Genomic DNA, 288,358 nt, shown 5'->3' on the forward strand with positions numbered 1-288,358 from the left:
TAACACCAAACATCAGCCAAGCGGCACAAATGCTGGCCGACTTTGACCATGAGTGTGGAAAGGTCGGACTAGAGCTGAATCTTACGAAGACAATGTTCATGAGAAACAGCCTCGTTCCTGATGCCCCATTCGCTCTCAACGGAACGACCATCTCCGAATGCAACAGCTATGTGTACCTAGGTCGAGAAGTTAACATGACAAATGACCTGGCACCCGAGCTGCGCAGGAGGAAGAGAGCGGCTTGGAACGCCTTCAAGAACGTCGAAGAAATAGCTAAGAGGACGAAGAACCTCCGGCTCCGGGCACATCTCTTTGATTCCACTGTTCTTCCTGCATTAACATATGCCTCAGAGACCTGGGCCCTACGCAAACAAGATGAGAACACTATTCAGGTCTCCCGAAGAAGAATAGAAAGAGCTATGCTTGGAATATCACCTTTCACTCAAATGAGAGAACGAATCCGGAGTTCTGACATCCGTCAACGATCAAGAATCAGGGACGCTGTCTCGTTTGCCAAGGTGTCAAAAATCAGATGGGCTGGTCACATAATGAGATTTAAAGACGACCGCTGGACTAGAGCTGTTACCGACTGGATTCCATGGGATGTCAAAAGACCGCGTGGCCGCCCACCTACCAGATGGTCGGAATTCTTCGTCAAGATCATGAACGATCGGTTTGAGGCTCTTCATGTTCCCAGAGCGAACAGATGCCATTGGGCTACACTAGCATGCGACAGGGACAAATGGAGACGTTACTGGTGCCCGCTCGAGCAAATCAACGACTAACGGGAAGTTAAGTGATTAAGTGATTAAGTGCTCAGGAATAACCGTTGGCAGTTGCTTGGGGGACTATATGTGGTGCTGGGGATTTTAACCAGGGTCAGCTGCAGGCAAGGCAAATGCCTCACCTTCTGTACTCTCTGGCTCCAAAAACAGTATTTTAAAAATATTTTCTATTTATTAATTATATAGGGCTAATAAGTCACAGAGGTGAAAAATAATTTTATTTATATATATTAATCAAAGCCACTGACAATAATAATGGCAGATAATACAACATCTTGATTCCTTCTGAATTTAAATTAGGTAAAGGTAAAGGTAAAGGCCTTCCCGTTGATCATCGATTTGCTCAAGCGGGCCCAGTAACGTCTCCATTGGAGACTTTGTTGTTACTGTGTTTGGCATATCAAATACGTCACGGGGGGCTTGCCAGGCTCTGCCGTGCGGGTGAGATACTCTCGGTAGCTTGCCGGGCTCTCCGAGAGGGGCGGAGAAATCGAACTCGGGTTGGCCATGTTGGCTGCGTGCAAGGCAAACACCCTACCGCTAAGTATTTCTCTAAAATTTTTGTAGAAATAGTTAAGATAGTATATTATAATTGGTTGGTGTAGTATCATATTAAGAATTTAGGACCCTGAAAGCTAACCAATGTAAAACAAGTGAATTTAGGTGAAAACTGAAAGGAGAGGATTGGTCTTAGAGAAAATACTGGTTTTGCTTTCACTGTGCTAGCAATCAGTTAGTTGTTTTCTCATTTTTTTCTTCTATTTTTCTGCATTTTTTTGAGAGTTTTTAGCAAGCATTTATTTAAACAAGCACTCAGTAGCACACAGGGTTGAAGCATTTACTTGAGAAAGAAAAGAATAGACACCTTTGATAGGTCTCAAGGTTTATGAATGGAAGTTTTGGTAGAAGTCCTGCCTGTTCATTGATTAGCCTTCATCCTTACCTAGTTGGGGGGTGGGGGGAAGGGGCACCTCTGCCACCTTCAGCTTCCTGGTGTCTGAACTAGCTGGTTTCCCAGGTCCCATCTGTTTCTGGTTTGAAATGCTTTTTTGGCTTTTGAGTCACAACCAGCAGTGCTCAGGGATTACTCCTGGCCTTGGGGGACTATATGTGGTGCTGGGGCTCAAACCTGGGAGGGTTGTGTTAGGCAAGGGCCTTACGTGCTGTATCAACCCCTAAATGTTAGTTTTAAAAAAGAATTCACAGTGTGTACTTTATATTTTCTTTTACTTCAATTCATATTATCATGCCTAAAAGCAGGTCCCATATTATATTTTACTTTTGGTTGTTGTTTTTGAAGCTACACCTAGGGGTGCTCACCGCTTAATCCTGGCTCTGCCCTCAGGGAGTATTGCCGATGGTGTGGGGAGGATCTTATGGAATGCTAGGAATCAAACCTGGGTCTGTTGCATGACACGCAAACACCCTACCTGTTCTACTAATGCTCCTTCTTCTCATGAGATAGTCCCAGTTTTAAACAAATATGTAAATGTCACAGCTGTCAGGTCTTTGACTATCTGGAGAAATCTCCTTTTCCAAGGAGAGACTTTTTTATAGCTAAGTAAAAAACCTTAGTGCTTTTTTGTTTGTTTTGTTTTGTTTTGGGGGCCACACTCAGGGATGTCTTCCTGGCTCAGTGTTGGGGGACTCACCCCGTGGTGCTCAGGGATTTGAACGTGGGTCAGCAGGACGCAAGGCAAGCACCTGAATCCCTGTACTATCTCACTGGTCGCTGACCCGAGGATTTTGTTTCTTAAAAAATTATTTCAGAATTTGTAGCTTTAGTAACATGGTTATAGTAGTATTAACATTTATAGTATCAATGTATGAAGTTACTAAACCCTCTCCTCTCACCACCAAAGTGCCCAAGATCCTCCACCACTGATTTCTTTGGTGTTTTTACTGGTTTTTGTCCCAACAGAATCTTCCTCCAATGCTTTTGTTCTGTTTAGAACCTCTCTCACTAGGTCATCATTCCGTTCCATTCCATTCCGGAATATACTTTATGAGAAATGAATATACTTTATGATAAATTGTAGAAGAGAGTAATTGAACAGCAAGGGAGCTCTATGCAATGTAGTGTAAAAAAGGTCAAAGAAATGACTTTTAATCTGGGGGAGAGGAAGGAGTAGCCCAAAGGAGTTAACTGCCTTTGCATCATTCTGTTTGGCTACACCCAATGGTGCTGGGGGCATACTCCTGGCTCTGCCCTCAGGGATCACATTCCTGGCCTCAGGGATCACTATGGGGGCTGGGGCTACGTGTTGAGGAGCCAGTGTCCTGGGATTGAACCAGGGTCTGCTATGTTCACTGCCTTATACACTGTGCTGCTCCAGCCCTTGCCTTTGCAATTAAAAAAAAGAAAAGTTTTCACGTACCAGAATGTCTAAAGGTGTTCGATATGGCGAAGCAGAGGGAGGTGAAATATTGCGGAGCTGCCTTCAGCACTGTCTTTTCTTCTTCTGCAGGTGATTGACTCAAAGGGTGTGTGAGACAGGCAGTATACACTGGGTGATTGGAGAGTTACACTAAATATTTTCTAACTTGGGTCATTTTTTACCCTTAACCGTTAAAATTTCTTTACAAAACGTTGTCTTTATTTCCCGTGGTAGAGTTAGTACATCTGAATTCTGTTGAGATACCCAATAGCATCTCCCAATTTTTTTAAGTGCAGGGAATCAAATCCAGTCCTCACAAATGCTAAATATGGGCTGTTTGGTCACAGCTTTGAGTCCCAACACCTTTCTTTATTGCTGAAAATAAAAGTCAGAGGCCAGAGTTACAATGCAGCAGGTAAGCCATACAGAGTACAGCTGACCCCAGTTCATCCCTGACAACATATGACCCCAATCTGGGAGCTCAGGGCCAGGAGGAGTTCCTGGGGACAGTTGGGTACAGCCCACAAACAAACAAAAGGAATCAGTTTCTACATTTACGTTGAATGGAGAAAATTTTCTCCTGTACCTTCCTCCACAGACTGTAAAAGTTGGCCTTTATTTTGAAATGACCACCAATTAGAACTCTGACCTCATACTGAGAGAATAAAGTGCCTTATGATCTCATTAGAATCTTAACACCTAAGTGTGCTGTGTGCACTATTTAGTTCACAATTCTTTTTGCAAAGTTTTCTATACCATTTGCGTAGTACAAATTTTGGTTTAGAGGGATTTAATTATACTGACATTTCCCTCTCACAAACAATGAAAACAGAGTCTTATTTAAAAAAAATTAAAAATTGCTAAAAAAAAAAATTCCCGCTGGAGTGATAGTATAGCATAGCAGGGAGGGTGTTTGCCTTGCACATGGCCCACCTGGGTTCAATCCTTGTGCATCCCATATAGTTCCCCCAAGCACTGCCAGGAGTATTTCCTGAGTGCAGAGTCATGAGTAACCTCTGAGCATCGCTGGATGTGACCCAAAAAGCCAAAAAAAAAAATTTTTTTTTTTTCTATAAGGGACTGGAGAGATAGTAGAGGATTTAAGGCACTTGCCTTGCATGAGGCCAACCATGGCTTAATCTCTGACACCACAATATGGTTCCCTGAGCACTACCAGGAATGAAACCTGAGCACAGAGCCCGGAGTAAGCTCTGGCACAGCTAGCTGTGGCCCCCAAACAAAATTATTTTTAAATTTACTTTTGGTTTGGGGGATACACCCAACAACGCTCAGAAAGCACTCCTACTGGAGCTCATGGAGCCTAGTGGTGCTGGGTATTGAACCTGGGTTGGGAAATACTTTACCTACTGTACTACCTCTCTGGTCTCATGAATTCTTTATTTTACAGACCAGTATTTGTTGGGGCTGGAGCCATAGATAGTACAGCAGGGAGGATGTGTGCCTTCCACTCACCCTCCCCCCACATCAGGAGTGATTCCTGAATGGAGAGCCAGGAGTAAGCCCTCTGAGCACCACCAGGTGGGTCCTCCCACCAAAAAAGACTAATTTTTCTAGGTCATAATTTACTACTCATCACCAAAATTTTTTTTCATAATTTTATTTTTTTTCTTCTTATATTTATTTATTGATCACTGTGGGAAAAGCTACTAAGCTTTCAGGTTTAAGTCTCGGTCAGACAATGATCAAACACCTTTCCCTTCACCAGTACTCATTTTTCACCACCAAGAACCCCGATATATCCCCTCTCACACCCCTCCCAATGCCTGTGAGGCAGATGATTTCCACCTAACTCTTCTCTACATTGATTACACTCATTGTTTCGACAAAAGATGCACCATTATTGTTCAGAATCCCCCCCACCACAAACAATCAGAATTGCTGAAAAGGCATTGAGAAATACTTTGTTTTCTATAGCTGGCCATTATGAGAATCATATAATGATTTTGGATTTCTGCAAAGAGCCAGATAATTACAAGATTGGTTTCTATGCGTCTGGTGTTATGGCTGTGCCGGAGAGCCGCTCCTGCGGGGCAATCATCACCAAAATTTTTAATCAGATCAATTCTATTAATGGGAGTATTCTTATTTTAGAACAAGATGTTTAAGTAAAACTATCTTTTCTGAAAATGTAGTTTTAAAGCTATTTTAATTAGTTATTTCTATTTACATTAATCTCTGACACCACAATATGGTTCCCTGAGCACTACCAGGAATGAACCCTGAGCACAGAGCCCGGAGTAAAATAATTATTGTGAAAATAAAAGTTTGTGTATTTAAAAAGAGCATGTATTCTATATTAAAAGAAAACTCAAATTTCTTCTTTTTGTGGAGGGGAGGGCATGTTTTGGGCCACCCCCAGCTGAACTCTTGGCTCTGCACTCAGGAATTAACTCTTGGCAGTGCTGGGGGACCATATGGAACACCGGACATCCAACCTGGGTCCAGGGCAAGCCCCCTAAGCACTGTACTATTTCTCTGGCTCCTAAACTCAGATTTCTTTATGGCATTTTCTCCCCAGTACATCAGTTGGATTCAAATGATTAGGAAAGGTCTGAAGAAATAGCTCAAAGGGCTGAGTGCACACTTTCTCTGCAGGAAGTCAGGTTCAATCTCTGGCATCACATGTTTCCCTGAGCACTATATGGGAGCAATCCTCAAGCAGAGAGGGCACTAGCCTCTGAGCACAATTTGGACCACATTTTGGTTCAAAACCAAAACCCAAAATGAAACAAAACAATAGAGGACATTTGCTAAGTGAATTTAGATTCTAGAGGAATTTTAAGTCCGTAAGTTTGCAAACAGATCATCAATACTGAGCTCATTTTTGACCTTTTAAACAGTGTGGATAAGGTTACTGAGCCATTCAAGTACCTTGCCATTACATCTTTCACATAAAAAATACTCAGTTTTCTGAGTCCAGAGAGCTAAGTCCAGTGGGTAGGGCACTTGCACTGCATGTGACTCACCCAGGTTTGGTTTTGGAGCACCAGGTTTCATCCAGGTGCCCTATATGGTCCCCTGAGCCTCCCAGAAGAGATTCCTGAGTGTAAAAATCAGGAGTGACTCCTGAGCACTGCCAGATGGGACCCCCAAATCAAACCAAATGAAAAGAATCATGATTAGAAAAAAACTAAAAAAAATTTTTTTTCCTGTTTTCTGTTTTCCTCATAATTTAAATTGGCTCATTAAAAAAATTTTTTTTTGTTTTTGGGCCACATCCAGCAACGAACAGGGGTTACTCTTGGCTGGGATCACTCCTGGCAGGGCTCAGGGGATCATATGGGGTGCAGGGACCGAACCTGAGTTGGCTGTGTACAGGGCAAACGTCCTCCCCGCTGTACTATCTCTCCAGTCCCAGAATTGGATGTTGGCACCAACGTTGGCACCAAGATTTGGTGGATTAAATATCAAGCAAAATTTTAGTAATTGGATCACTGTAGAAGATGTGACTCAGAGACACCTCAGTCTTTACAATTTTAATAGCCATGACCACTGTACTGAATACACGGACAACTCCTTAACAGAGCCAAAAATTATCAGTTCTTTTATAGACAGGAGAGGGTCTTGAAATAATTACATTTCTCTTGGATTTGAACACCGAGGATGGTGGGGGGCGCTCTCTTAGTGACTTTTCTACTTTGAAATTAATGATTTTTTTTTCTTTTTGCATCACACCCGGCGATGCTCAGGGGTTACTCCTAGCTCTTGGCTCAGGAATTACCTCTGGCGGTGCTTGGGGGGACCATATGGGATGTCGAGGATCGAACCCGGGTGGGCTGCGTGCTAATTAAGGCAAATGCCCTATCCGCTGTAGTCTTGCTCCACCCCCAAGAAAAGAATGATTTTTGGCCTTAAGACAAAAAATTCGAAGGCGGAGAGCAATTAGAGTGGGTAAGGTGCCTGTGTAGCGTCCAGCCGTTTCTGTAGAGCTCCGAGGAAGCCCTGAATATCGCAAGGCTTGTTTATTTATTTTTTGACCACACCCAGAGGTGTGGTTTACTCCTGCTCCTGGGCTCCAGGATCACTCTGAGGTGGGGTGGGGGTGGGGGTGGGGGAGCAAGTTGTGTTTAAACTATTTTGCAAGCGAGCCCGGGGAGAGAGCTAAGCCGGTTGGATCCCCAGCATCCCGGATGGTCCTCCGAGCACTGCCAGGTCTTGAGTGCAGAACCAGGAGTAACCCATGAGCATTGCCTCGCATGCTCCAAACAAACAAACAAAACAAACAAAACCAACACCAAACTTTTTTTTTTTTTTTTTTGGCCATGGACTGTTTAGTTAGAACCGCAAATAAAGTTCTGGTTGTTATGTTTTTGTACCACAGCGAGTAGTGCTTAGGTAGTACACCCTGTGTGTCACTGAATGTGTGGAAGGGCTTGGGGGTGGGGGGGCGTATTCACGTGGCGCTGGGTAAGGAACCGGGTAGGTTTGGGGGGGAAACTCCTGCATGCAAACTCTGCGCTCCAGCTTTTGGGCCGTTTCCCCGCCACTGCAGACGTCTCTGAGTATTGAAGTAGGACTCAAACGTTTCTGAGTCTCGAAGCAGGGCTCATTTGTCATTTTTCGGTGCGTCTTAAGACTTCCCCAAGATCCGCAACGCAGGGGAGTGGGCTTGCACCCAAGCCGAGCTCGCCCCTCCGCGCGCTTTCTCCAGGGGCGCCCGGGTCCGGTGCGTTTCAGGAACGCGCGCAGGGCGCATGCTCCGGGGTGCCGGGCCCGGAGCGCCATTTTCGGAATCGCGGGGCGCGCCCTCGGGCCAGGACGCCCCCCGCTCGCCCAGCCCGGCCAGCCGTCCCCTCCCGCGCACCGGGCTCCAGCCGCCGGGCCGCGGTCTCCGGGCCGAGCGCGCCTGCCGCCCGCCGCGCGGCCCGGGACGCGCCCCCCCACCCCCCCGCGTCTTTGTGTGAATTTCCCGCGCGCCCCGCCCCTCTCCCGGCTGGGGCGCTGCACCGCGCTTGTGCTGACCGGTGCCAGCCCAAATGAGAGGACGCGGGGACCCCGATGGGAACCTTCCCCCCCGTGAGAACAAACCACAAGTTGTGTTTGAGTCCAGTATGTGCAGAGGAGATCAGTACGACTTCTGCTGAGTTAGGAGGTAGAGCTGCTTTTTGTGTGTGTGTGTGTTTTTTCGTTTAAAATGAAGAAAAACCCAGACACCTTTTGGTGGTGGTGATGGGGCGGGGGAGGGGGCGTTTGGAAGATGAGCTAGTAGGGGTGGGGTGGGGGGAGAGACAGACAGACAGTGGAGAGAGAAGAGAGACAGAGACAAAGAGAGAAGAGACAAAGAGACAGACACAGAGATGCAGACAGAGAGACGGACACAAAGGGAGGAGAGAGTCAGAGACAAAGAAGATAGGGACAGAGAGACAGAGATAGACACAAAGAGAAGATAAGAGAGAGAAGAGAGACAGAGGCAAAGAAGAGAGATAGAGACAGAGAGGCTGCGAGAGATTGGTTGGGGAGAGAGGGAGAACTGGTTGCGAGGTCTGAAGTTTGAAGCGTTGAGAACTGCGGTGAGGCGCTGGAGGAGAGTGGGTAGGGGAAGAGAGCGAGCGGAATGGAAAGACCGGCTGAGAGAGGGAGAGGAAGAGAGAGCCAGGAGCAGTATCCGGAGCGGGCGGCTTGGTGGGTGCAAAGTCAGAACCCGGGGCGCCGCCTCGCCTGCACCCGGCCGGCCGGGGCGCGCTGCAGGCCCGGGGCCGAGGACGCGGCCGCTTCATTCATAAGTTGCAGTTCTGGAGGCCCCGCCCGGCCCGGCCGAGCCGGCTCCGCGGGCAGCGATTGGGAGACCTCAACAAAGCCTTAGCAACCGGGTCTTGGAGACCCGCCCGGCGCCTGGTAACTGGGGCGCCGGGCGGGCGCGGGGAAGGAGCGGGCTGTCCCTTTAAGGGACGGCCGCAGAGCCCTGAAAGTGGCGGGGGCCGCGGGGGGGCGGGGAGGACGGGCCGGGGGCGGACCTCGGGGGAAGTGGAGGCCGGCGAGCTGCGGCCCAGAGGCGCGGGCGGAGGCGGAGCCCGAGCAGCTGCTGCCAGCCCCGGGGCCCCGGAGTCCTGCCCGCCGCCGCCGCCGCCGCCGCCGCCGCACGAGTAGCCTCGGGCGCGATCGGGGCCAGCCGCGTCCTCCTCCATGATCGCTCTGGGAGCCGGGGGAGGACTCTGCCGGGCCGTGAGAACTGGGCTGCGTTTCCCTGGCGCCGAGGCGGCGAGGCAGCAGCGGCAGCAGCGGCAGCGGCAGGAGCAGCAGCCGCCGCGGCAGGAGCAGCAGCAGCAGCAGCAGCGGCAGCAGCAGCGGCGGCAGCAGCAGCAGCAGCGGCGGCGGCGGCGGCGGCGGCGGCGGGGTCCGAGTCGGAGCGATCAGAGCTCGGGGCGTGTGTGCGCCCCGCGCGGACTGGGCTCGGGTCCCCCACGGAATGTCCCCGGGGTGCCCGGCGCGCTGACCCCCCAGCGGCCACCGCCTTCGGCGCCTGCTGCCCCCCTCGGGCCGGCTCGGTGTTCGGGACTTTGAGCCGCCCGGTTCCCGGGCAGTTCGGGGAAGCCCCCCGGGGGCGGGTGACCTCAGCTGGCCGCCACCCAGCCGTCCCCCCGGACGTCTCTCGCTTAAGATGGCAGCGGAGCCAGGGGAACTCATCGGGGCTTGCGAGTTCATGAAAGGTGAGGCGCTTCCGCCCCGCGTCCCGCAGCCCTCCCGCGCCCCCGACTCCCCCCGACTTCGCGCCCTCGGGGGCCCGTCGCTCCCCCCGCCGGCTCCTCTCGCCGCCCCCCCACTCCCCGCAGCCCTGCAGTGGCCGCGCGCGCTCCCCGCCCGGTGCCGCTCGGTCCCCGCGGACCCCCTGCTTCCGGCTTCTCGGTCCTCCTGGCGTCCCCCGGTTCCCGCTGCAGCTCTGGGATGCCCCAACTCCCCGCGGGGCCACGGGACAGCGCAGGCTTTGCAGGGGTTGTGCAACCCCGAGGCTTTGCCTCCGGGTGGTCGTGTAACTTGCACTGCACCCCGCCTCAGCTCGGCCGCCGCCACTCCGGCCGTCCTAGGGTGTCGGGCCACCCCGCAACCACACCCCCCTGGCTCCCTTCCTCTTCTTGAAGTCTTGGGAGCTGCCGGAGGAGCCGCTCGCCTCGCCGAGCGTTCCGCTTCCGCAGCTGCAGAGGTCTGGGGTTTTACCGCCCCCACCCCAACCCCACCCCAACTCGTACCTCCAGTTCTGCGGGTCTCCGCAGCTTCCCGGCAGGAGAATCCCGCGCGGGTCTCTGTCGCTTTCTGGGATAGATAAGAGGACGGCAAGAACTCCCCTACCCCCCCCCTACCCCCCCACCCCGTGTAAATGCGATCTTTAAATAATGGGTGTGATTGTTTTGATCCTCGGTGTGTTGGTGTGTTATCATCCCCCCCCCACCCCGCCCTTGCCTATCTACTTCTCATGTTTTCTCCCATCTTTTAAACTTGTCTTTCAGATCGGTTATATTTTGCTACTTTAAGGAATAGACCAAAAAGCACAGTAAATACCCACTATTTCTCCATCGATGAGGAGCTGGTCTATGAAAAGTAAGTTTGCGTATGTGTGTATGTGTGTGTGTGTGTGTGTGTGTGTGTGTGTGTGTGTGTATTATTCCTCAACTATTTAGCTTGTTCTTTGGTGAAGAAACACCAAAGAAGGTACTCTATGTACCTTTGGGGCATTTTTAGTCACTTCTTACCAGTGGTACAAGGAACATCTTTTCCCCTATCCCCCCAATTGTTTACGGGGAGGTGCAGGGGAAAATCACATCATGTGAACCTGTCAACAGCACCCAGAGCTTTTAGAAGTCTGTTTATCTTAGATACTTTTTCCTACCGTCAAAACAAACTGCAAATGTAGTTTCCTAGTGTTCCCCAATGTGCGACCAGAAAGAGTGACACACTCAGTCCTTGCCAGACTCTGTAGTTGGGGGTGAATCAGGCTCGGGTATTTATGGAGTATAGTAGAGCACAGGGCAGTGTGTGTATCACAGGTGCTTCATCGTTTAGTTCCGACAGCTTCTGCTATGTTGCAGGATGTTTCTGTTTGTGCAGATTGGTTTTGGAAAGTAAAGTACTTCAGTCGCAAGGAACTCTATCCAAGTTCATATGGATGAAGATATCTTTTGGTATGACTAAGTGCTGGTTGTGTCATTTTATTTGGGTTTCCCAAGCTTCAGAGATTGATTTTCTTGTCTTTGAGAAAATGGAATAGGAGTGCCAATTTACTTTCTTTGCTTCTGTGTCATTTGGATTTGTAAGTGTAAGTTAAGAGTAGGGAATGTTTTCCAGGAAAGATGAATGATGTACAGGGACAAAGATAATATGCTACTTCAAGTACAGTAAAAAATTTAGTTTAAGAGATAAGTCTGTTACATGAAAGCAATAGATAGTAAGCAGTTAGAAGACAGAAATGGCTTATTTTATTAAAAGAGTTGGTATTTCAGAGAAGGCTAATATATTCCAATGTAAACACTGCATTTTACTTTCTTGTTGCCGAAACCAGCCATGCAGTTAAATGAACAGAATTAAATGCGTTTTTGTCATTCTAGTAAGTTCTTTCCTATGTTTTGTCCAGTTAAGCGAGACTTTGACAGTGCTCAGGATTAATGGGTGCCCACAGACATCACAAGAGTGATTCTAGACCTTCAAGAGCTTAACCTTGGGGCTGGCGCAATAGCACAGCCGGTAGGGCGTTTTCCTTGCATGCAGCTGACCCGGGTTCGATTCCCAGCATCCCATATGGTCCCCTGAGCACTGCCAGGGGTGGTTCCTGAGTGTAGAGCCAGGAGTAACCCCTGTGCATCGTCGGGTATGACCCAAAAAGCAAAAAAATAAAAAAAAATAAAAAAAAGAGCTTAACCTTTATCTGAGGCAAAATATCAAATATCTTTAGTTATCACGGCCTCATAGGGATTCTTGAGACTGATGTCTGCAGGACACTTCTCCAGGTGGTGCTGGGAGCAAGATGCTTCTGGAATGGCTGGGGGTGGGGTGGGATAGAAGGGCTTTTTGTGCTGCTCCTGATGTGCAGATCTCCTGAGGCTGAGGGCTGAGTCCCTGGTGTCAGATTACAGCACTGTTCCTGCTTGCTGACCCTGTGTACCTGGATGCTGTGACGGCCAGCAGTGTTCGCTCTTTTATTAGGAATGTGCTGGTAGAGGCTCTCTGCGAGTTTCTGGTGTGCGGACCCTTCCTGTGTCTGAGGGTGGGGAACTGCATGTGTGCCGTGACGTTCAGTTCCACGGTGACCAACATGCTGGGAGTGGTTAGTATGTCATTGAACTAACTCCAGCCTTTGAGGTCTGAGTGACTTCTCTTGAGATTACTAGATGACAGATTTAGCAGAAAATTCCACAGAGCCAGCCAAACAACGTGGTGCGCCAGAAAACTTTGAGATTCTAGTCTTGATGTGGAGAGTGTTCATGTGTGACTTTAATTTTAAGAGACGGCTACAAATCCTCTGATATTTGTGCTACTCTATTTCCGATGTCTTGAAAGACTTGCCAGAGAGACCATGTACTGATGGTGCGTGTTCTGATGTCATTTGAAAATGAAGACTCCAGTCCGGGCAGAACTGTGCTGCTTCCTATTTGGGCTTACACAGCTACTACTGCAACACCAGCTGTGGTTTTGCTTATCCAGGAGTCCTTATTTTCTGTTCCTCCTACATTTACACAGGGCCAGATGATGAATACATATTACCTTCGGAGAGTTCCAGTCTTGTAGGAAGAATGACAAGATTGCAATTAGAGATACAGAAAAGCTAGTCACCACACCTGCTAGGAGGAATTCTGTGGGGTGGGCACGCATCTGCATGAAGGATTCTGAAAAGGCGGCATGGAGGAGTTTAAAGTTGACTTGAAGGATCAACAGGGAGAAATCTGAGAGGAGAAATTCCAGTAGTGAGAACAGAAGGGTTGAAGAAGAAAGCTCTGGAAACTGTTTAGGGAACAGTAAATCTTCCAGGTTGCCTGATGTGTACATAGGTCACATGGGGGCTGTGGAATATGATGCTTAAAGGTCACGTGGGGGCAGGTTTAAATACCAGTTTCTTCCGTACTCCATGTCACACTGTTAAGGTTTTGGGGGCAGGCCCTGTTATGACTGGATCATAATAGCAAATAGTGGTCATTAATTGGAAATAATGGCAGGTGTTTAGGGAACACTCAGGTACCTGTCAGAAGCTGTTCTAGGTGCTCCATAACTGTTAATACACTTTTATTTTCTCAGTAGTTCTGTGAGGTGGTGCTATTATTATCTTTTGCTGCACACGATGAATGAGAATAAGGTATGGAGAGGTTTGTTAACTTGTCCAAGGTCATAAAAGTCAGCAGGAGCAGGAGCTGGAATTTCAAACCTTTGGTTTGGGGGCACATCTGTTCTCTTAAAAAAATAATATAGGAGCATCACTTCAAGTGGATTAGAGAGGAGAGAGAAAGCGGTTTTATTTTAAAGCAGTTTTATTTTAAAACTGGAATGTTGAGTGGAAAGAGGAAGAGCCAAGTGCTTCAATTTGGATCGGTGTCAGTGGTGGTAGAGAGAAATGACTTGAACTCTTTTGATGTGGGCAAAAATTAAGGTGGGTTGGTGGGCTATATTGGGTAAAGTAATATTTGAAGTGACCTGGGCCATGGTAAGCCTGTTGCAGCATAACTGGAATGAGTAGGGTAGAAGACTTGAGTGGAGAAACCAGTTTTCTTCACTTCTTTGCTACAAAATTCCAATTTTGTTATATTAATTTGAGGACTTAAAGAGAGTACTAACCAGGTGCCATCTTAGCACACCAACAGCCTTGGTCCAGAGATGGCCAATTGAATCCCAGAATGGATTAGTGCCCTACAGAAATGTCTCTGGAACCCAACCATTTATAATTTAGGATTCCAGAAACGTGTGGCCACGGCACCATAATATTCAAAATGAGCAAGGGACAATAAATGATCTAGCGTCTGCCTCTGGCAGGTGGACTTGAATGGTGGTGGGAAAATTTGAGCAAAACATAATGCCCCAAAGTAGAGAGAGAATATTGGGGAAATTGCCTGCCATGGAGGCAGGGTGAGGACTGGGATGGGGTGAAGGGATATACTGGGGATACTGGTGGTGGAAAGTGTGCACTGGTGAAGGGATGAGTGTTCGATCATTGTATGGCTGAATCTAGAACATGAAAGGTTTGTAACTGTATCTCACGGTGATTCAATAAGAAAAAAAAAGTAACGTGGAGTTTATGCCCATTCAATCAGCTTAATCAATGGCTGAATAAATAGCAGTACTCCTATGTTTAAAAAAAAAAAAGAGAGTGCCAAGTCAGTGCTAGATAATCACATACATTTGAAGTTCTTAAACTTGGGAATGTTTTGATGATAAAGTTGTGAGGATGATGTCATTTCTGGGGAGAAAGAGATTGAAGTCTTTTCCAAAAGGATCAGGATGATGAGAGGAGCAAACAAAAGAAAAGAGGTGGAATTAAGCAAAGGCTTAGACAGTGAGGATGAGAGAAAAGAGGAGAGGGGAGAAGTGGTAGAAATCCATCTTGTCAGCACCAGTGCATGAACGTAGAGAATAGAGCACTTGTCTTGAAGGCTCTGATGTTACCTGGTTTTAGTTGATGGAGGATGGCTTGTGGTTAGAAAAATTTTCACCTTCATGTCATAATTTGCGTGTTTCTAAGGAAAGGGCTATAATTGTGTACATTAATTAATCCCACATGACTCTGCACTTTATTTGCCTATGTACAAATGAAATGCCATCTTTATGACTAAATTATTTCCTTAGAAATACAGTTATTATTTCTGAATCAGGAAGCAGAATCACTAAATATTAGGCTGCAAGTACTTTGGACAGAGCTCTGAAGACGTTTATTTAGTTATGAAAGGATGGTAGCTCTGTGGTGGCCATTGAAACCTGAGAAGCTGGTGGAAAGAACAGAACCAAGTTTCTGAGCTAAGGCTATTAGACATGAAAGTCTGAATTTTCTGTTTGATTTTAAAGAGCTCATCTCACTAATAAAGACATGACATGAATAGTTCTAATATAATGTGGTCAATGAGTATATATTTGTTCCAGGCTTAAGACTATATAGATCAGAATGAAATTTTGAGCATAAGTTAATAAACTTCTCGGACAAAAGTAGCCCTACAAAAATGGGATCTTTTGAAGATTTATCTGTACTTGATTAAGCCGCAAATAATGTACAACTCACCATAAGGACTAATGTTTTGCTTTTAGAATCCAAATAGAGAATTGCTTTCTATAACTATCTCCTTTTTTTGGTGGGGGGGTGGGGAGGTGGAGTGTCGTGGTCAAAAGTTAGCAAAATCAAATAGGTTAATTGTTAAAACTTTTTGTGCTCCGCCTAAGTTTGATAGGGATTGTGTGGTAGATGTTAAATCATAGAAAGTCAGTTTATTGTGATGGATAGTGTTGAAGGCCTTCACTTCTTTGTGCATTTTAATTTAATATTGTATTTGCAAAGAAAAAGTACCGAAAATGCAGAAGAGAACTCTTCACGGACATACTCTGGGGACAGAATATTAAGCAGTTTCTGAAGTCTGTAAGGAATTTTTTTGGGGGGTTCACACTTGGCGGTTGGAATTACTTCTAGTTTTGCACTCAGATTCAGAAATTACTCTTGGCGGTGCTGCGGGGGAAACCACATGGAATGCCAGGAATTGGCCTGTGCAAGGAAAGTGTTCCAATCACTGTCTCTGTCCCATGAAGTGATTGGAAGAATTTTACTAAATATTTTTAACGTGGAAAAAGGCATAGCCTCTAATAAGGACTAATTAGCTAAACTGCAGATTTTTTAGGTTTTTTTTTTTTTTGCTTTTTGGGTCACACCTGGCAATGCACAGGGGTTACTCCTGGCTCATGCACTCAGGAATTACTCCTGGCGGTGTTTGGGGGACCATATGGGATGCTGGGAATCGAACTCAGGTCGGCCGTGTGCAAGGCAAACACCCTACCCACTGTGCTACCACTCCAGCCCCTGGAGATTTAAATAATTTAAAACATTTACTTTTCATTTATACTTTATTAAAGCTGCCTGATAATGTAACTAGGAATTTTATGATAATAACTTTTAGAAGAGTATAGCCTGTTTATGTACAGGGATTTATAATACTGTTAATCGAGCTTTTCATAGATTATCCAAGCACCACACCCATCATTAGAGGGCCTGCTCCCCAAGGACCAACCCCTTCCCTGCTCCCCTGTGAGAGTAGTTTTGTAGACAAAATCTTCAGTTTGATGACTTTGACCATTTGTTGTTTTCTCACATTGTTTCTTTTTGTCTCATATTTGGGTAGATTTTTCTCTTCTATTGTGGAGGTCCTAACGCAGGTGTGTAGGTATGTACGTGGATAGAGCTAATCTCCCAGAGTTCCACAAAATTTTATATCAATGATAAATTGATAAAGTAAAATTTCTTTTTTCAAAAACCTTTTTTTTGCTTTTTTGGGTCACACCCGGTGATGCACAGGGATTACTCCTGGTTTATGCACTCAGAAATTATTCCTGGCGGTGCTCGGGGAACCATATGGGATGCTGGGAATTGAACCCGGGTCGGCCATATGCAAGGCAAACGCCCTACCTGCTGTGCTGTTTCACTAGCCCCTAAAAACTTTGTTCTCACAGGTATGTAAGTGATAAGAATTAATGTGAATAACTCAGTCCAAATCGATTTTAAGATTTACATAAAATAGGTAAATCCTATGAATATAAAATTTAGTAAGAGTGGAGAGAGTTAAGGAAAATTTAAGGGCAGAATCTGAAAAGCCTATGGAAGGAAGTAAAGAAGTATTTCATCTAAAGAAGGGGAATGGCTTTATGTTAGAAAATATTATAGATACTGCCTAAGTGTCTGCATTGGTAAGTAAAAGATTATAATAAAAATCTCTATGGATGTAAAAAAAAACATACCTGATCAGGTATGTGACATTCAGTATAGATGAAATCTTAATTCGTTATTGTGAATGTATACAATCCCTTTGCAGGATAGGAGTAACCTTTTTATTTTATTAATTTTTTTTTCTTTTTGGGTCACACCTGGCGATGCACAGGGGTTACTCCTGGTTCATGCACTCAAGAATTACTCCTGGCGGTGCTTGGGTGACCATGTGGAATGCTGGGAATCGAACCCGGGTCAGCTGTGTGCAAGGCAGACTCCCTGTGCTATCGCTATAGCCCCTTAAGAAGTTCCTTTAATGAAAGACTCACCTTTAAAAGAAATGCAGAAAACTTTTTAAAGTATTTGTGGAAATGCAATGTTTAGGTTAAAGTTGAAGAGAAATCCTTTTAGCTTGTCAGTTTCTTTGTGTGTGTGGTGTGTGTGTGTGTGTGTGTGTGTGTGTGTGTGTGTGTGTGTGTGTGTGTTTGGCATTTTGGGTCACTCCTGGCAATGCTCAGGGGTTACTCCTGGCGTTGCACTTCAGAATCACTCCTGGTGGTGCTAGGGGGACCATATGGGATGCCAGGGATTGAATCTGGGTCGGCTGCATGCAAGGCAAATGCCCTACCTGCTGTACTATTGCTCTGGTTCCAAGCTTGTCAGTTTTCATTACACATTTACTATATGACTCATAGATTAATTTAATGGAAAGATGAAAGGCAATTTAGTATGTGACTATATATATATGTATATATATATACACAGATTTATGACCTTATAGAGTCTTGGAGTCATTATTTTTATCTAAACATTTACTACAAATTATTATGATTGGACCAGGGATTTAGCTAAATGTGAGAACACTTGCTTTGCATGTATGAGATCCTTTGTTCAGTACCCAGCACATGCGTGTGTGCGCGCGCGCGCACACACACACACACACACACACACACACACGCACCCTCCAGAGCTAAATCACTTATAGTATAGACAGATGAGATTTGGTTGAATTTAGAAAAAACTTTTACCATGGAAATGAAAATGATCATCATAACTAACATTTATTGTCTTGTAGTAGGCAGTATTTTTTGTTAAATCTTTATAGCAATCTTAGGAGTCAGGTGCTATTACAGAATCAGCAGGTAGAGCCAGAGCAGGTGAGAAGTGACCAAAGTCTGTGAGCTAGGGAGGTGCTGGGCTGGATCACACCACACAGGCGGTGAGCTCTGGAGTCTGTTTGGCTTGATTTTCTTCAAGCCCATTTGTCCTGAGCCTGAGGCTGCTGCTGAGGGTGCTTTGCTGCATTCTGACTTGGGTGCTAATAGTTTGGGTGTGCAATATATTTAGAAAGTTTGTGTCAGTGTATGTGGGATGAATAGTACTGATGAAAAACTGCACTGTGTGGTGTAATTTTGCTTTTTCTCCTTTTACTGGACTCTGTGTGTGTGTGAGAGAGAGAGGAAGAGAGAGAGAGAGAGAAAGAGAGAGAGAGAAAGAGAGAGAGGGAGAGAGAAAGAAAAAGAAGCTGACCATCATTATGTATTAATGGAACAAAAATTGAAATCAGAACCCACCCAGCTTTATAAAACTGGTTTTTAAAAGCCCCCAGTTTTGAAAAGCTGCTTTTGCAGGCTTTCTGATAAATTATTTTTGCTGCTTAACCTGTGTAGTTTAAGATGGAATGATTTTTGCAGAGAATTCTACAAACTCAGAAAACTAGCTTATGAAACCTGCTGGGATTATTCTTTCCTCTCTGTCCTTTTATTCAGACTTGCAAAAAAAATACCTGATCTTGTTTAGGTCACACTTTTTTCATCCTTTGTTCTGAGCACATGAATTTTGAATGTGTTCTAGTGTGTACTCTTTATACAAGTAGCAGTACTACAGAGTAAATATAATGAGACATCCATATTCCTTTGTCAGTTCTTACTTCTGTGACCTACTGGAATTGAATTTTGCTTTCTAGATGATGATTTATTGAAATACTTTTAATCTCTTACATACTTACAGTGGGTAATCTGTTTCTAATCTTTATTTATTTATTTATTTATTTATTTTTTTGGCCATCCCCAGCAGTGCTTAGGGGGTTACTCCTGGCTCTGCTCTCAAGAATTACTCCTGATGGTGCCTGGGTGACAGCCACGAGCAAGGCAGATGCCCCACCTGCTATTCTATCTCTCCAGCCCCTGTCTCTAATCTTTATAAAGACAAATTGTTAATCAGTTTCCGTTTGTTTAGACATGAAGCAGGTGAAAAACTGGCCATTTAGCTGAGGTGCTAAGGACCCAGTTATGTCTAACTGGGCAAGCGTTGCTCAGGCAGTTGGAGAGGACTCAGTAGGCTGCAGGGGTGCTGGGCAGGAGTAGGCTGCCAGCCAAGTCCTTTCTAAGCCAGGTCACCGCGGGGCAGCTTCGTTATTTTGTTTGAAGTGGATGCCTAAGCCATCAGATGTTCTCATTTGTAAGTTCATAAGCATATTCCAAAGCCAAAAGTAAATGCCTTTTACATAGCCACTGTTCAGATCACCTGTGCGCTTTATTGAGAAGAAAAAGGAGCAAGACTCCTGACATTTTTCTGTGAAGTGAAAAAGGGCAACTTAAAAACTCATAAAAACTCGTCTTTTTTATGACATCTTATTATCTCATTCCTACTTTGGACAAACTTGCAGGCTATCGAATGTAGCCTGCCCACAGGGCAGAGTCTGGCAAACTCCCCGTGGCGTACCAAATATGCCAAATACCAGTAACAATGATGGGTCTCATTCTCCTAAAGAGCCTTGAATATAATCTCAGGGCTAGGATGAAAGAGACGTTACTGGGGCCTGCTCGAGGCAATCGACAAATAACAGGATGATGAAATGAAAAAAAAAACTCATAAGTGGTTGAAGATTGCTACAGAAGAAACTGACATTTAGATGGGACGGCTCTGCGCTAATGCCTGGGGAACACATAAATCCACAAAGAAGGAACTGGAAACAGATGTAGTTTGGGGCAATAGAAAACAAAAGCTGCAAATATACCTATGAGGAATCAACAAAGGAAGAGATTAGGGCTGCTCAGGTTGATCAGGACTTTCTACAAGTGACGGTAAAACTAGCTTTTGTAGGGTGTGTTAGAACTAAGGGAGAATTTTATGATCTCTGCCAGGGCAAGTCCTACCTGTTTTTCTTACCCTTTTATTCCCTGCACCTAGCACAGTGTATGGCCCAGAGTTAGTGCTTAAGGAATTTTAGTTGAATTTAGTTGAATGAGGAAGGTAGGAAAGAAAAGGAGAAATTTCAGTGTTTGGGGATTAGTGGACTATGGGAGAGCCCAACTACGGGAATAGTACTTGAATGTAAAACCATCATGGTGAGACCAGATACGTAATTGGGGACTGGATTACGAAAAGCCTTTTGATCGCAGTTCTGTCAATGGCTGGATGTCCTAGGTAATCCCAGGACTGAGAGACTCGGGTCTGTTAAACTATGTCAGAATCACATTGGGGTTGTTGCAATGGGAACAGAAAAGCTACGCAGGGGGAAGGCTGGATTGAGTGTATTCGAGACTAACCGTCTGAGGCTGGGGAGAGGAGTGAAGTTCAAGGTTTCTGACTTGGGCAGATGGGATGTAGTGTATGTAAATTTATGTAAATATAATACATGTAAATCAGGGGAAGCTGCCTTTTTTTGGGTTTGGTGTTGTTAGAGAGCAGAGGAATGGAAAAAAGTCTACAATAAAAGTAGGGGATTGGAATGATTGGTACAGCGGGAGGGACATTGCGTTGCACTTAGCTGACCTGTGTTCAATCCCCAGCATCCCATGGGTACCCCGAGTACTGCCAGAGTGATTCCTGAGTTGCAGAGCCAGGATTAACCCCTGAGCATCACTGGGTGTGACCCAAAAAAAACAAGAAGGAGAAATAAAGTAGAAAAGGAACTTTTGCCTTTTGTGACTTTTTTTCTGATTTGTTTTTTGTTTTTGGGTCATACCTAGCAATGCTCAGGGATTACTCCTGGCTCTGCACTCAGGAATTATTCCTGGTGGTGCTCATGGAATCAAATGGGATACCTTGGGTTGAATCCAGGTTGGCAGAGTGCAGGACAAGCTCCCTGCCCTCTGTACAATTTCAATTTTCTTGCTTTTGGTTGCCAGGGATTGAACCCAGGACTTGCAAGGAATACACCCTCCTACTGAAGCCATGTCCCCATTCCTGGTGTTGTTAATCAAGACCACAAATGAATAAGTTGTTGACAGTGTCAGAGTGATAGTACAGAGGATGTTTCCTTGCACAAGGCTGACCTGGCAGCACATTTATTTCCTGAGCCTCCCAGCAGTGATCCTGAGCTCAGACCCAGGAATAAGCCCTTAGCACTTCTGGGTGTGGCTCAAATATGGAAAAAAAAAAGATTAAGTGACAGTAATAATAAACACTGTTCTATTAAAGTATATAATATTCTTAATCTCTGATAATAGTGATTTGTGATTGAGAATGATTTTTTTTTAGTTGAAATTATTTGTGCTGATAATAGCATTATTCAAAGTGCTTTTTTTTTAATTTAACATTTGGGTCTTAAAGATCTTCGTATTCTGTTGGGGATTTGGATAATTTGCCAGTTTGAAGTTATTTTTTGTGGTAACATTCATTTATGCTTTTGGTGCTTTGGTTCTGGCCAAGGGCCTCATTCTTGGAAAGCTTGTACTCTGCCACTGAACTACATTGCTAGGCTCTAAAATTTTAATGAGAGAATCAAAAAAGAGGCTTTAACACATGCTAGGGGAAAAGGGAGCTCAGATAGAGAAGGGAGCACCAAATAAAGGGTATTGGGAGGATCCTCCCAGGATAGGAGAAGCATGCTGAAAGTAGACTATAGACCAAACATGATTGCCATGCAGTGCCTCTTTTGCAAACCACAACACCCAAAAGGAGAGAGAGAACAAAAGGGAATGCCCTGCCACAGAGGCAGGGTGGGATGGGGGGGGGGGGGCGGGGATGGGAGCTGGGAGGGATACTAGGACCCTTGATGGTGGAAAATGGGCACTGGTGGAGGGAAGGGTACTTGATCATTGTATAATTGAAACCCAAGCACAAGAATTTGTAAGTCTACAACTGTACATCCGGGTGTTTCACTAATAAAAATTAAAAAAAAAGAGGCTTTATTCCCGGTTTCCACTTATTCATCCAAATAATGATATTTCTGTGAACCAGCTTCTCAAGGAATTGGAGAGTTACATCTTGAAATATCAAAAGTTTGTAAATTATGCAAACTTCTTTAAAATAAATTTACATTTCTGTATTTTAAAATGGTTTACTGATTACAGTTTACTTTTTTGCTCTGTGACTTTATCATTATGAATACATTGGTTTTACAGTCCTGAAATTCTGGGATAGTTTTATGCTCTCCAGAGAACTCTCTGCTTATGTATCAGATGATGCTTATTTGCTAAACATTGAGTGTCTTAGCTATTTAAGTCTATTCAGTTCAGTTCTTACCGATTAGCTGATATCATTGAATACGTTCCGGGTGATGTTTATGGTCAAGTTAACCTTTGACATTAGTGTCAGTTCCTGCCTCTGTAGGAGCTCCTGCCTGTCTGAATAGTCTAGGGCATAAAGACCAGATATTGCATTTATTAGCATTTGCAACAGAATAAAACCAACTGGATGTTGTGTGAGGCTGATACTCTCACATAGTAAAGGGCGTGGGTTTATTGCAGGCTGCAGAAGAGACAATAGGACTTTGTTTTTGGCTTATTTGTGATTCTCACTTATATTCCAGATTGCCAAGATTTCAGAAATGAGGATCTTTGTATAACTGATTTCTTTTTCTATATATTTCTCCTCCCTTTTAAAGAGAATATACACTTGGCATAGCATTGTGAAGTCCTGGTAAGCAAATGATTGAGTCTCCACAGCTGAGTTAATATAAATTTTTAAGAAAAACTCCCTGTACCCTCCAACTGAGAGATAAAGGAAAACAATTTATAAGGTCTTTGTTAGGGAGCTCTGAACAGGGGTTTAATATAAATAGTGCCTTCCCTCTTCCGCCAGTATCTTTTTATATCACAGTCTCTCCCCCTCCCAAATTTTGTCATTTTTTTTGGGGGGGGGCAGATTTTGCCTATAAATTTTTACTCTGTATTCAGAGCTATTAAAATGGGATGTCTTCAATACTTTCCACAGTTTAATCTGAAGTACAGTTTAGAAGGGTTAGAATGGAAGAATGTAATATTGCTGCAGATGAACCAACTCAGTTGCATTTTTTGATTTGGTTACCCAGTTGTCTCTGTGTCAGATGCTCCAAAGATGAGAGTGGAATTTTAATCGAGTCCTGTTCTCCTGGAGCTTATAGCCTGGTGGGTGGTAGGGAGGATATTAATCAAATATTTACACAAGGATTATTTGTAAGACCTCTGAAGGAGGAATCTACAGCTATTTAAAATCACTTAACAACAGAGCCTCTGTGTGTGTGTGTGTGTGTGTGTGTGTGTGTGTGTGTGTTGGGATGAGGGAGACATAGGTGTGAGGGAGAGAGCAGGAAAAATTCCCTGAAGAAGTCTGACTGGAGTGGGATTTACAGGATGAGTAGGTGGTAATCAGGTCCAGAGGAAAACGTGTGAAAGGCTGGGGAAGGAAGAGAAAGAATTACCCTGGCTGGAGCTTATTAGGATTAAAATGGGGGAAATGGTACAAATGAGGCCGAGAGAGAGACACAGGCAGAGACTGTGCCCTTTTGTGTCACAGACTTTCTTAAAGGTCCTGGTTTTAATTCTCAGAGTTTAGCGAGGTAATGGAATCATCTCTGCAGGTTTTAGAGTAATTGTTTTTCTTTTCAGCGCCTTAGTTTCATGAAACACGAGTAGAGTCAATCTTTTATGTACAGGGGATCAGTCATCATCCTGTTTTCTACCAAAGCTATATGGATACTGTCAGTTCAGTCTTCTGGCCTTCAAGATCTGCCTTTGAATGAAAAGGCTAATTTACAGTGTTTGAGAGTGTTTTTGTGGGAGTGGATTTGAATCTTACAGGAGCATTCTGGAAGAAATCTTTTGATTTTTAACTAATCTGAGACTGGAAGTTTTTTTTTTAATTCACCTGCTCCAGAGTGAGTCACAAACCCTGATGTTGGAAGGTTCTTTGATACCACTGAGTTGTTATTTTATTAAAAAAAATTTTTTTTGTTTTTTTTTGTTTTTTTTGTTTTTGGACCAACCCAGTGGTGCTCAGGGCCTTAGTCCTGGCTCTGCACTCAGGGATTACTCCTGGTGGGCTCAGGGGACCATATGTGGTACTTGGGATCAAACTCAGATGTGCAGGGCAAGTACCCTACCTGCTGTACTATCTCTCTGGCCCTCTAATTTCTCCTTTTACTTTGCCTTAAAGTGACAGCACCATAACGCTTTTTACAGAACCAACAACTAAAACTTTCTGCAGCGTTGCTGCTACTTGGTCAAGGAGGTGTTCAGTGTAGGGAGAGTTAGAAGAGGGAGGTACGGTGCTTGCTTTGTATGCTGCTGACCTGGGCTCAGTTCTCAGCCCCACGTATCAATCCCTCCCAGACTGCTAAGAGTGAACCCTGAGCAGAGAGCCAGGAGTAAGCCTTGCGCATAGCTGGATGTGCACTGAGCTGCTCCCCACACCTACCCCCCCACCCCCCCACCCCCCAAGGAGGTGCTAAGTGTAGCAGGGTTCTGATACTTGTTGTATCTTGTCTTTCCTAAAAACCTAGATAATGTATCAAAGGACAGCATTGAGAGTTGTTCCTGGGGTTCTCTCTTTCCTTTGTGGGCACAGCAAATGTCAAACTTCAGCAGATAAGTAAATGGTGATGCTGATGTTCTGACTTTTTTATGAAGCTGCTTTTTGTTCTCTGGGAAGTTCTCAACTGTGCAGAAATCATTGCCAATTTCAGTGAGAAAAGTTCTTTCCCTTCCCTAAGGAGCCACTTTGAGAGAAATGCCTTGTGTAACTCAAATCAATGCATAAGAGAAGGCAGAATACAGCAAACAGGGCAAGTAGCCCTTGAGAAACATAGCCCTGTTGAATGGCTTTGTCTAATTTGGATAACTAGAGTCATATATTTCTTAAACTTAATGATATATAAACACCAAATATAATAGTCTGTAATCTATAAGGTCTAGAGATGTGATATTGACAATATAAAAGCATAATAGTATAATAGCTGGAGAGAAATTTATTTCGTAGCTTTCTTTGCTCTATTAGGAGGTAAAGTCCTGGAGAGATGAGATCAGCTCAGGAGAGAGTGATTGGCGTCCCTTGCATTTTTTTTTTTTTTTTTTTGCTTTTTGGGTCACACCCAGCTATGCTTAGGCTTCACTCCTGGCTCATGCACTCAGGAATTACTCTTGGCGGTGCTCAGGGAACCATATGGGATGCTGGGAATTGAACCCTGGTCAGCCATGTGCAAGGCAAACGCCCTACCGCTGTGTTATTGCTCCAGCCCTGGTGTCCCTTGCTTTGTAGAGGTCTTTCGTTTTCCATCAGACACTGGTGTGGAGCGATAGCACAGTGGGTAGGGCGTTTGCCTTACAAGCGGCCAACATAGCCGACCCGAGTTCGATTCCTCCGCCCCTCTCGGACAGCCCGGCAAGCTACCGAGAGTATTCGATATGCCAGACACAGTAACAACAAAGTCTCCAATGGAGATGTTACTGGGCCCGCTCGAGCAAATCGACGATCAACGGGAGGGCCTTTACCTTTTACCTTTTACTGGTGTGGAACTGGGAAGTTTCCTTAATAATTGTAATTGCTCTTCCATAGGAATTGAGGAATTGATGTCAATGTGACTATGATGTATTTTATGCTCCAAATTTTTGAGAAAAGCTTGTTGAACTTGTACCTTTCTCCTTCCTCCCCATGTGATGTGTTTCTGGGGACCTAACCCCTGGCTTCACATATCCAAGGCACCTGTTCTCCTATTCTAATCATGGAACTATATTCCTAGCCAGGCTTGACCTTAGATTAGTGTTTGATGAACACTTGAGATCTTTTTGAAATTTAACCATTTAAAGTTTCAGCTTGTTCAGGACCTTATCACCTTGTCATCTGACTGAGGAATATTGATAATATTCCATAGATATGGAAAATAATGGATGTTGGTATAGCCAAGGGCTTTGTTGATTAATTTTAGTAATTTTTCACATGTGCATATAATCTATGGGAAATCTTACTATGTTTAGGGGGCGTATTGCTATCAAGTGTTTATGACATGTAATAATCTCTTCACATTTGTCTTCTCATTGGATTGTGAGCTGGCAGGGCCTAATGGTCAGTGGGCTTTTAGTAAATAACTGAGTGAATAAACAAATGGACAAAAGGTGTCAGCAGTGCTGGCAAATATTAAAGAGTAAGCATGCATGGCGAATATGTATCATTGCTAGAGAGAACTTTAGAAGCATCTCATTTTGCAGCTCTATTTACTAGATGAGGTGGAGTTGCAGAAAAACTGAGCGATTAGATCATGACAGAGGTTTCTCATCCTATTTATAAAACAGTTACCATTTTTGTGATGTCAGCACTTTGATTTATGCTAACTTGTAATGCCTTGCCTGGAGTAGACCAGACTAAGTTTTGCTGAACGAATGATGGTTGCTTGGAATATAGCATAATCTTTTTTTTTTTTTTTTTTTTTTTTTTTTTTGCTTTTTGCTTTTCGGATCACACCCGGCAATGCACAGGGGTTACTCCTAGCTCTGCATTCAGGAATTACTCCTCACAGTGCTCAGGGACCATATGGGATGCTGGGAATCGAGCCCGGTCGGCTGTGTGCAAGGCAAATGCCCTACTTCTATACTATTGCTCTAGCCCCTATAGCATAACCTTTTGAGGTGGAGTTAAAAAATTTCAAGTAAAAGCTATATTTAGAATAAGGTTCAATTAAAAGATTCTATTTGGAATTGAATCACTTAGGTTTTTGTTTAAGAAAACAGAAGCAATATGACACATAAAAAATATCAGGAATCTTGTGAGAAGAGTTAGATGTGCTGGGTATAACAAAAGGCTATTAGATTCAATTTCTACGTCCCTTCAGATCTGTAGGACTAGCAATAGTGTCTACAAGTGGGAGACCTTGTAAGAAATGGGTAAACTTGGTCAGTGTTTGCTCCCTTTTATTTTACTGAGAAGGAGATGATGGTCCTTTTTGTCTCTTCCCCACTTGCAGGATACAATTTATTTATTTTTGTTTTTTGGATCACACCTGGCAGTGCTCAAGGGCTGTTCCCAGTTCTGTGCTCAAGGGCTGCTCCCAGTTCTGTGCTCAAGGGTTGCTTCCCAAAGTGCTCAAGGAACCATGCAGTGTGGGGGATAGGACTTGTTTTCCATCTAGGCCTCCTGTTAGTAACGCATATACTTGGTGAACTATTTCTCTAACCCCACGTTGCAAGTTTTAAAATGTCTTTCTGTCAAAACAGGAAACAATTTGATTTTACTCTTTTACACAAAACAAAGGAACAGCTTTGCACTGACTTCATGTTTAATTCTATTGATTAATTCCTACTTTGCCAAACTCCTAATAGAACATTTACAAATGTGAAAAGGAGAATCCTTCCTTCCTTCCTTCCTTCCTTCCTTCCTTCCTTCCTTCCTTCCTTCTTCCCTCCCTCCCTCCCTCCCTCCCTCCCTTCCTTCATGTATCTGGAGGGGAAGCTGAGGAAATGCTGAAATGATAAAATAACATAACCTTGGTTTTCCCTTTACACTTATGTAGTGCATGTTTCTAGTGGCTACGGTATTGGAGAATGTAATTCAATTTAAGGATGAAGTGTATTATTTAAGTTACTTTTCCCTATAAGCACCTTAACCCTTGTGCTATCATTCTGGCCCAAGTTTAGTATTCTTACAGAAGGCAGGTGATTAGTGACAGAATCAACGTATTATAACAACAGATTTATGGTTGTACAGTTGAGTAGCAGACATCCCTGGATCAAATGAATTTCTCAAAATAAATGTCTTTTGTGAGATTTTTAAAAGAAGCTTGTTGCTATTTAGTAAATATATGAGCTATGTTAAATTGAACTTGATTGAACCTTGAGGAGTAAGATACTCATACTAAAGACTCATTTGTTGAAGTTTTAAGTGGTGTAAGGTATAGTCCCTGAGTCAGAGACTTACACTGTAGTTGGGTAGATAGCTCTATATTGAAAAAGATAATTTGGAGTAGCAGTGTAGCACTGTCCTCCCGTTGTTCATCGAGTTGCTCAAGCGGGCACCAGTAACATCTCCATTGTGAGACTTGTTACAGTTTTTGGCATATCGAATATGCCATGGGGAGCTTGCCAGGCTTTGCTGTGCGGGCAGGATACTCTTGGTAGCCTGCTGGGCTCTCTAAGAGGGTTGGAGGAATTGAACCCGAGCCAGCTGTGTGCAAGAGAAAACACCCTACCTGCTATGCTATCGCTCCAGCCCAATTCGGAATATATGATACTATATGTATTGGGCCAAGTATGGGCCAGCTGGTGTGTTTTAGAAACTTTTGTTGTTGTTTGGGCCATACCCGACAATGCTCAGGGGTTACTCCTGGCTCTGCACTCAGGAATCACTCCTGGTAGTGCTTGGGGGACCATATGGAGTGCCAGGGATTGAACGTGGGTCAGCCATGTGATCGGCAGCACTCCACCCACTGTAGTACCTCGCTAGCCCCAGTTTTGGAAACTGAGAGAAGGATCGTCTTTCATAAGGGTCATTGGAAAGGTTTTATGGAGAAAGTAAAATTTGCATTAACTTTTGAAGGAGCTAGAAAAAAAGGATAAGGGTGTAGTCCAGGCCCAGAGGTTAATGTGAACAAAGGCTTGGAGTAAGAAAATGCATGGAGTCTAGGGGAATAAGGATTGGACAAGTTTGTTGCAATGAAGATTGTCTGTAGGACCTACGAGGAGATCAGGTCAGCCTGGGTATGCAAGGCTTGGATTGGTAGACCAAGAAAGGAATAAGGGGCAATTAAACATTTTTTGAATAGTAGAAGGATCTGTGACAAGTGAGACTTTATGAAAGTGTTAATCATAAATATAGGATGGAATATAGAATGACTGGAGAGCATTTATTTATTTATTTATCTTTGCTTTTTTTTGGTCACACCTGGCGCTGCACAGAGATTACTCCTGGCTCTGCACTCAGCAATTACTCCTGGCGGTGTTCAGGGGACCATATAGGATGCTGGGAATCCAATCCGGGTCAGCTGTCTGCTAGACAAGCGCCCCACCCACTGTGTTATCACTCCAGCCCCAGGGAGAGAGAATTTAAATAGTAAATTTGGAAGATAAAGGTCTGGACTTTTGTTGCCAAAGTAGAAATTAGGAAACAAAGAGGATGACTTGGAGCAGTAGCTTTTTTGGGATAGAAGAGATATTTTTTTTTCCATTGAGAAGTTCCATGACTTGGTGATTAGAGAGAAGCAAAACGTTTTGACTCTGGAATACTCATTTGAAGAGAATACTGATGAGTTTAGACATTGGATTTCAGGTGACAGAGCAGGACCTGGAGAGATGAGGTCCAAGAGGGAGTTAAAGGAGGAAAAAAGTGATGCCAGGCCTCCAGGGTTGGACCCATTTCTTTTACAGGCTGTTCTCAGTTATATGTATAACAATAGGCAAGAGAGATGTAGGTTGATGACTAACCTAAAAGGTGAAGAAAGTGTTGGAGAGAGATGCGCCCATGTTCACGCAGAGCGAAGCTGAAAACGATCACTGGATTGACAGTTGAGACTTGAAACCGCTGTTTGAATATGTTCATCGGAATTAGAGCCCTGAGTAGAGGAGCTTTATGACTAAGTTAGTAATAAGGAGATGAAACCAGAAAGCACAGATGTATTCATGTTGGTTCTTTCATTACTTGCTTTTCTATTCTGTTACTGTCTCAGTAGGGAAGGGGAAACGAAGTTAAATCTTGAAACTTTTCACTTTGTTCCACTTAAGAGACAAGTTATAGTCTCTGGGAGGTCGTTATTATAGGATGAAACTGCAGTAGTTTACTATGAGTCATTTATAAGCTGAACTTTATTCCTGAACATAGTTGAAAATTGATAACAACTCTAATGAAGATAAAAATGAGCATTGACATTACTGGAAGTTATATTTATACTAAATCCTGTTTTTTAAAATCTCAGTTTCTATGCAGATTTTGGACCTCTGAACTTGGCAATGGTGTACAGATACTGCTGTAAACTAAATAAGAAACTAAAAGTGAGTATCGTGCAGTGTTAATGTTTCCGTACTAAGAATTTGAACTGTGAAACCTGACCAGCAGGATGGCTGTGCACGTACCATTTACTTAGGTAATTTTCACCTCTGGAAATTTATGTGAGTAGTTCACCTAGGAGAGTTGAAATTGATCCACCTGACCGACCCACAAAGGACACATTAACCTCTTTTCATTTTTCAGATGAATTGAAATGTGAGCTAAGTGAAGTCATTGGAATAGTGATCTAAGAAAGAAAGCACAAATCCTTTCAGGTTGTTGTTAATGAGTCTCTTATCAAATTCCCTCCGGGATGATTTTTCTGAAAGCATCAGGTCTGCCTTGAGATTCTGTTTTCAGGCAATGAAAGGGCTCATCATTGCTCAGCAGGCGTGCTGGAGCATAAGCATTTTATGTCTGATCAAGATTGAAGTTTTTGTGCATTTCTTGAATATCATCTCTGTGGTTTTCACAACCAAATGACAGGAATGGAGACTAGGGGAGCTAAAGCATGAACTTTACATATGGCAGAATCAGGCTATACATTCATATAAAAGGTAAAAAGGTAAAGGCCCTCCCGTTGATCGTCGATTTGCTCGAGCGGGCCCAGAAACGTCTCCATTGGAGACTTTTGTTGTTACTGTGTCTGGCATATCGAATACTCTTGGTAGCTTGCCGGGCTCTCCGAGAGGGGCGGAGGAATCGAACTCGGGTTGGCCATGTTGGCCGCCTGTAAGGCGAACGCCATTCATATATATATATTTTTTATTTTTTAATTTTTGCTTTTTTGAGTCACACCCGGTGATGCTCAGAGGTGACTCCTGACTCTGTATTCAGTAATTACTCCTGGCGGTGCTCAGGGGACCATATGGGATGCCGGGGAATGAACCCAGGTTGGCCGTCTGCAAGGCAAACGCCCTCCCCACTGGACTGTCAAACTGGCCCCTGTTTTTCTCCTTTAACGGGAGATCTATTTCCATTTTCTGTACTTATTATCCACACTTGGTGGTGCTCAGAGGTTACTCCTGGCTCTGCACTCAGGAATCACTCCTGGAAGTGCTCAGGGGACCTTATCCCATGCTAGATTTTGAATGAGGTCAGCCGCATGCAAAGCAAGTGCCTCACCCCCTATGCTGTCACTCCAGCTTTGGATAGGTAGCGCCCACCCTTCTCCTGATTTAAACACTAAGCATATGTGAGGAAACTTCTTGCCTTACATAAAAATAATGGATCTCTATTCTCTGTTTTGCTTAGTGAGTAGCGTCAATGTGTTTCTGTCATGAAGGTGAAATGCTATGAATCACACTCCTAGCAGTAATAGTTAACAGACAGTGTTAGGGTAGCTTTTTCTTTTTGCTAGGTAAGGTGTTACTGAAATGACATAGGACTATCATATACACTTTAGCTGCTGAGTGATAATTGTTTGATTTTATTGATTTTGTATTAAATTTTGGTTTACAGTCTCTCTGTGATGGAGAACTTTCTGTAGAATATGCTGTATAAATATGATTTCAATCAGTTTTTGTTATTAATCTCAAAATGCTAAATTCTACCAAAGGGTTTTTTTTTTTTTTTTTGGTTTGGGGGTCACACCTGATGGTACACAGGGCATACCTGCACTCAGGAATCACTTTTGGTAGACTCAGACATGTGGGTTCCAGGGATTGATTTCCTATCTTGACTATGTGCAAAACAAGTGCCCTACCCACTATACTGTCTCTCTGTGGCCACCTCCTTCCCCCATGGTATTTTAAAGGTCAATTATGTAAGATCTGTTACAATACACTTTTTTAGGAATTAACCTGTGTTTTCAGATTTAAAAAGATGTGGTAACTTTTTTTTTTAACTAAAGTGATCTACATTTTTCAGAAAAAAGCTATTTCCCTGAGGTTTTAGAAGATAATGTTGAAATTTCGAATTTACTAAATAAATAATATCCTTAAAACAAATTTTGTAACAAAATGCTAAGTGTATCTTAATGGATGAATTAATGGGGAAAGAAGAATTAATAAGGAATTAAGTTTAATTTCTTCCTTTGATAGACTTAGTTTATTTGCCTCCTTTATTAGTGTTCCATTAATATGTAGTTGCTATCAATGTGATATTATTATTATCAACTACTTAGATTTCAGTTTGAGTGAGGGAAGAAAAAGGAGTTAAAGGAAAAATTCTGGTGTGACTCAGTGTTCTTAGGAGTAGATGGTGAAATTTGCATTTACTTTCATTTACAAAACTTCTTTTCACTCTTATGAAAGTTTAATAAATTCTGGACAGTTCCCTCTTCTCATTTCAGTGATAAGGTAATGTTTGGATGCCTGGAATTATACTGTTAATACAATTAATTAGAGTAATCTTGTGTTTTGTTTTGTTTTGTTTGTTTGTTTGATTTTTGGGCCACACCTGGTAGTGCTCAGGGTTTATTCCTCTCTCTGCATTCCAGGATCACTTCTTATGGTGCTCAGGGAACCATATAGGGTGCCTAGTTTGGGTGTGTGCAAGACAAGTGCCCTATCTGCTATAATATACTTTCAGCCCCTAATGGGCATCTTTTACTTGTTAAAGGAATGAAATTCCAAAGCCAAAATGCTAATAGGTTAGAGATTATTTTGATAAAGCATACCATATAGTATTTCAATATTAGGATAAATAGGTTTACCAATTATTAACAATTCAAAGCTGTAATTTCTTAAACTTTGTGGAATCTCAGCTTCTTCAACTTTAGGATGATAGACCTCTCAGAGTGGAGATTGAGATTAGAATTATTTAAGAGAATGTATGGAAAAAAATTTTTGCAAAGTTAAAAATTTTTTTTTTTTTGGTGGGGTATTGTGCTGTACCCAGAAGTATCAGGGGTATTTCTAGTTCTGTGCTCAGGAATGAATCCTAGTGCTGTTTGGGGGATTGGGGGGTGGGGGTGATGGTGGTCATGACCATATATAGTACTCAGGGATTTGAACTAGGTTGACTGCATGCAAGGCAAGTGCCTTACATCTTGTACTATTTCACTGGCCCTGAACTTTGTGAAATTTTAAGTTCAGTTTACTAAAGTAACATTTATTAATTCAACTGAAAACATAATAGGGTTCTTCAACAAAGATTTTGAGTATTTTCCCAGCCAGATACCTGTTATCTCCATGTGAGAAAGCTGTCTGATAGAATTTCCTAAAATCTAAACAACTATTTAGTACAGCCTCCTGATTTTTTTCAGACATACTTCAGTTTTTTGGGGGGGGTCACACCCAGCAATACTCAGGGGTTGTTCCTGGCTTTGCACTCAGGAATTATTCCTGGTAGTGCTGGGGAACCATATGGGATGCCAGGGATTGAACCTGGGTCAGCCACCTGCTGTACTATTACTTGAGCGGCCCCCTTCAATTTTAAATGTTAATATTTTGTAGTTTTATATTGTGGTAATTGGAGAGCCTGGCAAGTTACCGAAAGTATTCAATATGCCAAGCATAGTAACAAGAAGTCTCACAATGGAGACGTTACTGGGCCTACTCGAGCAAATCGATGAACACGGGAGGACAGTGTTTTTTTTTTTTGTGTTTATATTGAGGTAATATTTGTGCTATAGTGTATAGTAACAAGAAGTCTCACAATGGAGACGTTACTGGGCCTACTCGAGCAAATCGATGAACAACGGGAGGACAGTGTTTGTTTTTTTGTGTTTATATTGAGGTAATATTTGTGCTATAGTGTATGTTTCAGGAATGCCTTTCAGCTGATCAGAAGTCAGTTGTTGCATACCACACTCATTACCAAAGCATGGAAATCCTTCCCTGCCATCTGTGGGACTTTCTCCACTGTTTGTGCCTTCCCTACCCTCCCACTCTGGCAGCCTCTGTTCTGAGATCCAAATCCAGGAGTTGGTTTTGGATTAGTTTTCTCTTCCCTTCCTTTTTGTTTCTTTATATCCCACATATAAGTAGATCATCAGATTATTTTTCTTTCTCTTTCTGAGTCATTCCACTTTATATTATACCTTTCCAACTTCCAACTCCATTATTATTGTTGGAAATGGAAAATATATATATATATATATAAATAGTTGGTTGTAAGAACAAGGTCTTGCCATTTACAACAAAAATCATTTGGAGGATGTGGGGAAAGGAGTTTTGGGTCTCAGCAGTGTTCAGGGGACTGACCTTAGACTCAGGAGTGACCCCTGGTGGTGTGGGGGATAGAACCATGGTTGTGGCTGTCCAGTATCTTTCCTCTTCTACTATCTTTATGGCCCCTATACCACGTTTTCTTTATCCACTCATTTATCATTAGGCACTTGGGTTATTTGCGTATCTTGGCTGTGTATATAGTGCTTTAATAAGCACAAGAACGCATACATTCTTTTGAATTAGTATTTTTGTATTTGTTAGATTCTTAGTGGAATCGATTGACGGATATTTTTTAGCACCTTAAGAAACCTTAGTACTGGGCCTGCAGAGATAGTGCAGTGGGTAGGGCACATGCCTTGTATGCATCCAACTCAGCTTCAATCCTGGCCTCCCATATGTTCCCGTGAGCACTGCTGGGAGTAATTCCTGGGTGCAGATCTAGGAGTTACCCCTAAGAGCCCCTGTCCCTCCCTCCTAAAAAAAAAAGAAACTGTAGAACTTATTTCAAAATTGTCTAGCCTCCTGATTTTAAAGATGCAGAAAGAGAGACGAGAGAACCATGTGAGTACTCAAGGTTGCAAGGACATGTTAGGGTCTGGGTCTCACAGCTCTTGGTTGCGTTATTTCCCACTGTCCTCCATTGGTGGTAACCTCTGGTTTGTAATCCTTTCATGTGCCCTGTCACTGCACTGATGTTAGGAATTTCACTCTGGCCTAGTGGCCTTCAGTTATTTCTGTTTCTTGGCTCCTCTGTTTCTCTTGATTGTTACTGCCACTCTAACTGCTTTGCTTTCGGAGACCCAGCGATCAGGTTTTCCTACTTTGAATGCACTCTTCTTGTTATACTTCCCACATTGTCTCTCTCACCATCACATAACATCTAGACCTTCCCTGTTCTCTGCAGCTATGGGTTCCCTGCCAATGTCTCTTGTCAGTGGCACTTTGCGACACCACTGGGTAAAACGTCTGTTCCTTTTGCTTCTATGTGTTTTCACCTTGATTATCATGTTTGCTTTGATAACTCTCAAATTGGCCTTTTTCCAGTCTCTGATTTCATGCACAGAGTCATTGATTTGCTGAAGATTCCCATACCCCTGCCATTTCCAGCCTTGCCTGTTATTCCCAAGCACACCAAATTGCCCACATAATTGTTTGTGATGCTCAGTCTGACTCAGTGCTATCCCTCTCCCATTTTCTCATTTTTTAAAACCTTTTTTCAGCATCCCTACTTGGAGGAAGCATCTTTTTATCCTTCTGGTCTTGTTTTCACAGGATTCTCTGTGCAAACTTCTACTATGATGAGTTGCAATTACCCATTTGCATCTTTCTCTTTAGTCTGTAGGGACTCCCAGAGGATGCGGGAATGCCTTATAATTTAGCATTTTCAGTACAAGCTCAGGGTCTAGATACACAGACATTTCCATTGTCTTTATCACGATCCTCTTGACTTAGGTTCTCATTTATTTATCTCACTTGTTGGGGGTTTCCGAATAGTCTACTGTCAGCATGTAGCCTCGCTCTGCATTGATTTCTTAATCTTTGGCTATTTCCTTTTTGCCTTCCTTATGCTACCAAAACTGCAATAATGACCTTTTAATGCTATGAATCTGATGCATTTATGTGGTCCTCAAATTTCTTAAAATAATTTGGCACTATTTAAAGGAATAATAGCTTCTTTGAATTCTCTGAGGCTTCTTAATGTCTTCTTAACACCATATTTTATTTTCTACTTTAATTCTGTTTTATTTCTACTTTGGAAATTTAAATTTTTTTCCAAGAAAGCTTTTATGATTCTCCTTTTGATGTCTTTTATGGATAGGCAATATTTTTCAGTACATGTTATTCTAGACCCAATTTTTATTTTTAAAATATGTCTAAACGTATTTTTCCAAGTAGATGGTTTCAAGAGGTGATTCACTGCTATTTTTTTATATGTCAGTATATGCATTCTGTTTTCAATTAAGAAAAAGAAAGACATGGGGCTGGAGAGATAGTACAAGGGTGAAGGCACTTGCTTTGCATGCAAGGCTCTAGTTTGATCCCTGATACCACTTGGCCCCCAGGAGTGGCCCCTGATTGCAGTTGGAGAAGCCCTTGAACACCACTGGATTTGGCCCCTGCCCCCACCCCCAAAAGAATGAAAATAAAATTTACCTCTAATCAATGGTTTTAATTTTAATTGTGTTGATTATTATGGAAAATTATCCACCAAACATCTGTTTAGGTTATTAAACCCAAAGCTACTTTCACCAACAAAAGAAACCTGTTGCTTATTTGAAAGTACAGTTTAAGAAGTCTAAGCACTAAAAGTACAGCTTCCGCTTTCTGGTCATTAGTTGCCGTAATGAAGGAAACATTTGTAAAATGTGTTGTTTTATGTGAAATGACAACAATGATTTATAAGCTCAAACAGGAATTATTAATCTGGTATTTCCAGGGCCCCATTAGACCCTCTAATTACATGTAACTTTTTGTGTGTGTTTATGTTTTAATTCTGGAGAATTCCTAACTTTTTATCAGGCTCTCAGAGGGATGCTTTGAGACAATGCCAAGAGCACTGAGCTAGAATCTATGGGCTTTTAAAAGAGGAGCTGGTACTAACAAAACACAAAGCAGTGTGTTTTAAAAACCAGAATGCCTCCTCTAAGTTTAATCAGTTAACATTTCCAGTAAGTGATTTAATAATCTGAAAGCCTTTATAAAAACAATAGGATTGAATCAGCATCTCTAAAAGTAAACAATGCAGTTTAAACTGTTATTTTCATTTTTTTCTCAGAGGAAAATAAAATTCCTGCCTAGAGAAAAAATATCTGAGAGATCACTGAAAGGAACATTTTCCTAGGGCAACAATTTAAAAAAATAAAAAAGACCTCTGAACTGTTCTTCTGAATCAACAAGACAATTCAGTAGTCTTGAGAGCGACTTTTAAAAGATTTGAAAGAATATTGACAGAAATGTCATTTCAAATGTACAAAATATCCTGCATAGCCCTTTCCGGGTGGGAGAAGAAGGTGGTGTGCATGATGAAATGATGATTGTATTAAAGTGCTGAGAGTACCTGGTAGATGGTCCCACCTGGAGCTTGGGTCAGTGTCCTTGTTGCCTGGTAAATCAGTGCCATAACCCTAGCGGTAGCAAGGGATCTGCCAGGATATCAGGTGATTGTACATAGGACTCTTGATAACAGTGATCAGACCATGCTCTTATTATGCCTACAGAAGCACATTGAGAGTTCATTATGAGGTCATTACCCGTTTCCACTTCATGGACTTATCTGTGGGAAAATCACTCTACTTTTGGAAGACGTTTTAAGGAGCTTAAAAAGAAAACATTCTAAAGCCATGTTAGTGAACTCGCTGTGAGTTTTGCAAGTTACGGAGCCCTTCACAATTCTCAGCCAAGAACCCCTTTTAGAAAGAATCCCCAAATGCCTCTACTGATAGGATCAATGTGATCAAATAATCATTATGAGTCACTGATACTTTCACTGTCTGATACTTTTACTTTTTTATTTTAGCCAAGCATGCCGTGTTACCAATGAAACACAGTTGGTTTGAACAAAATGGGCCATGCCAAGACACTTTTTTTCTTTGTAAAGAAACAAATGCAACTTGTTTTAGTTTTAAATAAACACATAAACCGTGTTTTGTTTTGTACAGCCAAAGAAAATTTTCAAGAATGTCCCTTTCCTGGGAAAGTTGGAGGTAAAACACATAGAGGTCCTGGCTGCTCACGGGAAGACCTGTTCATTTTCTTGCTTTTGCAATGAGATGACCAGTGGTTGCTATGGACGCGCTGGTTGCTGCGGCCGTTTCTGGGCTAGCCTAGTCACCTGTAAGAGAATGACGCCTGGGCCACGGGGTCCCTGTGCTGTGAGATACTTTATCCGATCACCATCCTTGGCAGACCTTGCTTGTGGAGGAAAGTGCATGGGCTCTATTTTTTAATTAAAGAGCATATTATCCCGGCTGTGATAATGTCACCCTGAGCTCCATCAGATGAAGAGATGAAGTCACAAGGCTTCCCTAACCCTAGTGCTCTAGCGAAATGACTTGCAGATTTTCTGTTTGAGCATGGCAAGCAATCTTACTGAAGAGGTACTTGAAACCGTGTTTCTTTCCATCGGTTATTAACTGCTTGGTTTTTTTTTTTTTTTTTTTTTTTTTTTGGTTTTGGCTTTGAGCTGAGTTGCACTGCTTTTCTGTTTATGAATGGTTTAGTGATTTGTGGGCTCCTTACCTAGAGCTAGTGCATGTCACCATAACCCAAGGGTAGCTGGGATTCTGTGATCCCTGTCGCATGACATCATTTCTCTCTCTAGTTGCTGTGGCTTGTTCCTCACGGAGCGTGATCCCACTAGAATGCAGCATTTTCCAGCATTTTCTGTTTTGAGATAAAAATGTCTGTTTGGGGTTGGTAACCTCTTCTTAGTTTGTATTGTTCTATAGTAGCAGTTATTGTACCTTGTATTTCAAGACCATTAAACCTTTATCTGCTCTATAAATACGTTTGATAATTTATATTTCATGTGATAAAGCTTTGACTTTCAGGTAAGCAATACAGATCTGAAGGCTTTTGATAAGTTTGGTAATAAGTCAATTCTCAATCCCAGCTTTTATTCAATTTTTAAAAATCTTGTACAAAACAATTATTGTACTTGCGATTAAGAACATTCTTTAGGTTCTTACTGTGCCGTGAACTTATCGCTAATTTACTCCGCTTATAGTAAGCCTTGCCCAATATTTTCCCTTTGTTTAGCATCATGTATTCATTAGACTTATGAGTGCTTCTAAGACTAGAGACGAATTCTGCTTCCCGTGTTACCACACCACTCCACACTGTGTTTGACATGTGATAACTCCTTGATTATGTTCATAGAACCAATGCAGTTTCTTTCAGCCACAGCATCATAATCAGCGGACTGATTTCCTATGCTCTGAATTTGGTCTATGGACATGCTTTGTGTGTGTGTGTGTGGGGGGGAGGGGATGGTGGTGTGGGTGTTGGGGTGCCATAGTGGTGGTGCTCAGAGCTTACTGCTGACTCTGCACTGAGGAGTCCCTTCTTTTTCTTTTTTCTTTTTTTTGCTTTTTGGGTCACACCCGGCGATGCTCAGGGGTTACTCCTGGCTCATGCACTCAGGAATTGCTCCTGGCGGTGCTCGGGGACCATATGGGATGCTGGGAATCGAACCTGTGTTGGCCATGTTGTCTGCGTGCAAGGCAAATGCCTTACTCGCTGTGCTATCGCTCCAGCCCCAGGAATCCCTTCTTGTGGGCGTGAGGGGCCATATAGGATACTGGGGATTGAACCCTGGTCTGCTGCACGCCAGGAAAACACCCTACATGGTGTACTATCACCCCAGCCCCTTATGAATATGTTTTGTTAGGTGTGAATGCCATTTAAATTTTTTGGATTCATGGTCAATTGCCTTTAATATATGAAAGTTAAAACAAATTCTGAACTTGTGACTTCTTTTATGTGCTGTGGTGTTTACTCTGGGGCCAGATTTCTGCAGAGGGTCAGCAGGTTGGAGGTCCATAACTTCAAATATCGCATGCTTTTTCTAGTTGGCCAACGGACCATTTCAAATTCTTGACTCCTGTGAACATCTGCATCTGTGACTCCTGCAATCATTCCATTTTAGGCAATGTAGTTCCTGAATCATTAAAAGAGTTTGTTCCTAAAGTGTTGCCACCTGGCATGAATTTAAAATTTATAATTTTTTTTCCTGAGGAGTCTGGGAATTTTTTTTTTTATGACATGCTTTTAAAAGACTCATGACTTGATTTGAAGTTTCTAAGAGAATTTAAATTTCTTCTGCAGTTACTTGTCTGGATGGGATAATGTTTTATGATTCATAAAAGCATTTCCAGGGATGGATGGAATCAGTCACATTTTTCTGCAGCTTTTCCTAAAATTGAGTAATACTTTAGTAGAACTTTTTTGAGTGGTTCCTGGACCAGAAGAATTGGCAATTGTGAAGGAATCTGTTATAAAGTTAAATTGTCAGCCCCACACAGTAGAATCAGGAATTCTGAGGATGTGGCCCAGCAGGCTGTATTTTATTTATTATTTATTTACTTTTTTGCTTTTTGGGTCACATGCGGCAATGCTCAGGGTTTACTACTGGCTCTGCATTCAGGAATTACTCCTGAGCTCGAGGGACCATATGCGATGCTGGGAATTGAACCCAGATCAGCTGCATTGCAAGGCAAATGCTCTACCTGCTGTGCTATAGCTCCAGCCCCAGAAGGCTGTATTAGTAACTAGTGATTAGTTCAGTTGCCTCCCTCCCTCCCTCCTTCCCTCCCTCCCTCCCTTCTCTCCCCGCCCTTCCTTCCCTCCCTCCCTGCCTCCTTCCCTTCCCTCCCTCCCTCCCTCCCTCCCTCCCTCCCTCCCTCCTTTCTTCTCTCCTGGCTCTAAGATCAGGGATTCTAGGGTACTTGGATGAGGGGTTGGAAGTTTGACCATGTGCAAGTGTGTAGGCAGGCACCTTAACCCCCACATTATCTCTCCAGCCCATATCCAGTTATTTTAGGGCCGTTTGTGTTGCCAAGTATGAATTCAGGGCCTCACACATGCAAGGCAAGTGCTTCCCACTGAGCCTCATCCAGTTTTTTTTTTTTTTATAATTTATTTTTTTATTAGTGAAGCACCATGAGGTACAGTTGTAGATTTACAAATCTTTGTGCTTGGGTTTCGGTCATACAATGATCAAATACTCATCCCTCCACCAGTGCCCATTTTCCACCACCATGGATAATATCCCCCCCCATCCCCACCCTCCCACCCTGCCTCTGTGGCAGGGCATTCCCTCTTGTTCTCTCTCTCCTTTTGGGTGTTGTGGTCTGCAAAAGAGGCTCATCCAGTTTTTTGAGAGGATGAAAGTCATATTATATCAACTAGCATGAGATTTAGTTTTTTTAAAATAATTTTTTGGGGCCACACCTGGCAGTGCATAGGGCTTAATTCTGATTCTGCTCTCAGAGATCACTCTTGGTGGGCACAGGGGACCATCTGGGATGCTGGGAATTGAACCCGGGTCAGCCACATGCAAGGCAAGTACCCTGCCTGCAGTATTATTGCTCTGACCCCAAGATTCAGTGTATTTTTTATTTGTGAATGTTTTCTTAATATTGACCAGTTTAACCTGGGACTGACTTGAATGTTGAATTCTGAAACTCATTATAGATTTATAATTGAGCTTTACACAAATGATCAAATCAGTAAGAAACTTCTAGAATTCTCCCATATATGACATTTGCTATATAAAAGTTTACCTAGGGACTTGAGCTCCTGGTTTCTCTCTCTCCATAAAAAAGAGAGAGACGTTTTATTTATATATTGCATGATATATGTATATGTATGTATGTATATACATATACACATATGTGCACACACACATATATGTGTATATATATATAAAATGTCATATTTCTCCCTTGACCAGGACCTCTGCTTTGGGAGTTAATCTGTCTGTCAAACTCTACCCCTTTGGCACTGTAGCTCTTTGGGAAATTATTCAGGTAGCAAGTAACCAATGAATGTTAGCTCTTATTACTGTAAAGGCCTTGCTTTTTTGCCTTAGGTCAAGAAGTTCCAAAGGCAGACTGGGGGAGCTGGGCATGTGGGAGGCTCTTGAGTTTTTGGTTGGCACTCAATACCTGCTGGCCCCAGCAACACCAAGTGTGGCCTTTGGGACTTCATTACGGGATCCGAGATCAAAATTGTCACAATATGACCATGCCCTCCCACCCTTGAAGGTGTGGTTCCTATTTAAAGGAAAAAAAATACCATAAAACTCAGAAGACAATTTCAGTTCCAGATGGAAGCTTAAAATATGTTGAAGGGACCAGAGGACGCAGAGCATTTGCTTTGCATGCAGCTGACTCAAGTTTGATCCCTGGCACCCCGTGTGGTCCCTTGAGTTGAGGTTGTCAGTAGTGATCTCTGTGCACAGAGCCAGGAGTAAGCCCTGAGCACTGGAAGGCGTGGCCCCAAAACTCTCTCTCTCTATCACTGTATCACTGTCATTCTGTTGTTCATTGATTTGCTTGAGCGGGCGCCAGTAATGTCTCCATTCGTCCCAGCCCTGAGATTTTAGCAGCCTCTCCTTACTCATCTTTCCTAACGCTGCTGCCGTATTGGAGACTCTTCCAGGGTCAGGGGAATGAGACCCGTTATTGTTACTGTTTTTGGCATATGGGGCACGCCCTGGGTAGCTTGCCAGACTCTGCAGTACAGATCTCTCTATATACATACATATATATGTATGCATATATGTATACATAGATATATGTATGCATCCCACACGGCAGAGTCTGGCAAACTCCCCGTGGCGTACCCAATATGCCAAATACCAGTAACAATGATGGGTCTCATTCTCCTAACCCTGAAAGAGCCTTGAATATGGCACCTTTTAAAAAATCTCAGGGCTAGGATGAAGGAGACGTTACTGGGGCCTGCTCGAGGCAATCGACAAACAACAGGACGGTCGTGATCGTGATATGTATGCATATATATTATATATATATGAGAGAGAGTGAAATTATATATATATGGAGAGAGAGAGAGAGAGAGAGAGAGGGAAAGAGACAGAGAGGAAAGAGGGAGAGGGAGGGAGGAAGGGGAAGAGTGAGAGAGAGAGAGGGAGGGAGAAGGTGGGTTATAATTATGATGGATCATGTTCAGAACAGCCTTGCTCAGACCATGCAAATGGGAGGGACGGATAGCTTGAAGGGCTGAAGCTCGTTCAGAAGGCCCTGAGGTCAGTCACCAGCACTGCCTGGCTCCCTATCACTGCCGCCTGTGGCTCTCGTCCCCCTGAGCACCTCTCAGTTTGAGCAGCTCTGCACTGCTGGGCCTGAGCACTGAATCATGAGGCACACTGAACTGGGCTCAGTACTTCCAGAATGGCCCCTGGACCTCTGAGTACTGCTTGGGAGGTTTTACTGAAGCTGTCCACACCCCTCCTCCCCTCCCCACACCGGCTCCCAGTAGGCAAAAATAATGCAGAGGTTTTTGTGTTCTTTCTGCGAACTCCTCCTTTTATATTTGAGACTGTATTTAGTGTTTTACCAGTTTCTACCTTGGCTACTATACAGAGCTGTTGTGTAATCTCTGTGCTTCTCTTGCAAAGCAAAACAATCAGTAGGAGTGCAGATCACTTAAGGAAAGCCAGAGCTGATGGGGACGCTTCTCAAGTGTTCACAAAGGGCCTGGCCAGCATGAAAGACCGTGGAGGAGCCAGGCTGGAGTAAGCAGGAGAGTGCTACCTGACTTGGAGACATGAAGTTCCCCTGGTCCAGGGCAGAATTTGAAATAGTATGCACAGGACTCATATTTGAGATAATCCTGACATTTCTGTGGAATGTCTTCTGATTGTTCCCTTTTGCCCCTGAATGGTCAAGTTCTAGATGGGACAACAAATCTTGGGGCTGGAGTGATGATAGTATAGCAGGTAACACACTTACTTGCCTTGGGGTTAGAACAATAGCACAGCGGGTAGTGCATTTGCCTTGCACACGTCCAACCCGGGTTCGATTCCCAGCATCCCATATGGTTTCCCGAGCACTGCTAGGAGTAATTCCTGGGTGCGTGAGCCAGAAGTAACCCCTGTGCAATGCCGGTGTGACGCAAAAAGCAAACAAAACAAAACAAAACAAAACAAAAAACAACACTCCTTGCCTCCCAGGTGGCCAAGTTGGGTTCAACCCCCAGCATCCCATATGGTCTCCCCAGCTTGCCAGGAGTGATCCCTGAGCTTGGAGCCTGGAATATACCCTGAGCACCAGTGGGTGTGACACTGCCCTGCTCCCTCCCACCAGAAAAAGGGGAGAGACAAATCTTTACATTTTGTTTCTTCTAAGAGTGCTTTGACAAATAACATATTCTTCTTCTTTTTTTTTTTAAGAGAGGAATGTGTTTCCTACTAGAAGGGAGACGAAACTTATGTATATTAAAATTATCTATTTTCACTTAGTTTTGTATATTTATAATTATACAGTTAGCAATACTTTTTTAAAAATTGCTGAGTTTTTCATTCTAGTGCCAAAATGTATCTGCTGGTGGGCATTGCTGTTCATCAGACTATCTGAGCAGGTGATGCCTTAGAGGAGAATGGCCATAGCTAGCAGGGAAACTATTGACAGTCTTTAGTGGATGTTATTTTGTTATAATTCACTTTGAGTTAGTTTGGATTCTTCAGGACTCAGATCTCTGTGATTTGATCTGGACCTATTTGCCTCCAAATGATCATTTCTTGACTTTTTGGGATTTAACTGAGAAAAATGCTTGTATTCCAAAACTAAGCAAGGTAAATGCTAAGAGTTTGAAAACTTTTTCTAAAGATTACATAGAATGTGCTAACTTGGGTTCTGGGGGATCTAGCCATGTCAGTCTTGAGGTTTTTGAGGTTCAGAGAGCATAGGAGATACTGTTTGTATGTATGTATGTATGTATGTATGTATGTATTGGTTTCTGGGTCACAACTAGTGGTATTCAGGGGTTATTCCTGAATTCGCACTCAGTAATCACTCAGGGCGACTATATGGGATGTCAGGTTATCAAACTTAGGTAAGCCATGTGCAAGGCGAGTGCCCTACCCACTGTACTATTTCTCTGGCCCCAAGATGCCTAGTTCTTAAGAGCCTTGAATCTTTTTTCAGTAAATTAGACACCTCTTAAATGGATTGCTGTGGTGGCAAAAATCAAACAAATAAGTTATAAAATGAGAAACAAAATATAAAAGGAGATATCTAGCAAGCATTGATTTCAAATTGGGAAAGCAAGGAGACATTTATTCGCTTGATGAGTGAGCCGAATAAAATGATGTACTCTCCTCCTCCCTTCATTTCATAGGTTATTAGGTACCCCTGTCAGGAAATAATGAGTATATAGTAAGCACCCCTATTTAAGGCTGATATTTTTCAAATTTAAATGAAAAAGAGCACTACCATTTCATACCATCACTCTATTATCAAAGATGCCTCATGGTGGAGAGGGACGCCAGAGTCAGCCATGCTGTGTCCCCACGTTAAAGCAGAAGATTGCAGTCTCAGAGGATAGGCTTAGGAGTTGGAAGGATTTTGATTCCTTGTAGAGATAAAGAAAATAATTGCTAAGGTCAGTTTGCATCCTGACGGTGACTCTAAATCAACGAGCCCATGTAGCTGCAGTCATTGTAATCGGAAGACAAAGCTGCTTTTATAGTCAGTGTGAATTTATAGGTAAATACTGAAATGTACTTATGTCTGTGTTTTGAAAACCATTGACTGTTTTAAAATAAGATTACTCTGTTTTGAAATACGAAATTGAGCAGACTTTATCTTATTGAATTGTATGTCTTTTTTTATATTTTTAAATAATTCAGTTATAATTTTAAGAAATCTTTTTGTTTTTTTTTTTGTATTGACTATGCAAGCAACACCACGTTGCTTATTTTAGATGTATTTGAATAATTGAGCATGCAGCTTATTGCATGGTAAATAGCAGGTGCTTAATAACTCTTTGAGCCTATTAATTTTAATAGATCACTTGTGTCTAGATGTTTGCTGATTTAATCTTTTTGCTAGTTCATCTTTTTCCATTAATGATTTATTCTCAGATAATTAAAAAGGGACTGACAGAATACTGTAGAAGAAAACAATGTTGTGTTCTCATTAATACAGACATTTAAAAGACTGGGGGGGAGGCCAGGTGGTAGAGCCATGCATAGCATGAGCGAGGCCCTGAGTTTGATCCCAACACTGCACGACCCCCTTAGTGCTAGCAGGTATAGCCCAGGTGGTCCCTGAGCACTCTTGGATCCATATTTCAAAAAGCGTGTAGGCATCTAAAATTTTTAGAGAGGAGAGGAAAATGGTTGATGTGTTAAAAAATACACTGTATTATACGGAAAGTTTAAATAAATGTTTGGGAGTGAGAATGGTATGTGGGTATGAAAAGGGTTAATAGACTTTACAGATAAGATCAAGAAGGGCTGGGATGAGTAGAAAATTTGCCTTGCATGAGGCCAACCTGGTTTCACTCCCTGGTGACCCATATGGTCCCCCCCCCCCCCCCCCCAGCCCCCGCCAGCACCACCAGGAGTGATCCCTGACCACAGAGCCAGGAGTAAACCCTGAGAGCCACTGGGTGTGGCTTAAAACCAAAAAAAGATCAAGAGTAAACCTTGAAAAATAGCACCTTCTAATAAAGATTTCCGTAATTATTTCCCATTTGTATCAACCGGCTTCCTTGGAGAAAAACATTCTTTTATATTGTCAATTCCTTTTCTTCCTTTTTTTAGTATTTCAGATGATTCACAAATAGATTGTTAATCTCAAGTCATAAGCAGGCTGAAAAGTGTCATAGCCAGTTACATCCCGTCCTCCTAAATGCTCCTGTCCAAATGACAAAGTTCAAGCTGATGAACACAGATCTTTGAAACTCGAGATAGCGCTCACCTTCATCTCTGTAGTTCACTAACTTTTTTTTCTTCCCTCTGTCTAGTCATACAGCTTATCAAGAAAGAAAATAGTGCACTACACCTGTTTTGATCAACGGAAACGCGCAAATGCAGCATTTTTGATAGGTGCTTATGCTGTAAGTACACATTTCATGATTATTTTCTACAGTTAGGCCAGTGGAATGCTAACATTGTCAGATATATAATTCAGGTCAGTTTGGTGGGTTGGGGTAGATGATTAGCATCTTGGGGACTGATCTGCAGTAGTGCAGTGGAGAGTGTAGTCTGTGAGCTATTTACTCTTGGATTTTACTTTTTAGTGACCAACGAGGGTCTTGGAATCTCAATGTATGTTGTTTTGGAGTCCTCTATTGCAAAGGTGTGTTAATGGAAGAATACTCTGAAAGGATATTTCTCTTTTTGTGTGTGTGTGGGGGGGGCACTCTCTATGGTGCTAAGGGCTTTCTTCTGGCTCTAAGCTCAGAGACCACTCCTAGTGATGCTCGGGGGACCATATATGGTACCAGGGATCAAACCCAGCTGGCATCCTACCTGCCACACTATCTCTTCGGCCCAAGAACGGATATTTCTGCTATATGCTGATGTAGAGAAGAATGCTTAAAACATTGTTGAGGTGTTACTTTTTTTGGGATGAGAGTGTATCTTAGATTGTTTGGATGATTTTAACTATTCTTATTGCTGTTTAATATTAGCATCATCAATTCATTCTTTTATCCATATAGCATTTGCAGAAGGCAGACAGTATAAATCCAGTATAGCGTTTGCAGAAGGCAAACAATATAAATCCAGAGCCAGGATTTTAGCATTCCTTATAACTGGACAGAACTATAGTTTTACAAAGTGTTTTGATGACAACTTTCATTCTGTTTAAGCACAGCAATTTAAATGTGAGTTTCATATCAATGTACTAGAGTTTTGGCAGGGCCATTTTAACACTTTTGGTTTTTTAATGTAGTGTGGGATTGGGCAAAACCCCTGGAAGTTAGAAATCAAAATTTACCGGCAACGTATAGTAGCTTTTAGGGACCTGTGTTGTACTTGGGTTCATGCTGTGGCATGAGAGGAGAAGTGTTATTTCCCTTACCCTGGAGGGTCGGTCTGCTTCTCTGAAGCCGTACACTGCTAGTACAGCAAGTACACTGCTGGGTGACCTTTCCTGGTTGGAAGGAGCACCAGCTCTCAGACATCAGACTCTGCCTCATCAAACCAGGAGCTCCGGGGAAAATGCCCAGTGGTGTTATTGGAAGGACTGTTACCTGTTACAGGGCATGGACTGAGCGTCGAGGCAGTCTGGCAGCAGTCACTGGGGCTTGTTTCCAGGACTCAGGTGCCCATCCCCTCCACCCCACCTGCTGCGGCTAATGAAAAAGCAGTTGGGGCCCGAGAGATGGTTCCACTGAGAGATGGTTCCACTGTTGGAGTTCATGCTTTGCATGCTGGGAGTTCAGGTTCTATACCTGATGGCACATGGTTCTCTTCCCTGCCCGCCCTGCTGGAAGTGATCCTTGAGCACAGAGTTGGGAGCAGCCTCTGAACACGCTTTTGTTTTGGGGTCATACCTGGCGATGCTCAGGGGTTGCTTCTGGCTCTGCCTTCAAGAATTTCTCCTGGTGGGGCTCAGGGGACCATATGGGATGCTGGAGATTGAACCTGGCTTGACTGTATTCAAGGCAAGGGTCCTCCCCGCTGTACTATCGCTCTGGTTTCATGAGCACTTCTGAATGTGGGCCAAAAAATGAATTTTGTAACTTACTTCATAATGTCTTTCTGTATTGAATTATTGACAAAAATTATGTAAGAAATAGAGTGCATTGCACTCTCACCTTGGTAAACGTTTGCATATATTCAGTCACATCACGGCCTTCTTGAGTACAAAGGATCTTAACCTTTGGAGCAGCTTCAAGCTTCTATGGAGTGGGCTAAATAGGTTTTAATGTTTTTTTTTTTTTTAAAATTTTGGACCACACTTGGCAGTGTTCAGGACTTACTCCTGCTTTTTGCCTAGGGATTACAGCTGGTGGGGCTTGAGGGACCAAATTGGGTGCTGGGTATTGAACCTGGGATACATATGTGCAGAGTAAGTGTCTCAGTCCTGTACTGTCTGCCCAGCCCCTTGAGTTGGTGTTTCTACAGAGGTCTTCAATAGAAAAGGTGTCTCTCTCTTTGAAAATGGGGAGTCAGCACTCTGTCAAAGACACTGACTCATCGGAAATATTTCCTGCAAAAACACACCTTTTTCTCTGATCCTTTTCTTATGAAATTTGGATAATACTAGGATTTCTTTGTCTACCTCATGAGACTATAATGATCAATTACTCTATTGCCTATTAGTTCCACAATTTATATATAAGTGATGTTTCTTATTTACTGTGCAAAATAGAAAAAATTTTTTTCCTTGATGGCTTTTATACAATTGTTTTTCAAAAAAAAAACTTTCACATTTTAGGCATTGGTTTTATAAAACAATTAATGGTTGGTTTCATGCATAAAACATTTCTGCACCACACCTACCAGATTGCCCTTTCCCTCTGCCATTGTCCTAGTGTCACTCCCCCACCTGGCATTCCCCTCCTTCCCCCTCTCTCTCCCCCCTCTTCTCCTTCCATCCCCCACTCCCTGCCCATGTTAAGTTTCCCACGGAAAACCAGTTCTCAGTTTCTCTTGCTTTGGGCCTTTCTTCACAAATCACAACCATCCTGTTATTCGTCGATTGCCTCAAGCAGGCCCCCTTCGTCCTAGCCCTGAGATTTTTTTTTAAAAACAGTGCCATATTCAAGCCTCTTTCAGAGTTAGGAGAATGAGACCCTTCATTGTTACTGGTATTTGGCATATTGGGTACGCCACGGGGAGTTTGCCAGACTCTGCCGCGTGGGCAGGTTACATTCGGTAGCCTGCCAGTTTGTTCAAAGTAGGAATGAGATGATAAGATGTCGTCTGGGAGCTGGGTTTTATAGTCTCTGAGTCTTGGCCGTTGATGGAATTACACGGCGCCAGGGGGCCAGGTGGTGGGTGTGACCCCTGCCTACTGGAATTTGGAGGATCTGGGTGGAGGATGCTCAGCCCCAATCCGAGTAGGCTTGGAGATCTCGGCCCCGGAACCCGCGTGGCTTTGTCCCTCTACATGTGTGCGGAGAGTGGTCTCAGCATGGTGGTGGCTGGTCCTGGAGGTCTTCGGCTGCTGGAGCCCTGGTTGGGGCGGGGAGGAAAACTCAACCCGCTCCCCTCCAAGGGGCCCCGGCGAGGACAGCCAGGCATGGGGGCAGGAGACTCTGCGCTGTTCTCTTCCGGGAGCTGGGTTTTACAGTCTCTGAATCTTGGCCGTTGATGGGATTACACGGCGCCAGGGGGCCAGTTGGTGGGTGTGACCCCCACCTGGGCCTTTCTTATTCCCCTCTTTTCTTTATATCCTGCATATGAGAGAGATCATACTGTGTCTCTCCCTTTCCTTCGGACTAACTTCACTTAGCATGATCATCTCCAGATCCATCCAAACAGCAGCAAATTGCATGATTATGTCTTTTCATGAAGCTGAGTAGTGTGTGTGTGTGTGTGTGTGTGTGTGTGTGTGTGTGTGTGTGTGTGTATACACCATAGTTTCTTTATCCAGTCATGTTTTCTTGGACGCCTGGGTTGTTTCCAGCTTTTGGCTGACGTGAGTAGTGCTGCAGTGAACTTGGAATTGCATATTCTTTTCTGAAGAGAGTTTTTGTGCCCTTGGGGCAGAGGCCAAGAAGTGGGATTACTGGGTCGTATAGAAGCTCAGTTTTTAGTTTTGTTCACCTAAGGCAAGTTCCTATTGCTGAATTAAAGGACACTGATCATTTTGATATAGACGTGTGTTGCCTACTTCCGTATTATACTCATCAGTAAGTTTGAACAACTCTACTTCTAAAACGAAAGTGAACTGAAACAAACTCTTTCCATCGCTGCTGCCAGCACTAGCCCCTGCCACTGTCCTTGCTTACCAAGATGAGTATCACAACTTCATATACTGTTTCCTTTTTTTTTTTTTGGAGGGGCCACATCTATTGGTGCTCAGGGTTTTCTCCTGACTCTGCACTACTCCTGGTGAGCTGGGGATCATACAAGGTTCTTTCGACTGAACTTAAGTTGGCTGCTTGCAAGTGTGTCCTCCCGGCTGTACTAGCACTCTGGTTCCTATTTCTTTTTTTTTTTTTGTTTACATTTAATTTTGTTGTCGGACAACTATCAGAGTAGTCATTTCAAAATATAAATGAGATAATATTCTTGCACTCTTTCAAATGCATTTGATGATTGCTTTTGGCCTGACATTCCTTGCCAATGCCGTGACAGTCCTCCCTGATCTGGCCCTCTTCTTGCTCAAGATATTTCTGTTGCACTGGCCCTCTAATCGGGGAAACCCCAAGCATTTTCCCCTCTAGAAGACCTTGCTATTTCTGTTCTTCCTGTCTGAAATGTTCTTACCTCAGATCTTTCCATTTTGGTTCCTTCTCATGTCTACCTCTCACATAGACTGTCAGGTTTCACCTTGCCTTCCTCACCCTTCCACCCTCTACCCCCTCCCCCTCTTCTTTTCTTTCCTTTTCTCTTCTTTTCTCTTCTCTTCTTTTCTCCTTCCTTCCTTCCTCCCTCCCCTCCCTCCCCCCTCCCTCCCCCCTCCCTCCTTCCTTCCTTCCTTCCTTCCTTCCTTCCTTCCTTCCTTCCTTCCTTCCTTCCTCCTCTCTCTTTCTTTCTTTCTTTCTTTCTTTCTTTCTTCCTTCCTTCCTTCGTTTCTTTCTCTTTCTTCCTTCTCTTTCTTTCTCTGTCTCTTTCTTTTTAAAATAATGTAGGAGTACTGCTCTTTGTTCAGCCATTGATTAAGCTGATTGAATTGGGCATGAGCTCCACATTACTTTTTTTTATTTCATCACTGTGAGGTTGAGTTAAAAAGCTTTCATGTTTGAGATTCAGCTATACAATGATGAAACACCCATCCCTCCATCAGTGTACATTTTCCACCATCAGTGTCCCAAGTATCAACCCCCCCCCCCCCCCCCACCTCATATACATATACACTGTTGTCCGCACCTTGCCTCTATGGCAGACAGTATCCCCAATACTCTCTAATTTGGGGCATTAATTTTGCTCAGTTTTTCCCGCCACCATTCAAGCCTACCTGCCATGGGCAAACACTAGATAATATATTTTCCATAGCTCATTTCAAATATCACGAGAGCTCACATGGGCGCAATTGTAAGTGTAAATTTCTAGATTGTAAATGATTGGGTTCCAGTGACATCTCTGTATGGCACTAATCCATTTTGGGATTCAGCTGCGAGCCTCTGGGCCAGGGTTATTGGTGCACTAAGATGGTATCTGGAGGCAAATTGTGGGCGTGACAGCCAGTTTTCTGGGCAGGTGGTGACCCAGGGAGGGACAGCCCAGGTCCTCTGCTACCATGCGTCCTGGAGATTTAGGCCTGAGCCACATACCTGGACCTTGCTTTGAAAGCTCTTGGTCACTGGGATTCCATCTGGAGTAGGTGGGGAGACTGCACCTGCTCCATCTGGGGTTCCCCGGTGATATTGGCTTGGTATGGGGCCTAGAGAGATCTCTGGCTTTGTGGTGTCTTCTGGGACTTGGTGGTGTGTCTCTGGGCCAGGGCTGTTGGTGTGCTAAGATGGTGCCCAGAGGCTAATTGTGGGCCTAACAGCCAGTCTTCTGGGCGGGTGGGGACCTGGGGAGGGACAGCCCAAATGCTCTGCCTCCATGCTGCCTGGAGATGTAGTCCTGGAACCTGCATATCTGGGCCTTGCTTGTGGAAGCTCTTGGTCACCGGGATTTCATCTGGAGTGGGCATGGAGACTGCACCTGCTCCATATGGGTTGGCTTGCTATGGGGCCCGGAGAGATCTCAGGCACTGTGGTGCCTTCTGGGACTTGCTGCTGTGTCTGGGCCAGGGCTGTTGGTGTACTAAGATCCACATTACAAAATTTTCAGCAGATTATATCTTGGTGAGGTCCATCCTGAGATGGTGGAGTCACGCTTGGGGTATGGCAGCAATTTTGGATTGCGGAAGCAAGTGACTGCAGGGGACTCTGCTTGGGTGGGCACAGGCCAACCCACCCCCTCCAGTTTACTCTGGACTGTTCAGCCATGTATGGGTCAGAGCTTAACTGAGGCTTTTGATCTCTTTTGAGATTTATTTAGGGGTCCCTGAGGTAAGGCCAGTAGTAAAGCTTACAGGGTGGCTCTGGAGTTGGTTCATGGGGGTGACTGCCAGTGTGCTTCCATGGGTATTGGGAAGTGAGGGAGGTAGCCCATCCCAACTCTGAATGAGCTTGTGTAGCTGAGCCAGAGGTGGTTTGTGGGTGTGACTCCCACATACCTAACTTTTGGCTGTTTAATTTCTTGGTAAACTTGTTTCTAAGTTGTTGGGGTCTGGCCAAAGGCACAGTGGCAATTTTGGGGTATCAGGAAGACTGAAGGCAACATCAGGCTGCTGATGCATTCACCCTGCAGGTATAGGTTGACCTGTTGGTGGCACCGTACCCCTCTTTCTTTCTTTCTTTCTTTCTTTCTTTCTTTCTTTCTTTCTGCACTCTACTATTTGGTATCCTGTAGACAGGTATTGAATTATTTATTTTTTTCCTGGACTAGAGGGTTGGGACCTTGTTTGTTTTATTCATTGTTGTATCTAGAAGGTGATAAAATATTGAACAAGGGGTGAGGCCCAGGCATTCCCCAGTTGACTTGGAACTGGCCCCCATGGGGCCTTCCTGCTGTGCTGAATTGGGGGGGGGGAGGACTGTCTAGGGTGTAGGGGGAGCCCCAGGCCGAAGATCTGGGTGTTCATTGCGAAGGAGGGCAGGGTGCTGCGGGCAGTTTGGATTGACTGATTGGTCAGAGATTATTTCATTATTTGAACAGTAAGCTTCAGCTTAGACTATGCCCAGCATATATTAAATATTCCATAACTATCTACTGAATGAATAATACGACGAAAGAAAGAAGGAGGGTCATTTCCCCCGGCACTTTCAGAAGGAATCACCTCTGAAGACTCTCAAATTGGACATCAAGTATGAAGGGATGTCTTCCTCATTCCCAGGATATTTGTGTAATGACTAAACCAGCCAGGATCTCGAAAGCTGAACAGTCAAAGCAAAGACCATAACCAAGGTCACGAAAAGTCTCATCACAACTTTGCTTTCTTGGTTTTCCTTCAGAGTTTTGTTCTGTTTTGGGGTTACACCTCACCGTTCTTGGGAGGCTGGTCCCCACTCTCTGCTTGTGGGGATCATGTAGTGCTTTGCTTCCCATGTACAAAGTATACACTCAGTTCATCGACTTTCTCCCCCCCACCCCAACCCCCACTAAGTTATTTTTGTTGTAGAAGAAAATAAAATGTAAAATCGCCATCTTAGCCAGTTTCTAAGTGTACAGTTCAGTGGTGTCAGTACATTCAGATTCTTGCACAACCTCATCTTGCCTTTTTCTTTCTTTTATTTATTTTTTATTGAATCACCATGAGCTACAGTTACAGAACTTTTCATGTTTGAGTTTCAGTCATACAATGATCAAACACCCATCCCTCCACCAGTGTACAATGTCCCCAGTATTCCTCCCATTCCCCCGCCCCTCCCCCTCTACCATCCCATCCCTTCTCCTGTTTCTATGGTAGACAGTTTCCCTCTTACTCTTTCTCTACTTTTGGGCATTATGGTTTGCAATACAGATACCGAAAGGTTATCATTTTTGGTCCTTTATCTACGTTCAGCACACATCTCCCATCCAGAGTGATTCCTCCAAGCATCATTGACTTAGTGATCCCTTCTCTATCCCAGCTGCCCTCTACCCCTGTCAATGAGGCAGGCTGCTAACCTTACATCTGACTTTTGAATAAGTCCACTTGTGGCTGGCACCTTGCGCCCATGGGGCCAGGGTAGCTTCTCATTTCTCTTTCTGATCTTGACTTTTAAGTGTGTACAGACAGAGCTGCTGTGATTCTTCATCGCTAAGTGCAGCAAGCCTATTTTTCTTTATCTTGTTTCTTTTTTGGTAGTATCTCATAGAGCTCTTTTGAGGATCAGAAAGGAGATAACATGTAGAACATAGGCAATAGAGACCCCACAAACCCTTCTCTGTGGCTGAGCCCCAAAGCAGCATTGCTAGAATGTTTTTTTCCTCCTCCTTGAGATGAGGGTTTAAATTTTAAAACATGATCAGGGGTGCCAGAGTTGCATTTCTCTATCCTCAAGTGCAACATTAGAGTTAGTAGTTTGATTGTTTAGATGACTGAAGCATCCGAAATACTCTCATGTACATTTGACGATGGCTTTGAAACATGTTAAGTGTTTTTTAGGTTCATGCCACATGCTAAGGACCAAATGCTCACTAGTTACTCCATTAGTTACCTGTTAACAAAGCTATGGTAAAGATCCAGGAGAATCTGTATCAGGCCACAGTGCCTGATGGATTGGAAAATATTATTAGGTTAAGCTACGTTCAATGCCATGTGTTAGAAAATTAAGTCAAGATTTAAGTCACCAATTAAATAAAAAAGTTGTTTTTTAGATATGGCTGTGGTGCCTTTACCTATGTGGTAACTGGATTATTTTTTCCTTTTAGTTTTTGTTTTTGAGGCCACAACCAGCTGTGCTAAGGCAGTATTCCTGACTCTGCTCTTAGAGATCACTCTGGCAGGGCTAGGGTACCATTTGGGATAACGGGGATCAAACCCAGGTTGACCATGTGCAAGGCAAGTGCCCTTTCTGTTGTACTATCACTCTAGCTCCCAGGAGTCTTTTCCTAAATACACTTGTTAGGTGCTCCCCTTGGCAAAAAATGGGGTATCCCTAGGGGATGACAGTGACTGACTGGAACAAGGTGGCATTAGACTTTATAACCATGTTTGTGCCTGCTGTTCATTTTGTAGACTATACTTAAGGCTACTTATATTCTACCACTAAGTTTATTATTAATTGCATAGACTCATCCTCCAGCTCATGTTGTGGCTAAGAGCGGTGTCTCCAGTTATGTCTGAGGATGGTCATTTAATTCTTCCAAACACTTGTTTTGTTTCTCTCTCTCTCTCTCTTTGTTTTGTTTTGTTTTTTTGGTTTTTTTTTTTTGGGGGTCACACCCGGCAATGCACAGGGATTACTCCTGGCTAATACACTCAGGAATTACTCCTGGTGTTGCTCAGGGCACCATATGGGATGCTGGGAATCAAACCCGGGTTGGCTGCGTGCAAGGCAAACGTCTTACCCTCTGTGCTATCGCTCCAGCCCCCTTGTTTCTCTTTAGAACAGATGACATCTGCCTCATAGTGCTGATCCGTGGAGGGGGTCATTACATTTTAAGAATTTAGTAGGGGCAGGTGGCCCTAGGGATGGAAGAAGTTTGGAAGAAAACTTAACAAAAGTTTTCCAAGCCCACATTCTACTTTCTGCGCCCTCACATAGGTCCTTAGACCTTTAGCCATCTTTTTTGTCTCCTGAGCACCCTAGTTTACACTAAAATTCTTCCTTGACTTGGTGAGTCTCAAAATGTTTATTGTCTCGGGTGGTTGTTGATTGCTTAAAACAATTCATCAGAAGATGAGGGTGTGAACTGTTTTGCCCTGCTCTTAGGACGTTATTAGAATTGTTCAGGACTAAACCCTGTCTAAACAAAATGAATTTCCCATTTGTGAAATGTTTGTTCAGGCATTCATTAGTGCAGCAAATATTTATTTAGCACAGATGAACTCTACCCAGCACTGTGTTGGGCTTTGGGGGATTTAAAAACACCAGAAACGAAAAATACAACAAAGCAGAACAAAAGAATTAAAGCGTTCATAAATTGGTGGACAGACGAGCAATAAAAAGCCCTGAAAGGGGGCTGAGTGAGGGCAAAGCTGCCTCCCGTGCATCCCGTGGTGTTTGATTCTCTGCCTCACCTCCAGCTCTGGTGGGTGCAAACCTGGAGGCCCCCCTGCCCTGCAGGGTGACCTGGATATCTCTGCTACCAATAGAATCAGGGCAGCACCACGTACTCAAGCCCTGGCTTTCAACTACTGCACACGTGGTGGAGAACTGTGGGTGAAACCCCTGTGCTGCCCGAACGATCCCTGCTCCCACTACCAGCAACCCTCCCCCCCAAAAAAAAACCTCCCACGAAACTATGAAAAGTGTCCATTCTGCGCCCAGTTTGTATAATTGTGCTTCAGTTAAGCAGGAATTTCATTAGCCCTTATCATAACGGATGTTGTGTTCTGGGATTGAGGAACTGAGGTGAACCACTTGACCTGCTGGTGTGGGAGCTGGGGCAGGCGTCCAGCCCGGGGGAGGCAGCTGTGCCTGATGGTGAGTAGGTGAGTGGGGACTGAGAGGGCCCCTGAGGGAACTGGAGACCTGAGGTTGGGGCAGTGAAAGAGGGACCGGGAGAAGATGAAATAGGTTTTGAATACCTAGGTTGAAAAGGAAGAATAGGGGCTGGAGCTATAGCACTGTGGGTAGGATAGGGCATTAGCCTTGCACACGACTGACCAAGGTTTGATTCCTCCGCCCCACTCGGAGAGCCCCGCAAGCTACCAAGCTATCGAGAGTATCTCGCCCGCGTGGCAGAGCCTGGCAAGCTCCTCCTGGCGAATTTGATATGCCAAAAACAGTAACAAGTCTCACAATTTGTTGTGAGACATTACTGGTGCCCACTTGAGCAAATTGATGAACAACGGGAGGACAATGCTACAGTGCTACAGGTTGAAAAGGAAGAATTAGGGGCTGGAGCGATAGCACAGTGGGTAGGGCGGTTGCCTTGCACGCTGCTGACCCAGGTTTGATTCCCAGCATCCTATATAGTCCCCCGAACACTGCCAGGAGTAATTACTGAGTGCAGAGCGAGGAGTAATCCCTGAGCATTGCTGGGTAGGACCCAAAAAGCAAAAAAAAAAAAAAAAAAAAAAAAAAAAAAAAAAAAAAGGAAAAATAATTAGATTAAAAAGGAAATTAATTTAGATTAAAAAATTGCATAAACACATCATAGAAGAAAAAGCTGTTATTCTCTTAACCCCCAGCTTTTTCTTTAGGTGTGATTGGAGGGCAGTTTTAGGAACATTTTTGCTTTTGCTGCCCAGATGACCAAATAATATTTCGTTTAGAGAGGGCATGCCCAGCATTGATGGACCTTATGTTTTAGATTCCTTTCAAAAGCTTTTTTTTTAAATAATATAATAAACAGTTCTCAGTTGCCAAATATATGGTTAATAGATTTAAAAAATTCAATATTTTACAAACTCCTGGAGCATATGGCTATATTTATGTTTTATTAAATTCTCTAATTTTGTCTTTACAAAAGATGTACAAATTGTTTTAGGTGAAAGAGGTACCAACAGATAAAAGGTTTACTAATTTTTTTGGTCATTAACCAGTGTATATTTTTGCAGCTTTATTTTTGGGTTTATCTAACCTATTGAATATTTTGTTTTTAAAACGCACTTACTGTGTTTGGACCATTTAAATCTTTTTTTTTCTTTTTTTAAAAATTTTTATTAGTGAGACACCATGAGGTACAGTTGTAGACTTACAAATTTTTGTGCTTGGATTTCAATTATACCACGATCAAATACCCATCCCTCCACCAGTGCCCATTCTCCACCACCACGGATCCCAGTATCCCTCCCACCCCCCATCCCTCCATCCCACCCTGCCTCTGTGGCAGGGTATTCCCTTTTGTTCTCTCTCTCCTATTGGGTGTTGTGGTTTGCAAAAGAGGCAATGGGTGGCAATCATGTTTTGGACCATTTAAATCTTAAAAAAGTTACTGTCATTTTTGTTTTCTTTTGCTATAAAAAATAATTCATTTCTGTTCATCATTAGATGTGGAACCCTAGAAATCATTTATGAGAAATCACATTCATCTGTTTAGGTTTCTGTAAGAATTTAGCAAGTCCTTGTTCCTTATTGTTTCCTATAGGGGTATTATATTTTTAAAAAGTAATTTTTAAAAATTGTTTTTTGGCCACACCCAGTGGTACTTAGGGCTTACTCCTGGTTCTGCGTTCAGGGATCAGGAGACCATATGTGGTGCTGGGGATCAAATAGGGTTAGACACATTCAAAGCCAGCACCCTATCTGATATCCTACTGATCCAGTCCCTTAAAAAGAATTCATTTGCTTTATTTGGCGGGGAAAGTAATTTGGACCACACGTGGCTGTGCTCAGAGAATGTCATGCCCGGGATTGAACTGGGGTTGGCTGTGTGCAAAACGAACATCTTAACCCCTGTGCGATCTCTCTGACTCCCAAAATACTTCATTAATTGCTTATGTACACCTGAATAAAAAATAGCTCGTTGGAATAGCTGATAATTTTTCACAACTAAGTAGTCTACTCAATATATAGAAACATGTTGAGAACTGTGTTATTTAAAAGTGGGGAGTGTGTGTGCGCATGCATGCGTGCGTGTGTGTGTGTGTGCGTGTGCGTGTGTGTGCGTGTGCGTGTGTGTGTGTGTTTAAAACATTAATAAATGCTAAACCAGACCAACTCTGAACTTGCTTTTGTTTGTATTGTTTGGACCAAGCCTATTTGTTTCCTTAATCTCAAATTCCCAATTCATCCATAAATTACAATTTCAGAACTGCTTTACTTGCCATAACAATGTGGGCTAAACAGATGCTTTTTGAAATGCAGCCAAATTATCAACCAATGTTTTCAAAATAATTAGTCATTTACCTTCACTTTTTATTGAAATAGTAATACAGCAGATGTCTGTTACTGTGTTGTTGTGTTGGTTTTTCCTTTTGGGAAATCTAACAGATAGTGTTTGCTTCTGCTTATAGAAACCTGTTAAAGGAAGGGAGGAGTGGCATAGGGCAATTTCCCGTGTGCACTTCCTTCCTTTGATATAAAGTCTCATAGGCAAGAGTGCCTTTGTGATCCTGTCTGTAAATGGGCTGGACAGACATTTTATCCACGTAACTTGCATTTCTGTGTGCTTGAAAAACAGGTCAGACTCTCTGAAATCATGCAGCATTTTCAGTTTCAAACTTCAGTGAGTTTGAAAGTTCTCTTAGGCTTCTGCCTATGGCTGGAGCAATATTCTTTCTTATTCAACTCTTCTCTTTTTATGGGCCACACTCTGTGGTGCTCAGTGCTTCCTCCTGACTCAGTCCTCAGGGATCACGCCTGGAGGTACGTGGGAAACCATATGGGTTGTTGCAATCGGACCCAGTTTGGCCAAGTACAAGACAAAAGGCCTGCTTGCTGTACTATTGCTCCAGCTCTTCAGCTCTCTTTGTGTATTTAAATTAGCTGCTAGGAAAATAAGCTGTTTATTTTTCATCTATGGAAGGTGTATTTTTCAAATTAAGCCCTTTCAGTACTTTTTTCCCCTTTTCTTCTTTTGGCTTTCCTCAGACTATGCTTACTGTAATGTACTGTAAATAAACTCAGATTCATGAATATATACAGCTTGACGCATCTAGACACATACTACATTTGTACTCTGTATTTGTGTTTGGTACACTGCCTGATTACAGCATTTTACTCCCACATTTGTTATTATTATTGTTGTTATTATTATTATTTTATTTTTGGGCCACACACAGCGATGCTCAGGGTTGCTCTTGGCCCTGCACTCAGAAATTACTCCTGGTGGGCTTGGGGGCTGTGTGGCATGCCGGGGATTGAATTCAGGTTGACGTACCTGCTGCTCTGTTGCTTAAGCCTTACTCCCACATTTAAAAAACTTTGGGGGAGCTCTGAAAAGTCATATGTTTTCTCTGTGGAAAAAATGCGTCCAATTGTTTGACTTTTATGCTATGATCAGGGGACACACTTTTGTAGTGCCTGGAATTGTTTATTTTCTAGCTTCTTATCTTTCCCTTTAAGGAAAGGAACTTAAATTTGTTACCTACAATGGCTTCTGTGTTTATTCAGTGTCTGACATGATATTTATTAGTGCTTAATAAATATCTAGGGAAGGAATGAATGATAAACATTGATAAACGTTTATCAATGTTGAGAAACATTGACAGCACGGGTAAACATTGATAAACACTTTATCTTCCATTATTCTTAGAAGTTTAATATAGGGTAGCTTTAAATTGAGATATTCAAAAAGTAAATTTTGAATTCAATGCAAACTTTGAAAGCAACAGTAAGAATAAGTTTAAGAATTAAGAACTATGATCATCAAGTTTTTGGAAGTTTAGTGAAACAAGATGTTTCATAGAGCCCTCTGAAGATTTAGAATTAAAGTGGGCTTCAACATTTCCCCCAATTTCTTTTCCTCTGGAGGCTGTTCTGATGTCCCAAGACGCACACACTTGGTGGTGGTACTGGTCCAAGGAGTGGTGGTGCTGTCTGGGGGTTGTTGAGAGGTTCACACAACTGACTGTGGTGCAGCTGGAGATTTCTTGGGGTCCTCGAGAGCAGAGAGGGCAGAGCTGCCAGGATCAGTCACACTGGGCACATGTGAGTTGGTGGGAGTAGTTAAAACACAGGCAGGCACTTTTGCCTCTGAGTCATCTGTCAGTCTCTGAGAATGATTCTTAGGAAAATCTGAGTTTGTTTTAAGCTCTCAGATAATCTGATGTATCTTTTCTTTCTTTTCTTTGGGATGGTCACTCCTGGCTCTGTGCTCGGGGGACCACTAGCAGTATGAAGAAATGGACCAGAGATGGAGGTCCGTTAGACCCTGTACTGTGTCTGCCACCCAGTTTATCTTTTCTCCCCACCCTTTCATTTGAATCACTGTTTCCCCTCTAGCGCCTCTGTGACACATATCCGTCTTCCTGGCAGCCAAAAAAAACATTTCCTCATTTAGGGGTTGTAACCTTGGATGATAAATACATACACCTGGGGCAGCATTTGGGACCCTAAGGAGCTAGTGTTGAGCCTAACTTTTGGTCTGTTATGTGAGCAGCTCATAAGGCAGACTTCCAACCATGGAGCAATCTTCCTGGTTCTGTCTCTACTGTCCTTGGGTGTCAGTCTCATATTAAAGACATCTAATTTAAACCTTGTGCTTCTAAGGATTTTTGCATGCATAGTATTAATCTATGTAGCGTTTATCTCAATAGCACAGCGGTAGGGCGTTTGTTTTGTGCTCAGCCAGCCCGGCTGAGCCGGGTTCAATTCCTCCGCCCCCCTTGGAGAGCCTGGCAAGCTACCGAGAATATCTCGCCCGCACGGCAAAGCCTGGCAAGCTACCTGTGCTTCAATATGCCAAACACAGTAACAACAAGTGTCAAAATGGAGACGTTACTGGGCCCGCTTGAGCAAATCGATGAACAACAGGAGGACAGAGACAGTGACAGTAGAGTTTATCTCAAAATCCCCCCAACCCATTTGGTAGAGTGAGTAAAACTGTAGCCACTTCCCCGTTATAGACAGTGACTTAATAAACAAAATGCCACATGCACTTCTTGAAATTTTAATGAATTAACTTTATGGTTTTGGGTCACACTCAGTGATGCTCGGAGTGGTTCTTGGCTCTGAACTCAGAGATAACCCCTGGCAAATGCTTGGGGGACCATATGGGATGATGGGGATTGAACCTGCTTGCAAGGCAAGCACCTTCCTGTGGTATTATCTCTCCAGCCTCACCTTTTGAAATTTTAAATAACAGAGGTACTTGAGTGCTAAAGCAAGTGAGATTACTGCGCTGTTATTCCTAAGACTTCTAGTGCTTAAAATATGGCTGCCACATTGTTAAATTGCTGAAACACTTAGATAGCCTCTCGCATCAGCTTGCTAGATTCCCATGCTAGCACCGTTCTGGTCCTGCATCTTTATTCCCCTTTGCATTGTTCTTTGCCTCTGCCTTGCTTCCCGAATGCTGACCTCCGCTGCTACCCAGGTGACAAATGCTTGAAGGGTCTTTGCAGTTTCATTGTGGATAACCAAGCTTTTAATAGGCAAGGACCTACACCAGGGTCAGAGTCAGAGGGCAGCTACACCATAAATCAAAGTTAATAATGAGGCTGGGAAAGTGTAATTTTGGCCTAAAGAAATATTTAGACTTGCTGCAGTTCCTCAGGGGATTACTTAATGGGGGAGTAATATAGGTGGTTCATAGTTTGAAGTTAATGAGCAGACATGACTCTGTGTGACAACAGACTATGCGAGGAATCAGACTTGACGGCTTTTTCATGAGTGGGTGTGTGAGTGGGTGTGTGAGTCATTGAGGGGGTTGCTGTGGAAGATTTTGTATATAGTAACAAAATCATAATAGCAATAACGAATTCCATAACTTCTCTCACAAGAAACTTTTCCTGGTTTTCTTCATGATTTGCCTATTCCTACTCCTTCCATGCTTCCCAGTTATTTTGTAATTTCTTCTTTTTTTCTTTTTAGGTCACACCCAGCATTGCACAGGGGTTACTTCTGACTCATGCACTCAGGAATTACTCCTGGCAGTGCTCGAGGGACCCTATCGCTTGCTGGGAATCGAACCCGGGTCAGCCGTGTGCAAGGCAAACACCCTATCCGCTATGCTATCGCTTCGGCCCCATGTTTCTTACCCTTTTGCCTAGAACCTGGTTTAATTACAGCTTTTCTCTCCTTGTCTTGTAATTAATTATGAGGAGCTTAATAGCTTAGAATGAGCTCCTTACAATTAGTGCTCTGCCCTATAAGAATGAGATGCAAGGATGAAGGAGAGACTTCTAATTCCTGTTTATACCCTCAGTATATAACCACGCCTGTTTCTGTCATTTTGTGAATGATAAGAGTGATAGCCAAGGAAAGTTTCCAGTGGTGATTGGGCTTGTGTCAGTGGTACATATGAAATGATGCAGGGAGTTCTACATATCAGATCTCTCTTTTCCCCTGCCTCTGTCCTTGCCTGCTTCTCCTGGTTTTTGCTACATTGCTTTTTGTTTGAAGGCAAATATTTCTCTATGACTGAGGGAGCACCCACTTAGTACAAATAAAGTGGGATTAAGCTCTAACTCTTTAGCTCTAGTGTCTCCCAACCTGTGGTCAGGGACCACTCCTGACAGTATATGGCCTCACTGTGTCCACCTGATGGTGTGGTCTTTGAACTTGACTATACTTTGTTTCCTGGGTCTCCAGAACCACACTCAGCAGTTCCCAGGGAACCACCTGGTACCAGTATTGAAGTTGGGGCCTCCCTATGTAAGATGTGTCACATGCTGATGTAACTTATCGCCTTGTGGGGTGCTGTCTGTCTTGGCATTGGTAAACCGGAAATCCCCTTAGTTTGAGGACAGTCCGGTATCTTTCAGAAATAGCTGAACATTTTGGAGGGGGCGGGGCGGGAATTCTTGGTGTGTGCAAGTGAGTTATAGTTTTGGCACTAGTATTTTACCTAAAGCCAAATTTTAAGTTTCCTTCATTTTATAGAAATATACCTGTGAAATAATGGAAACAGTGACAAAATGAGGTTCATATTTGAAATCAGCTTATATATATATATTTTTTCCATTTTCTTTTTTACCACTCCCAACAGTGATCACTCCTTGGCAGTGCCTGGTGGATCATACAGTGTCAGGAATCAGACCCAGGCATCCTGCATGCAGAGCGTGCCTTGGCCCCTTGAGCTATTGTCTATTGGCCTTCTTCCTGCCCCCCCCACCCCCCTCCAATTTTCTTTTTTATCTTTTTCTTTTTTAGGTTATGCCCATTGGTACTCTGGGCTTACTCCTGGTTCTGTACTCAGGGATCAGTCCTGGTGGGGTTCAGGGGACTCTTTGTGTGTGGTGCCTGGGATTAAACCTGCATCACTTATGTGCAAGGCAAGTGCCCTATCCACTGTGCTATTGCTTTGGCCCTACTTTTTGATTTTCTTGTCTCCAAATCAGATGAATGAATTAAAACAACAACAACCACAAAAGAAACCTGACAGCCAACACTTAGGGTATCCTAGTTGGCTCATGCCATTATTAGCATACTTTTATTTATTTATTTATTTATTTATTGCTTTTTGGGTCACACCCGGCAATGCATAGGGGTCACTCCTGGCTCTGCGCTTCAGGAATTACCCCTGGCGATGCTCAGGGGACCATATGGGATGCTGGGAATCGAACCCGGGTTGGCCGCTTGCAAGGCAAATGCCCTGCCCGCTGTGCTATCGTTCCAGCCCCTATTAGCATACTTTCAAAAGTAATTTAGGCACTAAGATTTATTTAAGCACAGAGCTGGGAATTAGCCTTGAGTGTAGCTGGCTATGTCCAAAATCCTTCTTCCTCCAAACAGATATTTTTATACAAGTGAACTTTACTAACTGATGGCAGTATTCTACGTCTGAGTTTATAGAAGAGAAAATCAGATTTAAGTTGTTTTTTTTTTTTAGAGATTGCATTGACATTTTAAAACTATGCCATGAAAAACTTAAGTACTATTAAATAATGTATTTTCTTTCTTTCTTTTTTTTTTCCTTCAATTTTTATTAGTGAAACACCATGAGGTACAGTTGTAGACTTAGAAATTTTTGTGCTTGGTTTTCAGTTATACAATGATCAAATACCCATCCCTCCACCAGTGCCCATTCTCCACCATCACCAGTCCCAGTATCCCTCCCACCCCCCCTTCCCCCCATACCCCATCCCACCCTACCACTGTGGCAGGGCATTCCCTTTTGTTATCTCTCTCCTTTTGAGTGCTGTGGTTTGCGAAAGAGATATTGAGTGGCAATCTTGTTCGGACTATAGTCTACTCTTATCACGCATTTCCCATCCTGAGAGGAACCTCCCAACACCCTTTATTTGGTGCTCCCTTCTCTGTCTGAGCTGCCTTTTCCCCTAGCGTGTGCGGTTGTCCTCAAAGCAATGGAGTAATTCGTCTGGTACTTATCTTGGCCCTCCCGTTGATCATCGATTTGCTCGAGTGGGCCCAGTAACGTCTCCATTGGAGACTTTGTTGTTACTGTGTCTGGCATACTTTACTTATCTCGGCTGTTCTTGGGTGTTAGTCTCCTATTTTGTTACTTTATGTTACCCAGATGAATGCAGTCTTTCTATGTCTATCCCTCTCTTTCTGACTCATTTCATGTAGCATGATACTTTCCATGTAGTACCACTTGTATGTAAATTTCATGACTTCCAGATTTAAGTTGTTGATTCAAATTCCACGACAATAAAAAATTTGGGATTTTTCCCATGTTGAGAATGTGGGCCACTGGTCTCTCTAAGCCATCCCTCCCCCAACCCTTGACGCAAGGAACATTTGTGGATGTTTGTCTCAGATTGAATTCAAAGACTTCAGGATAAGATTAGGGTGGGGAAGGTCTTTGGCTTTGGCTGGGTAACTCTTAGAGTTCTGGAGAATAAATTTTCCTGAAGGGTTGTTCCAGGGCAGTTGTGTGCAGAGATTCTTCACTGAGTTACAGAAACAGATCATGGCCTGCCTGCCCATCACCGCCTCCTCACTGTTCTGAGAGACCCAGAAAAATGCAGTAACTTGACACGAGGCTGAGCTGGGAGGGCCCCACATTTTCTGCGATGCAGTTCTAAACCTTGTTAGCCGCTCCCCCAGCCCTGCTTGTTTATTTAGACAGCCGTAGTTGGACCTTGTGTGAAATACCCAGCTTTTCTGCCCTTCTTGTGCCCGTTATCCATCCTTTATTTTTGTCATCATCTTTGTGTCTCTGAGTCTCCTTTTTATCTTTTTTTCTTACCATTTTCATCTCTTTTTCCTCTCCTCAATTTCTGCTCACTTCTTTCCTGTTGATTTGTTTCTTTCCTTTCCTCCTCCTCCTTTCTTAATTTATGAGTATGTTAGAGTAGTGTATCTGAATAATTGCGTTTCTTTTGGTGGGTGGGTTGTGTGTAACAGAAACTGACTCTGATGTGCTCAAGGCCCAAACTTCATAATCTCCCAGTGATTTAGTCTAAGGCAGGAAATGGCCTTGCTGGTTAGGAATAGGAAATAGTCTTTCTGTCTCCTTTTCTGTCTGGCTCATTTGTTCATTCTCTTATTGAACAATTGACTAGCTTCAGGAGAGTCTCTGGGCTCCGAGGATAGAGCAAAGAACAAGAGGGATGAGTCGTGTCTTCACTGAGCTTCTGTTCTGCTGGGACCGGAGCTGTAGTACAGCAGGGAGGGTGTTTGACTAGAAAGCAGCTGATCTGGGTTAGATCCCTGGCATCCTCTATGGTCCCCTGAGCCTGCCAGGAGTGATCTCTGAGTGCAGAGCCAGGAGTATGCCCTGAGCCTTGCTGGGTGTGGCCCCCAAACAAATCAAAACACAAACAAACAAACCCAAAAGGGTTTATGTCCCCTGTGTCCCCGTGAGATGTGCTAGTGATGGGCTGGCCTCTTCAGGAAGGTGAAAGTTCAGAGAGGGCCTCTTGGAGGAGAAAGCAGTCAAACAAATAAGGTGGAAGAACATTCTAGGCAGATACAATAGCATAGAATGAACTTGGTATGTCCTAGGACCTTGGGAGCCTGATTGGCTGTGGCACGGAGGCTGAAGTGGCGGGTATATGTGATGGGTTTTGAGGACATTGCCAGGGCTTGCATGTGAGGGCTGAATTTATTTATTTTGGGTTTTATTCTTCATGACTTGGGAAGCTTTTGCTAAAGACTTGAAAATAGGGGCTGGAGCGATAGTACAGCAGGCAGGGCATTTGCCTTGCATGCAGCCAAGCCGGGTTTGATTCCCAGCATCCCATATGGTCCCCCGAGTACTGCCAGGACTAATTCCTGAGTGCATGAGCCAGGAGTAACCCCTGTGCATTGCTGGTTGTGACACACACACACACCAAAAAAAAAAAAAAAAAAGAGGACTTAAAATAATCAGATTTGCCTTAAATAGACTTTTAAGACTCCACAGGCAGGGTTGGAGAGGTAGGGTGGAGTGGGTTTGGTGCTTACCTTGCTCGAGGCCAGCCGTGGTTTGAGCCTCAACACTACGTTTGGTCACTTGAGCACCACCTTGAGTTCACAGCCTCGAGAAAGTCCTGAGTACTGCTGGGGATAGCCCCCAAACCAAAATCAAAAGAAAACAAAACAAATACCCCATCTTTTAGAACTCTACCCAAAGCTCTAAAATGAGATCGTTGTTATCTTCGTATTTGACTTCCTTTTATCCTGCTGTGTTGTGTGGCTGATTAGTTATGTCTAATCTCCCAATTGTCTTAATCTTTTCTATTCCTAAAATATAACCCGGTGCTTTATAAAAGACATGTGGATTGAAAAGGTGAATTTATTGCATGGGTTGTCAAGGAGGTTGTCAGAACTTTTTTTGTGTGTGTCTGGCATTTTATTGAGATACAGACCTAATATCACCTATTATTTAAAGTTAGGGCGATCATTGTATTTGTAGTTTTGTGACATAATTCGGGTACTTAGGCTTATGACTTCTGTAAGGATAACAGTGGTTTCCAGCCACAACTGTGTGTTAGAAATACCCATAGACCAGATCTTGTTTCTGGTGATAAATTTTATCTTGGGATAAAAGTCAGGATATCCAAATCTTAAAATGATTTAGAGATTTTTCTGAGGAATAGTTGAAGTTGGGATCCTCTGGATTAGAAGATGTGAAGTGACATAGAATGCCACATGCGGTCAGGAACATAATTGCTTTGTTTTAGGAATTATCCATGGTGCCTGTTACCAGTAACTGCTGAATGAAAAATGAAACCTCTTTTGTTTGTTTGTTTTTGGGCCACACCTGATGATGCTCAGGGGTTACTCCTGGTGGTACTCAGGGGACCATATGAGATGCCAGGGATGGAACCCAGTCCAGCTGCATGCCAGGCACACTCTCTATTCGCTGAACTTTCTCTCTAGCCCCAGAATGAAACATCTTTATTGAGCTGGGCAGAATTGATGGGCAGAAAGAATTCTCTGCTTATCACCTTCTTTTTTTCTCCTTCTTCCTCATTTTCCTTATTAATAAGTTGGCAGTGTAAATCCTGCTGCTTGTCAGAAGATAGGGGTCAGAAACTGCTGACTGGGGCCCAGGAAGTCATTTTCTGGGAGTTGTGAGGTCTCCCTACAAGTGTGAACGAGAAGGAGAGGGAAATTCTCAGTATGTGCAGGGAAAGTGTAGTAATGATTGTTTACACTATATTCTTGAAGGACAGTTCTGTCATGTGGCATACATTTCAGGACTTGGGGCTAAAGTTCAGTAAAATTTCCAAACAATTCTTCTGTAGACACCTGATGGCTGTATCTCCTGTTTCTCCTGCTATCTCTAAGCAACAACGCTTTGTAAACACTGCAAGAGAACAACCAGTTCCTTGTTCATTGTTGGTTTTCTAATCTTGAGTCAATTAAAAGAATTGTGCTTGCAAGTTGCTAAGAGAATCTTGATCTGAGATTCTTTTTTCCTGCTGTGTGGCTTCTGTCTTAGAAGTTAGGATAACATCTTACCTGCATTCTTCATTTTAAAAAAAGAATGAGGTGAAGCTTGGTTTTCTCTTCCCTAAGGTGTTCTAGTGTTCTAGTTACCAAAATGAGTATAATATAAAGGACTGTCTGGTCTACCTCCTCCATTTTCTAGGAGATCTTAGGCTGTTATAAATTGCCTTAAATCCTTGGGAAGCAATTTACTCTTTGGTCTTACTGTTCTCTCATCCCTTTGGGTTCTGACACTTGCGATTTTGGCAGTTGTCCACCTGTTTTTGTCCAGAAAGTTTGGACCTTTCTTACTTAGTTTTCTTCCCAATTATTTCCCATTTGTTACATCAAGAAAATCTTTCCCCTCCTATTTGCAAGGGCAGATTTGAAATCAATCCTAATCTTAATGCCAAATATTGCGAAAAGCTAATGCATTTTGAATTAGGTATATAATAAATAACAAAGCAAAGAAAACCCCTCAAAGTCCATTTTAGCGTCATTATAAGCATATTTTTTAATGGGCGATAATGTTTTTGTAATTTAAATTTTACTGGAGTGATAGCACAGAGGGTAGGGCATTTGCCTTGCACGCAGCCCACGTGGCCAACCCGAGTTCGATTTCTCCGCCCCTCTCGGAGAGCCCGGCCAGCTACCGAGAGTATCTCGCCCACATGGCAGAGCCTGGCAAGCTACCCATGACGTATTCGATATGCCAAATACAGTAACAACAAGTCTCACGATGGAGACATTACTGGGCCCGCTCGAGCAAATTGATGAACAAACGGGAGGACAATGCAGTGCAGTTTTAATGGACGATAATTTGATTTTATTCTTTTAAATATTTAAACAATTTTTTGTTTTGGGGCCACACCTGGTGGTGTTCGGGGCTTAACTCCTGACTCTCTGCTTAGGCATCACTTCTGGCAGGGCTTGGGGGACCATGTAGGATCCTGCAGATCAAACCTGGCTCAGCTTAGTGTAAGGCAAACACCCTGGAAGACAGTTAATTTAAAGAAGCACTGCACTGTAGCGCTGTCCTCCCGTTGTTCATCGATTTGCTCTAGCGGGCACCAGTAACATCTCCATTGTGAGACTTGTTACTGTTTTTTTGCATATTGAATATGCCATGGGGAGCTTGCCAGGCTCTGCCGTGGGGGTGGGATACTTTTGGTAGCTTGCCTGGCTCTTCGAGAGGGACGGAGGAATCAAACCCAGATTGGCCGCGTGCAAGTTAATTCATTAAAAAAAAACCCAATAATTTGATTACATAGTTTCAGTCTTCAGGATAATGTTTTCTACCATAACATATTTTGGATATTTGCATTTAATGAGGATATGGAATATAAAATCATTTTTGAACCAGCCAAAGAAACTGAACAACTAGGGATTTTATCTTTGGGAAAATGTTTTCAAAGATTTAAATTTTAACCTTATAATAAGCTTTGGAGTATAATTTACTTATAAGTAAAGGATTTCTAAATTGCCAGTATGTATTAGCAGGATTGAAATACTGAGTTTTGGGTGTCTGTTATAGTTATCTTCTTTTTAGTCATTAATGAAATTATGGCTCTTTGCTTTGAGTTAAAGGACAGGCTCTTCTCTTTTTCTTTGTGTGTGTGTGTGTGTGTGTGTGTGTGTGTGTATGTTTGCTCACGTGTGTGCGTGTGTGAGTGTGTGTGTGTGCTTTTATGTGTGTGCGTGCGTGTGTACCTGTGTGTGCACGTGCAATCGGGTCAGTACCTATGAGATTAGCCAGTTAGCCTGGTGGTTCAGTGCTGGGGTCTGGGGATACTGTGAGCACTGGGCCACATCTTGTGATGCTTTCGGCCTTCAGGGTCACATCATGTGTTATTCAGCTACCCTTGTGCTGCGGGGTCTAACCTGGAAGGGCACAGATGGCTGTGCTGTCTCCAGGACTTCATTTTTGTTTCTTAGTTTGTAAAGTTTCATTAAATAACACTCACACCAGGTCTTGAAATAAGCAGCAAAACTCAGCACAGAGTTCTTTTTTTTTTCTTTTGGTAGGAGTACTGCTATTTTATTCAGCCACTGATTAGCTGATTGAATTGGGCATGAACTCCACCTTAATTTTATTTATTTATTTTTTTTCTTTTTATATTTATTGACTCACTGTGGGAAAAGTTACTAAGCTTTCAGGTTTAAGTCTCGGTCATACAATGATCAAACACCTCTCCCTTCACCTGTACTCATATTTCGCTATCAAGAACCCCAGTATACCCCCCTCCCACCCCTCCAAATGCCTGTGAGGCAGATTATTTCTACTTAACTCTTCTCTACATTGATTACATTCATTATTTCGACAAGAGATGCACCATTATTGTTTAGAATTTCCCCCCAAACAATCAGAATTGCTGAAAAGGCATTGTGAAATATTTTGTTTTCTATAGCTGGTTATGAGAATCATATAATGTCACGCAGCCATGATTTTGGATTTTTGCAAAGAGCGAGATAATTACAAGATTGGTTTCTTTGTGTCTGGTGTTATGGCTGTGCAGGAGAGCCGCTCGTGGGGGGTAACTCGTGACCTTGGTAGGGCGTGAAGGACGTGCTGGTACTGCCCCCCTTCTCATGAGACTGCAGTTGCCCCGTCACCGCCGGCTCGTACCTGGCTTTCCTATAAGCTCAGGGGCGACGGCCACCTTGCTGCCAGGGGGGAAAAAGGCAGAAGGGAGCAACACCCTTTCCCTCCTGGGGAGGCATGGTGCTGTAGTTTAACGCATGGTCCATTCACTTTTCTTCTGCTGGGCTCTGGAATAAGTCCTTTTGCCTCTGGAGCCATGGCTGTGCCAGAGAGCCGCTTGTGGGGGGCAACTCGTGACCTCGGTAGGGCGTGAAGGATGAGCCGTATCGCCCCCCCCCCCCCCCTCCCATAAGACTGCAGTTGCCCCGTCACCACTGGCTCATACCTGGCTTTCCAATAAGCTCTGAGCCGGTGGCCACCTTGTATGCAGACCAGATGCATTTCTGCCAAGAGCCGCTGGGTTTCAAGATTTGTTTCTGAGTCTCTGGTATCATGGCTATTAATCAGCTTGATCAGGAGACAGAGAGGCCATTTGTAGGCGGCAACTCGGGGTCTCATTGGGATGGGGAGAAAGAGTTGGCTCCACCCCCATGTGGTGAGGCCCCATGTGTCTCGTCACTGCAGGCCCAAACCTGACTGTCCAGTGGCTTATGGAGGATGGTGGTCACCAGGCCGCCAGGGGGAACAGGCCAAGGCACGAAACCTATTCCCACCTGGAGTGGCCCAGCACCAGTAACCTACTGCAGGAACAGGATACATTTCTGCCAAAAGCCTTTGGGTTTCGAGATTCGTTTCTGAGACTCTGGGATAATGGCCATTTAGCAGTTCGATCAGAAACCAGAGAGGCCATGCCTCCAGTTATATAGCTGAGCCGGAGGTGGTTTGTGGGTGTGTCTCCCACATCCCTAACTTTTGGCCGTTTACTTTCTTGGTAAACTTTACCCCAAGTTTTTGGGGTCTGGTCTGGCCAAAGGCACAGCAGCAATTTTGGGGTATCTGAAAGTCTGACGTTGTCATCAGGCTGCTGATGCACTCACCTCACAGGTGCAGATTGACCTGCTGGCGGCACCATACCCCCAGCACAGAGTTTTAAACATGAAATTATTGGTCTTTTTTTTGGGAGGGGGCATGTTGATTTGGGAAGTATTGAGGCTGTTTCTAGCTGTGCTCGGGTGTTACTCCTGACCACGCTTAGGAATTACTCCTAATGGAGTTTGGGGCACTATATTCTGTGCTGGGGATCAAACCAGGTAAGCTCTTTGCATGGCAAGCACCTTACCCATTGTACTGTCTCTCTGGCCCTGAAACTATTAAGAGTGTGTGTTATTCAAGTATATTCGGAAGTGAGCCTGTTTCTGTATTTTATGCATTGTCCAGCTTTATCATCAAATGATGGTCTACAGGGTTCTATTTACCTCTGTGTTTTAACTTAGTAGCCTTGATCTCAGCTTGTTTGAGGCTAGGGGGATTCGTGTTTTCTTGGGACTAAATATTTTTTTCATTTTCCCTTTACTGGATTTCTTTCTTTCTTTCTTTCTTTCTTTCTTTCTTTCTTTCTTTCTTTTTCTCTTTGGGTCACACCTGGTGATGCTCAGAGCTTACTCCTGGCTCTGCATTCAGGAATTACTCCTGGTGGTGTTCAGGGGACCATATGGGATGCTGGGAATCAAACCCGCATTGGCTGCGTGCAAGGCAAATGCCCTACCCGCTGTTCTATCTCTCCAGACCCATTTACTGGATTTCTTTACACTTTAGTATGGCAAAAACTATGGCTTAGTGTTTGCTTAGTTCACTTGAGGAGACTTACAGGAACAGAAATGGAGTTTGGGGAACTTAGTTTACTTAGGGAACTAGGCTAGTTCCTTGAGATCACCCAGCTCTGTGTTCTCTCTCAGAAGCATATCGCTGTGTGGTCGGGCCTCTGCCTCCACAAGAAGCGTGCTTGTCCTGGCTGGAACTGTCAGTTCTTTTTAAAAAAATTTTAAATTTATTTTTAATTTTTAAAATTTTTTATTAGTGAACCACCATGAGGTACAGTTACAGACTTACAAACTTTCATGCTTGTGTTTCAGTCATACAATGATCGAGTACCTATCCCTCCACCAGTGCCCATTTTCCACCACCAATGGTCCCAGAATCCCTCACTCCCCTCCACCCCCCGCCCCGCGCCTCTGTGGCAGGGCATTCCCTTTTGCTCTCTCTTCTTTTGGGTCTTGTGGCTTTCAATAGAGGTATTGAGTGCCCATCATGTTTGGTCTATAGTCTACTTTCAGCCCGCATCTCCTGTTGGAACTGTCAGTTCTGGAAGGATGTCTTTTCAGGTTGGTTATCAACATTTTGGATCAATCGAGTTATATGAAAGGACACATGGGGCTGCTGCCTGTAGTTCTCCTAAATCCCCCACCAGAGAGTTGCCACTAGCTCTCTAAGATGATTATACCCATGAGAGTGGTGAGGAAAGCCTTTCTACTCTGAACTGATTAATAAAATCCCTGGCTTGTTCACTCTATATCAAATTCCAAATCTAAATGAAAATGTAAAGAGATATAAAAGGAGGGTATTTCCTAGCAGATATCACCTTTACTGTAAGGTGTAGCCATTCCTAAACCGTGTTTACAGTATACCAGATGATCGTTAGGCATTGTTAAGGTGAAATAACACAATGGCTAGTGACCTGATGTTAGGTTTTGTCCTATGTCTATAATTAGTGCTCCCCCATATTTGTTAAGCAAATGCATTATCTTATACTTTGCAGGTCTCAAAATTTGTGATTTTTAGATAGACTTCAACTTGAAGAACAAGAATCACCTATCTTATATGATGTATTCAAGGATTATAGGAGACAAGATGAATTCATTCTTGTTTTGTTTTATTAGATTGTTTAGTACAATAGATTGAAAAGAATTCTGATTTATTTTTTCACTTTATTTTTTAAATTAAAATAACATAATATCGCAACATTATATAAGTGTCATCATGCTCACCACTGAAAAGCCAGTTCCATTCTTCACCTGGTTGACCCTTTGTACCAATTTATTCATCCTCTTTCTTTCTTTCCTTCCAATAAATGGTCTTATGGTAAGGTTGTTGTAAAAATACAACTACATTTCTTATTTGTAATCAGATTTACCAGATTTATAGGTGATTGTTTAACCCTGAATTTTTTATATGCTATTGCGTCATATGGAGGATCAGTTGGCATCTGAAAAATGTTTGCCATTTTTCCTCCTTTTTAAAAACAAAAATAAAAAGTTGATTTCAGACATTATTTTCCCAGTCACTGGGTATCATAGAAGGAAATGATTGAGACAGAAATGATGCTAAAAATAATAAAGTTAAACGTTTTGTTTGTGTTTATGGATGACGATTAAACTCAATGACGTCTTCAGGAAGAGCAGTTTTATAACTGCTGATATTTAAGAAGTCTTAGAACCAAAGGCTTGGGGACTGAAGAAAAATTTCAAATATTTTATGTTTCACCTCTCTGTACTTTCTCATCACGTAGTTGTTTTTGAGGTGTCCATTCCGTGGACCACTGTGGTTACTTCTCTGCATGCGTTGGTAATCACTTTCCTCTCCTAAAAACTTAGCCTGGCAATATTATTCTTTCGTTCACAAGAAGTTCACATAAGGAAAATGAATGCAACATCAACTTTCTTTTGGCTCCCTGTACTTTGTTCTCCACACACACTGCTCTACCACAAGAATCCTTTGATAATTTGCTAATGGATTTGATAAAACAGGGACCGGTACATTTATTCTGCTGCTGTTGAGATGAAGGCGCCTTAGAGACTCTGCGTGTTTGAAGAGGCAGAGCTGAGAGTAGGAGCAGTGTCTGCACTTTAAAATGAGGGGGGTGAGCTAAATGATAGTCTCTGTGTTATGGTTTTGCTCTGTAGCAGTCCTGAGGGATGTTTACCACCTCTTGTTTACCACATTTTGATGTTGGTCTGCATAGACAGGCTTTAGGGCTAAGGTGTCGGAAATAATAACCATTGTGGGTTCAGAGTCACATGGCTACAAGTGGTAAGAGGAGAAAAAAACTATCCAGGAACCAAAGTTTCCCTCCTTTCTCTGATTCCTTGCTATTAGAAGAGCTATGTGCTAGAAATAATTCTGATTATTTTCCCTCTATTATTAATTCAGTTCATTGTTCTAACCGGCAGTATTCGGAGACTTACTATCTCTACTTCCTCAGGTGAGGAAACAGGAAGGGGGGAATTAAGGTAAATGACTTGAAGTGAAAGAGAAGACTTGGTGTGCCTTATCGCTTCATCTGTCACCGACTTCTTGGGTAAATGATGAGTGTTTTGTGACTCGTTATCACACAAAATGTCCATTTTCTTGTCACTATACACATTTATCTCTCTCTCTGTGTGTGTGTGTGTGTGTGTGTATATATATATATATATGTATGTTTATCCCCCCCCCCCCCCCCCCCCATTTTTCTGCACTCAGGAATTACTCCTGGTGGTGCTTGGGGGACTGTATGGGATATGTGGATTGAACCCAGGTTAGGTGCATGCAAGGCAAGTGCCTTACCTGCTGTACTATCTCTCCAACCCCTCTTTCCACTGTTTGTTCAGGCAACCACCAAATGGTTTTAATGGGTGTACAGTGTGCCCGGAGGTATTGAATCCTGAGATAGAGAAGAGATAGAACCTATTCTCATCAGCCTTGCAGCCTCGGGAGGACAGACTCAGATAACCTCAGAAACGCATCACGGGAAAGCCAGTTTGAAGGAGAAAGGAGAGACTTTGAGACAACAGTCTAATTCCCTCTATCTGCCAAAGTGACTTAGGGCTGAGGCCCAGGGAGGGGAGCAAGTGGCCATGGGAATGCCACCATGATGCTTGGAGACTTGGGTAGAATCTGCCCTCTCTCTCTTCCTTCCCAGCCCTTTAAATCCCCCTTGATGGTATCTTTAAGCTCCTTCCCTCTATCTGCCAAAGTGACTTAGGGCTGAGGCCCAGGGAGGGGAGCAAGTGGCCATGGGAATGCCGCCATGATGCTGGGAGACTTAGGTAGAATCTGCCCTCTCTCTCTTCCTTCCCAGCCCTTTAAAGCCCCCTTGATGGTATCTTTAAACTCCTTAGCAAGGTTACAGAAGTTCCTTTCGTCCTGCTCTGTGGCTGGTTCTTGTGCTGGTTGTGAGCAGTAGGTAAACGTAGGTTGAGCTTTGCTGACTTGTGTCGGGAGTGCCTGAGTGTTTTGGAGCTGGAAGTGAGAGGTCAGTTAGCCTGCCACTCTCAAAATACTCTATAAATATATGCAGGTCATTTTGTTGAGGACTTTCCTTTTAAAAATTGGTCTAATGGGGCTGGAGCGATAGCACAGCGGGTCGGGCGGTTTGCCTTGCACGCGGTCGACCTGGGATCAATTCCCAGCATCCCATATGGTTCCTTGAGCACTGCCAAGAGTAGTGATTCCTGAGTGCAGAGCCAGGAGTAACTCCTGTGCATCGCCAGATGTGACCCAAAAAACAAAAACAAACAAAAAATTGGTCTCATATTTTCTCTTTTAGCACCTCATTCTTCGTCCATAGACTTCACCAAAATTGATGCTGTTAAACGCCTGGGTTCCCAAAGTTAGTTTTATGGGTTCCCCTGGGAATTTTCACTAAAGTTGTAGTGACATTGTTAAGAAGTAAACAAACCCAACAGAAAGCTCTCAGTGAAGGTAAATGAACCCCATATAGTGGATAAATAATACATTCTGAGTACTTTGCAAATTTAAGTTAGCTTTTCACTAATTTGCACCATGAATCATGTTTGACAAAAAACATTGTAACTTCTATAACAGGGAAGCAAGCCTTGGTTATTTCACTGAAGGAGCCTTCTACTTTAGTATCAAGTTGAATAACCAACGGAGCTGTTTGGGTCCCCTCAGGAAGTGGTCAGGAGTGCCACTGAGAGCCAGACTGCCTGCCTCCACCTGGGTGTGCGAAGGAGCAACTGAGTTTCAGGTGCACATGGGAATAGAAATGAAGATAGTAATAGAAACTTCTCAGCGTGGGTATGAGGGTTAACGAGCCACATTCTGTGAGTTGCTTAGAATAGTGCCTAACGCTCATCCTGACATAATTGGCACTGTGTACCTCTTTGTTTTTATCATCATCTTCATCATCATTCTTGAAGTTGACCACCATATTCTGGAGTCTAAGGAATAAGGAAAGGATTTCTGTGCTGAAGAAGAAAGGCGTGATGGAGATGGTGTTTGAATTAGATACAGTGTAACTGAAACCTTTTCTTAATAGGTCTAGATAGTTTGAAAATTATTCCCCCAAAAATCCAAATATCATACTGAATTTCTGTCGTACAAATATTATACAAACACTGTCTAGAAAGTAGCCCATTCCTCCTATGGTCCCTCTGACCACCACAAGGAGTGATTCCCAAGCACAGAGGCAGGAGGAAGCCCTGAGCACTGCTGGGTGTGGCCCCCAACCAAAACCAAACAAACAAGTAAAAATTCAAAGGACTGCAAGTATAGCTCAAGAGGTAGGCGCATGCTTTGAATATTTGAAGCCCTGGGTTTGGTTCCTGACATTCTACCCCTCCCTCCCCTGCCAAAAAAAAACAAAGCAAAGCTCAATAAAACAAAACACAAAACTAAGATGCCAGCAGACCCCGAGTGTGTTTAGAGCTCTCTTAGGAACATAGGCTAGAATTCCTTGAACACTGAGGCTAGCGTGGACTCAGACTTGAATGTGGTTTAATTAAAAGAGATTGCACCTGGATAGATAGGCTGGAAACTTCTCCTGGAAACCTGACTGAGCTTTTTGAGTAGCATTGAAATTCTTGAAGCCTGAAGTTCTAGGAATGACTAAAGTAGGCAGGAAGTGGAGGGTGGGGTGTTAGTCGCAGCATGTGGTGATAAGATCTTGAAATATGTTGATTATGGAAGCCAGGAAGAAAAGGTCAAGTACAGATTCACTGAGAAGGTAATGACACCTTTGACTGAGGGCCTCTTGCTTACCTGGGCCCCTCACTCAGTGTCAGTAGAAGCCGTATATCTCACTCAGTGTCCGTAGAAGCGATATATATGGTGTTTTTTGAGAATTAGAAAACATATGTGTGTGCTTTTGCTTCTTTCCCCAAATGATATTATTGGGTGTGATCCTAACCCCATAGTTGACACTGGAGAATCATGTGGTTGCTGATTTGTTGAAGGTGGACTCTTGAAGGAACAGCTAGTCTCGACGATACTTGAGATTGTGAGTCCGACTGAGAGGTCTTGTGGAAAAGGGCCAAAAGCCAATTAGGGAGCAATGGTTTCAAGCTAAGTGAGCATTTTCTATACTGGTTAGCATTGACAAGGGCGTTTCAAAGTATGGGAAGAAACATTTTCTATGTCTGCCCATCCGTAAATGCTCCCATGCAAATAGAATTTTAAGTTACATGGAACTGCTGAACAAGGATGACTTATAATTAATAAGCTAGAACCCAAAGCACATATAGACCAAGTTCAGTTTAGCCTTCAATATGTGAAATATGTGGGCTGGAGCGATAGCACAGCGGTAGGGCGTTCGCCTTACAAGCGGCGAACATGGCCGACCCGAGTTCGATTCCTCCGCCCCTCTCGGAGAGCCCGGCAAGCTACCGAGAGTATTCGATATGCCAGACACAGTAACAACAAAGTCTCCAATGGAGATGTTACTGGGCCCGCTCGAGCAAATCGACGATCAACGGGAGGGCCTTTACCTTTACCTTTTTATGTGAAATCTAGTACCTTAAAGGGATATGCATGATACCCTATCAGCAACAGTATTGTAAAAAAAGGGCCAAGAAGGGGTGGGGAAGGAAAATCACTGTATCACTGTTATCCCGTTTCATTGATATTCTCCAGTGGGCACCAGTAATGTCTCTATTCCTCTCAGCACTGAGATTTTAGCAGCCTGTCCTTACTTGTCTTTCCCAACGATTGGAGGCTCTTTCAGGGTCAGGGGAATGAGACCTGTTATAGTTACTGTTTATGGCATATCAAATACACCACTGGGAGCTTGCCAGGCTCTGCCCGTGCGGGCAGGATACTCTCGGTAGCTTGTCAGACTCTCCGAGAGACATATATGTATATATGTATGTATATATGTATATATGTATATATGTATATATGTCTCTCGGATTTGTTGCCTTCTGTCTGAACCCCATCAAATGTGTGTGGTAATTATGGAAAATGGGTAGGAAGTGTCTTATAATGTGTCGCACGGCCATTTAGTGGCAGTTGGGTAGTGGAGGTTGGCTGCTGGGGCTTGGTCCCTTGGGGAGGGGAGGGCTCTTGCCCAACCCCTCTGGGGCACCCCGAGCCTTCAATATGTGAAATCTAGTACCTTAAAAGATATGCATGATACCCTATCAGGGACAATATTATACATAGCAGCTCGGTCCGGTGGCAGTATAAAATGGGGGCCTCATTTTATACTTCCGTCTGGGAGGAGCAGCTGTGGTTCTGGAGGGTGGCCGATGAGGAGATTATCTGGTGCCAGCAGGGTGTGGCTTAGGGTTGTGACTCCTGGGTCACTGGAGACTGGGGGAAGCAGGCAGAGGATCTCTGGAAGCAGGCAGAGGATCTCTGTTCCTGGTCCCGTTGAGTCCAGAGTCCAAGGTCACAAAGTTCCGCATTGCCTGGGTTCCGTGGGACTTACCTCCTGCATGAGGCTTGGCCCTAGTGTCAGGAAAGGGGAAGGAAAACAGAAAAAGGAAAAGGAAGTGTCTGCCATAAAGGCAGATTGGGGTGTGGGAAGGAAACTAGGGAAATAGCTTGAGGGAAGTGGGCTGTTGCAGGAACTGGAACACAAATGACTGAAACTCAATCATGAGTAATTGTAATTCAAAATGATTCAATATATTTTTAAAAGATGTAGTTGTTTTAGACTTTTAAGGAGAATCTCTCCTCTTTGCAATATGTTTTCTATATTTGAAAAACTGTAGCATTTCTCAGCAGCTTTCAAATTATAACATGCCTTCTAGAAACTTCTGTTTTGGAACAGTTTTAATTGACTCAGAAATAAATAGTTGGAGCATTAATATCACAGCTATCAGGTCAGTGTCCTGGTGGCAGCACGTAGCTGGAAAAGGCTGTTCTCAGCATTTGTGTCGTCTTTTATACAGAAGCAAGTTAAATATAAAACAACTGGAATCAAAAGCAAAATTTAAGAATATGTTCAGATGGCAGAATAAGATAGATCCCCAAGAGTATTTCCACTGTAAACCGCAAAATACAAAGTAATTAACAAAGGGGCAGGGACTTCACTTTAAAATATATATTCAGTGTGTGTCTGTGTGCACGTGTTTTGCAGAAAGGCTATTTTTGTGGGTGGGAGAATAAACAACCTAAGATAAAAGTTAAAAACATATGCAGAACTGAGGAAAATGTCCCCAGGGAAAGATCATTAGTAAATTCCCGACTCAGTCTGGTTCAGGCTTCTGTGTTATGTGTTGTTTTAAGAATCACACCTTAAAGGAAAGAAAAAAGAAAAAAAGAATCATGCCATGTGTGTCAGAGAGATTAAATTATCTGAGTAAAGAAACATAATGGTAAATTCACTAGTGCTCTTGAGTTTACATGTTATTTTTTGATAGGCTTTAAGGATGTAATGACATGGGATTAGTTGAATAGAAACAATTTAGCAACATTTGCAAGATTAATGCTAAGAGGATTTCATGTAACTTCCCAGCTGGTCTGCTATTCAATAGAATCAGTACAGTTTTGATACTTGTTACTTTTTTTTTTTAATGTGTGGCATGCACAAGCAGTAATTTTTTGCTTTCTGTGTGCAGGGCTTCTGGCTCTTACTCAGGGATCATTCCTGATGGAATTGGGGGACTATAGGGATGCCAGGGATTGACCACATGCTAGACAAGCATCCAACCTACTGAACTGTCTCTCTGGCCCCAAATGTTTAAAATGTTAAGAGTTAGTACATCGTAAGCCTATAATTATATGTAAGCTTTGACAGGTGATACTAGTTTTTCATTCATAGCAGTGAAATAAACACTAAAATAAATGGAATTAAATTTAAAAGTGGCAGAGCCTGGCAAGCTATCTGTGGCATATTCGATATGCCCAAAATAGTAACAATAATGAGTCTCATTCCCCTGACCCTGAAAGAGCCCTCAATATGCCATTAGGCTATGCTAGCACGCGACAGGGACGAATGGAGTCATTACTGTGGCCCGCTTGAGCAAATCGATGATCAACGGGATGACAAGTGACAAGTTTAAAAGTGTGTCCATTTTAAAGCAATAATGGTAGTACATGGTGATTTATCCTTTGGCAGATGTTGGGAAACTTGGTGCATGAGTAATTAAAGTTTGGGGCACATTGGCAGATTGGTAAACTGCATGATGATAACATCTTAACTTGTTAGATAAAAATCTCATAACCATTGGTTCTATGTGTTAGAATGTTGGCTTGGAGAGAATTTTCAATTAAAGACATTGAGTTATTTGACTCATTGGTATCTGGTATCACAGTTAATTAAGCAAAAAAATATTTACTTTAATTGCCTGACAATTATTGAAAAATAAGAAAATACACATCAACTGCTGTTCCCATTAAGATTTCGAGGATTTCCTGGCAGGAATAGGGCATTTTATAAAAAGCAGTATTTGTATTCCCTATTCCACGGATAAGTCGTCATGCTAAATCTTGCAGCATGAAAGGTGAGTTTGTTACTTTTTTTCCCAGAATTTAGGGAAGATTCTTCTAGTTTTAGTTGAGATATGCTAATATTCATGGCAGAGCCTGGCAAGCTCCCCATGGTGTACTCGATATGCCAAAAACAGTAACAATGACGGTCCTCATTCCCCTGACCCTGAAAGAGCCCGCAATACACCATCATGTGACAGGGATGAACGGAGAAATTACTGGTGCCCGCATGAGCAAATTGATGTACAACGGGATGACAGTGGTACAATGATACAGTAGTATCTAGTGAGAAGAGTAGAAAGCATGTTAAATATTTTTTGCTCCTTACAAACATAAAAGGAAAATCTGGATATTTGGAGATGTTTCGAGGTATTTTATTCAGGAAATATTTTTCAGTAGTATAAGAATCTGGTTTATAAATTTCTGTGTATTAAACGTAGATTTTAGAGCTGGAGAGATAGTACAGCAAATAAGATACTTTCCTTGCATGCTTCTGATGCAGGCTCAATCCCTGACATCCATATGATCCCTCACACCTTCTGGAAGTGATCCCTGAGCCTAGGCTGGGAGTAAGACCTGAGCACAGCTGGATGTGGCCCCCAAATCAAAAACAAAAACAGAAAGAAAACAAAAAAACCCATAGATTTTATTTATGGAAAGAGTATGCATTTAACATCTAACTAGTTCCTCTCCCTTTAAAAATCAATTAATGCATATCTTCAGAAAACATAAATATAGTAAAAAATAAAGTACTTTTTCCTGTACTTAATCTCCCTTCTAACCAGGTTCCTCAAGACACAACTGTTAGGTTTAAAGCCGCCTGCTTTTAAAACGCAGGTGCAATGGCATTTGGAATCCTTATTCAGGTTTATGCTCCTGTTGCCTGTAGTTATATTGTGCTACAAGGAATTACGTGAGGTGTGGTGTTACATCTATGTTTATATTTCAACTCTGGCTCAAGCAATGTCATTTTGGAAAGTTCCTTCCCTTTCTGAGCTTCAACAATAAGGCTTAGAAGTACTCCTTCCAAGCTTTAGTGGATCTAGTCTGTCTCCTTTTTCCTCCTCATTTTTTTTTTTCTTTTTGGGTCACACTCAGTGATGCACAGGGATTACTCCTGGCTCTGCACTCAGGAATCCCTCCTGGAGGTGCTCAGGGGACCATATAGGATGCTGGGAATTGAACCTGGATCGGTGCGTGCAAGGCAAATGCCCTACTTGCTGTGCTATCACTCCAGTCCCTCCTCCTCTTTTTAATGGCCACGTAGCTGTATTGTAAGAATCCATATTATATTTTCTCCTAGAAAAATTCAATCTGATCTCTTAATGACTCCAGCATGCACGTATTCCGCAATGTACTCACTTAATAGGAAAAGAGTTTGCATCTCTCCCAACTAACTCTCATCCTGTTGTAAAAGGTCATTGCGTTTACCTGCTTCTGGAATCTTCCTGGAATTTAGATGGCCTCTGTTGGGTTTCATTTTGCACGCATTAATAATTTAGCGCTGGGATAAAAATAAAAACAAAGACTCTCATCTTACCGTGTGCAAACATGGTCATGTGTGCTAAATCATGCAGGTAAGCTGAGTAGTGAAATCCTGTGGGGTAGCTAGTCCAAAGAAATATTTCGAGAGTGTGGGCTGCTGCCTCTCCTTCAGGATGACTGCCTCAAAATTAAAGGGAATTAATGTAATTGCTCCTGAGAAGGATGGCATAATTTTGCTTCACAAAGGTAGTTGTATAAGCTTCAATTGTCTAATCCAAACACAGAAGCATTCTATAAGCAGCTTTCCCTCTTAGCGGCCGCACTAACTTTCAAACACTACTGCAGTTTTAGGCTTAAGAAATCACAGCAAAAGCAGAGAGAGAGTACGGGAGAAATTGTCTGTTATAGAGGGAGGGGAGGGTTGGGATGGGTTGGGGGGATACTGGGCGCATTGATGGTGGAAAATGTGCACTGGTGGAGGAATGGGTGTTCAATCATTGTCTGACTGAAACTCAAACATGAAAGCTTTGTAACTGTATCTCATGGTGATTCAATAAAAAAAAAAAGACAAATCACAGCAGTATAACCAACTTACATAACCTGCCTATGAGGATACAGCAGAATTCTGTTTAATGTTGTTTAAAGTCCACTGAAAATAGACTTTAAAGCTGGGATTGTTTTAAGTGGACCTTTGCCATTATTTTAGGAGCAACAAGGGTTGTGTTTCTTTCTTTGTGGAGTCTGTACCTCATATCTACATCAGCCCTTTTGCGGTGGTTCCATGTGCTGCGCTGCACTTGTTTCATGTTCAGTTTGCCTTGGCCAGAGTGTGCGCCTTATCAGGCTTTCATGTTTACCTCTCAATGAGTATCTGGCTTTCACATGAAAGTTGGGAGTCTTTTTAATATATTTCTTTTCTTTCTTTGAGAATTCACATTTGAGGTATCTCCTAATTCTTAATCAATATTAAGAATTCTTAATCAATATCAAACTACATGTGATATATTCCTGGCAAAAAGCTCTCCTTTTAAAGATCAGGGGCTCTGTGATTGGTCTCAGTGAAATGGAGGTTTTACTTTTTGGAGGTGGGGGGTCACACCCGGCGATGCACAGGGTTTACTCCTGGCTCTGCACTCAGGAATTACTCCTGGCGGTGCTCGGGGCGCCATATGGCGTACTGGGAATTGAACCCGGTCGGCCACATGCAAGGCAAACGTCCTACTTGCTGTGCTATCGCTCCAGCCCCCGAAATGGAGGTTTTGATCGTGGCGTCTGTCAAGGAAATATTGTCCTAATTTTAGGGAGAAAGATTTTAGGATTGCGGTTCGAGTCACACTGTAGGTGGAAAGGACTAATGCCCCTGGTTTGGAATTAAATTGTTAAACTGCATGTAGAATCAAACCAAACTCCCCGCCCCTCCCTTCCACACACACACACACACCTCTCCATTCCCCTACCCCCTCAGTTTGTATGCCTTCTCACAAGCTGGCAGCTGTTTCACTCCCTTTCTCTGCCAGTCCAAGACATACCCGTCTCAGTTCAGCTCCTGGAGCTCTTTCCCATGCAGGGAGCCAGCCTTGTTATTGCCACTGCCTGGGAAGCTTGTCCTCACCTTCTTCCCTTCCCTGCCCTTCTACCCTCCACCCGTCCCAGAGGCCCTTCTCTCACTCCATGCAGCCTTTTGCTTTTGCCTTGCCTGCACCCCTTTTATTTTGTTTCTGGCTCTGATCCCTGACTGTATTTATTTTCATTAATTCTGGTCTCAGTGACCAAGAATGTAGATTCTCTTAAAGCAGGTAACTGCACCTGATCCAGGGCAGGGCCCAGGTGTGACCGTGTGTAACAGGATGAAAGAGAAGTTGTTTACTGCCGGGTGGAAGAGCCCCTCTCAGTTTCTTTGTTTAAGATTAATTTATCTTGCAGGCTCTCTGGGACTTCAGTGATTATTTAGACAGCAATGCAGGTTTTCCTCAGAGCCTAGGGAGAATTCTGTAGACTTCTCATGGGATTTGTGCCTACCTTGAGGTCTTTAAAAATTCAAATTCACCAGGCACTCAATTACCTAGCAGGCAGAAAGAAAACCTGCGAAGGACAGAGCAGCCAGGACTGGGCTTTGGTGTGCACACATGTAGAGGTGAAACTATTTCTGTTATGTGCCTCTATTTTTCTTTTTCTTTTTGGGTCGCACCCAGTGTTGCGTAGGGGTTACTCCTGGTTCTGTACTCAGGAATTATTCCTGGTGGTGCTCAAGAGACCCTGTGGGATGCCAAGGATTGAACCTGGGTCAGCTGTGTGCAAGGCAATTGCCCTGCCTGCTGTACTATCCACCCCCTGTTCTAAAGGAAACTTTGCTACTGTGTCTGTTCCGAATGCTTTGCAAACAGCTGTGGATGGCCTGCCTTGAGGGGTAGGCCTGCTTCCGGGCCTGGCCTTCTCTCTAAGCCCTTACCCATCTGTAAGCCAAAGACTTCAGGAAAAGAAAGTTAGGGTAGCTTGGTTGCCATCTAAAGGTCAATTATTATCACCATGACAATTGTCACAGTGAAAGGAGTGGTGAAAAGCTATTTGTTAATGAAATTCGTTCTGTGTCAGTCTTTGGCTGGGTTCTGATGTTGTGTTTCTCTGTCTTAGGTAATCTACTTAAAGAAGACACCAGAAGAAGCCTACAGAGCTCTCCTGTCTGGCTCAAACTCCCCCTACCTTCCATTCAGGTACGCCTGCCCAGGAAGGTGGGCTGTAGCACTTCGCTCCGTTGTTTGCTAGTGGAGAGTTGGATTATTGTGCTTTAATGTTTCATGACTATGACTGTGATGTTGATGGGAAGGAAATCAGATGGTAGTTCTATTTTGTCAGTCGTTTGGGGGAATGTTCCCAGTCCGGGCGAGGGAGGACCCTGGGACCCTTCACATTTTCCATCTACCCTTTATTTTATTTTTATTTATTTATTTATTTTTTTGCTTTTTGGGTCACACCTGGTGATGTACAGGGGTTACTCCTGGCTCTGCACTCAGTAGTTACTCCTGGCAGTGCTCAGGGGACCATATGGGATACTGGGAATTGAACCCGGGTTGGCCGTGTGCAAGGCAAATGCTCTACCTGCTGTGCTATATCTCCAGCCCCTTGATCTACCCTTTTAGTGACTAAAAATAAATTAGCATTCTCCTTTTTTTTTGCTTTTTGGGTCATACCCAATGATGCAAAGGGGTTACTCCTGGGTCACGCACCCAGGAATTACTCCTGGCGGTGCTCAGGGGACCATATGGGATGCTGGAACTTGAACCCAGGTCGGCCACGTGCAAGGCAAACGTCCTACCCGCTGTGCGATTGCTTCAGCCCCTAGCATTCTCCTCTTAAAATTTTTTCCCCCTTTGAATATTTTTGATCTCATGACACTGAGTTTAGAGTGCCTGATTTATGAGCTAATAAATTTGTCAAGATTTGCTAGGTTTCAGCAACTACCTCACCATTTTGTCCTATTTCATGAGTCTTGACTGAGCTCTGTATGATGGGCACTGGGGCTGTAGAGTCCGCTCTGTAAGCTCTTTCCCAAGACACATTTAGTGGGAGCCCGAAGCCTTCTGGCTAGCAGACCCATCTGGTCACATTCTGAGGGAGGCTGTCTCTCATTACAATCCCGGGAAAGAACAATCTATGTATCAACTGAAAAAAATGTATTTGTTTTTTGGGTAAACTTACCCTTGCTTAAAGAAAGTCGAAGAGATATTTCAAAACTCCCATACAAGCTATCTCTCCTACACTTGTGAATGATTCTAATGTTTTTGCCTACTTGTGTTTAAATCTGTCAGCCTTAGACTGTTAGATCACATCTGATTGTGGCTAATATCTTAATAACTAACAACAGTGTGGAAAGGCCTGGGAAAGATCCAGGCTCCTTGCTTGTCTCTGTCTTCCTTCCTCTCCAGTAAACTCACAGAGGGAAGGGCCCTGTGCTTGACACTGAAAGGTATATTTTTAATTAATATTGGCATGGATAAATTTCCAGTGAGCACACAGACAGGTGTAGGTACACCTGTAGTAGGGGCAGACAGGTATAGACAGGCATCATTTTTTTCTTTATAAAAATAGGTAAGTTGTAGAAAAAGCAAAAAGATTAATTCTGGTAGAATGAAATCTGATAGAATTGGGAAAATATCAAAGTCATTTAAGTGAGGTTTTTAAAGGTAAGTGTCCAGTAGGTAAGGAGATGAGACAGAATGGAGGGCAAGCGCACAGGTGTGTGTCGTGGAAACCCCTGGGGTGTGGAGTCTGGGTGAACTTTAGAAGGCCCCTTTGATAGCGACAATGTGTCTGTGTGTGCCCATTGAGAGAGGGCTGTCAGCTGACAGGATTACTTAATCTTTTCCTGAAGTCATTGAATGCACCTTAATCTCCCCTTCCCACCCCCAAATGTGCACGCGCACGCGCGCTCACACACACACACACACACACACACACATACACATACACATCCTGTGACGCTCCTGGCTCTGCAATTACTTCCTCCTGATGGGGCTCAGCCCTGCACACACACACACAAACACACACACACACACACACACACACACACACACACACACACACCTCTCTCCCCTGTGACCTCCTTGCTCTGCAATCACTTCCTCCTGATGGGGCACACACACACACAGAGACACACATTGTGACCTGCTGATCTCTCTCTCTCTCTCTCTCTCTCTCTCTCTCTCTCTCTCTCACACACACACACACACACACGCACATGCACACACACACACTCACAAACATATCGTGACGCTCCTGGCTCTGCAATCACTTCCTTCTGATGGGGCTTAGCCCTGGCAAGGCCCTTGCCCAGCCCACAGAACTATTTCTTCACTATTCTCTCTCTCTCTCTTTTTTTTCTTTTTGGGTCACACCTGGCGATGCACAGGGGTTACTCCTGGCTCTGCACTCAGGAATCACTCCTGGTGATGCTCAGGGGACCATATGGGATGCTGGGAATCGAACCCGGGTTGGCCGCATGCAAGACAAACACCCTACCCACTTTGCTATCGCTCCAGCGCTCTATCTCTTTTTTTTCAACAAAAAAGTTTTGTTTTTGTTTGTTTGGTTATTGTTTTTGGATCAAACCAGGCAGCGCTCAGGCTTACTCTGTGCTCAGGGACCACTCCTGGTGGAGCTGAATCCAAGGCAAAGGGCTCCTGACCCCTTAGATTTGTTTTTGAAATCATAAGTATTTGTAATTTTCTTGGTTAATTTGAAGATTACACATGCACCTGAAAATTATAATGCTATAGTAAAATTGTGACACCGGCCAAAGGTCCAACAGATGATGTAAAATCAATATAAAAATTTGGAGCAATGGATGATATAAAAGTTAATATAAAAATTTGAAATGGGAAATATGTATTAATTTTTATCCTCATAATATTATCTACACAAAAGTCAAGAAAGATATTTCATTCCACCAGGCACATGAGCCCGGCTATTGTATATTGTTAATTGAGGTGAAGAAAATAGAGGAGGAAAGAATAAATTCTTTAAGTATAGTTTTTTAGCTGATATATACTAAGTAATTAATTAGTTTCCTGGGAATAAAAAGTTTTGAATAATAAGATTGGATTAGATGGAAAAGTGTATGAGAACTATTATTACTTAATGTAGAGTTGCAATTATTAACAATTGTGGCCTGTTTTTCAAAATTATTTTTAGTGACTAAGTTACTTGGAAATAAAAATTATTCAAACGATTCAAAACTTTAGAAGATTGATGAAAATTATAATAAAAAAGCATATTGAAGATTCTCTTTCTTGATCCTCATCTGGCTAAACTCAGTAACTTCTGGTTTTAGTTTATTCTCCTAGCATTTCTTTATGTATGTATCAACAAATAAATCTAGTTGCTTTTCCTATTTTTATTTTTTTAAATGTAGCATATTACATAAACTATTGCATCTTGATTTTTTTCCTACTTAATTTATGTGGGATATCTTCATGTCAGTAAATGCTAAGTTTCTTATCTTACTGTGTTATATTGCTATAATAATGTACAAGAATATATATTTTCCTAGTACCTGCAGACATTTAGGTCATGTCTTGTCATTCTGACTATAGTGTCTTAAATTTTTCATGGCCTTGAATGTATTACTAGAAGAGACTAAGATAGTTCACTGGAAAAAAAAATGATACTGTTATTAGATGTAAAATGACTGTAGTATTTTGATTACATAAAGGTACTAAGGAAGAAAGAATGGTTAATGCAAATGTGAGGCATTTTTTTATGTATGCACTTATTTTCCATCTAAAATTTTGATCCTTGGGACTACAGCAATAGCACAGCAGGGAGGGTGTTTGCCTTGCACGCGGCCAACCCAGGTTCGATTCCCAGCATCCCATATGGTCACCTGAGCAGCGCCAATGTTTACTGAAGGCTGGAATTTTCACAAACATTATTCATTTGAAAACCGTTGTCTCTGACAACAATCTGGAAATTCTGCTGGATACTCTTACAGGACCTTAGACAAATTCCAGTAGTATGATTTGGAGAATAAAAGTTCAGTGATATACACTATAAGCGTATAAGCGTGTAAGTAATATACGCTTTAAGTAAGTACCCTGAAAGGAAAAGAACCCAAAGAGATTCATACCATGCTTGCTAATTCACTCTTGACTCCAGCCCCAGAATTGAAAAGATCTCTTGTTACCATAAAGACCAACTTGCCAACATGCTAAGGATAGAAAGACTCAAGATCAAAATAGCCAAATAAACATTTTCCTCCAGTTTTCAGGTAAAGACACTCTTGAGAGATATCTGGAGATATCTGGGTTATCGTTAGTATAAGAGAAAAGTACAGTTTTAATACAACTTCTTTTTTTTACAGTTACAGACTTACAAACTTTTGTGTTTACATTTCAGTCATTCAATGATTGAGTACCCATCCCTCCACCAGTGCCCATTCTCCACCACCAATGTTCCCTTTATCCCTCCCACTACCCCCACCCCATCTCCCCAACCCCTACCCCGCCTCAGTGGCAGGGCATTCCCTTTTGCTCTATCTCCTTTTAACTTTTTTGTTAAATGGAATACTAATACTAACTTAACAAATGGTAATAGCATAACTGACACTTCTTCAGTTATACGAGCTACAGCCATCCCACCTGAAAGTGCCCAATTACAACTGCAAGTCAATTCAGAATTCAGTCAAGTATTTAACTATGTCTAAAGTTGATGATGATAAAGTAACAAAATGGGAGACTAACACCCAGGAGTGGCAGAGATTAGTACCAGGAATTTTGCTCCATGACTTGGAGGCCAGCCACACATGCTAGGGGAAAAGGGAGCTCAGATAAGGGAAGGGAGCACCAAATAAAGGGTGTTGGGAGGATCCTCCCAGGATAGGAGAAGCATGCTGAAAGTAGACTATAGACCAAACATGAGTGCCACTCAATGCGTCTCTTGCAAACCACAGAACCCAAAAGGAGAGAGAGAGAGAACGAAAGGGAATGCCCTGCCACAGAGGCAGGGTGGGATGGGGAGGATGGGGGGTGGGAAGGATACTGGGACTTGTGGTGATGGAAAATGGGCACTGGTGGAGGGATGGGTACTTGATCACTGTATAACTGAAACCCAAGCACAAAAATTTGTAAGTCTATAAGTATACCTCATGGTGCTTCACTAATAAAAAAAAATAAAGTTGATTTTTTTTTTTTTTTTTGCTAGGGGGTACTGGAGGCTGTCCACTGATGGTGTGTTCTGGGCTTATCCGAGCTATGCACTCAAAGATCACTCCTGGTGGTGCTTGGGGTACACATGCTTTGCTCTGACCTCTGTGCTGTTTTCTTGGCCTCTCCCCCCATTTCAGTGTTAAAGATTCTGGGTAATAATGCTTCATTTGTCTTTAATTCAGGATTTTCTTAATTGAATTCATAAATTCCCATCCATTCCTCTCTTCTTTCCTTCACCCCATCCTAATTTCTATCAACATTCAGTGGAATATTCAGAACACTTTTGTTTGTATTTTCTGATCCACAGTTGGGTGGAAAAATTAATCCCTTGAGATAAGAATAATCTGTTATCCTTTCCAAATAGATTTTAGGCTGTTTCCTGAGTGTCATTAACATAGATGGATTATCACAGAGGGGTATTTTATCTAAAATGAATAGGAATATGTAACTCTTAGAGAAGACCCGAGTACAGAATTTTTTTTTTTAATAGAGTAGTTAATACCCACAAATTTCCCACTGGCAGTTTTCTTTAAAATGACTTTTGTGTTAGAGTGAATCCCACTGTTTGCGTTAAGGGAGGAGTTTGTTGTGTTTGGGGAATGACCACTGGTGATAGCTCTGTTGCTGAGCAATGTCTTAATGTGGCTTAATCTTGGTGGGAAATCTCAGAAGCAATTACTTGGGATCATCTGGGCAGGCCAGAACTTGCAAGTCTCTAACAAAGACTCAGAGGGGTCAAGCGCTCAAACTTGGCATTTGGCTGCCTTCTTTCTCCTCAAGCAAAGTAAACATGGCCTGGAAGGTGTAGATGTAAATGTCAAATATATCTCTGACATAAAATATTGAACTAGGTATTTGCGTGCTTAAATACGATATTACAAATTCTTTTGAAAGCTTACTGAACTGTGTACTTCAAAGGGAATGTTCTTCTTAAAATGTTTTTCTCTTGAGTATCAAGTACAAGAAACAAAGTTTACTTCATGCTTGCTTAAGATTCTTAATTTTCAGCTTTTCTTTATGATTCTTACTGACAATACAAGCTTTATTGCTTCTTGTACAGTAAGTCAAACACTGACAATGAGGATTTTTCCAGTCAGGAAAAGTTATTTTTTTTTACCAGGAGAATGCCAAAGTTTCTAACTTGAAGGTTTATGAACACTTTAGCCTGGGCAAGGGGGAATTTTTTCTTTTTCAATTAAAGAACTGTGATTTACACAGTTATGGATAGTTGAGTTTTTGGCATATGTTATTTCAATACCAGTCCCGCCACCAGTGTCAACTTCCCTCCACCAGTGTTCCATATTCCATCCCTATCCCAAACCCTGCCCATCTCCACAGATCAACTTGAGTTTCAGTGGTTGCAGCTTTGATCTCATGTTTTCAGTTTTGTTGAGTCTGTGTTTTGGACATATGATTATCCCTCTCTGAGTGAGACCTGTGTCTGTGAGGTCTGTGTCAGACCTCTTGGCCCTATGAGATTATAGCAGCTATGTGTCAAGGGAGTTGTTTTCATAAAAAAGTTTAATTACTTCAAGTCAGCAGAATGTGACTTTCTTTACTTACAGGTAAGGGGCAACAAAATGGCATTGGTGATGCCAACTTCCTTGGCTTCCAATTTCCAAGATTTCCTTAACAAAGTCTTCCCTTAGTATTTGGCTTATTTATTCTTCAGAGGGTAAAAGGTGGTTTCATGCTTCACTTCCTGCTGGATTGGTGCATTATGGGCCAGTTCTCATCAGATTGGTGCACTAGTACATTATAGAATAAAAAATGTTGAGCTTGAGGAGTCAGAACACTTCAAAGGGAGGCTGAGGAGGCAGTTTCCTGCACCAGCAGGGCAGTGACTGGTTGGCAGGGACAGAAGATTGGGAAGAATGAGAGAGAAATGTAGAACAGTAACTTTTTAGTCAGCAGAGTACAATACTTAGTCAATGGCAATGATCTTATTTAGGGCTCCTAGAAATTCTTCTACAATCTTGTTTTACATACCAAGTCATGAACTTAAAATCACTATTTCTGAATATAGATGGAATCATCTCTAGATGGCAGATTTCCCCAAGTTGTATTGCCTGTGATTTTGTGAAAAATAGCACATGGTTTGTTTAGACATAAATGATTGGGATGATCACCCTAGAGTCTGTATCAAGTTCTCCAAGTCTAGCATGCATCGTTTTAGAAAAAGATCAGGGGGATGGAGCAATAGTACAGTGGGTAGGGCGTTTGCCTTCTATGCGGCCGACCCGAATTTGATTCCCAGCATTCCATATGGTCCCCAAAGCACAGCCAGGAGTAATACTTGAGTGCAAAGCCAGGAGTAACCCCTGTGCCTGGTGTGACCCCCCCAAAAAAAAACAAAAAAAATCAGTCTCAATTCTTATTTAACTGAAAATAAAAACTAAAACATTAATTCAAAAAATAGATAATTAAAAAAAGACTCCATGTCAGTTCTCAGGTAAAAGTAAAATTTTCAAAAGAGCCTAAGAGAACTAGAATTTGATGCCCACAGACATTACTGAAACATTCTTCTTCTCTCTACATTTATTCCATTCTAACAAATAAAGTAAAATGGATTCCTTAGCAAGTCAAATGAAGTCTAGTTGTAATAAACTTGACGAATTATTTTGCATAAGTAAAGTAAGAATAGTGATAGCCATATAAATTCTTCCAATTTGCTTTGTTGGAAGCTTCATAAGGACTCTTAGATTGCCTGTAACTCAGGAGATATGACACTCTTTTCAGGAGTCCAATAAGATTTCATCTCCAAGAACTTTAGTAGATTGGACCCTGTTTGAACCTGTTTTTTCTCTTCGTTTCTCTGTCTCTCTGTCTGTTTCTTTTTTTCCCCCTTTCTGTCTGTCTGTCTGTCTCTCGTTATTGAGCCAGATCCAGCTTCCCAGCTTTGCACCCCTGCTAGGACTTAAGGGACTATATGTCATGCCAGGGGTTGAACCCAGTCAACTGTGTGTTTGACAAGTGTCCTACCTGCTGTACTATCTCCTCTGGCCCCATCAGGTTGGGTTGTTTTTGTTGGTGCTTGAGATCAATCTTTTTTTTTTTTCTTCTTTTTATTGGGGGGTGAGGGTGGGAGAGCCACATCCGTTGATGCTCAGAGCTTATTCCTGGCTCTGTACTCAGGGATTGCTCATGGAGGGCATTGGGGGGGACCATATATGATGTTGGATTCCAACCCAAAAAGGCCATGTGCAAGGAAAGAGCTGTGCCTACTGTACTATCTCCAGTCTCATGAGAACAATCTTAATTCCTATAGTTGTATTGTATAATGTTCTTGTCAAAACATATGTAATATGATAAGATTTTAAAAATAATCTATTGCAGGGAGAGAAAATATATCTTTCTGAATTGATGTAGACAAGCATACTATGATGAGAAATAGAAATTCTTCGAGTTTTAACATTCTGATGGTGTCAGAGAGAGAGGCAAAAAATTTCAGCTTTATTCTGTAAAAGATGTAATTATCAGATTGTTACAGGTCACAGTCAGTTGAAAAGGAAAAACTTCTTGAGCTGAGGAAAAAAAGCAAGACACTGGTTCAAATGAAGAAAATAAAAATACTATTTCTCCTTAGTAATCCACTCAGTGCTATGTAGAAAAACTGTTTTGTCAGTAGTTTTTAAGAGGTCAATTTCTTTTCAAAAGCTGCATTTAAATATCCTCAGTAATCTGATAAATCTGTATTCTTGAGTATTTGTCAGCATTCCCGCCCCTTAAGAATTCTCCCACCCATTAGATTAAGTAATAGCTTCATTAAATGTCAAAGCCTTTAGAATGTTCATAAAAGGTAAAGGCCCTCCCGTTGATCGTCGATTTGCTCGAGCGGGCCCAGTAACGTCTCCATTGGAGACTTTGTTGTTACTGTGTCTGGCATATCGAATACTCGCGGTAGCTTGCCGGGCTCTCCGAGAGGGGCGGAGGAATCGAACTCGGGTCGGCCATGTTGGCCGCGTGCAAGGCAGACGCCCTACCCGCTGTGCTATCGCTCCAGCCCAGAATGTTCATAATGAGCACATATATTATAGTGTGATTTACAAAGAAGTTTGCCCAATTTTTGGCATTATTTATTATTTTGAAATGAAAATCATAATTGGCTTGAACATATCACTCTTAGGAAATTTCACATACAATATCCACTTATACTCTAGGCTAAACATTCCTTTTTTAGCAACACTGCTTCCTGTAAAGTTTCTGCGTGCAAAATAGATCTAATTCATATATATTCCTTTTTTCACAAGGAGAAACCACAGTCATTATGGTCTGTCTTAGGATCTCTTCTAAAACTTTCTATAATTCTTTGTTACAATTTTAATGTCTGGAAATTTTGTCATGAGTATTAAAAGGTCTAAAATGGACTGGAGAGACAGGGGTCTAAGTGCTTGCCCTGCATCCTACAGACCCTCGTTTGAGTCCTCAGCATGACCAGAGGTCATTCCTGAATACTGAGACAGGAATAACACTGGGTTATTTGTGAAAAATAGCACAAGATTATTTGTGGAGAAGAGCCACAAATGTAGTCCAAAAACCGAAGGGGGAAAAAGGATTTAAAACACATAGTGTGGTAAAATAATACTTTATCTATTTAATCAGTGTGACAAGGGTCTGAAAAGTGGAATAAAAATTTATATAGGACTGGAGAGATAGTTCAGTGGATAAAGTGCTTGTTTTGCACACGGCCACTGCAGGTTTGATCCCTGGGCACAGAGCCAGGACTGAGCCTTGCTGAGCCCTGCAGACATGTCCCCCAAATGAAACAAAGCAATAAATAAATAAATAAATAAATAAAGTCAAGACTGTTATTCGTCGATTGCCTCGAGCAGGCCCCAGTAACGTCTCCTTCATCCTAGCCCTGAGATTATATTCAAGGCTCTTTAGGAGAATGAGACCCATCATTGTTACTGGTATTTGGCATATTGGGTACGCCACGGGGAGTTTGCCAGACTCTGCCGTGTGGGCAGAATACATTCGGTAGCCTGCCAGTTTGTCCAAAGTCAAGACTATGTTTGCTTAAACTAAGAATCTGTTAGTAAATTGGCTCAATGCTCATGAAGTTGCTTTGATAAGATATAATATCTTTGTTTTCAAGGTACTGCATGAATAATTTTAATGTTATTAAAGGCTGATCACACTAAGAATTCTTTTGTCCTTTTAGTTGATGGAAGAAAATCATGTTTGGTTTTAATCAAAGTAGACTATAGGTTCTAAAATACAGTAATTCACTTGATTCTGTCCACTTAGATCACACACGATGTGTTTTTGTTGTTCCTTTGGAGCTATGCCTAGGGGTGGTCAGGGGCTATTCTTTGCAACGTGGTTAGGGATCACTCCTGGTGGTGCATATGGGACCATGCTGTGCTAGAGATTGAACCAAGGCTCTCACATGCAAAACATGCACATAAAATTTCTTCTCCTGAAAGAGACTCTAAAATAAGTGCTCAGGGCCAGCCAGGTCTGTGGTTCAATTCCAGAGCCTGAGGGTGCTGTGCTGGGTGGGCCCCACCATGCCCGGGAACTAGCGGAACACCACACTGGCAGGGCTCAGGGCTCTCTGAGACTGACAGTGGTCCTGGAGGGGTCATGCTGCACCATCTCTTGACCTCAGTTTCTATTTTTTGAGATTTTTCCCTAAAAACCCTTGTGCACATTAAGTTCACATCCTGTCCTATAACGTTTCTTCATTTTATTCTACAAATAGGTTGTTTCACTATAAGACAGAATTTCTTATTTTCCTTTCAATAAAATATTTATGTTCTTTACTTTTTAAAAAGAAATTAAAAGCACTTCTATCCTCGTTTCTGTCCCCCCCCCCCCTTAAAAGTTTTTTATTGAATCACCATGAGAGACACGGTTACAAAATTGTTCATGTTAGGGTTTCAGTCATACAGTGTTCCAACACACCTGCCCCTTCACCAGTGCACATTTTCCACTGGCAGTGCCCCCAGTTTTCCTTCTGCCACGCCCTCCCACATTGCCTCTAATGACAGGTCTGCCCTCCCCCCACTTTTGGGTGTTGCGGTTTTCAGTACAGGTACTGAAAGGTTATCACGTATATCCCCTTACCTCCTTTCAGCACTCAGTTCGTGTCTCAAGGGATCATTTCCAACTATCATTGTCATACTGGTCCCTTCTCTGTCCTAACTTGCCCCCACCCCCCTCAATGTAGCAAGTTTCTAAGCATGGACCAGTCCTCCTGGCCCTTGTTGCTACTTGAGTAATTATCTCATACTATGTTTTTTTTTATATCCCACAAATGAGTGCAATCATTCTATGTCTGTCCTTCTTCCTTGGGCCTCTCATTTCACTTAGCATGATACTCTTCATGTCCATTTGTTTATGGGTAAATTTTATAACTTCATTTTTCCTGCCAGCTGCATAGTACTCCATTGTGTAGATGTACCACAGTTTCTTTATCCACTCATCTGTTCTCAGGCATTTGGATTATTTCCAGATTCTGGCTATTGTGTGTAGTGCTGCAGTGAACATTGGAGTGCAAATGGCTTTCTGTATTATTGTTTTCCTCATTTTTATTACCTATAATTACATAGAATTCTAAGAATGTGTAGCCTCTAATATCCTTAATTTTTAATTCCAAAAGTATAAATAATTGTAAAAAATGAAGTTATACTTGTATTTCTAGAAGACTTGCAAATAAATGATCATTTTGACAACTTGTGCTGTTTGAAAATATAATTTTCTATACGATACATTTAATAGATCTAAATTATTTAAGAAATTAGAATTAATTAAAAGAAAACAGCTTTAAAAGAAGCTTAGTAATTAATATTCTAGTAAAAGAATCTTGATGCTCAATGCTTTTCTCTTATCAAACTTAATCACTGTATCACTGTTCTCCTGTTGTTCATCGATTTGCTCGAACAGGCCCAGTAACATTGTGAGACTTGTTACTGTGTTTGGCATATCGAATACGTCATGGGGAGCTTTCCAGGCTTTGCCATGCGGGAGAGATACTCTCGGTAGTTTGCCGGGCTCTCTGAGAGGGGTGGAGGAATCGAACTCGGGTTGGCCATGTTGGCTGTGTGCAGGGCAAACGCCCTAGCCGCTGTGCTGTCGCTCCAGCCCATCAAACTAAATACAATGAGATTTTATTTTTCAAAAGAAATTTGGATAAGGACTTGAGGAATATATTCAAAATTTCATCTCTGTGGTGAACTTCCACCTAGACTTTACAGTTCCATTTACATTTTCATTACAGTTCCATTTTCTCCAAGGAACAGGCTCGGTTAATTCAAAAATCAGACTATTTGTCTTGTCTGAAATAATCTATTTTGTTGCTTTAAAATTTCAATTATCAAAAATCTCTGACAAACTATTGTTAAAGATTTCTATCATTTGTTACCTCTGTTACCTTTCTAGCAGGTTTATTGGACCTTCTGACATTTCCACGGCTTCTATGTAAAATAATTGAGAAAGGATAAAAACAAATTTTAATTTTCTAATCTAGTCGCATTTTCATTCAGTAGTTTTTAAATTATAATTTGTTATTCAACAAATATTTATTGACCACATTTCCCTCCCAAGGCCATCGGGATTTGAATTTTTATAATAGATTTATGGTTCAGTTGACATACTAGAAGTCATATTTAGGGAGTAGGGTTGGGTTGGAATTCAGGTGATAAAACATAAGATTTGCTAACTTTTAAGTTGGATATCAAAGGCAGCTGTTGAATATAATCTTAGTCTTTCTGGTTGAGGCTTAGAGACACATGATTTATCTTTTTTGGGGCTGGCTGTGGGACTGGGGCCAGATCCAGCTGTGCTCAGGGATTATCTCCTGGCTCTGCACTCAGGGGTCTCTTCTGGAGGGTTCCAAGGACTGGATGTCATGCTGGAAATCAAACCCAGGTTGTTCATATGCAAGGCAAGGGCCTACTACAGAGAGTAGGCTCCCATGAGATAAATGATTAGATGACTAGATGAGTGATTAGATGAATGATTAGCAGAGATGGATTTTTAGTGGTCTTGTATGAGGGAGATGGAAAAATACAGCATTTTCTCCTATTGAACTAGGTAAATATTTGATACAATAAATGTGAGTGCACATATAGATAAGTGAATGAAAGGGCAGTCCAGGAGTTAAGTAAACATTTGAGGACTGTAAATGCAGTAGGTTGGTGAGAATTTAAAAGTGTGTAGCACAGACCTCTTTTGCAACCTCTCTAAAGTATCTGGGTTAAAATAAATGCGGGTTTAATTCCACTTGACAAATGAAGGGAAAACTACTAGCATCACTGCTTATAGACTTAACAGTCTTTAGTGAAGAGAACAGAGGAAGTGGTCTTAAATGGACAGAAGGGAGTTGGTGTGGATGGGAAGAAGGCTTTTCTCCTGAGTGAGGTTTGCGGTCTCAGGCTGCTGTGTTCATAACTAAAGAGGCCAGAGGATATTATGGGAAGTTTTATTGAGATGAGCTTCCAAGCTTTATTGCTTAAGTTAATTGTTTATTTGCAAGCAATTATTGAATTCTCTCTTTCCTGCCAGGCATTGTATTAGGTATGAAAGTGATAGTGGTAAGTGAAAACCAAACCAAACCACACCAAACAAACAAACAAGAAAGAAAAAAAGGCAGTTATCCAGCTTTGGGACCATTATTGAGAGAGACTGAGAATCAAACACACACCCCAGGATATGATGTCAAACTGCCCTTTAGTTCAGGGGGCAAAATGTATCGAGCTGGGGTGTGGTTGGAGATTTTCTCTGGAGGCCAGTGAACTTTGTCCAGAGATGTGAAGGTGGAGCCTTTACCTGGTAGAAGAGCTGAACCCCAGGGGCAAGGCTCCCTCGCAGGTGGGGAGTGTCCTCTGAGGTGCTTTGGGAAGGCCTCTGTGCTGGGTACAGAAAGGGGGGTGGGGTAGGGAGGACCAGACGCCACCAGGCGTGCATCCCTGTGGAGGCAGTGAACTCTCCCTTCAGAGCGGGGAGAAGTCAGTGAAGGAAGAGTGATTAAACCCTATTACCCTTTAAAAGAAGGCTTCGCTCGTAACTCATGTAAGGAGAGCACTGAGAAAGGCAGAGAGTGGATGTAGGAAGACTGAGGTCTCCATAAGCTTGGGGAGCTGCAAAGAAGTAAATGCATTTAGGAGACTTTGAAGAGGGACAAGCAATGGGGAACCGTGAGGAGAGGAAGGGCTGGAAGGACTTCTGGTTCCTAGTCTAGGCTCCTGTGGGGGGGTGGGTTGGGGTGGGGGGTCTTGGGCAAGACAATGCAGGAGGTTCAGTTTATTGTTGTTTTGAGATGGGGCCTGAGTGAAGCTATGCTTCATATACAATTGAGTTTGAGAAGCCTTTCATCAATCCGAGGGATACGTCACAGAAGTTGTGTCCGATTCTGCTTTGGAGTTCTAAGGCGTTTGTGGGTCATTTTGAGGGTCACTGGCAGATAGGTGAGGATTTATGTAGTTTAGAGTGTGTGTGGAATGGAGTGGTCCAGCCCCACAGCATCAGTGCCACTTGGGAAACGAGTGAGAGATGCAGATTCTCAGGCCCTGCCCGGAATCGTCTGTCAGTATTTTGAGGAACCCTCCGAGGGGGTGTAAAGTTTGAGAGCCCCTGACCTAGTGAGAGACTATGGAGTGAGATGAGTTTGATTCTGGAATGAACCTTGCAGAACTCTTATTTTTAAAGATCAGAAGATGAAGTTGATGAGTTTGCAAAGGGGAATGGGAGGTATTGTTAGTGTTCGGAGAAGTAGAAGGGAATTCTAGGCACCTAGTGAAGAGAGTACTCAAAGGAGAGTTATTATTACTCTAAGGTGAAATATGTAGAATAGTCTCTGGGCTTAAAATAGACAAATCCAGAAAGATTTGTAGTGACTGGTCCCAGGGTCGGAGTATGAGGAGTCACCACAAATCGACACAGAATGGATGCAGAATTCCTTTTGGTATTTAAAAAAAAAAGGTTTTGAAATAAGTGTTGATGGTGGCACAACGTTGTGAAAATAGGGGAAAAGATCACTGAGTTGTGGGGCTGAAGTGATAGCACAGCAGGTAGGGTGTTTGCTTTGCACGCAGCTAACTCGGGCTTGATTCCCAGCACCCCATATGGTCCCCTGAGCACTGCCAGGAGTAATTCCTGAGTGTAAAGCCAGGATTAACCCCTGTGCATCTCCGGGTGTGATCCAAAAAGCAAAAAATAAATAAATAAAAAAAAAAGTAAAAAAATCACTGAGTTGTGTACCCTTTTTTGAGTTTGTTTTCGTGCCACACAAGGCAGTGCTCAAGACTCACTCTGACTTCTGTGCTCCGGGATCACTCCTGGTATTGCTGTAGGAGGATCAAGTGCAGTGCTTTGAAAGGCGAGCATCTGAACTGATTCTCCAGCTCTGAGTTGTGCACTTTTAAAACGAGATTCCTGGGCTTGGTAACACAGAGATCTTTGTGGGCACCTGAGTAAGAAAAGTTCATGGTTTGAATGGGGGTAGAAACTGAACAGAAGTTAAGATGTGAGAAGAGAGAAAACCGGAGACAGGAATAGGAGCTCTTCCAGAACTCTTATTTCAAAGAGGAGGCCAGAGGAGGGCAGTGACTAAGGCAGATCTGAAGCAGACCCCAGGACGTTTTGATTAGTTTCTTTTGAAGGCAGTAGAGGCCTGAGACTATTTAAATTCCACTAGGCAGTATCCAGGAGAGACAAGGGAGCAGAGAGAGCTCCTCAGTATCCTGAATAACGCTGTGATCTTAGGGTGGGAAGACACTGTTGAGGTTAATGGAGAGTGATATTTTTCTTTTTTTTTTTTTAATTTTATTTTCATAAGGTTGTTCACATTAATTGATTACAGTCAGTATTTCAACACCAATCCCATCACCATTACACCTTCCCATTGTATTATTTGGAATTTTTTTAACACCATGTAAGCCTGCCTGCCCTGGGCAGATGCTAGATCATTTATTTTCTATTGCTTATTATGAATATCACGAGAGCGTGTGTGGCCGCTTTTGTGGCCGCACGCTTCTGGAACTCTAATATTGTGAGTTGTTGGGGTCCAGAAACATCTCTGTAGGGAGCTAATCAATTTTGAGATTCATTTGGGAGTCTCTGGATCAAAGCTGTTTATGTGCTGAGATGGAGCCCAGAGGCAGATGGTGGATGTGACAGCCAGGACCCCAAGTGGGCGGGGATATGGGAAGAGATGGCCTGTCTCCGTTGCCACCATGTGGTCTGGGGTCTTAGTCCTTGAACCCACATACCTGGGTTTTGCTTCTGGAAGCTCGTGGCTACTGGGTTTTCATCTGGAGCAAGAGAAAGGGTGCAAGAGCGTGATACTTTTCTAACCCCCTTTGCCATTCCCTGTAACACTGCACTTAAAAATCTCCTTCACTTGTAACTTCCTACTTCAAACTTGTATATTGTGCAGGGCAGATGCTTTGCTGCCTTCAGGGGTCGGCCACCCTGTGTTTTGGTGGGTCTAACTATATTGGGTGCTTGGGTGAAATTAGCAGGGAAGATTAGTTTCTGAAATGGCAGGGAAGTTTCTTCCATGAAGTAACTCTGCTTTTTATGTATTGATTTGGTTTGTGGTCCACACGTGGACATACTTAGCGGCTACTCCTAGTTCTGTGCTTGGAGGTCGTTCCTGGCAAGGCTTAGGAAATTAGGCCAGGGCGGGGCTTGAACCTGGGTCTCCTGCATGCAGAGCTTATTCTCCGTCCCACTGAGTGATCTCTCTGGCCCAACTTGCTTAGCTTTTCAAGCTTTATTAATTTATTTGTAAGTTGTGTCCTTATCGTTATTAAAAAGAAACTCCCTCTTCGCTTCTTAAATGGACTCTCCACCGATTTTAATCACTTTCTCCATTCTCAATTCCAGAAGAGAACTTTCTGAGCATCTTGAGAATTATCTGGTATTAACTGGATTGATTCTCTGATTTGTTTTTCCCTTGTCAGTTTAGTATTTAGTTACCTGGTCTCCTAATTTATTTAAACCCATCTCTCTGATTTCCCCCCTCAAATTTTATTATTATTTTTTTCTCTTATTTGCCCTGACTTCGTTGAATTCCATTTAAAAAATACTTAAAAATTTTCTTTCTTTTTTTTTTTTTTGGTAGAAGTTATAGTTCAGTGATTAGGACACTTGCCTTATATGCAGCAGAACTGGGTTTAATCCCAGGCATCTCATATGGTCCTCCAAACTCCACCAGAAGTGATTCTGAGTTCAAACATAGCAGGAAGCCCTGAGCACCACTGCTGTGGCCCAAACTGACCTCCTCAACCCCCATTTTTCTCCTTTGTTTGGGTTTTGGTAGTGCATGGGTACAATCTGACAATATCCCCAGCAACCCATATAGTTCCAGCACTGCCAGAGGTGATCTCTAAGCTCAGAGCTAGTCAGCACTGAGCACAGCTGGGTGTGGCCCAGAGACCAACACACACACACACTCACCCCAAAACTACTTCTGATTGGTTTACTTCAAAGTTATATCTGTTTAGCCACTTTTTAAAATGATCTCTATAAAAATATATATTTAATCTGTATTATGTATAATATATTATTAAATATATAAACACATATATATGGAGGATGCTGAGCCATACCTGGCAGTACTGAGAGCCTGCTCTTGGCCAGTGAATGGGACCAGTAGAGTGATCCCTGGCAGTACTCTGGGACCACTTGTAATGTCAGGGATTCAAGCGGGGGCCAGCTACAAAGCAAGTGCCTTATGTTCTGTCTTCCCTCTCCCGTCTGTTAATTTATATTTTTACATTACCAGGATGTTGAAACTCAGTGATGATGATGGTGCATTTAACTCATGATCTTAATTCATGCATTCATTCAGCTACTCATTCAAGTGATTTCAAATGGTTGTGATATAAAAAGATTGACTCTATATATTACCTGTTACATTGCCCCTAAAGTTCCTTTCCTCCCCATGGAACACCTTCTGACACTGCCCCCTCTGTCCTTGACCTCACTTTGTGTCATGCTTTGACTAGTCACTGGCAGGAGCCTGCCAGCTTTGTTCCTTGGAGTCAGCAGCGGGGGCTGGGTGCAGAGACCCAGAGTCTTGAGGTCGAGTTTCTTGTCTTGGACACCTTGGAACATTTCTAGTGCTAAAGTTCCGGCGCCAGTTCTTGCTTAACTGACCTGAACTTGATATCTTAGTTTTATGTTGCCTAAAGCAGCTCTGCTAAGATGCTCTGAAAACTTAAGTATGAAGCACTCAGTTTTCGGCACAGAAAGAGTCTCACTGTTTTTGCTGGAACACTTCATGCTGCATTAGAAGCTGAAGAAGAGATTGTTGGGAAACCTCACAGCCTTTTTCTTTAGCTTTCTTCTATTCCCCCCTTCCCCCCAGGGATGGATGGGATGGCTTGCTTTTTTTGCCCATAATACCTGGGGGGGCGGGGTCCTCTTTTTTTTTTTTTTTTTTTTGCTTTTGGTCACACTCAGTGATGCTCAGGGATTACTCCTGGTGGTGCTCAGGGGACCTTATGGGATGCCAGGAATTGAGCCCGGGTCAGCCACATGCAAAGAAAATGCTCTTCTTTCTGTATTATTGCTCTGCCCACCCCTTTCCCTTCTTGTGATCATATTTATTATATTCTTGGCAGGTGGTTATCTCTTGGTCAGAATATTTCTCGTGATGATGAATGCTTGCCTGAATGAAACAGCCTAGTTCATTGTTGTGGCTAGTAATAATGAGTCATAGTGTTCATTAAGTGCTTCTTATGGGAAGGACTGCGTTAAGACAACACATACTGTAGAACAATGATGAGGATGGCAGCTAACGTCAGTAACGTTTCACAGATGAAGGTACCAAGACTCAGAGGAATGAAGGATTCCAGTCAGTGTATGGCAGAGGTGGAACCTGAATGAAGGCAGTCTGACTCCAGAGCCCAGGCTCTTAGATCTTTCTCTTATAATTCTGCCTTCTGGATTAGAGTAATTTCAGAAGAGATTCAGCTAAACTGAAGGAGTTGTTAGAATCGAGTAGAATCTGATCTGTTATTTAAATTTACCTGGTTGACAGATGTATAATTAAGCTAGCATATCTCTAACTTAGATTTTTGTACTTTTTTAAATCTGCATATTGTAATGAAAAATTTCAATGTTAAGATTTAAAAATTTTTTTTGTTTTTTTAGGGATGCTTCCTTTGGAAATTGCACTTATAACCTCACCATCCTCGATTGTTTGCAGGGAATCAGAAAGGTAACGATGATTCTTTTTGATAAACTGACTCAAATAAAAATATGCAAAACGGTTAAAATCAGCATTCGTATTTATTGGTGGAGATGAGAGAAGGGGCCAGTAAGCAGAAGGCTCTCTAGTTTTCGATTAGTGAGTCATCTCTAAGTTATAGATGTTGGACAGACTGGGCTGGGGATTTCTCTGAAGCTCTTTACAGAAGCAGGAAGGGTCTGATATGACCCTTTCTGAGACCCTTTCAACTTTATTATTATTATTATTATTATTATTAAGCTACATGTCTTGCTGTAGGAGTGATAGGAAGTTATCTCTCCTGGTAGGCAGGAGAACATGTCTACATTGCCCAAATTCAGAACACTGAACATCCCACAGTGTTTTCCAACTGGATATTATTGCACACCCAAGAAAAAGTAGAAAGTGGAGCAAATATTATTTCATTTTTACAGCTGAGGAATCAACCCGAAAGAGGTGAAGTTACTCTCAGGGCACAGATTGTTATTCACAGGGGTAATTCCAGTTCAAATGTCCTTTCAATTCAGGATCCGGAAAGCTTATAAGGATGTTTTCCTACATCAGAAAGGGATTTGTTAGAGAGACAGATTCTCAGTTCCCATCCCAGACTTCAGATGGGGAAATAATCCTGGATTATCTGGGTGAGATTTTAAATGCAATCTCGGTGTACATTTAAAAAAGGAGGCAGAGAGATGAGGTGGGAGGGAGTTCAGGGTTTAGGGGTGGCATTCTGATACAGTGTTGGGGGGAAGTGGACGCTGATGGCTCAAACACAAACTACTGTCTCTGTTATAACCATCCCTACAAATGATTTAATGCACAAAGTTAGAGTCCTAGTGACTCGTCTATACTGGAGAAGTTAAGAGACTCAAGACTCAATGTATTTTAGAAACATAATCTAAGGGTCATGCAATCTATGTCATGAATTCTAATAAATTCTAATAAGTTCAAAGCACACCTTTCAAACTTGAATATGTAGCCATGATTTATTACTTTGCAATGTATATTTTACAGATCCTATTGGCAGAGATAATTGTGACTAGTTTCAAATTTAATAATAGTAAATTTGTAAATAGTTTCAATAGTTTCACTATTGATTGTAAATAGTTTCACTAGTGATTTTAGAGCCTGGTTCTTTTAGATGATGCAATTTGAAAACAGCATCACTATCACTATCACCCCGTTGTTCATCGATTTACCCGAGTGGGCGCCAGTAACGTCTCCATTTGTCCCAATCATGTGCTAGTGTAGCCCGATGGCGTACTGGGAGCTCTTTCAACGTCAGGGAACTGAGGATCATCATTGTTACTGTTTTTGGCATATCGAGTACGCTACAGGAGGCTTGCCAGGCACTGCCGTGTGGACGTGATACTCTTGGTAGCTTGCCGGGCTCTCCGAGAGGGTTGGAGACTGTTGGGGCAGCCTCTGATCACCTTTACAGGTGTTCCCAGTCAGGCATATATGCGGGCAGGATACTCTCGGTAGCCTGCCTGGTTCATATGATACATGATATGTATGATATGATACTTCATTGCAGAGCCTGGCAAGCTACCCGTGACATATTCGGTATGCCAAACACAGTAACAAGTCTCATGATGGAGACGTTACTGGGCCCGCTCGAGCAAATCGATGAACAACGGGAGGACCGTGACCGTGACCATGATATGATACATATATATATACATATGATATGATATATATATGATATACACACATGTATTTTGATTGAATCACCGTGAGATATAGTTACAAAGCTTTCATGTTTGAGTTTCAGTTCATATAATTAACACCCATCCCTCCACCAGTGTACATTTTCCACTACCAATGTTCCCAGTATCCCCCCTCCCCCACCCCCTATCTCACCCCTTTCCCTGCCTGTATAGCAGTTTCCCCCTAACCTTCTCTCTACTTTTGGGCATTATGGTTTGCAACACAGACACTGAGAGGCCATCATGTTTGGTTCTTTATCTCCCATCTTGAGCGATCCCTTCAACCATCATTGACTTAGTGATCCCCTTCTCTATCTCAGCTGCCTTCTTCCCCAGCTTCCAACTGTGGAACAGTTTTCCTGGCCCCTGTCTCTACTGTCCTTGGATGTTAGTCTCATATTATGTTATTTTAACATATGATATTTTGGGTTGAGAAAACTGGCATGATAAATATGCTGACCTATTTTGTTTTTGGCTTTGATAGTTCATTTAAAAATTAACTTATACATGACCGACCAGGTTTGATCCCTGGCATCCCATATGGTCCATGGAGCACTTCCAGGAGTCATCTCCGAGTATCTCCAGATGTGACCCAAAAAACAAACAAACAAACAAACAAAAAGAACTGATGTACTATAAACTTGTTTTGAAATCTTTTTCTTTTTATTTAAAACTTGATATGTCAGGTCACCTCCTGAAAACAATCTCACCCAAATACACTTTCAGTTAACACCTGTTAGAATTCTTCTGGAGAGACTATCCAAAATGTAATCCATAATGACAGCACTTAAATTCTTGAGGAGCAAAAAAAAAAATTATATTTATTTTTTTATATGTTCTTTATTTTATAGCACATTTACAATTCAGTAGAGTTCACCATAAAATATCCTGCCGTGGTTAAAACTGGTGGTTTGATACAGAAATTACTGCTATTGCTCTAGCTGGAGAGGATGGGTTGGCCTGTGTTCACAGACGAGATCTTCTGGGAACTTGTTTTGTCAAATGCTGGGGTTTATTTTTCCTAATTGTAATGAGATTTTAGAGGATCTGACAGATGGCTTCACACGTCTTTAAACAACCGAGACAAAGGGCTCGTCTGCCTGCTCTCTCACATGCGGTGCTTATTTGGGGCTTTTTAAAATAAGTGACAGCCTCAGCATTGCGTCTAGCTCTGAGAAGTCAGGGGACTGCTCCGGAGCTGCTCAGCTGGGGTCCCAGCTTGAGTCTCTGTGTTTAGACTGGGGATGAGGGGAGGAAGGAGCAGTACCCGCGACCAAACAGGCAGGGCTTGGCTCCTGCTGGGTACTGGTTTGGCCTCTTCAACCAAAGCCCTTGGGTTTTTTTCTTTTTCTTTTTTTTTTAATGGTTTTAAAGTTTTTAACTGAATAACCACGAGATACACAGTTATAAAGTTGTTCATGATTGGTTTTCAGTCATACAGTATTCTAAAACCCTTCACCAGTGTACATTTCCCACCACCAGTATCCCCAGTTTCTCTGCTCCCAACCTGTCTACCTCTATGGGAGGCAAAAGTTGCTTCTCTCTCTCTGTCTCTCTATCTCTGTCTCTGTCTCTGTCTCTGTCTGTCTCTGTCTCTCTCTCCCTTGCCCCCTAATTCCCCTTTGAACAATATGGTTTGTAATACAGATACTGAAATGTTAGCATGTGTATCCCTTTATCCCAGCACTAAGCTCTTGTACCTTTGGGCTTTTTCATGTCAGTGAGGACCATAGGTCTTCTGAAAACAGAATGTGGAGTATAGTCATGTTTTTGCTTTTTTGTGGAAGCATAATCTTTATGATTTTGTTGTGTTGATAATATCATACAAGTAGTGTGTGTGTGTGTATGTGAACTATTGCACACTAGTTGTATATAAATACACATTAAGTGAGAGAAATGAAGGAAAGTCATAGTTCAGGGCCTATTTTATGTTTTCTCTTTTCATTGCAAATAGATTTTAATTCTTTCTTAAAACAAGTTACTTTGTTTAAAGATCAGTTAGTGTAAATACCTGTTCTAATGGCCTATCTAAACTGTGTTGCCAGGACATGGCAATTATAAGAATCACCTAAGAAGTCAAGTTGAAAATCTTAATCCTATCCTTACAATATCTGACTTGTTTTGAATGGTCCTTGGAATATGTATTTTTACAGTTCAGTTATTTTTAAGTGCTTCTTCATTTTGAAAAACATTACTTTTAAGTGTTTTCAAAGTTAGAAACTGGGACTTGGCTTAATAGTTCTGTTTTTAATGACTTGTTCATGTAACTTAAAATGTGTGTGTGTGTGTGTGCGTGCTCGCGCACTATTGTAATCTGTACAGCTTTATGGGTTATAGAGTAAGACTGACCTTTGAAAACATTTTATCTGAACAAACAGGATAGTTTTTTTTACAAGTTCTAAGTCATTAGTTGCAAAGTCTTGAAGGGTTTTTTTTCTGGTATTTTTTAAAATGTCAGTTCCAATGTCTACATTTTAAGAACATCAAGTACATTTTTAATTCTTCCATAAAACAAACATTCTCAAGGCATTTTAGGAACAAATAAGGCAGAAATTCGTTTAGAATGCTTCCTTGGCTAGATATTCCATTAATGGTAAAAGAAAAGCAAATCTAAGAATCATTCAATTTTTCTTCTTATCTGAGTAGTAAATTACTTATATATTTTATTGCAATTAGGTATGAATTAATTGCATAGCTCCAATTGGTTTGGACTATGACTTTGCTATTAGTATGTTCCATTTTATACACATAATTATATTTGTGTATATATGAAACTAACTTGTACATATATATAACTTAGAACTCAGGTGTAGTTTGTAGGTACATTATTCCTTTTTTCCAAGCATGTAGTCCCATTAGTTAGACATTTTTAAAGCAAATGTTAGAAGATAATTTTTTAATACATATCAAAAATCAAAGGTTTCAGACCTTCATATAAGTCAGGGTTGTTTTGTGAATAGGAATTCAGGAATAACTAGAATTTTTTTAAATTTATGTTAAAAACTAATCTATATTCTGTTTTTAGGGATTGCAACATGGATTTTTTGACTTTGAGACATTTGATGCGGATGAATATGAACACTATGAGGTTTGTACATTTTACAGCTTTTCAAGATACAATTGCATATTGATTAAATTATCACCCACCCACCCTCCTTCCCAGTCCTTAGGTATTATTGCAAATGAGTGGCCACTGAATAAAACTATCCTGGAATTGTTCTGTAGTTGTCACTTTTTATCTTTCATTTCTGATGTTATCCTTGAATCAGGAGTCTCCAGAATGTTCATGAGAAAATGCCATATGTATGTATGTTCTTTTATCAAATCTTTGCTGCCAATGACCTTGAACCTTTAGTTTATAAGAAAAAATATTTTTAAAAAAATGTATTTTAATTTTTTTTGATATTTAGGAATTATGGTGCTTAGGAATTGCTCCTGGCTCTGTGCTCAGAGACCACTCCTGGCAGGCCTCTGGGACCACAGTCCATGCCAGGGGTAGAACTGGGGTTGACTGTGTGCAAGGCAAGTGCCTTCCTGGGTCTGCTACCACTCTGGCCTCAAGATAATTCTAAAACATTATTTTGTTAGGAAAATTTGTTGAGTTTAAAATTTAGGTGTTAAAGCCAAACTGGATTTGCGCCTTTATTATCTTCCCTGCATTCCATTTGGAAATCTGACTGCATTTACTAAGTTCTAAGGGGTGACTGAATTGCTCCCCCCGAGCTTCCATTGTAAAGCTTCAGGAACTGTCTTACCTGCTGAGTTACACAGTTTAGAGACCAAGGCTGGCCAAGGTAGCTTGCACTTGAGGAGACCCCTAGAGGATTGGTACTTTCTGAACAGGACTGAAAGAGTTTGGAAGCCAGTTACTGCGCAGAGAGAGGAAAAGGCCTGGAGACTTGGCATTCTCTGGAAATGAGCTCATTTCTTGGGGCTCTCCAGAGCAGTTATGAAATCTCACTGCCCTTACACTCTGTGCTCTAGTTCAGACTGTGTCCATTGGGATACCCTGCCATGCTGAGCACAATAGATCTGAAAAGAAACTCGCCTGTCACAGAACCCAGGTCTTCTGTTTTGAGCCTCTGTGGCCTCACTGCCTGATTATGCAACTGGGCACAAGTCCCTCATCAGGGCGTGTCTGCGTCGACTTGCAGGGGCCGGGACTCGGCTTAATTGTCTTCTCTCTGCTCTTCCTCCCTCCTTTCTGCCTCTGATCTCTTGTCTTCTCTGCAGACTCTCCCAGCCCCACTCTTGGACGAGTCCGGGTCTATTTCCTCCCTTTGTGATTTGCTTACTTGATTGAGTGTTCTTCACCTGGTCCTGGACCCCAACTGGCTGTCACTTCCTTTGTGCTCCGGAGACCAGGCTGACCTCCTAGTTATGAATGAGCCCAGCGCCCTTGGCCCGCCTCTTCTTCTGGGTCCTTACCGGGTGCCCTCTGTGCTCTGACTCCCCAGATCTTTCATACTTGTTTTGGGGTGATTCAGTGCTCTGCAGGACCAGATGCACATCTCTTAAATGTTTCCCCACCTTCCCTTTTGTGTGTGTCAAATCCCACATGGACTTCTCTACCAAATGGCACTTCCCATTTCTCGATTTACACACAAGCTTTATTTTTCTTATTAGGTTGCAGGTTCTTTGTGGATGGGACATGATACAACACAAACATATGTGTGTTGGGGCTGGAGCGATAGCATAGTGGGGAGGGCATTTGCGGCCGACCTGAGCTCGATCCCCGGCATCCCAAATGGTCCCCCAAGTACAGTGAGGGGTAATTCCAGAGTGCAGAGCCAGGAATAACCCCTGAGCATCACTGAGAGTGACCCGAAAAAAGCAAAAAAAAAAAAAAAGTGTGGTGAATTCTTGTATAGAAGGACTTAGCTCCATCAAACTGGCTTTCCCCTCAAATTTAATAAATTTAGAGAAATTTATAAAATTTTTCTAGAATTCATGTCATTTTAGTTATGAAAGTCTTTTTATTGTGGCATTTTTAGTAGTGTCAAAAGAAAGTTCCATGCCCTCACTTCATGGAGCCTAGAAACAAAAGAACTATGTAGTTCGAAGTGGGAGGGTTGGCTCAATCTCATGGCTGGACACTGCGGAGTGTTATGTAGTTATTTCAGAATGAATTCAAACTACCTTTTGTGGGGTGGACGATAGCACAGCAGATAGGCCGTTTGCCTTGCACGTGGCCAACCCGGGTTCGATTCCCAGCATCCCATATAGTTCCCTGAGCACTACCAGGAGTAATTCCTGAGTGCAGAGCACAGGAATAATCCCTGTGTATCGCTAGCAGTGACCTAAAAAGCAAACTATACTTTTTGTCTTTTCATGATTTCTATAATACATTGTGGAGAGGGAAAGATGCAGAAACAGAAGAGTGCTTACAATAGAACTGTGTCTTTCTCTAAGCTAAACAAATTTCACCTCTCTCTGATGTATGTATGGATTATGAGATAAAAGCAATTTTCTATTGAAGGTGAAATTCAGATGAAGTAGAGGCCCCATCTCCTCCCCAATGCTGGTGCAGGCAACTTTTAGGATCATATACCTAATTTTGTGTTGATTATTTTTTATTGTTCACTAAAGGTGGCCTCCAAATTAGACCTTTGACCCCTCCCTCACTCCCCCCACCCCACGTGCATTTCTGCTTCTTGAAGGTGAGCATTGAGAAAAATATTAAAGCCATTTCAATGAAAGGAAGGATTGAGGTGGGGGTGAGAGAGTGCGTGCACACATGCACCCAATATATAGTAGCTGTTTTACTCCCTCTTTCTAAAAAAAAAAGTGAATGATGATGTTGAGAATTAGTGGAAAAAGGCTAGAGAAAAAGTTGAAAGGTGTAATTCCTTTCTTGCAAATCGCGGTCAAACCTGAATTGTGGTAAGAAGGTGTTTCACCCCGTCCCTGTCACCACCCCCCAAATAATGGGACGGAAGCAGGCAGTTTTGGGTAAGCATTTGAAAAGTTTCTTTTCTGAGAGTAATCTCTCCGTTCTATCCTAAGGCCTCTAAAATAGCAAATCACAAATGCCCATGTGATTGGCAGGTGGCAGCATTCCATGTGTTACTAAGAGACACATGCATAGATAAAAAACTCTCTTCTTGACTGTCTGTTTTAATTTTCATGCCCTGCCTTTTCTCACTATTTCCTATAGTTTAGTGATCTGGACATTTGGTGAGCTTGAGAACGACATTTATGTTTTGTCAGCTCTTGTGAAGCTAGTATATCAATGAAGACATTGTAGTTATCAAAGCAAAATTTTATCATTGACAGCATATTATGAAAATGTAAGTCATAGATGATTAAGGGCTGTTCAGGATGAAGCTTTTTAAAGGCACGTCTTGTCTAAATGGCATTTAATGCGTGACAATCTGACTCAGGAAAAAAACTTAAGTTAATGAGACTGCATCTCAGTAAGCAATTAAAGGGAGTCTCTGTTAAGAATGTTACTTAAAAATGACACGGTCAGCAAACATCAGATATACATGTTCTATAAAGTCTAAAGATAAGCCTCTGTTCGTTTCATCATGGTGATCTTCATCATCCTGCCATTCATGGTGAGGACTATCCAATAGAATATAAGAAAACATACACACATACTCTGCGTGTGTGTGTGTGTGTGTGTGTGTGTGTGTGTGTGTAATGGTCTAGTAGCCATTCCTATAAGAGATAAAAATAATGAAGTTAATTTTAGTGTTTTATTTAATGCAGTAGTCCCCAAACGCCATCTTTACAGGTGATCAATATTAAAAAATTGGTAGTGAGAATGTTTATATTTTTAATAATGATCAAAATATTCAAAACCTGGGGCTGGAGCCATAGCACAGCGGGTAGGGCATTTGCCTTGCATGCAGCTGACCCAGGTTCGATTCCCAGCATCCCATGTGGTCTCTCGAGCACCACCAGAAGTAATTCCTGAGTGCATGAGCCAGGAGTAACCCCTGTGCATCACTGGGTGTGACCCAAAAAGCAAAAAAAAAAAAAAAATCAAAACCCCATGTAGAATTTGCTCTGTAGCACATTTTTGTTTTGACTGAACTCATTTCAAAAATTCAGATCACCTCATATTCTAGAGTGCCGTGCTGTAATGACAGGCATGGCATTGAGCTACCACAGTCCCTTATTCTCACATGAAGTCAGCATAGGCGGAAGAGATCATAGCCCCTTTTTTCCAGACATCTAATTGTTCATAGTAGATTCATGTAGACGCTGTCCTATCTCATAGGCTTGAGGTAAGACTCTTGAGGTAAGACTTTTCTGAGACCTGCAAATGGCCCATTGTATTAATTATTGGTAAATAAAGAGTTTCTTCTGAAATGTGATTTCGTAGGTCCTTTCCCAAGCTCATGTGGAACTGTGCATTTTCACTGATAAAGCAATAATATAGTCCTGGAAGCCATATTATGAAGGTTCAGTGAAGTAATTATGTGGGAGGCCCTTTCTTATTTTTGTTCTTGTTTTAGGGCCACACTCAGTGATGCTCAGGGCTAGTAACTTTTGGCTCTGCACCCTGGAATTACCCCAGTGGTGCTAAGGAGACCATGTAGGATGTCAGGGATCAAACCTACAAGGCCAACATCCTATCCTCTGTACTGTATCTCCAGCCACTGTGTACCAGAGAAGCACAGCAGTTATTGTTAGTGTAGAGCAGCATTCAGCTTAAAAGTCCCCAAGAGTGACAAGTAGAGTCTGCCTTCGGGTCACTCCTTTTGGGGGGAACTGGCCTGACTACATCAGAGCTTGCTTACAGGTTGTTGATGCTGCTACTCCGAAGCAATTAAACATTCATGAAAGAGAATTTGAAGTTGTGTCTACAGTTTGATATTTTAGTTATCTCCAAGGCCTTTCCATTGTTTCTAAATAGGCTTTGATGATATCCCTATATTAGTCTTACGCAGATGGCATTGGAGAAAAACAGAAAAAGGCTCAGCCCATACTTTGTTCCAGGTTGGTGGCCAGCAGGGAGAGAAGTGCCAAGAAGCAGAACTACATTGGCTAGTCCTTGCCCACAAAGCAAGGCCTCATTGCCGTGGCCTTCTTACCTCATCCAGATCTGGTGCAATTGCAAGGAGCTACTTTGAATACCTGTTGGGGATTCAGATGAGCTTAATGTTCATGTAGTGCCTATTTAAAAAACTGAGAAGTGACTTCAACTTCTTTCTTTGAGCTATTTTGTAACTGTCATATCTGCCACTATTCATCCCACCCCTTTCAGTTTCTATTTTGAGAAAAAAAAACATATATTTCAGGAAGAGGCTATTTCCCAAGATATCAGGCTGTTACTGATTTTGAGTCCCTGCTTTCTGAGTCTGGCAGATGTGGGCCGCTTCCTTCTCCTTGGCTCCTTGAGGCGAGTGGTTAGCATGGGGCCCGGCAGCCGTGGATGGCAGACATGCTGCTTACTGCTCCCTGAGAGCAGTTGGCTGCTTAGGGCTTCCATTGGTTTTTCTCATCATGCACACATGAAAATGATATTTGCTCAGTTCCCAGTGATCATTGATCACAGCTGTTGGGGACTGACCTGGGAACTCTGGCCAGCTGGTACTAACCAGGCAACTCCATTCCGTCTACTGCCTGGGAAACTATTATACAGAGATAATACTGTATCGGTAAACGTCAAGTCAGAAAGCTACATTACATGCTTTCATTTGGGGGGTTTATTTGGGGTTTTGGGGGCTATGTCTGACTGTGTTTAGGGCTACTCCTGGCTCTGAGCTCAGAGATCCCTCTTGATGGGACTTGGGGGACCATATGGGATCCCAGGGATGGAACCTGGGTCCACCGTATGCAAGGCAAGTGTCTTTCTTGCTGTAATTTTGCTCCGTGACCTCACTTTTCTAACTTTCAGTAACTGAGCAGACATTTTTTAAGTATCTCTTATGTGCTCAGTATGTGCCTGCCTGTCATTTTATTTCTTCATGTGTGGTGGGGGTAGAGCCTCTTTCTTGTACCTGCTAAGATAGAACCTGTATTCTTGGCCTCATTCTGCAGTGTTGTTTTGGTTTACCCTTGCTACAAATTTGACTTAGTATCAAAATTTTCCATATCAGCTTGACAGCTGTCTTCATCTAAAGCATGTTCCGTTGGGAGGCGAGAAGAGTGTATCATTATTCTAGGAGGTGATTGCATGTTATCTAGCCATATGACAGTTGCTAACATGTTCAAGGAGCTGTTTTTGAGAAAGCATAGATCAATTCTGGATGCCTGGGACTAAATCTTTCTTACATCTCAGGAGCTTCTTGTTACTCACAGACTGTATACTTGAAAAATTAAGTCTGAGCGATAGCACAGTGCGTAGGCTGACCCGGGTTCAATTCCTCCGTCTCTCTCGGAGAGCCTGGCAAGCTACTGAGAGTATCCCACCCACACTGCAGAGCCTGGCAAGCTCCCCATGGCGTATTTGATATGCCAAGAACAGTAACAACAAATCTCACAATGGAGACGTTACTGGTGCCCACTCGAGCAAATTGATGCTACTATATCTCTCTCAAGCTTTTAGTTGACTACTGATGGGTTTCATACCAACTAAGCTCATGGGGGAAATGCCAGCTCCTTCATACAGAGCAAAAGGCCCCTTTTGACATGGGTACTTCCCCCTTCTTTCTCTTGTCCTCTTTTTTTGTTCTTTTTGAGTAACACCCGGTGATGTACAGGGGTTGTTACTCCTGGCTCTGCACTCAGGAATTACTCCTGGTGGTGCTTGGAGGACCATATGGGATGCTGAGAATTGAACTCAGGTCAGCCATGTACAAGGCAAATGCCCTACCCTCTGTGCTATGGCTCCAGCCCCTCTTGTCCTCTTCTTATTCCTCATATCCAAACCAGGCCACTTCCCAGGTGCCTCCACTTGTTCATGTAAGGTCTCTGGACATGCCTTCTCTCTCTTCTGCCTGTGATCCTGTCTGGCCTGCCGTATGTGTGTGTGGCTGTGAACTGCGTGCTCTGGAGAACCTTCTGTATGCGCTAGGGAACTTTCTCATGCAGCTGTGCTGCTCTGCTTATGCACTTCCCTACACTCTGGGTCCTTGAGCCCAGAAAGTATTTCTTACTCATTTTTGCATTCTGGGAAAGAAATTTTACTGACTATTGACAATTTCTTTTTTCCTTATCACCAGCTATATGCCATATCACCAGTTATATGCTTATCTCAAGTTATATGCTCTAAGAAATGTGTGCTCGTTTTTTCTTAAAAACAAAACAAAGCAGTATTTGCAACACAAATTCCTGATGTTATAATCTTGGATCAAGGCTTTCATGCAATAGTAATTTAGTTTAACACATTGATGCTGGCGCATACCACTGGCGGCTGATGCTTGAATGTGGTTTAGCACAAATTGCACTGCCAGCATCAACTTGTTATTATATGAATGAAGAGTGTCTCCGGGTTGACTGTGTCATCCTAATGAGTGAAGTGTTAAACTATCCAGGTGCCATAGTCTCCCCAGGCTGCTCTTCCCTATGCACTTTCCGAATGAATAATGTTTGTTAGGTCTTCCATCTCTCCTTCCATCAGCGCAGGTAAGCAGGAATAATTGCAAACTACCTAAAAAAGGTATGATGCTGCAGACTTCTGCTTTGAATTAGAATTTATACAGTCCCATCCCCGGCAGCCGACCTCCACTACCCAATCGCCATCATGGTCCAGGCTGCTTTCCACACGCTCAGGCCGAGCCTCACATATGAGTGAGCATATTCCTGGACACATCATAAGACCCTCCCTACCCATTTTTTGTAATTGCCACACCATATTTGATGGGGTTCAGACTGTAGGCAACAGATCATAGAGGTAAATCTATCTATATCTATATCTATATCTGTATCTATATATCTTGGAGAGCCTGGCAAGCTACCGAGAGTATCCCGCCCACAAGGCAGAGCCTGGCAAACTCCCCGTGGCGTATTCGATGTGCCAAAAACAGTAACAATAACAGGTCTCATTCCCCTGACCCTGAAAGAGCCTCCAGTGTGGCAGCATTGGGAAAGACAAGTAAGGATAGGCTACTAAAATTTCAGGGTTGGGATGAATGGAGACGTTACTGGTACCCGCTTGAGTAAATCGAGTACAGGGGCAGGAGAGACAGTGGGTAAAGTGCTTGTTTTGGATGAGCTAACCTTGCATTGCTCCCCAGAACCCTGTATGATCCCCTGAGACTGCAGGAATGGTCTCTGAGCACAGAGTCCCAAGTTAAGTCCTGAACAATGCCAGTTGTGGTCTCTAAAACTGAAAACTAATAATAAATTGAATTTATGCAGCACACTAGATATAATTTGAGTATTGCTTAGTCTGCCATTTTGTTCATGGATCATGTTTCTGGAAAAATGTAAATTTCTGCCTTGGACTGGGGTTAAGTAACCATCAGAATGATGGCGTATCAGCATATCCACACCACCTTCAGGAGCTGTGAATGCTTGCCTCCCACAGAGAACTGACCATTCAAAGGACTCTTCGAAATATTTCCTTGAAGCATGCCCAGATGTTTATACCACTCAAAGCTTACATGTTTAAGAAAGCAAAATTCCTTATGGATACTGCTGTGCTAAAGTGAAGGGATGTAGAGTTTCCACATCTGCCAACACACCACTTAGAGCTGTTGCAAAGATAATACTGATTAAATCAATGAGACGCTTTAAGGTCTACCCTGACCTAAGACATTTCCCATGATTTTTATGTCCTCTTTAGTTATTTATTTCCCCCTTCTAGGCCTCTTCAGAGAGCAGTTTTGATTCTGTTTTTCACTCACTTGATCCATTCATTGATTATGGTCTGGCCCCAATCTTTGCAATTCTAGAAGCTGTCCTTGCAGATACAAACCATTCTAGTCTTTTCCCCGTGTGATTTACTACATGGCCACTCTCTATATCTGGAAACTCATCTTCCCTAATATTTAAGGTTCACTCTCTTGCATTTTTCTCTTCCACTCTTCATTCATGATTTTCCTTCTAAGTCCTTTCTCTTCCTTTGCTCACACAAAAAGCTCTCATGGGCCTGTGGGTTCTGGTTAGTCACACTGTTCTTGAGCAGTGACACCTCTTTGCAAGGTTTAGTTACAATATATGCACTGATATGACCTCAGATCTTTGAGTCCTGAATGCTGGAATGTCACCTGTTAGCATGCCCTGGAATCTTGCCCTCTGCCCTCTCCAGTGCATCCACAGAAGTACTCAATGTTCTGGGCTGTTGTTGGCCTTGTCTGCGGAATGCTTTCACAGGCCATCTCTCCACCCCAGCAGGGAGTAGCAGCCTGAATCATCCTCCTTCTGGGACACTCCTTCCCTCTACCCCACCTCTTTTAGATGCAAATTAATTATCTAGAGCTTGATTATTATTTAAAGCCAAATGACATGGGAATTTAATTTAAACCAAATGAATGTTTACTTTGTGTTATACTCATAAAGTACCAGTCATCACAGCATATTTGCTTTTATGTAGTACAGCCATACTGTCAACACTGTCTTGTTGACCTAGAAGTTAGAGAAATTGGGGGTGCAGTGATAGTACAGCGAGTAAGACTCTTGCCTTGCACACAGCTTACCCTGGTTCATTCTCTAGCATCCTACATGGTCCCCTGAGCCCACCGGGATTGATTGATCCCTGAATGCAGAGCTAGGAATAAATCCCAAGCACCACTGGGTATGACTACCCCCCTCTCCCCCGCAGCGCCTCCCTCCTCCAAAATCTAGAGAAATCTAAAGAGGGCCCCACCTCTTTCTTCCCTGCCCTGTTCCCCTCCTTCAAAGGGACCCTGGATGTGGGGCAGTCAGGATGGCCTCGTCACAGATGCTGTACCAGGATTGGACTCTCAGCTGTATGCCTGCCCTGGGCACAGAGCTTCGCGGACCTTTCTCTCTGCGGACCCCTAACAGCAGAACTGCCTGATTGCCTCAGTGCTTGCGGGAGGCATCAAGCACCGGGGTTTGAATTCAGGTTTCACTTGCTGGGTGGGAAGTGGGAGTTGGTCCACACCCGGTAGGGCTCAGGGGTTACCTCTATGCTCAGGGGTCACTCCTCGTGGTGCTCAAGAAACCATATGACGTACTGGGGATTAAACTCATGTTGGCCATGTGTAAGGCAAGTGCCCACCCACTGTTCTCTGATGCTGATTTTTACAAGTTTTTGTTTGTTATACCTTTTACGTACTGCTATTAGAGTACTTACCAAATTTAATGCCTTGAATGAGGGGATTTTTGTTCTGGCTCTTATGACAGAACCAAATGTCATTCTATTTAAGACATAAACATTTATTTCTAACACTTCTGGAGCTGGGAATTTAAGATCAAGGTGTTGGCAGATTTTGTGCTGGGAGAGAGGGTGCACTTATGGATCATAGGTGTTCATAATTCTGCAAAAGCAGGGTGAGGGGTAATAGGGGAGTGGGATTGCTTTTTCTAAGGCAGTAAACCCACTTGTGTGTGTTTCACTTTAAGGACCTAATCACCTCCCAAAGGCCCCCATCTCTAAATAGCAGCAGTGTGTGTTTTGCGGTATTGTGAGGGACAGACAACATGTTCAGGCTGTAGCCGTGGGTAAAATGGAGATGATGGGAATGCTGCACGGGATACTGTAAGGATTGGATGATGGAGCGTAGTGGTGGTCACTGCTGACCCTGGTTAGTCCGTGCTTGCTTCCAGACCCTATGAGAGCCCAGAGGAAGGCATTTGATTTTATGTGTAATGGCAGGTTTGAATAAATGGTCCAGCAAATCTTTGAATAAATGGTGAATTGTAGTTAAAAACTGTTTATACATGTTGTCTTAGAAAACTATTTCTGGGACCAGAGAAATAGTATAGGTCAGGTGCGTGCATTGTATGCAGATTGAATATCTTGCATCACATACGGTCCCCCGAGGACCACCAGGAGTCGATACTGAGCAGAGAGCTAGAAATAGCCCCTGAGCACTGCTGGGTGTTCACTCATCTCCCATCCTCCAAAGAAAACGATATTTCTGGATTAAGAGGGTCAATTCCATAATTTTCAGACTCAAGCAAGTCTTTTCTCTTTCCTTGGTTTATTACAATGATAGAAGGAACAAATGCTTTTAATTGTTAAAAACCGAAAAATATATCTGTGACTTACAGTAGAGGTCAGTACCACTACCACAGATGTATTCAATTAAGTTGTAAGAACTTAAAGGGTCAGAAAGATCGTGCAGCAGGTAGGGCACTTGTTTTGCAGGTAGCCAACATGCATTTAATCTCTGGCATCCCATATCATCCTCTGAGTGATCCTTGAGTGCAGAGGCAGTAGTAAGACCCGATAATGGGCTGTATGTGACTCTGCCTGCCACACCCCCAATTTAAAGTTAAATGATACACTTTAAATGTACCACGGGAATGAACTGTTCCAGAGATGTCTGCTGAATCTTTTGTAGACAGAAGGATTATAGAACAAAGGTGTTTAATCAGCTTTAGGAATTCAGATTTTATTTTATTTAAATTTTTTTTTTTTTATTGAATCACAGTGAGATACAGTTACAAAGTTGTTCATGATTGGGTTTCAGTCATGTACGTTCTAACACCCAACCCTTCACCAGTGTACATTTCCACCACCAATGTCTTTTTGTTTTTTTTTTTTATATTTTTTTTCTAGAGAGTACTTGGTGGGCATCTCTCTTTTGATAAAGGGTGGGGTAAAAATATTCCTCTTGCCTCTTCCTTGTTTCATTGTTTGTTCATAAAACATGGGAGAGCAGAAAGAACCCTAAGTTCCTGTCTTGATGTAGATTTATTTGAAATGTCTTTGTGTGTTTGCTTAGTTAGAAAAAGAATTTGTATCATCTTTAATATTCTATTTTAAAATAAATACTGATCTCTGTGTATCTAACTCACTATGAAAGAAGACACAGACAATAATTCTGGAAGTTTATTAAAGTAAGATTTTGTTTATATTGCATCAGTCTGCATCTGTAACTTTATAATTTTTTCCCAGGTTTTATAATCCATGACCCAAATCTCTTTCATTCCCTCAGTCTTATCCAAGTTGCTTAATATAGCCCGATATTATCTAATGTTCATCTTGTTAGGTAGGCAGACTGGCAAGCACCTTCTTTGGGTTATTTTAGTTTCTTATGTTAGTGAATGTTAGTGTATGTTAGTGAATTCATTGCCTTTCTCCATATGATTAAGTATGACTGGTTACTGTTTAACCAGATGAGTCCTCCCAGTCTAAACTGGCAGCACACTGTGCTTATCTAGACACAGTGGCCAAGGATACAGAAACAGTGAACATAGAAACCTGTTTCCTTTAACTCTTCATAATTAGGGTTAGCCTTGATGATTAGAAAATACCTTTATTTTGAAATTTTAAATTATTGTTCTCAATTTACAATTACATGGGTGGTTGTAATAATATGGCTCTGTTATTTAAATTAGAAAATAGTCACTATAAAGAGCTATGTACCAGAGTAATTTTCCCTATTAGTAAGTATGTTTGAGATTTACTTTGGCATGTAAATCTCAAGCCATTCATAGTATCTCTTAATTTAGTTTATTACAGAGTTATTTTGTTAATTATAACCATATCAATGCAATTTAGACCATTTATAGGATGTTGGGTAAAGTTTTGGTTTATTGTAATTTTTTAAACTGAAAAGAAACATTATTTTATTTTTATTTATTTTACTATTTGGTGGCTTTTGGGGTCACATCCAGAAGGACCGGAGGAGTACTCCCTGCTTTGTGCTCTGGACTTGCTCCATCGTGCTCAGGAGACCAAATGGTGCTGGGAATGGGACTGGGGGTGACTGTGCAAGACCACCTAATCCCTGTACTATCTTTCTGGCCAAAAAACCTGTTTTTAAACATGAACGTTCAGCTACGGTTTGATGATGAGTAGTTTAAATAATTAGAGACTCTGCCTTCTTTAATGGCAGGGCTGGGATTCCACAAACACTTCCCTGCACTCTCAGTGAGGCGCAGACTTTGCCTGTCTCATCCTGCCACTGAGCTCCACCACCCCGTGGACAGAAGACTCTTTGTCTTTTGGGTTTGGGCTTACTCCCACCTCCGTGTTCGGGGGACCATATGCGGCAGCAGGCCCTGAACCGGGATAGGCTGCTGGCACAGCAGGGCATTTCTCAGACCACATGGGCAGAGGCTGACCGGTGAGGGATGCTGCCTTGGATGCTCAGGGAACAATCTGCAGTGTAGAGAAGCCCACGTATGAGAACGAGAACCTCTGTCTGGGGGCGGGGGGCTGGAGTGGGCAAGGCATGGCTTTTGTCAGGTGATACAAACGTGTCAGTGAAACCTGTGTTTCCGGGGACCCCTGGAAGGGAAGAAATAGGGCTGAGGTGGGGTACCAGGAGGACATGCAACCCCCTCCCTGGTCTTTAAGTTGGTAGACCTAAGGCCAATGCTGGGGATCATAGTCTGTGCCCTGATTTGTTTTTATTGGTTTCTTAATATTTTCTGATTCCCCCCCCCCCCCCCCCCCCCCCCCCCCCCCCCCCCCCCCCCCCCGTCAACATTTCAGAGTGATCTGACATGCAGTTCCGGTTAGAAGAGGCGTCGGGAGCACGTGCTTTGCGTACCAAAGGCTCTTCTGGGTTTGGTGCTGCTACCGCATAGACTCCTCCCACTTAGGGGATAAGCAGTATTTCTTTGCTTGTCATTTCATGGTAGAGTGGCTGGGAGGCAAAACCATTTTAAGAAAATACCTACACTTTAAGTTTTCTAATTTTATTTTATATTTTGTTGTTGTTCGTTTGGTTTTGGGCCTCAGTGACTGTGCTCCGGGATTACTTCTGGTTTTACACTCAGAAATTATTTATTTATTTATTTATTCTTTTATGCAGGAGTACTGCTATTTATTCAGCCATGGATTAACTGATTAAATTGAGCATGAACTCCACCTTACATTTTTTTATAATTTTATTTATTGAATCACCGTGAGAGCAGTTACAGAGCTTTCGGGTTTAAGTCTCAGTCATACAATGAAACACCCGTCCCTTCACCAGTGCCCATTCTCCATCACCAAAAACCCCAGTGTACTCCATCCCATACCCTCCCCCTGCCTGTGGGGTAGATGATTTCCACATTACTCTCTCTCTCTACTTTGATCACATTCAATATTTTGACACCAGACCCACCATAGTTATTTGGGATTTTACCCCGGAACTCAGATCTGCTGAAAAGGCAACAGTAGACAATTTGTTTTCTATTGCTGGTTAAGAATAACATATGATGTTGCGTGGCTGCAGTAGTGACTGTGCGGTTTTGAAATTCTGAAATTTTAACACTTAAATCTGGAGGGATTTCTGCCAGAACCTGCTGGGTTACGAGATTTGTTCCTGAGTTTCTTGGTTCATGGCCGTTAAGTAGCTTGATCAGGAGCCAGAAAGGCCGTTGATGGGCGGCAACTCGGGGTCTCGTTGGGATGGGTAGGAAAGGGCCAGCTCCACCCCCATCCTGTTAGGCCCTGCATGTTTTGTCACTGAGGTCCCAAACCTGACTATCCAATGGCCTCTGGAGGATGGCAGCCACCGAGCTGCTTAGGGGGATCAGGAGGAGGGACAGCACTCTTTCCCCTCTTGGGTAGCCCTGTGACAGTAACCTATCGTGGGATCCAGACGCATTTCTGCCAAAAAGCCGCTGGGTTTCGAGATTTGTTTCTGAGTCTCTGGGATCATGGCCATTAAGCAGCTTGATCAGGAGCCAGAGAGGACGTTCGTGTGTGGCGACTCGGGGTCTCGTTGGGGTGGGGAGGAAAGGGCCGGCTTCACCCCCATCCCATGAGGCCTTGTGTGTCTCTTCACTACGGGCTCAAACCTGACTGTCCAGTGGCCTCTGAAGGATGGCGGCCACTAGGCCGCCAGGGGGAGCACACCAAGGCATGAAACCTATTCCCATCTGGGTTGGCCCAGTACTGGTAACCTACTGCAGGGACCGGACGCATTTCTTCCAAAAGCTGTTGGGTTTCAAGATTTGTTCTGAGTCTCTGGGATCATGGCCGTTAAGCAGTTTGATCAGAGACCAGAGAGGCCATGCCTCCAATTACATAGCTGAGCCCGAGGTGGTTTGTGGATGTGGCTCCCACATGCCTAACTTTTGGCCATTTATTTTCTTGGTAAACTTTGCCCCAAGTTTTTGGAGTCTGACCAGAGACACAGCAGCTATTTTGGGGTATCTGGAAGTCTGAAGGCGCCATCAGGCTGCTGATGAACTTGCCTCACAGGTACAGCTTGACCTGCTGGTGTCACCATACCCCCATACACTCAGAAATTATTCCTGGTGGTGCTCAGTGGACCACCACTGAGATGCTGGGAAATGAACCCAGGAAGGCTGCATGCATGGCGAAAACCCTACCCATTGTACTATATCTCCAGCCCCAAGTTTTCTAAACTTCATAGAGTGTAGATGAAAATGTTTTGGTAGCAAATTGAATTCCTTGGTATCATTTTTGAGAATTAGATGTCTTTTTATTTTAAGCTGTGTTGTCTGACTTCTTAATTTTTTTGTTTTTCGCTTTTTGGGTCACGCCCGGCAATGCACAGATGTTACTCCTGGCTCTGCATTCAGGAATTCCTCCTGAGGTGCTCAGGGGACTATATGGGATGCTGGGAATATGAACCTGGGTCAAGCGCGTGCAAAGCAAATGCCCTACCCGCTGTGCTATCGCTCCCGCCCCTGTTATTTGACTTCTTAAATGTCCATTTAGTTCAGTACTAATAGAGTGAAAAGCAGTTTTATTTCTGTTTTTTTTTTTTGTTTTGCATTCTATGAAACTTATAAACACAGTTTCTTCTCTTTTCTTATAACTGTTCTTCCAGCGAGTTGAGAATGGTGACTTCAACTGGATTGTTCCAGGAAAATTTTTAGCGTTCAGTGGACCACATCCGAAAAGCAAGATTGAAAACGGTAGGTTCCTTTTTACCACCCAAACTATTTTAGTTTCTCTTCTTTATGGTTTTCTGATACCCTCAGATGATCTCTTTTTGGGTAATTCTCCAAAGAAAATTTTTCTGTAATTAAAAAAAATTGACCAGAATAATTGTAGCACTGTAGCACTGTCCTCGCGTTGTTCATCGATTTGCTTGAGCGGGCACCAGTAATGTCTCCATTGTGAGACTTATTGTTACCGTTTTTGGCATATTGAATACACCATGGGGAGCTTGCCAGGCTCTGCCATGCTGGCGGGATACTCTAGGTAGCTTGCCGGGCTCTCCGAGAGGGATGGAGGAATCGAACCTGGATTGGCTGCATGCAAGCCAAACACCCTACCCACTGTGCTATCGCTCCAGCCCACCAGAATAATTAGAGTATTAAATATATGTTGTTTAGTAGGTGGAGTTATAACCAGGATTTCAAAATTAACAACTTTTTAGATTGCCATGGATAGAATGTACTAATTAAATAACCCCGTTTACAAAGAGGAGTTTTTGAGAAACCAACTGGTCTAAAATTAAAATGATTGCCAAATTTTTATCAGTCATTCTCAGATCTGATGGTAGCAGAACACCTCCCCAGCAAGGCATTCTGTGGATAGCACCAAGCTGAATCATGGTGGTGACCATCTCTCAGTGGATGCTTATGCATGGGTGTAGTTACTAGAGAGTCTCAGCATTAACTTATCTTATGTGCACGCGCCTCATTATGAGTAGGAGATTTGATTATTACAAATAATGGGCAGAACTTGCCTCAGAGGCTCGTACCTTCCTCTGTACTGGTATGTTTAGTTCCCTCATAGTAACTAGGAAAAATGGTCTAGTATTACCCATCTTATTTGCAGATTATATATAGATAGCCTTGGGTATACCTAGTCAAAAACCCAAAACCAAAATAAAAAAATAAGACTTTTGAATGAAACAATTAGCTTTGTGAATTTTCCCATGTGTATTTATTTTCTATTTGTTTCTTTTCTTTTTTCAAAAAGATTTTTTTAATTGAATCACTTGAGATACACCCTTACAAAATTGTTCGTTATTAGGCTTCAGTCATACAGTGTTCCAACACTCATCCCTCCAGCAGTGTACGTATCCCACCACCAATGTCCCTAGTTCCCCCTGTATTACCCCCACCTTTCCCAGCTCAGCCTGCCTCTATGGCAGGCAACTTTCTTCTCTGTCTCTCTCTGTCTCTGTCTGTCTGTCTGTCTGTCTCTCTCCCTCCCACCCGAGTCCTACTTGTTTATTTTTACCTGCTAATATTCTCTTGAAAATGTGTCAAGAGAGCACTAACACTTTATTTATTTTTTAAATTTTTTATTTTTTTTATTAGTGAAACACCATGAGGTACAGTTGTAGATTTACTATTTTTTTGTGCTTGGGTTTCGATTATACAATGATCAGATACCCATCCCTCCACCAGTGCCTATTTTCCACCACCGTAGATAGTATCCCCCCCACCCCCATCCCCCCATCCCCCCCTGCCTCTGTGGCAGGGCAATCCCCTGTGTTCTCTCTCTCGTTTTGGGTGTTGTGGTCTGCAAAAGAGGCATTGAGTGGCAAACATGTTCAGTCCATAGTCCACTTTCGACATGCATCTCCCCTCCTGGGAGGATCCTCCAAACACACTTTATTTGGTGCTCCCTTCTCTATCTGAGCTGCCCTTTCCTTTAGAATGCCCGGCTGGCCACTAAGCTATGGAGTAATCCTCTTGGTGCTGATCTCAGCTATTCTTGGGTATTAATCTCCTATTTTGTTACTTTATATCCCCCAGATGAATGCAATCTTTCTATGTCTATCCCTCTCTTTCTGACTCATTTCGCTTAGCATGATACTTTCCATGTTGTACCACTTGTATGTAAATTTCATGACTTCATCTTTTCTAACAGCTACATAGTACTCCATTGTGTAGATGTACCAAAGTTTCTTTAACCAGTCATCTGAGAGCACTAACACTTTAAATAAGACTAATTTATAGGAGCAGTACATCAAGTTGCAAAATATACATATATATATAATCTATAAATACATGAACGTAATAGATTCTTGGTGGTTTTAGAGCCAGAATGCTAGTCCTCCTGGCAGCAGAATTTGAAGTCTCTCAGGAGATGTATTTTCATCATAATAAGTTTTTTAAAGTCTAGTTTCATTTTATCCTGTAAACCTGCATTGGATTTCCACAAGCAGGGTATTTATTGTGCTTCCTACCTGTGGCATGTCTACCGAGGAACTTGAATCTTGGTCTCCTCTGTGAATGGGGAATCCAAACCTAGAGGGCAAGGCGACAAGTAGAAGTCATCTTTACTGAAACCATAATTAGATTTTTTAACTCACAGGTTTGCTGATGAATCTTTTTTACACCAGCACCTAGAATTAATTAACCCTGTCGGGGTGTTGGACTAAAGTGTTGAGTGTCTGAAGAAACTGCTTCCGGCAGTTGGTCTTTCAAGACAGGGTTAATTAAATCCTCATTCCGTGCAAAGTGGATGACTCAGGACCCCTGACCATCTTAGTAGGTGCTTCTGTTACAGGGTGCCTATTTGCTGTGAAGTTGAAAGAATTTCACCACTGAGAGAAATTTTCTTTCCTCTCTTTCACTGCTGGGGATCAAAACCAGGGCATCACACATACAAGATATGGGCTGTACTGCTGGGCTACATCCTCCACTCTGAATTTCCTTAAAGGGAAAATGAAAAGTATAACTAAAAAAAAATCATTTCAAAATTTTATTGGAGGTAAAACATAATTTTATTTTAAAGGAAAACTTGGATAACTACTAAAAGGAATGAAAATGACCAGCAGTTCTTTGTTACGTTACCAAGTTCTTGGGCCAAGTGTGCTCAGGAACTATTCCTGGCTCTGTGCTTAGTGATTATTCCTGGCAGTGCATCAGGGACCATGTAGTGCCAAGAATGGAGGCTTGGACTCTAAACCATTATACTATCTTCTGGCCCTTCCAAAGTTTACTAGGTTTATTAGTTGGGGTGAAATGATTGGAGATTAAAATACATCTAGTTTCTTCTTGTAGTTTCTTCTCTAAATTCTTAGAAGAATAGCCAGATAAAAGAATATGAGTATTTTGTGGGATATTTCATTTATTTGTGAGGGTTGTACCTACTCCCATTTCAGTGCCAGAGTGCTCCTGGTCATGCTCAGGGGACCATTTAGTGCTGGAGGTTGAATCTAGGTGCATCACATTCCAGCCCTTGGAACTCTTTTCTCCAACCCCAGTGTGATAATTCTTAATTGACTAAACCCTTAAAAAGTTCTTATAGACCCAGACTGCAGGGTAGAGGAATAAATAAAGCCACCATTTTCTTATATGCCAGGGATGGTGTTAGACTTCTTGTACAGGCCCCATCTATGTAGTACTCAGAGCTTTCCTCTGGCAAAGAGATGGGGCTTACAGGAATTAGCTATCTAGCCCCGATTCACAGAGCCAGAAAGTGGCACCACATGGATTCAAACACGGGTTCTTTGATTCAAAATTCTGTGCTCTTTAAAAAAAAGCTTAGGGGCTGGAGAGACAGCACAGCTGGTAGGGTGTTTGCCTTGCACGCAGCCGACCCGGATTCAGTTCCCAGCATCCTCTAAGGCCCCCCAAGCACCGCCAGGAGTAATTCTGAGTGCATGAGCCGGAGTAACCCTTGTGCATTGCTGGGTGTGACCCAAAAAGCCAGAAAAAAAAAAGCTTCTATGCAGGAAGTGTGTGTTTATTACAGAAAATTTAAGCAAGATATAGAAAATTACCTGTAGTGATAGACTTTAGAACCAGCATTGTTAAGCTGTTGCTTCCTCTATGGCCTTTTTTTTTCTTCTGTATTTATCTTTTGTACTCTGAGAGGAAAAAAAAAATCTGAGAGTGCTGCTTGCTTATGATAATTTTTTAAAATCATCTACAACAATTTCTTTTAAGGCTGTCATTGATATTACAGTGACTTTTATGGGAGCTGTCATTTCAGTAGATGTGATATTAATCAGAAGCTTTATAGGTATTATAAAGAGTTTATTTTTGTAAACCCTATTTGAACTTAAATATATATTTTTTTGTTGCGAAACTGATAAACTTAATATTCTTTTTTTTAATGTAGGAGTACTGCTATTTATTCAGCCACTGATTAGCTGATTGAATTGGGCATGAACTCCACTAAACTTAATATTCTTATAGTGAAATATGCCCTTTTAAAAATCGAACCAACCCTATTTCTCCCAAGGAAGTTGAAATCATTATAGGGATTTGTTAGCAGGAAAACAGAAATTATCTTTTTAAGGGGCTAACAATCAAATAGCTGTTGCTAGGAAGTAGCTAAAGGACACCCTAAAATCTTGGAATCTAGGCAGAGTGCATTGTTGGGGTTTTAAGTGTGTGTTTGTGTCAACAGACAGCAAGTAGGACTTTCTTCCAGCTGTCACTTTTTACCTGGCTTTGAGGCTGCAGAAGAAAGGAGCTCTACTCTCTACTGGCTATACAGTTTTGAATTGATGAGTGCACAGTAAAGCAGCGTAATGAAATCTCTATGTACACATTTGTATATTTAATTTTTTAAATGGAATCACCGTGAGCTACAGCTACAAAACTTTCATGTTTGAGTTTCAGTCATAAAATGATTGAGCACCCATCCCTCCACCAGTGTTACATTTTCCACCACCAATGTCCCCAGTATCCCTCCCATCCCACCTCTCCCCCTGCCTCTATGGCAGACAATTGCCCTCTTACTCTCTCTCTCTACTTAATGGGTATTATGGTTTGCAATACAGACTACAGATAATGAGAGGCCATCAACTTTGGTCCTTTCAGGTCTGCTTTCAGCACACATCTTCCATCCTGAGTTATCCGTCCAACCATCATTGACTTAGCGATTCCCTTCTCTATCCCAGCTGCCGTACATATATATTAAAACATTATAGGTTAGGTAACATGGACATAATAGCATTAACAGTTATAGTATTGATGCGCCAAGTTCTTGCAGCTTGGCAAAGCCCCAGGTCCTTCACCACTGGACCGTATGTCACATCTGGTCCATCTCTTCATTCCACCCAGTGGTTAATCTGAGCTTTGTAATCTAAGGCCAAGTGTGAAATGTGGATTTTGGATTTCAAATGTAAAAACAAAAAACAGCAAAACAAACTCTCAAGTACTGTGCAGTATTGTTCTCATCTTTATTTAAAAAAAAAAGCAACAAGCTATAAAACCACCCACAGAGAATGGAGCTTGCTGGGGTCTCCCAAAGTGGGAGTGTTGAGCGGGCAAGCACCGCACTTTCTTTCTGTGGAGCATCAGTGAGACCTCAGGCCCCCAGAGCACTTTCCTCTAGCTCAGTGCAGGTATAGGGGAGCACTGCAGGCTTCTCAGGAGGGAGCACTGCAGGGGATCATGGAGGGCATCTCAGGAGGGAGTATCTCAGGGGGAGAACTCTCGGAAGAGTGACGCTGCACCAAGTGCCTCTCCCCGTGAGGGACACAGGGCATGAGTGATTGGCAGCTGCCGTGCCAGCCGTTTAATGCTACCTAGTAATCCTTGTGTTTCCTATATTCTGCTGCTCCTCACTTTCCTGAATTTAGGTGAGGGGAAGAGGGGTTTTATGCTTTTTTTTTTTTTAAGTCGGAGGCTCTGTGATTTATAATCTTAACGAAGGCAGCCTTTCTCACGTGCAACGTCCTACGCTACCCTGCACCCGTGTGCCCGCTGCCTCCAGGGTCCCAGCGACCTCCCGCAACCCCTTCCCCCCCTGCACTGTAGTACGACGACCACTCCTTAGCTTCTGTTGCTTTCGAGTATTTGTTGTTTCCTTGCTTTGTCTCTTTATATTTCACAAATGAGGGAAAAGCGAAGTTTAAGAAACTCTGAGGGCTGAAGGGATAGTCCAGCGGAGAGGGAGATTGCCTTGTACCCGGCTGACCCGGGTTGGACTCCCAGCATCCCATGTAGTCCCCCCAGCACTTCCAGGAATAATTCCTGAGTGCATGAGCCAGGAGTAACCCCTGTGCATCGCCAGGTGTGACCCCCCACAAAAAAAGAAAAAATAATAATAAAATAATAAAATAAGATTTAAGAAACTGAGCCCCCGAGTTGCTTTCCATCAGCTCCAGGATGTGGCCTGCGCGCCACTGGCTCTCGCGCTCCACCTAGCGGCGTCACAGAGCCAGGCTCGATGCTGTCTGCTCGGGGTGCTGCAGTGCGGGGCTGGGGGTGGCGGAAGCCCCAGAATGCAGCACCGGCTGCTAAAACCTGCCACCGCTCCCCGCCAGTTTCCCCGCGATCCCTTCAGAAGCTTCCAGGTTCGTTGATGACACCCTCTTGAGAGCACACGCAGGATCCTGTGCTGTTGACTCTAACTTCCTTGAAAAGCGTTTGAGAATGTTTCAGAATGCCGCGCACCCTAGGAAGTGCACCACATAATAGTGATATATCATGTTCCTTTTCCCGGGACCCTAGAAAACAGAATTACTCTAGTAGTCTTAAATCAGTGCAGGCAAGGACAGAACCTAGAATCTGACTGCGGGTGTCCTGGGGAGTGACATTTCAGCACTGAACCCACACAGGGGCACATGCAGGTGTATACCCCATCCGGCTTTTGCCTACAGTAATATTCGGGGTGCTTTCTCTTTGTTCTCAGAGAAAGTAGATTTTTGGCTTGTTGCTTAGTAAAAAATTGTTTTCTTTCTTTTCTTTCTTTTTGGGTCACGCCCGGCGATGCACAGGGGTTACTCCTGGCTCTGCACTCAGGAATTACTCCTGGCGGTGGTCAGGGAACCAAATAGGATGCTGCTAATTGAATCCCGGTTGGTCACGTGCAGGGCAAACTCCCTACCCACTGTATTATCGCTCCAGCCCCCCCAAAATTGTTTTCTTTTGAAGTGGGGGCAGTAGGCCGAGCATTTGGGGCACTTGTAGTTTAGTGGTCGGCAAGTGCTAAGCGCTCCATAAATGCCGAGTGTCATGTTATCATCACTTACTGTTTCAATGTTCCTTTGCCATACTTGGACAGTTCTGTCTTGAATTCTTCCTTTTTGGGGGAGCTTGGGGACAAATCGAGGCTCATTCCATGCCTTTCTTAAAAGATGTGCATAGGAGAAACTTTATGTTTGTTTTAGCTGGGATCTCTGTAGTGCCCTTTATTGCAGATGGAAATTCTTAGGTGAGGAAAGTGAGGTGGGGCCGGTGGTCTTCAGCCTTGCTGGGGGAGGGGAAGAGAGACACGAACCAGTATTAGCCCACTGGAATGCGTGTCAGCAGGCAGATGCCAGTCATGCCAGGAAGCAGGGCAACAGCTGGGTTCCTGGTGTTATTGAGCCCTCTCCTTCCCATTTTACTTTTTTTTTTTTTTTTTTTTGCTTTTTGTTTTACACCCAGTGATGCTTAGGGGTTGCTCCTGGTTCTGCACTCAGGAATTACTCCTGGCAGTGCTCAGGGGGACCCTATGGGATGCTGGGGATAGAACCCGGGTCAGCCGCATGCAAGGCAAATGCCCTATCCGCTGGACAATCGCTCTGGCCTCCCATTCTTTTACTTTTGGGGTCATTCTTTTCTGTGCTCAGGAATTAATCCTGGTTCTGTGTTCTGGGCTCACTCCTGGTGGTGCTTAGAAAGCCGTACTTGTGGTGCCGAGAATTGAACCAGGGTCAGCTGCAGGTAAAGCCAATGCCTTATCCATTGGTATCTCCCTGGTCCTTTCTCTTCCCCATCCTGACATGGTAGGAAGCTCTTACTTCATCACACTGACCATCATTCTTTTCCCCATTAGCCTGGAAATCTATTGCTGGGAAATAAATTGAGCTGAGAATCCATCTCGAAAGACAGGTTGGATTTCTCACAGTGGGAAAATAGCTCTCTGAGCAAGTGTCCTTGCTCTCTGCACAGGAGGGTGTCAGCTCTGTCAGCTGGCATGCTGTTGAGCCTGTTCTGGGCTGGGCCTCCGATGGATGCGTGTCCTTGACCAAATGTGCCAGTGAGGGCACTAACTGGCAGGTCACTAACTGCAGGACCCACTTTGGAAAATTAAAGCAAATGGCATTTATTGGAATGGTTTTGGGTAGCTCACAGCCAGCAAGGGGAAGTCTTAGAAAATGAGGAGGGGTTACAGGAGACGGTTATGCTGGCAGGGTCCGGGGACAACGGAGACCATACTATTTCAGACTGAGTAGATAGCATACAAAGAATGTGTTATTAAAAAAGGCAAAGAACACTGTGGACCTAGAATTGTTCAGCCATCTGAGTGATCATTAGAAGGTCTTGTTGTTCAGTTTGCAGTGGAGGGGAGGAAGAATGCTTAGAGGAAGGGGCTGTGTACAGAGTAAAGGGGCTGTGTGCAGAGTAATGGGGCCGTGTGCAGAGTAAAGGGGACAGGCACAGAGGAAGGGGCTGTGTTCAGAGTAAAGGGGTTGTGTGCAGAGTAGTGGGGCCATGTGTAGAGTAAAGGGGACAGGTACAGAGGAAGGGGGCTGTACAGTGTAAAGGGTGTGTGTGAAGAGGACGGGGCGTGTTCAGTCAGGTTCTGTTCACATTTGGTGATGTGCATTGGTGTGTGCATCTCCGCACGACAAGGACATTGTCAGTACTTTGGTTAGAACTTTACTTCCTTGCTAAGTTTTTGGTTTCATTTTAATTGAAATTTAGGGAATCATTATTTTGATTGTAATTGTGCCAACATCTTTATCTAGAGTCTGGTTACCATTTTGTCTTTTAAGAACACTGTTGCCCAGAAAGGTGGGACTCTGCTTCTTAATTCCGGATTACATTGGTGTAGTGTATTTCTGGTTCTGCATGACTTTGGGACTTTGAGATGGCCGACAATTCGCAGTGTGGAAAGGAGCATTCATACTCAGTGGGTCTCAGTCATAACGCTGAGGCAGACCTAGGACCTAGAACCAAAACAGCTTGTAATTGTGAATGATTCTGTTTCTCGCTTCTTATGTTTTTCAGTTCCCTACTTTGCGCATGTTGATTTAAAAAGTACTGTTTTCTAAAGCCAAAAAAAAAAAAAGGAAGATTAAAAAGTAAGGGACTGGAGCAGTAGCAAAGTGGGTAGGGCCTTTGCCTTGCATGTGACCGACCCAGGTTTGATTCCCAGCATCCCATATGGTCCCCCGGGCACCGCCAGGAGTAATTTCTGAGTGTAGAGCAAGGAGTGACCCCTTAGCATCACTGGGGTCACTAGAGTAACCCAAAAAAAGAAAAAAAAAAGTGAAAGGGCAACATTGAAAAAATCAGAATATTATGAAAGCCAAAACTATCCTGTGAGAGGACAAAGGAGAATACGGGGACTCTGAAGGGAGTGCCTCCCCACCCCGCATTTGTGTAGGAGGCCCAGCAGTGAGCCCCGAGGTGGGCCACCTGGTGCGGGTTTGAGGCCCCGCAGGAAGGAAAGGGAGGGAAGCCAGAGCCCTGGCAGCCCTGCGGGCATTGGTGCCTCCTTCCTGGAGACCCCTCAGGAGGACGGGTGAGATCCCCACAGCCAGTGGATCAGGGCCCAGAGGATGGGCTGTGGCCTGGGCACAGCTGAAGGCCCCATTTGTACAGCCACAGGGAGAGGACCACGCTCTTGTGGACACGGGATGGTGGCGTTTCTGCTGAGAATTGAGCCCTGGCTCGGGGGCTGCTGGGCCAGACTGCAGTGGCTGCAGCCTCTCTCCCCCCTCCCCCCCCCCCCCCCCCCCCACAGTGTCCCTTGAATGGCCAAGGCCAGGTTGTGTCTGTATTCACCAACTGTGCAATCCCAGGTAGATCTGGGTGATTTGGGGGCTGCTCCGAGGAAAGGGAGCCCCCTGGGCTCTGCATGCCCAGCTCTGGCTGGGGTGGCCTCAGGGCTCCTGGGGGGCTCTGGACTTCTGGGTGGTCTCTAGGCTTGTGGGGGGTGTCTCTGGGCCCAGGGCTGTCTCTGGGTGGACCCTGGGCTCAGGGAAGTGTCTATCTAGGCTCTTGGGGTCTCTGGGCCCAGGGTGGTCTCAGGGCTGCAGAGGGGGTCTCTGGGTGATCTTGGGGGGGCAGGAGGAAGAGGAAGAGGACATGTCTCTGGGCCTGGGGCAGTCTCTGGGTGGTCTGTAGAGGTGGAGGGATCTCTGGGTTCGTGGTCTCTGGGCTCAGGGCGTCTCTGGACTTCTGAGTGGTTTCTAGGCTCATGGGGGTGTGTCTCTGGGTGGATCACGGCCCCGGACAGTATCTAGGCTCCTGGGGTCTCTGGGCCTGGGGTGGTCTCTGGGTTCCTGAAGGTCTATGCGCTGGGGGGGGTCCTCTGAGCCTGGGGTGGTCTCTGGGCTGGGGGCAGGTGGTCTCTGGGAGTTCTCTGCATGCAGGGTGGTCTCTGGACTCGGTGGGAGCCCATGGTCTCTGGGTGGTCTCTGGGTCGGGGCTGGTCTCTGGGCTCAGGGAAGTCTCTGGGCCCGGGGTGGTCTATGGGCTGGGGGGAGGAGGGTCTCTGAGTGGTCTTTGGGCTGGTTGGGGGGTCTCTGGCCGTCTCTGAGGGTCTCTGGGTGGTCTCTGGCCTGGGTCCCGGCTGAGCTGCCCGTGGCCCCCTCCCCAGGTTACCCGCTGCACGCGCCCGAAGCCTACTTCCCGTACTTCAAGAAGCACAATGTGACGGCCGTGGTGCGGCTGAACAAGAAGATCTATGAGGCCAAGCGCTTCACGGACGCGGGCTTCGAGCACTACGACCTCTTCTTCCTGGACGGCAGCACCCCCAGCGACAACATCGTGCGCCGCTTCCTCAACATCTGTGAGAACACGGACGGCGCCGTGGCCGTGCACTGCAAAGGTGCGTGCGGGGCCAGACAGCGCGGGGACAGGGACAGCGCGGGGACAGTTCAGGGACAGGGGTCAGCGTGGGCATAGGGGACAGCGCGGAGAAGGGACACGCTGGGATGGGGGACACACAGGGACTGGGGACAGCGCAGGGACAGCGCGGGAACGGTGGACATTGTGGGGACAGGGGACAGCACAGGGACTGGGAACAGTGCAGGAGACAGCGTGGGAACGGTGGACATTGCGGGGACAGGGGACAGCACGGAGTCGGGGGACAGCGCGGAAACAGGGGACAGCGCAGGGACGGGGGCACGCAGGGACAGGGGACAGTGCTGGGACAGGGCACAGGAGAAACTGGGGCCAGGGGGACCCGCCCAGAGCTGGGCACAGGATGGGCGAGAGAGGGCAATTAGGACAGAGAAGGGACCTCAAGACAGTGATAGTGGAAATGGTCACTCTGGACAAGAACTGAGTGCTGGGGGGGTCCACTCTCCACTATCCTCCTGTTGTTCATCGATTTGCTCTAGTTGGCCCAGTAACGTCTCTTTTGTGAGACTTGTTGTTACTGTGTTTGGCATATCAGATATGTCATGGTTAGCTTGCCAGACTTTGCTATGCAGGCGAGATACTCTCAGTAGCTTGCTGGGCTCTCCTAGAGGGACAGAGGAATCGAACCCGGCTAGGCCGGGCCGGCTGCGCGCAAGGCAAACGCCCTACTGCTGTGCTATCGCTCCAGCCCCTGGGGGGTAGGTAAGGAAATATGCACGATGACCTTTCAGTACCTGAACTGCAAACCCTAATGCCTAAAAAAGGAGGAGAGACAGAGAGACAGAGACAGAGGGAAGGAGAGAGAGACACAGAGATAGAGAGACACAGAGAGAGGTACCTGTTTTTGTAGAGGCAGAAGGCAGAGTGGGGGTGTGGGGAGGGAAATTGGGGACATTGGTGGTGGGAAATGTGCACTGGTGAAGGTACAGGTGATAGGACATTGTATGACTGAAACCCAATCAGGAACAATTTTGTAACTGTGTATGGGGGTTTAATGAAAAACAAACACAAAATGAAAATAAAAAAAACCTTTGTGGAGCCCAAGTAAATCTCATGGCACCAGCAACCCCCTCACCCCCCCATCTTTTGCAGCAATGCTCCTCCCTTCCTCCTGGCTGGGGCTGGCCAGGGGAGCTTTCTTGCTGCAGATGTGCAGCTGGGTCCCATAAGCAGAAACATCTGGCCCTAACTCCTGCAGGGTGAGCACATGGGAGCAGGCAGGCACCTTCAGATCACAGGGGGCCTCGGGTTGCCGGTCTAGCAAGGAGAAGCACAGGTGCCCAGTTAGATCTGACGCTAGCAGAGAAACACAGGTGCCCATTTATATCTGAATTGTTCGGAGACAGCGACCCCTTTCCCTGTCTCAGCGGTTGCACAGACCTGCCTTTTGCACCGTGTGGGCAGGATTCTGTGAACTGCTCAAAAGCTTGTCCAACGCCTCGTGCCATGTTCCGTTTTCGAGTTTCCATTAGGGTGGGAGCTATTTCACGTGGGTAAGTGATGCAGTGACCCACCGTGGCCGCTTGCTCACACGTGTCTTTTCCCGCTTGGCCTCTGGGTGGTGCTGTTCCCGCGGGTTTGAACCCGCGCGCAGCTGCTTTATGCTAACGGCTTGTAGGCTGGTTCCTTACCGGCGCCTAGTGCTGCTGCAGCCAGCCGGAGTCAGGCGAGCACAGCTTGGGGTAGACAGAAATCAGAATGTCATTTTGCAGGCCCTTGTTTCTATGTTTAAGATCTGCGGAGGTGGACTGACTTGGCTGGCTGCAAATGTGAGCCGCGAGGGCAGGCTGCGGGGAGCGGGGCGCCCCTGGGCAGGTCCCCCGCAGGGGAACCCCCTGTGCCCTGTCCCGCAGCCTCTGCAGCCTCGCAGCGGGAAGGACCGGGATGGGCCGAGCACCGTGGCCCATCACTCTAGTTTGCAGCTCTCAGCTCCCAGCAGGGCTCAGATGGGTTGTCGGAGAGCTCATTTGCCCCGGCTGTGACCCCCTTGTCCCCCCTCTCTGCCTTTCCATCCCCTTCTCATCAAGTGTTTCCAGGCCCAAGCAAAAACTGGAAATTTCCGTAATTTCAGTTCTAAGTGGAGCGTGAGGGCTGCAAAGCCGGAGGCGGCTGCTTCGCCGGGTATCTTCATCTGCTGCTTTGCCAAGTTCATTTCTGTGTGCCCTAAAAATCGGTTGATTTTGCCTGATTTTCTAGTCAGTCCATGTTGTCATTGCCAAGCTATGTCGTTTGTGCGTGTGTCGGTCGTGCACAGGCAAATTGCAAGGAAGTTTTCATTAAAACTCCACATTTCTCACCTGCAAACGCTGGGAAAATAAAACTCCATAATGTTAAATGTTCTTGTTTCAGATATTCTCTTTATTACACACTTTACAAATGTTGACATTTAAATATGTATATATTACATATAAAATATATACATATATGTACAATATAAAATATTTTTTTATTTTCATTTAAAATAGAAACCCTTAGCATTGAGTTCAGTTCTTGTATAGGAAGGTCACATTTACATGTGGTGACATTTTTTGAGAGTGTTATTTCATTTGCTTCCATTAGTATACACATGTAGGATTCTTTTATAAGGATTACACCTTTGAATTAATTACAGCTGTGCTGCTTTTAATAGCATACTTATCTACTATAGGCCTGTTAATTATTTTGACATCTCCCCTAATTAAGTCAACTTAATTTTCCGGGAATTGAAGCAGCACTGAACTGAGCATTTTAATTGAACTACAAGGAGGAGGGAAGAATCTTACCCTATGTCAAATGTACTTCGGAGCGCCTGAGAGGAGAATGAATAGTCAGGCTTCAATCTACAGCACTATATATGGAGACAAACTACAAAGTAATTTACTCGGAATGTGTGTAATCTTAAAAGGATTCAGTAGCTGCAGCTCACCTTCAGGCTGATGAGAGACATGGAAGAGGGCAATTGTTATGTTTCGGTCTGTGACTGTGCTGCAGGAATTTCAGAAAACCAGAAACAGTATGGTTGTCAGTGTTTGACGAGGTATAAATAGACCATTTCTCTGTGTCTTCCTTGCTGTGCCCAGGGAGCCTCTTAATTATGAATGCTTTAAAAAAAATGGTTAAAGTTTTTATAGAGATTTAGCGAAGTGTTCCTATTCTGTTGAATTGTGCTAAGAGCTTCTAACTATTGAGTGCTAAGTAGGTTCTTTTTATGGATCTAAATTATAGACTCCTTTTAAAAGGGGAAGCAACTATAGCAATTCGAAAAATTTCTATGCCACACACTTTTGGGTTGTGAGTGTGTGTAATGGGGGTGGCAGGGGGAAGTGGCCGGCCCCGTCACAGGAGACCAAGCAGCTGTGAGTGGGGTTTGGTCTCTTTGCTCAGGGACCTTCAGGAGGAACTGAGGAACCAGCTGGGCTATCCCGAGATGTCTGCTTGTGTTTGAACAACACAGTTACCTTTCTAGACTTCCCCAGAGTTCACAGTGCTCTCGGGACAGGAACTATCTTCTCTCGGAGGAGGAGAGCAGCATGAATTACTGTGAACGCATTAGAGGAAGAACCTTGCTGAGACCCGGGACTAAATGTCACTCTTAAAATAATGTTCATGTTTGATATGGGGCAAAGTTATTTCAGATGAAGTCTATGAGTTCTCTCTCTCTCTCTCTCTCTCTCTCTCTCTCTCTCTCTCTCTCTCTCTCTCTCTCCCCCTCCCTCTACCTCTCTCTCTCTCTCAAATCAGTGTAAATACGATTTTCGAAAAGCAAGGGTTCACGGAAAAGGAAGAGCTAAAGGCAGCAATAAACATGAACTTGATCATATTTTATTTGCATTTTGGGGTCTTGCCTGTTGGCTCATGGGCTTTTCCTGGCTCTGTGCCCAGGGGTTATTCTCGGCAGTGATGGGAAACCCTATTGGGGTGCAGTCAAATTAGGCTCTAACCTATTCCCTATGTTGTCTTTCTGGCCTCTATTTGTATTTTTAGCCCTGGGAAAATATCCCACAAGGAGGAAAATGTGTTTTTTGGAAGGAAGGAGGTGAAAAACATTCTTTTCTGTGTAAAGCATGGGTTTATATATACCATGCCAGCAGATTTCCCTGTATCTGGGGCTATGAAGTGTTATAGGAGACAATTAGGGGAAAAGTTTCAAGGCTCTGGGAGCAATAATGAAAAAAAGATTGAGAAACTCAGGTTTCAAGAACTGTCTCTTCCACCATATGATGCATGAATATATCTTAGAATAAATAGCATGTCATTCTTAATTTTCCCTTCACAGATCTTAAATAATGGCATGTTCACCCCATTATTAAGATACCACTAGACATGGTGGTATCTTATATTTGCCGAAATACTGTGTATTTCTAAGTACTTTGGAGGTGAAAGAACTTTCTCTTTTGTAGCATAGTAGGACTGTCCTCCTGTTGTGCATCAGTTTGCTCAAGTGGGCACCAGTAACATCTCCATTGTGAGACTTGTTTTCTCTTTCGTATTTGACATTTTCACCCCTCCTTTGAAGAGGAATATTCTTAAGCATATCAAGAGTCCAAATGTCCCCCATTTCTTTGTTTTTTATTTTCATGGTGCTTTTATTTTGTGGTGTTTTTTATTTTCGAGATTGAGCCCAGAATATAATGCAGGAAGGGCAAGTTCCCTGCTCCTGAGCTACGCCCCTGGCCCTCCATTTCTTTTCGTAACGAATGTTTTTCGTGGACCACTTTTCCTGGTCTGAAGTGTGAATCATTCGCAACCCCATCAAAATGGCTTTCTACTGAGCTCATTCAGCTCTTTTCGGGTCTCGTCTCCCCCAGCCCCTTCCAGCTGCCTTGCTCTCCTCAGCAGTCTGCTCTTCCTCCTGCTCCCTGGCTCTGTTCGTATCTTCACCAAAGCAAGCTAAGGCGGCAGTTGCATTTCGCCCTTTGCTTTGCTTAGAGAAAGATGCAGCTTAAAAAAAAAATAAAACATTTAAAGCAATGTAGTTATTGTGATTTACAAAGCTGTTGATAATCGAGTTTCAGGCATTCAGTGTTCCTATTCCAAACCTACCACCAGTGTTGACACCTCTTCACCAGTAGCCCAGAGTTCTCTCTAGAGATCTCCTGAACCCACCTCTTCATTAACTCATTGAAAAAAATAGTTTTGGCACGTCAGGGATGGCTCTGAAGGTTTTAATGTACAGTTTTCCACCTGGGACTTTTGCATCCCTGGACTGTCCAGGACCTTTGACCAGTGTCCTTATGTTGTTCCTGGTGGGCTCCTTGTTCCCACCCCTTCCCTCCTGTCGCAGCATTCTTGGTTCTACTACCCAGAGCAGTGGCAGGTTTTTATATGACAGCGGTTGTATTCGAGCTGTAGGGAGAATTGCATAGATTTTATCCTGCTTTTGAAGCGAGTTGAGTTTGGTTGATGAGACCCTCGTCTCCATCCACAAGGGGCTAGTGCAGACCTCCACGAACCCGCACTCCGCTACCCTGAGCGCAGCCTGTCTGACTCGGCCACTCCAGCCTTTCTGTGTTCTGGGTCTCTGGAGCCCACACGTGGTAGCTGGTGGCAACTCAGAGACTATGAGCCTCTTCTACCTGGACTTCCTCATCGGACTTATTTTCTTTCTTTCTTTTTCATTTTTGGTGTTTGGGGGCTCTGTTTAGGGCTTACTCCTGGCTCTGTGCTCTGGGATCACCCCTGGTGGGCTCGGGAGACCATATAGGATGCTGGGAATGAAACCCAGGTTGACTGCATGTAAGACAAATATGCGTGCTGCACTATCACTCTGGCTCCGTTATCAGAATTATTTTCCATGCTACACACCCGCTGGCCCTTTCCAGAAAACTTTATGATCTCCTTTTGCTCTGAGGTCTGCTAGAATCCTTGTTGTTGCTAATGTGATTTTTTTTTTCTTTTTGGATCACACCCAGCGATGCAGAGGGGTTCCTCCTGGCTCTGCACTCAGGAATTACTCCTGGTGGTGCTTGGAGAACCATATGGGATGCTGGGAATCAAATACGGGTCAGTTGTGTGTAAGGCAAACGCCCTACCTGCTGTGCTATCGCTCCAGCCCCACTAACGTGGTTCTTGAAGGCACTCGTTTACACAGTCCCTCTTTTTTTCTCTGAGACACTTGTTTCAGCATACATCATGTCTTTCTTTGTTTTTACTTCTTGGTTAATATTTTTTGTGTCCACGACTAGCTTGATCTATAGTAGTAGAAAAAATAGGTTTCCTTACTTGACTCTTTCTCCCTGACACAAGCCTGTTATAGCCAATGAGTTCACAAATAAACCCTTGATTAGATGAATCCGATGTTTAAAGCCAAAGACAGCACCAGTCTCTTTTGGAGAAAAAACATGCATCATAACAACAGGTTTTTACGTTGTAGGAAATACCTTGGCGCAATGTTTTGCTCAGAAGAAGTACTCAGCAAATAAAAACATATGGTACCTGATTTAATTTCAGGAAGCCAGGTGTGGAAATTCTTGGAAACTGTGTGTGAATAAGTATAATTGGTTTAGCTCTACACGCTGTAGGAGGGCAGCATCTTGGGTCTTTATGTTCCTAACCTCTGCATCTAAGCCAGAGCCACCTACATAGCTGGTCTTAGTCAGTGCTTGTAGGATGTGTGACTGAATGGATGAGCAAGAACGGAAGGAACTCTGGGGTGAGAATATGCACCCCTGCAGGATTTTAGGGATGGATTTCAGACTCACTTGTTATACTAATCTGAGTTGATATCTTTGGGTCTCGGTTGTTCTACTATATTAACATCAGTCACTATATTTGAGGACCTAGGGTGTGATTAAAGTTTTGAGCATTGTTTTGGGAAAAAGAAAGTCCATGTATGTGCTTACATAAGATTTATATGTATGTGGTAGACTAAAATGTAAAGTCCAGTTATTTATTTATTTTTTTCTTTTTCGGTCACACCCAGCAACGCTCAAGGGTTACTCCTGGCAGTGTTCGGGGCACCATATGGCATGCCGGGGATTGAACCCGGGTTGGCCACATGCAAGGCAAGTGCCCTACCTGCTGTAATATTGCTCCGGCCCAGTCCAGTTATTTATTTATTTATTTTTGCTTTTTGGGTCACACCCGGCTATGCACAGGAGTTACTGCTGGTTCATGCACTCAGGAATTACTCCTGGCAGTGCTCGGGGACCATATGGGATGCTGGGAATGAACCTAGGTCGTCTGCGTGCAAGGCAAACACCCTACCCACTGTGCTATTGCTCTAGCCCCTGGTCCAGTTATTTTTGTTTCTCTGAAGAGAGGGCAAAAATATTTAACAATTTATGGGGAAAAAGCACTTGGAGAAATTCCAATAGTAATTAATACGTTGAAAGTAATTAAAAAATAATTTCACTTTGAAAAGAGCTCAACAGATCAAGTACATGATTTGCACTTGGGAGGCTGGGGTTTCAGCCTCGGCATCACACAGTCCCACTGTCATGAGCACTGTCAAGTCTGAGCACAGAGTTGCCAGTATCCCAGAGCAGTGCTGGGTGTGGCCCCAAACAAGAACAGTTTCTTCTTCCTCCCATTTTTTTTTTTTTTTTTTTTTTGCTGTTGTTGCTGCGACTGGAGTTCCTACACAGCTGGTGCTGGTGTTTTGGAGATTGCACACGTTTAGCCCTCTTGCTTCTGTGGACTGGTCGGCACTTGCTCAGACTGGCACTTCAGGTTGTGGGGTCGGCACGTGGCTGGGTCTCTCTCAGGGGCTGCACTTCCTTAACTGGTGCTGGCACATGTGTTCCCAGGGGGGCACCCTGGCTGCAGTGTTGCAGAGCTCTGTAGCTGTGGCGTTGTGATGCTGTAAAGCTCTGTAGTTGTGGCGCTGTGTGTGGCCGCAGCCTTTGGTGGTGGTGCTTGTGCACATGTGGCTGCCGGGCTCCCAGGAACTGCTGCAGCGCCAGAGATCCTGGCCAACATGGCTGTTGGGTTGAGCTCAGCACACATGTGGCAGTGTCAGACAGGAACTCATGGCCTCATGTGGGCAAAGCATATTCTTTGCCAAGACCCTCTCCCTGGGACCCCTGAGATCATTTCTTTTCAGTGGGGAAGGACTTTGGGACCACACCCTGTTGCTTTACTCTTGGCTCTGTGCTCAGGGGTCACTCCGGGCGGTACTTGGGGGACCATGTACAGAGTATGACATTGAACCAGGACTGGCCACATGCGCTTAGCCCTTGATCTATCTGGGCCCCTGCAAATCATTCTAACTGTAATGCTTTTTCTTACATAGCAGAGGTTGGGTCCATCCTAGAGAGATTATGCCTTACCTGAACCGAGTCTGTAGCTCAGTGAGAAAGCACATGGTTTACATCCTTTTGACCCTGGATTTGATTTTGAGGCATATACACAAAAGGCATATGCATTCATATACACATATGGGTGTCTAGACACATACTGTAAATGCAGAAGAAGCCAGAGCAAATGAGACGTAAGTGCCACTGTTCGCTCGGCTCCCAGGGCAGGAGTGCGTCTGTTTGATTTGTCACTGTGTCCCAGCGCCTGACCAGTAGGTGCTGCATCCACCTCTGTGGGTTGATTCAGTAGGTAGTGGACTTTCCCGGCCTCCCAAGGACTTACGCCAAGGTTAGACCGACTACCCGCTAGAAAAAGCATTGAAGCAATTCTGGGTCCCTGGGACCTAATGATCTTTATTCATGTTATTATTATTTATTTAGTTAGTTAGTTTGCTTTTTGGGTCACACCTGGCGATGCTCAGGAGTTACTCCTGGCTCTGCACTCAGGTATTACTCTTTGAGGTGCTCGGTGGACCATATGGGATGCTGGAAATCAAACTCGGGTTGGCAGCGTGCAAGGCAAACACCCTACCTGCTGTGTTATCGCTCCAGCCCCTCATGTTATTTTTCTAACTCTGATTCTGTGGTTCCCTCTTTTAAAATAATTGAATAATTCTAAATTATTTTTTTTCAAAAACTTCCCCATTAAAATAGGTTTAGAAAACACCCACAATAGCACTACTGATTTGAGCCACGCACACTAATTGTAGATTTATCTCAGTCTGGTTCTGGGGTCGGAGACCAGGGCTGAGACCTCAGGAGTGGATAGATACGTTGTAAACTGTTGTTCCGAGTGACATTCTTTCCCTCTGCCTTTAGGAGGAGTCCGCAAGGTCCTTGCTCTGGTTTATATATTTCCTCATGTTAGTTTCCTTGAACCACATAAACTATTAAACAGATTTCTGGAGTTGGAGTGGTCTTTTAACGCCCCCTCCAGTAAAACGCATCACAAAACCTGGGTTTAAGAATCCTGCATCATACTTGAGACCATTGCTGTCGGCAGGGGTGTGGTGGGGGGAGGGGGAAAGGAGCCGATTGAGTTCAGTGTTTTGTGGGTGCATTTGCTTTATTTTGTATTTCTTGTTCTGTTTCCCTATTTTATAGCCGGTCTTGGAAGAACAGGAACGTTGATAGCCTGTTATGTCATGAAGCATTACAGGTTCACACACTCTGAAATAATTGCTTGGATCAGAATATGCCGGCCTGGCTCCATCATAGGACCCCAGCAGCACTTCCTGGAAGAGTAAGTATATCATCTCCGTCATCTCATCCCTCATTCCCTCCCTCCCTCCCTCCCTCCCGCCCTCCCTCCCTCCCTCCCTCCTGCCCTCCTATTCTTCCTTCTTTCCTTCCTCCCTCTCTCCCTCCCTCCTTTCCTTCCTTCCTTCCTTCCTTCCTTCCTCCCTCCCTCCCTCCCTCCCTCCCTCCCTCCTATTCTCCCTTCTTCCCTCCCTCCCTCCCTCCCGCCCTCCCTCCCTCCCTTTCTTCCTTTCTCCCTCCCTCTCTCCGTCCCTCCTTCCCTTCCTTCCTTCCTTCCTTCCTTCCTTCCTTCCTTCCTTCCTTTTTTCCTTTTTTTCTTTTCCTCTCTCTCTTTCCTGGTCCCTGTTGCTTAGGGCTTATCCTGGCTCTGTGCTCAGGGATCATCCCTGGTGGGCTCAGGGGACCATATGTGATGCCAGGGATCAAATTGAGGTCAGCCGTGTGCAAGGCAAGTGCCCTACCTCCTGTACTATCACTCCAGCCCCAATCCATCATTCTCATTCTCAGTTTCTTCCCTTGGTGGTGGACGCTAGCAAGCCAGTGGTGATAAAAATGGGCTGCATAGTTAGAAAAGTCTGTGCCGCACGCACGTAGAATATTATTGATTTGACAGCTAATGCATTCTGGCTTTCGTACCTTTTATATCTCTCGGATCAGGTGAGAGAGAGAGAGAGAGGAAAATCACAGAGCCTCCTCTGCCTACCTTTTTCCTGTCATTTTCTATGTGTGATCTGGCTACAGTGCAATTTTCTTATGTCATCCCACTTGGCACTTTTCATTCTTTTCTTTTGTTTGCATGTCTAAAAGCACAATGAGCAAAAAAAATACAACTAAGGTCAGTGAGTGATTTCAGTGACATTGCTGTTCTGCTGACAGCCGACTCAGCTGCTGATGTAGCTGCAGCTTATGGCTTACCAGAGACGAAGGAAGAGAGCTGGGTTGAAGTCCTGGGCCTGCCACTGACTGATTTTATAAATATTATTTAGAAGAGTACTTAGAATCACTCATTCATTCACTCATTTCCATACTCATTCATTCACTAGTTGTTAGCCCCTGCCTCAGACGAGGAGAGATTTAAGCTGGAAAGGCTAGATACCTCTCTCTCTCTCTTGTAAGCTGTTGTTCCCAGTGACAGTCTTTCCCTCTGCCTTTAGGAGGAGTCCGCAAGGTCCTTGCTCTGGTTTATATATTTCCTCATATTAGTTTCTCTCTCTCTCTCTCTCTCCCCCCCGCCCCTTTTGAGGGAGGTTACCACCTCCCAAGTGGTGTTCAGGGGCCCCAGTGACCTCAGCAACAATTTCTGGACAGTCAGATTGGGATTCATAAGATCTAGAGTTTGCGATGTTGCTTAGGGCCCATGGTGCGGGGCTTCCCTAGCCTCCTGCTTTTGTTTTGGGGGCCATGAGAGCATTGCTCAGTGATGATACTCGGGGTGCCAGAAATTGAATCCTGGCCAGGTGCTTGCCCAGAGTGTATAGCGCTGCCCACTGTGCACACTGCTTGCCCCAGGACTTCACCTATTTCTGGATTCCTCTTAAATTTTCAGGAAGTGCCATCAACTTATCAGGAACTAAGGCACCAAGTGATGATAGTACAGCAAGTAGGACACTTGCCTTGCATGTAGCTGACTCAGATTCGATCCCCGGCATCCCATAAGGTCTCCCAAGCACCACCTGAACATCATCAGCTGTGGCCAAAAAAAAAGGATGCTAATATACCTATTATTAATATATATACCTAATATATCTACATATATGTAAAGGTAAGGTAAAGGCCCTCCCATTGATCGTCGATTTGCTCGAGCGGGCCCAGTAACGTCTCCATTGGAGACTTTGTTGTTACTGTGTCTGGCATATCGAATACTCTCGGTAGCTTGCCGGGCTCTCCGAGAGGGGCGGAGGAATCGAACTCAGGTCAGCCATGTTGGCCGCTTGTAAGGCGAACGCCCTACCCGCTGTGCTATCTATATATACCTAATATATCTATATTAGTTATAGAATGTTTTTGGGTAAAAACAAATTGAAATTTCATTTTTTCCTGGTCGCTTCATCACGTAATTTCATGTGGGCCACGAATGTCCCAGAGAAATGTTGTAAGAAACCTATAACATCTAAAATGGTTAAAAGACTTGGTGCCTGTAGAGGAATTATTTCAGTTGCTAATTCTGGGGGAATAACTGGTAAGAAAGAAAGTCCTGAAAAATGTGAGGGAGAAGTACAAAGAATACAGAAGGAAAAAAATTACCAAAGAAAAGACCATTATGAAGGCAAGTACTCTAAAGAGATTAGTCAATTCCCAGTGGAATCAGATCCTGAGACAAGATCGATGGGCCTCGGAGTGGGTAGGGCTGTGAGGTGAATGTGGATAGTGGATGGAAGGGATGGTGCTCTGCAAACATAAAATAACTCTAGTATCATTGTAAACTGATGCCTTGATAAAAACTTAGAAAATTTTTAAACCAAGTCAATGTTTTCTGAATTTAAAATGAGAATAATTGATAGCCTAGAAAATAAGATCCAGTTCTTTTCAGCCACAACACAAAGGAAGACAGACTTCTTAGGTTTATAAAATAATTCTGGTTTTTCTCGAGGTTTCTTCTTGATCAGATCCGGTGTTCTGGTTTCTGCTCTTTCACGCCGGGTGTGACTGGAGCTTAGAGCTTCATGCTGCACGCCCGTCAGCTGCTTCTCTTACTATTTGCTTTCTGGAAATGGAACAAAGAGCTTTCAGATGAGAAAACAAGCAGGAAACTCCCCAAACTCCTAAATTTGGTTCTTCGAGAGATTTCACCAATGTCTTGACTGCTTTGCACGGATGCATGTCAGTCTTTAGGGCTGCCCGCTCTCACCCTGTGCTTGGCAGCCTGTGCAGGTGGCCCCCGAGGGGAAGGCATGGGTACCCTTCATCAGGTTCCTGGGTTTGCTCAGGGCTGTGTGGCCCCCACCACTCCCGTGGCAAGCTCGCACTTTCCACCTTTCTGCCTCCTTCTCTGCCATGTCTCCAAATAACAGCAAGAAATGAAGGTTCCGGGGCAGTGGCACTGCGTCGGACAAAGGGATTTCTCATTTGTAGACACGAAGTCTCTGAAATTCATGGAATTTGGTGTGAGTCAAGCAAGAGTGACTCTCCTGGTCTGAGTGAGGAGTTGAAATTGCTCATTACTAAGCTAAGGTCAGAACGTTTTCGAAGCCAAGGTTTTTGTTTATTCTAGAAGCAGCCAGGATAGATTCCTCTGTTGCTTGTGTGTTTTTCCAGCCTTGAAAGGTAGCGGTTTATGCTCTGATTTGCTTTTTTGCCTCGAAGTGGCACCTGAGGAGCATTTTGCTTTACGTGATTGTGTGTGTTTGTTTGTGTGTGTGTGTGTGTGTGTGTGCGCGCGCGCGTGTGTGTGTGTGTGTGTGTGTGTGTGTATTTGTTCTCTGTTCTTCCTTTCAAAAAATCTCTTTAAGGCATTTTATCTTTTTTTATTATTATGGCTAAATACACAAACTTTAGTAGATATCATTTGAACCATTTTTTTGGTGTTCAGTTCAGTAGCATATCTCCATACTAATATAGTAATATTGTCTAAATTTATAGTTTGCACTAATTATAAAGCACAATTCTTAAGTTTTTTCATTCTCCAGATTTCTTTACTCATAAATAATAATAGATAAGCCCTAGACTTATTAAATACTCATTCTTTGTTCTGCCTCTTCTGAACCTCTGCTCTGAGACCCCCTGTCTTGAGGGGCCTGGAGGACTAGTAGCAGGGTTCAGGCATCTGTCTTGTAGGCAGCTAACCCCAGGTCACTGCCGGCCCCAGTCCCCAGTGATCTTGATTCTGTTTTTAGTCCCGATGAATTTCAAGCCCATGTCCTGACAAGTGTCACAGCAGGAAACCGCCCTTAGAGTATTGGCAACATTCAGCCGTTATTTGTCAGGTGTATAATGCATATTGGTTATTGGAGGTTTTCTTGACAGGTGTTAGGTGAAATTTGAGGAAGTTCCCGTTTATTTCTATTTTTCTAAATCTTCTTAACATGAATGGTGTTAACTTTTGTTAAATGCTTTTCCTCTTTTGATTGAAATGATTATAATGTAATTTTGCTCTTTAGCCAGTTAACATGGCAGATTACAATGCTTTTTCTCTTTATTTACTTTTTGGCTTTTGGGTCACACCCAACTGTTCTCAGGGTTTACTCCTGGCTCAGTGCTCAGGGATCATTCCTCACGGGGCTTGGGAACCATATGTGGTGTTAGGGATCAAGCCCGAGGCAGCTTTGTGCAAATAGACATCTTTTATGTGGTACTCTCGCTCCAGACCCTTGTTTTTTATTTTTTAAATTGAGCAAATCTTATATTTCTCAGGAAAGCCCAGTTGAGACATAATAAATGGGGACTTTGCAAATAAATTTTTGAAATAAAAAGATTATTTTAGATTTCTCTAGTGGACTCAGTGTAACCACAGGGCCTCAGAAGGAGTCAGCAGAGAAAGTGGTGTGGTGATGAAATACAGGGTTGATGTGCTTTGAAACAGGGAACCAATTAGTGAGACAAGGTTCGATCCATCTCATGTTAGACCTGTGACCTCTGAATGCAAAAGTGTGTGTTCTTCCAAGACACAGGATTTGTAGAAATTAGTTCTAGCAGCGATAGCACAGTGGATAGGGTGGTTGCCTTGCAATCAGCCGACCTGGGTTTGATTCCTCTGTCCCTCTTGGAGAGCCTGACAAGCTACCAAGAGTATCCCGCCAGCATGGCAGAGTCTGGCAAGCTCCCCATGGCATATTCGATATGCCAAAAACAGTAACAAAAGTCTCTCAATGGAGACATTACTGGTGCCCACTTGAGCAAACCGATGAACAACGGAAGGACAGTAGACAGTGCAGTTCTAGCAGCTCTGTGTGTATAGGAACATTTAAGTATGCCTGGTATTAGACATATAGTCTGTGGAACCAGAGCGATAGTACAGTTGTTGAGGCATTTTCCTAGCACATGGCTGACCTGGCTTCGATTAATCCCATATGGTCCCCCGAGCACTATCAGGAGTAACTCCTGAGTGCATAGCCAGGAGGAACCCCTGAGCATTGCAGGGGTGGCTCCCCAAAAAACAAAACAAAGAAATAGAACAAGAGACATAGATCCTAGCTTCTTTAGTTCATAATTCCATGTTGGAGTACTGGTTGCAGGAAGGACTTGTCATCATGTGTTACTTGGGGAAGATTGAGCAGCAGCAGGTAGATGACAACTGGGATGAAAGGAAGCTGGAATCAGAGCGATTGAAAAGTAGACTGCTGTGAAATGCAGGAGATGGGGGACTTGTTGAAAGGGTTAGAAAATGGGGTTTAGAGATGGGGGAAGTAGGGACAATTCAAGGAAGGTTTTGAAGTCTGATTCATAATAGGAGAGATGAATAACTTTGAAGCTGGACTAATGATAAAAGAGATGGAGAGAATGATGACATCAGTGATGACGCAAAGACATGAATAAGTAACACACTCATTAGCAAAGAAACTGGAGTATTAAAAAGTCTTCTGATGGGCTTTCATCCATCAGAAATTATCGAACAAGTGAGAGGGATAGGATACTCTTTCAGAGGTGAAAAATACAATCAGTGCTTTCTAAGACAATATTCTAAACCTATGACTTTTGGAAAGCTGGCTTGTTGCATCCTATTTGTCCTTGAACCCCAAGGTAACATCGAGGTATTTGATTTCTTTGTCTTGAAAAAAAACCTTCCTCTATGTCACCAGTAAGAAAAGTGAGATTTGTTGGCATCTTTGTATTGGTGAATTTATGTTTTGTCAGTTTAACTTCTCCCTTGTCACATTATTTTATATTCCAAAATTTTATATTAAAAATTTCATAGGCTGTTTGCAAAACAAGTATCACCTATTTTTCTTCTACTTAGAACTGATATTCTGAAGTTAAAAATATCATTCTGATTCACAAAATGTCTTCTGGAAAACATCCTCCAAGTTCTTAAGATAATGCCCAAACACATTTCTCTTTCATTATTGAGTCAAGTCTGAACCCATTCTTCCCTTGGACAGCCTGTGGAAGTATAAATATAGAATTAGACTGCTTTTGTGGTTTGTTTCATTCTATTTATTGAACAGTCATCATGTGGAACTATGATAACCTCTGAATTATGATACATTAAAGCTTTCATTCGAGATGGATCCTTGAGAACTATTGGGTTTCCATGAGAACTTCTGATCACATAGATCTTTTAATTTTGGAACTCTTCCAGGGTGACACTGGGCCCCCAAGCACTACCGGGTTTGGCCCCCATAAAAATATGAAATATTATGGTAGAACAGATGATTAAATTGAAAGATTTCTGATCTTACCATGATACCAACTTATACCATTTCTTTAGCCCAATTTTATTTATTTAAAAATATTTTGTTTTGTTTCGGGACCATGCTTTGCTGTGCTCAGGGCTTGCTTCCAGTTCTGCATTTAAGGATCACTCCTGAAGAGCTCAGAGTACCAGTGATGGAACCTGGATCTGCCACGTTCAGGGTAGCTACCCTACCAGCTACCATCTCTCTGGCCTCTAGCCGAATTCTTTGAACCATGAATTGCCTCTTTTTTCTGCTGTAGCTCCTGAGGTGTGTGTGGAGTAGAAAGTACCCAGGGCAGATTGGTACTCAGTCATGGTCTTGAGTGGCCTGAGCCTCAGAAAGGGGTTGGCTCTCTCTATGACATGACCAAATGGTGGCTTTGAGTGAGCACTGGAGTCAAGGGGTGGGTCAGACTGGAAAATATGTTTCTAGCATGGAGGAAATGATACGGTGAAGAGACAGCATGGCGTGAAGCTAGGATTAGAACTGGACTCAAGGAAATGAAGAAGAGGTCACCTGGACACAGAAGCAGCCACATACGAGTCTAGATTTTTTTTTCTGAACTCAACTCAAAACCAGAAACAGTTAGAGCAATTCAAGTACCTTTTTTTTTTATGTTTCCACAGCTGTTTATGTTTTTATTTATTTATTGATTGATTGATTTATATCATTGAGACACCATGAGGTACAGCTGTAGACTTGCAAATTTTTGTGCTTGGGTTTCAATTATACAATGATCAAATACCCATCCCTCCACCAGTGCCCATTTCCCACCACCAGTGATCCCAGTAGCCCTCCCACCCCCCATCCCCTCCATCCCACCCTGCCCCTGTGGCAGGGCATTCCCTTTTGTTCTCTCTCTCCTTTTGGGTGTTGTGGTTTGCGAAAGAGGCAATAAGTGGCAATCTTGTTTGGTCTGTAGTCTACTTTCAGCATACTTCTCCCATCCTGGAAGGATCCTCCCAACACCCTTTATTTGGTGCTCCCTTCTCTTCAACTAACTTTTAATGAAATTTTAAAAGCAGATTTTTCAAAAGACTTGCAAAAGCTCAATAGCAGAATTAAGTGTGATTTGGTTTACAATGAATCCAATTCTCTCGTAAAAAAATTTCTTATGCTTGGTTAACCCAAACCTTCAACTAAACCAAGACGGGTGTTTTGCCCCAAACAGGGGCCATCCTGCTTCCCATGTCTCCACAAGGCTCTATTCAAATCAAGACAAATCTCTTTTTTTTTTCCTTTCAGTGCACATGTTCTTTTTGTGTGGGGTCAGTAATGTTCTACCATTTCAGAATATGCACTGCATTTTTGCAGGGTTTACCTTGAGCTGGTGTGTTAGCTTCGTGGGATTTGATTTTCAAATGCTAAATACTTAGAAATCAATGTTTTACTTCTTCTGTTTGAGATGAGGCTTTTAAGGAGTAATAGACACCACAATAAAAGCTAGCATGGTTTCTGTTGTCAATAAAAACTCTATTTGCATGAAGTGCTGCTTTTCTGTAAGAAGCACTTGCGTACGGCATTGCTTAGCAACACACCAGTCAGCTCTGACACCTTCATCTTTGATATTCAGCTTCATGTTAAGTCTTTCGATTGAGGGGCCAGATTTATACTTTTACAGTGAGCGAGTGAAGCGTGTCATTTTGTGATGTCCATCTAGGTTGTATCCGTTTCCATTTTATAACATTCTGCTAACTTCATGCTTTACGTAGCTGAGGTTTGGGAATAGTCCTCTGTGGTTTGCTTCCGAAAGGCACCTACTCTGTGCTGGAAGGCAGCGGCTTCCAGGCTCCTAGTAAACTGGTATAAGTAGATTTTATTTTATTATCTCCTTATCTATTTATTTATTATAAGGAGTTTTTTATTTTATTTATCTGCTTGAGAATGCACCAGATTTTTATTTTTAAATTTAGTCTATATGGAAACATTGGGTATTTCCTAGAACAAATTGGTCACAATTTTAGAATAATAAATTACAGATAAGTCAGTTTTATACATGGACAGCATATTTTATCATATTTTATATCTGAAACCTTTACACTGGCTGTGTAAGCGGTGAATCAAAAGATTTTTTTTATATTTATTTAAAAATGTTAGAAATGAACCAAAAAATCAAATGATTTTTAAAATTTAAAAGCAGGGTAAGATTTTTTTTTTAAAGGAAGCTTCGCAGCTGTTGAGGTCCCAACACATATTATTAACATTTTCGTGTGTATTTTGACTTCTAAAGGTACTTTATAGTGTTACTTAGTCAGTGTAATGATGTGCTGTCCGCTTTCCTTTATAATAAAGACTTTGAAGGTTCCTTTTCATAGGCACTCAAGGTTTCTCCCTCCCTCCCTCCCTCCCTCCCTCCCTCCTTCCTTCCTTCCTTCCTTCCTTCCTTCCTTCCTTCCTTCCGTCATCTTTCCTTCCCTTCCACCCTCCCTTCCTTCGTTCCTCCCTTCCAATCATTTATTTTTAGAAAATTTTCTGACTTTTGGAAAATCAGACATTTTATTTCAAATATTTTAAAATAATGTTTTTTTGTTTTGTTTTGGCATGCTCTTTTATTGATCTGTATTTAAAATGATGTTATAACAGGTTCATTTATCTGTGAAGATTATACATAATTGATACATTTCATACTTTTTTTAAAAAATTTTTTTTTATTAGTGAAACACCATGAGGTACAGTTGTAGATTTACAATTTTTTGTGCTTGGGTTTGATTATACAATGATCAGATACCCATCCCTCCACCAGTGCCCATTTTCCACCACCATGGATAATATCCCCCCCACCCCCATCCCCCCATCTCCCCCTGCCTCTGTGGCAGGGCAATCCCCTGTGTTCTCTCTCTCCTTTTGGGTGTTGTGGTCTGCAAAAGAGGCATTGAGTGGCAAACATGTTCAGTCCATAGTCCACTTTTGACATGCATCTCCCCTCCTGGGAGGATCCTCCAAACACCCTTTATTTGGTGTTCCCTTCTCTATCTGAGCTGCCCTTTCCTCTAGAATGCCCGGCTGGCCACTAAGCTATGGAGTAATCCTCCTGGTGCTGATCTCAGCTATTCTTGGGTATTAATCTCATATTTTATTACTTTATATCCCCCAGATGAATGCAATCTTTCTATGTCTATCCCTCTCTTTCTGACTCATTTCGCTTAGCATGATACTTTCCATGTTGTACCACTTGTATGTAAATTTCATGACTTCATCTTTTCTAAGAGCTACATAGTACTCCATTGTGTAGATGTACCAAAGTTTCTTTAACCAGTCATCTGTTCTTGGGCATTCAGGTTTCTTCCAGTTTCTGACTATAAAATGATGTTTTTTACAAATGCTATTTAAACATTGTAGACACTGTGCTACAGAAAGGTTTTCCTTGTTACCATTATCAGGGATAATGGTATTTTGATCTATATTCTTCTGTAAAACTGGATTTTCCATTAACACTAACATTTCCCCCTCTTTTTGTTTTACAAAAACAGAACCATACTTTCCATGCCATGTCACTCAGAGTTTTCATTAGGGCTGGAAAGATACTACAGTGGGGAAGTCACTTGCCTTGAACTTGGCCAAACCAAGGTTGATTCACAGCACCACATAGGGCCCACTGAGTACCACTGGGGGTCAGCCCTGAGCACTGTCAGGAATAAGCCCTGAACACATCTGGATATGACCCCCAAACAGAAGAAAACAAATAACAAATACAACGATATAGAGTTTTTGTTGAGTAAAGTTTTATTTTGTTACCACTCTTCTCTGTCACCACATATAATTTTAACCCAGGAGTTAATTAAAAAAATATTTTTGGGGGAGGGGATTGTTTGGGGACCACATCCAGCAATGCTCAGGGCTTGCTCTTGGCTCTGTACTCAGGGATCACTTCTGGCCTGGATTGAATCTGAGTTGGCCCTGTGCAAGGCAAACACCCTGCCTCAGGGAGTTTTAGTGTGTATTTAATGCTGCACAGAATAGAGCTACTTTGATTCAACAAAGTGCTTATGCACTAGGGTGTCTTCCGTATGTTGCTCAATATTACCAAAAAATGCTATAGCAAGTACTTCTTTGTCTTTTATACAAGTGTTCACTCCTGCAGGGCACCTTGATGTGGTTTTGGTCAGTTGGAGGAATTGGACACAAGCATTTTTTATTTGTTTATAATTCTTTTTCTCCAGCTACTATTTTTAAGTACTTGTTATAGTTTAGGTGACATGGTTACAGAAGAATTGCTTATAATTTCGATGCACACAGTTACTGCACCTCCCCACCACCAAACTTCCATGATCCTCCACCACTGTCCATATGCCACGATTTTCCTTCCCCCTCATTCCCGCGCACCCTCCCCCTGCCCTTGGTAATCTCAGTTTAGTGGCCAAGGGTTTGTTATCATTTTAGGCTATCTACTCCTGTGTTTTGTTCTCTACGTATCATAGATGAGTGATATCATCTGGCATCTGGCATTTTCTTCCTCTGACTTATTTTAAAATGTTTACTGTGATGCCCTCTGTTTTCATCCAAGTTGCAGCACATTGCAAGATTTCATCTTTTGTTATAGCTGTATAGTATTCCATTGTATTTTTTCTAAACTTTCTTTGTTTCAGGGTCACTCCCAGCTGTGCTCAGAGCTTACTCCTAGCTCTGTGCTCAGAGAAAACTCCTGGTGGAGCTGAGGGGACTATAAATCCCAAGGATTTAATCTGGGTCAGCTATATGCAAAGCAAGTGCCTTGACCCCAATACTGTCTCTTCAGCACCACGCCCCTCCCCTGCCCCGTGTTTGTTTGTCAGTGATTTACAAAGTTGTTTATAATAGTTTCAGGCATGCAGTGTTCTCACGTCCAGTTCCCCCCCCCCCCATTGACCCCCTTCCTCTGGCAATGACCCCAGATTCCCTCCCACCCTACAACGTACTTGATGAATACTGTTTTTATTGTAGTTTGGGTTCCTTGCTTTCAGTAGTGTTGGGTCTAGTACTCAGATCTATAAGGAATCTCACCTCCATATAGCATGGGTGAGCCCAGGGCCCCTGTCTCTTGCCCTTTCCAGACTGCTCTTTCTGCTTTGCTTTCTTTCTCCTTTTCTCTCATACACGTAACCCCGCACTCTTAACTTTAGTTACTCTTACAACCTAAAAACCAAGTGTATAGCTCATTTTATCATCCTGTGGGAAGAGAATATGTTTGAGGCTCATTTATAATCTCTTTTATTTATTATGGCACAATTATAATTTTTTAATGGTTTGAAAAGGATAAGAGGCTTGAAAGATAGGCTGGTGGATAAGGTGTCTTCCTTCTAATCAGCTGACCCCGGTTTGCCCACCAACATCACATATGTTCCCAGAACCCAACAGGAATAATCCCTGAGCACAGAGCTAGGAGTAATCCCTGAGCACTACTAGGTGTGGGCCCCAAACATCAAGCAAACAAAGCCTTGAAGTATATAAGAAAACTGGTAATCTGGAACTTGTATTTTTTACTGATGGAATGACTTTCGTGTGTTCTTTTTCAAATAAATTATCCTTACAGAATGATTTTCATTCTGCTCTATAACTTACTGTTATAGAATAAAATGAAACTAAGAGCAATATGGTTCATACAATGTTCCAACACTGACTGTTCCCCAGTGGACAATACCCACCACCAATGTCCCCAATATTTGTGTTTAATACTTCAATATCATTTAATTTGACCTTCAAGAAGTGACTTTCTGGGGTTGTAGTGATGGTACAGTGGGTGATGCTTGCCTTGCATGTGGTCAACCTGAGTTCGATGTTTGGCATCCTATATGGTCTCTTAAGCACCACTAGGAGTAATTCCTGAGTGAAAGCCAGGAGTAACCTCTGAGCATCACTAGGTGTGGAGAAGGAAAGAGGGAGGGAGGGAGGAAGGGAGGGAGGGAGGAAGGGAGGAAGGAAGGAAGGAAGGAAGGAAGGAAGGAAGGAAGGAAGGAGGGAACTCTACCCCCTTTGTTCTAAGATTTCATAATATTTTTAGCCTGATTTATAAGTGTTTATCTAATAAACTTGTTTTGTCTTTAAAGTTGATATCTGTAAGACATCATACTGCTGAGAAGATATAATTAATTTTAATATTGCTTTGTTCTTCTTTTTTACAGAAAACAAGCATCTTTATGGGTTCAAGGAGATATTTTCCGATCCAAACTGAAAAACAGCACATCAAATGAAGGAAGCATTAATAAAATTCTTTCTAGCTTGGATGACATGTCCATCGGTGGGAACTTAACTAAAATGCAAAACATGGAGAGATTTGGAGAGGTGAGTTTTCCCCCAAGAAGATCTTTGTCTTTTTTAGACTAGTCTGATTTTGGGGTTTCCAATTAAACACATATAAAGTAGCTTTTCTTCTCTGAGATGCTGTATACCAAATTCATAGGTGTGGATCTACCCATCTGTTTAAGAAGAATCAAGAAAATTAATGAAGTTATCCATAAGAAGGGTGAAAAAAACAAATTTATAGAATACAATTTTAAACTGATAAGAACAGACACTACATTTGATCTTAGCCAGAAGGCCGAGAAGAAGTAAGGAGTACAATTTTAAAGGATACCACTCTGATTTGGAGAATGTTTACAAAAAAGGAATGAGGGAAGCAAATTTCCTATTTGACAACGTAAATAAATATCAAAATGTTCTTAATGTGATAACTGAAAAAAATAGTACATACCACAAGGGACTATTTAGAAAGCTTCAAATTTTATTAATTTATAAAGTATATAGATGAAAATATAAGTAAAGGAATTAAAAAATTGTGATTCTATTATGAGCTAACCACTTGTTCCCTATTTACGTTCCATCCCTCTCCTTTATACGATAGAGCACCTTTTTCCTCTTTTTTTCCCCCTCTCTTTTGTGGAGGGGTTGGGCCACACCCAATGATACTCAGGGGATACTCCTTGCTCTGCACTCAGAAAATACTCATGGCAGGGCTTGGGGGGCCATATGGGGTGCTAGGGATTGAACATTCTGGGTTTGTCACACGCAATGCGAATGCCCTACCCATTGTACTATCTCTCCAGCCCCTGAGCAAGCCACTTTAAGTAAATTTTTACTTAATTTGTTGTGTTGGTGGTGGCAGTGCTGGGTATTTTGGGGTCAGCACCATGACACTATTGATCACACTTGGTGATGTGGGGCTGGGGCCAGGGACCAAAGTGAGGGGGCCTTACACATGCAAGGCATGTGCTCTGCCACTGAACCTCAGCCCCACACTCTTCCATTTGTATAAGTACTTGGTAAAATAGATATTATTTCTCTTTTATTTATTTAGACTAAAATGATTTTTTTCTTTCCATATTTGGGGGCGAATTCACTTACTCCCAATCCAAGAACATCGACGGGTCCCATCCAGAGATGTTCAGTTGCTCACCGTTCTGTTTGAAGTAGTTGTAGAGCTGGGCTATACCTATGTCTGAGAGTGTTGTGTGAGATTCACATTGTAATGGGCAATGACGCACATTTCAAATGTTTGAAAAAATTATTATTATTATTATTATTAGGGGCTGGAGTGATAGCTTCTTTCACCAAGAAAGTTGACCAAAGCACTCAAAAATGGGAAAGTTAGTTTTCTTCAAGTACAAAGGTTGAGAACTTCTGAATGAACTGATTTTTTAACCTTGTGGTATGTTCTCGAGGAGAGGCGCTGATGAAGTGACTAAGTTAGCTTATTTGAGTCACCCATTATGATGAAGAGTAAACTCTAGCCAAGATCATGTTGCTGTTCAGAACATTTGTTGACATGTTCTTGTCTCTGTGTTATACTCTGTCTGTAGCACTGTAGCATTGTCCTCCCATTGTTCATCGATTTGCTCGAGCAGGCACCAGTAACGTCTCCATTGTGAGACTTGTTATTACTGTTTTTGGCATATTGAATATGCCACAGGGAGCTTGCCAGGCTCTGCCAACTCTGTCTATATTTAAAGCAAATGGAACAGACCAGAACTGTCCCTTGAGTGTGCTAATATAACTGTTAGTGCAGAAATGGATTTATTCCCGACTTCATGGGTGCTTGAGGATTGTATGAAAGATTTGTGTATAAAACTCAGATGCTTAAGTTGCTTGTACAGTTCCGGTAAATGTGTCAGCATCCCTCCCCAGTGCCCAGCTCTCTCCTTTCACACATGCGTGATGTCACTTGTCCTATCCCTCCATGCCTGGTCCTGTCCCTGAACTGCTTGGCTCCATTGCCCCATTCTCTGGTCTTGTCCATCTCCTACTCTCTGCCCTGTGTAAGCATTCCTGGCCTGAAACAGCAGCTGGACCCCTGACCCTGTGTCCCCTTGCTGACATCCGCTACACTGTCCTTGTCGCTTGGCCTTTAGGGCACTCGCCAGTGAATCCCTCCCCCTCAGCCTTCCTTGCTCTCTGACTATGGACATATGAATTATGGATGGGATTCCTGCTGTCCTGCCATCTGCATGGACGTAGGGGAGGGGCAAAGAGAAGAGCTGCCTAGCTGGGGGCTTCCTTTTGTCTTGTACTGTGGCCCACCCACAGTGATCCAGTCATGTATTTTGACTAGGGAACATTTTAGTGGGTGAGAATTTTTTTTTTTCTTTTTGGGTCACACCTGACAATGCACAGGGGCTGTTCCTGGCTCATGCACTCAGGAATTACTCTTGGTGGTGCTCAGGGAACCGTATGGGATGCTGGGAATCGAACCTGGGTCAGCTGCATGTAAGGCAAATGCCCTACCCTCTGTGCTATGGCTCCAGCCCCGTGGGTGAGATTTTAGATGGCTAATTAAACTCACCATCTACTTGGTGACTCTAATATCCGCTCCCTCCATAATATACCTAAGAAACAACTGTTCTTGCTTTGGTTAGCATTTTCTTCCCAAGATGTGTTCACATGAACAGGACTTTGGGTGGTGACTTCTGATAAAGCGTGTATCAATTTTATTACTCTCATAAGTATGTTTGTTTTGCAGAAACATTGTGCTTTGAACATAAAAATCTAGAAATATTGTTATCACAAGAACAGTGAAGAATGCAGTATGATTGAAATTTAAAATTGGTTTGAAATATGATCATATATTTAGATGTTGGTTGTTCTAGTTCTTGGTAATCAGTGGATCCCTTTTCCCCTCCAAATAGTTAATTTAGCTCTAGTCATTAAGAAGTACTATTACTTTGAAATTAAAAGACTGGAAGGAATTCAGAAATGCCAGAGAATGGTTGTGTGGTTAAGATTTTAGCAAGTGAGTTATGCCTGGATTTAGGTGACTTTATTAGTTAGGCAAAGCTTTGTGTGAGTAGTTCTTGGAAATTCTTTTCTTGCCATGGTTAACTGGTGCTGGCTCCAGAACATGATGTGGATATTTATATGGGGAATTATTTCCTCAAAGTGCATATAACTAAGTGATATATTTATTATTTTTGCAAATTTCAAGTGAGAAAATAAAGTCAATGTGTAAAAATTTTAATGTGTTTATACTTGTATACTGATGTTTACAATATACGCCCATGGAAATTATGGAAATCTGAATTTTTTTTCCTTGCAAGAAAGTGCAAAAGTAGTAGCACTGTAGCACTGTCCTCCCATTGTTCATCGATTTGCTTGAGTGGGCAGCAGTAACGTCTCACAACAAATTGTGAGACTTGTTGTTACTGTTTTTGTCAGAGTGAATATGTCTCAGGTAACTTGCCAGGCTTTTTGCTGTGCGGGGGAGATGCTCTTGGTAGCTTGCTGGGCTCTCTGAGACTTATCCTTCTAAAAAATTGCTTTTAGAGTTCATTTTGTTTAAAGCCAGGTTTAAAGGAACCATGGTAAATGAAATATTTATTTTTAAGCCATCAGGAAAATTTTTGATTGGTTTTTAGGAAACTGTAAATATTCAGATTAGACTGTTTGAATGTGTAATTTTTTTAGTGCTTAGGGATATGGGTGAAAAGAACCAACAAGATTCACCAGATTCTGGCTATAAGAATGGAAAATTGTTACTTTAATTACATTTAATTGTCACTTTAATTACATCTAATTAAGTAAACTGTTACTTTAATAATTAATTTTTTACTTTCTTTTTTATATTTATTTTTGGGCCATACCTGGTGGGCTCAGGTGATCAGATGGGATGCTAGGGATCAAATCCAAGTTGACTGCAGACAAGACAATTGCCTTATCCACTGTACTGTTGCTTTGGCTTTAAGTAATTAGTTTTAAGTAAGATTAGGAGATGCTCAGGGCCTATTCCTGGCTTTGTGCTTGGAAGTGAACCTTGGTGGTTCTCCACAGACCATATAGTACTAGGACATGAACTGGGATTGGCCAGATGCAAGGTAAGCACATTAACCTGTACTATCTCCTGTCCTAGGTCTTACTTTAATGAATTTTTAGTCACTTAGAATTATGAGGAACCTTCTAAAAATAAAGGTGGTGCTTTATCAAATTGGGGCTGGTCTTCAGTGCTGGCGTGGCTCATCTGGTGGATGGGGTCAGGTTCCTATTTCTGCGCTTACTTGGCTGTGCTTTCTCTCTGTGACCTTCTTTGCCCTCCACTGGGTGAGCTGACTCAGTGGAGGCTAACAATGGCGTGGGTCTATTCTTCACTCACAGGCCCTTAGGATTAAAACTTGAGTCAGTAAAGGAGCTAACAGTTTCAGAGAACACTGAGGGAGACGCAATGGGTAACAGTCAATGCTATACATAGGAGCAAGAAGTGTTCATTTTGACATTCAGAGTTTCACTGTGGACAGATATGTTAAACTGTGAGTTTCAGAAAATGAAATTAAACCTCTTAAAGTGCAAAGGAGCTCACAGAGCAAAACATCCTAAGAAGCGTTTACAGTAGGCTTAAGTACTGCTCTGTTCTATTTTTTTTTTTTGCATGAATTCACTGTATCACTGTCATCCTGTTGTTCATCGATTTGCTCGAGTGGGCCCTAGTAACGTCTCCATTCGTACCAGTCCTGAGATTTTAGCTGCCTCTCCTTACTCATCCTTCCCAATGCGGCCGTATTGGAGGCTCTTTCAGGATCAGGGGAATGAGGCCCGTTATCGTTACTGTTTTTGGCTTATTGAATATGCCACGGGGAGCTTGCCAGGCTCTGCTGTGCAGGTGGGATACCCTAGATAGCTTGCCGGGCTCTCCGAGAGGGTTCGCATGAATTCTTTTTATCCTTAGAGCTGCTATATTTCCTTCTAATGTCTTCTGAGAGGATGTCCCTGAGATAGAGAAAGTTAAGCCTTCTTTCCAAGGTCACACAGCGTGTAGTGGCGCTCTGGCTCCCGGTCAGCATTTATCCATCCTATCTTGAGACCCTCTGAGTGTCCGGCCCATCGCCTCTTCCTGGGATGCGTGGTGTGACTTTGGTACATGACATGCTGTAATTTTAAATGTAGCGTAGCCATCCCACCCTAAGTTGCTCCTGGAATTGCTACTATTTTCAACCCTTATTTTTTCCTGTGCCAAAAGCTGGTATTAGTGCACTGATCTACTGCTCAGTAGATGTCTGGTATTTAGAGGTTTCAGTTGATACAGGTTTTATTTTATTTATTTATTTATTTATTTATTATTTTTTGCTTTTTTGTGTCACACCCAGTGATGACCAGGGATTACTCCTGGCTCTGCACTCAGGAATTTCTCCTGGCAGTGCTCAGGGGACCATATGGGATGCTGGAACTCGAACCCGGGTTGGCCGCGTGCAAGGCAAACGCCCTACCTGCTGTGCTATCACTTCATCCCCGATACAGGTTTTAATGGATATAAATTTAGAGGTTTTAATTGACATGCTGCTAATGTTCAGCTGAGTGCTCAGAAAATGGACTATTTGGTAAAATAAGAATGAAGTGTTTTAATTATGTCGTTGAAGATATTATTAATAAAATCATTTTTTCTTTCACATCAAGTGTTCATAAGCAAGGTACAGCTTAGGAAAAGAATGTAGGGAGCAAAAATGCACCCTGAGGCTCTGTTTTTAAGCATTTGTCTTTCCATTCTTAGGCGCACTCAGGCATTATGGTTCCAATTCTGGAGGACTCTGTGTTCACCAAAGACTCCCCATACAAGGAGAGGGGGGCACCATCGAGGTGGTCTAATCTGGCTGTGGATGGAATTGTGGTGGTGGAGAGGGCAGGGAGTTGGTGATAGGAGAGTGGTCCAGGGATAAAGGGCTGATTCCGTGCAGCAAAGAGAGAATGAAAATGCATTCGGAGACTGATATTCCAAGTTTTATTGATCAGATATAAATTATGAGGAGGATGTCTTCACCTTTACTCAATTTTGACATCTCATGGGTTCAATATCTCCATGCTAAGAGAATTTTAGAAAAGACCCAGTCACCTTTCCTAATCAAATTGTTTATATCTGCTACAAATTTCATCTTTCCCTTCCAATTCTTGCCTTCTATTTTTACTCTGCTTTCTATTTCCAGAATCTCCATTTATGTCATTTTTTAAATTTAACTCTTCCATTTTTATTCTTTAGTGTGCTATAAATGATCTGACCTATTTTTTCTTCATGGCATACACCACTGCCTCGCCATTAATTTCATCTGTTACCATTTTATTAATGTCCTGGCCAAAAAATTACTTCACGTGGCTGACATCTGTGGACGTAACTGATCTCATTTTGGTTCTTGTCTATATGAGAGCATAACTGATATAATAAAATCAGTCTTTATACTTTGTGCTGTTTCTTAGCTAGGCTCCCATCTGTAGAAATGGATCTTTCAGAGTGGCCTTGTTCTCCTCCTTCCCCTGACGTTATTGAGGAGAGTTTGCTTCCATTGAGGTTTCTTACCCTTTGCTCCCCAGCAGCCCTGGATAATCTGCTGCTCTCTGGAGCAAGTGAGTCTGAACTGGGACTCCATGGGGAGGGACTGGGTCCTAAGACCACAAATGGGGCCTGAGTTAGCTTCTCCCCATTTATCATTTGTGACTATGTTCATGACCCTCACAAGCAGTGAATTTGGTCCAGAGAGTGAAACCGAGAAGTTTCTGACAAGAAGATTTAGACAAAAAAATGAAATGGTTTGCAGTTTAGTGGATTTCTCCAGACTTGGACTGCATGTCTAGATTAACCACCCCCTGCCTCTGTCCTGACTCCTGTATAAACCAAAAGATCCCTTAACTGGGATCTCCCCACACTGACCTCGACCCGTTCGTTTTCCTCACACTAATCAACGAGAAGGATGTAGTTACATGTGAAGAAGGAGAGTGTTATGGCATAATCCATAAAAATGAATGTAAGCATGTCATGGACAAAAAATGGGAGTTCATGTGTAGAAAACAGAACAAATATTCTATTTTCATGAAAAGAAACACAGATTTACAAGAAATTCCCTAACCATGAATTAGCTCAGAGGCATGACGACCATATTCCTTTGAGATGCAAATCTCGAGATCTTAGGAGAAATTGAGGCTCTGAAAAGGGTGAACCCCCTCAGAGAAGGAGGCACTCTTATTGTCCGGAGATGAAAGGGCTGTCTCAGTTCATGTCTTTCCCTTGGACAATACCCACATTAACTCTTATGTATGGGGAGTCCTTCCAACCAAGACCATTGGAGAAATTGTATATACCTTCTCTCAAAACTGTCATTTAGTTTTTCCCTTTGGAGAGACCCTTATTCTCATGTTGTCTCTTTCTACTTACGTTTATCTAAGAAAATTTTTTTAAGTAAATGAATTGGCTTTACTGAAAGAGATTTAAGTGATGAGATGCTACTTATGCCTGTCAAGTTGTATGAGATTCTAAAAATGATACTATATTATCAAAGATATAGAGAATAAAAAATATTAAATATTTCTAGGTGGCATTTAGGAGGATAATTTGGAAACGTGTTGTAGAAGACTTAAATGAATTCAGCAATTCATTTATTTTTGACAATAAATAGGAGAATGTTTAAAAATGGTCCGTGTATAGAAGATGTGGTTGGTGACGGTTACAGTGATGAGACATGAAACAGCCTGATCTAGGGTAAAATAGGTAATATTTAACATGTTAAACAGTGGAACTTTTGTGGAGTCACAAAGAATGATAATGCTAGAGTTTTAATGTTGTTTGTCTTTTAATTTATCATGAAACACTCATAATGTATGTGTAGTATGATGTATCTCACTCATCCATAATATGTCAGTGAGAAATTCAGAGAAACATGTAATTAGACCTCTTATTGTAAGCATGAAGTATGCTGGTGACTTTGTATAGAAGAAAAAGTCTTCTAGACTAGGATAGAATAGAAATGTTTCATTTTTGTTTCTAAGTATATTTGTATTTTCTTTTATTTATGACTAAACAAGCATCAAGGTATGTGTATATACATACATATATGTGGTATTTTTTTTAAAGGAAGGACATGGCTCTCTTCAGGGGTTGAAAGCTGGTTTTATATAATGCTTAAACAGAGTTTTATATACAATATTTTACTTTGAGAGCAACTTTGGATAAACTGTTTTAAGAGAGGGAAGTTAAGTTTGGGTAGTTAGGTACATTTTTGTTGTATTATTTTCTACATTTGAAATAAAGTAAAGTAAAGTAAAGTAAAGGCCCTCCCGTTGAACATCGATTTGCTCGAGCGGGCCCAGTAACGTCTCCATTGGAGACTTTGTTGTTACTGTGTCTGGCATATCGATAGCACAGTGGGTAGGGCGTCTGCCTTGCATGCAGCCAACATGGCCGACCCGAGTTCGATTCCTCTGCCCCTCTTGGAGAGCCCGGCAAGCTACCGAGAGTATTCGATATGCCAGACATTTGAAATGAGTTTTAAAATTTACCTCAAATATTCATAAAAGAGGGAGAGAAAAATAATAACTATAATAAACTACTGGGTGTTTTGGTATAATGGTATATTCTTCTGAAATATTTTTTTCAAATAATATGAGACCACAGTCTTAGAACTATCAAGAAGTACTTAATTCTTTTTTTAATTTGAAAATAAAAGTACTTAATTTCATTTACATGAAATAAAAATTAAGTTCTTTAACGTATCTTTCTCTACCTCATTCTCCAAAAGGAAGGTGGATCTTTTTTTTTGGGGGGGTGGCGCAGGATTTCCTCCTGGCTCTGCATTCAGGGCTCTCCCCTGCAGTCTTGAGGGCCCATATGGGATGTTGGGGATTGAACCTGGATTGGCCATGGGCATAGCACATGCCTACCTCACTATACTATCTCTCTGGCCCCCAGGTAGACGAATCTTTAAGTAAATTGTTCTGAGTAATTTTTCACTGCCATTTTCTACATATTTTGCATATAATACCTTTAAAAATTTTAATAATTTTAGACACTTGAGCTACCCAATGGGGTTATAATAAATATTTACCTTTCTGTTGCTAACAGGACACTCCTGCATTTTAATATGCTCGGGAAACTGTGGTACTGAGAACCAAACGTGGGTTTGTGCACACCAGCAGCCTGGTCGCTCTGCTCTCCTTTGGCCCCTGCTACTTTTATTTGCTTAGTTTTCTATGCATTTGGGAAAAACATAATACTGTTTCCCACCACTCTCAAATTGTGCTGAACAGTTTTAAATCTTTTCAGAATATCAGGATAGCAGGAAATCTTTCAGCTTTATTTTTTCCCGAGGACACTTTTTTCCCCCCAGTCTAGGTTGGTTCTTTAGCCCAAATAGATAGTTTTGACTTGACGCCCTCTCCACTCCTATTAGATCCCCATTTTCCTGGAGAAGCAGTTGGTAATAGTTTTCTCAGAAACTCTGTGTGGGAAGTAAATTTTGCTACCTTTATTCTACCTTTATACTTGATTGACAAGCTAACTTTTGGAATTCCAGGCTGAGAATATGTCTTCCTTAGAACTTTCAAGATGGTTCAGAGCTGGGAACACGAAGACGTGGTTTTGAGGGGCAAAGAAGCTCCTGGCTTTCTCACAAAGGCACTGTAGCACTGTAGCACTGTCCTCCCGTTGTTCATCGATTTGCTCAATCGGGCACCAGTAACATCTCCATTGTGAGATTTGTTGTTACTGTTTTGGCATATCAAATACGCCACGGGGAGCTTGCAAGGCTCTGCCGGGTGGGCGGGATACTCTCGGTAGCTTGCCGGGCTCTCCGAGAGGGATGAAGGAATAGAACCTGGGTGGGCCATGTGCAAGGCAAACGCCCTACCCACTGTGCTATGGCTCCAGCCCCTCACAAAGACACGTTGAAGTAATCTTTAACCTAAAACAGATTAACTTGGGTTTCCTCTGACAGGCCCTTTGGAAAGCTTTCATGACAAACTCTTCACCTCACTTAAGTTCTGGGGATTCAGCTACAATCTGGCTCTTCTGTGAGGTGCAAGTAACTGTCAGCTGAGTCTCTGGAAGGCTAGGAGAAGCTGGCACACCTTTGCCAGTGTACTATCAGTTAACAAGCCTGACCACCAGGCATACTTGATTTCTATCCCTGCACTTATGTCACATCCTTGGGTGACAAAGGATTCTCTCCACTGGGGTTGGTTGTATATACAGATAGATATAACTAGTTCCTGGAGATCTTCTAGATAGGCAACTTCCTTCTAGAAGAGCCCTCTCTGGCTTAACTCCATGATCCTGTGCTGCTGAGCTGGACTTAGAGTCCTTGTGATTCATTCTTCCAAATTTAGCTAAGGGATTGACTTCTTAAGGAAATTTTTATTTATTTCTTCATCCTTCCTATGACTTCTGCACTCTGTGTATCTCTTTATTTACTTTTTAAAAAGGGGGCCATTCCTGATGGTTTTCTGCCTGCCATGCTTGGGATCCATGGCGTCATGCCCAGTGGTTCTTCTGAAGCATGCAGTGCCCGGGGTTGAACTTGGCATCTTGCATGTTTAAGCATGTGCTCTACACTTCATCCATATCCCTGACTTCTTTTGTAAATCTCTTTTGAAGTCAGAGCTGTACTAGTCAGGTATGGTCTTCTTACCCAGAGCAAACCTATTGATTGATTTAAAAAAAAAATTTTTTTTTTTTTTGGATGGGTGGCACACCTCGCAGTAAATCGGAGCTCCTCCCAACTGTATTCTGGGGACCATGCAGAGCTGAGGATTGAAACTGGTCTAGCTCTCTGGACCAATACTTTGATTTACTTTTAGACTTTCGTACTATCCCTGGTGGTGCTCAAGGGACTGTGTGGTCCCAGGGATCAAACCTAGGTCAGTACTATTCAGAATAAGATAAGTAATCCTGTATTATCTCTCTGGTCCCTGACATACCTTCTGAGCCCTAGATGTATACATGGCCTCTAATATAGGTGGTAGAGAATGGTAAGGTTTTTGTTTTTAGACTACTCCAATTAAACTTTTTGATAAAAAGTTTTTTTATGTACTTTAAAATAGTAGTTATATTTATTTAAAATAATATCTAAAATTGGGCTGGAGCAATAGCACAGTGGGTAGGGCATTTGCCTTGCATGTGGCTGACCCGGCCGACCCGAGTTTGATTCCTCCGCCCCTCTTGGAGAGCCTGGCAAGATACCGAGAGTATCTTGCCAACATAGCAAAGCCTGGCAAGCTACCCATGACGTTTTCGATATGCCAAACACAGTAACAACAAGTCTCACAATGGAGACATTACTGGGCATGCTTGAGCAAATTGATAAACAATGGGAGGAGTGCTACAGTGCTACAATATCTAAAACTGGTTAATTTGTAAATAAATTATATACATAATTTATTAAATTTATAATGATCCTTGGGATGGAGCGATAGCACAGCGGTAGGGCGTTTGCCTTGCACGCAGCCAACATGGCCAACCCGAGTTCGATTCCTCCGCCCCTCTCGGAGAACCCGGCAAGCTACCAAGAGTATCTCACCCACACGGCAGAGCCTGGCAAGCTCCCCGTGACGTATTCGATATGCCAAACACAGTAACAACAAAGTCTCCAATGGAGACATTACTGGGCCCACTCGAGCAAATCGATGATCAACGGGAGGGCCTTTACCTTTACCTTTATAATGATCCTTGTCATAAGAACCCTATGAAGCAATCTCTCACAGTACTCCCCAAATAAAGTTAAGAAAAATTGGAATAGGCTTACATTCTCTACACTGAAAATGATAAGAGTGAATAAATGGTGAATCCAAAATTAGGCATCCAGCTCAAGACTGTTGTCACCCAAGAATGACTGACGGACGGTTCATCTCACTCACATTCTCAACCCTAAGATATAAGCAGCAAACAAGAAGAGAACACTTAATTTTATGAGCTAATTAATGGCTTTTTAGTGCAGTCAGTACATTCACATAGACTCCGTAATAGTATGAATTTAGATATTTCTTGAGAAGCCAGAGTGGGGAAAATTACCAAAACATAGAGAACACCGGGCTAACGGTGATGGGAAGATTACAAAAGAGCATGAGCAAACCAAAATTTTTAGCACTTTGTAAATGCAAAGCAACATAAACTTAAAATACTCATTGTAAAATGTGGGTCAGAGACCATCAGGTCGCTTGTTGATCATCTGTCATCCTTTAAATCCTGAAGTGTTTTGATCCAGCAATAACTATGAAAGTACTAGGAAAGTATATTTTTGTCTACATCCAATAAGAGTTCTGACTTTAAAGAGGAGAGGGAATCTTTACTTATAAAGATCCCTATATAAAAACTGGATTTTATTTTATTTTATTTTAATTACCAAACATCTTGGTAAGATCCAGTCCTTTGGTTTTATAGGGTAAGGGAACAGGCGGAAATAGAATCTTTAGGTATAGTGCTACAGGGCTTTGTTTTAGATGGAACATTGAAACTGGGGACCAGAAATCTGATCTTAAAATTATAGTTCTGTCAGTTAGAGTTTAGGGGGGCTTGAGCAATATTCATCAATTCCATGAGTACCCTTCTTTTATTATCTTTACCTTCATTTCCTGGTGGTGAGAATTCAGTTTGAATTGGCCTGCGAAAAGATTTAGAGAATTGCTTATATCTTATATTTTTAAATTTTATTTATTTATTTCTTAATTTTTAATTAATTTATTTTTTGTTTTGGGAGCCACACCTAGCAATGCTTAGGGGCTACTCCTGGCTCTGTACTCAGGAATTACCCCTAGGTGGTGCTTGGGGGATCTAACCCAGCTCAGCCATGTGCAAGGCAACGCCCTCCCCGCTGGGCTATCGCTCTAGCCCCTACTTATATCTTTCTTTTTTTTAGAACTGTAGATGCTTTATTGTTATACATACTTTTATAATCATAAGGCATTACCATCTTGATATGAAATGAGTTGATCTGATGTGCATTTAATTAGGTGCTAATAGCTATTGTACAGCATGATAATAAGACTAAAGTAGCAATTCGTACTGTCATCACCTTTTACACATATAGATTATTTTCACAATATCATAGCTTTCTCCTCTATGCAATCCATTTGTGTGGAAAATTTTTACAAAATTATATACATGTATATTCAATCATAATCATTCAATCATTCATTCATCATCCTGTTATTCGTCTATTCCCTCGAGCAGGCCCCAGTAATGTCTCTTTCATCCTAGCCCTGAGATTATATTCAAGGCTCTTTAGGAGAATGAGACCCATCATTGTTACTGGTATTTGGCATATTTGGTACGCCACGGGGAGTTTGCCAGACTCTGCCCTGTGGGCAGGCTACATTTGATAGCCTGCAAGTATGTCCAAAGTAGGAATGAGATAATAAGATGTCATAAAAATCATAATCATCAATCATTAAAGCGTTCAAGTTTTCAGATACACAGTCATACTTGCTGTAGACTAGAAACCTCTATACTTGGGATGTTATTGATGCCAAACACTTCATGTTACATTTGAGGTTGGTAATTCATATATTTTGCAATTTCACATTTTCCCCAGTCCTCTTCAGTTCTTCTGGAATTCAATTCCTTGCCCTGCAAAACTAAGATTTAAGAGTCAGCTTGTCTTCAAGAGCTAAAAGTTTTAGAGATAAATTATTTCAGGTTTCACTGCATTTTGTTGTAGGGTTCTTTGATAAGGTAAATTAATTTTGAAAGGTTAAATAAAAAAAGGTAACTAGGACATCTTCTGCTTCTCTTATTCCTCAAGTGGACACCTGAGAAATAAAAATTTGCCCTAGGCTTATTTCAAAATTCTCTGCCTAAATAAATTATTTATGTATGTTTACCATGACCTAAACTTTTTATGATAAGACTTTAACTTCATACTTCCAAGATAAAGTCCTTAAGAAAGGGAAAACTTAAATAGAAGTATCTTTCATAGTTAAATGTTTATCATCAGAATATCTAGTACCATTATACTATATTTGAGTTTTTTGGGGGGAAGGGGAGTTGGTAAGGAAAAGGGTCAAAAACCACCACAGTCTAGAACTTGAAACAGCACTTTTAAATAATGGTGCTAAAGCAGTAAAAAGAGAACACCAGTAACTTAGAAAAAATTTCTTCACCGTGACCTGTTTCACCAAATTGCTGTAGTATTTATATTAATTTATGTAATAAAGAAAAGTTAAGTACTGAGGTGTAAATAAAAGTCAAACTTATGCACTTGGGTACTTGGTACCCTGGATAGTTTGGAGGAAACCAGAATTCACAACTCATCCACCATTTACTAAAACTCTGCCAGTCATTCAGGACAATAGGTCACGTCTAAGCAACTTCTGATCTAGGAAATCCTTTAAAATTATGCCAGCAATGTGTTCAGTTCATGATGTGTAGTAAGCATAGAAAAATAACTGTGATACTAGATATAGGAGATCCACGGTAAAAGATTAGAGCTAAAACTGTTGGCTATTTTCATTAGTATAAATATTTAAGTATAAAGAATTCTAAATAAGTGCAGAACAAAGTTATTACCTACTCAAACACTTCAGAAAGAAGATGATAAGAAGTAGGTTTTTTGGTTCTTTTTATTCAACTTTCCCAGTCATTTTTTATAATTATCAAAGACTTCTATTGCATTTTCTCCTCTGCCCTTTAGGTGTTTTATTACACCAGAAATTCCAGTGAAGTCTCAGAAGTAATTTATCTCTTAGAATCTCTAGCTCTTAAAGTTCCCCCACCCCCAAATTCTACATTTATTTTATTTAAAATTTTTTTAATCTTATATCTTTTAAGCTATGAGACTTATTTCAGCAGAAAACACACTACCAGTTTAGAGAACACAATCCTTTAACTCCTTATAGGAAAGTCTTTAAGCTTTTACTAACGTTAAGTGATACTAAGTTTCTGTATAAATCTCCTAGTTTTATCTTTGATTTTTGTCAGTGTTATATAATTCATAATGATGATTCCTTAATTCATAATGAGGGAACAATAATGATGGTTCTATATATTTGAATATAGAATTCAAGTATCCGGGAGAATATTTGCATGTGTTAGAGTCATACTATGTTTAAGGGCTGGAGTGATAGCATAGCAGGTAGGGCGTTTGCCTTGCATGCGGCTGACCTGTGTTCTATTCCTTCGCCCCTGTCGGAGAGCACAGCAAGCTACCAAGAGTATTCCGCCCGCACAGCAAAGCCTGGCAAGCCTCCCGTAACGTATTTGATATGCCAAAAACAGTAACAACAAAGTCTCACAATTTGTTGTGAGACGTTACTGGTGCCCGCTCGAGAAAATCCATGAACAATGGGAGGACAGTGCTACAATGCTATATTCCAGAATAGGGTTGTGCTGAATGAGAGTTGCCTTGGCTGTGGTCCATTGCAACAAACAGCTCCCTTTAGATGCTATCTTTTCCATACCTATGCTTCTTTGATTTGGTTCACGTTTTTTGAGTTAACTGGCAAACAGGTGTATATGTGTTATTTTGGGTGAGGGAATGAGGCCCACCCTAGTCGTACTTAGATGGCTACTCCCAGCTCAGTGCTTCTGGGGTTCCTTCTGGAGGTGCTCAGGGGACCATGAAGTGCCTGGGATCAAACCCAAGCCTCCACATCCAAAACATGCACTCAGCTCCTTGAACTACCTAGGCAGTGGGTTCTTTAGCATAAAAGTGGACAATGCTAAATTCATACTACACTTAAGCTAATTAAGTAATTTATACTAAAATATTCTACGCACAGCGTATCAGCGCATAATCTATTTTTTAATTGTTTTTATTTTATAAAGTAGTTCATAATATTTGATTGCATTTAATATTCAAACACCAATCCCACCACCATTACACCTTTCCACCACCATATTTCGGGTGTTTCCATCCCAAACCCCTATCCCTGTCCCAAAGCAGAACTGAAATCATATATTTTGTATTGTTTGTTATGAAAAACTGTTGAAAATGCTACCAAAAAGTATCCTTAGAGGAAAGAGTGTTAAGATCATTGTATTTCATCCAGGGACCATTAAGCCCTTCTATAAAAGAGCACTAGCATGTTGTTAAAGGTTGAGCTTTGGGGGGCTGGAGTGATAGCACAGTGGGTAGGGTGTTTCCTTGCACACAGCCGACCCAGGTTCAATTCCCAGCATCCCATATAGTCCCCCGAGCACCACCAGGAGTGGTTCCTGAGTGTAGAGCCAGGAATAACCTTTGAGCATAAATAAAAGTTGAGTCTTGTGTGCTTTTTATATATGTATCTGTATAAAAAAGAGTGTATGTTTTCCCTCTAAGATTGATTGCCTCCTTCTTTGAACCCTATCAAATGTGGTGCTGTAATCTTGGAGTATGGTAGGGTGTGTGGTTTGAGGTATGTCTAGGAATAGATTGACTCATGGGTGAGGCTCTGCCCGAGCATGTGGAGGGAGGGTGACCTGAGCGTGGCAGCGGTTGGGTTCTGAAAGTTTTCTGCTGCCGGGGCTGGGTCCCTTGGGGCAGGGACGGGGTCTCACCCGCTCCCCTCAAGGGCGCCCCGAGTGAAACAGCCTGGCGCAGTCTGGCAGCTTGCTTATGGCGAGTGTCGTTATGCTCCCTTCCGGGAGAGAAGAACATAGAGTGCATAATCTATTAAAATCAATATAAGGCAAATAATAAATGACATGGAATATATATTTTTATAGAATAATTTGGAAGAAGATGAAGATGTGGAAATGAAAAACAGTATAACCCAGGGAGACAAACTACGTGCCTTAAAAAGTCAGAGACAGCCACGCTCCTCACCATCCTGTGCATTTAGGTAGGTTAATTTTTAACTTTTCAATGTATATTGCATTATCATTTGTGAACAGAACAATTAACCTTTGTATTATTTTTCATGTGTCATGTTTATGTCCAATCTTTTTGTTATTACTGTTTTGCTATTTTATCACTGGGAGTGAAGTTTTATTTTATTTATTGATTTTTGGGGGGGTCGGCCATGTTGGCTGCATGCAAGGCAAACACCCTACCTGCTGTGCTATCGCTCCAGCAAAGCCTGGCAAGCTACCCGTGATGTATTCGATATGCCAAACACAGTAACAAGTCTCACAATGTTACTGGGTCTGCTCGAGCAAATCGATGAACAACGGGAGGAGAGGGAGAGTGACAGTGATAGTGATTTTTTTTTGGGGGGGTGGTGGGTGACACTTGGCAATGCTCAGGGGTTACTTCTCGCTCTACATTCAGGAATAACTCCTGGCAGTGCTCTTGGGACCATATGGGATGCTGAGGATTGAACCTGGGTCAGCTGCGAACAAGGCAAATGCCCTACCTGCTGTATTATCACTCTGACCCCAGGAAAGAAGTTTTAGAATATTTTTGTAATTTATATTTCTTTTTATTTGGGGGCGGAGTGATAGCACAGTGGCAAGGCGCTTGCCTTGTGTGCAGCCAACCTGGTTCGACTCCTCCGCCCCTCTCGGAGAGTCCAGCAAGCAATCAAGAGTATCGCGCCCGCATGGCAAAGCCTGGCAAGCTAACTGACATATTCAACATGCCAAAAGCAGTAACAAGGTTCACAATGGCACGTTACTTGTGCGCGCTCAAGCAAATCGATGAACAACGGGAGGACAGTGCTACAATGCTATATTTTTATTTAGGTACTGTGATTTACAAAGTTGTTCATAGTTGAGATCAGGCATACAGTGTTTTAGTATCTTGTCACCAGGGTCAACTTCCCCTACCAGCACATTTTTAAGTTTGGTTATTATAGTTTAGGTCTCATGCTTTCACTTTTGTTGATACTACAGTTCAGCAACTACTACATCTCATTTTCTGAAATCCCACCTAAAATTTGCTAAGCAGTTGTCTCTGGAACTGTGCTGCAAATACCATTTGGAATTATATTCCCCTCTGAGTGACTTTTCTGCTTTCTGGAAAATCCTCACAACCATGCTAAGGTTTTTGTATTGAATCTGTAGGATACAGAAAAGTATTGTCTGTCAAGCTTTGGGATATCCAACTTCGAAGCAATCTATCTTGGGGAATAACATTAGTGATGTTTATTTATTATAAACTGTCATGGTTTTGAAGTCTGAAACTGCTCATCAAGATCAATCGATGGGATTTGACTTTAGTATTTGAAAGCTGTGGATAATTCTGATCATGGGTTTTAGTGTTTTGTTTATTTCAGGGCAGAGAGGTGTGGGCCACACCCAGTGATGGTCAGGGGCTACTTCTGGCCATGTGCTCAGGAGTGACCCTGATCATTTGTGGTACTAGGGATTCAAAACTGGGTTGACAGCATGAAAGCAATTGCCTTACTCCCTGTTTTATCTCTCAGCCCCCATTTTTGTTTTTTACGGCTTTAGGATCAACGTAGATACACAAAACATGTGCAGATATTACCAAGGTTTTTTATTGAGAGCCAGAGAGCTGGTATAGCAGGTAGGGTGCTTGCTTTGCACTTGGCTAATCTGGATTTGATCCCTGGCACCCCATATGATCCCCTGAACCTTTTCTAGAGTGATCTGAGCCAGGAGTGTGCCCTGAACTCAGCGGGGATGAGGGTGACCCAAGACCAATCGATCAAACAAAAAAATGATAGATTCTTTATTGTACTTATGTGTATATGCTGTACACATACATTGTACATACTGTACATATTCTTTATGGTGTGGCTTATGCCAAATGTTAAATGACTACTTTTCTTTGAATTTTAAGTAAGAGGCCTCATTATTTTTTTACCACTGTGATAATGTCACACAGACTCACAGGGAGTTTCATGTGCTATCTGGGAACTTGTAACACTTAAGTTGGATTGGGTCTGGTTACATTTCAGTACTGGTTTCCTGACCTGAGAATGAAGGTCAATTTAAAGGTGAGTTAATAGTTTCCTATTGTAGGATGAGAAAATTTCATAGGAAGCATTTTGCTTAGTAATAAGCACCAACTCCAGTATGAAACCGAGTAGTTCCTGAGTACCTGCAATGGTTTAGAACCCGTGTGGGTGTCTAGAATGAGATTTAAATGAGCTTAAATTTAAATTTAAATCCATCCATATGCTTGGATCACCACCCATGTTTATATTGACTAGTTAAGTTAGAGATCAGTTAGAGATTATTTAAATAAATCACTCCCCATGGAATGAATTTTGAGTGGAACTGATCTTCAAATCCAGTGCTATTATTTCTGTAGGACTGTAGGACTGTCCTCCCATTGTTCATCGATTTGCTCTAGTGTGCCCAGTAATGTCTCCATTTTGAAACTTCTTGTTGCTGTGTTTGGCATATTGAATACATCACAGGTAGCTTGCCAGGCTTGTCGTGCGGGCAAGATACTCTCGGTAGCTTGCCGGGCTCCCCGAGAGGGGCGGAGGAATCAAACTCGGGTCGGCCGGGTCGGCCACATGCAAGGCAAATGCCCTACCCGCTGTGCTATTGCTCCAGCCCTATTTGTATTTTCTAAGCCAGTAGAAGATTCTTCTATTTAGTTTATTGTATTTATTTACCATTTATTTACCATTTTTCTCTCAAAATTCTAAAAATTTAACTTTTGATTCATTATAATTAATTTCAACTAGATTTATGCTTTACTTTTTAGATGTAAGGAAGAAGAGATAAGTTGGAATATAAGCTTGCAAATGTATAGATAGAACAAGAAATTCTACACAAGTTTAGAAGACTTATTCCAATATTGTTTACCTATTTTCTTTCATCCCCTCAAAGTTTTATTTTGTTAAAGCAATGTGAATTACAAAGTTATTCACAGTTGAGATTTTGAAGGTTTTTCTGTTTTCATTTTGTCTTAAAAAGAATTATCCTACTGTTTTGAATTTAGTTTTTTTAAGTAGCTGTTGTATCATTATGAAATATTTTATTTTTTAAACTTATAGTGGATGTAATGCTATCTGGTGATTAGAAAGCAATTTGCTGTGTATGAAATCCAAAATGAAAGAAAACAGCTAAGATGGACTTTTGTGCTATTTCTGTCTTAGTAAAGTAAATGAGTATTCCATTGCAATATTCATCTCCTTTGCCAATTTAATATTCTTTTTGGGGGGAGGGTCTGTTCTATACAATGTAATTAAATGAGTGAGCATGTGATATGTGAGCATCTGTCTTTGATCCCTGCAGGTTGGACGATCTGAAAACACACCCAAGAGCAACGTCTCATCCCTTCAGGTACTGTCAGCCAAGACTGAGTTTCTAGTAGCTACTCAATAAATGCTTCCTCTTATGTGTTTCCCAGTTCTAAAGCCCATGGAAATAGCATGCCTTGCATTACTCTTTAAATTCCTCCCTTTATGTTCTGGCTTGTTCCAATTTGCTATATTTATAATGCCCGCCACGCAAATGATGTTTTCCTTTGGTGTCAGGAGACGTTGATCTTGAGACCTGAGTTCTCTGTCCTCCCAGCACAGTTGCTCTGCAGGATGCCTTTGGATCCAGTGACTGATTGAGGGTTTAGCGTTTCTACTAGAACTCTTTCCCTTTCTTATGTATCTGTTTGCTCCCCTCCTTTATTTTCTAGCTTCAGTTTTTTCCCCAGCCTTCTGTTAGAGGAGGAAAAGATTAGTGTTTTTCTTGGAAAAAAATATCATTTGAATACTTCCTGGTGGCAGCATCTTGTTGAAGCTTTGGTAAAGGCACCAGAAGAGTTTGCTAACAATCGTTGAGACAAAGAAGAAAAAGAAGATCCATTCCTTATGCCTGGTATAATTCACCTCTGGGTATAGGGCCCAGAAGCTTGAGCTGCTTCTTTGTGCCACTTTTCTCATTCTTATTTTAGAGGCAGAAAGGTCCTTATGCTGCTGTTTGCAGGAAGGATAATGAGGGGGAAAGCGTACAGATAAAGATAAATTATATTTACAATTTATCATTTATAAAGATAATTTTTCTTTTTTCTGTTTCTTGCTTTTTGGGCCACACTTGGAGATGCTCAGGTCTTATTTCTGACTCTGTACTCAGTGATCACTCTTGGGGACTCAGGGGGACCATATTGGGTGTCAGGGATCAAACACAGGTTGACTCCATGCAAGGAAAGCTATACTATTGCCCTGGCCCCTAAATGAGCTTTTTCATAGCAAATAGGAAAAGAGAATCCAGATATATTAAGTGATTTGTCCCAAATAAAATAGATTTTATAATAAAATTGTGACTGGGCTAGAGTTCAGTCCAATTTTTCTTTTCCATCCACTGTTTACTCACTATTCTGTCTGACTAGTCTCTGAGAATTGCAATGAGACTTTAGTTCATAGTTCTTTGTCCTGAGTGGAATCTATAGCAAGGGAAATTGACACACATCAGGTGGTGCCACAGTGAGCAAGAGCTGTTATTTACCATGAGAATATATGATGAAATAGGGTGCTTCCCTTGTCTGGAAATGCATTGAAGATTTGCACTGCGTGACAGGAAATGGTGCATCAGAAAGACCAGTGGTAGGAGGGATTCAAATGGAGGCAGAACGGAAAAGGTGAAAGGGAGTAGGGGAGCAGAAATGGCAGGAGTACAACTGGCGAAGGTGTGAACATAATTCACCCAGAGAACTCAGGTGTGGAATGTTCCAAAATAGAATCATCCACTGGGACAGTAGGGATTTCCAGTGCTTCTCAATGAGGCAACTGGCAGCAGATTTTGCCTGGAATTTAGACTTTTTTGCACACTGTGGAAACAATAGTCTAGCTAAAGGATATGATATTTTAGACTTCACTGGAAATTCTTCAGCTATTAAGTTGAAAGGAGTAAGATTAAGAGTCTGCCAGGAGTCAAGGGTTCCTCGCCTAGGGCATTTGCAGCATAGAAAGGAGAGAAGAGAGAGCAAATATTAGGAAATGGAAACCTAAGGACAGAGGAAGATTGCAGGTCAGTGGCAAGGAAGAGATCAAGGAAGGTGGGATTGTGTGACTAAGAGCAGAGGTTTGGATCTTGGACTTGAATCTCAGTTCTGCCACTTGTTCATGGAAGGCTTTGGACGAGGAGCTGAGGTAACATGCAGAAGTGTCTTAGAAGCCAGTGTTGCGCCCGTCTTGGCTGCTGCTGTTGTCCTCCTCATTAGAATTTACCATGATCTTTTCAGCGTTGATGAGATTATCTTGCTCTGATCAGTTACTGAATGTGAAGAGAGCATAGCTTCCTGTGACACTTTGCCCATTTTTTTTTTCTTTCCACAAAGACTGTGTTCTTCCTCACAAGGATCAGCATCTACTTTGAAGACCTCAAAAATGGTTTTGTCCCCTTCAGTGACAGCCAAGAGGATAAACAGAGGCTCTTTGTCCTCAGGCACCAACGTAAGAAGGTAATTTTTCTTTCCTTCTTCTGAGGCGCTGAGGTGAGGTAGAGGACATCTGTGGCAAAGAGTTTGACACGTGTCAGAGGTAGGACCAGGAAGAAGGGAGAAAATCAAGAGGTTCTCTGACTCTCCATCCTCTTTCCCAGTGGCGCCTTGCGGAGGGTTCAAGACCACAGAGGGAAAGCCCCGTATGATCCCTTTCTGGCAGGGAAATTCAGTCAGAGAACAGGAGTCAGTCACAGATACTGACGACACCTTGCATTGTTGTTTCTACCCTGGTGTTTATGTGCAAACACTAAAATGAGTCTAGTCATGTGGCTGAACGTGAGTCAGTAAATCTTGTACTTAAGTTTGCTTTTCGTCTAGTCCTTTTAACTTAATTCCTGTTTCAGGATGAACAGAACCCTCTGATGTTTTAGTTCCAGACCCCTGGTCAGAATGTTTTAGCCAGCCTCTTTGGGTCTTTTGACGGAAGAAATAGGCATGCATAAAGGTCACATGTTCCAATGTCACAAGGGTTAAGGAGCCATTCTGTCACCATGTGTATCGATCCAGATCTATTCCCATCTCATTCTCCTAATGTTGTAAATATGTATTTTGGAAATGTGACCCCCATGTAAATGCACGTTGTTGTCTGTGTTTTCTTCCCCGCCCCTGTGTCTCCCATTCAGCTTTTCCATAAACTCCCGGCTAGCCAGTTCTCTGGGGAACTTGAATGCGGCAACTGATGATCCAGAGAACAAAAAATCCTCATCTACCAAGGCGGGTTTCATAGCCAGTCCCTTCACCAGCCTCTTGAATGGCAGCTCCCAGTTGCCTGCCAGAAATTACCCTGAGCTCAATAATAACCAGTACTGCCGAAGCAATAGCAGCAGCGGGAGCCCCCTGAGCAGCCAGCTGAGCCCACTCAGCACCACGACAGAGGAGCACAGCAGCACCGTCCTCCGACCCACCTACACTGGCCTTTCTTCTTCTTCAGCAAGATTCCTGAGCCGCTCTATCCCTGTAAGTTCGCCGACAACACCTTCTGGTCTTCAGAACCCTGAACAAAACTTTTGTGCCTTACCCTCCCAGCCAAGGCTGCCACCAAAGAAATTTAATAGCACCAAGGAAACTTCTGAGTGATGCCTTCCCTCTCTGCCCTGACACCGCCACGCTACGATCTGTTGGCTCCTCTTCAAGTAAATGCCAAGTTTCAATCGTGGTTTCTTCCTTCTTTTCCTTCTCCTTCCCTCCCTCCTTTTCTGAAAGTGGTTTCTTTGGGAAGGGAATGGACTTTCATTCCCTTTATCATGAAAGTTGTTGACTTAAGTTTCTGCATATACTTACTTAGTTTTGGGACCACGCCTGCCAGTGCTCGCCCAGGGACTACTCTTGGCTCTGCACACAGGAATTACTCCTGGCAATGTTCAGGGGACCATATGGGATGCCAAGGATTGAACCTGGGTTGGCAGTGTGCAATGAAAACACTCTACCCGCTGTACTGTCATTCCAATCCCATTTGCTTTGTTGGTTTTGTTTTTGGGGCCACACCAGACAGTACTCAGGCTTACTCCTGTCTCTCCACTTAAGAATTATTCCTGGGAAGTATTCTAGTGACCATAGATGCAGGGGATCAAACCTGAGACAGCTTTGTGCAAGGCCAGCACCCTACCTGCTGTGCCATCTCTCCAGCCTCGACTTAAGTTATTACTTTTGAGTTATTTTTTCAAATCACTCTTAACTGATGCGAAGCAGGAACAGATTCAGATGATGGTTTGTGGTCACATTAGAAATCCTGACCTTTTCCATATCACATATAAATGAATGAAGTTGGAGTATTTAGATGTGGAAGTACTGAGTAAACTAAGACCTTAGAACTAAGCATAAGACACTTAAGTATGTAGCTACCAGGAAGCAGTGACATACGTAAGTGGAAGTGGAGCCAGAATGAGTTTAGTGACAAACAGAAGACATTCATGGGTGACTGGGATCTAGGAATAGGGACGGCGGAGGGATCAGTGTACAGGGATCACTCCTGGAGGTGCTGGGGTCCACAGGTAGTCCTAGAGACCTCATTGGCTACATCCAAGGCAAGCACCTAAATCTCTATTTCATCTCTTCACTCCAGACACATTTTTAGATACAGGATGAGCTGGAACCTCTCCCCACTCTTTAATGATCAATAATCCTCACTGGTTTCCCTTCAGATCTGTCAAGGGGAATGAGTCTTGTAGGGAAGTGAATTTTGATTTGAGAAAAACTAGGGACCTGATTTCACAGATCAAGGAGGTGTGGATTAGGTGAAATACGGCCTGTGTTCAGGACACAATTAAGCTTTGACATCCATTTGCTTCAAGAATTAGCCACTGTGATGAGAGACTGATTGCTGCAAGGGATATTGGGCTGAAGGAGAAGTGCTTTTGCATGATTCCTCTTGTGACCCTTAGAAAAGTCACAACCACTTGGCAAAGAATGAGATACATTCTCCTCCAATGTCAGTTTAGAAATCACTTTTTTAACCTGAGGAAGCAGTATACCTCTGTGTGTGTGTGTACATGTGTGTGTGTATACGTGTGTGTGTGCATGTGTGTGTGTGCATGCATATATGTGTGTGTCTCTGTGTGTATGTCTGTCTGTCTTGGTCAGTTGGACATTTTACCACTCTCATTCCTTCTTCAAAGTTTGCACCTCTCTATCTTGCATAGTCCTCTGATTTTATTCCCAGTAATCTTCTTCAACAGTATTCCTTTAGATTCAGATTTTCTGGCCTTAGAAAACTGTCAGGCACTCCACCTCATAGTTTGGCTCTGAGACCAGTCTCTTAGAGGTATAAGTATTCGAGCTTAAATCCTAGTCACTGGGACTGAGAGAAGAAGGAAAGTGAGTGCGTATTCATATTTTCATAAGCAGGTTACAAGGCTTACACTTCACAGTAGGATTGGGTTCAATCAGTCTATTTATATTTGATTGTATGTCAACCAACTTTTTTTTTCTTTTGTAGAAATTACATATCTTTCAATTTTCAGAAAAGGTATTTTAGTGTGGATATATAGATAATGATACAACTATCTTGAAAATTTCATGGCTGAACATATTATGCCATCCACATTTATAGCTGAAAAGTATGAAAGGCATAGTTAGCGTGACAAGAACAAAATTCTCCTTTTTTTCCAGATTCTAGTGTTTCTCTTTGCTTAAGGAAATAAGGAAGGTGTTCTTTAGAGCGTTATTGGCTGATCCCTTCACCATGTTTTTATAATGGAACATTGGTTTCGTTCCATATTTTGTTACTTGCCTTCATCTCTCCTCCTCCTCATCCCTTTCTTCTGGTCTGAACAGCATAATTTTCCAATAATCAAATGAAAGCTAATTGTCTCTGTGGGCAGCTGCTTCTGTTCTCTTTGTCTCCTTCTTAAACTTGTCATCATCTTATAAAGAAAAGCTTTTATAAATAGAATTGCCAGAACACCAGCACTTTCTCCACTCACCTCTCAGAAATAAGAAGCCTATCTGCTGAGCCACTTTTTCTCCTTCATTTTGCTTAGAAAATCTCTGTGAGAGGCTCATAGTCCTACCCTTGCAGGTTTGCTGGTTAAAAAAAGTCTAAATTAAGATGGAAATTCCCATTGGAGATGAAATTAAGTAGGAGGTGGTGAGTTTTTTCCTCTTTATCTGTCGGATGAAGCTTTTCTATTGTTGAGGGGCCCTTGCTTCAATAAGATGGTGCCTCTTTCCAGTGGCTCTGAAGAAGTGAAACATAGAACCCTTGAAGAACTAGGAAGAAACCAGTCAGCAAAAAATTATTTTCAGTTCTCAGGTAGGAGATGAGTCAATAGAGCAACATCCCCTCGACACCTTTAAGAAAGATCCAGCAATTCTTAGGGGCTGGGGGTGAGGGGTGTTTAGAGGGAGTCTAATATTTTAAAAGCTGCAATTAGCGTCGCTTTTGAAAGCTGCAATTGTCTCTCACTTTATGCAGTAGCTCAGCCCCCAGAAAAATGTAAAAAATGATTTCCTTGTTCTGTCATTAAATGCTTTAATGCAGAAAACAAGAACAAATGTTATGGGATCCTTATAGTTGTGACAAGCTACTGAGAAACAGATGTTATTCTTAAGAATTTGACCTCTTCCATTAGTCTTGAGGTATCCACTGCCCAGTACAATGCCTGAAGTTTCACTTTTGTTGACCCACTTAACTGTGTTAAAAAAAAATCAGTTTCCCTCCCTGACGTTCAGCAGAATTTTTAAATGCTTAAGAAATGAGGGACGTGTGATTATGGTGTGGGTGGAGTGGAAGTATTTTATTAAATTGAAATTACTTGCGTTATCTGTCTTGAATTTTGCTCTGTTTTATTTTAAGAGACTTACCTCTTTGTCCTTACCTGACCCACTAGTCTGGGGTAGGTCAGGGTGCTTCTTAAGGCTCCTTTGTCCCTTCTCTTGGTCTTTACTGAAATGCTTTTTTTTCACTCTGTTTTATAGTCACCTGCTCACTTAGTGTATCCTCTAGTTGATTGTAAGCTCTGCGAGGGCAGGAATGGTACCTGTTTTCATAATTGTATCCTTTGTGCCTAGCATGTAGTAGGTGCTCATGAAGTATTTCTTGGATGCATATGAGGCTGGTGGATTGTTTAAATGAATCAATGTAGTAAAAATTATGCCCATTATCCAGCTAAAAGAAATGAAGATTTGAGAAGAACATTTTTGCCCCAGGTTGTATCACATAAGTAAAAGATATATACTTTGAATCAAAGTCAGTTTAGCTCCAAAAAGCATATACTTCTCACATTATATCCTATTTATATTGTGGGAAGGTATTTAACATAGAAGGATAGCTGGAGGATATCTCGTTTCCCCGAAAGGCTTAGGAAAAGCTGTGAAGAAGGGGTAGCATTTGAGTTGGGGTTTGGAGGGTGACTACAAGCCTTCTCGGAATCTAGTGATGAAAGGAAGGAGGAAAACGGCCATTAAGATAGCGGGAATCACTAAGATAGGAATGAATACGATACATCCTTAGGATCAGTTAAAGCAAGGGAGAAAGCATTTGCCTTGCACAAAACCAACCTGGAATATGGCCCCCCTGAGCACTGCCGTAGTGATCTCTGAGTACAGGCCTGCTGTACTATCTTTCTGGTCCCTTGGCCTCAACTCTTACCTCTGCCATTTCCCTGGGACTAGTACTTTGGCAAGTTATTTGACTTCTCTGGGCCTAATGAAATGGAAATAATGATAGAGGCATATTAAGGTTTTGTGGATCTTGATGCTTATACAATTTTGGTACTTAAAGGATAAAATTATTTATTTATGTACATTTCATATGAACATGACTGCTTTGTAAGGAGTTTTAATTGTGGGTCTTGGATGCTTGTGTGGTGAAGAGAATGGCAACAAGGTAGCGAGATTCACATAAATCATATGAAGTAGTTTACACAGTACTTATGGAAAGTGGTCATTCTTTGTTAGCTTTTTCTTTAATAGGCAGAAGGTATTCAGGCTGGAGCAAAGAGAGTTACCTGAGGGTAAGGATAGACCTTGAAGGTAAATCCAAATTTGGAAGTGCTATGTGATTTATGGGAGCATTGTAAATCTAAGTGCTTTGATTTAATCATATCAATTAGAGATTCTTCTGGGAGTTGCAGGTCTGATAGTGCTTGGTAGAAACTGAAAGCAGACAAGTTTGATCCTTAGCTACTGCACAGAGACCCTATCTGAGGTACTCCCAACCTCAGCGGGTGGCCTTGGGAAAAGGCTGTGCTAATTCAACAATTCCGTGTTTTAATACACATGATAGTACTGAGACTATTACATACTTCCTCATTACCAATAATGACTTTATTTTTATTTTGAATTTTAAAATAATCTGTATAATTGGAAACCCAACTATTCTCTCTATAGTCCTTAGTGAGGATTATTTGTGGTGTGTGTGTGTGTGTGTGTGTGTGTGTGTGTGTGTGTGTGTGAGTTATTGAAACTTATTTAGAAAGATGTGAGTGGAAAGAAAGGGAGAAGCACTACACAGTGGCCGTAAGCAACCAGGGAAAGAGTTAAGTCAGTGAGATCCATGTTCCAGGGAGAACACAGGCTTGACGAGCAAGCCTATTTTTGTTTTAATAACATTTGAGTCTGAGGATTTATAAGCTAATAGACTTTTATAAAAACTAGGATATAGTTAAATAATTTAATTTTATTTTGTTCTGTGTCTGGGGTCATATTATTCCTTGCTTTTGGGGAACAAACTTTTAGAACAATTTTTTATTCTACTGACCTATAAAATAAGATTCTTCTAAAAGCTTCTAATAGCTGCTTTGGGTACGGCCTATTATTTTGTGATTCTCAAAAATGTTATTTGAGCTAGAGAGATAGTATAGCGGGTAGGACACTTGCCTTGCACGCAGCTGACCCGTTTTGATCCTCAGCACTGCTTATGTGCTGCCAGGAGAAAGCACTGACCACCACTAGGCATGGCCATATCCCCCCAACCCCCAATAAATAGATATGCATAAAATCGTTAAGGCAGCTAGATTAAGCTTCGTTATTCACCTATGTATAGATCTTCAAATATTTCCAAAGATGTTCTCAGGGTTATGTTGCAGGTTATGTTAAATGAAGCCATTCATTCTGTCCCGGAATTCTCCCACTCTTGACTCTTCTGCTTTTCCACATAACTCCCTTTGATGATCTTCCCAACTTTGTCTTTTAATTCATACATAAAGTGGGGCTACCAAACTTTCTGCGAAGAGTCAGGCTGCGCGTATATTTTTCTTTGTTTACAATAAAAATTTGTTTACAAAAAGAAGGAGGATGTTAATTTGGCCTATGGGTGGTAGTTTGTCACCCTTTCTTCAAAGTATACTTTGGTAGTATACTTTGTAGTATCCAATAGTATCCGGTCCTACTGATCACACAATCTTTCTTTCCCCCCTTACTCAGAAATGACTCCTGATCCTTAAAGGCTGGGACTAATCCTAAGCTTTCTGCACTGAGCTTCAGGCCCCCTCTCTGCTGACGATACTTTGCACTTCAGATACGGTGTTTGCTCCTGAGCTCTTGTTTCTGTCTCAGCCCCCATGTGATCATCTTTACTTACTCCTGCCCTTTGGGAAGCCCTTTCTTGAGAGATTCCTGCCCTCTTCATTTTTCATCTTCAAAGACACATATTCTCTTCATCTGCTCTCTGAAGCATTTATTAAAAAGTTGAACTAGCCCAGTGTTTTTCTTTTTAATCTGTTTCTATACCTGTCATGAGCATCCGCTTTACCTGTTGTACATTTTTTTAATCCTCAAATTTAAAATTTTTCTGATGCTGACATTACACACATTTATTATTTTTAGTTTGGGGCCTCACCTGACTGTGCCCAGGACTTATTCTTGGCTCTGTGCTCAGGGATCACTGTTGGCAGGCTCAGGGGACCATACATGTTGCTGGGGATCAAACCCGGAAGGCTGCCTGCAAAGAAAGACCCTATCCACTCTACTATTACCCTGGCCCCGAAGTTTTTTTTAAAAAAATTTTCTGATAATGACAATTATCATATTTGTTTTATTGTTGTATAGAAGTGTTATTAATGCACATTTGAAACATCAAGCAATATTTGGAAGATATGTTCTATTTAAATATGAATTAACATCTATAATGAATTTAGTTCTTGATAGGCACAGGGAATTAAGAATACTTATTAGGTTTAAAGTTGAAAATAACTTAAAATGAAGTTCCAGGTACCTAAAACTTTAGTGGTCTCCTTATACCATTGCTGAATTGGTAAATGAGTTCCCTGTTCCAGAGGTTGTAGCCATTTTTGTCTCTAGCTCCCTACTGTTCTACCCAGTTACAATGACTGAAGGCAAATTCTCCATGTCCAATTGGACTCATGTCAGAACAACCTTGGTAGCCTCTATGAGTAGGTTAAGCTCTTAGCATCTGACTGTGTACACATACAGACAGCTTGTTTTATAAAATTATTGGTTCTTAAAATAGGACTTGTAATAATATAAAAACACTAGATCCAGCTTTGTAAAATAACCAGTTTGATAAAAAGCTGTGGGGCAGGTGGTGTGCGCCTTAAAGCCCACTTCCATTTCGGCGTGGAGTGATGTCAGCATGACAGCCGCAGAATGCCTATTATTTGAACCTCCTTTCCCAGTAATATGCTCCTACTTTTTGAGTTATATAAAAGCTTTTTTCCTGATTTAAGCTTAATGTCTTTTCCCTCTGCCAGTTCATGATTTTTAGTTTTTGAAGCAAAGAGCTTTGGGGCAGTGGGTGGGTTTCTCCCCTCGGTGCCCAGGGCTTATACCTGGTTCTGTGCTCAGAGGTCACTCCTCAAGGTACCCTATGTGGTGCTGGGAGTTGAATGAGTTCGGCTGTAAACAAGAGAAGCTCCTTAATTCCTATGTTACCTTTCCAGTCCTCAGAGTACTTACATTTAGGGAATATGAAGAAGGAATCCACAAAAAAACACAATCAAAAGTAATTATACATTCCAACTGGGGATGCAGGCAACCCATAAATGTAGTATTTCCTATATTTAAAAAATTCCTATTCTGTCCTGATTTTAAATATATTTAACTGCAAACTTAAGTGCTGTATTTAATTATATTTAAAGAATAACCATTATATTGTATATGAAAGATTAATATTAGCTTTAAAAGTCATTGTGTTTAAATTTATGCACTTTTTTCATCTCTTATGGTATTGCTTTAAAATTGATGCAATTTTTCAGTGAACAGATACTAATAATACCAGGATTTTGGGTCAGTCTCTGTATTGAACTACATCTTTGATAGTCATTCAATATTGATGTTCTTTTGTTCCTTTCCTAAGGGGATTTCGGAATGTCTCTTGATAATTAAGGAATCAAATTATTTTGAGGTCAGGCTAATTCAGATAATTGCCTTTAAATTTGTGTATAATTTATTCAGGTACAGGCAGTATTTGCAATAGACACAAGTGTAACAAATTTCCTGTGTCATTGACTTTCTAACTTGTTGTAGAGTCTCCCAACTGTTTTTGACTGCCCATTTGAAACGTAGTATCTTATCTAACAATGTAGTACTGTAGCACTGTCCTCCAGTTGTTCATCATTTGCTTGAGTGGGCACCAGTAATGTCTCCAATGTGAGACTTATTGTTACTGTTTTTGGCATATGGAATATGCCACAGGGAGCTTGCCAGGCCCTGTGGGCGGAATACTCTTGGTAGCTTGCTGGGCTCTCCAAAAGGGATGGAGGAATAAAACCTGGGTCAGCTGTATGCAAGACAAATGCCCTACCCACTGAGCTATTGTTCCAGTCCGATTTAAGAATATGACTAGAAATATATGAAATATATAGTAGGCACAGACTTGTTAAGTTATCAAACACATTGGAGCTATTTATTTCCTTGGTCAACTCAACATAATTTTAAACTTCTCACATTACATAAAAAATACGCTGGGTAAGACAAAAGATTGTTTTAAGTTTGCTTTGTGGTGGAGCAGGAGTAAAAATATGTGCTCTTTATATATGTTTAAAAGCATTTTCTTCATATATGTCCAATTAGAAAATTATCTGACATTTACATAATTGTCTATCTAGAATACACTATTGTTTTAGAGGAAGATAAGACAAATATGTATAAGCCTTTTTCTTCCTATTGATTGAAAGCTTCATAAGGGCATTTTCTAGCTTAGTTGATTTTCTGCTCTCATTTTTCTGGTCTCTTTGCTGCCATAATCTACTAAATCTAGTTTCCTAATGTAAGCCTTTCCATGAAAGCCTTATTGGTTGAAAAAATAAAACCAGTGACTCTATTTTTTCTCTTTTTCCTTGAAGTTCCTCAATTTCACCTTAATATAACAAGACAGGCTTTGCAAGTGGGAGCCTGACCCCCAACCCTAGTTTCAGGCAGGGGTTTTTGGCTTGTGTACCCCCAGGAATGAATTACTAGCCTCCTCTGCAGGCTTCCTAGCTCTATAGTCAGGGATCTGTAACTATGTCTTTATTTCTGGGCCACAAATATATCACTTTTGTATTTGCATCCTGCTGCGTCATTTCCTCGTTCTGTTTTAAAGATATTTGACCCAGAGCAGGTCATGTAGAACAGAATTTTCTGTTGCATGTTGACAAGAAGTTGACTCAGTTTCTGCAGCTTACCATTCAGGCACTTAGGTCTTCTCCAACCCATGTCCCAAACTAATTTCCCTTAACTCTCGAGTGTGTACCTTCTGTATCTGCCATGTGGAACTTCTCACATTCTGAAATGTGCTGTCTGCCCTCATAGCACTCAGACTATGCTGCCAACCAGGCCTACCTTCTTACTTCCTTTTTCCTCTTAGACTTTCCATGAAGAGTTGGCCTCTATCCTCCTTCCTCTTGGATGAAGTCTTTTCTACCTTGCCTCAACGTTAGCAATCCGGACTTTTTTGGAAGTCATTCTGTCTTCTCTGTTTTGGTCATTTGGCCTTAACATTGAGTAGTAAATCTACGGTGAGAAACCAGAGGTTAGAAATTAGTCTGTCTCTCTGTCTGTCTGTTGTCTCTTGACTTTGAGGCCGCATGAGGCTCCTAGTGCCTTGGTTGTGAGGGATTGCTCCTGGCAGGGCTCAGGGTTCCTACATGCAGAGCATTTAGTTAACCTTGTGAGCCATCCCCAGACCCCTAGAAAATAGTCTCTTGTTTTTGTTGTCTTCATATCCTCTTGCACTGCATACAACTGGCATACATTTTTGACTAATGACAAGATTAAGTTACTCATTTCTTAAAATTTGAAATTTTCCTTGTGTATATGTGTGTCTTTATGGTCTTCATGGTATCTTTGATTCCCAAAGGATTATTTTTAAATTATTTTTACTTCTTTTGCTTTTTGGGTCACACTCGGTGATGCACAGGTGTTACTCCTGGCTTTGCTCCTGGCAGTGCTCAGGGGACCATATGGGATGCTGGGAATCAAACCTGGGTCGGCAGCATGCAAGGCAAATACATACCCACTGTACTGTTGCTCCAGCCCCCAAAGGATTATTTTTATTGCACTCCCCTCTTCGCACAGACACACATCTATCTATCTGGGAGTGCAAACTAGCACAGATTACCCGTGCACAGTTCTTTCTTCACCTAATCATGTCCTGAACATTAGGCTTATTTTGCCAATTTGCTCTAGGCATTACCCTGTAGAGAATGCCTGCTCCTCTTTTTTGTTTCCTGGCCTAGTAATTCTTCTTTATTTGTACCCAGTCACCCAAACCAGAAATTTGAATCATCGTTCACTCCTTTCACGCCTTTCTATCTGCTGCATTCAGCCCCTAAAGCCTGTTCTCCTTTGGGGCTCTCTGTTTCCACCCTGCATTTTCACTATTGCTGTCTTGATTGTGGTCTTCAGTAGCTCTTTAAATGTTCTCTCCGCTCTTAATGTCTCTAATCCATCCTCTAACTTGCTTCCAGTGTTAGAGTTCTAAAACACAGCTGATTGAATTGTCCCCTGTTGAGAATCATTACCCTGTTGAGAATCATTTAGTCTCCCCTTTGTTTCCAAAGGCCAGTCTGGGTCATTGTCATTGAGGCGCTTCCTGCTAGACCACGTGACTCACTGCCTTTGTGCCCTCTCTTAGGTCTCTAGTGGGCCTTCTGTGGTTCTCGACTGACATTCTATAAGAGGGCCATGCCCAGACCTTATGCCAAACCCTTGCACATGATCACTCAGCTTTTTCTCTTGTTTCTGGTTTTTTTTATTTTTGGTGAGCCATTCAATGGTTACCTTGTATTTTGATGAGGCATTGATTGTGACCCATCCAAGTAGAAAACTTTTCTCTTCTCAACTCTCATAGGACTTCGTTCAGATTCCCGGTTGCTCTCTTATTATAGTTTGCCATACATCACTCCGGCTTTTTAAGCTTCTCAGATGCATCTTTGTTCTCTCCAGATCACAAAGCATAGAAATTGCCTAATATTTATTGAACAAAAGTTGAATAATATATCTAGAATGATAAGCAAAAGACATGAAGTGCTTAGGGAAGCCTGTTATTATCATTAGCATATGAAGCACTAAAGAAAAGCAAAACAAGTTTTCAACTTAAGCTTTAATATACATCAATCTGAGCATTTTCCCCCTACAAGTGTAGCTTTACTAAAATAAGAGAAAATAAATTTTATTCGAGCTTGCATCAATATAATTTTGGTGTTCAGATGAAGTAAAAACACTCCCGTAATGGTTGGCTGAGTCAAATTGGGTGTCAACAATCTGTCATCTAACAATCGAGCTCTTTGTGATTGTTGAAAAGCACAGATGAAATTCCCTCAGAAAAAAAGAATCTATTATAAGTCATGTAGGAAGGTGAAAAGAAAACTTTATATAGCATTTGAACTAACCTAAGTGGGCCTGTTAAATCCCGGGGTCCCTAAAATGCTGTGAGAATGCTACAGAAAATTGCATGTAACTCTTACAAATATTTCTTTTTTAAAAAAATCATAAACGTTAGCCTTTCTTGTGTTAATACAGAGCTCATAAAACCTTATTTAAGTATGTTTCTACTCGTGCTATTAGAAAAGTATTTTCAATTAGCAAATGTAAATGCTGTCAATATTTTGAAACTACATATGTGGATATATGTATCAGTGTGTATGGTTACTTAAAAAGCAAGACCAAAACTCGCAATTCTATTATATAGACATAAAAGTCCTCCAAGTAGAGAAGTAGGTTATGTAAGATAAACTTAGTTCTCCTGAGTGTTCATTTCATTCCCATTTGTTCATGAAAAAAATAAAGAACTGCAGTTACCTATAAAACAACATCAATGAGATTGCCAAATATGTGGTTTTTATTTTCTTTTTGTTTCTAGCCATTTAAAAAATACCCTTTCTTAAAAAGGTTCTTTTTGCCTCTGTAGTTACAACTTCAACCTATGGTGGCTAGTGGACTATTTTTCTTAGTTTGTGACTTGGGGAAGTAGAGAAATGCAGCGAAGAAAAGTCAGTGTGATGATTTAAAGCCAGGAATTTGACGTGGTATGAAACTCCCCTTTCATACCCAACAGCCCTTTCATCCAAGTTTTTTTTTTTTTTAACGTTATGATGTTTTCATTCTCATGCCAGCAAAGACCTTAATATTGCATTTTTTGCTGATTTAGGAAGCCAATTTATAGTTAATTTATTATACTCTATAATTATTAGACAAGTAGCTATCTCGATGGGGTAACTGGGCTGTTTAAAAAAGAAACACCTCCAGAATAGCTAAAATTTTAAAGTCACTAACGGCTGCCAAAACGGGTTATAGCAGATTTCCAGAACAGAACAGATTATCTTGATCTCATTACCTTTGTTTTATGTCAAACTTAACTGCTTTCAGGGTGTAAGATTTATTGATTAGAAGCTTGTATTTTGACATAAAATTTGGGGTCTTCAAAAATAAGGTAATTTTTCCTTCATTTTCCAGGTTGAACATTGCTGTTTCTAGTTTTATGGTATTCATACCATAAAAATGCATGTATCATTGATAATCAATGATTTGGTTTTAACTCAATATAATTCATTTGAACTTACTGCCCACATAAACTAAATTTTCTATTTGAGAAATTAAAATATCAGTTAGTAAGTGGTCTCTTAGGAAATAATATTTCTACCTACTTCCTTTATAAAAACAACAGTTATGACTTTTGGAGCTTTGGGAGGTTATGTTATTTTTTTTTTATTTACCTTTTAAATGTATTTGCTATTCTAATTTTAATGATAATAAAGAGGCACAGATCAAGCACAACTAAAACTAATCAATTAGAATACTTAGATATGGATGTTCTTACAAAGAAAATTTCTTTGGAGAATATTCCTGAATATTCTTTTGTGTTTAGTTTTATTAAAAATCATTTTTAGGGGTTGGAGCGATAGCGCAGCGTGGAGGGCTTTTGCCTTGCATGAGGCCAACCCAGGTTTGATTCCCAGCATCCCATATGGTCCCCTGAGCACCGCCAGGAGTAATTCCTGAATGCAGAGTCAGAAGTAACCCTTGTGTAACACCAAGTGTGACCCAAAAAGAAAAAGAAAAAAATTTTTTTTAACTGTGTTTACCTGTTTTATAAAAATATTACATTTTTACTTGTAATTTAATTTTTTTTTTTTGCTTATCCTTGGGATTGTATTCTGCTTCAATTTTTATTTGTCTATGTTAAGGTGATAAGGGATGTTTAATTGAGTATATAGTGATCACAGGACATATGCTAAAAGTGCCTTTAGTTTGGTGCCTAAAAATTTAGGCTTTACTGCCAGAATTCTAGAGTTCAGTTTCCAGCCCTTCACTTCCTTGAGCTCCAGTTTCCTCATGTGTATAATAAGTCCTTGGGAATATTTAATGAATTAATACATTTTATTTGGGACAATGCCTCGAAAGGACCAGAGAGGCAGCATAGGGCTTGAAGTGCTTGCCTTACATCCCACCGACTCTGATTCAGTCCCTGGCACTTGGTCCCCAGACAACCACCAGGAAAAATCTTTGAACACAGAGTAAGCACATAGCTGGATGTGAACCTCGAAACAAAACAAAAAAACCTGACAATGATGCCTGGTGCATATTAAATTACATAGTAATTTTTCATAGTAATTATTTTAAAAATATAATCTTTTAAAAAAAATAATAGTGGTACTTACCATTTATGGGTCTAAAAATTTCTTTACTATATCTCAAAATACTTATATTATGCAACAGAATGTTAATACTGTGTTTTCTGAGATATTACTTTTTAAGTGAATAATAGGTCTTAAGGACCTTGATTTTTTTTCTTTTATATATTTTTTTATTGGTGAATCACTGTGAGGTACAATTACAGACTTACAAACTTCTGTGCTTTCGTTTCAGTCATACAATGGTCAAGTATCCATCCCTCCACCAGTGCCCATTTTCCACCACCAATGGTCCCAGCATCCCTCCCACCATCTCTACCTTGTCCCCCCTCCCCCCACCCCGCCTCTGTGGCAGGGCATTCCCTTTTGCTCTCTCTCTCCTTTTGGGTATTGTGGTTTGCGATAGAGGTATTAAGTGGCCATCATGTTCGGACCTTGATATTTTTTAAGTCCACTTTCACTAAACTTTATATTGAAAATGCAAGGAAGTTACTATTACAAAATGCTGATATCAGAATGGTTTGCAAGCTCCTCTTTTACTGATCTTGTTTCCTTTGCCTTTATGCCATGTAAAGAAACCGTAGTTTATATATTTTTTGATAACTTTGTTGTGTCATATATTTATTTCCTCCCTTTCCAAATATAAGCAACTGGTGTTCAACACTTGTTTGTTGACTGAATTAACTAGCATGATTAGTCACTGTCACTGTCACTGTTCTCTCATTGTTCATCGATTTGCTCGAGTGGGCCCAGTAATGTCTCCATTGTGACAGTTGTTACTGTGTTTGGCATATTGAATACATCACCGGTGGCTTGCCAGGCTTTGCTCTGCAGGCGAGATACTCTAGGTAGTTTGCCGGGCTCACAGAGAGGGGTGGAGAAATCGAACTTGGGTTGGCCATGTTGGCCACTTGCAAGGCAAACGCCTTACCCGCTGTGTTACCGCTCCAGCGCAGCATGATTAGTATGAAAATTTATTCTTTAGTCAAATCATGTCTTCATTTGTTTATAGAAACTGCAAAGCCAGGTGGGCAGCATAAGGTGAACAATTTCAATGGTTGGCAGAGGAAGCAGAAATAATTATAGCTAATACTCTTCTGTTGCATATTACAAGGAATAGGTTCTCCCAAAAGACTAATAAAAGAAATGCTTCCTGTAAATAAGAGAAATTCTTCAAGTTATTCTAGATTATTTTTGATATTCAGTTTAGTATCATGACTCCATAATCAAAGTGTCATGCATTTATTCCTTTGCAAACTGAACACAATATGACTTAAAGGAAGTTAGTCACAGCACAGGCCATTTGTCAGGTATCTATTTGTTTCCAATATCTCTGGGTAATGAAAATTGATGAAACTTTATAGGGGGTTGCAAAAACAATTTTATTCTATATTTACAAGCAGACTGAGGACTTTTATAATTTCTAAGTGGTGACACCAGTAACTTCTCATTGTAACAAAAGCAAAAATTAAAAATTCCCTAGAAAGGATTGAGCCATGTGAATAAGCATGCATACATGACATTCTTGCTGCTTCCCTTTTCCTTCTAACTTGGAAACAAGAAAAAAACAGCTAGAAAAATTTTATAAACTTTTAAAATGTTGTCCACTTGTAAACTCTAGTTGCTAGGATGGTACAAATTAAATGTGGATTGGCACTTCAAGGCATCAGATTAATTTCACTGAATTTTCTGAGGTTTTTGTTTTGTTTTGTTTTGTTTTTTGCTTTTTGGGTCACACTGAGTGAGGCTCAGGGGTCACTCATAACTCTGTACTCAGGAATTACTTCTGGCAGTGCTCAAGGGACCATATGGATGCTGGGAATCGAACCCAGGTCAGCTGCGTGCAAGGCAAACGCCCTACCCACTGTGCTATTGCTCCAGCCCCCTGAACTTTCTGAGTTTTATTTTTTTTAATTCTCTTTTTGAGTTCAGGTGTTTGTACATTATACTATCCTAATTCTTGATCATCTATTCTGCTTTAAGAGAAAGTCAGGTTGCTAATTCTCCTCCTTCTCCCATCAGCTCTTGACATAAACCTCTCCTTGGAATCTTCCAGCCTTCAGAACCCCATTCCCTCCCTTTACCATCCTTTTGCTTATTCATGTTACACTTTCCCTATATATGATTATTTGAGATGGACAACCCTTTGTATTTTCATTTATGTCTAACAGTGTTATTTGCCCTTTGGTGTTGAAGACCCAAATTTTGGGCTCATGATATTGAAGCTTAAAGTGACTATTGAGAGGGTGTAAGAATTCACTGAAATTTTAAAGCCAAAGTGATAGCTCTACCATTGGTATTCCATAGGACTAGGCTTAGAATTAATCATACTTATTAGTAAAATACTACAGATCAATCTTAGAAATTATTGTTGGGAAAGGAGAAAGGGCATTTTTAAAAATATTTTTTTAATTTATTATTTATTTATTTTTATTAGTGAAACATCTTGAGGTACAGTTGTAGACTTACAGATTTTTGTGCTTGGGTTTCAATTATACAATGATCAAGTACCCATCCCTCCACCAGTGAGAAGGGGCATTTTGATAAGCTTGGGAGAATGACTTTACGCAAAAAATTTGTTAATGTTTAGATTGGTTATTTTGTTCCTTCTTTTTGTTATTTGCTGCTCACCTTCCCCTCCTGCCCCCCCCCCCCGAAAAGTAATAACCATTTGGCACCTTTTCTCACTGTTGTCTTTTCCTGATTTCTATTACCTATGCATTCTGATCCCATATCCCAACCATGATCCTTTATGTGTTACTGCCCACTATTGCTCTGTCATTTTTTCCTTTTGTTGAAAATTACTAGTTTATTATGACTACAAGTTTCTTCACATAAATGCTGTTGACATTCGGATCAGATTTCAAAGCTGTGTTTTGTATCTTAAAAAGATTTTTTTTTAAAAAAAAGGATTTATAAAGTATTAAGTCTAAAATTCTTGAAGAACGTAATTGGTTGTTAATTCTGTTGCAACAAAAGCATTGGCATTTTATATATATTTAATTAAATATAAATTAAATATAAAATATATCTTCTCAAAATGTTTTAGCTTCAAATGTCATTTTCATTTAGCATGTTGACATTGGCCTGTACTACCAGTGGCTCACACTTAGATCTCGCTTAGTTAACACAAATTGTGGGAGCAGTGTCAATGTGTTAAACTTAAAAAATTAGTACACAAAAGATTAGAAACAAGTTTCCTGCTATTTCCCATATTTCCAATGAATATTTTAATAGACATTAGTAAGTCAGGTTGCATAATTGAATAAATGTTTTGTTTTCTGCATTATTTATTCCCTATTACTCTCTTGGTTGCATAATTTATCGTTTATACAATAGACCCAAAGTGACTTGTGTTGAAGAAAGAAGGTGCATGATGTGCTAAAAGTTTTTATGTGATGGAATTTAACCTCAGTTTATGTTTCTCCCCTGCACAGTCCCTTCAGTCTGAATATGTTCATTACTAAGGCCTTGCCACTCCGGCGAAAGCTGTTCCACTCATGCACACAATTTCTTCATCGGGATGAGCAGTGCAGATGGGAGGCAACTGCTTGCTGGAAGAATCTCTCTCCTTCTTAAGCTTAAATTAGAGGGAGCGCTAAGATAAGACCTTCAGGAGACTTGAAACCAGAGAACTTTGGCTAAAAACTACTAGAAATGCACTGAAACTATGTTTTGTGGAGATGTCAACACTTTTAAAGAGAGTTCTCACATTGAATTTGGTATTTTGAATGATTGTTTTAAATGTATTTCAGGAATACATTTGTTACTACATTTACATGTACAGTATTACATTATGTATGTATTGTCAACTTTAAATGACTATTTTGGTAAATTTATAAATACATAAAATGATGTAAAAGCTGGACTATATTTTCGCTTAGATTTTCCTGCTGTTTGCTACCAAAATTTGTATTTTGAACTTTAGTATGGTTTTATCTACAATGAATGACTAGATGACTCCTCTTTATTAAGAAAAAGGGCAAAAGATTTTAGAAAGTGATTTCTATGTTCTTGCTATTAATATTACAGGCCAGTTTATTCTTTGGGAAAATCAGTCTGGTTCAGCACATTTGTGCAAGTTTATTCTTGAGCAGGAGCGTAATAATTTGACATGGTTGATTTAGACCATTTCCTTTCCTTTGTTTTTGTTGCTGAGCCATTTATGTTTGTAGCCAAAGGGGCTTTCACTAAATTTAACATCCAGTGGAAGATCAGAACTCACTAAATATTGCCCTGAGCAGCATGGTTCATCTTGAAATGACTCAACATTCCAAATACGTTCACCCCCCTCTCCTTTTCAGAGTTCTTACACAATTGGAATATCTGATTCTGCTCCGAGGTTGTTGCCTGTAATCACATTATGTCTGGCACAAATTTTCAATCAGTGAAGAGAAAAAGATAAAAAAAAAAAAGTTGCTGCTCACTAGTTCTCTCTACTAAAGGAGATATGATTAAAGCAGATTATAAGCCCTAGACATACAAACTAGCACATCAGAAACTAACAGAAGTGAAGGGACTTCTCCCACAGGTACTCAGCCCTTTCACTGAGTGTACGTTCAGGTTTAGGCCTCTAGAAGCCTGGAGGCTCTTCTTGGAGAGTCTCAGCTTCTGATTTTACTCCTTAAATCTAGCCAGTGACAGTTTAAAACATTCAACCATGAGTTTTTTTTGTAAAGTATTTATGAGAAGGGCACACCCTGAGATTTTTATAAATGCCTCAGCAAAATATCTTGTTCACAATTTACATTTTTAAATGGCATTTGAATGAATGTTTGACTCAGGTCGTTTACCTTAACCTTTAATAACTACAGTACCAAATAATTGCACTAAACACATGAAAAATAAATTGTATGTTTTAAGCAGCAAAAAATTAAAGCACAGGGAATTAAGATGTAGGCATTTTCTAAAACTGAAATTGCAAAATATTTTATTACAAGATATTGTAAAAGAGATTGGTTAATTGTACAGGAAGAAGAAAGTATTTTTTTAAATTATCAGTAAAAGGTAATTCAGATGACATTTTAGAAGTGGGGGAAAGGGAATCATATTGACAGTTTGAGTTCTATGAACACTAGCTTGTGTGCAGCTATTAAAATGATTGTAAAATTGACTACTGTAAATTTTCTATTATTGTGTGTACATAAGTCATATGTATTTGCATGTGTATGTCTTAATATTATTTATACACATGTGGATACATAGACAAACCAAGAAATATATGTATATAATATAGAAAATATATAGCAAAATAATTCTACTTGCAATAATATTGTTTGACATGTATTTTGTTATGAATAGTTTACCTTCCAAAAGATATTTTGTTCTATTTTAAGGTGTAGAAGAATACACTGCTAATAAATAATAAAAGTTTTATTCAATTTACATATTGATTGGTTTTTATCATTTGGATTTTTGAGTTACCAATGAACTGAAATCTCTTTGAAGTTCGATTTGATTCAATGTGTGATTTGCCTTTTGAACTTCTCCAGACCACCTGAAAAAAAAAGTTTCTGAATTTTATTTTTATTTTTATTTATTCTCCAGGTTGTTGCCAGTGAGCTCTAAAAAAACTTTAGTGAATTTCACAAGTCAGATAATATCACATTCTTGTTGACTTTCTCCGGATTAAAATTTTCCTTTCTGTTGATAAGACACTGATTGTGGTTTGTGTTTCGGTCATCTACGGCTAGTGTACAATACACTGATCATCAGTTCCACTTGAGAAAGAATTTTCTTTAAGGAGAAATTATAGAAATAAATCACATGGAACAAACCTCGCCCCTCTTGGATGTACATCCTGAAGAACCAATTTGGAAGGAAGAAACTACGTTATTTATAGGAGACATTTTTATTGCATTAAACTGTTTTCTTTGGGCTGTAATGTTTCTGGGGTTTTCCTCTTCTCTCTTTGTCTATTTTAATTCTTTTCAAACCCAGGTGACATTATGGTTCGGAAGGTACTGGAGCAGGAAATCTGCTGAATTAGATGCCCTCCGTGCATAGTACAGTTAGTTCTGTAAAGGTGGCTAAAGGCTGCATTTTGGGGGCTGGGAGATAGCTCAGCTGTCCTGAGTGCATATTTTGGCAGGAGGCCTGGGTTCAAGCTAGCTGTAGCTCAAAAAACAAATAGTACCACATCTTAGAGAAGGCCATATCTTTTCTTTAAAAATTAAAAACAATTTTTTAAAATTGTACTTTAGGGGGCTAGAGCGATAGTACGGTGGTAGTGTGTTTGCCTTGCATGCGGCTGACCCAGGTTCGATTCCCAGCATCCCATATGATCCCCCGAGCACCGCCAGGAGTAATTCCTGAGTGCAGAGCCAGGATGGGTGTGACACAAAAAAGCGAAAAATAAATAAAATTGTGCTTTAGGTAAGATGTTACTGTTAATGCTTTTGGTATTTCTGTACAAAGTTACTACACTTCCCCCTCTCCACCCCCCCCGCCCACCCCCCCAGCAGAGTGTCCCAGATATCCACCACTGCCCTTATGTCATGGCTAGTCCTCTTTCTCCTTCTTCCTACTCCTTGGTGCTCCTCACTGCTTGTAATCCGTTTTGTAATCCAAGGCCAAAAGGTTTGTTGTCATCATTCCATACTATCTATTCCAAAAATGAGTGGAATTATCCAGTATTGGCCAGAAAGTGATTTCTTATGAAGCCATGAATTTGTCTAGATAAGGAAAAAAATTTTGTTTCCTATTTATTTTATGTTTATGTTTATAGTTTATAAAAAAATGTAGTAAAATAATCAACGAGTTTCAGGACCAGAGAAATAGTTCAGGGGTTAAGATGCTTGCCTTCTGCATTCTGGTTCAATCCCAACTCAGCATCATTCCCTGATCACCTCTGGGAGCAATCCCCACAAATACAGAGCCAGAATAGCCCCAAAATACCAACAGAGAATCCCCCCTTCTCGGCCAGTACCTGCCCCAAACATAGCCAGAGTAACCTTCAAGCACAGTTGAGTATGGTGTGTCCCAATGCCTCCCTCCCTTTCCCAATCAACTAGTTATGACAAATTTCTCAACAGTCGTTAAGTTTACATGGATCATTACCTTTAAATGTCAAGTGATTTATAACTTCTAAAACATCTGGAGATGCTATTCACTCTTTGTATTCTTTATTTGAATACAATGTAATTCAAACAGCAGGCTCATGAGTTTTTCAAATATTAGCTTTCCGAATGTATTTTCAAAATCATTCTCCCGGATATACTTTCTTGATAGTGTGCAATACTATGAATATGCTCAAAATTTTCACTTAAGCCAATTGTATACAGGCTAAACAGATCCTCTGTCTTGTTTCATGTCACATGAGAAGTATTTGATCTTTCCCCCAAGGCAGACTTAATGATGTCTGCAAATTCATACAGTCTGTTTGAGACTCAGCACAAGATTTTGGTCACTGCTTATCAGATGATTTAGAGATTTCCAATTAACAGAAAAGTGATACAATTTATATCATAAGATAAAACTTTATTTAGCATACAGGTAACACCCATGGCTTATAAAGGAAAGTAGAAAATACTTGTATTAAGTTATTTTGAGCTGAATTGAAATGTTAATATATTCCCACCCAGTTCCTTCTCTATGGATTGAATTATGTTAATCATATCAAGGAGAAGAAAAATAGTTTTTTTTTCTAGAGAGAATTTCAAATTTTGAGCAAGTTAGAAACATCCCCAAAGACCACTTTAAATGTAAAATACTGTTATTTGGAATTTGTTTTAAATGGAAAAGTGACCTTTTCGCTCACACATCTTTCAACTTGCATACTACCAAAAAGAGACAAATCATATCATTTGTTATTTCTTCTTTTTTTATCAAGTAAGTAAAAAAGGCATTTTTGAGAAGTTGAACTAAAAAGTGAAAACAGTCATTGTAGAGAGAATTTCAGCTGCACGTGTTTTTATGATGTCAGGCAGCTTCTAAGAATGTCCCATGAATGGGAGAGGAGAGCATTTATACACCCAAGTGTTTAGAGAGCATGTCAGAAGTTAAAGCTGAGATGAAGAGTCCTCTTAATGTCGTAGATAGCCATCATCTTGTCCTAGACTGGGAAGATGGACACTAGATATAGTTCAGTCTAGTACTCCTCAGAGAGATTTATTTACTCAAAAATTTAAAAATAATATAATGCATTCTTGTGAATATATGGTATATAAAGGCTGTATGCTATATAAAGTAGAGCTCGAAGTCTTATGGACCAATGAAAACTTTGTGCTTTTTGATTAATTTGACAAGAGTAGTCTTGTGTTCTTAGAAAAAAAAATTATAATATTTTATAGAAATATTTTATTGCTGCAATAAATAGAAATAGGAGGAAACTTTTGGAGGTGGTTGAATGTTTTATGGCCTGGAGTGCAGTGGTAATTACAAAGGTATACTTATCAACCTCCAAATTAAAAAAAATCAAATATTAAATTTATAGTGTTTTGTGTCAATCATTGCTCAATAAGGTAGTTGATTTTTTAAAAAAGATATGATATACGTATGATTGTCATATGTATGATTGTCAATCTTGATATTCAGAATCTCCAAAATGTTTATGCCAGATCCATAGAACAGAGTTCAGGGGGAAAGTTGAACCAGAGACCAGAAGAGTCTGATAGTACCTAAATATTTGTCTCTGATTTGTTTTTTGACTATAAACTGGTCTTTAAATAGAAACTATAAAGTATAAGTAGGCCTTTAAAAAATGAGACATAATATAAAATGAAAGACACAAGGGTCTCAGAGACTTGAGATGAAAAGATTAAATGTTAAATACACTTTATTTTAATGTAGATAGAAGTCACAATTGATACAGTTCTGGAGTTGAAAATGATTAGATAACAAAGCTCCAATATTAAAATCAGTAAGTACAAAAAATCATTTTTCAATGAAAAATTGTTAAAGCTGTTAATTGTTAACAGGGTTGTTCAGTCCTTGACTAAGAATTAGTAAGCTGTTTGTTGCTAGTTGAATCTTCTGTGTTACTGTTTCCAAATACATATTTTAAAATAAAAAGAACTTAGGAGGAGATGGGACTGTTTTCTAACATCTCAATTTCTTGAAATAGACTTACATTTGAAGAGAGGGACTGTCCCAAGAGACATAGTTCAGGCAGAGTTTTGCATTCCAGAAAGAGGTAAGCAGTGGGCTTTCATGAAGCTTGTGATGTAGAATAAGAGCACAGATTGACTTTCCTAATTTGAGGGAATGCACAGCATTTCATTCTTTCCTTCTTGGCTAACTTTTTGTTTTGTTTTGTTTTAGGGTCACTTAGTGGTGCTTAGGGCTTCCTCCTGGCTCTGTACTCAGGACTCACTCTGGTGGCCTCAGGGGAACACATGGGGTGCTGGGGATTGAACCTGGGTCTACCTCATGCAAGACAAGCAACTTGTCCACTGGACTATTACTCTGGCCCCTTGGTTAACATTTTTTTATTAATATCTTTCACAAGCTTAGAAGCCAATCAGACTTTCTGCTGCTTGAAGCCTGGCTGTTGGCTTGCTTTGCTATTTGATCACTTGCCCTCAATGAGTGAACAAGGAAGAAATGGCCAGGGGCCACTTCAGAAGCAGCACTGCTGGTTGCCAGACAGATAGTACAGCGGGTAACACACTTTTCTTTCACTCTGTAGACCAGGTTCAATCTCTAGTACCATATATGGTCCCCCAGCAAAGCCAGGAGTGATCCCTGAGTACAGAACTAGGAGTAAGTTCTGAGCACTGCCACGGTGTTTCCCTTTCCCTTCATGCCCCATCTCCCACCAATAAAAAAAATCCATAAAACATGTGCAAAAGAGACTGGTGGCAGAAGGCCCAGTGCTCCTGCGCTGTGTACAGATTAGCAGCGGGGGTCCCTCTTTGATTCCATGTAGGATTTCCTGAGGCACGTTGCCCTTCCGACAGCTGTGCAGGCATGACAAGAAGGACTATTGAACGAGACTTTGCTAATGGAACCAAGCAATGAATTGAGACTGGAATACATGGAGCTATTTAGCTGTCAAATTTGTTAGGCAAATTAGCCTCAATTAAAGATTCCTGTTTGTGACAGGTAGTTCATTTATAAAGGTAAGCCCAAAGAGGAAAAGTTCACCCCTTCCGGTCTAAAGTCGAGGTGACTCAGTTGAATAAGTCAGGAACCTGTTATCAGCTAGTCTGGAGTGAGCGAGTGTGATCCATCAGTGAATTTCAGATAACTAAGCACCTAAGTTTCATTACTGGGGACTGGTCATGTGAGTACCCTCTTGCCTAAACAACTGAACTTCTATTCATGGGTTCTATACCAACTTTACGGTTTGGATGGCCCAGGCTGGGTTTCTCAGTAGCGGACCATGAGGAGCTCTTTGGGCTCCGATTGAGAAATGAACCCATTCCTACACTGATCACAAGTAGCAAACAAGCTGGAAGGAGACAGAGGTCTAAAAAACGTTTGAGAAATGCTGGCCAGTGTTGTGAACCAGTTATTATTAGGTGGTTGACCCCAAGTCTCTATTTTCAGCAGACTTCTGGGAAGAGGAGACGAGATTTAGGAGACAAGTGCTCTATCCTTTAGGGTTCCAGTGTTTCATATGGCCGGAGTTCTCATTTCCATTTTGTTTTGAAATGGGGAAATTTGGGTCTATAACACACTACACGACCCAAGTACTTAACTATGAAGCATACAATGCCTGAGTCTTGTTCCACCACACCAGCACCTCTGGATGATCCTATTAAGAAAGAAGAAAAAAGATCACATCTGACCCTTCCTGAATACCCAACTAATCATAGTATATCTGGTACCCAGGCCCCCCACAACCTCTAATATTTCCACCCCTTTCAGAACAAACTAGAAAAAAAATTCCTGAATTATCTTTGCCCTTTGGTCTAAAAATTTTGCTCTTACCCTCTGTTATTTGTGAAAGAAAAATGTGACAATGCAAGCTTTAAAACATTGTAATTAATAAAATGTATCAAAAATATTAAATCAGAAAATCAATTGCAATAAAAATGAAGGGAACACAAACTCTTTAATGATGCGTCTTGGGCCTGAGAGATAGTGCACAGGGGTTAAGGCATTTGCCTTGCATGCAGTAGACCCTTGGTTCAATTCCCAGCAACACATATGGTCCCCTGAGGACCATAGGAATGAACTTTGAGCACAGAGCCAGGATTAAGCCCTGAGCTCTGCTGGGTTTGGCCCCCAAATAAAAAGTAAATACATAATAAAAGATGTATCTGAACAATAAAAAAAAATGGTAAAAATTATCTATGTTGATAACAGTCTAAAAGGCAAAGATAAAATAGCACTCAGTAATCGCAGATTTAAAAGGATGGTCTAGAAAATTTTAAAAATTAATAAAGCAAACAAGCGGGCCCAGTAACGTCTCCATTGGAGACTTTGTTGTTACTGTGTCTGGCATATCGAATACTCTTGGTAGCTTGCCGAACTCGGGTTGGCCATGTTGGCCGCGTGCAAGGCAAATGCCCTACCCGCTGTGCTATCGCTCCAGCCGCACAGTGGGTAGGGCGTTCGCCTTACAAGCGGCCAACATGGCTGACCCGAGTTCGATTCCTCCGCCCCTGTCGGAGAGCCCGGCAAGCTACCGAGAGTATTCGATATGCCAGACACAGTAACAACAAAGTCTCCAATGGAGACGTTACTGGGCCCGTTCGAGCAAATCGACGATCAACGGGAGGGCCTTTACCTTTACCCTTAAAGCAAACAAAATGTATTGGTATTTTTTAAAAAAAGATGAAACAGGGATTCACACATTGGATGTGAGGGAATGAAATTTAATTCCTGAAATTAAAAAATTATTTTAATGCAATGTTGAAAAGCTTAGTTGGTCAAAAGGCAAAAAGTTCAACTTTGAGGTTTCCATGGCAACCTGCCCATGTACTTTTCTGACGAGCAATAGTAAAAATCTGCCTTTTTATGCCCACAACAATGAGCAACACCTAATAGGCAAGCAATTTAAAAAATTTTTAACAGTCTTCATAATAACCTGGGCTATTCAAATTATTCTGTTCTCTTGGTTTTAATGGCCTGAAACCCTGTGCTTTAATATCTTGACTACATTATAATTAAATTTAAAAAAATAAAATATTTTATTCAAATCATGTGTTATGGTTTTTAATCAGCAGATTTAATTTTTTTAAATAAAATATGATTCATGTAAAAAAATAAGATATAGAGGGTGAAAAGACTAAACTTGAAACCTTAAGGCCAAAAGTAATTGTAATGACAGATTATACTTGTAGAATTTTTTTCTTAAAGCATGTTCTGTACTTAAATAATTACTCTATTTGAATACCTGAAATATTACACATCTTCTTGATCCTGTAAAAATATGCTCAGCATTTCAGATGGTGTGCTGAATAAAAATAGGCCATGTCCCTTGTTCTGAGTTATATTTTAAGATTTCTTCTTGTCTATTTTTATGTACCACATGAACCTGGTCCTTAAAATGACCAGTTTAATTCCACCTTTTCCAAGAGTGTTTTTCTGATTTGGTCAATGTCATTGTTTTCTTTTCACTGGAATGTGATATTCTTAATTAAGTCTGAGTGTCTTTTGACCCTATTTCCAGATTCATAATAGCCATAGCTTGGTCCTCTTTTTCATTTTTGCTTTTTGGGTCACACCCAGTGATGCACAGGGGTTACTCCTGGCTCTGCAATCAGGAATTACTCCTGGCGGTGCTCGGGTGACCATATGGGATGCTGGGAATCGAAACTGGGTTGGCTACATGCAAGGCAAACACCAGACCCACTGTGCTACTGCTCCAACCCCTTGGTCCTCTTTATTTCACTTTACTTTGAATTTTTCATTTCTCTGTGTGTGTGTGTGTGTGTGTGTGTCTGTTTGTCTGTCTCTGTCTCTCTCTCTCTGCTGTCACACACAATGCTTCACAGGATTTATTTTTGGCCTTGTGCTCAGGAGTGACTCCCTGGCAGTGTTTCAAGGACCAAATATGGTGTCAGGGACTGAACCATGGGTTGGCTGCATGCAAGGCTTGTGCCTTACTGCCTAAAGTATATTTCTGTCCCTCTTTACTTTTCCCTTTGAGTTTTCATATTTCAGTGGTTCCAAATGAAGTGCCACAGAGATAACTTCATCTGGGGTAGACACTTTACCATTAACTCTAGAAACAGGTGTGGTGTCTAGCTCAGGGTAATGTCCTGCTGAAGAGGAATTGACAAAAAAGGATTTAGGAGACTGTCACCTCTGGCATCTTGCTGTTCTAGAAAGAATTGAAATAATATGAAAGGAACTCTATTGCCCCACCATTGGTGGTTTGATATTTCATTCATCTATTCAGCAAATTAGTGTGAGGCTACCAAGGGGAGAAAAATACCATGTTAAAAACTCCCTCAAAAGGGCTGGAGCTAGCTTAGAGGCCAGCCACACATGCTAGGGGAAAAGGGAGCTCAGATAGAGAAGGGAGCACCAAATAAAGGGTGTTGGGAGGATCCTCCCAGGATGGGAGAAGTATGCTGAAAGTAGACTATAGACCAAGCTTGATTGCCACTCAATGCCTCTTTTGCAAACCACAACACCCAAAAGGAGTGAGAGAGAACAACAGGGAATGCCCTGCCACAGAGGCAGGGTGGGATGGGGAGGACTGGGGGTGGAAGGGATACTGGGATCCATAGTGGTGAGAAATGGGCACTGGTGGAGGAATGGGTATTTGATCATTGTATAATTGAAACCCAAGCACAAAAATTTGTAAGTCTACAACTATACCTCATGGTGTCTCCCTAATAAAAACTTAAAAATTAAAAAAAAAAGGGGGCTGGAGCAAAAGTGCAAGTAGGGTGCTTGCCTTGCATCCAGCCAACAAAGGGTCAATCCCTAGCATCCCATATGTTGCCTGAGCAAAAGTGATTCCTGAGTCAGGAGTTCCAGAGTATCACCAGATGTGATCCAAAATAAAACAAAACAACTGCTTAAGTTCATGGTCTTCTGAGGAACACAAATACCTAAACATATCGCCTGTCTGATGGCATAATTTTCCCAGGAAATTCTTGTGCATATTTTCAAAACTTTAATGTGGCCTTTAATGTCCTCTGAAGAGGACACAAAACAGTAGCTTCAAGTGGTAACTTCTGTTGCTTGGAGACATTGTCTGACTTATTCTTTATCTCAAGTCCACATCCTTGGGGCTTGAGATCAAGAATCAATCAAGTCCATCAAGTCTCTATCATGCTTAGTTTACTTCTGGCCATACTAACATATATATATATATATATGTATATATATATATATATGTATATATATATATTGTGTTAGATTTTTACTCACAAAAGAACAGAGTGCTTTCCTTTAAAATAAAGGGGATAAAGGATTTCTGAATGACAGGTGCTCAACTTCCAAAAATGGGTGCCAAGATTGGGTTTGCTGCCATAACTAAGTCCATCCTACTTGTTTAGCAAAACAAAAATGCTAGAAAACAGTGTAGAAGATAGTAGTTTAGAAACAATGTGCAAAGGCTGGCACCAATATTGCCATGCCTAACATCAGAACGAAGAATTGTCTTGGTTGAGTATGATTCTGAATATCTGCCCAGACTTTCCGGCCGTGTATGCAGACATTAGGAAGAACCAAACAGTGCCTAGGGGGTGCTGAGAATACAGACTTAGCAGCTAGACCATAACTCAACAGGAGGGGGGTAAAGAAGGCTCGATTTTTCTCTGAGAGTTGAAGAAAATGTCTTAGGTGTGATCAGAATCTGAGCCATGTACCTCCCTCCTTGAATTTCATAAGAGAAAGTCTTCTACACTTTTTTGGCAGTTACCTTCACTAAGGCTCAGAGCACTGTGGCCGACTACCAGATTGGATTACGGATTTATAAAATAAATCTACCAAGAGCATGACTTTTAGAAACTGACTACCATTTTTCTTCCAAGAGGAGCCGACACCCTATATCTGATTTGAGGGAAACATATATATTAGAGTTTCTAACCACTAATGATGGTCTTGGTGAGATTGAAGGAAAATATTTTTTTTTATTTTTTTTTATTAGTGAAACACCATGAGGTACAGTTGTAGATTTACAATTTTTTGTGCTTGGGTTTGATTATACAATGATCAGATACCCATCCCTCCACCAATGCCCATTTTCCACCACCATGGATAATATCCCCCCCACCCCCATCCCCCCAACCCCCCCTGCCTCTGTGGCAGGGCAATCCCCTGTGTTCTCTCTCTCCTTTTGGGTGTTGTGGTCTGCAAAAGAGGCATTGAGTGGCAAACATGTTCAGTCCATAGTCTACTTTCGACATGCATCTCCCCTCCTGGGAGGATCCTCCAAACATCCTTTATTTGGTGCTCCCTTCTCTATCTGAATAGCCCTTTCCTCTAGGATACCCGGGTGGCCTCTAAGTTATGGAGTAATCCTCCTGGTGCTGATCTCAGCTATTCTTGGGTATTAATCTCATATTTTGTTACTTTATATCCCCCAGATGAATGCAATCTTTCTATGTCTATCCCTCTCTTTCTGACTCATTTCGCTTAGCATGATACTTTCCATGTTGTACCACTTGTATGTAAATTTCATGACTTCATCTTTGATAGAAGGAAAATATTACCTGTTTTTTTTTATTTTCCAAATCAATAGAATTTAGATTTTTTAACTACATGAGCAATTTCTTAGAATTTTCTTTTTTCATTGGTGATCTTGTCAATCCTATTACATTTAATTAAGGGTGATAAGTGATAATTATTATGGCCAAATACTAAATTATTGTGGCCAAGTAATAAAAGTGTATGATTGTCACTTCCAAACACACACAAATTATTTGCAAGAAACTCATACACAGATTTTTACTATATTAGGTAATTTGATCTCATCACTTTAATTGCCTAAAATAATTTCTAAATGCTTCAAAACAAAATCTTCTCTGTCCAGTTCCTACGACTATGAGAAATATTTTTAAGGCTGATTTAAAAAAAAATATATTAAACTCTTTACTGGAAAAAAGTCACTTCTGGACAGAGACCAAACCAATGCAATTTTAGTTCAAATTGGTTTTCCTGGAAAAGTTGAAAATGTAGTTACGAAGAGAAAGGCCTTGGCAACTTTACAAATCAACACTCAAAATGAACAAGATTAGTCTTCTTAGCCTTCACTTCAGTGATTCTCAAATACTACCCTGGGTAACTTCCCAAGTACTGCGTGGGAAGTCATTAAAGACAAATTCTTGGGCCAACTGTAGCTGACCCAACCCAGGTGGATTGGTTGAGGAGATATGAAGATCACAGTGGCAAAAACTCTGAAAAGACAAATGGGACACTATCTAGATTCATCAGTCTAGAATGAGGAATGGAGTTAGCATGAAATCTGTTCTTCTGGGATGTTGATAGATTGTGGTTCTTGCCCAGTCTGCTTCAGTGGGAGAGTGGAAGAATCTGCAGGAGACTGCAGGGCAGCCTGGTCCAGAAACCTCACCACCTGTGGGTCTTGGTGAGCCAGTCACCGTTTGAGGATTTCCACGTTCTTTCCTGTAAGAGGTGAGGATTAGATGATAGAGGAGGCTCCTAACCATGGTGAGATTACAGATTTCTTTGAGAAGCTAATTTGATGCTTTTACATTTTCTTCAGAAAAAGAAGCACAAATTCACTGATATTTCTTTGCACTTTAATTAGGAGAGGGTCACAGCCGCCTCCCTCCCCCCCCCCCCCCCCAACCCAATATGCTTACAGGGAATTCTGGTGACAGTTTGGAGAAGTGGCTTATCTAAATCTTTCAGCGTTAAGCATTATCTAATTTTTTCATTAAAATTTTCAATTTGAGGCACTGTGATTGATAACACTGCTCATGACAGGACTTCATGCAGAAGCTGTCTCTCCCCCTCTCCTCAACTGTGACCCAATTTAGGGGGTTATTCTACTGAGGGAAATGTTCCTTCACCTTCCATTCCCAGTCCACTCCCGATTACCGTTTTCACTGTTACACGTGACATGGTTATATACTGGCCACTTTGTGAAGCTATTTGCATAAATGTATCCATAACTTTAACTCAGAGGAAGATGTTGTTATCCTCATTTTATAAACGAGAAAGCTGAACGTGAAATTACTTGCCTGAGACCAGAGACTGGTATCAAGTCAGGCCTGGATTTAACCCTGAGCTGGTAACGCCTCTGCAGGCCTTCCCAGTCCTGGCAACACTGACTGACCTCTGGGCAGGATGATTATTGCTGTGGGAGTCTGGCCTGTGCCCTGTAAGATGTTTGGCAGCTTCCCTAGTCTAACAATTACAAGACACTAATACTTGCCTGACCCAAGTCATGACCACACAAATGTCTCTAGACTTTGCCCAATGGACCATGGAAGAAATGAAGCAAAACAGCTCCTCATTGAGAATCATGGTCTGTCCCAGGACGGCTCCTCTGAGGAGTGGCCCTCGGGGTGGGCAGTGGTGTGCTATGTTTGCCACTCTGGCTGGGGCAGGAAGAAAAATTGGGAACAGTCATTGCAAGATCTCAATACCCTTAAGGAAAGGACCACAGGGTGAAACAAAAGGAAGGTCATTTTCAGTTTCACGATTCTCCAAATGCATAGTCCTAAAATGGTTGAGTTTTCTTATAATCATAAATATTTACAGGTTGTTCAATCACTCCGAAAATTGTCTCTGAGACAACAAACTTCCTTAGAGACAGATTTTCTACAGTCCAGATTTGTCTATGGCAGCCTGATTGTCAGTTTTCTTATCTCCAATGGACCAAAATCAGAGGAAATTCAGCTGGGATTTGCAAAGAGCATTTAGCCAGTCAGTCTCCATGTTGTGCTTAATGAGGCTGCTCTGTGGCTTTGTGAAGGACAGATTGGGAAGGCAAGAGGAAGTGGGTAATGTTTCACAGTCAACACTTAACCTTTGGTTCCCCAAGTATGTGAGGCATTTGCTATCTTACAAAATTGGTCCAGGAAAGTCCATATTGGATTCTGTCAGTGATGGGAGTAGGTTGGATCACGGGGGCCTATTATCAGAAAAAGCTTTATCTAAAAATAACTTGGTAGCATAGAGCATGAGCATGCAATAACATTTTGAAGCTCTTGGGGTCTTTTAAAAAAAATTAGCACTGAAGAAGGTTTGCTGCATAAGCCTGATGTTTGCTCCATATCCTGAGAAAATCATGGAAATTAAATCTTGATTTCATGCAGCTAAGCAGCCCAAGGGATCTATTTAGTGAACAAATATTTAAGTATTTACCCTGGATCAGACACTAATTCCAAAGAAAAGCATTTTTTTTCTGCACTGGTTGATAGTTAGGCGAAGGATGAAGCAATGATATGAGTGAGTCAGGTACTTTGGGGGTCACTGTTTAGATCGAGAAACTTTGCACAAGGTTAAATCTGAGCTTAGAGCTAGAAGAGGAGTAAGAATTAGCTGGACAGGGATTATGGTGCCGCCAGCAGGTCAGTCTGTACCTGTGAGGTGAGTGCATCAGCAGCCTGATGGCGCCTTCAGACTTCCAGATACCTCAAAATTGCTGCTCTGCCTTTGGTCAGACCCCAAAAACTTGCGACAAAGTTTACCAAGAAAGTAAAGTGGCCAAAAGTTAGGTATGTGGGAGACACACCCACAAACCACCTCTGGCTCAGCTATATAACTGGAGGCATGGCCTCTCTGGTTCCTGATTGAACTGCTTAATGACCATGATCCCAGAGACTCAGAAACAAATCTCAGAACCCAAAGGCTTTTGGCAGAAATGCTTCCAGTCCCTGCAGTAGGTTACCGGTGCTGGGCCACCCCAGGTGGGAAAAGGTTTCGTGCCTTGGCCTGTTCCCCCCGGTGGTCCAGTGGCCACCATCCTTCAGAGGCCACTGGACAGTCAGGTTTGGGCCTCTAGTAACGAGACATGCAGGGCCTCACATGATGGGGGTGGAGCCGGTCCTGTCCTCCCCACCCCGAGACCCCAAGTCATCGTCCACGAACGAACTCTCTGGCTCCTGATCAAGCTGCTTAATGGCCATGATCCCAGAGACTCAGAAACAAATCTTGAAACCCAGTGGCTTTTGGCAGAAATGCGTCCGGACCCCTCTATACGTTACTGTCACCGGGCCACTAGAGGGAGGAAAGAGTGTTGTCAGTCCACCTGCTCCCCCTTGGCAGCTCGGTGGCCGTCATCCTCCAGAGGCCATTGGACAGTCAGGCTTGGGTCCGCAGTGACAAAACTTGTTGGACCTCATGGGATGGGGGAGGGGGGAGTTGGGTCTGTCCTCCCCACCCCAACGAGACCCCACGTCATCGCCCACGAAGGCCTCTCTGACTCCTGATTAAGCTGCTTAACGGCCTTGATCCCAGAGACTCAGAAACAAATCTCGAAATCCAGCGGCTTTTGGCAGAAATGCGTCCTGATCCCGCAGTAGGTTACAGTCTCTGGGCCACCTCAAGGGGGGAAAGGGTGCTATTTCTCTGCCTGCTTCCCCCTGGCTGCTTGGTGGCCATCATCCTCCAGAGGCCATTGGACAGTCAGATCTGGGCCTGCAGTGATGACACCCGTTGCGCCTCACAGGATGGGGGTGGTGCTGGTCCTGGTCTCCCCGTCCCAACGAGACCCCAAGTCATTGCCCACGAATGGCCTCTCTGGCTCCTGATCAAGCTGCTCAACGGCCATGATCCCAGAGACTCAGGAGCAAATCTCGAAACCCAGTGGCTTTTAGCAGAAATCCCTCCAGATTTAAGTGTTAAAATTTCAGAATTTCAAAATCACATGGCCCTACTGCAGCCACGCAACATCATATGTTATTCATAACCAGCAATAGAACACAAATTGTCTACTGTTGCCTTTTCAGCAGATCTGAGTGTTGGGGTAAAATCTCAAATAATAATGGGTCTGGTGTCAAAATATTGAATGTAATCAAAGTAGAAGGAGAGTAATGTGGAAATCATCTGCCCCACAGGTAGGGGGAGGGTATGGGATGGGGTATACTGGGGTTTTTGGTGGTGGATAATGGGCACTGGTGAAGGTATGGGTGTTTCATTGTATGACCGAGACTTGGACCTGAAAGCTTTGTAACTGCTCTCATAGTAATTCGATAAATAAAATTATAAAAAATTAAAAAAAAGAATTAGCTGGACAGAAATGTGGGGAACTAGTGGAGGGGCAGAGAAGCAGCTAAGGGAGCAGCTCCCTGAAATAATAATGAAGCTTCACTTGATCACTGGATCACTTGACTTCCCATTAATCGTCGATTTGCACGAGTGGGAGTCAGTAACGTCTCCGTTTGTCCCTGCCGCGTGCTAGCATAGCCCAATGGTGTCTGTTCGTTCTAGGAACACGAAGAGCCTCAAACTGATCGTTCATGATCTTGATGAAGAAGTCTGACCATCTGGTAGGTGGGCGGCCACGCGGTCTTTTGACATCCCATGGAATCCAGTCGATAACTGCTCTAGTCCAGCAGTCGTCTCTAAATCTCATTACATGACCAGCCCATCTGATTTTTGATGCCTTGGCAAATGAGACAGTGTCCCTGATTCTTGATCGTCGATGGAGGTCAGAACTCTGGATTCTTTCTCTCGTTTGAGTGAAACGTGATATTCCAAGCATAGCTCTTTCAATTCCTCTTTGGGAGACCCGAATAGTGTTCTCATCCTGTTTGCATAGGGTCCAGGTCTCTGAGGCATATGCTAATGCAGGAAGAACAGTGGAATCAAACAGATGTGCCCGGAGCCGGAGGTTCTTTGTCCTCTTAGCTATTTCTTCGATGCTCTTGAAGACGTTCCAAGCCTCTTTTTTCCTCCTGCACAGCTCGGGTGCCAGGTCATTTGTCATGTTGACTTCTCGACCTAGGTACACATAACTGTTGCATTTGGAGATGGTCGTTCCGCTGAGAGCGAATGGAGCATCAGGAATGAGGCTGTTTCTCATAAACATTGTCTTCGTAAAATTCAGCTGTTGTCCGGACTTTCCACACTCATGGTCGAAGTCGGCCAGCATTTGTGCCGCTTGGCTGATGTTTGGTGTTATTAAAACAATGTCATCAGCAAAGCGGAGGTGGTGTAGTTGCTGACCATCTATCTTCACTCCCATTCCTTCCCATTCCTGTCGTCGCATGATGCTCTCGAGGTTGGCACTAAAGAGTTTTGGTGAAATGATATCACCCTGCCGAACCCCTCTCTTGACATTGATGATTACTACTTTGTAGAATGGTGAGATCCTGGTAGTGAATCCATAATACAGCTCACAGAGGATCCTGATGTATTGAGTTTGAATGCCCTGATTGGCTAGGGCTTCAATGACCACTTCCGTCTCAACAGAATCAAAGGCCTTCTTTAAATCAATGAACGTTAGACAGAGCGGCATCTTGTACTCCCGAGAAACCTCAATGAGCTTGGTTATTGTGTGGATATGGTCAATGGTGCTGAATCCTTTGCGGAACCTGGCTTGCTCGCATGGTTGTCCTTCATCTAGTGTTCTGCCAATCCTATTCAGGATGACTCGAGTGAACAACTTGTAGATGACAGACAATCGGCAGATCAGGCGATAGTTGTTAGACTATAGTTGATAGACTATAGTTGATAGTTGATAGACTGTTCTCCCTTCCGAAATCCGACACGTCATTTCATCAGTAAAGAAACAAATAGCACCCGGCCCAGACAAGGTCAGACCTGAACACCTGAAGAACCTGCCGTCAGTACTCATCAATCCGCTGGCTCGGCTCTTCACATGCAACCTGTCTGAATGCAAGGTTCCGTCCCAATGGAAAACCAGCAGGACTGTACTACTGTTCAAGAAGGGAGACATCCATGACATTGGCAATTATCGCCCGATCTGCCTATTGTCTGTCATCTACAATGAAGCTTCATCTTTTGTATATCAGAGTCAGTACTTTTTTTCAGATATGGAATATTTTCCAATGAAACTTGAAAAATTAGTATGTTTAAGGCACTGTGTTCCTAGGGCCCCAGTAACAACAAGTAGCTGGGTTTAAATTATTAGTTATTATTATTATTATTATTATTGCTTTTTTGGGTAACACCCAGCAATGCATAAGGGTTATTCCTGGCTCATGCACTCAGGAATTAATCGTAGTGGTGCTCGGGGGACCATTGGATGCTAGGAATCGAACCTGTGTCAGCTGTGTGCAAGGTAAATGCTCCAGCACCATGTTTTATTAATTTCTTTTTATTAAACCACTGTGAGATACACAATTACAAGGTTGTTCATGATTGGGTTTCAATCATACAATGTTTCAACATTTGTGCCTTCTTATGTTTCCTACCACCCATATTTCCAGTTTCCCTCCTTCTACCCTTCCACCCCCAGTTTGCCTCTATAGCAGCCCCTTTTCTTCTCTCTCTCTCTCTCTCTCTCTCTCCTTTTGGACATCATGGTTTGTAGTACAGGTACTGAAAGGTTATCATGTGTATACCTTTATCTACTTTCAGCACTCAGTTCTTATCCAGAATGATCATTTCCATTGTGATCATTATTATAGTGGTCCCTTCTCTATGCTAACTGCCCTCACCCCCCCCCCCCCCCCCACACACACACACACCCTACTTGTGTTAAGTTTCCAGCCATGGGCCAGTCCTCCTAGCCTTCGTTTCTACTGTCCTTGGGTATTAGTCTCATACTATGCTTTTTATATTCCACAAATGAGTGCAATCATTCAATGTATGTCCCTCTCCCTCTGATTCATTTTGCTCAGCATGATACTCTCCATGGCCATCCATTTGTAAGCAAATTTCATGACTTCATTTTTCTGGGTGGCTACACAGAATTCATTGTGTAGATGTACCATAGTTTCTTTACCCAGTCTTCTGTTCTTAGGCTCTCGGGTTGTTTCCACATTCTGGCTATTGTGAATAGTCCTGAATGTGCGTGCTTAAATCTGCATCATTACTGTGCCCCCAGGTTTAATTCTGCATCATTACTGTGTGCAGTGCCGAACACACTGCCCAGTGTCCATTCTTCCTCCTGCTCTTTCTGAGCTTTAGCAGGGCTGTGAGTGCCCAGCAAGGGAAGTTCTAGCTCCTTCAGTGGCAAGGAACAGTCACATGACTACAGTTTTCACTGTTTGGCGTATGCGCAGAAGTGAGTGGTAGAGATTTTAGGACTCATCCTTTGAAAGGAAGCTCTCTGGCCTCTCCTTCTTCTCCCCATCTCTGCCAGCTAAAGGCAGGTGTGACAATGGGAAATGGCCAATCATGGAGTCAAGGACAGGACAAATGCCCTCTAACTTTGATATGCATTTCATTCAGGAGAACTCTTTAAGGCCCAGATCACTAAGTCCCTGTGCAGAAATTCTGGTTCAGAAGGTCTGAACATCTCTAGCAACTTTCCATGCGATGTTAATCGTGTGGTTAGGAACATTCTTCAAAACAACTACTTCTGGGATGGTAGAAGTACCATCTGGGCAGAAAGAAGGAATCTGGATTTCTGAATTACCTTGTGAAATAAATCTCTCATCTGGACTGCTCATTCACTTTAGAGAGAGAAAAAAATATTTTTTGGTTCCTGAACAAAATTGATAGCAACTAAAGAAACCAGATCAAATCCAAGCTAAAGATCCCATTTATCTGCAGTATATAATAGAGACAAAACAAGGGCAGAGACAGAACTAAATAATGGCAAACCTTGGTCTTGGATCACAAAACTCAACCACCAAGCAGTGGAGGGAGGGATAGGGAGGATGAAGAAGCAGACTAGTGTGGCATGGGGACAGTGTGGATGGTAGTTGGGGTATTCAAAGAGAAAGGGACGTTGAAACAGTGAAAAAGAGACCTTCTGCTAGGAAAGGTAGTGAGATATGAAAAGGACGTGCTGTTCAGAGGGAGTTTTTACTAGGATCTGGTGAAATGAGTATTTTGGTAAGACCAAGGGAAAGCCACCAGCAGAGTACAGGGACTGGAGATGCATCAGTAGCAGGTGGTTGATGGACCAAGTACTGCTGGGACTGGAGGAAGAGTTGCCAGTAAAAATTACTTACTGTTTCACATAGGAAACAAACCAAAAAGGATAGTCTTAGAGTTACCGATTCAATAAGGATTACTGAAGATTTTCTACATGTCAGGTTCTGAAAAAAAAAAACCGGGGGGGGGGGGGCAGAATCATATCCCAATTCGGCCTTTGCCAGGTGAGGCAGACTTTTTTGCAAAGGTATGACTAGAAGGTTTTGGGATTGCCCTTCAGGGACTCTGCTCACGGCACGGAGGATGTGGGCTTCATATAGCCCTGCACTGTGAGAGGAAGCTTCCATCTTTACAGCAGGTTTGAACTCTAATAACTAGAGTTCAAACTAGAGTTCAGTTCTCTTGTGCTGTTGATAAACTCAAAAATGAAAGACAATAGCAGCGACAATAGGGAAACGACGATGACATATTTTTTGTAAGATCTTCATAATGTGGCAGCTGAATCTCCAACTTCTGAAGAGGAAATCTCTGGTTCTTCTTTCTAATCCTCCAATTCAATTCAATCCCCAATTCAGTTTAAAGGAATTTAACTCATTGAAGGTGTGTTTAACCCTTGGTGAAAGTTCTTAACAGTCATTTAATTAACACTGTTTTGATTTTGTTTTTGTTTTAGGGGAGAGAGCAAAGTAGAGGAAACTCAGTTACTGATCCATCCTGAAATGTTGGCCTCAAGGACAGACTGGAAAGGGCTCCCAACAAATGACTTGGAAATACATTCATTACGCGGTAGATACAGGAGGTGTATTTCCAGTGTCAGACAGAGGAAGGAGAAATGCTAAATTTTCACAGGGGGATTCATAGCTAGGTATGCCGAAAGGGGTCTTAGAAGTCAGTAGGTGGAAACTTATTTGACAAGATGAAAAAAGTGTATCACAAGACCAGTTAGTAGCTGTTCAGATTATATACCCCAGGGGTTCCCAAAACCACATCTAGCATGGTATTTCCTTTTATTCTAATATCACCACATTCACCATAATCTTGGGTAATGGAAGAATGTCTTTTGCCCCCCCCCCAAAAAAAAAAATCCTTTGAGGAAAAGATAAATGAGTGCTTGCACCAAAGAATATAACAGTCTGCAAACCTTGTTCTAAAACTACCCAGATCAAAAGGAACAACGTGAAGTCATTTTTGTCATTTCTGTTTTGGATTATTTTGGTCTCTCGCACTTCTGACATCGCCTTTTCTCCTTTAGCCTACTGATCATTTCATTTCCACCCTCTCACCATTTCATGATTGGAAAATAAGCAATTCTGTAAAGGAGCTTGGTGATGAATAGAAACGGAATTTGAATTTTAGGATGTTCCATGGATACCTTCTCATGTCCCATTTTACCAAAGAAAATGAATTTCAATAAGAATAATATGGTTTACTTCTGGATTCTGGGAATATATTTGTCCTTCAGAAAAAAGCACTAAAGAGAGGAGAGAGAAATGATGCAGGATGGAAAAGAAGATTGAGAGAAAAAAAAGAGAGAGAAAAGACGGAGGAACTTGTTAATTGCAAGACTCCCAGAGCAAGGTATTTTTCTTTGCTTCACAAGTTAGAAGCTGTTGAATAATTCATGCCAAGCGTGGAAAGGCTGCCTTTTCCCTGGGTGATGTAGAACAGCAGGAGAGAGCTTCGAGTGGGTTCACCGCACCAACCACCACTCTCAGTTCGCTCCTGAGCGCAGGGTGCGCTCCTCAGCCGGCGTCTGCTTTCAGCATCCCGCTGCTGCCTTTGCCGCTGCCGCTGCTCGCCCCAGTGGTCTAGGCTTGCAAGCTTTCTACTTTCCTCCTCCTAGCCCTGCTGCCAGCTGAGGAGTCTCTCTGCAGCTGCTGCTGGCTTCTGCCTGGGACCATGTGCTTGGCTACTGCTGGGAAGAAACAGACTTGCTCCTGGTACTCATCTCAGATGAGTTTCTCCTGTTGATTTTGGGATCGCAGATGCTGCTCCTAAGGAAGTATTTCCTGGCATCCCTCCATCACCTACGGCCAGCTAAGGACCATCCCCAAAGTAAGGCACCCCCAAACCTTTCCCCAACCCCCATCCTTCTTATCTGGTGATATTTCTGCTTTCCCCAAGAAACTAGGGATTCCATTTGGTAATATTTCTCTCTCTCTCTCTCTCTCTCTCTCTCTCTCTCTCTCTCTCTCTCTCTCTCTCTGTCATTTTCTCTCTCTCTCTCTCTCTCTCTCTCTCTCTCTCTCTCTCTCTCTGTGTTAGGGGCTGAAGAGGGGGCTTTTCTTGGCATCCCTCTGTCCTAGGGCTTCCCTGGTTCCTGCGGATTGCTCAGAGGCCTTTGCCCGGCCCTGGAGACATTTCCCCTGCAGGCACCTGTCATCTACCACCCCCGTTCTCCCTGCGCTCCCCGCCCCCCCAGCCCGGCACTCTGCTTCAGCCTTTTGTGTCGGTGGCAGACGGTTGAAGGGATGTCTTTGCCCTCCCGGCAGGCGGGCATCAGGATGGGCCGCGCTGCGAGGAGCCGACACTAGTGTGCGAGGTGTGAAGAGTTGGCCAGGATGACCAACTCCTCCTCCACGTCCACGTCCTCCACCACCGGTGGGTCGCTGCTGCTGCTCTGCGAGGAAGAGGAGTCGTGGGCGGGCCGCCGCATCCCCGTGTCCCTCCTGTACTCGGGCCTGGCCATCGGGGGCACGCTGGCCAACGGCATGGTCATCTATCTCGTGTCGTCCTTCCGAAAGCTGCAGACCACCAGCAACGCCTTCATCGTCAACGGCTGCGCCGCCGACCTGAGCGTGTGCGCGCTCTGGATGCCGCAGGAGGCTGTGCTGGGGCTGCTGCCCGCGGGCTCCGCCGAGCCCCCGGGGGACTGGGACGGCGCAGGGGGCAGCTACCGCCTGCTGCGCGGCGGGCTGCTGGGGCTCGGCCTCACCGTGTCCCTCCTGTCCCACTGCCTGGTGGCGCTCAACCGCTACCTGCTCATCACGCGGGCGCCCGCCACCTACCAGGCGCTGTACCAGCGGCGCCACACGGCGGGCATGCTGGCCCTGTCCTGGGCGCTGGCGTTGGGCCTCGTGCTGCTGCTGCCGCCCTGGGCGCCCCGGCCGGGAGCGGCGCCCCCGCGCGTCCACTACCCGGCGCTGCTGGCGGCCGCGGCGCTGCTGGCCCAGACGGCGCTGCTGCTGCACTGCTACCTGGGCATCGTGCGCCGCGTGCGCGTCAGCGTCAAGCGGGTGAGCGTCCTCAACTTCCACCTGCTGCACCAGCTGCCCGGCTGCGCCGCCGCCGCCGCCGCTTTCCCGGGGGCCCCGCACGCGCCCGGCCCGGGGGGCGCCGCGCACCCACCGCCGGCCCAGCCCCTGCCCCCCACGTTGCACCCGCGGCGCTCGCAGCGGCGGCTCAGCGGCCTGTCGGTGCTGCTGCTGTGCTGCGTCTTCCTGCTGGCCACGCAGCCGCTTGTGTGGGTGAGCCTGGTGAGCGGCTTCTCGCTGCCCGTGCCCTGGGGCGTGCAGGCGGCCAGCTGGCTCCTGTGCTGCGCCCTGTCGGCGCTCAACCCGCTGCTGTACACCTGGAGGAACGAGGAGTTCCGCCGCTCCGTGCGCTCCGTCCTGCCCGGCGTCGGGGACGCGGCCGCCGCCGCCGTGGCCGCGACCGCGGTGCCCGCCGTGTCCCAGGCGCAGCTGGGCACCCGCGCCGCTGGCCAGCACTGGTGACCCGCGGCGGACGGAGATTCTGGGCTTCCAGCGTGTGTGGCCGGCTGCGTCCCCCACCTGCCCCCTGCCCTCCAGCCCCTGCCCCGGCTGGGATGCCCGCAGCCCATCCACCTGCGCCGAGGTGTCGGCCTCCACCCGAGCGGGATGCTGGAACGCCGGGCTCTCCTCCAACCGGCTGCCGGTCCCAAAGCGTTTTCGACGGCCACCTGATGTGTAGCCTCTGTTTCTGTGGTTTAGAGAAACCCAACACACTAGCCCACACTCCAGAGACGTCAAGAACTTGCAAATTGGCACTTTAAAAAGAACTCGCGAATTAATTTCGACACGTTTTTGAATAAGGCGTTGGACAACGTATGACCATTCCCACCTTCATCGTCTTTTCTATGACGCGCCACGAGTGTGCATGAGCCAAAGGAAGGGATGTGGATGAAGGAAACTACTTAAGAAATACACTTGGAAAGGAACCCGTGTTTGATGATGCTTTTGTTATTTTAACCTTTGGATTGACCAAGCCACAGATGCGCACATCAATATGAATTGTCAGTAAGACCCTCAAGCCCTTTATTCTTAAAAGGGCTTTTAAAAAAAAAGAAAAATTAATTCCCGAATGCTGTGTAAGATAGAATATTAGCCTGTAAGGCGAGCGGTGGAAACCCCACCGAATTACTATTTTACATTCCTCTTTCCACTTCTAAGACTGAAAATTAGCACTGGTTGTTAAACTGGAAAATTTCCAGTCTGCTTATTGACGGCCGGAGACAGCAATGGAATTGTAAAAACACATACGGGGTTATCTATAGTAGGTTCCAGCTTCACTCTTTCCTGTAGCATGCACACTTGTTGCTATCCTCATTTTGTAATCAATTTCTCTTCCTTATGAGTGTGATTGCAAGCTTTGAACATTTTTGTACTATAATGGTTGCTAAGGAGAATAAGTCTTTGTGTTTTCTCTTTGACATTTAAAATATCTCAATGCACATGATATAATTGAACACTGATAATACCATGAATACATAGCTAAGTATTAGCTGCTATTGCATGCTCCTAGATGCTAGAACTTATTGGGCATGTGGTATACTAAAGCAATACCCGTTACCAAGGACATTTTACATTTTTTTTAGACACCAGAAGAAACTGCTTTCAATTATTTGAAAAGAGACACAGAGACACTTCTGGCTACCTAGTGTTCTTCTTGTCTTGGCCCAATTTATGAAATAAAAACTTCCAGCTGGGAATATGTGATGAAATGGAACAGAAGTCAAGATGGAGCAGAAATATGATTTGGCTCTGCAAAGCCATCTGTGTGCTCTTTTAGGATTTAGACAAGCCATATATTAGAAAGCAACACTGTTTTTTTTTAATGTAGTACGTATATATTATTGTGACATTTGACATTAATATCCTGGTTAAAGGAGGATTGGTAAACTCAGTTAAACATAATTGAATAGCACAAATGAGGATCTGTTCTTAAATGTACAGTTTGAGGCTTGTCATATTCATCTTGGGTTTACTCTATTTAGAGTCAAAATATAAACCATGTGTAATTACCTTATAAAATTGAAATCAGAAGAAAAATTTTAAAAATTATCATCAATCAGTTTTCTGACTGCCAACTATAAAATCTAAGATCAAACAGTCTCAGTGAATTGTGACATTCATGAACAAAACCAGCTTGCTTTGTTTCACCTATGGACATTTAAAACTATAGTAGGAAGCCTCATGAATTTGAATAATTATGGATTTTGCAGGAAATTTGACACATTTATTGTAAAGCAAAATAAAGCAAATATGTTCATTACCAATAATAGCTCAGCCGTCATTTTATTAATCCCTGCTTTGCATGCACATTTCTTTCACTAAGGTTTCACAGAGTCCCATTTTCCTTGAAACAAATATTTAATTAAAATTCAGATAACTGTTTCTCTGAGTTTTTTTCCCTCCTGGCTTACTTGTATGCCTTTTTGAGAATGCTGTGGCACTGATAACCGTACTTGAAAGCGCCAGTGAATAAGTAACTTCTTTTTCTGACTTCATTTAATTTAATTTTTAGCTTATTTAACCTTATATAAATAAGGCCCTTCTGAAAGCAATTATAAGAAACTGATATTTTCTTTCTGTAAGCATAATTCATTTGGGGAGTGGGCTGCAATCAGTAGAGCTAAAAAATTTTCTTTTGATCAAGTAGAAGGCAATTTTTGAAATCTCTCATGGAGGACGTATTCTTTCGAAAAAGGCTTTATCCTTGTTTCTCTTGGTGAATGTGGCATAAAATTTCTCCTGTTGTTCCTCTAAAATACCATTTACTACACCTGTAAAAATAGTTTTTCAAGAACATAATAAGCCCGCTATTTTGCAATGTTTCTGACAAACATGGGAACCATTTTATGCTGGCACCATGCCAGGTCAGAGACCTACTTTAGGATATATTTACTGATAATTAACTCCACAGGACTGATTTGCTTTTAATTTTAATATTGCAATGATGTGTCTAAAAACGGCTTAGTAGGGCAATGACTGCGAGTGTTGAAGTTACTGCCTTTAACAAATTATGTTAATGGAGATTGTGTTCTTATTTAAATGAAACCACATATTATCCACTCAGGAATAAGAAACCCTAATTGCTGTCGTGGGATGCCCTACTTTGCATTTTCTTCTCTATCTTCTCTTTAGGAAGATGCTCGTTAAGACATATTAACCATCAGCACACACACCCACCCTGCCCGACACACACACACGTACACACTTTCATTTTAATAGCTAAATTCTATGATGTAATGGGCATCACTCCTAGTATTTCCCTCCTTCTAACATGAAGTGTAGGCATACATAGAAATTCTGGCTTCCGTTTGTTTGTTTTTTAGGCACCCAGCCAGTGGTTTTGATGATCAAGGTCTCAGAATTGGGGGGAAAGATCTCTACACAACGGAGGGATTACTGTTTACAGGTGTACGGAGTGAGGCTGAGAAGGGGAGGAAGGGACTTAACTATCTAATGGATAAAGGTCTTGGAAATATTTTCTCTCAAAGGAGTATTTCCTGCTTTATCATCCTATTCTTCTGAGGAAAACTATATGGGCCACTGTTTGAAATAAATTCATTGTTGCAAGTCTAACCTTTATTCTGTTCTATGAGTGACTTACAGTTTTCTGGTTCTTGAACTGTCGCTTGAGTTGACCCAACACAGGACAAATATAAATGCAAGATATTGAGAAAGGTTGGAGATGTCCCTGACCTTCAGGAGAAACTGCCTTTCGTGTTTGTGAGTTGTGGGGCCAACTTCAAATGGGAGGTGTGGGTCTGCAGAAGCAAAAGAGTACCTTTTTGATTGTTGTTCGTTTGGGGCTGGAGTGATAGCACAGTGGGTAGGGCGTTTGCCTTGCACGGGGCCAACACGGCTAACCCGAGTCGATTCCTCCGCCCCTCTCGGAAAACCCGGCAAGCTACCAAGAGTATCTCGCCTGCTCAGCAAAGCCTGGCAAGCTACCTTTGACATATTAGATATGCCATACACAGTAACAAGTCTGACAATGTTACTGGGCCCGCTCAAGCAAATCGATGAACAATGGGAGGATAGTGACAGTGACAGTTCTTTCTAAAGCACCTACCCAGTGGTGCTCAGGAGCTACTCCCAGTTCTGTGCTCATTGGTTGTTTCCAGCAGCTATTAGTGGTGTCAGGGATCAAATCTGAGCGTCCATCATACAAAGTTTATGTTCCAGAATATTGAACTGTATCTTCGGTTCTATTAATACTTCTGCTCTCCCCTTCTGCTTTTCCTCACTGTCCCTCTCAACAGGGACATGTTTGGACTCTGTCCCCATGCAATACCCTTCCATAATTGCTTCACAACTAGCAACCTACCACAGCCCTTACATCAGGGACATAGGATCACCCCACCCCCCGCTTTTTTTGGCTTTTTGGGTCACACCCGGAGATGCTCAGGGGTTACTCCTGTCTCTGCACTCAGGAATGACTCCTGGCGGTGCTCAGGGGACCATATGGGATGCCGAGGATTGAACCCAGATTAGCTGCATGCAGGGCAAATGCCTTACCCGCTGTGCTATTGCTCCAGCCCCACAGGATACCCTTAAAGTTGGCCTTCAGCAGTTGGACTTCATTTACCCATTCCTGTTGTGATGGACGTGGTTCCTTGGGATGCCTTTCCCTCAGGCAAGGGATAAGGGACCAGGAGTGGTTGAGAAGCCGTGTGGGAGCAGAGGCCCAGGATGAAACCAGGCCCTCTCACTGTGGAGGGTAGTACAGCTTCTACTTAGGGACCCCTCAGGAATCTATCCCAAGCTCTTTTTCTCTACAGGGACCCCTTGACAAGGCTGTGCAAAGGATTTCCCCAAACACTTATCCTCATTGGGCTCCAATCTAGAGAAGGAGGATGAAATGGGAAGGGTGTTGCTGAGAAAGACAGGTTAGATGTCGAAGGAAGTTGTGGGGAAATCATGGATTCCTATGGATATAGATCATAGTTCCTTTATTTGTGTGCATCTTTGAAATCTCTCATAATGAGAACTTATCCAGCTCATCTTTTGGCTATTCTTTTTAGACTGAAAGTAATTTTGAATCCTTACTAGTAGAAATTAGGCTTAGTTTTTAGTTTCCACACCCTCCCTGCTTCCCCTGCCCCCCACCAGTCTAATACTCCTCCCGCTCTTTTCTATTCCGAAGGAATAAAAATTTATGGGGATTTCTTTGATCGCTCTGGTTAACAGAGTCTCTGCTTTTAGTCAAAAAATTTTAATAGAAATAAAAAGAAAAGAAAAGAAAAAGCCTAGTCAATGTATTTAAGATGGTGTAGCTGTTAAATGGAAGAGATGGAATTCAAACCTTTTATCTGACCCCAGAGCAGGGGATAGTAACTACTGATTTTTATCAGAAATGGTCATTGTTTTTCCCTCCATGTGATCATTTCCCATATAAATCTTTCTCTTTAGTCTAGTGGTCTGTACCTTACCTCCTAAACAAGGCTCAATTTCTGCACTCAAGATCTTCCTGGAGTCCCATTGTTTCTGTCACCTCCTTCTTTCTTCCAACTGGGCTCCCTGAGGCTGTACCACCTCCCAGGCCACAGTCCTGTCTTGGATTGTTCAATGGGTATCTTAATGTGTATCTTGGCTTCAAAACTAGATCGAAAAGGTTTTGGGGTTTATTTTTTATTCCTTTGATTTTTAAAGAGCAATAATGTCTTTTATGTTTCAGTAACCAGTCGTCTGAAAAATGATAGATGATTAATGGATGTTTATAGCTGAAGACAGTGATTTGAAAGAAAAAGGATTGGGTTATTTCCCATTCATGTCTTTTTTTTCTCTCTCTAGATAAAACAGTCCCAAGAATAAATCCCATCTCCCTACTCATGTCGTGCCACAGAATATTCCAGAGTAAGAACGTATGGGACGATGACCCAGGTGAAAAAGTCATACACTATTAGTGCTGTTCTTTGGGGAAGGCTTATAAACCTGTTATCCAAGCTCTAATTGCACTGAAAAAGCAGGACATTTGAGCCCTAGTTTCTATAAATTCAAGATCAGGGACCAGAGATATAGTACTGCAGGTAAGGTGCCTACCTTGCAATGCAGCCGACTTGGGGCCAATCCCTGACAGTCCGTATGGACCCATGAACTCAGCAGGAGTGATCTCTGAGCCCAGATCCAGGAATTATCTCTAAGCACCACTGGGTGTGACCCCAGATAACAAAAATATAACAAAAAACAAAGAAACAACAAAAGTTCAAGGTCAAATTACTGAACCTGTACATTGGAGTCTCTCATTTAAAAGCTGTATCTTTTTAACGTGTAAAAAGTCTTCTATGTCATTAATCAATGACTTTAATTTGTTAGAACCCTGGGGAGAAAAACTCTGGGAAAGTTTTTTAAATCTTCTCAGTTGCCTAGCTGAGCTAGCCCAGCTCACCAATGTTTTCATTAAATAGTAAATACTTCAATTTTAAACCTTTATTAGGTAGAAATTAGGCCCAGCTTCCATTTTTGTAAGCCCACGAAGTAGAAAAAGTGTTGCAGCATCCTCCATTTAGCAACACTGAAAGAGAATTTGCTTTTAGTCAAACAAAAACTATATGAAATGCTGGGACAGTTGAATTATCCAATTACTACAAATATTTGCTCTAATGAAAATTTTATTTCTTGAAAGTACATTATTTTATCTATGTGAAGAATGAGGGTCTGTTTCCACAGAATGTTTGTAAAAATCCAGAAACAAATGATACTCATACCCCACTTCCTCAGGATGACTACTAAGAACATTTCACTGTCATTGTTTGCATTTTATATCTTTTCCTATGTATATTTAATTATACACAATTATAGTCAGAAGGTATACATCAGTGTATCACTGTCATACCATTGTTCATCGATTTACTCAAGCAGGCGCCAGTAATGCCTCCATTTGTCCCAGCCCTGAGATTTTAGCAGCCTCTCCTTATTTTTTTTTAAAAAAAAAATTTATTAGTGAAACACCATGAGGTACAGTTGTAGACTTACAATTTTTGTGCTTGGGTTTCAGTTATACAATGATCAAGTATCCATGCCTCCACTAGTGCCCATTCTCCATCCCCAATGATCCCAGTATCCCTCCCACCCTCCCATCCCCCCCCATTCCACCCCACCTCCATGACAAATCATTCCCTTTTATTCTCTCTCTCCTTTTGGGTGTTTTGGTTTGCAAAAGAGGCATTGAGTGGCAATCATGTTCGGTCTATAGTTTACTTTCAGCATGCTTCTCTCATCCTGGGAGGATCCTTTACTGGGTAGCAGCCTCTCCTTACTCGTCCTTTCCAATGCTGCTGTATTGGAGGCTCGTTCAGGGTCAGGGGAATGAAGCCTGTTATTGTTACTGTTTTTGGCATTTTGAATATGTCATGGGTACCTTTCAGGCTCTGCCATCCAGGTGGAATACCTTCGGTAGCCTGCCAGGCTCTCCAAGAGGGATGGAAGTTTTTGGGGTGACCTCTAAGTGCTTTTACAAAGCTCCTGGGGTTCTGCTTGGGGCAGGGAGGGAGACTCAACCCGCCCTCCTCCGAGGGGCCCTGTACTGGACTACCTAATAAAATGTCAGCAGAAGAAAAAAGATGTTATATGGAATGGTCTAGACGCTGTATTACCACTTGTGCTTATAGATATGTTCAACTACAAGTAACAGAATACCTCACTAAAAATGATCACACTCAATCACCACTCAAATGGGAAGTGTGCAGATAGGTTCTTTTAGATTTTGTTCAGTAGCATTGTGATCTGGTGGAAGGTTCAGGTTCCATGGCCTGCCATGATTTGGCCCAACCAGCTATCAATGTTGTTGCTTTATGGTTGCAAAATGAGGGTCTATTTCCACAAAATATTTGCTGTGACCAACAGATTGTCACATATTGGCACTAAAACAATACGTGAAGGAGAAGACTTATTTTTGGTGTTATTCCTTTTTTTTTTTTCATAAAAAAGGAAACTCTAAGAAACTTCTGCACAACTTTCTTCCATCTCATTTGGTAGAAGTAGGTTAATGCCTAATAGAAACTGCTGTGAATTATATATATATATGTATACATATACATATAATCACAGATTTTATATATATAATTATATATACATACATATAAACAGATTTTATATATAATTATATATACATAAATATATAAAGGAAAGGAATTTCTGAATTACATATACATATATAAATTTGTATACAATGAGAAATCTATCTTATTATTGTATATGATTTATTTCATTCACCATTTGTAACACCGTCCACCTACTTAATGGATTTTTTTTTGGAAATTACTGATTACTGATAAACTTAAATTAAAAGGGAAATACCTTGTATGTTTTCCAGTGTCCAGAGCCATTTAGTGTAAATCTGTGGCACTGGAATATAATCTTTAGCACTTTGGTGGACAGATGGGACACATGGCACACTAAGAACATAACGTGTGCAAATGATGAACTGAAGCATCAACTCAATATTGAGGAAGTCTAGATGGAATGATCTAGATTAAAAGATGCAGCTCCTTTCCTACCAGTTTTACCCTTGGAATAAGCAGGTAAACTAGCTTGCTCTGTTCCAAGCAGAGAAAAAGAAAAAAGACCATATATTTTGTAACCAAAACATTGTTACACTAGCTCTGGCATGGGGAACACCTGGCCCATGAACTGCATAAAGCCCATGAAATCATGTGATCTGGCCCTGGACCAAGACTGGACAGTCACATCAGTTTTTCCTCTGCAGCCCTTGGTGTGTTTGCCTATGGTGTATGACCCACAAATTATATTTTAAATATCTGAATGGCCTTTGGCAGAAAAATGTTTCCCTCACGTACATACCTGCTTCACTCTACTGAGAAATTTGACTAGTGACTATTGCCTATTCATGAGGTAACTCACTCTACCTTCAAGGGTTAGAGTAAATGACAGAGTAAATCTAGCAAAAACCCCTCATAGAGACCAGGTGAAAAAGAAATAGTCATTCTTGAGGCCAAAGAGATTGATTGTTCAATGTCCTGAGCACATACTTTACATGCAGAAGGCCTGGGAATGATTCTTCAAGCATCACCTGGAATAACACCTGATCACTGAAGAGTGTGATCCAAAACAAATGAGAGAAAGGAAGACAGGAAGGAAGGTTGAAAGGAAGGGAGAGAGAAAAAAAGAGAGAGAAAGAAAGGGAGAAAGAAAAAGATTAAGAGAAAAATAAGAAAGAAAAAGAAGTAAAGAGAAAAAGGAAGAAAGAGAAAAAGGAAGATACAAAGAAATATAAAAGAAATAAAGAAAAACAAGGAAAAAAGAAGAAGGAAGAAAGGAAGAAAAAAGAGGAGGAGGAGGGAGGAAGAAAAGGGAAAAAGGAAGGAAGGGAGGGAGGAAGGAAGAGAGAAAATCAGGAAGAAAGGGAGGAAGGAAGGAAGAAAGAAAAAAGGGATTGAGGGTGGGGGGAAGGAAGGAAGGCAGGAAGGAAGATAGAAATTTTTCTTTAAAAGTAAAGACCCTGTAGGGCTAGAGCAATAGCACAGCGGGTAGAGCGTTTGCCTTGCACATGGCCAACCTGAGTTCGATTCCCAGCATCTCATATGGTCCTCTGAGCACTTCCAGGAGTAATTCCTGAGTGCAGAGCCAGGAGTAACCTCTGTGCAATGCCGGATGTGACCCAAAGAGAGAAAAAAAAACAGTAAAGACCTTGTGCTACTAGGAACAGTAGGAACAGGCTGAGTCACTCCTATGAGCCTTGGGTCTGTGTTTCTGTCAGGCCACATCAATTAGATTAAATTCCTCCCAGTTTTGAGCAACAGATAAACTTTTCAGTTATATTAGGGAGTATAAACCAATAACTTTTAAAAAATTTTGGGCCACATCTGGTGATGCTCAGTGGTTACTCCTGGCTCTGTACCTGAATCATCCCCAGTGGTGCTGAGGGAACCATATGGGATGCTGGGAATCAAATTAGGTTTGGTGAAGTGTAAGGAATATAAGTATACCCTACGTGCTGTACTATAGCTCTGACCCGAAATCTATAATCTTAAACTCTACACAAGTCTAGATTCTGGAAAAGAATGATTTTTACTATATTCTGAAGTATCATTGTAGGGAATTCTCTTTCATTTGGAGAGGTCTACATGGGAAAATAAGGTTGCTTACAAGCACAGCGGGTACGGCGTTTGCCTTGCATACGGTCAACCCGGGTTTGATTTCTCCATCCCTCTTGAAGAGCCCAGCAAGCTACCGAGAGTATCCCACCCACACAGCAGAGCCTGGCAAACTCCCCATGGTGTATTCAATATGCCAAAAACAGTAACAAGTCTCACAATGGATACAGTTACTGGTGCCCGCTGGAGCAAATCAATGAACAACAGGAGGACAGTGCTACAGTGCAGTGCTACAAAGACATCAAACAATAACAACACCAATTTCCATGAATTGTTACTATTCTGTGTCAGAGAGTCTTCTATGTATTTTTTATGTTATCTGATTTTCACAACGCCATAAGGCAGATATGATGACTCCAGTTTTACAGTTGAAAATGTTGGTGCTTTTTGTGGTAGCTCTATTCAATTTCACCCAGCTGGCAAGGGAAAAGAGCTGTTAATCAAACTCAATCCGGCCAGTTCCAAGGCCTGGGCTTGTAAACATGGAATCCAACTCTGGGGGAGGCAAAAAAAATGTGTGTGTGTTTCCAGAAGTAAAATTTGGTTCAGTGGGTGGGAGATAGATTTCAACTTAATATGAGAAAGAACTTTGTCTCAATTATAGGTGCTGAAAATAGTATGGGCTGTCTCAGAAAATTGTGACTTTCTAAACACTTGAGGAACGCAGGTAGGGTGTGGGGAACTAACTAGGAAAAGATGTCTGTACTAGGTGGGAAGTTCGATCAGATCAACTCTGAATTTCAAATTCTTTCAAATCTATTTTCTAGGATTATATAACATCGCTTCTGCTGCTGCGAGGTATGAAATCTCTCTTGTCCCAGATTCGTAACATTTCAAGTGGTTGTCAGAAGGAATGTAATGTATTTAGCAAAAACCTTATCACAGCACCCAGTAGAGGAGCAAGTCTAGGTGGCCAGTGACTTTCTCTACTGGCACAGAGAGCAAATGTGCCACTCATGGTGAGTTTCCCTTACTCTGATTGTTCTCTGCTCATCTCCTTTGTGCCCCATCTCATTTCCAAACCTCTTTATGGAATAGAAGCTGAAAGAAATTCTGAGGCAAGATATTAGAGCGTGAGGTAATTCTCCTGGTTTTCAGAACTACCTTTAGGACTTTTAGAGTCACAGTGACACTTTTGAAGATTGGGGTTGGGGGTGGGGGACGTCAAACATTTCAGAGAATTTTTTTTTTGAGTGAGAAATAAGCTAGTATTGACTCCCGAGCAAACGGTATCTTTGATGAAAATTTCTGATGAGTTTTCCTCACAGAGCATAGTCCCAATCAGATCTTAATAAAAGTCTGCTTGTATGGTCAGAACTGGTATGATCCAGTGACATTCTGTCTCCTCCCAGTGTTATGATGTAAAGAGAAACAGATTGAGAAATTGAGAGCTAGCAGTCAAAAGCTTAGCACAGGGCTGTTTTGAATTTGTTGGAGGCCAATAATAGACTTTAGTGTATGTGAACTTGGAAGATCTTTAGACTTTATGCTTTCCAGTGAACTGAACAAAAACTTGAAACTTCTTAATTTGTGAGCACTGAAATGTACCAGACCCCCTTGTTCTACTATGGATGAACATGGATTTCTTCTTCTTATTATGATTTTTTTGCTTTTTGGGTCACACCCAGCAATTCTCAGGGGTTACTCCTGTCTCTGCACTCAGGAATCACTCCTGGCGATGCTCGGGGGACCACATAAGATGCTGGGAATTGAACCCGGGGCAGCTGCGTGCAAGGCAAACACCCTACCCGCTGTGTTATTGCTCCAGCTGACTTTCTTATCTCTAACATTGTTAAATTCATTTATGACATTGCCTCTTTCTCCCTTTCTTCTTCCTCCTTCACCATCATCATCATTTTGATTATTATCAAAAAGTATTCACAGGGACCAGAGTGATAGTGCAGTGGGGAGGGTGTTTGCCTTGCACGCGGCCAATCCGAGTTCAATTCTTCCATCTCTTTTGGAGAGCCTGGCAAGCTACCGAGAGTATCCTGCCTGCACAGCAGAGCCTGGCAAGCTCCCCATGGTGTATTCAATATGCCAAAAATAGTAACAATAAGTCTCACAATGGAGACGTTACTGGTGCCTGCTTGAGCAAATCGATGAATAGGAGGACAGTGCAGTGCAGTCCTATGGAATAGAAAATTATCCTTCAGAGGCTATACATTCCCTTCCCCATCTTAGCCTACTGTATCTGTGTGCTCCAACGCCCTCCCCCGCACCACCGCTTCCCACCACGTCCCTAACTGACTTTCTCCTATTTCTAAAATAGGATTCTCTGTGTGACACATCCCAACTGTGCTGATGACACCCTTCATTGATGACTTGGTCTACATTATTGATTAACCTAAGAAGTGACTTAACTTGGCATTGAGGCACTTCATCATCACCAGGACATTATAAAAACTGCTGTTGTTTCAGGGAACTATAGTTCCTTTTAATGTGACAAAACTATATTTATAAATTCAGTAAACAAACATTTAGAATGATATGACATCAGTTTCTTATTAGCCAATTTTGTGGAAACATTATGTCCCGGCTGAGAATCAACCACACTAAAATCTCCATTTGTTCTCTTTCGACTGTTCCCTGGACCCAAGTCGAAATGAACAGTGTCATTCCAAAAATCGTGGAGGCCTATTCCTGTGCTCAGCCACCACAGTAAGGTTCTTTGAACTTATAAGTGCAGCGGAGATGAAAGGAGAAATGTTCTTTGTCTTAAAGACTATTTTCTTTGTTTTCCATGAAGGAAATCAGTCTTACTTTACTCTGAAAATGTAAGAACAGGAGGACTCATTTGCAGAGATGGCACTCTGAGAGCATAAAGGAAGGTAATTTGTTGTAGCTAAAAATAGACGCACCTTGATGCATTTCCCTCACTTGGATTGTGAGCGGTGTGGTCAGGCTTTATCTGCAGAGACTACGTCAGAGCCTACAGTCATGCCTGGAACATACTTGGCTTCTAAGCAGAACAAATATATATGCGTTCTCCTTTAGACTCTCCCCACAATGGTAAGGAGAGTTATCGTAATTACATTCTGGGTTCCAGTTATTTGTCTCAAGACTGCTAAATATAGACATAACTCATGTTATTGTGCTTCACAATAAAGTGTGTGTGTATGTGTGTGTGTGTGTGTGTGTTTTAAACAAAACATTCACCAAGAAAATTTTGCTCAAAGCTGAGATAATGGTTTGTATTTTTTGTATACTTACAGATTTTTTAAAAAATTGAAATATGTACATTTTTTTAGACTTAATGCTGTTGCTGTCTTGAAAGGCAACAGCAACAGCATAATGAAATTCTACCTTTTAATATGCATTGAAAAACCAAAAATTTTTTGTCACTTGGGGCCAGAGAGAAAGTACAGAAGTTAAGGTTCTTGTCTTGCACAGGACCGACCTGGGTTTGATTCCCAGAACCACAACTATGAATAAACACTGAATACCACTGGGAGTGGCCCAAACCACTCCACCCTGAATTTTTCTGTATGCGACTTGCTTTGGTGGGTGTAACGCCTACATACTGGAAGATGGGGGATCTGCCCAACTGCCCCTGGTGCCGTGTAATCCCATCCACGGCCAAGACCAAGAGACTATAAAACCCTGCTCCCAGAAGCACACGGCCGTGACATCTACTATCTAGTTCTTAAGTCTGGAGAAACTGGCAGGTTACCAAAAGTATCCTGCCCACACAGCAGAGTCTGGCAAACTTCCCGTGGCGTATTCAACATGTCAAAAACCAGTAACAATGATGGTTCTCATTCTCCTGACCCTGAAAGAGCCTCGAATGTGGCACTTTTTAAAATCTCAGGGATAGGATGAAGGAGATGTTACTGAGACCTGCTCAAGGCAATCGATGAACAACAGGATGACAGTGATTATTATTATTATTATTATTATTATTGTGGCTGGAGCAATAGCACAGTGGTCCGGTGTTTGCCTTGTGCGCAGCCTGCCCGGCCAAGCCGGGTTCTATTCCTCCACCTCTCTCAGAGAGCCTGGCAAGCTACCGAGAGTATTTCACCCGCATGGCAAAGCCTGGCAAGCTACCCGTGATGTATTCAATATGCCAAACACAGTAACAACAAGTCTCAAAATGGAGACGTTACTGGGCCTGCTCAAACAAATCGATGAACAACGGGAGGACAGTGTGTTATAGTGCAGTGTGCGACTTGCTTTATTCTAATATTTCCTCCATTGTGATGGGCTGGAACCCAACATGCAGTATCTAGCAGGTGATCTTGTACCTAGACACACAATTCCAGTGTTCTTCAGCCTTGTTCCATCTGTAGACCTGTCTGCACTCTGGTCTGTGGCTCAGCAGTTATAACCAGGGCAATAGACCAACGGTTTTCAAGTGTTCTATTCTTGTGTTCTGACACTGTTCCATGGCATGACATTGAAGACCACTGCACTATAGTCAACAGTCCTGCTCTCCAGGGACTCTGGCTCAGGGGACATGAGAAACATAAACAAATAGGTACATATGTGGTTCTTTGATGACAGTTATTGCTAGTGACAAGAGGCAATAATGTGATGTGTTCTGAACACTGATGAAAAGATCTAAATTAGTTTGGGGTGTCAGATTAGGTTTTTCTAAGAAAGTGACATTTAAAGGACTGGATCAATGAGTCAAAGTTAAGTAGTGTTAATGACTTGGGAGTGAGGGAGGAAGAGAGCTCTGGATGTCATCTAAACAACAGCATCTGCAAATGCTTCATGTTGCCCCTGTATTTCTTTGGAAGCCCTAGACCTAGAAGCATCCAGAGAGCCTGTCTTGGGGAGGACAAACATTTCCTGATGAAACACTTCCTGGGTGAAGCACTGTCAGCAACAAGCGGCTCTGTGCCACTCTCTTAAATCGTTTACATCATTCCTAGTTTTTCAAAGAACAGTATTCATTGGATTTACTTCCGTTTATTAATTTAGTTTCACAGGGGCTACTCCTAGTAGTGCTCAAGGGCCTGGGGCATTCCTGGAGTTGCTGGGGTCAAACTCAAGGCCAGGTATATGCTCTACCATTTGTGTGATCTTCTTAGCCCTTTTATTTATTTATTATTTTATTTTTTGGCCTGCCCTTCACTTCCCTTGGTTCTTAATGTGTCTGTGATGACAAGCACTCATACACACTTGGTTGTGGTATTTGCTGGATGTTCACACACTTGGGAGTCATACACGCTTTATTTGCGGTGCTTTGGTGGGATTGGTACTTGTTAGTTGTGGTGCTTGCTCAAACATTGCTGTGCTGTGCGGGAGATCCTCCACTTTTGCTACAGTGCCAAGGATGGCAAATGGCATTGCTGCCACCAGGATCACACTCATTGTGTGGTATGATCCTGGGAATGGAACACAATGTCTCATGCCTGCAAGGTAGGAGCTCTAACACTGCCACTGGGGTTATCTAAGAGCTCGCTTAGGGCTCAGAATCATTTTCATTTTAAAGGATCTCAGAATTAGAGCTGCAAATTGAATTTTTAATTTCAAGAAACATTGGGGATAGAGAGATAGTACAGTGGGCATGGTGTTTGTCTTGCATGCATCTGGCTCAATTTGATCCCCAGTGTCACATATGGTTCCCTGAGCTCCGCCAGGAGTGATCCCTGAGCGCAGAGCCAGGAGTAAGTCAAGAGCACTGCTGGGTGTGACTCTTAAACCAAAACTAAATTAATTTTTAAAAATTTCTTTTGCTTTTGTCTTCAAGTTAATCTTTAGTATAATTGTCTCCTACCTCACACTTCACTTCAGACCCAAATCCTGAAAGAAGTTACTCCATAATGTAAAACTTTAAGTTCAAACAATCACTTTGACTTGTGTTATGTTTTCCCAGATCTCTTCTTAGGTTTCATGTCTATACAAGTTTTATTGTATTTTTAATTTGACTAAGAATTCTGTCCAGTTCTTGAAGTTTCATCATTTCTGAATATAATTCCATTTTCAACTTCTTTCTTGGACCATATAATCTTTCACTTCAAATCCACTTGATAACACCCTCATTCAACTTTGTTTTTTTTTTTCCTTTTTTTGTAGGAGTACTGCTATTTATTCAGCCACTGATTAGCTGATTGAATTGTGCATGAACTCCACCTTACTTTTTTTTTCCTTTTTTTATAATTTTATTTATTGAATCACCGTGAGAGCAGTTACAAAGCTTTCAGGTCTAAGTATCAGTCATACAATGAAACACCCGTTCCTTCACCAGTGTCCATTCTCCACCACCAAAAATCCCAGTATACCCCCATCCCACACCCTCCCCCTGCCTGTGGGGTAGATGATTTCTACATTACTCTCTCTCTACTTTGATCACATTCACTATTTCGACACCAGACCCACCATTATTTAAGATTTTACCCCAACACTCAGATCTGCTGAAAAGGCAACAATAGACAACTTGTGTTCTATTTCTGGTTATGAACAACATATGATGTCGTGTAGCTGCAGTAGGGCCATGTGGTTTTGAAGTTCTGAAATTTTAACACTTAAATCTGGAGGGATTTCTGCCAAAAGCCACTGGGTTTCGAGATCTGCTCCTGAGTCTCTGGGATCATGGCCGTTGAGCAGCTTGATGAGGAGCCAAAGAGGCCATTCGTGGGCGATGACTTGGGGTCTCATTGGGGTGGGGAAGACAGGCCCGGCTCCACCTCCCTCCCCATCCCGTGAGACCCAACAAGTTTCGTCACTGCGGGCCCAAGCCTGACTGTCCAATGGCCTCTGGAGGATGACAGCCACCAAGTCGCCAAGAGGGAGCAGGCGGAGGGACAGCACCTATTCCCCCCTGGGGTGGCCCGGTGACAGTAACCTACTGCGGGGTCCGGACACATTTCTGACAAAAGCTGCTGGGTTTCGAGATTTGTTTCTGAGTCTCTGGGATCAAGGCCGTTGAGCAGCTTGATGAGGAGCCAGAGAGGCCGTTTGTGGGTGATGACTTGGGGTCTCGTTAGGGTGGGGAGGACAGGCCCGGCTCCACCTCCCCCCCTCATCCCGTGAGACCCAACAAGTTTCGTCACTGCGGGCCCAAGCCTGACTGTCCAATGGCCTCTGGAGGATGACAGCCACCAAGTCGCCAAGAGGGAGCAGGCGGAGGGACAACACCCTTTGCTCCCTGGGGTGGCCCGGCGACAGTACCCTACTGTGGAGTCCGGATGCATTTCTGCCAAATGCCACTGGGTTTTGAGATTTGTTTCTGAGTCTCTGGGATCATGGCAGTTAAGCAGCTTGATCAGGAGCTAGAGAGGCCATTCGTGGGCGATGACTTGGGGTCTCGTTGGGGTGGGGAGGACAAGCCCGGCTCCACCCTCATCCCATGAGGCCCTGTGTGTCTCGTCACTGGGGGCCCAAATGTGACTATCCAGTGGCCTCAGACGGATGGCGGCCACTGGGCCGCCAGGGGGAACAGGCCAAGGCACGAAACCTATTCCCACCTGGGTTGGCCCAGCGCCGGTAGCCTACTGCAGAGACCAGACGCATTTCTACCTAAAGCCGCTGGGTTCTGAGATTTTTTTCTGAGTCTCTGGGATCATGTCCATTAAGCAGTTCAATCAGGAACCAAAGAGGCCTTGCCTCCAATTATATAGCTGAGTCGGAGGTGGTTTGTGGGTGTGTTTCCCACATACCTAACTTTTGGCCGTTTACTTTCTTGGTAAACTTTGCCCCAAGTTTTTGGGGTCTGGTCAAAGGCACAGCAGCAATTTTGGGGTATCTGGAAGTCTGAAGGCGCCATGAGGCTGCTGATGCACTCGCCTCACAGGTACAGATTGACCTGCTGGCAGCACCATACCCCCCCCCCCCCCCCATTCAACTTTGAACCACTGTTTACTGCTTTCTCAGTGGATATAAACCAAATCATACCATCTGAATCTTGGCCATCAACCCTGATTCTAGGCTAATGAATGTCAAGAAGGCTCCTTGCATTTCACTCAAAGAGTGGTTTCCTTCATGCATAACACTTGCAGCTCTCCCAGAGGTATTCCACTATTAACTCTTTCTTAGCATTTGTCAATCTGGTGGTAAGAGGATAAAGGAGATTTTTGTTCTGATTAAGCTTCAGTTTTTTTTGCAAATTTTAAGTTTTTGGGTCTGGGGTTTCAGACTTTTCAGAGTTCCCACCCTCCTCTAGATTGCTTCAGCTCCATTTTATGTTTTTTTTTCTTCTCCACAGTGAGAAGACTTCATTCCTTTTGTTTTAAAAAGAATTTTTTCCATCCACAATTAATTTTGCTGAGAGTTCTTACAGCATTATAACTTCCCTCCTCTTTGCACACCAGTTATTAGCTACAGCTGCCTTGCTCCTTTATCTTTGACTATGGATTCTTTTGGACTCTGCCAGACTGTTTTCACTTGGGGCACTCCAGAGGGGGCGGGTGAGAGCCCTCCCTGCCCCAAGGGACCCAGCCACAGGAGCCGACCTCCATTACCCAACCAGCGTCGCTCCAGGCTGCTTCCCACATGCTCGGGCCGAGCCTCACATATGAGTAGACATATTCCTGGATCACAATAAGACACTCCTTACCCATTTTCCACAATTATCACACCATGTCTGATAGAGATATATATATATATACACAGACATATATATATATTTTCTAGGTGCAACGACTCCTGCCCCTGCACCTGGCTGTCCTCACCGGGGCCCCTTGAAGGGGAATGGGTTAAGTTTCCCTCCCCGCCCCGACCAGGGCCCCAGCAGCCAAAGACCTCCAGAACCAGCCACCACCATGCTGAGACCACTCTCTGCACACATGAAGGTACGGGCAGAGGAACAAAGGCATGCGGGTCCCGCGGCTGAGGGCTGAGATCTCCAAGCCTACTCGGATCAGGGCTGAGCATCCTCCACCCAGATCCTCCAAATTCCGGTAGGCGGGGGTCACACCCACCAACTGGCCCCCTGGCGCCGTGTAATCCCATCAATGGCCAAGACTCAGAGATTCTAAAACCCAGCTCATGGAAGCACACAGCCGCAATTGTGGCCGCGCTACATCTTATTATCTCATTCCTACTTTGGACAAACTGGCAGGCTACCAAATGTAACCTGCCTACATGGCAGAGTCTGGCAAACTCCCCGTGGCATACCCAACATGCCAAATACCAGTAACAGTGATGGGTCTCATTCTCCTAACTCTGAAAGAGCCTTGAATATGGCACTTTTTAAAAAAAATCTCAGGGCTAGGACGAAGGAGACATTACTGAGGCCTGCTCGAGGCAATCAACGAATAACAGGATGGTCGTGATCCTTGTGATTCTAGGCCATGGGTCCTGATGTGGAGTTCTTCGACTGATCTTCTTGGTCCTATCTTGGCATTAAAATCACTGACAATGATCTTGTAGAAGGTGTGGTCTTCTTTATAGAACTTCTCCAGCTCCATGTAGAACTTCTCAATTTCTTCTTCATCATAATTGGATGTTGGTGCCTAGACAAGGAAGATAGAAACTGGAGGCACTGAGACACATCTATTCAAGTGTAATCATCCAATTCAGGTTGTTGGGCATTCGAATGAACAAGAACATGGCTCATGGCCAAGTTCTTGTTGACAAAGACACTGACACCATGGACACCTTGGTTGTTGCATGTTCGAGGAACAGTTCTTCTCCAGTGTCGAAATGGTGTGATGTGGTTGATGCCTTCTTGTCTAGGTCAGACCAATAATGTCATACTTGATCTTTCATGCTTGCACCATCAGGTCATCGATGGATGTATTCAATGCCAGCGTACATGCATTGAAAGTACAGACAGTCATTTTAGTCTTTCTAAGTTTAGCCTTGAGATTTTATCAGTCTCTCCTTCCTCACCCTTCTTAACGCTGCCATATTGGTGGCTCTTTCAGGGTCAGGGGAATGAGATCCATTGTATTTACTGTTTTTGGCATATCGAATATGCCATGGATAGCTTGCCAGACTCTGCTGTGCAGGCGGGATACTCTTGGTAGCTTGCCAGGCTCTCCAAGAGGGATAGAGGCTTTTAGGGCGGCCTCTAATTGCCGTTGCAGGTGTTCCCATGGTTCAAACCATATTTGAAACCCCATCAAATATGGTGTGGTAATCTTGGAAGATGGGCATTAAATGTCTTATGATGTGCGGCCGTACAGTCTGGAAAGCGACCTGGAGCATGGTGGCGGCTGGGTAGTGGAGGTAATGGAGGAAGTGGAGGTTGGCCAATGAGGTATTTATCTGGTACTGGTAGGGTGGGGCTTTGGGGTGTGATCCCTGGGTTGCCAGAGATTGGTGGGAGCAGGCAGAGGACCTCTTTTTCCAGGTCCCATTGAGCCAGGAGTCCAAGGTCACAAAGTTTGGCTTAACTGGTTCTGTGGGGCTTCACTCATGCATGAGTCTCAGCCCGAGCATCTGGAAAGTGGCTTGGAGCATGGCGGCGGTTGGGTAGTGGAGGTAGTGGAGGTCTTTGGATGAGGTATTTATCTGTAGCATATTCAATATACCAGTAGGGTGGGGCTAGAATGGAACGAACAGGGTGAGAGACTGTCTGAGTTCATCATGTCGACCAAGACCATCCATGGTAACTCACAGTTTCAGAAGGCCGAATCTGAACGTTGGACATGGGAGTCTCCCAGTGGACAGTTCCACAATGAAATTGGCCACATCATATTAAATCGACAGTTTTGCCTGACTGATGTTGCTGTTGTCCCAAAATTCCAAACGGGATCGAACCACCGTCTCCTTTGTGCAAAATTCTACTTCACCAAGCGGAAAGAAAGGGCTGCAAAATTTAAGAAGAGAATTCCCAGAACGACCACCAACTGGGAGCTTTTTGACACCATTGCAGCAACATGGGAAGATGCCATTGTTGACAACATTGACAAAGAATATGATCAACGGTTCAGCATCTCCATGATTGTGCAAGGAATGCCAAGAGAGAGATAGCCACAAAAAAACACCTGTCTTTGAAAAGTCTCGAGCACATTCGCCAATGTGGCTCAGCAGAAGCCTCAGGCAACCACAAGTGAACTTCTGAGCTTGCAAAGCAGTTCAGAGAAGCTATAAAAGAAGACCTCAAAGAGAGAAGAGCAGCAGTGTTGGCCAATGTGGCAGAAGCTGAGAAAAGTATTCCCAACGCCCGCCTGTCCTTTGCCAACTACAAGAGCAAGATGACTGCCCTCAGACGTCCTAATGGATCTATCACATCTTTCAGAAGGGCGATGGAGAAGATTATCCATGGCTTCTACTCGGATCTCTTCGATAACCACATCCACCTGCCCACATACCAAATTCCTCAGGATGGATATGTCGTTCCCAACATTCTCCCTTCTGAAATCTGACATGCCATTTCATCGGTAAAGAAGCCAATAGCACCAGACAAGGTGCTGACAAGGTCAGACCCGAACACCTGAAGAACTTGCCTCTCAGAGAACCTGGCAAGCTACTGAGATTATCCCGCCCGTACGTCAGAGCCTGACAAGCTAGCTGTAGCGTATTCAATAAACCAAAAACAGTAACAATAACGGGTCTCATTCCCCTGACTCTGAAAGAGCCTCCAATATGTTGGGAAAGATGGGTAAGGAGAGGCTGCTAAAAACTCAGGGCTGGGACGAATGGAGACATTACCGGCACCTACTCGAGTACATTGAAGAACAACGGGATGACAGTGATGACAGTGATAGATTCTTTATATGTTTGTGTTCTTAGGTTACCTGTGCTTTCAGAATTGCCCAAATTTTACTTATTTTCTTACTAATATTTTTTGGTGTTTGGGTCACGCCTAGCTATGCTCAGTGGTTACTCCTGGCTCTACACTAAGGATTTATTCCTGGATGTGCTCGAAGTACCATATAGTATGCTGGGGATTGAATCCAGGTTAGCCGTGTACAAGATAAGCACTCTACCTACTGTTCTATCACTCTGGCCTAAATTTTAATAATATTATAATTACTTCACAGTCAAATTTATTAGATGAATTGTCTATGCTCCCTGAATCTACTTTTTCCTCAGACCTCTTCCATTCTGAATCTTTTTCAATCTGACCTCGATGAGTCAGTCTCCTGCCCCTGCACCTGGCTGTTCCTCGCCGGAGTCCCTTGGAGGGGAGCGGGTTGAGCTTTCCTCCCCACCCTGACCAGGGCTCCGGCAGCCGAAGACCTCCAGGACCAGCCACCACCATGCTGAGACCACTCTCCGCTCACATGAAGGTACTGGCAGAGGGACAAAGCCACGCGGGTTCCGGGGCCGAGATCTCTGAGCCTACTCGAATTGGAGTCGAGCATCCTCCACCCAGATCCTCCAAATTCCAGTAGGCGGGGGTCACACCCACCACCTGGCCCCCTGGCGCCGTGTAATCCCATCAGCGGCCAAGACTCAGAGACTACAAAATGCAGCTCCCGGACGAGACCAGTGCAGTCAGTCTCCTGCCCCTGCGCCTGGCTGTTCCTCGCCGGAGTCCCTTGGAGGGGAGCGGGTTGAGCTTTCCTCCCCACCCCGACCAGGGCTTCGGCAGCCGAAGACCTCCAGGACCAGCCACCACCATGCTGAGACCACTTTCCGCTCACATGAAGGTACTGGCAGAGGGACAAAGCCACGCGGGTTTCGGGGCATTCGCGGCCGCGCCACATCTTATCAGAACATCTTTTTATGATATTTCATTATCTCATTCCTACTCTGGACAAACTTGCAGGCTATCGAATATAGCCTGCCCACAGGGCAGAGTCTGGCAAACTCCCCGTGGCGCACCAAATATGCCAAATACCAGTAACAATGATGGGTCTCATTCTCCTAAAGAGCCTTGAATATAATCTCAGGGCTAGGATGAAAGAGACGTTACTGGGGCCTGCTCGAGCCAATCGACGAATATCATTTCTTTTTGGTCCCTGATAAGCAAATGGTAGAATGTGATCCTCACAGATGTGCTATAACCTTTTCCCAGATCATCTTGGCAAAACACTGACTGAGAAGTGGGGAAAATGTCAAAAGCGTAACCCCAGCTACACCCCAGCGATCTGCTATCAACTAAAAGTTGTGTAAATTTCGTCTCAAAAATTGAAGTTGAGGTTCTTGGTGGCACTCAGTCATATAAAGACACTGGTAACAGGCGAGATTGAATGAGAAGAGAATAAATGACTCTATGTGCTTATCACTCATGTATATTACTGAATCAAAATCCAGATTTAATATGCATGATTTACAGATTGAATTTGTGTGGAGCTAATGTCTTAAAAAATTTTATCCTCCTCTGAGAGTGTGTGAAATTTCAAACTCAGTTTCTCTGCTTACAATTTTTTCCAAAACTTGATGATTGCTGTACAGTTATTTGTTCGTTAATCTCTAAGGGGTCTTCTAACTGAGCACTGGTGACCAGAAATACTGTCACACTAAGTTAAGCTTCCACCTCTTATTCCTTTTCACACACATTAGCATAAATTGTCTCAGTCCATAAATATATTGTCTTCAACAATGAAACTAGCAAAGAGTCGTTTTTATGCTAAATGCAAATTAAAATCTAATTCGAGGAAGCCATTTTCTTTTCTTCTGTTCTATACTCGGAAAACAGGGTGGGTGGGACAGAGACTACTTTTGAATCCTTTGTCACAGGCTTTACCACTTACCCGTGATGAGACCCTGGGCAAGTTTCTTAACATTCTATGTCAAAATAGGAAATCATGTAATTTTTGTAATGTCTGAAAAGAAATGAATCAAGTGCCAGACCTATCATAAGCACTAAATAAGTAGTGGCTAATAGAATCCAAAGGGCATAGTTCTTGGAACAATGTTAAAAAAATATGTATTTGTTTATATGATTTATTTTATTTTTGGTTTTGTTTTTGCATTGTGGGCCATACCTTGCTCTGGCCACAATAACTCTTTGATGCGGGTGCTATGGGTTCTTGGATGAAAGTCCGCCAAGGGCTCTGGTGGCAACTGCTAGATAGCCAAAGTGTCAAGGCACTGGCCATTTTCCCAAAACCTTTCTGAGCAAATACATTTCAGATGGGACCTAAGTACAGGCTCTGTTTGGAGGGAAGTTGTAAATAATAGTGACAGACTGTCATTTCCTTGGGTCTTTTGTTTTAAATTTGCAAATAGATTGTTTGGGACTATTCTAGGACTCTCCAGATCTGTCCTTCTGAGGAAGAACCACAGTTAACTTCCTTTTTCCTGATTTTAAGAATACCTATACTTTCTTTATGATTGCTTGCCTTGCATTCTTTTTCAATTGTGCTGTTTATCACAAGTTCTATCTTGCATATCACTTTAGCAGTAAGTGCCTCCATTAGTCTTCACATTTCAGGAAGAGAAAATATGTCCATTTTGCTGGTGTTTAAAAATAGATATCAGCAGCTTGTTAAAGGAAGCAGAGTAGTTGGATTTTCTGTGTAGAGGAATAGGTTAATAATGGTTAATACTTAAGGTTATTTATAAGATAACCTTATATGTATGCATGCACAGAGATGCTCACACACAGACTTTCACTAAAACAAATTAATTGATTATACTAGGACTTGATAGATCTTTATAAGACTTGCTTCCTCTAGGGGCTGGAGCAATAGCACAGCAGGTAGGGATTTGCCTTGCATGGGGCTGATTCCCGGGTTCGATTCCCAGCATATCATATGGTTCCCCAAGCACCGCCATGAATAATTCCTGAGTGCATGAGGTAGGAGTAGCCCCTTTGCAATGCTGAGTGTGACCCAAAAAAGAAAAAAAAAAAAGAGTTGCTTCCTCTAAAATGGAAATGATGACTTTCCATCGCTTCCTGTGATTATGTGATAGCTCACTCAAATAAAGGTAATTTTAGGAAATTTTATCATATAAATCTGTCACTGTCCTCCTGTTGTTCATTGATTTGCTCGAATGGGGCTGGAGTGATAGCACAGAGGGTAGGGCGTTTGCCTTGCATGTGGCTGACCTGGGTTTGATTCCTCTGCCCTTCTTGGCGAGCCCGGCAGGCTACCAAGAATATCTCGCCCACAAGGCAAAGCCTGGCAAGCTACCCGTGACGTATTCAATATGCCAAAAACAGTAACAAGTCTCATAGTTTGTTGTGAGACATTACTGGTGTCCGCTCGAGCATACCATATAATTAAAAAAGAAAATTTCAATTATTTTTATTATTTATTTGTTTTGGATTTGGGGATCACTATTCACTTCCTGTGCTCAGAAGTGACTCTTGTTAGTTTTCAGGGAACCTTATATGGGGCCAGGGATTGAACAGGGGGCAATTGCATGCAAGGAAAGAAACTTATCAACTGTTTTTAAAGGAGAGAAATCGCATTTAAAATTTTTTTCCTCGAAAATAAGCTAAAGTAGAAATTTAAGGATATTAATCTAAAATCAAAAAGAATTATTTAACATAAACTTTTTTTTCCAGAAAAAGTACTTTCCACATTACCAGAAGGCAGCTATTCTTTTTTTGATCTTTCTCTTGAGTAACATTGGATTGCGAAACTATAAATATTTGTCTTAGGGGTACATATTACTATACCATACCCAGCATCAAGGTGCCAATCAATATCCCTCAACCACAGTCCATCTCTATCCTTTCAACCCCACTCCACTCCTCCTTTAGGAATATCAATTCTATGCTCAGATTCAAAGGGTTTGTTTTCATTGAACATTGTCTGTTTCCTGGCTTTGTTTCTTCATATATCAGTATGAGTATGACCATACAGAATTTGTGTCTCCTAATTTCTTTTGCTTAGCAAAGCATTCTCCAGTCCCATACACAAGTCTCAGATGGAAATATTTCATTTTTTCTAACCACAGATCAGTATTTTGTTGATCATATATACCACAACTTTAAAAAAATGTATTTTTTTTGGTCACTGTTAGATACACAGTTACAAAGCTCTTCATGGTCAAATTTCATTCATACAATGTTCCATCACTTATCCCTCCACCAGAGTTCATTTTCCACCAACCACATCTTTTTTTTTTTTAAATTCACTTTCAGGACACTTGTGTTATCACCAGTTACTGATGATTATAAATAGTTCTGCAATGACTATAAGTTTGAATATATCTTTTCAAACTATCTTTTGGGGAGGCGTCGTACCCGTCAATACACAGGGGTTACTCCTGGCTCTGCACTCAGGAATTACTCCTGGTGGTGCTCAGGGGACCATATGGGATACTGGGAATTGAACCCGGTTCGGCTGCGTACAAGGCAAACGCCCTACCCACTGTGCTATTGCTCCAGCCCCACAAACTATCTTTATGTTGGTTGGTTAGATAGATTTTGGTTCACACCTGTTTCAGGGTTTACTTCTGGGTCTATCCTCAGGGGTCACTCCTGATTGTGCTCAGGGGAATCAAACAAGGACCAGTCACCACCATATCCCTGTATTATTTTGCAGGCTCAAATTGTTATTTATTTTTTATTCCTTAGATAAATATGTGGAAGTCAAATTACTAGAGAATATAGTCATTCTACTTTTAATTTTTACTTTAAGAATCTTCACCCTTTTTTTTATTTTTCATAGAGGCTGAAACCAATTTACATTCTCACAAATAGTAGACAAGATTATCTTTTTCTCCACATCCCTTCCAGCCCTTCTTGTTTATGACCTTCTTGATATAGGTAATTTTTGCTCTTTGGAGGTGAGCTCTGGCTATTATTTTGATTTTCATTTCCTGATAACCAGTGAGAATGAGCACTTTTTTCTGTGCTGGTTGACCACTTGTATGTCTTTTTTTTTTTGAGAAGTAATTATTTAACTCTTCTTCATATTTTTGGTGGGAGTGGTAGCCTTTTTTGTTGATGAGTTTGTGACTAAAGTAGAAAGTTTTGTTAGAGAATCAGCTCTTTCTTGCAACTGTGCCTGCACAGCCAGTTTGGACCAATCAGATCCCACAGGAATGCATGGATTTCAGTTTGTTTCCCTAACATCACTTTTCTGGAGAGAGGGTGGGTTAACCACAGTTGTTTTCACTTAGTGACTGAAGTGCAAGAGCAGCTTTAGAAACACATTCAATCAGTTGAAACACATTAAATGAGATCAAGTTGAATTTGTTTAAGTCATTCATAATTCTAACTAATGGTCTCAGAAATAACAGGGGAGTATAAAGAATTTTCAGAACAGCAAAATTATTTTTATTTTATTTGGGCTGGAGCGATAGCACAGTGGGTAGGACATTTGCCTTGTATGCGGTCGACCCGGTAGGCCCAGGTTCGATTCTTCCTCCCCTCTTGGAGAGCCCAGCAAGCTACCAAGAGTAGCCTGCCTTCACAGCAAATCCTGGCAAGCTACCCATGATGTATTTGATATGCCAAACATAGTAACAACAAGTCTCACAATGGAGATGTTACTGGGCCCGCTGGAGCAAATTGATGAACAACGGGAAGTGCTACAGTGTTACAGTTTGTTTTTGAAGGCACACCTATCAGTCCTCAGGGCTTACTCCTGATTCTGAGCTGAGGGATCAGGCATCACTCTGGGCAGAGGCTGGGGCACTGTATGTGTATCAGGAACCAACACCATTTATCTGTGTGCAAGACAAATGCCCTATTCCACTATCTCTCTGGCCCCAGCAAATCTATTTATTATGATATTGTAATGGTGAATGCAAATCATTATACATTTGCCAAGATTGACTTTATGTTAGGCTGGAGCAATTGCACAGCGGGTAGGGCGTTTGCCTTACACGCAGCCAACATGGCCAACCTGAGTTTGATTCCTCTGCCCCTCTTGGAGAGCCCAGCAAACTACCGAGAGTATCTCGCCCGCACGGCAAAGCCTGGCAAGCTACCCGTGTTGTATTCGATATGCCAAACACAATAACAGTTGTCACAATGGAGACGTTACTGGGCCCGCTCAAGCAAATCAATGAACAATGGGAGGACAGTGGCAGTGACTTTATGTTGCTCATCCAAATGTGCTTCATATTTCTTTAAGAACTTAACTTTTAAACATTATTCAAATGTAAAATATACCATTCATCTTTTAAATAAAGAACATATTTTATTTTTCCCTTTCTTAATGAATCACTATAAAAACAATGCTCCAAAACCCAACCCTTCACCAGTGTATATTTCCCATCACCAAGTCCCCCGCCCCCACTCAGCAAAGAGCATATTTTAAAGAAGGTGCTCTTATTTATTCTTGCAAAAATTCTCAATTTTCTTAAGGAATTTGATCACGCTTGTGAGGACAGCTGATTTGCTCAGTCTTGGAACTAGCAGGAGTCCAAGAACTAGCAGCACTTAACCTGTTATTAGAAAGGTCTCTCTGCTAGCATGAAGGGATATTTTGTGTGTTGATAGCAATTTAATTTGGCTATTGAATTCAATGATTCTGGATGCTCCAAACATCTTGTAATACTCTGCTATAAGGTTATTATCCATTAATTAACTTATACTCCTTCTGAAACTGGTTACTGGGTGGCTGCCATAGTAAAAACCACTTAGCAATATAGATGGAAGTGTGATAGTTTGTCCTGCTCTTGATAAGATTGGTTTACTTCCATTCCTGAGCATACCAGGATAGGATCCTTATTTCTATTTAAGATTTTCTTGTGGGAGAGTTTCTGATTCCTAAAACCTGCCTATTGGTTCAGGCATTAAAATAAAAGATGATCTATAGAAATATGACCTATCTAAAAATGTAGTATATTGGAAAAATTTCCCTTGAGAGCCAGGGTGTGAAATAGGATGTTTGAAAAATCACACATTGATTTGAAATTCAAATATGCACAAAAAATTGCATAAGTAAAAAGTTAAAGGGTGACTTTTGAGTTCTTGAAAGAGAATCAAGTGGTGAAGGAGCCTCAAAGGAGGGTGCATGAGATAGAAAAGGAGGATAGGTTAAGTCACCAGAAGGAAAAGGGGGTGTGTGGGGGAAGAGAGAGAGAAAGAGAGAGAGAAAGAGAGACAGAGACAGAGAGAGATAGAGAGAGAGAGACAGAGACAGAGAGATAGAGAGAGGAGAAGTTTTCTGTGCTCTGGACAGGCTGGAATAACTGGAGACTGGTCTCAAAAATCCTCTTGATGAGAGAGCAATAGGGAAAGGAAAAACATAAAAGCTTGTAACTATCTCATGGAGATTCAATAAAGTTAAAAAAAGAAAAAAAAAGAGAAATGTGTGGAAACCTGATAGCACCCTAAATCCACCACAGGGTTTGAGTTTGTCTATAGTAATCTAATCAGGTTTCTCACCAGGACTTTGTATCCCAAGAGAACCTTCATTCCAAGGTTTGTGATTTCTAGATTTGTGTTTCAAACTAAGCTCTAACATCACTTCTTAAAAAAACTTTTTTCCCACATTTTTGAATTAAAGCACTATGATTCACGAAGTTCTTCATAGGTGTTGTTTTTTTTTTTTGGTTTTTTTTTTTTTTTTGCTTTTTGGATCATACCCAGCGATGCACAGGGGTTACTCCTGACTCTTGCACTCAGGAGTTACTTCTGGCAGTGCTCAGGGGACCATATGGGATGCTAGGAATCGAACCCTGGGTCAGCTGTGTGCAAGGCAACCGCTGGACCCGCTGTACTATGCTCCAGCCCCAAGTTCTTTATAGTTGAGTTTTGGTAAAGGTAAAGGCCCTCCCGTTGATCGTCGATTTGCTCGAGCGGGCCCAGTAACGTCTCCATTGGAGACTTTGTTGTTACTGTGTCTGGCATATCAAATACTCTCAGTAGCTTGCCGGGCTTTCCGAGAGGGGCGGAGGAATCGAACTCGGGTCGGCCATGTTGGCCGCTTGTAAGGCGAAAGCCCTACCCGCTGTGCTATCGCTCCAGCCCAAAGACATACAATATTGCAGCCCCGATGCCATCGCCATTGCCAACCTCCCTCCACCAACTGCCCAGGCCCATCCCTTGTCGCTAGCACTCCCTTCTGACAATCGCCCTCCTACCCTTGCCGCGCACCCATCCTCGCCCCTGTGTCTTGTGGGCCCTGGCTGCTGCTGCTGACTCCTGCAGAACTGAACCTGGGTTGCCTCTGTTTTGTGAGCGAGAAAAGACTAGAAAAGACAAGCAGGACCGAAGAAAAGCTTTTCCCTTTTAAGTAAACCAGACTTGAAGTGAAAAAACTTTAAGCAGAAAACTCTGGGTAGGAAGAAGACAAGAGGACTGCTTTTATTCCGGTGCTTCTCTGGAGGTATTGGGGATGGGGGAGGGGGCACGGAGGCCCGTGTTTGTTTGGATGGTGAAGCTCAGGGATGTCGGCTGAACAAACTGTTCCCTGTTCTAGGGCAAGACTGCTGAGAGTGCAAAGTTCAGCCTTTAAACTAACATCTTTCTGGACAAGTATCTCAACTGGGCAAAGGCTGTTGGATACTGGAACGAGACCAAAGGTAACCATGGGTCTTTAAACTTCAGCCAATAGAGAGGGTTTGTGGATTTCCAGGGTGCTGCTATTTTAACTAAAACGTTTTTTTTTTTTAAGAAAAACAATTTGTAAATTCACCAAGTCATTAGTAGATTTTCAGTTATTTTATTAAAAATAATTTTGGAGGGTAGGAGGCCTTCCAAGCATTGTTCAGGGGGCCTCAGGGGCCCGCTCCATGATTCTTCTCATGATCACTCTCCATGACTTTCAGCCAACAGGGCAAGATGTTGCTACTCAGGCCCTGCAGAGCCCTGGAGTCATCAGGAACAACTCAGGGATGCTCAGGGACTCCAGAACCATACCAGGCTAAGCGCGGGCGTTGGTGTTGGGGGTTGAACGGGTTCCAGAGATGCAAGACACGTGCTCCCACCTCTTTGTGTCTCCTGGCCCAGATTCACAGATACTCTCACATGGGGACAGGTTGGGAAAATAGAAGGCTCATCAAAACTACTAGATCCCATCCCAGTCTTTCTTACTCTGTCACTTTCAATTTTACATAGAAAATTTTCAATTGGGGTAGTTCAAGTATTGTTACAATCTGTGAAATCCTAGGCCAATTATTCACATTTATTAAAAACACGTAATTGAATTACTGTGAGATACTCCCAAAGTTGTTCGACTGAGTTTCAGTCATACACTGCTCCAACACCCTCCAATCATCAGTGCACATTTTACCTATCACCAATGTCCTTAGCTTCTCTCCCATCCACTCTTCCCTCAAGCCTCCCACTATGGCAGACACTTTTGTTCTTTCTTTTCTCTGTTTCTCTGTCTCTGTCTGTCTGTCTGTCTGTCTCTCTCTCTCAAAAGTTATTAAAGAACCACAATTTGCAAAGTTATTCATAGATGGGCTGTAGTCATACTATGTTCCAGCATTGATTCACCACCAGTGTCTTCTTCCCTCCCCCAAGGTTTCCAGGTTCCCTGCCACTCACTCACCTGCCTGTGTTCTCTCTTGAGCATATGAGTCTCTCCATCTCTCTCTGTCTCTGTCTCCTCTCTGTCTCTCTCTCCCAAATCAACTTACCTTTTTATCTATCTACTCCCTGAAATTTTTTCCTATGGAGGTAAGCAGTGGGCTGCTCAGAGGGGACAGGACTGATTTTCCTGCTAAGAGCATTTTGTCACTGAGCCATGACTCCCTGAGACATCCTCAGGTAATGGATATACACCTCCATGCCTTGTAGGTCAAGTGGAACTTAGTTTGATAACTACTCTGTAGTGTGATGACCACCCTGGAGACACTGTTAGTCGTGTTCTGTCTCCAACATTATGCTTACTCTAACCAGAAATGACTTTGACTTTTCCTACACACTCCATATTATCTATTTACCCATTTATACTGGGATATCCTTCCTTTTCCTCTGTACTGAAGCTTCTTGAGGACATGGAGTGAGTAGGGTATAATTTCATCAGTCCACTACTGCCTATGGAGCAGCTTCCCATGAAAAACTGCACGAACATTTTTATGAAGATCTTTCTCTTACCAGAATAGAACAGTAGCTAAATCTCAGTCAATCTCATATACAAATCTTTTTTTTAAAGATAGATTCAGCAACGTAAAGGCACACTTTATTTATTTATTTATTTATTTATTGCCTTTTGGGTCACACCCAGCGATTCTCAGGGGTCACTCCTGGTGCTGCACTCGGGAATTACCCCTGGAGGTGCTTGGGGGACCATATGGAATGCCAGGGATTGAACCCGGGTCGGCCGTGTGCAAGGCAAACGTCCTACCTACTGTGCTATCACTCCAGCTCCCATATGCAAGTCTTTACAAAGAAATAATTTAAGTCAATTTATCTGAGATGAAGAAATGACGATGCTATTGAAGACACTATTGATTTTCTTCTGAATGCTGAGATTTTTACGAGAGAGAGAGAGAGAGAGAGAGAGAGAGAGAGAGAGAGAGAAAACAGTCTTCTTCATTCTCCATAGTGGAGAGAGCTGAGTACACAGCATCAGCAGAGCTATGAAAAGATTCCCAAGATGGGGCATATGGGCCATAAAGTGAAACAGAGTATGTATCCCTCAAGTAGACGCGGGAATGTGGGCTACTCTCAGAATGGAAAAAAGCAGGTCTGTTCCTCTGCCATGAACATTTTGGTTCCCCCCAAATGTTCCCCCAGCCCCAAGTTGGCTGTCAAGAGGGAGTCTGGAACTGTGGCTGGTCTTCTGATATTTTCAGCCTGGCCTTTTCTCCAGCATTGGAGCCTCTCCCCAGGGCGTCTGGCCTATACTTTGTGCTGACATTCCTCTTCTCCAAGGCTTTCTGAGCTCCTCAGATGGGTGCTGTATCTCAGAAACCTCCGTGCCTTTGAGCTGGTTTGGGTTCCACCACAGAGCCTTTCCCAGTCCACAACTGCATCACCCTTCCACCCCCACCCCATCCTCCTCTCCCCCGACCCCATCTCTCCACCTACAGTTCTGGGCAGGAAAGTGTGCTCTCCTTTCTCTTCAGGGACTTTTTGACCCCGCAATACCACTTCTGGGAATATATCCCGAGGGTGCAAAAAAGCACAGTAGAAATGACACCTGTACTTATATGTTCATTGCAGCACTGCTCACAATAGCTAAAATCTGGAAACAACTCAAGTGCCCGAGAACAGACGACTGGTTAAAGAAACTTTGGTACATTTACACAAGGGAATACTATGCACCTGTTAAGAGAGATGAAATCATGAAATTTGCTTAAAAGTGGATAGACATGGAGAGTATCATGCTAAGTGAAATGAGTCAGAAAGAGAGGGACATATATGGAAGGACTGCATTCATATGTGGAGTATAAAATAACATAACATGAGACTGACACCCAAGGACAGTAGATACAAAGGCCAGGGAGATTGCTTCATAGCTGGAAGTCTGCCTCATGAGCTGGGGGAGAAGGCAGCTGGAATAGAGAAGGGATCACTAAGAAAATGATGGTTGGAGGAGTTGGTTGGGATTGGAGATGTGGGCTGAAAGTAAATAAAGAACCAAACATGATAACTCTTAATATCTGTATTACAAACCATAATACCCCAAAGTAAAAAGTATGGGGAATATTGTCTGCCATGGAGGCAGGGGAGGGTGGGAAAGGGGGGGGTACACTGGGGAATTAGTGGTGGGGAATGTGCACTGGTGGAGGGATGGGTGTTTGATAATTGTGTGATTGTAACTCAAACATGAAAACTTGTAAGTATGTCACGGTGATTCAATAAAATAAAAAATAAAAGCAAGCAAGCAAGCAAGCAATTTGTTCTGTAAGTTTGGGCTGGAGGCTGAGGCAGTGAGATGGCTCAACAACCTTATAACTGCTGGAAAACTTCACTGGGGGCTGAGTTTCTGGAATTGTTGCAATAGATGCACTGTATCTCGTACAATAGATCTGACAACTGATAACCATCAATGGCTCAGAAGACCCATTGAAATGGCACCCACTACTTGGCTCCCCGCCCCGCCTTTGTTTCAGCTCTATAAATCTGACATTGTTTTTGCCCACAGTGCCACCCTCTAAGGAGACCTACAAGCCTCATCCGGGAGCACTTCATAAACTCTTTTGCTGATGCTGTTATCTTCTCTCCTCTCACTGACTCTCTGCCAGAGCTAACGTGCTCACGGAGACCCAACAAACCACTGAATGTATCATAAACACCATGTAGACAATGAAGACGTATAATCTAGTATTTAAATAGGGAAGATTACTGATAAATTTAAAACAGGAAAAAGAAAAAGATGAGAACAATTTTTCTCATTAGGGCAAATCAAAGTCGACAGCCACTACTGAATTCCAATCCATGGGGCACTAGGGGAACTGAGGCTGTCTCCACACTTTGCAGCCCTTCCCAGCCGCGCCCCCCCCCCCGCCGCCCCCCCCCCCCCCCCCCCCCCCCCCCCCCCCCCCCCCCCGGCTTTGTTATCCTCAGGCTCCCATTGAAAATTTTTTTGGTTTGTTTGCTTGTGGGTTTTTTTTTTTTTTAAAGGAATCTCATTGACTTTTTCTCTTCCTCTTGTTTCTGTGTTGAGACTCCAGGGACCGTCTGGAGCCTCTCCAGGAATGCTAACCTTCTCTGAAGGGGGCTACTCTGAAGAGGGGAAATGCTTGCTCTTCAAAAATATCTCCTGAGGGAGGCCATCAGTTGCTTCATTTTTGCCCACTCAGGGAAATTTTATCCTCAGATAAGGAATTTGAGAAAGGTTGACTGTGATTTTCTAAAAGACTTCACAAGGACAAATGTCTAGAACACAATCTCCGCCATTGCTAGGGGCCAAGGTCTCTTTGTTTATATCCCCGTGCTGTTCCTGCATTCTGGTCTTATCTGCCCCAATCTCAAGCCTTGCTCTGAATCTAAAAGGAACCAAAGTCCCTAGAAAGATTCCTGAAATATTCTATAGGGAATCATAAGTCTTTTTCTTTCATTCATTTGCTAATCCACCCATTTCATTTATTCATACATCTGAGTAGAATTTTCAAGAGTTAAGAGATAGTTGTTACATAATATCATTGTTTTTCTAACCACAAGTCTTGTAGAGAAAACCCTATTTTCTTTTCTTCCTCTAAAGACAGGAGAAAAGGAAGGTTTCTAAAGACATAAGCACTAGGGTGCATGATATTTTCACTCCCCGCTGGTGATTGAAACCCATTTAGTTTAGACAACACTAAAGGTGAATTACTTTTCCAGTTGAACTCTTCCCAAAGGATTTATGAAACAACAAAGAATTAAGAGGGTCTAAGAAATGACAACTAATGTGTTCAGGTTGAAGAGTCCAAATCCATCCAGCACTTCTCTCTAGCAAGAACACAGCCCTGAGCGTCGCGAGTTGGTCCTCACTGGATGTGAACTGGTCTGAACATGTCAGTCGCTGGTACGTTTTTCATTCTCCATACTGCCATTAGACTGAGTAGCATCATGTGGTGTTGATCTGTTCATAAGAGTTTTGTCACTAAGTATGTCCCAAATCCATCCTCAGAGAGGATGGGAAAATAAGCTTATAAAAGATTTTGATCAAGAATTACATTATCAGATAAAGAGAGCACTTAACGTATACCTTCTGGGGATGCAAGGGGGATTTTTGTGTTTGTTTATCAAATCAAACGCCAGTTAGAATATCATTCTTAAACACAAGTGACTCTACAGAAAGCAGTTCCCAGGCAAGTGTGTGAAACCAAGCCAGGTTTCAATGTCTCCCATCACTTCAGTGTTTCCCTCTCTGCCGCCTTGATAATCTTGGATTTTTCACTCCATCTCACGCTTATTTCTTTCTCTTCTCTCTGCTCTGCCTTATCAAATGTGCTATATCCAGAAATGATACAAAATGTAGTCCCTTGAAGGGGTAGGAAAAGGCTTGAGTTAATATTTCACTCAGAGAACTTTGAATGTACAAAAAAATGAGCAGGAATGAAGACTTCAATGCAAGTTTTTATGCAGCTGGGAAGTAGGTAAGAGGATGATGGAGAGACAGGGGTTCGCTGGAGTCTCTTGAAGCAAGTGGCTTGGTTCATCTAACTCACCCTTGATGACATTTCTGCAGCATAGTGATAACTTCGTGTCCCCCACCCCCTTTTCTCCCAAGAAACCATCTCCTGGGGATCTAGAGAAAGCTGACTTGTAGATTGCCTGGCTTGTAGGAGTGAGGCCATGAGCTTGATTCCCAGCAATACCCCCCTTGTGGCACTGCCATTTGGGTCTCCAGAACCACAACAAAGTGTGAGATCTCTGTGAGAACCTCAAGTGTGTGAGCACCACAACTAAAGTGTGCAAGCTCCAAGGAGCACTGCTATAAAATGTGCAAGATCCCCCACTAAGTAAACAATTGTCACCATTAAAGTATGCAGTCCCTGGACATTGCAACAACAAAAGGGAAGGATGGGAAAACCAAACCAAGCCAAACCAAACCTGTCTAGGACTTTCTGTCAATATCCTTTACAGCTTTCCCCTTCTTACTGTCAGAGCACTGCAGATTCCTTTGATGGATCCATTTCCAACCAACTCCTCTCTGATGGCAGTCATATTCTTCTTTCTTTCTCTGTTGTCTTTCTTCTAATCTGTCTAATCTCATAGCACCTAAAAGGGAGATAGCTCAAAGGCCTAGAGCACACCCTCTGCATGCATGAGGTTGGGTTTGATCTTTAGTCCTACAAGATCTGCTGAGCTCCACTGAGAGCAATCCTGGAGAACTGAGAATTCTTCTTCTTCTTCTTCTTCTTCTTCTTCTTCTTCTTCTTCTTCTTCTTCTTCTTCTTCTTCTTCTTCTTCTTCTTCTTCTTCTTCTTCTGCTGCTGCTGCTGCTGCTTCTTCTGCTGCTTCTTCTTCTGCTTCTTCTTCTGCTTCTTCTTCTGCTTCTTCTTCTGCTTCTTCTTCTGCTTCTTCTGCTTCTTCTTCTTCTTCTTCTTCTTCTTCTTCTTCTTCTTCTTCTTCTTCTGCTTCTTCTTCTTCTGCTTCTTCTTCTGCTTCTTCTTCTGCTTCTTCTTCTTCTTCTTCTTCTTCTTCTTCTTCTTCTTCTTCTTCTTCTTCTTCTTCTTCTTCTTCTTCTTCTTCTTCTCTTCTTCTGTAGTAGTTTTATTTTGAGGAGGTCATACCTAGCTATGCTCAGGGCTTACTTTTGGCTCTATATTCAGTATCATTTCTGGTAAAGCTCAGGTGACATATGTAATGCCAGGGATTGAACCAGGGTTGGCTGTGTGCAAGACAAGCACCCTGACCACTGTACTATTTCTCCAGCCCATATTTTGGTTTTTATTTTTGAGCCACACCCAGCTGCGCTCATGGCTTACTCCTGGCTCTGAGCTCAGGGATCACTCTTGGCAGGGCCCAGGGAACCAAATGGGATGCCAGGGATTGAACCTGGGTCAGCAGCATGCAAGGCAAGAACCCTACTTGAATGTAATAATAACATATAATAATAATAAGAACAACAACTAGAATTGTTATTCTGGCCCCAACCTGGTTTATTTTTTATACCTGGAATTTAAAGATCAGACTTGAATCCTTTCTTTTCCTTACTTCCTATTTCTGTTCACTTGATCACTTGACATCCCATTACTTATTGATCGTTACTCATCGATTTGCTCAAGTGGGCACCAGTCACATCTCCATTCATCCCTGTCACATGCTAGTGTAGCGCAATGGCGTCTGCTCATTCTAGGAACACAAAGGGCCTCATACCAATCGTTCAGGATCTTGATGAAGAAGTCTGACCATCTTGTAGGTGGGCGGCCACGAGGTCTTTTGACGTCCAGTGGAAACCAGTCGGTAATGGCTCTAGTCCAGCAGTTATTTCCAAATCTCATTACGTGTCCAGCCCATCTGATTTTCGACACCTTGGCAAATGAGACAGCGTCCCTGATTCTTGATCGCCGACGGAGGTCGGAACTCCGGATTCTTTCTCTCATTTGAGTGAAGCGTGATACTCCAAGTGTAGCTCTTTTGACTCCTCTTTGGGAGACCCGAATAGCATTCTCATGCTGTTTTCTGTTACATTATTAAATCTCATTAATTAGTCTGAACAAAATACTGTATCTGATGAAGTGTGTTTTCTGGGACAAAATGGTTGGCTTGAAGTAATTAGGTGTGTTAAAGTGGGTAAGGAATTGAAAGACAATTACTAGATAGTTTCACTCATATGTGAAATAAGAATATCAAACAAATGAACCAGTAAAAACAATAATACTAGAGGCCAGACAGAAAGTGAAACACAGGGAGTAAGTCACTTGCCTTGCATGCTGCAACCCAGGTTTAATCCCTAGTACCCCATATCGTCCCCCTAGTACTCCTGAGCATAGAGCTAGGAGTAAGCCCTGAGCACTGCTGGTTGTGCCCACAAACAAACAAACAACCCCCCTAAACCATACACCAGAAAAAACACTCTAAACTAACTAAAAAAACAATGCATAAACAAACCAAACAACAGAACTAATTCTAGACTTGGTGAAAATTATGGTGGTTGCTAGAGGAAAGGGGGCAAGTAAGAGGAATGGGTATGTTAGGACCGAAGACCACCCCTCAATATTCAGAGAGACAAAGAGTCCAGCAGGAATGCAAAACCACACACCAATATTTTATTATTCCAGCTCTCTGGGGACGAGGAGTCCTGACTTTGCAGTCAGATCAGAGACTGAACAAAAACAATTCCAAAGGCGAAAGTAACTTACAAAGTGTCCAAAGCGAACAAAGACATACGAAAGCAAATTATTAAGAAAACACACATTCCCAATTAAGAAGACTTTCCCAGTTTCCATACATTAAGAAAGCATCTTATCCGCTAGACACGAAAACATGAAAGTACACATCTCAAGAGGGGAGATGCGGGCAACACATATGCTTGAGTACATGTGCTTGGCCACATGGGCACAAGCAGCACATGGGCTCAGGCAACATTTACGTGCCCTTCCTTTGTTCAAGATGGCCTTTATAGGGTTCCTCCAACCTGTCCCCACGTGGGCTTCTACCTAGATAAAAGTCCGTTGCTAAGGCCGGTACCAGAGGGGTTGGGAATGGTGATGGTCTTCTTTGAAATTCCTTTCCTGGCCTTATGTTTCTGCAGGAGCTTCTCTGGGTCTGTTGCTGAAAACTAGTTAGTAAAAGTAAGTAAAGTAAAGGCCCTCCCGTTGATCGTCGATTTGCTCGAGCGGGCCCAGTAACGTCTCCATTGGAGACTTTGTTGTTACTGTGTCTGGCATATCGAATACTCTCGGTAGCTTGCCGGGCTAACTCAATTAAATCATTTATCCCTCTTGGCCACAGCTGCCCCCTACAACTTTTACGACCAGGGTGAGAATAGGTGAGCTAGCTGCTTCTCATATTCCCCTTTTCTATGATCATACTGAGGAACCTTCTGCTTCTCATATTCCCCCCTTTTCTATGATCATATTGATGAATCTTCTGCTTCTTACAGGTAGAGCAGTGATGAACATATTCTGGTGATGAACTGGTACAATGGTAGGGGGTGAGATGAAGCACACTCAGACATAAGTATGTGGATGCAAAAGGGAAAAAAAGGTACCTGAATTCCATCAGAGGTGTCCATTTCCACTGCCATCTTCCTAAATGATGCCACTCTTCTCTCCCTTAGACTCCTGCCACAGCTCCCCGATCCCCTGCTATCTCTCTTGTCCTGTTCCCATCCCACCAAATTCCTACTGGGCATAAATAAAAACTGTACAGTTGTGAGTGGATGTTCTGGTTTGATCCTCAGTACCACAAATAGATCTCTGAGTACTGCAGGGGGTCATTCCTGAGCAAAGAACCAGGAATTGCCGCTGGCCACTACCATTGTGATCCAAAACCTCCCTCCTCAGCTTTCAAAAAAAATTAAAGAAATGTGTATACTTATGAGTGTGTGTGTGTGTGTGACAGAGAGAGAGAGACACACAGAGAGAGAGAGACAGAGAGAGAGACACAGAGAGAGAGAGAGAGTTGCTAGCATCTGAGGGGAGGTCAGGCTGGAAGTCAGGGCCCGGTCCTACTGGCCACAGAGGTCATGGTTTAGTATTTGAACATTATATCAACTACAAAGGACACATGAAGCTTAGAGTGGCACCGTTGTACGCGCCTAATCATTAACTCCCTTTCGTACTCACTCTATCAGTCTCATATACAAGGTCCGTGTTGTAATGAACATCAAGGACCATCAATGATCATCATAGAGAAACTGCGGCACAGAAAATTCAAATGGTTCAGAATTCACGTAGCTAGAAAGTGGTAGGAGTAGGACACAAACCCAGGTCACATCATCCCAGAACATCCACTCACAACTGTACAGTTTTTATTTATGCCCAGTAGGAATTTGGTGGGATGGGAACAGGACAAGAGAGAGAGCAGGGGATTGGGGAGCTTCTTCAAAATTTTGTTTTTATGATAGTGGAGGTAATATGGTCACAATCATGTTGAAGTTTGAGATACTGATACTGTACCCCTGACTGCCACCCCCCAAAAAATTCTTCATTGTTTCTGATTCTCTCACAAGACTCTTACTCATATTGTTTCTGATCGAACTGCTTAATGGCCATGATCCCAGAGTCTCAGAAACGAATCTCGGAACCTAAAGGCTTTTGGCAGAAATGCGTCCTGTTCCTGCAGTAGGTTACTGGCACTGGGCCACTCCAGGTGGGAATAGGTTTCGTGCCAGGGATCAAACCAGGGTAGAAAATAGCAAGGCATTACCTTACCTCTTATGCTGTCTCTCTGGTCTTCTGTTTACCAAGGGAAAAATATCCCAAGAATCCTTGAGCCATGTGGCCACCAGAGTGGGAAGGTCTGTAGATTCTCCACCATCTGCACCTCTCACTCACCTTGGACTCTTCCCAACTCTACTGAAGTCTCCATTCATGTCTTCTTACCCCATGGTTGAAACCGTTTTTCACAATTTAAAAGAATTTTTGATGTGTTTAATAAGTTATATTAATGTTATTAAGGTTGATATTTAAAAGATAAATTTTATCACTTGATCACTTAACTTCCCGTTAATCGTTGATTTGCTCAAGCGGGTACCAATAACGTCTCCATTTGTCCCTGTCGCGTGCTAGTGTAGCCCAATGGCGTCTGTTCGCTCTAGGAACACGAAGAGCCTCAAACCGATCATTCATGATCTTGATGAAGAAGCCTGATCATCTGGTAGGTGGGTGGCCACGTGGTCTTTTGACATCCCGTGGAATCCAGTCGGTAACAGCTCTAGGCCAGCGGTCATCCTTAAATCGTATTTAAAAGATAAATTTTATATATTTATTATATTGGTAGATCCATCAGGATGTCAGAGGGCAGTCATCTTGGTCTTGTAGTTGGCAAAGGACAGGTGGGCATTGTGAATACTTTTCCCAGCTTCTGTCACATCGGCCCACACTGTTGCTGTTCTCTCTTTGAGGTCTTCCTTTATCACTTCTCTGCTCAGCTTTGCAAGCTCCAAGGTTGGCTCAATATTGCCTGAGGCACGAGCCAAAACATGTTGGCAAATGAGCGCAAGAGTTTCCTAAAACAGTGTCTGTTTGTGGCATTCCAACCCTCGGCATTCCTTGTGCAGTCATGGAGGTGCTGTATCAGTCGATTGTATTCCTCATTGATGTTGTCAACGACGAAATCTTCCCATGTTGCCTCAATAGTGACAAAGAGTTCCCAGTTGGTGGCCATTCCAGGAGTTCTCTTCTTAAACTTTTCAGTCCTTTATCCCCGCTCTGTGAAGCAGAATTTTGCAAGAAAGGAGATGGTGGTATGATCCCATTTGGGATTTGGGGACAACAGCAACATTAGTCAGGCAAAATTGTCAATCGACGGGGGTATGGTGCCGCCAGCAGGTCAATCTGTACCTGTGAGGTGAGTGCATCAGCAGCCTGATGGCAACGTCAGACTTTCAGATACCCCAAAATTGCTGCTGTGCCTTTGGCCAGACCCCAAAGACTTGGGGCAAAGTTTACCAAGAAAGTAAATGGCCAAAAGTCAGGTATGTGGGAGACACACCCACAAAACACCTCCAGCCCAGCTATATAATTGGAGGCATGGCCTCTCTGGTTCCTGATCGAACTGCTTAATGGCCACAATCCCAGAGTCTCAGAAACGAATCTCGGAACCCAAAGGCTTTTGGCAGAAATGCGTCCTGTTCCTGCAGTAGGTTACTGACGCTGGGCCACTCCAGGTGGGAATAGGTTTCGTGCCTTGGCCTGTTCCCCCTGGCGGCCTGGTGACCACCATCCTCCAGAGGCCACTGGACAGTCAGGTTTGGGCCTGCAGTGACGAGACACATGGGGCCTCACCACATGGTTGTGGAGCTGACTCTTTCTCCCCATCCCAATGAGACCCCGAGTTGCCGCCTACAAACAGCCTCTCTGGCTCCTGATCAAGCTGATTAATAGCCATGATACCAGAGACTCAGAAACAAATCTTGAAACCCAGCGGCTTTTGGCAGAAATGCATATAGACTGTATACGCCGGTTCAGAGCTTATTGGAAAGCCAGGTATAAGCCGGCAGTGACAGGGCAACTGCAGTCTCATGGGAAGGAGGGCGGTATCGGCTCATCCTTCACGCCCTACTGAGGTCACGAGTTGCCCCCAAAAGCGGATCTCTGGCATGGCCATGGCTCCAGAGGCAAAAGGACTTATTCCAGAGCCCAGCAGCTTGCAGAAGAAAAGTGAATGGACCATGCGTTAAACTACAGCGCCATGCCTCCCCAGGAGGGAAAGGGTGTTGCTCCCTTCCACCTTTTTCCCCCCTGGCAGCAAGGTGGCTGCCACCTCAAAGCTTATAGGAAAGCCAGGTACGAGTCGGTGGTGACGGGGCAACTGCAGTCTCATGGGAAAGGGGGCAGTACCGGCATTCCTTCACGCCCTACTGAGGTCACGAGTTACCCCCCACGACTGGCTCTCTGGCACGGCCATAACACCAGACACACAGAAACCAATCTCGTAATTATCTGACTCTTTGCAGAAATCCAAAATCGTGGGCTTGTGACATTATATGATTCTCATAACCAGCTATAGAAAACAAAATATTTCACAATGCCTTTTCAGCAATTCTGATTATTTGGGGGGAAATTCTAAACAATAATGGTGCATCATTTGTCAAAATAATGTAATCAATATAGAGAAGAGTTAAGTAGAAATCATCTACCTCACAGACATTTGGAGGGGTGGGAGGGGGGTTATACTGGGGTTCTTGGTGGTGAAAAATGAGTACTGGTGAAGGGAAAGGTGTTTGATCATTGTATGACCAAGAATTAAACCTGAAAGCTTAGTAACTTTTCCCAAAGTGATTCAATAAATAAATATAAAAAGAAAAAAATAAATTAAAAAAATTAAGGTGGAGTTCATGCCCAATTCAATCAGTTAAACAGTGGCTGAATAAATAGCAGTACTCCTACCAAAAATAAATAAACAATAAATAAATAAATAAATAAAAAGTTTACAGAAAAAAAATTGCCGATTGAATATGACGTGGTCAGTTTTGTTGAGGAACCGTCCACCAGGAGATACCCGTGTCCAACGTTTAGATTCGGCCTTCTGAACTGTGAGTTACATGGATGGTCTTGGTCAACATGATGAACTCAGACAGTCTCTCACCCTGTTTGTTCCATTCTAGGCCATAGGTCCTGATGTGGGGTTTTTCGATTGATTTTCTCAGTCCTATCTTGGCATTAAAATCACTGACAATGATCTTGTAGAAGGTGTGATCTTCTTTATAGAACTTCTCCAGCTCCATGAAGAACTTCTCAATTTCTTCTTCATCATAATTGAATGTTGGTGCATAGACAACAAAGATAGAAACTGCCAGCAGTGAGCCACATCTATTCAAGTGTAGTCATCCAATTCGGGTTGTTAGGCATTCGAACTGGTTTAAAGAAGGCCTTTGATTCTGTAGAGATGGATGCGGTCATTGAAGCCCTAGCCAATACAGATCCTCCGTGAGCTGTACTATGGTTTCACTACCAGGATCTCACCATTCTACAAAGAAGTGATCATCCATGTCAAAAGAGGGGCTTGGCAGGGTGGGTGATACGATTTCACTGAAACTCTTCAGTGCCACCCTCGAGAATGTCATGCTGACTGGAATGGGAAGGAATGGGAGTGAAGATAGACTGTTGGTAACTACACCACCTCCACTTTGCTGATGATATCGTTCTAATAATACCAAACATTAGCCAAGTGTCACAAATGCTGGCCGACTTCGACCATGAGTGTGGAAAGGTCGGACTACAGCCGAATCTCACCAAGACAATGTTTATGAGAAACAGTCTTGTTCCTGACATTCCATTCACTCTCAACAGAATGACCATCTCCGAATGCAACAGTTATGTGTACCTAGGTCGAGAAGTCAACATGACAAATGACCTGGTACCTGAGTTGCGCAGGAGGAAGAGAGAGGCTTGGAACACCTTCAAGAGCAATGAATAAATAGCTAAGAGGACGAAGAACCTCTGGCTCTGGACACATCTCTTTGATTCCACTCTTCTTCCTGCATTAACATATGCCTCAGAGACCTGGGCCCTACGAAAACAGGATGAGAACGCTATTTGGGTCTCCCAAAGAGGAATTGAAAGAGCTATGCTCGGAGTATCATGTTTCACTCAAATAAGAGAAATAATTCAGAGTTCTGACCTCCATCGATGGTCAAGAATCAGGGACACTGTCTTGTTTGCCAAGGAGTCGAAAGTTAGATGGGCTGAACATGTAATGAGATTTGGAGATAACTGCTGGACTAGAGCCATTACAGACTGGATTCCACAGGACGCCAAAAGACCACATGGCCGCCCACCTACAAGATGGTCAGACTTCTTTGTCAAGACCCTGAACGATCAGAGGCTCTTCGTGTTCCTAGAACGAACAGATGCCATTGGGCTACACTAGCACGTGACAGGGATGAATGGAGACATTACTGGCAACCGCTTGAGCAAATCGATGAGTAACGGGAAGTCAAGTGATCAAGTTATCAAGACATTTGAATAAATCAATGCTCATGGCCAAGTTCCTGTTGAGAAGGACACCGACACCACCGACGCCTGTATTGTTGCATATTCCGAGAAACAGTTCTTCTTGAGTGTTGAAAATGGCGTGATGTGATTGATGCCTTCTCCTCTCGGTCAGACTGATGATGTCGTACTTGATCTTCTGTGCTTGTACCATCAGGTTCTCAATGGATGCTTCTGATGACAGTGTACATGCATTGAAAGTACAGACAAAGTTGAAAGTAGAGAAAAGTGATTTTAGCTTCTTTTGAGGATAATATTCTTTTGAGGGCTGGAGCGATAGCACAGCGGGTAGGGCGTTCGCCTTACAAGCGGCCAACACGGCCGACCCGAGTTCGATTCCTCCGCCCCTCTCGGAGAGCCCAGCAAGCTACCGAGAGTATTCGATATGCCAGACACAGTAACAACAAAGTCTCCAATGGAGACGTTACTGGGCCCGCTCGAGCAAATCGACGATCAACGGGAGGGCCTTTACCTTTACCTTTACCTTTGAGGATAATGAACTCTCCAAAAACATACCTCTTTAAGGAAATACCTCTGATTGGTTTAGTAGATCCTTTATTTCAGATCTATTATCAGTAAATTTCATACCTGCAGTATTGTATTATTAACTATAGTCACCACAGTGTGCATAAAGTCATTGGAACTGATGTTGGTTGGGTCCATGGGTGACTTATGTGAGGCAGGGAGGAGAGAGAGACAGTCACTTTCTCCCCAGTGCTACCCCAGGTACCACCTCTGCTACCCCAGGACCCAGGTTTACTGGGTTCTTGTCTCACCTTGCAGGAAAGAATTTCAGGACTAGACAAACAGTGAAGTAAAACAGATTTTATTTGGAGATTTTGAAGGAGAGAAGGAGGAGAAAGTGGGAGAGAGTGGAGAGTAATGTGCTCAAGAGAGAACCCAGTCTTCTCCAAGGGCGGAGAGAGCCCCCCTCCCCCACATCCCAGCATTAGACATGAAAGCATGAAAGTACACATCTCAAGAAGGGAGATGCGGGTAACACACATGCTCCGGCGCCACATGTGCTCAGCTACATGGTCACAAGCAGCGCATGGGCTCAGGCACAATCTGCACACCCTTCCTTTGTTCAAGGTGGTTTTTATAGGCTTTTATAAGGTTTTCCAAATTGCCCCCATGTGGGGCTTCTACCTAGGTAAAAGTCCATTGCTAGGAAGGTTGCCAAGGGGGATAGGGTTGGGAGTTGTTGATGGTCTTTGAAATTCTTTTCCTGGTCCTTTGTTTCCTTTGGGGGTGTCCAGCCTTCTCTGGGTCTGTGCTGGCCAGATGATATTCTTATCAGGCCTTAGTTCCTGTTTTCTGCAAGGTTGGTTTTTTGCAGCTTCAGAGCTACTGATATCATTATTTCTCAGGAAAGTCATTGCCATTGCCTTTAGGAAGGGGGCCTTCCCTATCTACCTGCTTGCTACATCAGAACTTAAGAAAAAAAAAAGTGTCCGACCTTATTGTCCAAATTCTAGCTACTCTTCAAGGACCAGCTCTCATGTTGCTTCCACAATAAACCTTTCATTCCTTATTTTTCAGTAACTGCTCATTTTTTAATAACTGTCTTTCATTCAAACTTTTGTAGAATTTTATCACACATTGTTCATTGATTAAACAAGTATATACCATGTGAAAACAAAAATCCAGTAATAACTGTACTCTATCATTCAGAGAGAGGAGGCCCACAAAAATATGTTTTGGGCCAGAGACATAGCTCAAAGTCTGGAGTATACAATTTGCATGCAGATCCCTGGATTCAATCCCCAGTTGCATTTAGGGAATATTCTCTGAATACCAAGTACCAAATATACATATATATATTTTATAAATTTATAAAAAATATATTCATATAAGTGAATATACACTTACAATATATGCCATATATAAAAAATAAGAGAAAAAGAATATAGGGAATTCCAGAGTAGGGTAGAATTGGCTAAAAGTTTTGAATAGCATGTCTTCTGGAGATATGATGGTTAATCAGAAACCTGTCGAAAGTGAGGAAGTAAGCTGGGAAGGTGATCTAGGAGGCTTAAACTTTTTCCACTTGAGATTTACCCAAAGTATTTGGTACTGATATGCAGTCACTATATTCCCTCCTCCATCACCAAAGTGCCCACTGGCCTCTACTACTATCTTTATGACATATTTTAATTCAGCAGTTACTTCTTCCATTTTCCCAGGGCCTTCTAGTCAGTATTGTAATGCACCTTGCACCCTGAAGGTCTGGTAATCAGTATCATAATTCACTCTCAAGGATTGATTGAGACCCCCATTCCACCAGGAAAACCATACCCAGGGGAGTGGTGCCAGAAACACCAGGCGTTCATTAAGTGGTTGATTTTGAATCGATTTTTGCTCACTTTGTAGTCAGCAACCTTTTATTGTTGCCAATTTCTTTTGCTAGCCTCCCACCTCCCACCAAGAAACTGGGCACTAGGGACAGGAAATAAGAAATGAAAAGTCAGTGTGCCTGACAAGGCAGGGCTTGGAGAGTGTCCTGCTGAAGAGGGCAGTTACATAACGGTCGGATGGGGCTGGGTTGCCAAAACTGGAGCTATTTAAAGATTTTGGCTTTTTTTGTTCAGAGAAAAACACCATTTTGTGGGTGCTGCACAGAGAAGTAACAGCATTTGGCATGTTTCAAAAGGTTGTTTGGATTGTTGGGCTGAAAGTATGGGCTGGGATGGACGCAAGAGCATTGTCAAAAGACTAGTGGTCATGGGGAAGTGGTGAGATCCCTCCTGATTTTGTACAAGTTTTGCAAACAGGGCTGGCAAGAATTCACAGAGGAATATGGGATATGGGAAAACAGATGGGGAAGACGAGTGGTGGGAACAGTTTGGAAAAGCCAATTTAGGTTCAGTTGTGAACATGTTACGTTTTGAGGTGTTGAAGCTACCTTTTGCTCTTAATGGGATTGGTGTCTCTGTTTATAAAACTGGTGTACCCAGAAGAGGTTCATGGCAAAGATGTAAATTTGGAAATCATCTGTATATAGGAGGTATATAAAGACCAGAAAATCACCCAAGAAAGATTCTTTCACCTATACCTCTTTTAATGTGTTTTCTATATTTTACTACGAGTTGTAAGTTTCCTTCACCTCCTACTCAATTAATTTCCTCAAAAGTAGGTTCTGTACCTCAACTTTCACTGGGCCCAGCCCAGAAACCTGGCTTTAAGTAATGGATTTAGATGAGATCAATAAAACAATGCAGCAACAGTACAACCAAGAGTGTGATTAGGAGTCAAAACAATGTTACAATTAATGCTAAAGGTTCCAGTGAATGATGTGCTCTGTGATTCCTTATCAACGTCTGAATCTCCTCTTGTCTTGATCTTGAACTGTCAGCCTCCAGAACTGTAAGGAATAAACGGTATACCAAATGGTCTAAGATAGGTGAAAAGAACTAGGGAAAGTTTCAGGAAGGTGGTTGTTTAAACTGATTCTCAAACATGTTCCTGTTGGAGGGTTTGTTAACATGAAGGCTGCAGGCCAGAATTGCGGATTCAATTGTCTGGAGCATCATGGGGGAAAATGTATTTACAAAATATTATAAATGTTGCTGTTTCTACGTTTTTCAAGGCTGTGCAAATGCTCTGTCATTTATTATCCTTTCTTTCTGTTTTTAAGTCAGTGACTTTATTATAAATCACCTTTATAAGAGTAATAACTTGGTAATCGTATTTTCATACACTCATTAAGCATTTAAACCTAATATTTTATAGACACTAAAAAGAAAAACACTCAGGTGGAGCGATAGCACAGCGGGTAGGGCGCTTGCCTTGCATGCAGCCAACCGGGCTTTGATTTCTCTGTACCTCCTGGAGAGCCCAGCAAGCTACCGAGAGCAACCTGCCCGCACAGCAGAGCCTGTTACGCTCCCTGGGGCGTATTCGATATGCCAAAAACAGCAACAAGAAGTCTCACAATGAAGACGTTACTGGTGCCCGCTCAAGCAAATCAATGAACAATGGGAGGACAGTGCTACAGTGCATTTTATAGACACTAGAGATATAATAAAGCAATGCTCCTTGGTTTGTTTTGGATTCAGTTTCCAAAGACACTAACTGACACTGAATCATTTGGCATTTGATCTGTGTTGCCATCAATTATTGATATAACTGTCAATGAAGGAAAGTATTTTTGGAAGTCTGGGCACCTTCAAAATTTAATTTATGTCACTGTGGATAAAAATCAGGTCACAGCAAATGATGACAACCTTTTCCATTGAAAGAATATCAAAAGTCTCCAGGGGGTAGCTCCTTTCAGGGAAGAGAGAATAGGCTTTCTAAAATAAGCTTGTGACATGTACTTTGTATGAATATATGTGACAAGATCATACTCTCATTTGTTAAGCTTTTTGGCTTTTCAAGTTTTTATTTCAGTCTTTTAGATTGAGACATTTCTAGGAAGTTCACATTTTTACAGCCTCTCTATCACCACCTCCACCTCTCACCAGACTTTTCCACCGGGATCTGGACCAAAGCAGAGCATCCCCAGGGAAAACGTGCACTGGAGCTTGAAGGCCACAGGATTTTAGAGCTTGATGTGTGTTCAGATAATATTGAGCTCAAATTTCCCTTACATTTATACTTATCTAATAACCATTTTCCAGTGTATTCCCAAGACTGGGCTAAATAGCACAAACATGACAACAAACATACTAGCAATAATGTCATTTTATCTGTGGAGAGTTTCCTATCTGCTCTGCACTGCTCCAATGCTTTATATTTTTCACTCTTTCAATAGCCACAACAAGCTTATGGAGCCAAACTGTTATTATTTGAATATTATAGAATAAGGGTCAGCAAAGTTGGCCCTTTTGTAGGACCTAGGAGTTTTTGCATTTCCAGGATGTGGTAACAAAGAGAGAGAGCATAACATAATAAAATGCTACAGAAACAATAATAGATTTTGCAAAGCCTAAAGTATTTACTGTTTGACTCTTTATAGAAAAATTTTACCAAACCCTATTGTTGAAACAACTGAACCAAAAGGAGGTTCACCGCATTCATGCAGTTTGTCTCCTGTAAAGATTAACTCTGCTCTTGAATTGCTAACAGCTAGGTACCACAGAAGTAAAAAGAGAATTCCCCAAATTATACAGCCAGTTACTGGCAGTGTGAAGAAACTGTTCTAATGGTAAAGGCAGTAACAATATTTGTTTGCACTATGTCACAGAAGTGGTGGCACTGATATCAGAACAAAGGAATTCCTGATAATTACAGGAGTAATGTAGTTACACAGAGAGTTTGATAGGGAAAAAGAACTCACTCACTTATAACTCTATTTTAATATATAGGCATTATCATAAGAACTGTTTTTAGATTTGTAAAGGTTGCTTTTAAAAGTATTGCTGATGCTTTGATTTGTTCTCTTTCTCAGAACCCTTCTGTTTCTTTCCAGAGTAGAAAAAATTCTTTCCCCTCTTTCTTCCTATGGTTTTAAAATATTTTATTACACAAGTAATCATTTAAAAATAAAATTATGTGTAGGAAACTGGGGATATTGGTAGAAGGAAAGGCACACTGGTGATAGGATTGGTGTTGAAGTGCCTAAAGCAATTATATTATGAATAACTTGATAAATCATGGGGCTATAATCACTGTATCTCTGTCACTGTCATCCTATTGTTAAGCAAGCACCAGTAATGTCTCCATTCATCCTAGACCTGAGATTTTAGCAAGTGCACATTAGAGGCTCTTTCAGGGTCAGGGGAATGAGACCCTGGGTTTTGGCATATGGAATATGCCAAGGGGAGCTTGCCAGACTCTGTCTTGCGGGGAGGATACTCTTGGTAACCTGCTGAGTTCTCCAAGAGTGAGAACTAGACAATAAGAGGTCCGGGAACTTGGTTTTAAAGTCTCTGGATCTTGGCCGTTGATGGGATTACATGGCGGGGACAGTTGGTGGGTGTAACTGCCTAGCTACTGGAAGATGAGGGATCTGGGAGCCCCAGTCCTGATCTGAGCAGGCTTGGAGATCTCAGCCCTGGGTTTTGCACACCTCAGTTCCTCTGCCAGTTCCTTTATGCATGAGGCTCGTCCAGGGTTATAATAAATTTTTATAAAAAATGGAATTACTTGGGATATTAAGCCTTTAAGAAATAACTGGTTTGTAAATATTTTATCCCACTTGCTAGTTTTTTTTCTTTGCTGTGAAGAACATTTTTAGCTTGATGTAATCTCACCTTTTTGGGGGGGTGGGGGTGGAGGGCTAGACCACACCTGGCATGGCTCAGGGGACCACTCAGGGTGCTGGGTATTGAACTCAGGTCAGTCACATGTAAGGCAAGTGCCCTATACACTGTACTATTTCACTGGACCCATAATCACATTTTACTTTTTTTTTTTTTTTACATTTTACTTTTTAAGTTTATGAATATTCACAATTTGTTTTTGGTCACACCCAATGATACTCAGTGGTTACTCCTGGCTCTGTATTCAGAAGTTATTCCTATCCAGTGCTTGGGGACTGGATGAAATGCTAGGGATTGAATCTGGGTTGGCCGCATGCAACGTAAGTGCCCTTCCCATTGTACCATCTCTCTAGCTCCATTTATTTATTTATTGAATCACCGTGAGATAGAGCATTACAGAATTGTTCATGACTGGGGCTGGAGCGATAGCACAGTGTGTAAGTTGTTTGCCTTGCACGTGGCCGACCTGGGTTCGATTCCCAGCATCCCATATGGTCCCCCAAACACCTTCAGGAGTAATACTGAGTGCACGAGCCAGGAGTAACCCCCGTGCATCTCTGGGTGTGACCCAAAAAGGAAAAAAATTGTTCATTATTGCATTTTAGTCATACAATGTTCCAACACCCATGTCTCCACCAGTGTAATTTCCCAGCACAGTACCAGTGTCCCCAGTTTCCCCCTGTTTCCCTCCCACCCCTTCAAGCCACCCCCTCACCCTAGCCTGCTTCTACATAGCAGGCACCTCTCTTCTCCTTCCCTCTTTCTCTTTCTCTCTCTCTTTAGGCATTATGGTTTGCGATCTAAATGCTGAATGCTTATCATGTATTGTGTAATCACAGAATGAATAAGTGATTGGCAGCGGTGGTGATCTCTCTCTCCCACCATATGTATTCTGTGACCATGAGCTGCCTCCCCACCCCAGCCTGCAGCTGCCATCAGCAGACACAAGAAGGAGGGAAAAGGGCCGCCATGGCCGATTGGTGATCAGTTGCCATTTATTCCAATCTCCCCACTCGCCTGTTCCAGTCTCACTAAGCTCCCCATTCCAGTCTCACACTGCCCCTCATTCCCATCTCCTCCTGTCCCCCATGCTAGTCTCCCTGTGCTCCGTCTCGCAGCCTTGGTCTAGTGCCCAAGCTTCAAGCCTTCCAGGTAGCAGCTACACCCAGGTGCGGTAGCACAATAAAAAAATGAAAGCCCTTCCTTCTGATGAGAAAAAGATCTCAGGCAGCCAGGAGATCCACTCAAGGGTGAAATACCACCTACAGGTGTGTTTCTCCGTTCCTTAGTCTAACAAGCATTTAAACATTCATTTTAGTTCTTCTTCTTAATAATATTAGTAATTTTGTATGGACACAGTAAGAGATACATTAAGCCTGTAGGGTGACTCTCCTGGGGCCACCTTACTATAGTTCTCAGACTACAGTGCTTAGGCCAGATAAGCCTAGCAGGGTCCTAACCCAGTTGTAACTCTTTGGATCATGTCAGAATTTGTTATGCCTCTTGCCCTGGCCTGTTTTGATGCCAGGGCAGCTCACATTTTGCCCTGGGTCCATCCAGTCCCTTGTGGGGAACCTGCTTTTGGAGTGCTAGGAACTAAGGGCAACTGAGGCTTAAGCCAAGAAATTAGATGCCCGGGATTGAATATTATTTTGGAGTCAGTTAACTCCCAAGTTACAAAAGCATAGCATTAACTTTCTTTCTGTGTTTATACAGAAAGAACATTGCTCTGAAGTAACTATGCAAAGAACATAGGGAAGGAAAAAAGCAATATTTCACTTACAAATACAAATCCAGACATTCCTGAAGAATTTGACTTTACAAGTCATAGGTACTGCTTAGGGGAAATGAATGATTAACAGGTAGAGAAATCAGAGCACAGAGAAGTTAAAGATGAATACTGAGGAAATGGGAATGCTTTGGGAGCACTGTGACGGGTATTACTCAGTAAACTTAAGCTACCTGTGGCCAGGGAGAAAGAAAAGCCAATATTATCCTACAATGTGTATCCCTTTACCTGCTTTCACCACTCAGTTCTTGTCCAGAGTGATCATTTCCAACTAGTATTGTCATAATGGGAGGAGTAATAGCATAGTAGGTAGGGCATTGGCCTTGCATGCAGCCGATCTGGGTTCAATTCCTCTGTCCCTCTCAGAGAGCCTGACAAGCTACTGAGAGTATTGTGCCCCATCGTAGAGCCTGGCAAGCTCCCCGTGGCATATTTGAGATGCCAAAATCAGTAACAACAAGTCTCACAATGGAGGCGTTACTGATGCCTGCTCGAGCAAATCAATGAAAAAAGGGAGGACAGAGCTACAGTGCTACAGTGCTATTGTCATAATGGATCTCCCTATCTCCCTTATCTCAATTACCCTCTCTCTTCCACACCATTGACCAACCAATTACTTGTTCTCCTGGCCCAATTTACCTGACCTTGGATATGAGTTTTATACTGTTTTTTTTTTTATTTCCACAAATACATGCAGTCATTCTCACTCATTTCACTCAGCATGATGTTCTCCAAGTCTATCCATTTATAGGCAAGTTTCATGACCACATTTTTCCCTAAATGTGTAGTATTCAGCTGTGTAGTATTCCATTGCTTAGATGTACCATAGTTTCATCATCTATATGTCTGTTCTTAGAGACTCAGGGTGTTTCCAGTTTCTGGCTATTGTGAATAGTGATACAATGAACGTAGAAGTGCAGATGGTGTTTCTGCTGTGTTTTTGGACGCCCAGGGTGTATTCCCAGAAGTGGCATTGCTGGATCAAATGGGATCTAGCTCCACTTTTTAATTTTTGTTTTTGTTGCCTAAGCTTTTACTGTCAAGTTCAAAAAATCATTGTCAAGATTGATGTCAAAGAGATATAGCCTATGTTTTTTAACCCTAGGACTTTTATGGTTTCAGGTCTTATACTTAGTTTATTCATTTTGAATGGATTTGGGGGTAGGGTGTAAATGACATAGTGATTTTATTCCTCTTCATGTGAACATTTATTTTTCCCCAAGACATATTTTGAATACTATCCTTTCCACAGTATGTATGCTTGGTGTCTCTGTCAAAGATTAGATTACCAAATGTATAGGAGGTTATCTGGAGGGTGGCCAATGAAATTATATGGTGCCAGCAGGGGGTGGCTTATGGGTGTGACACCTGGGTCGCTGGAGACGGGGGTGGGGGGCGGGTGGGGGTGGGGGGGACGCAGACAGAGGATCTCTGCTCCTGGGTCTCATTGAGCCCAGAGTCCAAAGTTTCACATTACTTGGGTTCCGTGGGACTTCACTTGTGTTTGAGGCTTGGCCCGAGCATGTGGAAAGTGGCCTGGAATTTGGCTGCAGCAGCAGTTGGGTAGTGGAGGTCGGCTGCTGAGGCTGGGTCCCTTGGGTCAGGGAGGGCTCTCACCTACCCTCCTCTGAGGTGCCCCGAGTGAAAACAGCCTGATGTGGAGTCCAGTGGCATGGTTATGGGGGCCTCATTTTATGCTCCCTTCTGGGAGAAGCAGCCATGAGTTCTGGAAGGTGGCCAATGAGGAGATCATAAGACATCATAAGACACTCACTACCCATTTTCCATAATTACTGCACCATATTTGATGGGGTTTAGACAGTAGGCAACAAATCACAGAGGGATATATATATCCTTCGGAGAGCCTGGCAAGCTACCAAGAATGTCCTGCCCACACGGCAGAACCTGGCAAGCTACCCATGGCGTATTCAATATGCCCAAAACAGTAACAATAATGGGTCTCATTCCCCTGACCTTGAAAGAGCCTCCAATATGACAGTGTTGGGAAAGATGAGTAAAGAGAGGCTGCTAAAATCTCAGGGTTGAGATGAATGGTGACATTACTGGTGCCCGCTCGAGTAAATCTATGAACAATGGGATGACAGTGATACAGTAGTACAGTGATAGGAGGTTATTATATGAACTTTCTATTCTCTTTCATTGGTATGTGTCTGTATTTATGACAACACCCCACCTTTTATTTTATTGCTATAACTTTGTAATATAGTTTAAAGTCAAAAGTGTTAAGCCTCAAGTTTTTTCTAGATGAAACCCTTGGGCATTTGGGGCTTTGTGTGGCTCTGATACAGGGAATTTTGACAAGTTGCCCTGTGGGTCCACAGAAATCTGTATGTAAAATGAGCCAACAGAAACTTAGATGTGTTTGTTATTAGTTTCTTGATTTTACAGTGTGAATAGCTGCTCTTCAGGTGTTGGCTGTAGTCTCTTGTCTCCTTCCTATGTGTGAGCTCCAGGTCTGAGGTTCATTGCTTCTCAAGGTTGGTTGCCCAACAGCTCTTTGTCTTTTTGGTTTTCTTTTGTTATCTGTGCCTTCTGTGTGAGAACTGCTTCTTTTTCTGTCATTTACTTTGATACAGGTGGGGATCAATGAGAGGAAGTTACCTGTTTTGTTCCTTCCTTTATGCCTTGTCTTTCTTATATCTGCTTTGAACTATTTCCACTACTTCACTGGATTTTCCCCATACAAGTAAGATTTCAAATGACGCATTTGATTAACTAGATTACCTGACACCTTTCCTTTTCCATTAACACTTCCACATAACAATTTTACATACATTTTAGAACGATTTTCTCTGTTTCTGTGAAAAATGCCTTTTATAGGGATTCTGTTAAAACTATTGACTTCCTGAATAATACAGAAATTTTAATAATCTTAATGCATATGATCCATGAGCATGAAGTATTTTTCCATTTATACATGTGTTCTCTAATTTATATTATCAATGTCATAGTGTTCAGGGTTTTTCTCAATAACAAAAAATGGAAATGCTAGGCTAAGAAAATGCATGCATGAGACCTGGGTTCAATCCCTGGAATCACATGAACTCCTGAGCATCAATGAATATAAGCCTGGAGACTTCCAAGCATTGCCTGGGTGTCTTGGAGGGGACCTTGAGCATCCCTGAGGTGGCCTCAGTGGCCGCTAGCACTGCTGGGTCTGAGCAACACCGCATCCTCAGCCTCTCTCATTTAATTGCCACCCAGGTCAGCTAAGTATCTATGCTAGTAGTTCCTAACCCTCTGAGCACTGTTTGGAAGGTTCCATTTCCCCAACCCCCAAAGACATATGACTGAGTTCTGATGGAAGGATTGTTGGTGAAGGTGACTATCATCATTTCCAGACCTGACTTCCAAAACCCCTTGGGTAAAAGATCCATGGAAAACTCCAAAAATTCTGGAGAATGGTAGAGTCACCTGTTTGAAGTATCCTACTCACTCTTTGACTGCCTGACAAGAGACACTCATAAGTGCTACAATTTGAACAAGAAATAAACCTTTCCTGTGTTCCATCTCTGAAACCTGGGGATTCTTTGATATAACAGTTGAGTCTATAATGATGAATTCATCACCTTTTGGTGAACCAATTTTCTCCAAAGTTATATATGGCTCTCTGTCTGTCTGTCTCTTATTTTCTTCCCCAGACCAGTCTAGAATAGGTTAACTGCTCTAAAAAAGAATATTTATTTCTCCACACATTTGGTATGGGGGAGGATGGATAAAAATTTGAAAAATTTTACAAGACATTATTTCATAAAATTTGCTGGACTTGTGTTTTGTATTGGTGGTGCAAGAAATTAAACCCAGGGTTTCACACATGAAAGACAAATGCTTTGCCATTGAAGCACGTTCTTGGCCCTTGAAGCATAATTTCAGGCAACGAGTGTGTCATAAGTCAAGAAAGGATAGGTAAGGGGATGACAGAATGGAGGGAAAGAGAAATCAATTCTGAATATAATCAAGGTTGTCTTTTCTGGGGATATGTTATTTTGAGCATCTATCTGAAGGAAGTGAGGGATAAGTCACATGAAATTTGCAATTCTAGATAGGAAACATATGACCTGATGTGGGAAATAGTATGGCAATTTATATCAGGAATAGCAAGACTAGTGTGGCAACAATGAAAAGAGTGAAAATGGTAAGAAGGAGTTTGAGGGGACAAGGAGGAGCCTCAGACAATGGAATCTTGAAGGGTCTGGAGTTTTGTAGGTCCAGGAAACTAATGGAGGACAATGAACAGTTGACATTTAAAAATAATCTCTTTGACTGGTGAGTTGAGAGTATACTTGATCTTAGATTTCTGTGAGTAGAGACCTACCTGTCTTGGGTCCATCACAGCTTTCTTTCCTGTCCCTCCTAAGCAATGAACCAACAGTAGACACCTCAGTGGCACTTCATTTATCTTCTGCTCTCATTTATGACCTCAATTTATTCTTATAATTTTCTGTTATTTTATCCAATTATTTGCACAATGAAAAGATTTTACTGAGCATTTATAGATAATAAGTAGAAGAAACATTTGATAATTTTTGGTCAGCTATATTGTATGAAAGCCTGATTGATTCTATTTTTCAGTGTAATAAGAAGCAAAGTCTCTAGCTGGGATTGGGTGGTAGTGTTTATGCGGATTGAAGATTGCTTGTCCTAGGGGGTGGAATGGTAAGTTCACTAGGGATATATAGGTTTTAGCTTTTTATTTTTCTGAAAAAGTTCAAGACACATTAAACCAGGGTCAGCCACTGTGTCCAGGAGTATTGTAAGGGAAGGATTAGAAGATACAGTCCTAAGAAACATAAATATATTTGACACATGAAATAATGATATGCTTGTATTTTATTTTTCTAACCGTTAGTTAATTACTAACAATCAGTGCTTGATTTTAAAGTAGAAGCCTACAAAACAGCCTCTAATCAAGAAGTGAATAGAGTGAGAAAGAAATGAGCTCCCTAATTGAGATGTATACTCAGCATTATGGGGAGATCCAGAATGTGGTCCACACAGTTGTGAATAGGTGAGCGAAATCTTGAAGGATGAACCGAAGTCTGCAGATGCCTGACTGGAACAGAAGGCACATGCAGAGTAATGAAAGACTGAAGAATGAAAAACCTAACGTCACTCACAGATGAGTTTGTTATTGGGTTGAGGTGCAGTGAGGGAAGGCTGCCTAAAAAAAGTGAGAATTGACAAACTGGAAAGATTTGAAAGGGAAAAAAATTGGGGAGAAGGTTTTTAAGCTGAGAAAGCAGACAGAAAGAGAAATATTGGCATATGATGAAATGGTTTAGAGAAGTACACAGTGTGGGAAAACATCACTGTCTATGTTGTGAGACATCTCCTCTGGCTGTAGGAGTGCTAGGATGGAGAAAGCTAGACAAGGGTGGGTGGTGAGATTAGATTGTAGGGATGTTGCCTGACTCTAGGGTCCACATCAAGTTTCAGTTGTCTGCGTTATCGTTAAGTGAGATGTTTTCTTCTTTGTCTATTTATGCCTCATAAATTCAATAAATGCTGTTAATTCCAACCTAGTTTCTTCATTGACTTGAGGGCATCTGGTGATGGACTAAATCCCTCAGGAGGGAAGCTAGGTGGCACTGCATTACTACCCTGACATTGCTCTTTCAGAGTTTAAGGTGCTCTTGGTTTTAGAACCACTGATGAATTCGAAGCTACTCAGTGAAGCTTTGAGATGATGGTCTCCAAATCTTCTAGAAAAAGAAAATTTATTTCTTTTGTTAATTCTTATGCCATGAATAATTGTTATTTGGTCCAACATTAGCTAGCTAACCTGCTATGAGGGATACACTTATATTTGCATTTATATTTTGTATTTGTAATTATATTTTTTCATTTGAGAAATTCTTTATTGCATTCTGTATGTAAGGCATTGATATGATCAAAGAGATATCACTTACTCCTAAGTTTTAATCACACTGTCATTGTCCTCCCGTTGTTTATAGATTTGTTCCAGCGGCCCAGCAACGTTGCCATTTTGACACTTGTTACTGAGTTTGGCATATTGAATATGTCATGGGTAGCTTGCCAGGCTTTGCAGTGAGGGCGAGATACACTTGGTAGTTTGCTGGTCTTTCTGAGAGTGGCGGAGGAATCGAACCCGGCTTGGCTGGGCTGGCTGCGTGCAAGGCAAACGCCCTACCTCTGTGATAAGGAAAAAAATTATTTTGGTTCCTTGTATTTAATTCAAAAGATAAAGAGGAGAAACAAAGCAACAAATTTTATATATAGTTTTTTCTTTTTATGACAAAAGGAGAACTGCTGAGGACTAAAGACAGCTAAATAAATGTTTGTCTGGATAACCTGCAGCTGTTTTGATTTTCTCAAAATTTTCTTTTGAAGAGATTAGCATTAAAAACAAGATTAATTTAACAACAGTTAGTACCTGATATAACCAGTCATCAGGTTTCAAAACACATTTTCTCTGCATGCTCCAGAGTGGAATGGGTGGGTGTTAGACCCTAGATATCCTCCACAAGGAAAAAATGTTGGGCTAAGATATAAATTTTTCATGAAAGAAGTACAATGGAGAGCATAAACCAAGTTTATTTAATAATGAAACCCCTTTACAGAAACTTTATAGCTTACATTAAAACTATACCTCCTCTAATTTTTCTCTTGACATCTACTTACTATTGTAATGTAAGTAATTATAAAAACCTATTATAATTATGCTATTTAAAGGAAAAAGATTGAGCAAAACATTTCATCTTAATCCTGCCTAATTTATCCATTTCAGTCAGCCTTTATAGAAAATCAGGGAGCTATATCGTTCATTGGTCATGGATAAGAGCTTGTTTTGGCTCAGTAGAACCCATCTAAGCTGTGATATAATCCCCCCAAATCATAAAAGGTGGAGAGAGTGGATCTCAACTCTAAGTTAATCTTCAGAGTGCAGTAGCAGAAAGTGGGGACCTTGAATGAGATGATCACAGAGCAGGACAGAAGAGTGTGAGAAAAAGGGGCCAAGATAGAGATGATAATTAGTGCACTTCTGACTTGTTCTGTATCATATATTTCCTATTCTCAAGGATAGTTGCACTGTCCTATTTCTCAGCATTTCATTAAAACACATCTATAGTGGTTTTACCATTATTAGCAAACTGAAAAGTCTTGTTTAAGAAATGATAATAAATATAAATTTTCAGAACACAGTAAGATATATATATATATACATATATATATGTATATATATATAGCACTGTATCACTGTCCTCCCGTTGTTCATGGATTTGCTTGAGCGGGTACCAGTAACGTCTCCATTGTGAGACTTGTTGTTACTGTTTTTGGCATATTTAATACACCACGGGTAACTTGCCAAGTTCTGCTGTGTGGGCAGAATACTCTCGATAGCTTGCTGGGCTCTCTGAGAGGGACAGAGGAATTGAACACGGGTCAGCCATGTGCAAGGCAAGCGCCCTACCTGTTGTGCTATTGCTCCAGTCCAAGTATACATATATATATATACATATATATGTATATATATGCATATATATATCTATATACTGAGACCACTCTCCACATGTCCCGACAAGTCTCATGCATGAAGGAACCAGCAGAGGAACCCAGGCATGCGGTTCCCGGGGCTGAGATCTCCAAGCCTGCTCGGATCAGGACTGGACCTTCTCCACTCAGACCCCCCATCTTCCAATAGGTGGGCATTACACCCACCAGCTGCGGCCGGTGCCAGGTGGTCCCATCAATGGCCAAGACCCAGAGACTATAAATCCCAGCTCCCAAAAGCGTGCGGCCACAAATCGCGCAACATCTTATCCCGTTTTTGCTTTGGAGACCCGGCAGGTTACCAAAAGTATACTGCCCCCATGGCAGAGTCTGGCAAACTTCCTGTGTTGTACTCAATATGCCAAATACCAGTAACAATGATAGGTCTCATTCTCCTAGCCCTGAAAGAGCATTGAATATGGCTCTTTTAAAATCTCAGGTCTAGGAAGGAGACGTTACTGGTGCTTGCTTGAGGCAATCGACGAACAACAGGATGATTGTGATCGTGATATGTATATATATCCTTATATACTCGGGATATAAAAAAAATCAGTGAAAATATAGAGTAGACAAAAATATTGGTTGTCTTGGTTAGAAAAACAGATATTTGAGGGATGGAGCTTGGCAACATCCAACATTGTTCAAGGTCTACTCCAGGCTTTGTGCTCAGGAGTTTCTCCTGGTGCTTGTGGAACCATATGTGGTGTCAGGGATTGAAGTGTGTTAGCCATATGGAAAACAAATGCCTTAATCCCTGACCCCAAGACATTTCTCTGAATCCAAGAGATTACCAGGTTTTTGGTATTCATATTTTGGTGAAGTAGAAAGTCAGAAAATAAAGAAAGTTGCTCACTGTGTTTGCAAAAATATTCTTTTTATCTTAAGTTAAAACCAACCATGTTGTTCTTGAAATGCACCTGATGTTCCTCAACAAAATAATGTAAGCCAGTTTGAGAGGAAAAACAAACAAGGTTCAAATTTTGCAAAAAGACTTTTTTTCATGTTTAGGAAAATTTTTATGTCAAAATACCTTTTTACTCTCAATTGTTCACTTCCTTTAGGAGACCCAATTTCTTCACTATACAGAATATGAGAGCCAGAGAAAATGAAGCACTCTGCTAGCCCCTCACCCCCAGCTGTTCTGTGGCAGCAAATCATTATGATTTACAGTTACAATAGCAAACACAGAGCATGTGCTCAGTGCTAAGGTTTGTATTATGTTTAAAATATCTATACATTAATAAATATAATCATATTAATTCTGTGAAGCAATTGTCACTAAAATTCAAAGCAGTCTTCTGATGTTACGTAAGAGTTATGAGGATCTTTTTAATATAATGAAGTTATTCTTAATCAAATATTAAGTATGACTCTCACATCTGCCTTGTAGAAAATGTTCCAAAGACCTTTATCTCTCCCCAGTGTCCCAAGTTCCCAAAGTCAGAAGTTGATTGGAAGCTTGAGAAATGCATATCATTCTTTGGTTTCCAGGATAGACATATGACTGCACCCGGGCTAGGATTTTATTGCCCTTCTCAGCAGCTTTATTGAAAAGCACATCAGTTTTTATTGATGGGGGAAAGGAGGTTTGTTCTGTTCTAAGAAAAATGCACAACTGTGCATTTTATTGAAGTCAAAGGAATTCTCTTTTTCAGAAGGCCAAAGATCTACCAAAATGTCACACTTTGAACTCTCTGTTCTCCAGGCTGTCCTGTTGGAGGACTAGATTGTGACAGAATTCCCTCTCCCTGACAGGTTCGTGGACGGTCAAGGTTGGTGTCACCCAGACCCCCTGTCTGATCCAGAAATAGGGGCAGTGGTAACAGTTTCCTCATTCAACATGACCTTAGTTTCCATCTTGACAACCCAGGACAGCTGTATTTTCTGCCAGGTAGGCAGAAACACTGCAAGGTTGTGTCTGTCAGCTTTGTGAGATGTTTGTATCTTTGTGTTCATTCTTACAAGAAAAGCATGAGTTTATGAGTGGCTAGGAATGCACAGCCTCTCCCAGCTACCCCAGCGTCTATTCAGCTGCAGAGTAGCTGCTGTCAATCGAGCCCAGACACGCAGGATTCAGGTCCCGGTCTTGTATTATTATCTTTAGTGGCAGTCAGTCATTTGGGGTATGTTTCCCAAATTTTATTTTTATAGTTTTGAAGTGCCAGTGATTGAACTTCGGTCTCTTTCGTCAAGGCATTTGCTTTGAGTGACATCTCTCTCTCTCTCTCTCTCTCTATTTACTGTTTTTTAAGTCAGGAGAACAGATAGTGCTGGCTTCTGTGACAATATGCTAAAACTGAAAGAGGAAATTTTGGTAGACTATACACTAACATTAACAGAAATAACTACAGATTGAATTTACTGAGGTTGGTCAAGAGCCTTAGAAGACATCCTTTATTTAATCCTCAGGATGAATCTGGAGGACAGCCCTATTATTAACACGCTTCACAGAGGAGTTAACGGAGCTAGAGGAATTAGTCCACTCACTTGTTCAATATCATGCAGTTAGTAAGTGCTTAGACAAAACTGATGACCAGGACAGCCTGGCTATTTATTGGCCAGGATAATTATTTAATTATCATTGGCTATTTATTGGCCAATAATTATTTAATAATTTAAATAACTATAAAATAATTTAAATAATTATTTAATAATTTAAATAATTATTTAATAATTATTGGCTATTTATTGGCCAAGATAATTATTTATTTATCCTCAAAGTGTGATCTGCCAACCAACAGCACCAATACCTGGGAATTTGTCAGACGTGAATTTTGGGGTAAACTGTATAGGGGCTGAAACCAAAGCTTTGGTGATGGGACCCGCTCCCAACTTTTCATTGTTTTTTGGCCACAACTAGCCACGCTTGGGCTTAGTCCTGACTCTATGCTCAGGGATCACTCCTGACAGTGCTTGGGAGAATCATATGTGGTGCTAGGGATCACACTCAGGCTGGCCATGGATAAGGTGAGTAGCTTAGTCTCGTAAGATCTCTGCAAAACTTTTTTTTTCTTTTTTGGGTCACACCCTGTGATGCTCAGAGATTACTCCTGGCTCATGCACTCAGGAATTACTCCTGGCCGTGCTTGGGGGACATATGGGATGCTGGGAATCGAACCCGGGTCTGCCGCGTGGAAGGCAAACGCCCTACACGCTGTGCTATCTCTCCAGCCCCCAAGATCTCTGCAAGTCTTAACACACAATTTGTCTAATTTTTAATAAAAACAAAAGGTTGTTGTCTCAATCACCATATTGTAGCTTTCTACGTTAAGTGAATTTTTCAGAGAGCCTGGAACACTGTTCCGCTAGCTTTGGGTTAGTTTTGTGGTTGTCTCCTTCCTCCGGCCCTTCCCCTCCACCCCCGCAGACGCCGTCCATCCTTCCTGCTGCTGTGTGCCTGATGGGCAGGATGACCTGTGCTTGGAGAAGAAGTAGTCAAGGGCACGTGAAGAACAGTTCCTCTGTTTTGACTGTCACCTTCCTTCCTCTGCCTCAAGCACTATTCAAGTTAAGGCGTATTAAGGTTTTGCACCCAGAAAACGTTTTATGTAATTCAGCAAATGTGCAAACCACAGGAAACTTTTCAACACAGGAAATTAAGATTCTCAAATGTATAAACTACTCTTTCCTAGCATAGGGACTCTGATAGGCTTTATAAGCTCCAGGAGATGTGGAGGCTTTTAGAATTAATCAGAGAACAGTACATACTTACGCTTCATGTGAAGTTCTACTTATGACCACAAATGGCAAAAGATACTTAAAATATGATGTATAGCCAGAGCATTATAAGCCTCTGTTTGGGTCTTTAAAAGTTCTTCCAAGAATAAAAAACAAATGGAATTTTGATTTTTCTATGTGACCTCAGATACCATATGTGATCAATGCACTTTTTCCCCAAAGAGTATAAATTCCTCCCATTTAATTGCAAACAGTGATGAATATAATAGTATTATATTTATAGATTTTTTAAAGGTATAAGTTGTCTCAATTTTATTTTCTTAATTTTTTTCCTGTACATAACATTTTATTAACTTTGTAAATAAGGCATAGAAAGGTATTTTTTGTTTTTGTTTTTTGATTTTTATTAGTGAAACACCATGAAGTACAGTTGTAGACTTACACATTTTTGTGCTTGGGTTTCAGTTATACAATGATCCAGTACCCATCCCTTATATTTGTAGATTTTAAGAGAAATATAAACTTCTAAAAAGAAAAGAAATTTCAGCAACTTTTAAGTATATATATTTCTATCTTTTCTTTTTTCAATAATATTTTAAAAAGTACTACTAGAAAACTTTAAAAAGTATGATAAACCACACATGCTAGGGGAAAGGGCAGTTCAGACAGAGAAGGGAACACCAAGTAAAGGGTGTTGGGAGGATCCTCCCAGGATGGGAGATGCTTGCTGAAAGTAGACTATAGACGGAACATGATTGCCACTCAATGCCACTTTTGCAAACCTCAGCAACCAAAAGGACAGAGAGAAAAAAAGGGAATGCCCTGCCACAGAAGCGGGATGGGATGGGGGATGGGAGGGGTGGGAGGGTTACTGGGATTACTGGGAGTGGAGAATTGACACTGGTGGAGGAATGGGTACTCGATCATTGTATAACTGAAACCCAAGCACAAAAACTTGTAAGGTCAACAACTGTACCTCATGCTGTTTCACAAATAAAAAAAAAATAAAAGTAAAATAAAAGTATGATAAGGCCAAAGAGAATATAGCAACCATTTACACTTTAACTCAGCATGGTTAACATTTTAATGCATGCCACTCCTTAGTGTTAAGCACTATTGGTATTTTTGTATATTTATTTTTCTAGAATTTTTTGCATAGATAGACATTTATACTGGAGATGCATATTTTACAAAAAATTGTATTAGTCTGTGTGGTGTTTTGTAAATAAAGTTATGCTTCTACATATGCACCCACAAAGATATCTATAGCTTACTGAGGTGAGTTTACTTGCTGAGAAGAAATGTCAGCAGTCACTAATAGAGTTGGCATTAATACCCATGCTGTGTCTGTCTGATTTATTATCCAGTATGACCTGCTCAGAATAT

At 42.4% G+C, this 288,358-nt stretch overlaps 2 protein-coding genes and 1 pseudogene across 4 annotated transcripts; 2 read left to right on the top strand and 1 right to left on the bottom strand.

Annotated features, from left to right (window-relative positions):
- The first annotated feature begins 9,761 nt into the window (after positions 1-9,761).
- On the top strand, positions 9,762-201,267 carry CDC14A (cell division cycle 14A). 3 transcript variants are annotated; one of them, XM_056106535.1, is made up of 16 exons: positions 9,762-9,831; positions 10,627-10,717; positions 30,157-30,232; positions 46,838-46,930; positions 86,379-86,458; positions 105,557-105,623; positions 110,367-110,429; positions 126,112-126,199; positions 136,746-136,976; positions 146,392-146,530; positions 158,978-159,137; positions 175,729-175,844; positions 179,161-179,208; positions 181,199-181,321; positions 181,987-182,320; positions 199,314-201,267. In XM_056106535.1, exons 1-16 carry the CDS (start codon positions 9,783-9,785, stop codon positions 199,341-199,343), a joined length of 1,788 nt encoding a protein of 595 aa, XP_055962510.1. In that variant the 5' UTR covers positions 9,762-9,782; the 3' UTR covers positions 199,344-201,267. The 3 variants fall into 3 exon arrangements, with proteins under 3 accessions (XP_055962510.1, XP_055962511.1, XP_055962512.1); XM_056106536.1 differs by lacking the exon at positions 181,987-182,320; XM_056106537.1 differs by lacking the exons at positions 181,199-181,321; positions 181,987-182,320.
- Positions 159,314-159,405, bottom strand: LOC130015829 (uncharacterized; annotated as a pseudogene).
- Positions 201,268-221,510: 20,243 nt separating the features above from the next.
- Positions 221,511-223,454, top strand: GPR88 (G protein-coupled receptor 88). The gene is made up of 2 exons (XM_056139148.1): positions 221,511-221,766; positions 222,204-223,454. Exon 2 carries the CDS (start codon positions 222,273-222,275, stop codon positions 223,425-223,427), a length of 1,155 nt encoding a protein of 384 aa, XP_055995123.1. The 5' UTR covers positions 221,511-221,766; positions 222,204-222,272; the 3' UTR covers positions 223,428-223,454.
- Positions 223,455-288,358: the final 64,904 nt, after the last annotated feature.

This window comes from Sorex fumeus, unplaced genomic scaffold (genome assembly GCF_029834395.1).
Source record: "Sorex fumeus unplaced genomic scaffold, SorFum_2.1 ptg000131l, whole genome shotgun sequence".
NCBI classification, from domain to species: Eukaryota; Metazoa; Chordata; class Mammalia; order Eulipotyphla; family Soricidae; genus Sorex; species Sorex fumeus.

What these genes read in the sequence shown, in the direction of transcription:
- CDC14A (XM_056106535.1), top strand. Translation starts at nt 9,783, where the DNA reads ATGGCAGCGGAGCCAGGGGAACTCATCGGGGCTTGCGAGTTCATGAAA. An exon ending in AACTAAATAAGAAACTAAAA is followed by an intron (nt 30,233 to 46,837) that starts GTGAGTATCGTG and finishes CCCTCTGTCTAG; the next exon opens with TCATACAGCTTATCAAGAAA. An exon ending in TCACCATCCTGTGCATTTAG is followed by an intron (nt 175,845 to 179,160) that starts GTAGGTTAATTT and finishes TGATCCCTGCAG; the next exon opens with GTTGGACGATCTGAAAACAC.
- GPR88 (XM_056139148.1), top strand. Translation starts at nt 222,273, where the DNA reads ATGACCAACTCCTCCTCCACGTCCACGTCCTCCACCACCGGTGGGTCG.